Source organism: Neospora caninum, chromosome VIIb (assembly GCF_000208865.1).
Source record: "Neospora caninum Liverpool complete genome, chromosome VIIb".
NCBI classification, from domain to species: domain Eukaryota; phylum Apicomplexa; class Conoidasida; order Eucoccidiorida; family Sarcocystidae; genus Neospora; species Neospora caninum.
In genome coordinates, this window is record NC_018394.1 from 2,270,534 (window position 1) to 2,546,176 (window position 275,643).

The following is a 275,643-nucleotide window of genomic DNA, read 5'->3' on the forward strand; positions in this document are numbered from 1 at the left end:
TCCCCCTCTCCCGCTCCGGCACGCCGCCCTCGTTCACAGGACACACGAAAAAAGGAGGCCGAGCAGGACGTTCCCCACATGTGGAGGCGAGGGCCTGTAAGCATTGATGTACTGTAAGTCAGTGAAATCCAAAACCAGGTGTTCGTGTCTCCAGGAAGACTTTTGCTTCGAGGAGGACCATTTTCCAAGCTTCTTGAGGCATTGAACACTGGGAGATGGCAGCAGGAGTTTGCAACAGTAAAGGGGGGTGCGTGCCTGAGGACACCGGTCCGGCGGCAGTACCATGGTATCGCATCTCGAAGAAAGACCACTGGCGGGGATAACTTCGCATGGCCACGGAACCGGACAAGTTTTCTTTCTGAATCCCGACTCCCTTGCGTGTATTAGGTGGCTCAAGCAACTGCATGCATCCAAACGACCTTGTATTCATGTATCTCTTAACCGCAGGCACCGTGCACTGGAGGACGAACTTGCGGTGAAGTCACCATTTCACGGATGTCACTCTCTGAGCAAAAAAGGCGACATCACGTCACACGTACTGATGGGCACGGCACTGTGAGAGGTAATGTTCGGCTCGGATTCCCGTCGACAGATTTGCATTCATCACTTGCCCCGGAGACCACAGTACACCCAGTCTGGTAAAACGCTCCAGAAGAAGGACCCGGAGCAACGCGCTGGAAAGAGATATTCTACCTTTGGTCTAACATCGTTAAGAGAGTCGTGTGTATGGATCACGCATCGCCTGCAATGGGAGCTGCAGTCCAGTGGTATTGCTTTGAGGCCTGCCCGAGAGCTCAGGCAGTTTTCCGGTGGTAGCAAAAAGTACGTCCGTTCTCACTGGGCCATCCATAAAGGCGCTTGCAAGTCGTGTTAAGTGGATGAGAATTCTCTCACTTTCCCGGCGCAAACCATCCTGAGCGGATGCCCTCGGTTTCTGTCAGAGTAATGCCCTTGGGATTCCTGTGGGGTGCGCTGCATCTCAACTACTCGTTCCCTGACGGGGAACGTCGCATTCTATTTGCCACAGAAATACTTGTTGCCCCTCAAACTCCCTACTTTGACGTCCCCCCCCTCAGCACGAGGTGCAATCGAACCACATGATTCTCATTCCTCGTCTCCGGCGTTAGGTTCGCACGTGAACGAGAAATAAGCCACAGTCTTCACTCTGGCCCGCAGTACATTCAGGCGCTTTGCGTAGCAATGCTTCGCAACCCTGTCTGATGCAAACACTTCTCATGGCGCGCCACGCTTGGCGCAGTGCCCATTAGCAGATACGCAAATACACTAGAGCAGGATTTGGCTGCCGCTCACTCTTATTTACATGTGACTAGAGAGCGTGAGCTACCCAGGGACAACTACTCCCTCCTGCGGCTCGTTACCGCGATCCACGGGGCGTCCGATGCCCTGTTGGTAAATCTACGTGTACGCACATTTGTTGGGAGCTCCCCCTCCAGATTTCAAAGTAGTTGCCGTGTCGGCAAGATCTGTTGCTCAGCGGTCGAATTTCCCGAGGGAAACTCGGGGAGCAAGTTACGGAGAAACCCTGTTGTGCACAGTGGTCTTGGTGCCATGAGATGCAGGCAAGAAGCCAACTAGGGAAAATTTCTGCTTTTGCTCTCACTGTAGTGTTCCGAGATGACTTCGGTCAACCGGGAAGAAACGCGCTGCGGGGCAGGGTACAAACGGTCGGGGAGAACTGGGAGACACACTGAAAGGCTCGTGGTGCGTATTTCTGGTTCGCACGGCCACCTGTCGAGACAACCTGCACAGGACTGTCCGATTCTGTAAATATCTTGGTTTCCTTCGGGCAGTTTGCGTCTTTAATAGAGGATGTAAACGAAGAAACCGGGGTGACGTTCCCGCTGCCTGAGATCGTAGCCGTTATGCGGTGTCATCTCATTTAGCCGCTGCCTGTCCTCCTAGGGCACAGGTTCGGCTCGTGGCGGGGAGGTTCTACTCTATGCCGACTCAGGTGGTTCGCAGCGTCTCGCAGATCGGCGCGCCGTTGTCGGGCATCAGTAAACCCGGACAACTATAGTTGAAACTGACTTTGTCGCCATCTTGCCAAATGGACACCCACATCACAACAATGCGTGCGATGACGCCCCAAGCAACACTACCGAGCTCCTCGATTGTGACCACTGCGCCGCATGCCAAGAAGCGCTTCATCCCATCTCAAGCTGCTGTCCACATTTACTTTGCAACCTTGTTTACATCCGTTTACATCCGTGGACGTTGAGTACAGCATGACACCGGAGCCGCGCTGTGGCAGGCAGAGAGATCCCTTACCTTTTAGTTCAGTTTATGCGTAACGGCGCCACCGCGAGACGGAAGGTTACACGAGCAAGGAATGGCATGATAATTCGATAGTAGAGGCAGATTTCACAGCAGTGAGCCTAACAGGAAAGCGACTATCACAGGTATCCTTTAGAGGTTCGCTGTTCATGTACACACCAACCGTTGAGTTACGCTGGGATTCCCGACATACAATGCAGCGGAGTAATCTTTGCCACGACTTTCCGCAGCACACCAGCCGCGAGCATGAACTGCACATCCACTTACTAGGCCCGCGTGACACCATTCATGGCAAGGTTCACCTGCTCCGTCCATCCCTTCCTGCCGCGGCTATGGTTGCTCGTCTGTCCAGTACGTGGATGGCCCCGGACAAAAAATCTGTCAACGTGCTCCAGGGACACCAGCCTTCTGTCGAGAACACAAAAAAGTGAATAACTTCACGCTCCAACCCCGATACTTGATCTTCACCAATTTTGCAAATCGGAAAATATAGACGGAGCAATGGGGAGTGGAGCAAATATGGGAAGCTCCGGGTCGCTTGACAACAAAACTGTGGGATTGATGATGTCCATTGGAGGTCCTCTGCCAGGTAGGTTGGGCAGCACTTTCGTCCCCCTCTTTCCAAAACCACGCAGATAACCGTAATTGAGCGCTGCAGGCTCAGGCTCGGTCCTTTGAGCGCGTTCACTGTTCGGTTGCAACTCCCGACGCATTACATGGTTACGGTCTTGCAACAAATTTGAATTGAAGCCTTCGGCGCAAGCGACAACAAAAACCGAAGAGCAAACTTGATAGATGATAGCCCACAAAGCCATGACGCAAACAAAATACCAGGCTTCACCATTTCTGCGGGGGTAGCTTTGGTCCTTGACAGAAACATCGGTATATCAATCTGCATCCGGTACCGACGCTATTGGTGCAGGCGTTTCTACAGATAGAAACGCAACACCCTTAATCAACGGTGCAGGAACAACTGTGTTATTTGAATTCCAGCTTTTGCTTTCTGGCGAGTCTAGGCCGCGTCGATCAGTTTTCGGAGCCCCGCTAGATGCAGCACCGAGACTGTGTCGATGATAGTTGCCGTGAGTAGGCAGGCTGCTAGCTGCGTCCTTTTTCCGCACTACGCACAAGCATCCAGATGTTCTATCTGGCAGGAAGTAAACCTATGTGTAAAGGCACACTTCACGGTGATTATGGGGCCTTTTGAGGCATGTCACTGCATCAACGGCCACCGAAATAAGGAGACGTCATCCAGGCAAGTCTCGAGTCGATTACCCTGGCACCGAACAACGTTCTCAACTTTGGGCTACCAAAGCAAGCCTAACGTGAGTTTCAGGCTGTACAAGCAACTCACGCTATTGCTGGTCTTGCTGCAGTCAGTTGGTTTCCGTTGCACGTATTTTCGAGGTAGTGAGGGAACCACTGCCAATACATTCCAGCCACACTCCGGCAGGCCTGACTACGCGGGCAGCTGTGAACGTTTCGAACAAATAGCGTGCTTAGCATCAAGGCAGGTCGGTACCTGAGGCATTCAAGACAAGAAAAAATGCATTCTAGTCACTCTCAACAGAGGTGTCCCACGCCAGTTTTCTTCTGGCCATCTCCATCGCAGAAAGGTACGGGTGCGCGGGATGGTGGTCAAACGTGTCAAATGGTCCCTCCTTTTTTACACGCTCAGAGGTAGTCGCTGGAAAGAGCCGGGACACCTCTCGCACAAGACGAGCCTATCCATCGGCCCCCCAATTCAGTTTTTGCGTTGTCGCCTACGCACAGTTTCTATTGCACGAGCCCGAACAGGACGACCTAGTGGCTCAAGTGGCCCCAGACGTAGCAGGTAGCACACTTCGGAAGCATTTGATCGCTTTTCGGGAGCCGGGTTTTGTTCCATCTCCTGTGTACGATAATGCGCTTGCTCAGTCCAAGACTTATGCTTGAGTAAAACGGCCTCTTTCGCCGGACCTCTCGCTCCTGCAAAACGTGCCGGACTCGTAGCTTCTTGGTTCCTCGACAGTCCCAAGCACAAAGGCAGGAAACGGCTCTGTTTCGCACGACTTACACATACCCGGATGACAGCAGGCTGAGGAGGCAATCTTGCAAACTTTGGAACTTGCCTGCATCCCGTCCGGTGAAATATCACTGGTTCGACAACCGCCGCAGTGAGGTGACCAGGATGTGTTCACGTGAGCACTGCAACCCAGGTGAGTAGCACCCACACTTAGTCTCACCACTCATCAACTATAATTGTCCAACGAGGAAGGTGGAAGGAACCATCTAAGGGAAGCGGTGCCAAAAGTGAAGAAAGTGAAAGATATTCGCCGGCGGATACCGAGCGACGTCAGAAAGAAAGGCCGACTGTGTCCTCTCCACTCCTGCCGCAAGGATATACGCCGCAAGAACACTGTGAGTGCCCCTGTTCATCGGGTGTTGGTACACATGACGAGCGCCTGATGTGTTCACACTCACTTCAGTTGTCAGGCATCATTCAGCAGCCTTTGGTGGTTCTTTGGCGCATCTTGCCCCTCCGTCGCACAATAGCCCTTGAATGCCCAAGGTGGGAGAATGCCGCCGTTTTGTCAGGGTGCCCGACTTTAAGCGGGCGCTTTTGGTCTTGGCGAGGAAATCCACAGTGCGTGCACAAGGTCGTGTCCTTCTAGGCAACATAGTCCCAATTCGCGCGCGAGAATCCGACAACTCTAACGTCCGAATGTTAGCTGGCGGTCGGCGCCCGGCCATTTCGTACCATGTGTGTGCACAGCGTGTGTTTTGGGAACGGGAAACCTCTAGCAGACACGAAAGAGAATGTGTCGGACGATGCTTGCAGGAGCCGATTTTGCCTTGGCAGTATGACATGCCTATCTTTGCGGCACAACGCGACTTGAATTACAACACTATTCTCCACACTGCGCCGTTAGTTTCGTATCACCCAACTGAGCGCTTGCTCTCGAAAACCTAGCAGACTGCCATGTTTAGAAAGCGAATGCTTCTGCAGTCTGTCGATCGCCATCAGACAATTTCTTCTCTGCACAGCGTGGGCCGGGGGTGGAGCGCCACTGTCAAGAACAAGCCTTCCATCTTACAGGTTTCTACTTGGTTCTCCTCTCTGCTAACGCGCGCCCGTCGCCGCCTTAAGCAGTCACACACCTGACTTGCTGACGGCTGGTTAACGATTGCGAAAGTCATGTTTCTCGTTGCCGCGTGCAATAGGCGGGGCCTTCTTGGGCCCTTTGACTCTTGAAACATTCCGTTGAGAAGACGCTGCATTTTACTCAGTTCCCAACGACAAAAAGCAGACGACTCAGCGAGTCTGTCCGTCACTTAGTTTAATGAAGACTCCCGGTGACCCTCGGAGCCCAGTGGACGTCCCCTACACCCTTTGTCAGGCACCGGCTGAAGCCGGTCAAAAGAAGAACCTTGGCGGGGGCGAGCCGTTGAAAAGCTCTCCAGAGTCGAGACTGAATTTGCGGAACAGCGACGGCTGCCACAATTGTGCAGGAAACGGACTCAACCGATTCACGAGGCTGGATGGAACAGGAGGATAAGTTGGACCGGATTTTGACCGCGCCGCAGCTGTATAGTGGGACAGTCGACAGATCATCAGGCTCCGGTGGATTCCGCTGTTCACATACCCATATCAATAGGAACCGAGTTGCGTTCTGTGATTGATATCGGGAAGTCGAAGTTCGCCAGACCATGCATGCTACGAAATACAGATCCCAGAAGACATCTTCGCTTCTCGGACATCTGAAGACGCCACCGTCATGCCGGAGCTGGCTGTCCATATCTAAACATGCACCGCAAAAAGCCCAAGAAGTGTTTGAGTGCTTTTGTCTCTGTGTGTTGGGCGACTTCGGCCTTTGTTCTGAAGATTTGCCTGACGCACCCGAGGCAACTAGGCGAGAATAACCATGACCCCCGCGCCAAGGCACACAGCTGCAATGACGGATAGAAGAGAGGCTTTTCCTTCGGCCCGGCACCTCATGAGCTGCGGCGCAATGCACTCGAGAAGAGAGACGTGCAAGAAGGTTCCAGAGCCGACGCCGGTGAGCAAACCCGGGAGAAGAGGAAGAAAAAAGGAGAAGAACCTCGGGGAAAACATGCCCAATGCCTCGGAGGATGCCGACCCAGGCGCAGAGCGCCCTCGACCGTCGCCAGTCAACCAAGTGATAGCAATGCCGACGATCACTCCGACGGGCGTCATCGAGGCGAACGCCAGCATCTGCCATACGAACGTCTTCAGGTGAGTCTGTGCTGAAAACGGCAGGGTCGACGACATTGGCAAAAGCTCCAGCGAAGAGACAGATGAGAAAGCGATGTTGCGAGACCGGCACGGCCGCAGCACCGACGCAGGAGACGCGAAACGAGGAGAGAGAAAAGATGCGGCACGCGCTCAACGCAGCGACACGAGGATGGGAACAAAACTCCAGAGGATAAGAATGCAGACAGGTGCAAGCAAGGACGGCGAATGGGATGGTGTACAGACACCCGTAAAAGTCCTGATGGAGCGGCGTTTCTGACTGAGGTATTGGTTTCTCGCACGGCCGGGGACTTACCTTGCATGAGAGATGATCCGAGAGCAAAGCTCTCGAGCCCCTTGTGCACGAGCACAGCAAAGGCAACGAGTTGAGGGCGGGGCGCCGTGCCTAGGGTGACGCCTTCCATGAGAGAGTGGAAGGAAAGAGCGAGCATGAGGACGCCCGAGACGAGAAGCTCCTTCGCTCCTGCCTTATCGCCCTCATGGCGCAGTTCGTCAGCTAGCGTCGCGCTTGTGCTGCTACTGCCGTAAGGCGGCAGCAGACGGCTTCCCTCATTCCCCGAGCTACACCGTCCACAACTGCTGGCGACGCGGTGTCTCCGGTTGCACAGCTTCCGGCATCTGTTCCTCACGGTGTAGATACACCTGCTGCGCATGCGACTCCGCCTCTTGTTGGCTCTGTCCAAGTACTCTGGGTCCGTCAGTCCCGCCTCGTCAGTACGGTCCGGCCCCAGAAGGCACACTGCGCCGGCTTCCTCGGAGCACGAGGAGAAATACAGCGGCGGGCAACCGTGTCGCTGAGCCACTTCGGCGGCATTCCAGCGATGTGTGTAGCGCCTCACGCTCTCTTCAAAGCCTGGTGAGGTGTACATACACACGTCGGAGCGCGGCGACAGCGGCCCGCAGTCGCAGTGGGACGATTGCGACGAAGGGAAGCGCGGCGTCGCGTGGGCCAGCAGCGGTGAAGACAGAGACGCAGGCGAGCCTGACCGTCCTCGGCAGGCCGAGTTTGGAAGGCGCCGACGCCGACTCTGGGTCGGTTTCCACACGCCCCGTTCACGCGAGGCGAAACGCGAGAGGCTGGTGGCTGCGGCCAGAAGCGAAGGCCCTCTGTGGCCACACTCGCGACTAGGTTTCCCTTCGTCTTGCTCGGCCGACGTCTTGCAGCACTTGCTTTTGGGCATCGAATCTGCGTGCATTTCTGGAGAGCAGAAACGATTTCCCGACTCAACGTTCGACGCAAGATGATCCGCAGATCGACTGTAGCCGATCGCAGTCCCTCCCCTGTGGCCCGGGTGTCTTGTGAAACTCCCCTGTGAAATGAAGATATCGCCGGGTCGGTGTTTGCGGTCTCCGCTGTCCTCTCCCACGATAGAGCAAAACGACGCCGAGTGCTCGTCGACGCTCTCGCGTCGTCTCTCTCCCTCTTCGAGCTTTCTTTGCCTCCCTGAAACGCTGCTTCCGCTGTCAACGTCGACAACCTCGCCTGCACTCTTAACGACTCGACCTTTTGAGGGCGAGAGCGGCCTGGGTCTGTGCGGTGTCGGCGGCAGTCGACCGACACAACACGACGTTCCGGCGAAGGGACACGCCTGCGAGCAGCAGGAAGCACTTCGAATACGCGGCCCGCGCATTCCTTCCATTCGTCCTCTTCCTTCCCCTTCCTGACCTAGGGCCATCTCGCAACGCCGTCGTTCGCCGATCTCGCTCTCCCCGCGGGCCCTGTCGCTGCTGGGACTGTGTTGCCTGCCGCCTTCGCAACTGCATGCCATGAAGCGCCGTGAGCCGGCGGATCCGCCGAGGGTTCCACGTTTCGGCGCGGGAACAAAACCTTTCTCGGCCTCAGGGATGACGCGCTGAGAGCACGGATACGCGGCCCGCTCGTCCTCGCTCTCGCCGTCCTCGCACCAACAGGGGGCCGCTGCGGCGCAGCTGAGCTCTGCCGCAGCTGTCACTGCACATCCTGCGGTGTACAGACTCCGGGCGCTCAGCGTCGACCTGTACGGGCACACCTGAGGCGGCTTTCCTGCCATGTTTCCCGTTCCCTCTTTGCAGCTATTTGAGCGTCGAAACAAGTTCCGGAACGAACAGCCTGTCGAGGCGACACCGCGCAGCGAGGCGGCGCAAGAGCTGGGGAAGGAGTGGAACGGCGCGGCGCGAGAGACAGCGAAAGGAGGCGCAGAAGCGGGGGACGGCGAGACCACGCACAGGGCGGTTGCCCGATCCGCTGCAGGGGGCGGATGGGCGAGAGTCTCGCTGTCCTCCTTGCCGGCTTCGGGCAACAAGCAAGACGAACAAAGCGACGCAGAAGAGAGAGAATGGTGCCACGAGGCGGAACACGAAGACGCGTAGGACGAGAGCGAACAGAACCCTTCTCGTCCGTCTCCTGCTTTGGTTTTGCAAGCTTTTACCCAGCTGCGCTCCTCGCTCCCGCCCTCTCTCCGCTCTGCCTCTGCTCCTCCTCCCGCCTCCTTCGGACCGAAACCACTTCCTGCTGCTTCAAGCGCTGCGTGCTTCAGCTCATCGCCGTGTCTCCCCTGGCGCACTCCGCTGAATGCAGGCGCTGCGCCTAAAGCCGGCGGCACGTAGGCGCCTCGCGCGCTCCCCGCCTCGGCCTCAACCTCTTCCTTCTCTGTGTGGAGATGTGTACGCACATGCTCATGCGTGTGGATGTGACTGTGGACCTCGTGAGTGTGTTCCGCTTCCGCTAGCGCCTCAAGCACCATAACCAGGAGGACTCCAACAAGACAACAGACCGAGGCGTAGGGAAACGTTTTGTGAGATTCGATCGAAACCGAGGCCGTAGTCCCTGCGTCGCCGCTCGCCCCTCTTTTTCTCCTGCTCTCTGCGTCCTCTCCTCTTGACTGCGCGCCGCGCGGCTCTCCTCTCTCGCCTTCGTCTGCCACGTCGCGTTCGCGGTCCTGTGTCTCGCCGCGACTCCCACCGTCTCCAAGTTCGGCCTTTCTTCTCTCCGTTTCTGCTTCGCCAGATTTCCCTGGAAAGGATCCGGAGCCCAAGTCACGGGAGGAGGCTGTTGCCGTCTTGTGGTCTTCCCGCAGTTTCTGTCGCGCGAGTTCGACGGCGATTTGCCGCTGTGCAGAGGGAAGAAGATGAAGCAGTCCCACGGAGAGGAGCACACCGCCCGTGAACGACATGACGAGGCGAATGTACTTCGCCGTGAGAGGAGTGATCCCTTCGGAGCTAACTCCGGGGGGTGCGGGGCGAAGGCGCCCCTGGAGTCTCTGTTCCTGTTCTTTTTGGAGGAAGAGAAGCGGCGGAACCGCCCCAGCTAACGCGCAAACGAAGATGCTACCTGCTGCATAGAGACGCGTCGAGAGCCTAGACAGCACACAGACGCAATCAGGAAAGCAGAGAGGGAAATCAGGAAAGCAGAGAGGGAAATCAGGAAAGCAGAGAGGGAAATCAGGAAAGAGGACCAAAGAAAGCAACGAAGAGTCAGCAAGGGAAACGTGGAGGCGGCAAAACACCGCCAGGGTGGGCTCCAAAATGCAGGGCGCTTTCTTTCCCACGAAAAACGGACACTCTTCTGCTCCGTTTCTAGAAGTGTAGTGGTTCTTCGTTCGGAGGCAAATAGGCAAACCCTCAACTTAGCCGACGACCTAAGACTTTTTCGGTTCCGCGAAAAGAGACGCATCTTGGCAGGAGGCAACCGAACGCGACACAAGAGCAGAAAAGGTGACCGTCACGCAAAGACAGAGGCAGCGGAAGATCAGAAGGCCCTTTCGGCGGCGAGCTGGGTTCCGAACCAGATTTCAAGAGCCGCGTTCTGCACGACGGAAGGTTGCACGAGATCGCCATATCCCGAAACGCAACTACACCCAAAGTATCCTCACGGACGACGTGGCATCTGAGAAGCAGAAAGAGGCTTCCATCTAGAGACAGAAACTCACAGTGCAGTTTCTTCAGCTTGGCCCTCTTCGTGACTGAACAGCAGGGCGCGAGTTTCCAGATCCGCAACTGAAATGTCCGAGCCGAGGGTAGGAAGAAAGCGATCGCTTCTTGGAGACGGCTCGTCTCTCTCCGTACTCCCACGCCGCAGCAGCCCTGCCGAACGGGCGTCTCCCTCCGCGCCCGGCTCTTCTGTCAAGGCGGAGAGGGAGCGGGAGGAGACAGACAGCGGCCGCGCCTCACCCTGGCTAGCCAAGACCGACAACGCGATTCTCGCGCCTTCTTCCGACCACCGCTGCTCCTCGTCTTCGCCGTTCACTTGATGGTTTACCGGGGACAATATGGAGAAGGTCGAGAAAGCAGAGAGAGAAGAGAGAGAAGAGGGAGAAGAGGGAGAAGAGGGAGAAGGAGAGAGAGAAGGAGAGAGAGGAGGAGAGAGAGAAGAAAGAGAAGAGGAAGAAGGAGAGAGAGAATAAAGAGAAGAGGCAGAAGAAGGAGAGAGGGAAGGAGAGAGAGAAGTGGGAGGAGTGGAAAGATAAGGTCCAGTGGGGTCTCCAGAGGGGGAAGATGGCCAGGCACTCTGAGAACTGGAACTTGCAAATACACGGAGGAAACGGGATGCAAAAATCATGCCAAGGCTATACAGCCAAAATGGGACGCCGCGGAAGGGCGACCGGGGAGCAGAGATCAACGAAAATCTTCTTCGTTTCGCCTTCATCTTGGCGCGTTTCATCCGCTGCGACGGAAGAGGAAGGGGAGCGTTTCTCAGCCTCTCGATGTGTAGAGACACCGAGGCGCGGAGCTGAGAGAGGCGAGTGCAGTCCACATGCGTCCCAAACTGCAATCCCAGCGAACATAACGGAAAGCGCCACGGGTGCGCGCAGCCGAACGGAGGGACGGAGAGAAGAGTCGCACACAGGGAGAAGGGACACGGGAAGACACACGAGAGGAGCGCATGCAGACGACGCAGGTGAAAGGAAGCGCAGAGGTGACGAACTCGAAATCCAAGACGCAGTGGGGTGAAACTGCTAGACGGCAGAGACGAGGAGGCGGCCACGAAGACAGGGCGAAGCGGAACGAGTGAGAGGAATCAGAGCGTTTTCGCGAGCGACGCCGAGTGAAGAGTTCAACGGAAGCAGACGGCCTTCAGGAGATGGGAGGAAGAGGAAGCGCGAGACTCGGGGGGGTGGGGGGTGGGGGGGGGAGGCAGGAGGCAAGGAGACATGAAGCGGAGGAGCGTGAGACGAGAAGGGAGAGCCGAGGTGGTGGGAGAGAACCAACGAAACAGCCGAGAACAGCCACCAGAAGAAAGACGTGGAACCATAAGAGGAGACGAAGGAGATAGCGTGAGGGAAAGACACATTCGCGCCCGAAAAGCTTGACAGGCGGTCGGAAAGCGTCTCGCGTTAGGCGCACCTGTGCTCGTTCGCCGAGGACGGCGCGACTGTGCTCCTAGTCGCCCCGTCGTTGAGAGTTAAGGAGAGGCCGTTGAAGGAAAATAACGAATAGGAGAACGCTTATTAGCACAAAAGTGGTGGAGGGGACCTCGGAGGTGTTTTGCATTTCGCACGCGACAGCTGTTTGCGCCCTGGCGAAGAGAAGGCTTCGTTGTGGACGGCGCCCCGTGTTTCGCAGCTGAGAGGCCAACCAGAGAACAGGCGCACACGAACCAGGAGGAAAGTACGAAGGAGGAAAAGAAACGCTTTCTTGCGATGTGGAAACGCTCCCTCTCCGTGGAAACGGTGTCTATACAGCGAGAGGCAGGGGATCGTTCTGTCTCGGATACACTAGCAGTTGTGTACGAATCGAAAACGCACGCACACCGATCCTTGAAAAGTGCAGTCGGTCGGCACGGAAAACGGAAGACCCCGCGCTTTCATGACCCGGTCTTCTTCGACTTGTGTGTTCCTTTCATTCGGCGGTTCACCTTTTTTCTTGCGCGGAATTTCGTCTCGCTTGCCTCGAGAGTCAAAAGCAGATCTGCGCTAGGCTGGCGAAGCGAGGTGTCTCATCGCCGGAGAAAAACGTCAGTTGAGAAAAAACAGCCGCGCAGGCGCATGCAGCCGTCAGAGAGAATCGCACGAAAAACCTCGTGTGACCCTCCATACTGCGGGTCAAGACACACACTGTTTCTCGGTTCTTTTGTCCTACCGTGATTTAGGGATTTGGTCTTTCCATTGGCTTGGGCAGTGGACGAGGGGCCATGGCGCATACTTCACCTAGTCTTCTTCGCCGATCCGGCGGCTCTGCGTTAACGTGACGGGTTCCCTGTCCTCGTACGTCGCGTGGCGAAGCCTCGATTCTTAAAGCCGCCGTCCAATATCCGAAACAGGAAAAGCAGTTGTCCCGTTCCTCTCCTTGTCGTCAGCGATTTCCTTCGCTTAGCAACAGTTTTGCTTGTTCTATTCTTTGGAAGGCGAGGACAAACCCGGTGCTTGTCACCGTGATCGGAATCGCCTCGTGTGCATGTACCCGTGCGCGAGCGGACACAGACCAACACACCTGCATTTTCAAAAGGACCCTAAATCGGATCTTCGTGTTTCCGGAATGACCTGTGCGAGATAGAACAAGACAGAATTGCGTGCCTGCAAAGACTCGACGCAACGCGCGTGTGTGGAAGCTCTCAGCGCGAACTTTAAGTCGGCACGCAAATAGGACGTCCGGTGCACGGATAGCCACGGGAGACTTGAGGCGTATGCACACCGGAGGCGTTGTTGAGGTGTATGTACACCTCACGAGGGTGTTTGGTGTAGGTGTAGCGGAGGATTGGAGATGACGTAAGTAGACCAAGCGGAGGAATTCAGGTGTGTCCCCTACGAGCAAGAAGTTTTGGCGGCAACAGCGACACAAGTGGAGCGGGTGTGCGCGTCTTCCGCTTCTTAAGGGGCTACCTTTCTGCTCTTCTGCCCCATCCAGTCAGAAGTGCCGGCACGGCGTCTGGGGCCTCCTGTGAGGGATTGCAGACTGGATCCTGGTGCATTCCGGCTCCTGCGTGCCGATGGCTGCTGCAACTGAAGCTACTTCGTCGTCTCCTTTCCTCTCTGAGGAGAAGCAGCTACCGCTGCATTTCCCTCCGCTTCTGTCCCCCGCTACAACGTACTCTGCTGCAGTGTCTTCTGTGATTTCCCTCTGTCTTCCAAATAGACCCGACTTTTGTCGCTTTCTTCTGTCTCCCTCCCCTCGCCATGGCGGTTCTCCCAGGAAGAGCCGAGAGGCGGAATCACGAGTCTCTTCAAGTTACGAGCCGCATGAAGGACAGGCAGGTGGAGAACAAGAAGAGAATGGAGACAGGGTAGGGCAGAGTGAGCATCCCTTCCTTTCTGAAGCGGCAGACGCCCTTGCTTCACTGCCTTTCCTCCAAGCGGCCGCCCGTGCAGCGGCGCGCGCCAGCGGCCAGGACGTGGAACCCGCTGCTCTCTGCGATGAGGAAGGGGACGAGGAAGACAAGGAGAGGGAGACAGGCATACTCGAGGCGCGGAACCCGAGACGGGGACACCCGCGCCTCCAAAGCCTGCAACTCCTCTCAGACGTCTCTTTGCGACTTATAGACGGCGAAGAAGAGGTGAGCGACAAACAGATCCTTGCACATTCCAGGACGCGTCCCGGGACTCCTGACGGCTTGTGCAGCAGTCTGCATCGACGTGTGCATACAGCACACCGCGTGGTTCAGATGCATGCGTCGTGCAAAACATGCGATTTTGCTTTTCCTCTCTGCCCACCTTGCGTCTCGGTGGCAAACTACCGTGGCTTTTCTACTGGATTCAAATCCACAGGAACGCGCATTTTTATTTTCTGTAGGAAATCGGCTTCTTCTGGAGTCGCCTCTCCGCAGCGGCTTCGCGAGCGATCGCCACCGACACACCGCCTCTCTCCGGCACGCCGTCTGCTCTCTCCTCTCCCTTGTCTGCTTCGTCTGCTCCCGGCGTCAGCGACGTGCTGCGCGAAACCTTTCTGCTTCTGATGCAAAGCGGAAAAGGCGAGGAAGGAGAACTCACCGCGCTCATTTACCTGCGAATGCTGCTGGTGAGCAACCGTGGAGTCGCCTTTCTCAGGCCAGGCGCTTCTCTCTCAAGATCATGCATGCACCTTCTCCACTGACAGAATGTAAACATTCACAGAAATCAAAACTCTCTTCTTTCCTCGTCACACTAGTATACATATATATATATATATGTATATCTATTGTTTATGAATCGGATTATTCTTATGTCGTTACAGTCGGCCACATAGATAAAAGCATATATCTACACAGACATGTGCATCTACATATGTTTAGCCAGGTGTACTGGTCTAGATCCTTTGGTAGATAGTTCGACAGACGCATGGTCAGATCCAAAGGAGCGAAGACGATATCTGCGAAAAGGTAGGTGAATATAGGCAGCGGGATAAAGGCGCAGTCGCTTGGTGGGGTGGCGTCGCTGACGCAGATGGTTCTTTTCGCTCCTCGCTGATGGACAGGAGAGCTGCGCAGTGCTGGGGCTCGTTGCTTTGCTGTCCGCACAGTGGAACGGCGCCATGGGGTTCCACGTCGCGCCTTGGCCAGAAGTCTTCCGCGGCATCGCCGACCTCGTGGTTCGTCGTCTCCGTCTCGCTCCCTCGACGTTTCCTTCCGAGCCGAAGCCGCCTTCTGCAAACCGATGTGGATTCTCAGCCGCCTCCCCGTCCTCGCCGCGGTTTGCCACTCCCCGACTCTCCAGCAAGAGACCAAGAGAAGCGCGACGCAGCTTGTGTACTCCGCAAAGGAGACAAAGAAGACAGACGCGAGGACGGAGTTCGACCGCGGCGGGAGACGAAGCAGAAGCGTCTCTGTCTTCCGACGACTCGTGCGCGTCGCCCTCAGAAGGCAGTGGGTTGGACGCCTCGCCGGCATCTTCGCCCTCCAGCTCGGAACTGGTTCTGCTGAGTTTGGGCGCGTTTCTGCGAGTTCTGCCTCTCCCGATTTTCCAGAGCCTCGAGGGACGGGAAGCGCTCCGTGCCTGCATGCGCGGGATCCTGGAAGGCGCCGCGAAAAAAGGCGACGGACTCTGTCCCTCTCACAGGTGAGGGCTGAAACGCGACGACCGGTTCGTCTTGCTTCTTCACAATCGTTCTCGCGTCGACTTCTGTGGCGCGCTTGTCAGGATGTGCTTTCTTTCGATTCCTTTCTCCTACGTTTTTTTCTCTCTGCTTCATGCTCTCCTTTCCTTCTGTTGCAGTTCGCGTCCTCTCTTCTCGCTTCTTTCTCGCGCGCTTGTCTTTTCGCTTTACGTGCTTCTTCGGCGCCTTCCCTCTCTCACGCGCCCTGTGCGTTTTCACGCCTCTGGGCCGTGTGGGTTTCCGCTTTTTTCTTCCCTTTTTTTGCGATGCGTCTCCCCTCGGCCTTTCTCCCCTGCAAGTGCTTTTCGTCGCGTCTCCGCGGTCCTTTTTCGCGTGCGCTTGTCTCGCGCGATCTCTTCTTTTTCACGTCCTTGTTTCTTTTCTCTGCGGTCTCCACGCACCAGACGCTTCTGCCTGCAGCTGCCGCGCCTCTTCCTCGCACGCGCGAACGACCTGAGGAATCTCCACTTCTCTTCGTCCTCTCCGGCGCGTCCTTTCCTCGTGCTTCCTCTCTACGAAGGCGGGCCAGTCGTCGATCTCGTCGCAGCCGCCACAAGCGACATCTTCTCGCTTCTTCTTCCTCTCCTTCTTCACCCTCCCTCATCCTGTGCTTCTCTCGCCTCTTCTTCGTCTTCTTCCCCTTCTTCCTCTTCATCGTCCGCTTCTTCCTCGTCTTCGTCGCGTGAGGAGGCGTTCGATAGTCAGAAGGAGACGACGCGTGCGGCGTGTCAGATAATCGAAGACGCGCCTCTCTTGCTCTTTCCGACGGTCCTTTGCGGCAGCAACCTTCTCACTTTCTGTCGCGAAAAGTAGGGCGTCTCGCGCGCGCGAAACCGGCAGCGAGAGGAAACCGGGGGAAACGAGAAAGAAACGGTGACAAAAGAGGGCCAGCGGGAACGCGAGACGGCGAGACGGAGAGGGGAGATGGTGGGGAAAGACGAACGAAACAGGCGACTTGCGACGGAGAGGAAAGGCCCCAGGAGACACCGTGGTGCTTGGACAAGGGGAAGCCGAATACGAAGCGATTACGAAGGATCGAGGGGATGTGAAAAGGAATCGACAAGCCGTGCCTGTGCTTGTGGTTGTCTCCGTGTTCTGTAGAAGCCGGCGTAGCTCTCTCCTCTCGGTGTCTCCGTCGTTTTCCCGCATTTCCTTTCTCGACCCCGCCTTTGCTCTTTTTTCAACGTCACGGCGAGCCCCCACGCTTTCGGCTGCTCCGTCGTTTTGCCTGTTTCAGGGAGAAAGAAACTTCGGGTTGGACAGAGCCCGACGAACGCAGTTCCCCAGCCGACGCTGAGCATGAGGGGAGGGGAGAGCAGCCGCAACCCCCAGGCGACGACGAAGGAAATCTCTCCTCTGGTGCTTCGACCGGCGACGGGAGTGACAGCCAAGCAGCGCGTCCTGACGGCGACGAGGCCCACGAAGGTGGAGAGACGAACACGCGTGGTGAAAAGGAAGCAGACGCGGTGCACGAAGTGGAGACGAGGAGGCTAGATGCGAGTACGAGGGGACAAGAACAGAAGACGGGGGGAGTGGCGCGGGCGGGAAGCAGGGGCGTTTCTCTCCTGTTGCTCCTTTCGTCTTTGCCCCGGTTATTTCCGTTTGTCGCCTTTCGCGTGGGCTGCGGTGAATCTCCCCTCGTTGACGTGTTCTCCCCTCTTCTCCCTTTTCTTCCACTTCCCCACATTGTGATGCTATTCGGCTTTTCCGTGTCTCATGGTGTCTTGCTCCTGCAGGTGACCCTGTCATTTCCCTTCTCGGATCGGTCTGTTACGCCTCGGCGCCTTCCGGGACCTCTGCGGCGTCGCCTGTCGTTTGGTCGCTTCTTCGCATTCTTCGGACTTCTCTGGCCGAAGAAGGGAAGATCCAACAAGATCTTAGTTCTCCCGCGGCTTCACCCGACGAACTCCAAGGCATCCAGCGGACACACATGTTGCTACCCTCGCCCCATCACCAAATCCAGTCTTCCTCTTCTCCACTTTCTTGCTCTTCCTCTTCATCATCTTCATCGTCTTCCTCTTCCTCTTGTTCGTCTTTGTCTTTGTGTACCTCGGCGTTTTTCGATCGTTTCCTGTCGTCTGTGACGATTCCTGCGCTGCGGAGCGACCGACCGTTTCACCGGCTCTTGGCCTTGGAGCTGTTGCATGCACTGCTGGCGGCTGAGGAAAAGGAGCTGCGTTTCCGTTCGCAACTCGCGAGCGACTCTGGCGGCACACACGAAGAGGACGGAGACACCCGAGTCGACGGAAGTCGCAGGACGGATGAACCGCCGCTGCTCTTGCTGCCTCTTTTTCTCCAGAAAGAAAAACGGAAAACAGCAGAGAAGCTGATCGACGCCCTGCGGCGACGCGCAAAGGACGCGCAGTCGCTCCTCAGGTGAGAGCCACGTCAGGCCGCTCGCGCTCTCGTCGACATTCCCAACAGCAATCCTCCATTCACACCCATGCATGTGCTCTATATACCCAGCTACCATTTACAGCCAACCCTATGTCTCCATATACGTCTATATATATATATATATATGACTGCAGATGCGTGAGATATGCATATACAGACCGAGGAAACGAACGATGGAGAGAGGGAGCTGTGTGCATGCATGTTGCTTTGAAGGCGCCTTGGTATTTTGTCTGTCGGCTGTGCGCGTGCATTTGATCCTAGCCACGGAGACAAACTGCGTTGTGCTGTCTCTATTCGTGGCTGCTCCAGCATGGGCGAGCCAGGCGTTTCCCAGCCGAAGGGGCGTCTCTACACCACGCGAGAGAACCCCAGCCTCTGAACAACAAACACCTGTATATCTGAAAGAGATATGTACGAGAAGACAGACGTCGATCGCTCTATGCATGACTCTGTACCTTTTGCATTCACACGCATGCGCATCGCTTTGTACATGGGGCTTGCGTTGCTCTCGGAACCGCCTGCTTCAGGAGTCGCGGCATTGAGACACTGGGCCAGCTGATTTCTCTCCTGGTGTTGGGCTGCACGACTCTGCCCCTGGCGTCTTTCTCTCAACATTCTCTGGCTTTGCTTCTTCACCCTCCATTCCTCTCGCGTCTCGTCGCCTCGTGCTTGGAGGACAGCCACAGTGTGATCCGACAGGCGATTCTCGCGTTTCTTCGTCGCCTGCTGCCGCTGCTGCTCTCCGCTGGCGTTCGCACCCACAGGCGCCTAGGGCCGTGGCTGACAGATCACTTTTTCGCGTTCTTCGCCGCAGATGGGGGACCGTCACGTTCCCCGGTTGCCTCGACGCGCCTCCGCGAAACGGCAGCGCCGCAGAGAAACTCGATTGTGTTTCACCTCCGTCAACTGCTCTGTCCGCCTCTCGGGTCGGCGTCGCGCGCCCGGTCTTCTCCCGGTGCGTCGCTGCATTCGCCTGCCTCCGCCCTGTGCCTCCCTGCGTCACTCCTCTTCGTCTTCCCCCTCGCGGCGATCGCGGCGCGGTGTACAGACAGCAGCCTGTTGGTGAGGCGCCAAGCTGTTAGCACTTGCCACGAGTGGGCGACTTGTCTGCTTCGGGTTTTCGCGGCTGCGTCGCTCTCGGCGCGGAGCCGAACGAAGCTCCTTGGAGTCACGGCATTTGACCCAAACCTGCGCGTCGGAAAAAGCCAAGAAGGGGAAGCGGCACCGACTCCCGCGACGCCAATTTCGTGCACGAGGTGTACAGATACCGGAGGCTCGGCGTCCCTCGCACTGCCGCCCAGTGGCGAGCCTTCGACTAGCGACGCGCCGCACGCTCTCGCACCTGTGCAGCCTTCGGGAACTTCGCAGTCCGTCTCTGAAACAGCGAGCGACGCAGAAGCAAGCTGTTCGTGCGCCTCCTCTTCTCCCGGTTGTGGAAGGGCGGTTGCACAGGAGATGTTGCGAATCTTGGATTTCTGCCAAGGCGAAATTTCGCGCGTTTGGCGTCAGAGCGTCCTGGCGCAAGTCGCTGGGGACGAAGAGGAGGCAGTGCGAGAGAGGGCCAGCGAGGCGGTCGCCTCTCTTCTTCTCTCTGCGCCTGCGACGGAGAGACAGGCGGATTGCCGGGGTTTGGAGCGCGGCTCGAAGCGACGACGCTCCGACTCGGAAGGCGCCGCGCGAGGAGGAAGAACGAAAAGGGCTGCGGCGCAGGAAGGACAGGATCGCGAAGGACCGCGCACAGGATCTCCGTGCGGCAGCGCTCGCGCGCTTCTCGAACGGGGCGGTTCTTCTGCAAGCCTGGCGGAGGCGGGTGAAGACGTGGAAACAGGCGATGCATGCGGAGACAGTCGCAGAAAAGAAGGATCAGTGGAAGACGACGAAGGAAGAGAGCAAGAAGAACGAAACGCAAGAGGGGAAGACGAACTTCGTCTAGCAACAGATGAAGGCGAGGGGGCGTCTCCATGGTTCGACGAAGACGAAGTTTGGAGAGAACCGACTCCTTGGCAGATGGCCCAAGAGATGCTGCGAGGCTCTTCCGAGGAAGAACTCGAAGACATTCTTCATTTCTACATGGGCTACCTCCAGAAGCAGTACGTCGCGAGGCCCGAGGCAAAAGCCCCGCTTTTACGCGTTCTCGGGAGGCAGAAACGCGCGGAGAACGCATCCTCGCCGCGCCTCGCCCTTTGTTGTCTGCTGAGCAGCAGGCAGAGATACGTGTTTTGTCAACGGTGTTTCTGTGCATCGGTGTGTATATATACATACATGTATATACATATACATACAAATATATACATATACATACAAATATATACAGATATATGCATAAATATACATATGTATACATATATATACTTGTTAGATCGAGACTCCGTTTTGTGCGGGAGGGAGAAGCGGAGAGGGGGGTAAGATGAACGAGGATATGAAGGTTGGGCCTGCGAGGATCGAGGTCGAGAGTGTATGGACACCGTGCGTAGAGCTGGCTGACTTGAAGTGTCGCTCTGTTTCCCCGGATTTGCTTAGTCCACACATGTGTGGCATTCCACAGTCCTTTCTGTCTCTTTTCCTCGCATCCCTTCTCTTTCCATGTTTTTTGCTTTTTCTGTCTTCCAAGCGGAAGCCTCCCGCGGGTCTTTTTTTCCAGCTGTCTAGACAGCTTGCGGCAAGCAGGCCGCGGCTCTCTTCCTCCGACCCTCCTCCTCGCCGTGCAAGTGCGTTCGAATCGCGTTTTTCTCTCTTTTCCCTCGCGAGCTCCAGTCGCAGCGCACCGGGCCCTCAACCACTCCCAGGCAGCTGTGATACATCCATTTTATCTCTCGTATCCACATACGTACATAAACACATATATAAATACATACGGACCTGTCTTTGTATATATATATATATATATATATACGTATATATATTTGTGCGGGGTTGTAGATGGTGTCGGTGGATGTAAAAGGCGAAGAAGCGCGTCCTATGGTAGTGTCTCGACGACCAGGAAATCGAGCCACGTTGCCGATCGCCCTTTGGAATTTTGCTCTCGCTTCCACCTCCGCAGCACGTGGTCTTCCAATTCGACAAAGTCCGCCCAATCGCACCCTCTTTCGTGTCGTCGTTACGCTTCTTTCTGACCCGCTTCTTCTCTTTCTCCCTTCTCTGCTCACAGGCCATGCTTATGCACCGAGTTTCGGGAACTTCTGCGTCGCCTTCCCTTCCTCTCTCGTCTCGCGCGTCTTCTCCCGTCAAGCATCTTCGCGGTGGCGCCTCCTCCGAATCGTCTCCCCGGCGGGCACAGATAAGCGACAGCCGCGCCTCCGCACGCGCAGTACTCGCGCTTTGGCTTCGAATATACGGCGAAGGAGGGAAAAGAGAAGTGGACGGAGAGAGAGAGGCAGCCGGCAATCGCGACAGAGAGGATAGGGGCCGACTAAAGCGTGGAGCTGACGGCTCAGATGCAGGAGACAGCGACAGCGAAGAAAACGATAGTTTCAAGGAGCGAGAAGGAAAAGACGCGCGAGAGCAAGCAAGCGAGTGTCTTACTGCGAGCGTCGCACGTCGATTGTTCGTTCTTCTTGAAGCATCTGTCCCGCATTTGGAAGAAGATGAGAAGAAGCAGGCGGGGACGCGACTCCTTCAAATGCTTCGCGTAAGCCAGTGGGGCGGTGCGCGATCTCAAGACGCGCTCGCCGTTTCATGTGTCGATTCACAAAGGATCCACATCGCCTTTTTCGCGGCATTCGCCAGCACGAGGCGTTGCGTTGCCCATTTCGGTTCACCAGTTAATTCACCTCACGCTTGGCGTTCGCTTCTAGCCGATCAAAAATCTTCCACAGACCTCTCGTTCGCATACAGACACCGCATGCACGTCAACGCGCCATTTCCCAAATATCTGTATGGACCCGCGCATGCACAACGTCGCCTGCGCATCTCCTGAATGTCGAGGTGGACGGTACGTCTATGCGTTGCAAAGCCGTGGGTGTGCACTTCCTGTAACTGCTTCTTTCCGCAGCATTTCAGGCTTCCTGCGTCGCTCGTCCCTGCAGCGGTCTCTGCATGCTTCGCCCTGCAGCGGGAGACTCGCGAGGCGCGAGACGCCGACGAAACCGCCGACGCCGCCGAAGCGCAAACTCCAGAAAGGCAGGCGAGTGGCGAGTGCGAAGCGGTCGAAGCATCAAGCGCCGAGCAAGAGGGAGTCGCCAGCAGCCACGGAGCGAAACAACACACACAGGTCACGCCGCAAACAAAGGAAGGAGAGAATGGACACAGCCTGCGAGCCGTCGCTGGGGACGCGCGCGCACAGCGAGACACTTTGCGAGCGGTTCCCTGGATCGACAACGTTCTCAGGCGCGTGGAAACGGTCCTCAGCCGCCGCCTTGTTCCGCCTTCGCCCCGGCATGCCTCGGGTTTCACTTCCATTGCTTCCGCTCGACCTGCCCCAGACGCTGACGCGAATCGCGAGGCACGCGAAGACACCGACGCAGAGAAGGAGAACAGAGAAAGCCGAGAAAGCCAAGAGGCAGAGACTCTGAGGACGCCTGCTCATGCGGAGGTCTCGCCTCTGACAAATGCGTGCATGCGCGCAGAGCGAGAACTTGACGTCATCGGCAGGTGCGAACCACGAGAAGCATGCGGCACGCAGTTCACCCCTCTGCTCTTTGCATTCGTGGAAAGAGACTCTTTCCCTCCGAGATCGTTTCGTCCGTCCACACGCCTCTCTGATCTAACTCGTTGCGTTTAGGTCGCCGTCTCCCAACAAATATACTTATATATATATATATATATATATATATATCTGTATATATAAGTATATCGATACCTGAATAGATCTCGCCTTGTGTTTGAGTCGTATCTGTTTTTCACGTGTGGTGAGTCTGTGTACGTCGAGGGTGTCGAGGCCTTCCTGTCTGCGTTTAACACCCGGGGGCGTCGACTTCTTTGTCGTTGGTCTTTCATTCGAATCCGCTTTCCTGTTCAGGTGTATCGTGACAGCCGGCGAGCTCGCCCTTCTCCGAGACGTCTCGGCTTCTTCGCTTCCTGCGCTGCTGCATGTGAGACTGCCTCTTTCGACGTACACAGACACACAAAGCGAAAGGCATGTACATGCATAAATGCGTATACGAGTATACTTCCCTGTGTGGTCGTCAATACTCATATGTACACACATATAAATATAAGCGCGTGCATGCGTGCATTGACTTCGGGCGCATCACGGCCCTTCGTAGAGAAGCTGAGGCTTGATGGTCGGTCCCTACCGAGGGTGTTTCCCTTCGAAGTCATATAGTAAAGCGGGCTTAACCCAACCTGAACAGCGTTACACACTGAGAGGGAACAGACCTATGCATGTACATATGCATATCTACACACCTATATATATATATATATAGAGAGAGAGAGAGAGAGAGATGTGTACATTTATATAAGGCTATGCACGTGTAGATATAGGTGTGTAAGTGTATGCTGAAGGCCATGGTGTGGCGACACATATGTAGACTGGTATGAGGTGTCTGTTTACGACACGCGCTGTTTACTTGTTTCTGCTTCTGTGGGTTCTGCGTTCGCTTTCCTTTCCTCGCAGGGGATTGTCGAAGATCGCCTCTGTGTGGTTCTCCCCCGTGGACCCGACAAGGGACGCGCCGAAAAGACTGGCGAGGCCGACAGAGCACGGCCGCCTCAAAGCCAGCTGGGTGATTCCTCGTCTCTCGCGCTGGCCCCTCTCCCTCCAGCGGAGTCGTCTTCTCTTTCTTCTCTGTCTTCTCCTTCGTCTCTGTCTTCTCTTTCTTCAGCTTTTCCTTCCGTTCTCGCGCCTACGCTCCGCGTTCGCGCACTAGCCGTCCAAGCTCTGGGGAAGGTCGCTCTATCCCGCGTCGGACTGCCTTCCAGACCCGCGGTCGATTCCTCAGCTTCTTCTTCCCTGGCAGTGGGCGGCGCAGCAGCAGCGACTGGACACGGACAGGACGGAAGAGCCTCTCACCGCAGCGCTTCCCTTTCCACTCGCAGCCTCGATGGCGGCAAGCAGAAAGGCGGCGACGAGGGGGGAGTTCTCCAGACGCTTTCGGCGCTTCTCAGTGAACAGGAACACCCGATTCTTCGCATCGGCGCTCTCGCAGTAAGGCAACAACGGAGACGAGAAAGAAACAAGTCTCGCAAAGGCAAGCGAGGCACTGGAGACCGCACGGGTGCATGCATGTCTTCTCTCGCTCTTGTTTCGTCCATCTGGGCTCTTTCAGCGTTTTGCTGCACACGGTTAACGCGTGTGACTGTCGACCTTCGCTCTCTCTTTCACGCCTCCCTGCTGGGGCCGGCGTCAGTTCCCATTCTCTCGCCTTCCCCGTGTTTTGCGCGTGGCGTGACTAGGTCATTTCCGACTTGATTCAAAGACAGTCTGGCATCGCCGATCGCTCGCTCCCTCGCATTGTCGCTGCGCTAGCGTCCTCGAGAGCCCGCGACAGCGCCACTGCGCGAACCGCAAAAGACGAAGCAGAGGACAGGGAGGAAAACGAGGAACTTCTCGTCCCGCTGCGGAAAGTCGCCTTCACCTGTCTCGCGACGCTCGTCTCGGAAGAATTCGTCAAGTTCAATGGTCACGCCGTCCACGGGTAACGCGCGCGCGCGCACTCACAGAAACGCTAAAACTGGAACCAAAATAGTTCATCGCCTTTAACCAAGTTCGAACGTGTAACGAAGTAGACGTATGTATGTTGCAGTTATGTGTAAAATGGAGCGTTTTTATTTGCAGTCGACTCGTCGTTTCTAATCAGCATTTTAAATGGCAGGGTTTCCACCGGTTTAAGCATGTTTATGGTTTTCCATTTCATATTTTGAACGCTTTTTGGTAACAGGTCCCCTGGACATAACGCCATGCTAGACAGAGTCGCTCTGTTCGCGCGCATGCAAAACGCGGTGCACACACTCAGACGCCCGACCTTTGGTCCGTGCGTGAAGGAAACGCAGTCGCGTAACACCGAAAAAAAAGCCTACGCGAGAGAGCGCTGTCTCGGTCTCGACCGCACGTGTGTGTGTGTGTGTGACCGCGGAGGGCGGCGCACGCGGCTGCATGCATCGAAAAAGAACTTCCGTCTGGATTCACTCACCGGTCGTCTTATATACGCTGCGAACTGTGTTTCTCCAGAATGGTCTACGCACTAGGCGATCCTCACCCTGAGATTCGCAGTGTAGCAGAGGCTGTCTTCCTCCGCGTCATTCTTCCCCGTTATGTAAGACAAACGACACGAAGGCGGCGCCCCTGCTTCCACACCGGAGAACCGGAACACACACAGAACGGCATCTCTGCATATCTATATGTATATATATATATATGTATATGTATGTGTATGTATAATGTGTATATATGTGTATATATATGTAATTGTGTGTGTTTATGTGTAGAGATATATCTATGGAGGTTTTGCTCGAACATTGGGTGTGCTCGGGTGGTCCCTGAGGGAAGGGCGATTTTCTTTATTGCTCTCTGAGTGCGTCTCGGTGCGGCTGGTGCATGCGTCGATTTCTCGCATGCGTAGGAATCGAAGCTGCCGATCCTCTTCGTCGAGTGTCTCATCGCCTTCAATGGCTTCTACACACATCCGGCCTTTGCTGGAAAAGCGACGCTCCGTGCTCTCTGCTGCCGGAGCGACAGGGAGAGAAAAGCGGTAAGACACAAAAAAACCAGCCTGCAGCCGACGCGAGACTCGCACAACTGACAACTCCGTACATCTACACATTATATGTATAAAACGTTTAAGAATGTATGTATGTAGGTGTATATATATATATATGTATATATATGTATATGTATGTATACTTCTCTCCGTATTTGTCGCTGAAGCAAAAGATAACACCTGTATCTAGATGTAGGTTTTTACAGATTTTCCTATATGCATGTACTTATTTTACATTTTGATTGTGGCCAGTCTGCGTGCACGGGTGTTTAGTGCAGGCGGGGTGCGTATAGATCGATAAGAGTGTGGGGAGTTTCGTTTCGAGTTTCTTTTTCATGCGCCCGTACTTTGTGGACGTTTTTCACACGAGTCGAGAGACCGCATGCAGGGATTAGGTTTTCCCGTCTGTCTCAGTGTCTCTCAGCTGAGGGCGGGGCATGTGCGGGTGTTTGGCTTAACGTCTTTCAGAGCATCTATCGCTTTGTCTTGGACCGTGTCTCGTCGCTTACCAAGTACCGGATCCAGCAGTAAGTCGAGGGCGCTTTGCGATAGGGAAGTCTATCGAGATGCGACGGGAGAGACAATCGGAGAGAAGAGAGGGAAACGTGGAAGGCAACGGACGGAGCATTCGCGACGAGCACACCTCGAGTGTGCGCAGAAGCGAGAGGGGGGCGAAGAGAGAAAGAACGACGCTGCTCAAGGCGTGCGTCGACGCGTGGGCGAAGCCAGCACTGAGGAGTGGCGAAGGAAAGAAGGCGCTGTGAAGAGACGGCGCGTTTCTTAAGGGACACAAACAAAGAACCCTCCCTTCGTTTCGGCCGAGGAAGGCCTTCTAAGGGGAAGTTCGGAAAACGCGTGTCTCCTTCCGCGAAGCAAAGATGGAGTGTACAGGATGTGTGGAAACCTGCGACAAATGCGCCCCTCTCGCCTTCGCTCGCGTGTATAAGCAAAGGCGAAGGCGAACCAAACGCCGCATGCAGACAGATGTGGAAGGCTGTGTTTTTTGTGTGCTTCAACTCCTCGACGCGCGTCTCCAACACGTATGTAGGCCTCCTTTTTGAGTAATTTAGTTGAGTATTTTAGGTCGGATCGCTTGTTTCTGCTTGCATGGCGTGTCCGTTCTCTCGAAAGGTGCGTCTCGCTAGTGTCTGTGGGGTTGTTACTCGCCGCTGCGTGTGAAACTTCTTTCTCTGTGGAGACCTGCACACGTTTCATCTGCCCGAGCGTGCCTTACAGCCTCCTCGTCTCCCTGCGTCTCTCCTTCTCCCCCTGCGAAATGGTGTGGTTTTCAGGCGCCTCGTTTCCTCCGTGCTTGCCGCGTGGATCGACGATCAGCCGCAGTGTCTTTCTTCCTCCGTTTTTTCGGCGTCTTCTTTGCCACTGCCTGTGCGCTTCGAAGAGGCTGACGGTGCGCTGCTGTCCGACGCGTTGCGTCTTCTCGCGTGTTCGTCTCTGCGCGTGAGAATCAAGAAGTCCGACAAACGTCTAGGGGTAGCCGACGAGGAGAACGACGGGGAGGAAGGCGACGCGCCTGTGGAAGGAAAGAAGAAAGGCACAAAGGGGAAACGGAAACAGACACTCGAAGGCCAGGGTTCGTCCATGGTCGGACTCCTCGACTTGATGGTCAAAAAGGTGTTGCAAACAGAGGTGAGGAAAAAACCAGGGAACGTGGCCAGCGAAAAACTCTCCGGGAGGTTCTCCGATGGGTCGAGGTCCCCCGTCAGTTCGCACGATCGGGAGGCGCACGAAATCAACGACGAAAACGCAGGATGAAGCACGGTGTCTCTAAAAGAGAACGCTTCTTTGGCAGTGTCTCTCTCCTACTTCCGACAAACTTTTGTTCTCGCGCATTCTTGTTCCTTTCCCTCTCCGCGCTCATGCCGTTGTCTGTGTCTCGCCGTGCCCGCTTTTTGGCGATATCTGCGCTCAGGTGATCCCAGTGCTCCGGTCCTTGGATGTTTTGATGAGGGCCAAACTGTCTCCATTCCAAGAGGAACTCCTCACTGCGTTCTGCGAGATTCTGCGCGACTACTGGTAGGGCCTCCTTCAGACGTTCTGCCTCTCTTATATTCAAACGTACATGTGCGCGTGTTATGAACGAAAAAGCACGATGCGCCTTTCCCCAGAAGCGGACTCCCAAAGAAAGAAAACACTTAGTTGTAGCCTGTCCCAGGTCATGCGGTGCACGCCCACACGCAGCAAGAACGACGCGGCGATGGCCTGTCTCCGTGCAGTGCAAAGGATTGCGGTCTCCGTTCACCCGTGGTACTTTCTCTGTATTCTTGTCGTGTTGATCACCGACCGTCGTTCTGGTTTTTTCGATGCCTACGTCTTTTCCGGTCGCCTCCCCGCTTGGTGGTTCCCATGTCGGAGGCCTTAGGTTTCTCTGTCGTTTCCGCCGCGGTTCTCCTCCGTTCGGATCTCGACTGCTTTGCCGCCGCCGGGGACGCGGTGGGCGTCTCTTGCAGCTTGCGGTTTTTTAGCCTCTTTCGCCGCCTCCCCTGTGTTTTCCCGGAAAGCATTCGCACTCTCTCTGTGTTCGCCTCCGGGCGTTTCTGGTTGTTTTTGTTTTTTCGCGTGTTGCCCGGACGGTGTGAATCATCTTCCCCCCTGGTCTGTATTCACCTTCGCATTCCCTCGTGGCGTTGCCACGCTGTCACGTGTTCCTTTTTTCCTCTTCTCCTTTCCAGGGACGACCTCGAGGAAATGGTTGGCGAAGCGAGTCTCGCGAAAGAGCTGCGTCACTTTGCACAAACGCGGATGTTGGATGTTTCGTTTCGACAGCAGAGGCCTGCGCACGATGTCGCAGCTACTGAAAACAGCGGAAACTAGGAACGGGGTGCGTTTTGTTTCTGTCGGGAAAAGCGTTCTTTTTCCGCCCCCGTTGTCTGACAGTGGACGCGCGGTGCTGTGGATGTACCTGATTTGTCCGAGCGATTCGGGTGTTCCTCCGCTTGTACGTTGGTACCAATCTAGCCTGTATTTGCCTCTTCACACAAGGAAACGTGCCGTCGTGCAGTGGGTGTATTGCCATTCGCAGTGGCTGCGGTTAACGCAAAAAAACTAGCGCGAGAAAACGAAAGAGGGAAGTGGGTTCGTGATTTTTTCGCCGACCGATTGTTCTTCGTTTCGACCGGGAGCGTTCCGTTTGCTCCTTGGGGGTCAAACTCCCGGGCACTCTGGTAATGAAAACGAAGTGTGTTGCTAACGAAGCGTTTTCGGTTCGCATCCCCGGCCGATTGCATATTTGCGCTCTTGTCACTAACCTAGAACTCTCGAGGCTGTCAACGCGCGTCACAAAGACTTGCGCTGCGCGTGAGGAGCCGCACACTTGCTTCTCGTTCCGCCTGTCGTGTGTTAACCCCCTTTTTTGAGAAGAGTGGAAAAACTCTTGGGAAACGGACGTTTCGCGAGTTGGAAACTCACCACACAGGGTGCACCTCGAAAAAACTGAATGGAATCTGCCGGTACGTCCCCAGATCCTCAGTGGGTCTCTTTTTGCTGCCTCTGAAATGTGTCATTCGAATGCCTACGCCGCCGCTGTCTGCCAAACCGAGGTTTGTTTGCCTTTCTCTGTTCGTGCGACACTGGCGCTCCCCCAGGATGACGCTTCGTCCCACGTGGAGGGCGTGTGCTTGCGAAGTGCGGCACTGTGTGAGCTAATTAGAAACAAGAGACCTTCGTTGATTATCAGTGAGGCGCGCCGCGCGGCAGGCGAAGCTCCCCCCTCTCTCGTGTGTCCTTCCTAACAGTGTGTCTGTGCGGTTAAAAAGATGTGTGGCAGAGAGGATCCGGTAAACAAAGACATTCAGAAGATGTAAAACCAGGAGTCGAACTCGTAGCATACACTCCCAGAAAAACGTTTCCGGGATGACGTGACGCCACAAGATGCGTGGCCTGGCGGCAGTCGGCTCTCTGCTGGATACTCGCGTCACATGCAATATGTCAGCTAAAAGGGACAACGCTGCGGATCCGTCGACTGGAAAATCAGAATGTGCTATATTAGGAAAGTTTTGCGCTATGTTAGGAAAGCTCACTGCACGCTCCAGGATGGATAACGCTGTACATTCAAAGGCGTGGTTGTCAGCCTTTTGCTCGGGTGATTTCTTCGTCCTGACACAGCGTGAAGCGCTCTCGCGAGTCGATCAACTTCCTCGCTGCTTCTGTTGTCACTGCCACGTCGCTGCCGTGCCATTCGCGCTTGATGCGGCCCCTAGAACGGCCTGATTGCTGATGTGAAGGAAAATCGGTGTGCCTGTCTGAAGCTGAGAAGAACGTTTCCGTCCTTCTCTCGGCGCGTTCCCTGTAGTATGTGTCCACGCGGGATTTCGCGCAAGACCTGAGAGTTGCGTGTCCTCAGTTTCCTTTGAAGGCAGAGAAAGCAGGAGATGTCTCTCCGTTGTCTCGTGTCTCCACTAGGTGTGAATTGCAAGACGCTGACCGAGCGAAACTGCCACGACAGATGTAGAGAAAACGACTTCGTGTCCAATGGACACAAGGCATAGCAACATGAGAGAGAGTGTCTCTATAAACAGATTGTCACGAGTCACGTTCGTTCTCTCCCGTTTAGTCGAAAAGAGAGAAACCCATGTCGTCTTCTTCCTCCTCAGGCTCTTCCTTCTTCTCCTCCTTCGCCGCGGGTGCGCCCGCGTCACCGCCAGCAGCAGGCGCAGCCGCCGCCGGGGCCGCGCAGGCGCCGGATCCCGCGTTGCTGATCAGTTCCCTGAAAAACAAAGCAAAAACAGGGCAAATTCAATGCGGTTTTAAAGAGTAAACACGCAGCTGTTGGTCCAGACGAAAGGAACTCCCAGGGACGGGCAAACAAGCGTTGAGCGGGGAAAAAACCTGTCGCTTCACAGCACGTGCGCCGCAGTTTTAACGCACGCTCCACAAAATCGACGACAGAGAGCGGGTAAAGCATCACCCACGCGCACTTCGAACACACGCAAAAGGGGCGTCCGTCATGTGCAGTCCTTTCAGGAAGGTAAATGCACTGGTGCCTCGTCCGCGACCACGAACCAGGCCTCTTTCGTCACCTGGTAGCTGCGAGAGACAGAGCCACCCTCGGTTGCGCCATTCGTGAACTTTGTGCGTTAAGAGGCCCAGCATTTACCAAACAGATGCCCAGTTCACACGCGCGAAGAAAAGGGGTGATCCGTGATCTTGCTCTCTCCAGGGCACCGTGGCACGAGCAACGAAACACATCGACCGTCCAGGACGTAGCCCCGGCACTGTTCATTTGTCCGGGCGGGCGTTCACACGGTCCTCTAGGACAGCATTCGACCGAAGAGAGCGGTTCTTCGCACGTGGAAAACGAAGCAGTGCGTGGCAGACTCGATTGCCAGGCGAGCACTGCGCGAGAGGCTCTAGGTAAATCAAAGACGGAGACAACAGGCACGCGAGTAAATACGAGAGCCCCGCATACATCGAAACGCGTCACAGACCGACCGTCACTGCGGCTGTCTCGTTTCTCGTGAATGACGCGAGGAACACCAAAGAGCTTCGCACGTTCGGCAACAGACAGCCCGCAACCACTCGACGCAGCAAAGCCCGCGCGATTTCTCAGAGTTGCACGTTGCCTCACACTGGAGCGTCAGACCACCGGTTGCGCGCGAACGAACGACGTTCAGCTTTGGAACACAGTCTCGCGTCCACGCGTTTCGTCTGCTCAGAGAATGAGCCAGCCGATGAGAAGCCGTGTGTGGCGAGGGCTTTCTCGGCGGTTCCCGCTGTCGCCGAGGTCGGTCCCTCGTTTTGGGCGCGGATCCGGTTCGCCATTGGAAAAAACAAGCACCCGAGTTTCAAGGCGTCTTTCCACGGCGGGAAAGAAACGGGGCGCGGCGGTATCCCCCCCCCCCGGCACTTCCCCATATACCGAGACGCTCTCTTCCGAGGGCGCCCGCGCTGTGCATGCGGATCCCGCCAGAGAAGAATTCTCCCCGTTTCGCGGAGTTTGCCTCCGGGAAAACGGCGGGGTTTTTCCTCGGCCGCCACTTTCAACTCCAAATCTGGGTCGTCCTCCTTCAAAGAACTTACGCGATGTTCTGCTCTTGCAGCGCTCTCGCGAAGAGGGAAGGCATGTACGGCTCCACGGTGTTGCCGGAGGCAGTGACGAGTTTCTGGATGTTTTCTGCCGTCACGTCCATCTTGTCATCACTGAGGATGAGCGCTGCGTACGTGCAGAGAAGCTCTTGTTTCTGAGCCTCGGGGATCGACGCGGTCGCGACTGCTGCCATCTTTATTTGCTGTGGGGAGGAACGGGGCGCTGACGGAAGAGAGGAGCGCAAAAGAGAGAAGTCGAGGAAGCTCGCAACGGTTGCGAGGGGGTGTTCCTGGAGGACACGCGAAGAACGACGAGGACAAAACGAGTAATGAACACGCGAAAGAAGTCCAGCAGAAACGGAGGTGAAAACCGGGGCAAAGTGGACGGGGAAACTCACGGAGCACAGAGCGCCGCTTGGCAAATAGACCACCCCACTCGAAAGAAAAATCGAACTGCCGCCGCGCCGCGCGCGACAGAGCGGCAAACGCTTATAGACGAGAAAAACCGCATGCGCCGCGGTTCGGAGCAGGCACCGCCAGGACAAAAAATACAGGGACGGACGCTTTGCAGCAATACGCCATTCGTTAAAACAACTAACGAAAAAAGCATGAGTTCCCGGCATGCATTTCGCGACAATTTGTCACCCGTGAGGCAAAAGGGCAACCGTGGTGGTTTCCCCACGGCTCCTCTTGCGACCAGTTTGTCGCGCGAACGGCCGAATTCCTCCAACTGCGAGCTTCACTGAACATCTCACCCTCATAAAATGGATCTGAAGAGCGTCACAGCGGACTCGAATCCGTGTTTTTCGCACTCGCAGCCAAAAGGGGAGGGGGGGGGGCGGTCGAGAGTCCGGGGCGACAGGGTAGCGCCCGTGCAGAGTCTCATGTGGCCGTTTAGAGGGGAAATTTTGGGACGAGAACGTCCCGAATCCGCGAAAACCAGGCTTACCAAGAGCTAAGAACCGTGTTGGATCGAAAGAACCACTCCCAGCGGCGCTATTGAGTTCCGCTCGATGCCGACGAGGCATCAAACACTTTCGATCCTCTAAGAGGAGTTGACAGCATCACGTGATTTCACGCACGAGAGAGCGAATTGAGGGAGTTGTCCGGTTCGGAAAAAGCAGCCAATCCAAACAAACCGGCGGGATATACATACATATATAGATATAGATATACATACATATATAGATATAAATACATATGTACATACATACATAGATATACATATATATATGCCAGGGTGCCGTTGTGCAGCCGCGACAGCCCGATTTTTACACTTTGAAAGTCGTCTCCACGGTAATCACGCCCGGGCCGATTCTGTTTGCTCCAGTGCACCGACAACGGTTGATGCGTCGCCAGCTCCTTTGTGCTCCTGGTCCGGAGAAAAAGTAGAGGTCATAGGTTTCGGGAAAGTGAACTTGGAACTCTGCTCAGACCGTGTGTCACTCTACAAAGCGCGGTCTCCGAGTGCAGTGCCTGGTTCACGCTTCACCACGGCCTGGCGCCACGGTTTCTGTTCCAGTTTACTGCCTAAATCGGTTTGCCTCTTAGTGACCGAGTCCCCATAACCGCAGGAAGCGCTCGGAAACGACGCTGCTGAAGCTGAGTTTCCTCACGAGTGCAAGTCTGGCGCAGACCGGCCTGGGCAGCACCGTTCCCTGAACGGAAAGGCTTCGCTTCGGCCTGTGGGGCTCCGAGGAAGTGAAAGAATGTCAAATCGCCCATCTCTGTGCACCGTGCGAGTGATAAAGCCACCGTTCCGAAACGCTGCGACACCGAGTCGGCTGGGGCTGTGGTTCGAACACTCGTGGAATTCGCGGAAACCTTTTTCCTGAGGGAAGAGCACTCGGACTGTCACCCTCGTGTGCGTTCGGGCGTCAACCCGAAACTCCGCACGCGACTGACGTGCGGTGCCGCCTGTGAAGCGCGACGGGAGCGCCTTCTCGCTGGAAACGGTTTTGCAACTTTCTGACGAGTTCCTTCCGGCTGCGCCACTCGGAAGGGGACAGCTGCGGTTGCGACTCTTCTGATTCCGTTAACGTGGGTGGTGCAATTCGCGTTTCGGCGCTTGCTCTCCAGTACAAACCAAACGTTCAGTGTGCCAGGGGTCGCCGGAGAGTCATCTGCCGCGAGGTTCCTTCTTCCACTGAACGCATCTCGCGCAGGCCTCGACACCTCCCGACCCCGCAAATGGGAAAACGGTCACGCTGCCACACGCCTGGAATCCCGTGTACTGCTCAGGAAGAATCCGCACGAACTCGCCAGCGATGATGACCACACACACTTGCTACGGACGAGACGTGACCACCGAACTGTTGCCACTGACATCGCTCGAGGTGACGAGCTGTTCATCGCTCGGTTCTTCTCTCAGTTCAGCTGCGGCTGCACTCGGTAAGCCCCGAGTCTCTCCCTGTCCGTCCGCGTTCGCTCCGCCCACCTGCAAAAGACACAACGCAAAATCCTCGAGAGGCCCCCGTCCTTCAAAAGGCATCACGGGCACTATGCCGACCACGCACGCGATAGCAACGCTGCGTCGCGGTCTGGGATCTCCCGAGAGCAGACCGGGAGAGCAGGAAGGGTTTTCAAAAAAAGACGGCGAGCCGTCGTAGGAACAGGCTCAAGACACACGCGACAGGGAAGCGCCTGGTCCTCAAAAGATCGGAAAGAACTGTCGAGTTGCTGGTCCGTTGCGTCACAAAACGTATGTGGCTGTCACCAGTGTGTACTTGTGTAGAGCACCAGCACTCTGCCTGCCTACGGAGTCGATCTGGGAAGCAACGGCGGATGCGTCTTGCGACGGAAGGCGATCCTCCCCTCGTTTGCCGTCGTCAGGTGGGTTTTCGGCCTGCTCTCGGCGTCTCTTCTTCTTCTTCTCCTTCTTCTTCCGCTTCTCCTTTTTGTCCTCGCTGCCTGAACCGCCTCGCCCATATCGAGCAGACCCCGAAGCGCGGCCAGTCTCCGCCTCACCGTCTGCCTGCTGCATCTCCTGGAAAACAGGGAAAACGCTCTGCTCATGACAAACGTGTGCGAGAAACGCTCGTTCCCCACTTGGATTCACGGCGAACGCGCTCGACTGTGGCTCAAAACGGTGCAAAGAAACGGCTCGTTTCCTTCCATTCTCGTAGCTGGTTTCTTGCTTCCCTCCCCCTCCTGTCCACACCCGCGAAATCTCTCTTCCGCACGGCGTGGGCAAAGACGGTTGAACACCACAAAAGACGGGAAAAGCTCCTCTTCACTACTGGTTAGATGGCGCATCTCTCTGGGCACTCAGCGCCGCTCCTCACCTCTATGGCGTCGATGCATGCCTCAAGGATTTGCCCCATACTCTCGCCGACTTGCTGCTGGTGAACGCGGTGTTGGAGATCACGGATGCGACCTAGTTCTTCATGGATGTGAGCGATAGGCGCCTCGAGGCACGCCCGCCAGATGGCTTCGACTTGGCCATCGCCTTCCTCTGCAGCACTTTCGCCCCCCGCCTTGCCCTCCCTTCTGCTTCCTGTCCCTTCGTCTTGAGTGGCAACGCTTTGTTCGGCTCTTTTCGCCCCGCTGTGTCCAGGTGATGCCATCGATGCGCTGGGCATGGGCGACGCGTTTGTCTCCACATCCCGCGCTCCGTCAGGCGCGTCGTCGGCGCTGAATTCTGCCTTAATTATGCCCTCGGGCTCTTCCTTCTTCGCCCGTTTCAGTGTCGCACTGGCATCGTCCTGCTCCGCCTTTCGCTTCAGGGTGCGCACCTGTAGGTCTGTACAGACAGCCCGTCTGACCAGTTTCTCGACACTGGAGAATCCGCCGGCGGCCAGCGCCTCGGCGCAAGAAGGATTTCGGGCAGCGGACAGAACCGCGGCGATGGCAAGGATGGCGGGAGGGTGAACAAGCGGAAGTGTGGATGACACGAACATGAGAGAGATTTCCGCCTCGCTCTGTTCGTGCAGTTTCCGTAGGGCAGAAGGCCACGCCAGCCGCCACTTCGCGTCGTCGTCCGCCTCAGACTCAGCAGACACTCGTCTGCTCGGGTCGTCTCTTTCCGTCTCCGCCTCGTCCTTTTCGCTGCATTCACAAGTCTCGCCTGCTCGGCACTCGCTTGTCTGCAGCGGCGAGACGGCAGCGACTCCGGTGCGCTTTGAGGCGCCCTCTGGCTGGGCCAGAGACAAAAAGAAAATCTGCTGCATCAAAGTCGCCAGGGGACCGCGGGTGTGGAGAACAAGAATGTGGAAGTCGAGCGCATCGCACACGGGAAGCTCCAGACGTAGGACTTCCCCAATGTCGAGTTCTGCAATGTCGCCCAAAAGATCCTGCAGAGGGCCAGACGCACACAGAAGGGGACCGCCGACACGACGCCACGATCAATGAACGCGTGCAAGGGGAGCACCCTCTTTCAGGAGACAGATGGAACGGTGCGACAAAACGACACCGGGGTGTACCCGCTCACTTGATCACCCGCTTCTGATTTCCAGCCCAAACGCCTCTGACAGCTGCAGGCTTCCTATCAGAGCCTCCGGAGCCGCGACTTCTTCGTCCTGGCGGGGCCGCATGCGCTCCCTCACAGACCACGTCCCGCTGCATCGCTCTGGAGGCGCATCTACCATCCTGTGTATAGGCTGTTATCTTTACATATCGTTGGGTGCGTGCCTGCGTGGAGATCGATTTACACGTTGGCAGACGTCGCGAAAAACAGAGCCTGAGCCGTGCAGAAAGACCGGGGATAGACCAAACGCGTTGATAGAGAGAATTCGAAGCACACACAGCGACGCTGGGAATGCGAGTACAACTGCCGAGGCAGGCGGGTATGCGATGCACTCCAGCATAGATATATCCACGAAGACTGCATGCATCTCCCGCCTCCGCCGGGACTCTCCCGGACAGAAGACACCTTGGCAACGTGAAGACGCGAATCCGCGAGCCCAAGACGAGGCAGAGACGGACGCTGTTCTGCTGAGCGCAGCGGCGCCCGCAGTCGCTGCAGGAGGAGACGCCCAGCGGCTAGAAAAAGTTACCACGAATAGTCCCTCACATCGTCAGGCCGCGCAGAGGAGAAACACGCGCCAGGACAAGAGAGGAAAGACACTTACTCCCAGACTGTAGTGCCGGGCGACATCTTCGGCCTTGAGGGCGAGCAGGAGACAGGCAAAGATGACGAGACGAATGTCGTAGCACAGGGGACTTCGCGTGCACCAGAATCTGCAGTCGGAGAAAAACCGGAGAAGAGAGAGCAAGCGCGTTTGCTCGCGGTGACCGGAAGCCTTCGCGTGCCCCGAGATCCAGTTCGGTTCGTCAGGCAACGAAAGAAAAGGGACCGGTCTTGTGGGATTGGAGCTGCACACTCCAGGCACTGTCGCGCGGAGAGACGCCTTCAATGAGAACCTCAGGAAACAAGGTGTGATGGCGTACGACGAAACCCGTCACAGACGCAGACGCGTTACGTGCCTGCCGAGACGGATAGACACGGCGTGTATATACGGAGATCTGTGGAGACTGTGGGCCGTGCTTCACACCCCATGCAAAGGCTGAACGCGCCTCCCAGAGCACTGTCCACTAACGCACAGACATGTGTGTAGGACAGTCTGTGTCGATATAGGACTTAAGCAAAATGATTCAGCGACGCGATCCCTGGACCGTCGCCGCGAGTTGCACGCGGCTTCCTGGGGAGAGCTATAGAGGCGAGAGGTCCAGTGCATCGGCACGGGCGCAGACGAAGAGACGAGGCATGAAGCCTATGCGGCCTGCTGTCTTCTGTCGCGATTGAATCCAGGGCGGCGCCGGAACAGCATTCGTGCGTGGTGCAAAGGAGAGAAGCGACTGCCTGTGCCGTTCTGCCGTCCACACTGGCGCGCCGGCTCACCGGTGTAGGTACACGCAGGCCGTCTCAATGACAGGCAGTTTGATGCGCTTCCGTTTGCAAATGAGCACCAACTGCAAGGCAAAGTACTCCGTGAGGTCCAAGAGAGCCTTCAGCCCCGGAACGGAGGCAGACGCGTCCTCCGAAGTCGCGCCTTCGCTCTCGCCTTTCCGTCGCCTGCGGAGGCGAAGAAGCGACCGACATGCAGCCTCGTGCGCCTCGGCACGCAGTGCCTGCAACGCCTCAGGGCGGAAAACCCAGCGCCGCAAATGACTGCTACATCCTGGCCAAGAAGTGGAGAAAGAAGAAGAGGAAGACGAGGAAGAAGAGGAAGAGGCAGCAGAGCTTGCTGGGCCTGGGTTAGAGAGTTCCCGCGAAGTGTGCGCGAAGAGAGAGGAGGCTGGAGACGCAGATGCCATGAGGGTAGAATGCGCCGTCGAGACAGGTTGGAAAGAAGGGAGCTCTGATGGGGAATGAGTCCAGGTCCCCGCCGTCGGGAAAACCGAGCGGTCCGCCTCTTGGCAGGGGAGATGGAGGAGTCGCGTTCATGCCCATCCGCTGGCGTCGACCTTTCGCTGTCTCCTTTCTAGCCTTTCGAGAGGAAGCCTCGCGGCAAGAGGGACAAAGCTAGCCATGCGTTCTCCTGCTGGACGGCTGTTGGTGCGTTCGAGAGTCCCCCGTCAGGCGTCTGTGGGGTCGCGCTGAGAAAAACCGCAGCGCCCAGAACGGAAGAACCGCGAAGTCACACAAGGCGGGAGAGAGCAAACGGAGCAGCGGGACGGCAAGATGGCGTGCAAATCTGCACGTGAATTAACGAGGGCTGATGACAAAAAGGGAGCGGGCGGGGAGGCGCAGAAAGGGGGTGCCTTGTAAGATCGCGGACGAAGGAGGCAAGGCAACGGCGGCCGAAAATGACAAATACCGACGGAGAAAAAGACACACCGCAGGGCCCTGACAGCTGGAGACTAACGAAAAGACTGCTTTTGACCTAAAGAAGAGGGGCAAGGACGGCAACCGACACAACAGGGAAGGGTGGGATACTAAACGAGACAGCGAGCGAGAGTTTTTTCGGGAAAATCGGTGGAAGACGCGTGTGAAGAGGGACAGACAAGCAGGAAGCGTGAAGAGACGACTCTAAATCAGAGAGAGAGAGAGAAGAGACTGGTTCGAGGAGGGCGTCTGGGTAGACTGAACACAGACGCGCTCTTTTTATATCGCGCGGTGTCTCTACGCCCACCGTGCGGTCTTTCGCCGCACACCGTTCCAGCGCTTGACCGTCAGTCAGTCCACGGACGAAAGAAACAGACGAGGGAGGCAGGAAGGAAAGAATCTCTCGAGCGGAAATCCTGCGAGCAAAAGTCGAGTCGACTGAAGGCCATGACGGAAAAAGCGGAGGCGTCGAATCGCGCATGGTTAGCTGTCGAGGTCCAGAAAACGCTTGCGAAAAGGTGCCTCACAGCCACGCAGAGCAATCGATTGTGAGTTGGAGTCTTCCATTAAGCCAGTAGCTGGAGGTGGGCCAGGAAATACAAGAAAAGAAGGATACCAACCACGGGAAGGCTAAAGAAACGCTCTGGGCCTTTCCTGGCCTCCCCCGTCTGTACTTGGCGCCGGAAAGTTAAGGTAGAAAATGGTATTAGGTACTCGAATAGTCTGATTGTATACAATGGATACTCCGGACTGGAATAAAACACGTAAAAATTCAATACCCTAGCTACCGCGTAAAGTTTTCCGCCTCAGCAGAACGCTCGCAAGGGTGAGGTATAAGCAAACCGCTACCGGCTTACCGCCACTCTCGGCTTGCCGTGCAGTTCTTCAAACACCAGGAAGGCTTTTCGAGCGGGTCTGTCCTGTTCTACGAACGGCAAACAAACAAGTCAACAAAGGACGGTTCGGATAGCTGTCGGAGCACTTGTGCGAATGCACCCTTTAAGCGAGTGCACATGGAGTGCGCACTATGCAGCGGAAATCCGCCTACGGCTCTATCCGGATTTTTGATGGACATCTGTGCCGCGATCTGGATCAATCCTTGTGTCCCCGCCGCCTGCCAGGCTAACAGGAGGCTTGGCAGCAGATCCTCGAAGAGGGGAGAGAAAGTGCACACCTAGCCTCCGGCGTGTTCCCTGTTATCAAGCAGACTGCCGAGATAGGGAGCGTTGCTTAGTATCGTGAGGCAAAGAAATCGTGGCTGAAGGTCTCTGTGGAGGGGGTACCGACAATCCCTGGCGCGAAATCGAGATTTTTCAGTTTTTTTCTCTGCCGAAGCGCTGCTGTAGGTCTCCTGTTGGCGCGCCATGGGTTTCCCAGGCAGCAAGCTGCTGGCGATCATCAGCTAGGAAGTAGTTGACTAAAGATCAACAGTTTTCAGAAGATAGTCCACTACCAGCAGTGGCACCGGGCTTAGGGGAACAAGGAAGGCATCATTTCTTCCAATCGAGAACGGAAAATGAACCCCGTGGAAGCAGCTCTCACGTGCTAAAGCTGCGTCAAACTCTGGAACACTCGTGTTAAAACCCTCACGCTTGTCAGGAACAGGCTGTGCGCACCCTGCGTTCCACACGTCTGATGAAAGTAACACAGCCGTCACGGTGTCACGCAGAACCTTAAAGCAGAAGTGCTCTATTTCGGGCCCCTGCTCTACAACGGGCCAGCGAACACGGCTACGGCATCGCCGTCTGCAGGGTGTCGACGGCTTCCTGACAAATTCTGAATCTCGTAGAACGCAGGGATACCGGTAGAGCTCTGCTAGTCCGCGATAAACCTGATTCGGCGTTGCCGAATGTCGAGATAGTTCTCAAACAAAGGCACATGGCAACCTGGGCAAAACTGGAAAATCTCGATTTCGCGCCGGGGATTGTCGGTACCCCCTCCACAGTGACCTTCAGCCACGATTTCTTTGCCTCACGATACTAAGCAACGCTCCCTATCTCGGCAGTCTGCTTGATAACAGGGAACACGCCGGAGGCTAGGTGTGCACTTTCTCTCCCCTCTTCGAGGATCTGCTGCCAAGCCTCCTGTTAGCCTGGCAGGCGGCGGGGACACAAGGATTGTTCCAGATCGGGGCACAGATGTCCACGAATTCGCCAGAAACCCTTGCCAATCCGTTCAAAGCAACACATCTTGTGTTTACCGTTTAACAGGGGCGGGAAACAGTCAGTGCCTTTGAAGGCTCCAATACACATCGGCCAGCGGCGGTGAAGCCAACAAACATGCGTTCTGTTGTTTCTAAGGCTTTCCTGTTCTGTCCTTTCTTCCGTGAATCAGCCGCCTAAACCAAATTTTGTTCGCTGGCTTCGCTGAATTGTCTACGCCCTCATGACGAGGACGGGACAGCAACGGCAGAACCTGTCGCAACTTGCGGCACCTTGGGGACACATTGGTCGTTACCCCGAAACCCGGAAGGTGTTTCGATGGAATTCGCTCTATCTCTGTCGCACTGTAGAGCTACAGGAAACTCCTGCGCTCGTCTCTGGCCACAGGAACATCCTGCGTAAGCTGAACGAGCTGTACAGATCGAGCACTTCGTCTATAGCCATGCTTTTCGACCGCCACAGAGGGCCAGAACAGGCCTTCGTACATGCTGCGGTGGACAGCAAAAAAGGGGGATGTAAGACGCTGCATCACCCAGCGGGGCGGGCGTGTGTCAAAAGCGGCAACCCGACGACTCGCTGGGCCCTCGCAGACCCGAGTTCTCCTGCGCGGCCAGGCTGAACGCCCTACAGCTTGCAGGATTCGGAAGAGCGTCTTAAAAGATGGCGTAACGCATGGCCACCAGACGGTGACTCAGTGTCTACAGCGTAGCTCGTGACTGTGGAGAACGCAGATTCCTTAGCACACGAGGTATCCCTCTTCAGCGCGGCAAAAAGGCACTTTGCGAGCGTTTCTACGCGAAACGGCCGATTTGAAACCTCGCGAATGTGACGATGCCAAGCTGCATCGACACTCCCGACCCTGCACAATTTGTTCTGTTTCACCCGACCACTTTGGGTGTTCGTGGCGTGTGTGGCGTGTGGTGCTTTTGGCCACGCTCTGTTTCTGGTAAGGCAGTTGCGGTGAGAGAAGCTGCGAAGCGTCTTTTTGCAGCGCCGACTCGGCGCGGACCCAACGAAGCCCGTTCCTGTCTGAGGCCGTTCGAAGTGATACAGGAGGTGTCGGCAGGCAGAAGAAGTGGACGGACTGATTCGAAATAGAGGCTGAAACGGCGCAAAACGCTGATGGAGGGGCGGGTGTATAGGTACCCGCTTGTTTGTATCGTGTTGACAGGCACGCGGTGTTTTTTTCTCGCGGTTGCGCGCGACATATCACACTCGGTTGGTTCGTTTTATATGCATTTTCGGCGAATACTTGGAGAGACTTGCGCACGCGGAGGCGCTGGGGTGTTTGGTAGATGATCGGTGTGAAAACTGTGTGCGGTCGCCGTTCTTGCGGGGTTGCTGGCTTCCCGTTTTAGAAGAAAAGCGCTAACGACGAGGGAAATTTCCAAGTGTCCTGTTGCTCAGCCCTTCATTCCTTTGCGCCGGTTTTTCCCCATGAACGAGTCTCCCGTCTTCCTCGAAACTGGTGAGACATAAATACCAGGCGCTGCGGTTCCGGGTCTTTGTCCTTGCGACTCTCTGTCTTGTATCTGCTTGCGCACGACATCCGGAAAGTGTGTACACAGAGATACACAAATCCCGAATTTTCACTTGGAAAAGGGTCGGGTCCCGACCTGCGCGGCCCTCCCCGACGCGGAGCGACGCCCGCGTTTTCCCCTGCTTGACAAGTGTAAACTTTGAAGCGTTTTCCGACTTTCCTCTTCGTCCGAGCTTCCGCTCTCAGACACAGCGAATCGCGGAGAAAGCAGACTCTTTGCCAGGGTTGCGGCGACGAGAGGAGGGAGAAGGGAGGAAACATCGCCGGCGCTGCGCTGCGTTAGCTTGTCTCGCTTCGCGCACGGCAGTGAACCGACGGACAAAACGAAAAAGGGCCAATCAAACTCTTTTCTCTGCTTCTCCCTGGCGCATCTCTTCCTCTCCGCCTGGCAAAGCAAAAGCCTCGGGCCCTCGGCATATCCCCTTCCGCGCCGACGCTCTCGCCCGACTCTCCGTCTTCGCACGCTTCGGAAAAAAACTCCAAGGTGAGTTCCGCGAAAGAGAGCATCTGCTTCGTCGACGGCAGTGCTTCCCTTCTTTGCCGGATGAAGAAAAATGAAGCTGCGTCTCATCGTTTCGCTCCGCCACTGCTCCTGTTCGTCCAGCCTCCGCTCCTCTCTTGCCGTTTGGTGAACAGGTTTGCCGGAATGGGGTGAACTCTTGCTCGCGGCAGATTTAATGCAAACTCGAAATCGAACTGTTTGTGGGATTTTCTCTCGCGTCGGGTCCTTTTCCACTGATTGCCGGTGCATTCCACTTTTGATGCGGCGAATAAATATAGACGAAGCATCGGCAGGCGGCTCTGCGCGCCAACACTCTCTCGGTTGTTTTCCCCCGATTCTCAGTCGTCTAGAGTTCGCGTCCTTTCGCTCTGTCCTCTGTACGAAAGGACTTTTTGGGGTCGATGCTGGCTGCCGGAAGTGCTTTCCTTCAGCTTCCTGTACCCCGTCGCTTTCTTCTGCGTCGCGTTCCTTTACCTCGCTTTTCCCTGTTCGGTGACACGGATCGTTTCTGGCGAGACGCGCCTCAGAGTGGCCATGGTACATGCTTTTCCGCTGTATCCCAGCAATTTCCGTGTTCCTTGCCGTGACCACGAGTTCCTCTAATCCCGAGGGACAAGAAGAAGCCGTGTAGAGTTCGTGGCATTGCGCCTTGTCCTGCTGTTTGCTTGTTCCGCCGTCTCGGTTCGTTTCAAATAAGGAGAAACGGTTGGGCATAGGACGACTTGACAGGCAACCCCGGGGCGCGTGGCTGCATCTCGAACTCTTCTTGGTTGCATTGGTTTCTTGGGCGGTTTTCATTCGGTGTTTTCTTTCGGCTTTCTGCGTGTTTTGCGCCTTCTTCAGATCAGGGGCTGCCTCTCCGCATTTGCTGGCGTCAGGTCAACGTCCGTGCTCGCGGCGCGAACCGCAGGGCGGATCTCACTCTTTGTTCCCATTGGCTTATTGTTCCGGCGAACTCTCGTTCTTTTTCTGACAAAACACCTGGCGACAGACCATCACCAAACAAACCGCGAAAGCCTCGAGATTGCGACGGGATAAGCGCGCTCCGTTTTCCTCTTTTCTGTTCTTCTGTTTGGTGATTCGCGGCACGCCGAGCCTCACCAATCTGTGAGGCAACGTTTCGGATGCTACGTTTTCACACGTTCGCTAAGAAACTCGGAAAAGTAGCGTCGACCCCGCGTCCCGCCGAAGAGCTGACTCCGGGCCAGCGCAGGCCGCTCGAGGAGGCGACCTTTGATGGCCGTGGAAGCACACCTGTAGAGTGCGGCAGAGCGAGGGCCGTGCTCTTCGCCCGATGGTATGTGGGAAGGTACAGCGAGAGAAGGCAAAACATCTCCTAAATGTGGTTACATTGATGAAGACAGTGGCAGAGAGCCAAAGTGTTTTGGAGAGGAGGAAAGGCCCGACCAGATCCAACCAACTCGACGGGGCGGCGACCTCGGAGACAAGATATACCTCCCCAGTCTTTGACAGCTAATGACCGCCTTAAAGTAAGAACGGTGACTGAATTCGGGAACCCTTCGTGGGGCCGAGGCGGACACACAACTCGGCCAGGTTCGGCGGCGGGGAAAGCACAGCTAGCGTCTGATTTTAACACTGAAATTCTCTAGAGTGTATCGGGGAAACCGCCGTGCGCAGGCGCGCGTAGCGGTGTCGTTTCTCTCACTTTCTCTGTTGCGTGTTCTGCCCGACGGACCTGGCCCTCTCACGGCCTACGTTTCTTGCCCGATGCGGATGTGCACGAATGCTGAGTTTCTATTGCTTATTCTTCTCTTATTGAGTGACTATTGCTGGCGCCCGCCCAGTCGCTCATCGATGGAACGCAGTTCTCGTCAAGCAGGAGACTAGGCGAACACACCTCGAGCGAAGAAGTGGCGAGAGTTCGCTTTTGGAAGCGCACTGTCGTGATTTGTTCGGGTGTACGTACACTTGACTCCGCGTATGGCCTGTGGACGTTTTTGGGTTACCTCGGCGACGCTGCTAATCCCCCGTTTTCCCTCGTCGTGTGTTCGCCGACGTGCTCCACTGGGTCGTTTTTCTTCTCTTCAGTATGTCCTGCCTCCTTACGGGCGACGAGAAGCATCCCGTATGCGCTGCTTCGTGCGCTGGTGTGTTTCCGTGTTCAGGCAACTCTCTTTCTTCTGTCGCACACATGAATGGCGAATGCGGCGAAAGGGGGCAGATCATCGAGGTGTGGGGACACAACCTTGGTGAGGACAATGTTTTCAAATTCAGTCCCTTAGTGTGGGGAGAAGTGCATTTGTGCATCGCCTGTTCATGGCTAAAGCCACATGCACACGTGCATATCGTTGAAAACAACGATCAACGATCCTGCATACTTCAAGCCGGTGTTAGACAAACATCGGCTACTCTTACACTGACAAACTCCACACAAAGAGAGACAACAGAATACAGCCATATCTTCTGCCACTCCCCCCTTTTTCATATATGCATGTACATTTCTGTAGTGTTTGCTGCGTCGAGACCGAGGGGAAATCCTCCAGGGATATATATATATATATATATGCTTGTATATATGTATGTATGTATGTATGTATGTATGTATGTATGTGTATGTAGGTATGTATGTATGTATGTAAATTGGAGGCATCCGTTTGAAAGGGGAGTTTGTCCTGGATTTGTTGTGTGGGTCTGCTTGTTTTGCAGAGGAGGAGTTCGCACGCATCCGAGATGTGGTTGAGCGGTTCCAGTATATTGCTATGGTAAGACCAGGATATTCTCTGTAGCCGGACTTTTCCCCTAGACCCGTCCCTCCATCTTGCAGAGGCTAGTCTGCGAGCAAAAAGACTGAAAAATCGCTTCCTATGTTCCTTCCCACTTCCACGTGAACGTTTGTTTCCCCCTGACGCACATGCAGTCTCCCCTGGGTCCGTCCAGCCACACGTTTGCGGATGCAGAGCTAGCAGCCGATGCGCGCCTGCCCCCGCTTACTGGCGCTTTCTCCGCGAACGTCGATTGCGGGTCACCACGGCTGCATGCGTTTTTACTACAGGACACGGAGTTCCCGGGGATTGTGGCGCGGCCGACGGGGAACGTGACGGACTACAACTACCAGACGGTGAAGTACAACGTGGATTTGTTGAAGGTGATCCAGTTGGGCATCACGTTTGCGGATGCGGAGGGGAACTTGGCGGAGGGGACGTCGACGTGGCAGTTCAACTTTCGCTTCGACTTGAACGAGGACATGTACGCGCAGGACTCGATTGATTTCTTGAAGCAAAGTGGAATAGACTTTGACAAGCAGCAGAAGAAGGGGATCGATGTGCAGGACTTTGGCGAGTTGATCATGAACTCCGGCTTGGTGATGAACGAAGACGTCAAGTGGATTTCTTTCCATGGCTGCTACGACTTCGGCTACTTGCTCAAGTTGCTGACCTGCGCACCTCTCCCGCACTCCGAGTCGCAATTCTTCGAGCTCCTGCACGACTTCTTCCCCTCGCTGTACGACATCAAGTACCTCCTGCGGTCGATCCACAACTTCAACTTGTCCGGCGGCTGTTCGCTGCAAAAGATCGCCGAGCACCTCCAAGTCACGCGCATTGGGCCGCAACACCAGGCAGGCAGCGACTCTCTGGTCACCTGTCGGACGTTCTTCAAGTTGATCGAGCTCTACTTTGGCAGCTGCATCGATGACTGCGGGTACTCCGGCGTGATCTACGGGCTCGGCATGAGCCTGCCGAAGCACTCGCGTGGCGGGAGCAGCCACCAACTGCCCTCGGTCTCTTCCTTCCCTTCGTCGCGGTCCTCCGACCACGCAGGGCGCGGGGCCCGAGTGGGGAAGGCCCGCGCGAACGACGAGAGCGAGGACGACCGCGCCTCGGGGCCAGCCGCGGGCAGTGGAGCGACGAGCGCGAGTTTCTCCAGCAGCCTCGCAGGCGGGGCTTCCGGGGCGCAGTCGGGGAGTGGTCTCAACCACGGAAACCATCTGCCGTTCCACCACGGATCTCACGCGTCGCACCAGCCTGGCCACTTGCTGAACTCGCACATGAACACCTTCTCTGCGAGCAGTTCCGCGTCTCTGGTGTCTGGGTCTACGGGGCCTGCGTCCACGCCTGAGTTCGTCCCCTCGTCCCTCCACTCTGCGAACAGCTTGCACGGGAATCAGTTGCCTCTCTCGAACACCTCCCTGTCCCTCTTGGCGTCGCCGAACAACGGCAGCTCGGGACTCGCCTCGGGCCACGGTTCGTTTCTTCTCGGGGCGACCGGCGCACAGGGGACTTCCGGAGCTGCCGCGGCGTCGGTGCACTCGCGGCCTTCTCGCCAGGTGCTCGGCGCCTCCTCGGGCGGCTCAGGCTCCTCGTCCACGACGCATCTGCGGTCGCAGCGCGGCAACCTCACAGCCGGCCTGCTGCCCTCGGGGGGCCCGCAGCTGTTTGGGCTCCAAGCGGGCCTTTCGACCGCGGCCGCGGCGCCCGGGCTCGGGGACACGGCAGGGACGCACCAGGGCCAGGGCCCCCACAGTGCAGAGAACGCGTCGTTCAACTCGGGCACGCTGATAGCCCCAGCGGAGGGCGGTCGAGGCCCGCTGCGACTCCCCCTCGCGGGGTCGGGAGGCGTTCTGCCTCTCTCTGGAGCTCGCGGCAGCTGCGGTCGGTCAGCCTCGTTTCTCGCCCAAGAGAGAGACAGAGCCTCGGGCCCAGCCGCGCCGGGTCTAAGCAGCGGGCTGCTGGTGCTGCAGGCCAATGGAGGCGTAGCGGAGGGGACGGAGGCGACGAAGGGCGTGGGCGCCTGGAGCGCAGGCAGCGAGAAGGCGAGCGGAGGCTTCGCAGGAAGCATGTGGGGCGGAGCGAACGCGGAAGGGGAGAGGAAGAAATCGAGTCTGGGGCCGACGGGAAGCGCGTCACAGCAAGAGTAGATGTTTCGCGGGAAGTGACGAGCAGGCTGTGAATCGAAAGGTAACGCCTGTGGAAGGCAGCGGTGGTCTCTCCTCTCCAGCTGTTTTTTGTAGGTATATACTGCATGTATATATGCACTTTTAGGTCTTCCCATGCGAAAATATACATATGTCCACAGACGTATAGATCCATCTGCAGCACACACATCTCCAACGCACATACCCACTTATACATGTGGATAGATACACCGCGACGTCTATCGAGATACATTTATATGCGCAGACGTGTATGTGTGTACGGGGATGGGGCCCGCAATCCCCAGGGGACGTGTGGGATGTCTCTGTTTTTCTCCGGCGCACGTGCACGTACACCGACATGAGCCCTATGAGAGAGGGCCAAAACGCGCGGCAGGGAGTGGAGAAAACTGCCGACTGTCTCCGTATGTATATGTAGCATCAGGCTGGCGGAGGGGGAGAGTGGGAATGTCTGGTTTTTTTCGAGGCGACAGTGAGAACAGTGGACACGGAAAGGGTTTTGGACGGAAGGGGATAGACGAGTTGACGTGTTGTGCATGGGGGCGCAGAGGAATCTTGTCTGGGGAAGAGAGAACGCGTGAGAAGGCTCAGGCACGCTCCTGCCAAGGATCTGTCTGGTGACGCGTGCAGACCTCTCGCTCGATCTGTATGTACGGTTGTCGCGGGAACTGAGGAAGGAAAGTCCAGCGCGTTCTCTCCTGCCGTCTGTTCGGGGAAGAACGCGAGAGGAAGGCTTTCTCTGGAGAAGAACGATTTCGCGCAGGACGGTCTTAAAGTCGGGGCCTTTCCTGCGGCACACAGCTGAATGTGCCATTCTCGTTTCTCGATTTTTTTTCGACATATGAAAACCCAAAACCTTCAAATCCTCAGCAGCACAGCTCCTCGCACAGACTAGAACGGCGCGGACACGTTTTTCCGCAAAGTGCGTGCGCGGCCGTAACTCTTGAGCGCAGAGAGAAGCAAAGATGCGAGACAAAAGAAGGCGAAGCGAAAAGCGGGGGCCGTCGAATCCGGTGCCCGCCCTGACTCTATAGAGCCTAAAAGCAGAAAAAAACATACGTCGACACTACAAAGTCTGGGCGCTCCCAGTTCTAAACAAAACGGCAGCCGTACTTGTAAAACTTAGCACAAATTAATACTTTCGGCTTTCCACCTCTGTCGCCGACTGCCTCATGGGATCACCTGTGGGGCGGAGAAAGCCCGACGTGACGCCTTAAGAGACTGCCTGCAAATGGTTTTTCTAATTTTTTCGATTGACTGGTCCTGTGTTCGGAAGACTGGTCTTCTTCCTTCCAGCGATTCCAACTCAAAAACAAAGATATACCACCTGACTGGAAGTTCATCACTTACTTTCTTCGCCGTGTTGTTCTCGAAAAGTGGTGCCTTCCACATCGGAAAAAGAGACACATTTCTACTGTAACGCATGTGGTCAAAACAGAGAAAACCACAGACGAATCATCGTATACGCATATATGTGGATATGCCTAAAATATATACATATATACATGTTTGACTCTAATAGAGTCACATATATCTATCAATTTATACGTATATATTTATATATATACATATATATATGTATGGATATACATAGATTGAGTACATGTGTGTTATGGACGGCAGCGTCGGTCTGCCGAGACGGCCGGCCTGACAGTATCCGACACATTGTTATTCCACCTTGGTATGAGAGGCACACGAGATTCTGTATTTTCGACACGGGAGCAAAGTGTGGTTTCGCCGTTTTGATTTCTGTTCTTGTGAGGCCGGAACGAGGCGCGTTGGCGGTTTTCCCTGTTGGATTTCCGGATTGCGTTTCATTTTTTCGAGTCCGAAACACCAGGGCTTCCGCAAACGATACTCTGTGAGAAATGCAAGAGGCAGAGAGAGAGTCATGGAGAAAAAACACAGCAAGAGCGCGGAAGGGATTCACACGACCGTGTAAAGGCAGCGACAAGAGAGAAAGAACTAATCTACCATGCGCATGTTCCGCTGTACCGCGAATTCTGCATGCAAAGGGGAACCACGCTTATTATGTCTTCCGACAAGCACTACAGAAACAGAAACAATCCCACTTTTCCCTTCTCGGACCTGGAAAGCCGTTTTGCCTCTTCTGCCGATTTCATGGCCCCTTCCACTTCCTAGTTTTGTTGCCTTTCTTCGCGCACTCCGTCGCAGGAAATCCTACCAGCCGTCTCTCTGCGTGTCTCCTAGTCCCTCTTGCCGCTTCACTCTTGCTCTTGATTTGATTGTCTCTCTTTCATTCCTTTCCCCCCGTTTTCTGCAGCAACGTCACAGACCACTCTTGTAAACCGTCCCACTCTTTGGTCTTTTCGTCCGTGTCAAACTGGAACTAAAACGAGAACAACGCGTTCTGCCGCGAGACACGGCAGCCTTCTTCCTTCTTTTCCTCCTTCGTTTCTTCCTTCTCGCCGACACAACACCAACCGCGAGAGTGAACGCTCTGCACGCGTTTCCCCCCTTTTAAGAGGAAAAGATCGCGGAAGAGAATTCCGGCGAAGAAGAAAGCGGATTCCCGGAGACACCAGGACCAGCGAGACTCCCCGTCTTCTTGTTCTTTTCACAGGAGCAAATGGAGACAAGACGCCCAAACAGAGCTGGCGTTCTCTTCTCGGGGTGAAGACAGGTTCCCTTGGGCTCCTCGTTCCTTCTGCGCATCAGCGACAATGAGAGAGGAAAACACTTTGCCTCCTTTCCGGAGGCTGGAGACCGACGGCCAGTGCAGCGCGCCGACCGCGTTATCCAGGACCGTCTCTTCTCATGTGTTCGTGTCTTCCCATTCTCTCACGAGGATTTGGCGCTGCCGTGTTCGTCTCGATTGTCTCTTTCCGTCGGCTTCCGCCTTTTTGTTTTCTGGTGCACATTCTGCTCTTTCTGTAGACTTTCCCGTCGCGTGCCGGTCCGCCGCGTCGCGGGCTGTTCTTTCTCGTTCTTTTCGGAGGCTTCCCTCCCTGCGGAGACAGAGTCTACCTGCATGCAGAGGCGAGACAGAAAGAGACGAAGCCTTCGGTGGAGGAAGGAGGACACAAACCCGACGCGCTCGACGGATGGCGGCGCCCTGTTCACAGTCTTCGTTCATGGCATCTCCCTCGACTTTCTCTTCCTCCTCTCCGTGCTCGCGTCGTTCCCCACATGCGTTGTCCCCTCCGAATCCTCTTCTGCATGCTTCGGCTTCGTCCGCTTCTTCCTCCCCTACTTTCTCTTCTTCTTGTTCGTCTCAGTCTTTTGTTTTCCTTCCCTTGTCTCTCTCAGCCCCGCGTCTTTCGTGGTCGGCGCGTGCGCGTGAGAAACAACGACGAGAATTCGAGGCCTTGATGCAACCTCGACATCCCCTCGTCAAAGCAGTCAATCAGACGACGGCACCGCAGCTCCCCGCCTACCTGCGGGAATTTTCTCTGAAACAAAAAGACGCGAAAGATCTCTGGAAGGCCAGGGCTGTGGCGAGCTCGCCCGTTCACCAGGCGCATGCAACCGCCACTCTTGCAGGTCAGTCCCTTAAATCTCCGCAAACGCAAAAACCCATATCCCAGACACGCTTCTACCTCTATCTCGCCCTGTCAGACGACACCTATCTGCGTCTCGATTTATGGGATTCCCCTGCGTATATATATATATATATATATATATATGTTTACATGCATGTGTATATGTGTATATACCTGTGTGTATCTGGATCTATCTGTATCGTTCCTGTATCTGTATCTCTGTGTGGGTGTGCCGGTGTTTCGCTGTCCCCCTACTTAGCTGTATCTAATGTATAGAAACGCATTTCTCTCGTGCAGGTCTCCACAAAGAGAGATGTACATGCGCATTTGTACGTACGCGTATGTGTATACGTACGCGTATGTGTATACGTACGCGTATGTATACTTTTTCAAATCGGTTTGATTGCGAGGTGACTGAGAGGCGCATGACGAAAGGCCTCGCGGGGGACGCCGGCCTGGGAATGCGCTGTTTACTGCATGCTGTGATATACACGTGCACATACGAGTATATACAGAGACATACGGATAACACATATCGATATGGGCATATTCATATAGGCAGATACATGGATATATATATATATATATATATATGCATGTGTATGCACGCGTGCACGCATTCAAGTGTCTATGTATGGATGAATGCATGTAGGTACAGATATGGACCAAAATATATATTCATGTGTGCATACATCTACATGAATATATTTATATGGGCATAATTATGGAGCGTTTGAGCTTTGTGTGTTTTTGCTTCTGGTTGCATGCAGCCAGGCGACCCTGGGCAGCGAGCGCTTCTTCCGGTTCGGTGCATCCTACCCACATGGATGCGCCGCTCGTGGCGTCGACGGCTGCTGATATGGCACGTGCGCGCAGTGGAAACGAGGCTCTCTGGACGGCGCTGGAGCGGCGCGCCCTGCAGGTGAGCGTCTCTACGAAGGAGAAAGGAACGACGTTCGCTCGTCGCGTACACTGAACGATTCGCATCTTTTCTTGTCGGGTAATTCTATGCACAGGCAAATCGTTCGTAACACACACGGCACATCCATCACCCGTGCGAGCCCTCAAGTGCACACAGCGGCCGCGAGTTTGGAAAGTTGACACCAGTGCAAAAACACTCGTATCTAAATACTGCATGTAGAGCTCTCTACTTATCTATCCATCTATCTGTATCTATCTGTATCTATCTATTTATCTGTATCTATCTGTATCTATCTATCTATCTATCTATCTATCTATCTATATCTATCTATCTATCTATCTGTCTATCTATCTATCTATCTATCTATCTATCTATCTATCTATCTATCTACATGTGCATGTATGCTGGTTGTTGTGTGTCGCTGCTGTTTGCGCTTATTAGTTGCGACTGCTGTTTGAGCCGAAGGAGATTTCTCTTTTTCTGGGCGCTCTGAGTCGAACGCGGCGATTTCCACCCGAAGTCTTCAAAGCCTTTGCGCCCCTGGCCGCACAAAAAATCGTTTACTTCAATTCGGTGAGTTCTCGTGCCACACGCATGCGTCACGGCAGAGAGCCTTGCGGCCTTTGCTCTCGCCTCCCACTTCCCACGTGCGCGGCGTCTCCGCGCCTCAATCTCGCGTCTCCTCCTCTCGTTTCGCATGCAGTTCTGCTGCGTTTCTCCTCCTGCGACGTCCACCCTCGCGCCCGTCGGCGCGCCCCGCGGAGAGCACTCCTGCTGCTCCATGCGTTTGTTGCCATACTTGCATGCGCAGCGCCGCGCCTCTGTGTGAACGCATCTTCGCGTGCCCAGATACATGCATTACTCGCATTCCTACCTGTATTCATATGCATCTTTTTTCTCTCGCTCTCTCCCTATATATATGTAGGCAGCGATTCATGCATATGTTTCTTGGTGTGAACGCACGGCTGTATGTGTGTAGAAAAGGTTGTAGTAGGTATGCATGCATGCAGGTGTGTATCGACACTTGCAGCGATGCATGCACCCGCGTCGGTTGGGCTCGGTGGGCGAAAACTGGATGCTGTTCTGCAGACGCACCTCTGCATGCTTCTCTCGGCGTATGCAAAGAGCCGTGTGGCGCCTGGCCCAGAATTCCTTTCCGCGGTGCGCCAGCAGCTGCTGCATCGTTTGTCGCTCCGCGAAATTCAAAGCCCGGTCGAGCTGGCCATGCTTGTCAATGCTCTTGTTAAATTGAAGGTAAAGAGTGTTTTCGCCTCCACACGAGTCTTCGCCTTTATAGGAATTTGCGTTTTTCGCTGCAGCCGTTCCTACACAGCGCGCCCGTAAGGAGGCGACTGTCTCTGTCTTCACCTCGGTCTGAAAAACACCTTCTGTCCTGTGTCTCGCACGCCACGAAGCGCATGCTCCGACAGCTTACAACGCCCGCTGTTTCGTCAAAGGCCACAAGTTGTAGACGACGGGTGTCAGCTGTGTGCGGGCATATCTGAGTTTCGGTGTGCACGAACCGTAAATCAGAAACGTAGGACCCGGAATTTCGTTCAGAGAGGGCGTCATCGCGTACGCCATGAACATCTGTCTCTATCTATACATTTGTGTACGTACAGTATAGATATCTGTATATATACAGTTGTGGACATATATATATATATATATATATATATACATGTATGTATGGATGTGGATATATCGTTCAGTTAATGTCCTCTGCCTCACTGTTTTTTCAGCTGTGCGAAGATCGAAGTTTAGTCGAGAGTTTAGCGCAGCACGTTCGTCAGCGCCTCTCCGTCGAGGAGTTTCACGTGCGAGAACTCGCCGTCCTCGCCGCCGCCTTCGCTGCTGTCGGCTACTCGGATCTCGCTCTCTTCAGCCACATTGCCGGTGCGCAGAGCAAACGTTTCTCTGCTTGTGTGTCTATCAATCAACCTTGCCTTCTCTCTATCTATATCTATCTATATGTCGACATTTAAAACCATTGACGTGGAGCTATCAGTTGTGGCCTATCTCTCTGTCTCTGTATATATGAAGCTCCGCATTTGAATCGTTTATAGGACTCTCTGCATTGATCTGTAGACACACGCGAGTGCTCACGAAGAACAGGCGATCGATCGGAAACCCGCTAGCTAGGTGACTCCTCTTGTGGGTGTCTCTGTGTTCTCTTTCCATCTTGATCCCTCTTTTGCCTTCTCTCTCGACGTCTGCCGCTTCGCCTTCGCCTGTCGCTTTCCACGACTCTGTCGGGTCGCCCTTTTTTCTCCCTGCATGCGCATGCAAAAAAAAGAACACTCGTAGGCACATGCATGTAAGTGTAAGCACATGCATGTCAATGTGTGGCTGCGCACACGCAGACGCAGCAGTGGAGACGATCAACGAGGCAACGCCTGTCGAGCTAGCTCGCATGCTTCACGCGTTTTCCTCCGTGCATGCGCCGTTGTCTCCCGGCGAGTGCGATGGCCAGGCGGAACGCTGGGCGCAGAATGAGAGGCGCCGCAAACAGCTGGAGGCGCTTCTGGAGGTTTGCGTTGCATGCGCGCGAGAGAAAATCGCCTTCATGAGTGTCGAGGAACTGCTCCTCTCCGCAAACGCCGTCGGCCAGGCCTTTTCGGTGACAGCGTCCGCGGCCCTCCGCGAAGACGTCGCTGCGCTTCTCGCAAACATGCGGTGAGGAACAAATCCAGGGAACTTCGGAAAGGCAAATCTCACAGAACGAATCCACGCCAAACAAATACACAAACGACCGAGACGAGAAAGAGAAAATGCGTTCAAGGGTGTATGCTCCTACCGCCAAGAAAGCACGCGGCGGACGCTGAACACAGCGGCCTCAAAACTTCAGACCTAGTGCAGTCTATCTCCGGGCGGCTCGATTGCCGCCGAAACCTAACTCCATGGCGCGCGTGATGCGTTTTTCCGCGTGGTGTCCTGCTGACGGTTCCCGCGGCGCTGCAGGTGTCTGGCAGTGGCGAGCATTGCGGTGTTTAACTTGCATCAAATTTCTTCGCTCCTCTTCTCCTTCTCGCGGTGGAAACAGCCCTTCCCGCCTTCCGACCTTCTGCGTGTGATCGATCGCCTTGGAGCCTTGACGTCTTCCGATTCCTGCTCGTCCTTCGTGGACAGGCCTCGGGCCTCGACGCAGGTTTCGATCCTCTTTTTCCTGAACATTCTCCTGCAGTCGCCATCGTGCGCACCGTGTCCTGCGCCGTCGCCGGCAGCCCCGGTGCCCAGCAAGAGGGAAAAAGCTCGCCACGCCGCTCGCTGGCTGATGCACAAGTGGTATCCGAGCATTTTCGCCGCTCTCGCCTCCTTCGATCTACCGGCGTCTTGCTCGTCTTCGTCTCTCTCTTCGACGCATGCAGCCAGCGGCGTGGAGGACAGGAGGGCGAGACCGCCCCACGACGACGGAGACACTCCAGAAAGCGAGGCGGGCCCTCCGGATCCAGGCAGTCGGGAGGAGACAGGCATTTGTGGGGAAATGGAGACTTCAGGGCGAGGCATGCCTCCCCCAGCAGTCCAAAACCTGCTTCGACTTTTAGAGGCGTTTGTGGGGCTACGGTGAGAAGACAGACACGCGAAAAAAGAGATCCCCGCTCTCTGAGTGTCGGTACACCTGAACCCAGCCGCGAGGGCGGGAGCGTCGATGCTGCTTCCGAGATCTCCGCCTGGTGGTAGCCGTTTCGGCGACATCATCCGTGTGTCGCAAAACGATTTCATCTTTATAACACTCGGAAAAAGGCACGAGTCTCATCAACAGATGCATGTATCTAGCGATACATACATACAAATATCCCCTTTATATATATATGTATATATCCGTATGTATATCTGCAAATCCGTGAGACACGGGAACGAGATTTTCCGTGTTTTGGTTTGTGCTTTTGCAGAGATCCCGAGGAGAAGGAAGAAGAGCATCTCTTCCTCCGCGGGCTCCAAGAAGCTGTTCTGCGATGCCACGCGACAATCGACAGTCTGGCGGCTTCGCAGTTTCTTCTTCTCCTCGAGGCTCTTCGCCTACCGGAAGAAGACGACCTCGTCCTGGTGATGAAGGAGAAAAAACGGAAGACGTAAATGGAGAGAAAACAGAAACGAGACCACGCCAGAACCAACAAGGAAGCAGACTGGCCTCTCGCTGTCCTTCCTCCTCGCCCTGAGGTCCATGTCGCCCATGGATACTTGCATCACCTGCACCTATCTATATATACATATATATACATATATATATATATATATATGTATATATATATATATATATGTATATATATATATATATATATCTAATTATTTGGCGTTTACATGCAAACGTATGGCCCCGTGATCAAGTACTCTGTATCCTCGTGCGAAACTCCAAACAGGGGGGGAACCGATCGGAGTCAAAAACCCGAACATGCGGTCGCGTCATAGCGCCGGCTACCGTCCGCACGCTCTCCACCGTCCTCTGACGTTGTTTTTTGAAAACGGGCACCAACGCCCCTTCTCTCTCTCTGCGTGCATGTGCCTCTCTGCACGCGTGTGTCTCTCTCCACTCTCTATCCGCCTCTACGCCTACCTTGGATCTCTGTCTCTCTCGGTACATGTATATATACATCTCAGTGTATAAACCTCTCTCCCGTATGTATATATATATATATATATATATGTATAAAGGTTTTTTGGGGAACCTAGGTACCAGTGAGTGTAGGCAATTCCCACATCGATTAAGATATGTAGGTCGCTGCAAGTCTTCTCGACAGACTTGCTTCTCTCCAAAAGTCGCCTTGTGCATGTGTAGGCCACAGAGCGAGGGAACAGAAAAGCGGGGCCCGGAGCCCTCGCGACTCTCGCATCTCAACCTCTGTCTCGCATCGGAATCGCACCGGCAGACTGCGCATGCAGTTCGACGAAAAGTGAGCTCTGCAAAACGCATTCGTCGGCGAGTGGCGTCGCCGTGCATGGTTTCCCGCGAGAAAACGCACCTTCGCACACGTGACAAAAAACAGCAAATGTGACGCTTCGCCGACAGGCAAACTCAACAGAAAAAGCCCAGGCGAAATACACCTAGGAGCATAAGTATCAAGGCGTATACAGTAGGGAAATGGGCAGATACGCTTCGCTATACATACACATACACCTACATACATCTAGATACATATATATATGCACATACACATATGTATATGCACACACACATAACTACGTATTCATGTGTTACACGCATATACAAATGCCGACGAGCCTATTCACTATATATATACACACACATATCTATATACAGAAGAATATATATATATATATATATGAGAGCAGGTACAGACAGACGTATCTCTTGTCCGCCTGTCGACAGGACGGATATTTGTGCGAAGCGGCAGTTGGAGCGAGGAATCCTTGTTAGGAGAAACACACCCACATAGGTGAGTCGGCACAGCAGAATGGCTAGCCACAAAGACACACGCAGCCCTGTACCCTGGAGCGCGGCGAGCGCGTTCTTTCTCTCGTCTTTCTTCCCCTCACACAGACACACATTGCTCTCGAAACGCGAGCGCAAATGAACGCGTTCTTCATCGTCTGTGGCAACAAACGACCCTCAAATGCTTCTTTTCCGTCACCGCCAGCTGGATGCGCATGCATGCGTCTCTCTTCTAAAACCTAAGTCCTAACCCTTTATCCCTTTTTTGTTGCAGTCGTGGGTTGGCGGCTTCTCGCGTTTCCCCGACCGCATCTTTTGCCGAGAATCCGTTTCCACAGAAAGGGAAGGCCTTTTCTCTGAGGAACGCGCGCCCACCACGCTTGGTCCCCTGCTTCGCGCCTTGCGCCTCCCTTGTGTCAAACTCCTCTTTCTCTGTCCTCTCGGCAGAGACTGCTAAACCGTTCGATTTCCTCCAGCTCGTGTAGCCCCTTCTCTCTCTTTTCTCTTCACCTCGTCTGTGTTCACTCTCTCCACTGTGCAGTGTCCCCGAGCCGCCCCTTTCGGTCCCTAAAAACACAAAGCAGACCCATGTTCACAGGGCTGCGTCAATTCACACAGAGCATACACACGTTCTGTCAAATTCGCCCTTTGCGGCGCTCTCTCGTCCCCCTCCCCCCTCTTTCTCTTCCTTCCCCTCTCCTCACGCGCGCACCGCTGAACGCTGTACGCAGTCGCTGTTCCTTCTCTCGACCTGCATAGCCTCCGCGCGTTGCTCGAACCGCTGTACTCCTCCTGCGCGCTTCTCTTTCTTTCCCTTAGGCTTCTGAGGCCACTTCATCTCAGCTGTCTTCTCTCCCGCGAGCTGAGGGATACAGTCCACTTTCTTCTCTCGACGGCGCTGCGCGCTCCTCAAGGCTTTCCCTTCGCCGCTCCTCTCTCAGGTCGGAGAAACTGTCCATCTGGGGGCACGTCTCTTCCACAAACGTTCCTCTGCCGGGGCCTTGCGGCAGCTCCACGGAGACTGTGGCCCTTCCCTCGCCAAATACGGAGTGCGCGGGACCGGATCCAGCGAGAGAGGCAGGGACAACGGACGACGCGGGAAGACGCCAAGAGGCGGGGCCTGGCGACGGCCGCCGCGGACTGCCCACAAGGCCCGACAAATCCTCGTCTTCCGGCTGACCGCTTCCCGATCCACGAAGACCAGCTGCGGCGGGAGAAGACGGCTCAGACGCGAGGGAGGAAGGGAACGGCAAGAGAAGAGTTGGAAGCGTAGAAAGAGGCGGTGGAGGGTTTGCGGGCTGAGCAAAAGAAAAGGGACCCGGAGAGTCTCTCTCGCGCGAAAACATCCAACCCGAAGAGGGAGGCGAGACGAGAGTCGCGGGAGCGACAGGCACCTGCGAGTCCGAGGCAAGATTTCCTCTGCCCGCTTTCCGTCGTCCGTGCCGCACTTCGGCGGCGTCCACAGCGAGAGTCGCCGTCGTCTCTGCATCCTCCATCGCGACGCGCAACACCTCTCCAGAGACCACGGCTTCGGACCCGCGGCTGTCAGAGTCGGAAACGAAGGCGATCTCCCCTCCGTCATCGCCCGCTGAGGACGAAGAGGAAGGCTGATCTCCGTCGTCCGAGCGCTTCCGCCGCCCAGACTTTGTCTGTCTCTGCTCTTCGCAGAAAGACGAGGACAGATACTGAGAAGACGGCGGGGCTCGCCCGTGCGCCACGGCGACAGAGTGGTGTCCAAGTATCCCCTCGCTCGCGACGTCTCGCCGCTTTTCTGACGGCGGACCGCCGCGTTCTTCGGGCTCTCCGTCGGTGCGTTCCCGCTCTGTCTCGCCTTCCGACGCCTCCGGAGAAGAACCCGAAGAGAACTCCCGCGATTCTGACAGGGAAACCTGGTCAGACGAACAGAGAGAGTAGCAGATTCCCGCGCGTTGGCCCTTGTCGCCTCGCCGCACTCGCGTGCTTCCTCTCTCGTGGGGCTTCCTCACTCTCCGCTCCACTGTCCTGGCTGGTCCTTGCCGCCGGTCGTCGTCGGCCTCTCGGCGCCTGCCACTTCCCCGAGGAGTGAAGGTAAAGAAAACGGGGACGCCCATGGTTTGCGGCAAGTCGCTTCCCTCCCGATCTTCTCCGAGAACGGGAAACATTCGGAGCGTCGACGCCTCGGCCATCTCCACCTCGTCTACGAGTTCTCTGTGTGGCGCGAACGTTCGTTCGCTCCGATCCACATCCAACTCGCCGTACTCTGCATCGAACGCCTCGTCTTCCGTGGGGACGGCGTGGTGAACACAGCCCGCCAGAGTCGTCTTCTGGGCTTTTGCGTCTGGTTGCATGCGAACGAGTTCCGCCTCGAACTTCGGTGCTCTCCCGCCCGGCCTTTCCATCTTCCTGCGGCGCGTCCGCCTCTCGCCCTTCCCGGCGAACGTCTCTTCGTCGCTGGTGTCAGCGTCGTCTCCGTCCGCCTCGCCCTCTTTGTCTCTTCGGCGCATGCAGTCGGCTGCCTCCCCTTCGAGCGGCTCGTCCATCGGCGTGCCTGGGAGGAGATACAACGCCATGGGGATGGATACCATGGGCAGGACGCAGTGCGCGACGAGGATGAGGGCGGGGAGGTTTTCGAAGTTGCAGGCTTGGCCCTCGGTGGCGGTCGTGGTGATGTTGGCCGCCTTGATCGCTCGGATCCCGAGCAGTGTCGAGACACTGTGGCCGAAGTTGCTGATTCCCGCGAGGATCGCGTAGACGGTGCTTTCGAGGCGCGGCGGGCAGAGACGCGATGTGAGGATCACGCCGGGCATGTGCGAAAGCGTGCCGACGAGGCTGAGGATGATTGCGTCGCCGAGGAGATACATGAGTTTGTCGGGGATTCCGATGCGCACATTCAGTCGCGTGGTCATCACGTAGTCGAAGAGGGACGCGAGAATCCGCACGGCACTCGTCAGCCAGAAAATGCTGCGGTAGGTCCAGGAGGAAAGGGCGACTTGGAAGAGAACGAGGCCCAGCCACGTCGCCAGTGTCCCCGCGACTGCGGTGTACGTCGAGTAGTAGGTGTAGTCGAAGTGGGGGCCGTTGGGGACGCATGCAGGCGCGGCCGTGTAGAAAAAGTCGAGCGCTCCCGAGATGGAGATGTGGACAATTTTGTCGAGGAAGAAGAAGACGTTGCACTTGGCGAGTTGCACCGGCAGACACAGGGCACAGAGAGCAATCAGGAGAACGGACACAACGCCGCAGTAAGGCAAGATGTACGTCATGCCGCTGCCGCCAATGAGTGTGAGTGCGGCGACGCCCGAGGCGCCGACGGCGACTGCAAAAGCCATGAAGAAGACATTTTTCTGGTCCCTCACCTTCTCCGTCAGCACTCCGCATCCGGGACTCACCCGCTCCTCCATGAGATAGTTCAGACTGATCGGCAGCAGGGACTGGAGGGCGATCGGAAGGGCGAGGATAAACAGCGGCCGAGCGCCGAAACGGTCGCTGACCGGGCCGACGACGAGCCGGCCGACAAACGCGCCGACAGTCGTGCATCCGTTCACAAATGTGACGAGGTTCGCCCCGACGTGAGGCTTCTGGCTCATCACCTGGCTGTACATACCCTCGCACATCAAGTCCACCGTGGCGATCTGGAACTGGACGCAGAAAAAAAGGACGCCGATGACCCAGGCTGCGTTACGAGCCGTTTCGCTCGAGAGGAAGAGAAGACAAATCAGACTGGCGACTCCCGACAGACTCGTGAAGAGCATGTAAAACCGCTTGTGGTAGCCGCCGACTGGGAGCGCGTCAGAGAGCAAGCCGACGAGACCTTTCATGCCCCACGGGACGTAGGCGAGCGTGATGGTGCGTTGGTACACGAGGCCATCGTAGCCGAGGTCTTTCATGTAGGGCAGGAGCGAGTCCGTCGTCAAGATGTAGAGAAACCCCTTCAGACCGACGTACGTGCTGAGCATCATGACGGTGAACTCGAAGCCCACATCGCGGCGCACGGCCTTGACAAAATCCCAAAGTCGGACAGGCGACACGCGCCTGCACCAGCGCACTGCGCAAGTGCGTTTCGTGTGCGCCATGGAAGCGAGGGAGACCGAGAAAATGCGCCGGCATGAAGGGGGAGGAGGCTCTCGGCGGATTCGCAAGACGGTGTATCTGCCCAGAGAGTCGGGCACTAGTGCGCGCAGACGCGGAACTCCCGGCAGCGCAAACCGACACGAGGCGACGGAAAGGACGAGGACGGATCTTCCCTCGAAAAAAAGGACAGCCGCGTCGCTGGCGGCAGCAGGCGATTGGACCGCTGTCTTTCGGGAAAAAGCGACAGGTCACTTGCGCTGGACGTGAGGCCCCCGTAGACATCGCTTTTTGAGAAATGGGTACAAACGGCGGATAGACAACTTCTTGCTAACGCGAGCAGTTTCCCGTTGATATTTAGTCGGAAATCTCGCGGATTTGTGACAAGGAAAAACGCGACGCAAGGAAAAGAACTGGGCTTACCTCCCGAAAAGGTCGCACGGAACAGACCTCCTCAGGCGTCGCTAAGGCGTGAGGAAGTTACGAAGACAGGCTCGACATCCACAACGCCTTTCCGCCTCCAAGTACACCTGAATGAGAAATGACGCTTTCCTCTCAGTGAGCCAGGCACTTTCGAAAGAGAGTGGCCTCTCTCACCCGCCACACCGCCGGTGCGCTGTTTTCAGGCCGGGTCTTGGTTCGATGCATGTGCGACTGCTGGCGCTCAACGCAGCAGCATTTGGCGCCGATCCCATGCTGAAATCCCACAACGCGGCGAACAGAGCAAGCTAGAAAAAGTGCCGCGCGATGAGCACACGCGCGAGGTGTGAACCTCTGATTTTTGGCTACCTCTCGCTGGAGGATTCCGGCGGACCAGTCGGCACGACACTCCTGCGCGAACTTGGCGGAACCCTTCGGGGGGCGGTCACGCAGGTTTGTTGTTCAAGTGTCACGCTTTGAAATTGCTACATGAACCAGGAAAGCCTTACGACACTCCTTGTGCAGCGTACCAAATTTCGAAAGCCAGAAAGAGTCCGCTTCTCGGACACGCGGTCTGCTGGCCGTCAGAAAAGACAGCGCACTCGTGCAGGCAAGGGCTCCTGGGTCGTGTGTTTGCCTACGTGGCTTAAAAAAAAAACTAGACCTGAAGAAACAAGGCTGACTTGCCTGCATTTGCCACTGGAATTGAACTTCAAGGAGGACTGCGTGGCTGATACGGCTACTGAAAGTGTGTGAAGATGGGACTGGAGTCTGTCGCTCAACGTGCCAGTTCTCAGTGGGTCGGTACGGTGACACATACTCGTCAGGCTAACCTCAGGAATACAAAGGAGCGGATTTTTTCATTCCTGGGCTTTCTATGAACCAATGGCCATCCCCAGGGGGTACATTTTTCTGCAGCACAAAAGGGCGCTCATGTGGGCGAACCGGGACCGCCTGTGAAGAATGGAATATCGGCTCGAGACGGTCAAGTGCCGAGCTGGAAGCTGCGCCTGTTGGTCGAAGCGTATCGAGGGCACCTGCACAGTTCCACAGGCTGAAATGCACAAGTGCAAGCGTGAAAAAAGGACATGCTCCACCATCAAAGAAAGAGGCAGGAAGTAGGCATCAATAGAATCCACTTCGTTGCCAGGATTTCAACGACAGCCCTTTCGTTGGACTTACGTGGCAGAAACAGTGGCAAGGGTACTCATTTGTCTCCGCTTTGCCGCGGAAGGCAACTACCAAAGAAAGAGAGTGAGCCTCGCGCTCTCAGAGGGTTCTGACGTGCGAAACAGTTCCCTCTCAAGCCTCCATCAAAGGGCCACTACAGCGAATAACAGGTTCAGTGCAGCAATGCAATTCACGACCCGTGCTGCTACTTGACAGTGGCAAATCCAGCGTTTCAGCGCCAAATGCACATCCAGCACCACCTCAAATACCACAAAACTTTGCCTTGTGTGGACGGTCTAACCACCTCACACGTATCGTTGCTTCCCTCTCACTGGTGCACTCTCTAGAACGTTTTGTGTAAAAAGACACGTATCTATTCCTGTGTGAACGCGGCCCGCAGTCGCCCCCCTCGACCTAAACATTCAAAACATGGATCATCTGCCTTCTCGTATTGCCAGAGAGAACCACTGCCGTCACTGGACTGTGCGATTCAACCGGGTGTGCAAATGAAGGGTTGCTAGGTGCCTTTTCTGTGAATACTTCGACAGGTTCCTATGCTCACTCGTTGCCGGCCGGACGCTTGGCAGACAGCGAGCACTAAACAGATGGTCGGAGGCGTGTCGAAACATTAAGGATCGAACTCGACTTTTTTTGTGTCACAATAGGCGCACAAAGTTTGCCAGCGGAGCCTGGGACCATTCCTGTCCACAGGAAACGCTGCGCTGTATATACACCTCGAGCAACCAACAGTCGCGCAGCATTTGATGGTGCATTTCACGATGCCAACTTACGTCTGTTGAGAGACCAGACACATGCTCCACCCCATGTTAGACCCTATCCAGGTTATCTCACGACTTTAACTTTTGTGACAGCGTTCTGACTGCCCGTGGGTTGCCTCAGCTCCGCGCCCACTGCTGTGACCTCCAGCGCACCAGCACTTATTGGGTTTCCCCTCCAGTGTGTTTTTCTTCACACTGGAAGGCTTTTCTCCCTTACGATTAAGATGATGACACAACATTGCTGCCTGTGTCAGCAGTTTTGCGGCAAGACACCCTGTGGCCTATCCCTGGTGTTTCCCGCTTCTGTCGAGTGCCTCCGGATTACGCTGCACGGTCCCCCCTGTCGCTCCTGAATCCCGACCGGCACTAACAACCATCGTCTGCGCAATCCTTGATTTGAGACAGGCTTGATCCTGCGACAGGAATACTCGAGAGAGAAACACACTTCATCACACTTTCTGGTTCTGGACGGAACGCGACTGGGCCTGTACACACCGTAAAGTCGAAGCGAGAGCGCTGCGTGCCCGCCGAAATGCTGCGGAGATGGCATGCAACAGCTCGCATGTATCGACTGAAAAGAATCGACAGGTCGCGAAGACTTCGAGAACGGGGAAATTAACTATAGCATTGAACCCACAGAAAAAGAAGATCCCCCCCCCCCCCCCCCCGCCCTTCTGGCGCTATGTCATTCAGAAGCGTGCCCGCCACGACAGCAGGATCCGCGAACTGGAATTTTGAGGGACGCCCACTCGTCTGGTTGTTTACTCAAAAGTAAGGGTCCGCCAGCGTCCTCTCAATTTGCACTGTCTCTCCTGGCGAAGAAGACTGTTCCGCGTGCCTGAGCACACCTCGCATGTGTCTGAATCGCACGCCCTTTTCTGCTTTGCGTCATTCCTTGTCCTGCTCTCTCTAGCTTTTCGTCCAAGGTCGATAGATGCGTCTTTTTCCATAACCCGCTTGCTGTGACCTGCACGTCCTTCCCTTTTCCTTTTCTGAGAAGCCTCGCATCCGCCGTTTTCCTCCGCCACGCGACTCCTGCTGCTTCTCAAACGAGCAGCGAAGCTCGCCGCCCACCTCAAACGAATTGCTGGCCAACCCTCTGATGGAAGACCTCGGCTTCGTGGCCACACATTGACTTTCTGCTCTGCTCACCAGAGAGACCGCTCACGATGGCTCTTTCGAAGGGACCTTCCGCGTTCCACACACACGGCGCCGCTGCTGCCCAGCCGAGCTGTTAGGGCTCTTTCCTTGGGCAAAAAGACAGCGTCTCGCCGAGTGCCGCTCCCGCCTCAGACAACCGCCGGGTGCGTTCTTTTCGAAATTCCTCCTCAACAACCAAAAAACAGAACCATGGCAGGGACACACTCTCTGACAACTAGGCCACTCGAGGCCTCTTCCATGGAACGACTGTTGCGCCAGGGAGGCAACGCGTCGTATGGAAGGAGACCAAGAATCGTGAAGTGGCGGCGAAGGATGTTGTCCCCCCTGTCCCTGCCCACGCCTGTCGCTGCCGTCAACTCTCTACGTGCTGCGCCTTCTCTCGCGCTCCATTTGTCCTCGCCTTCGTTCACTGACCGTCCTCTTCTGCCGCCGCTCCCCCCACCCGCTTCTGTTTCTGTTCGAACTTCCACCGTCTCGTCTTCCTCTCCGCTCTCTTGGCGGCCCTCTTCTTTTTGCTTCTCTTCTGTCGCCTTCGCTCCCGAAACCTCGCTCCCCCGAGCTCAGCGAAGGCGACGCGAGTTGCGCCCCCACCCCGGCTGGCGCGGACTTCCGAGAAGCGTGCCTGTCTCTCGAGCCGAGTCTCTCCTGGAAAATGATACTTTAGGCCGCTCCTGCGCCCGGTTCCCTGGCGACGGGAACGCGCGCACGGCACCGCCTTCTACCGAAACAACGGACTCAAGCTACAAGAAACCGCCTGCAAAAGAAAGCGACTGTCGAGTCGAAGTTCCTCCCTGCGTTTCGGATGCTTTGCCTCTCCCAGAAACCTCCGTCCGGCTCTTCTCTTCTGCTTCGTCTGTCGACAACCCGTTGAACTGTAAACTGCACGCCACGCTGGCCTTTTCTTCACTCCCTCTCAGGCATTCCTCTTCTCTTCCTGCCTCCCTCGGTACCCCGCTCCTACCTCTTGTCCTTCCGCGTTTCTCGCTTCTCCGTTCCTCTCTTTCCTCTTCGCACTCCTTCCTCTCGGGCGTCTCGGCTGCTCCAAGCGCCGCACGCAGCTTGCTGACGCCCGACTTGGGGCGGCGGTCGTACACGCAGGGACACAGCGTGGAAGGAGAAGTCGACCGGAGACAAAGGCCCTCCGAAACACGGCGAAGCAAAGGCGAACAGGAAGATCTGCATGCGCCGTATCGACACCGGACAGAGAGACAAGACCAGAACGGAGAGCTCGGCGTCGACGACGTCGTGCCGTGGACAGGCAGCGCCGACGCCCTGCCGCCTGGATTTGTCGAGGACGCGTTTCAAGTACGCCAGGGAAACTTGACGATACCCGTTTCTCAGGCGTTCGCGATCTGAGAGCGACTGAGGAGATAGCCTCTGGGAGAAGGACCGGCCGGAGGTCTTTGTGTCGGCGGCTTCCCGGAGAGACAGCTTTCGACTCTCAACTCTATAAAGAACATCCCCACAGATATGGCGAGAATGTGCGAAGCTGCGGATACTGTTTGTTTTGCAACGAGCGCTTTAATGTCTCTACTTCTCACTCTCTCCGTTTCTCTCTCTCCTCTTTCTTCTCTCTTTCTCTCTCTCCTTTTCTCTCTGTTTTCCCTCGTTCTCACTCTTCCTCCCTCTGATTCTTTCTCACTCTTTCTCACTTTTTCTCTCTCTGATTCTTTCTTCTCTCTTTCCCACTCTTTCTCTCTCTGATTCTTTCTTCTGTCTCTGATTCTTTCTCTCTTGTTCTTTCTGTTCCCCTCTCCCTCTGCAGGAGATCCACCACGCCCCGCGGCGTTGCCCGGGCTGCGGCGCAGAGCTGCAAACGGAGGATCCTTCTCGTCAAGGTTTCGTCTCTGCGGAGAAAAAAGAAGAGTGGTACAGCGGCCGATGGAAGTCTCTCCCGAAGGCAAAGGGCGTCGAAGTAGACAGCGTCCCAGACGGCGTCGAAGTCATCACGGTAAGAGCGAAGCAGCGAAGAAGGCCCAACGCGACGGAGAGAGAGAAAGGGAAGAAGAGAAGAAGAGACGGAGAGAGAAGAAGGAAGAAGAGACAGATAGAGAGAGGGAAGAAGCGACAGAGAGAGAAGGAGGGAAGAAGAGGACAACGAATAGGGAAGAAGGGAGAGAGAGAAGGCGGGAAGAATGAACTGCGAGAGAGCGAACAATCATCATGCGCTCGGGCCTAGCGGGAAGGCGACGAACGGCAAAGGCGTCCCGTGGTGGTGTCGATTCTGCACGGGACGGAAGAGAGAGAAGGTGAGCGCGAGACTGAGACAACGAGGAGAAAGAAGGAGGAAGAGAGAGAGAAGAGGAGCGAGTAAGCGAGAGGGAGGGAGAGGGAGAGACAGTAATAGGTAGAGGAAAAGGGAGAAGGGCGTGGGAGAGGAGATGTTACTTTTCTTTTGACGCTCTGTCTCAATTTGTTATTTCTCAGGTTAAGAGTCCCAGGTTTCGCAAGCGCACGAGACTCCTGCTGTGTCGCCGATGCTACCGTATTCAGGTGCGTGTCAGGGAAGGGAAGGGAGATCGGCAGCCGTTTGAGAAGAAAGACAACCCGCCAAGACAGGCAGGGAAAACAAGCAAACAGTGAAGAAAAAACGCGCGGACAGAAAGAGGGCGAAGAATGGAGGACCACCCGAGACGCAAAGCAATAAACATAAAGGCAAATCCGGTCTGAGATTCACGAGTGCAGGATAATAACGGTCTCTGGAACACCTTCTCTATCTCCATACATGGATTAATATCTATATCTATATATATTTATGGTTTGTGTGGTGTATGATTGTGGCGTACACATGTGTATGTCTATACCCTTCAACCGGGGTATACCGGTTTGATCTCGCTGCTTCACCTGCTAGCCGCGTGTGAGAGCCCGTGATCAGTCCTTCTGTTTTCTTCCCTCTCTTCGTCCTCGGCTTCTCTGTCTTGACCTTGTTCATTGTCATCGCATTTTCCTCCCCCTGTTGCTCTTTTCCCGCGTTTCCACCTTCGTGTTGGCTTTTCAGATGTACAAGCAGCTGGACGGTCAGTGGGAAGCGGCGGCGAACGCGCAGGACGCATTGCTGCCGTCTCTCGAACCTGAAACTGTCGTTAACGCGATTGTGAAAACCATGAAGAAGGACTCGGTTGTGCTCAAACTGGTTGATGTGTGTGACCTCGAGAGCTCCGTCGTTCCCGAATTGTTTCAGGCGTGTCGCTCCAAGCGTCTCCACGTAAGAAAACGTTTTCGCTGCACGTGTTCAGTTGTCTGCGTAGAGTGTCGTCTTCGAACTCCGCCTCTGCATGCCAATGCTTTATGCTCAATGATTTCTCGCGCCTTTCCAGTACAAAGTGCGTGAAACTCTGCATCTCGCGCAAGCTGGCAAAGTCCCCTCTGCCATCCACGGATGGGTCCTCGCGGCCTTCTCCACTTCTTCTTCATTGGCCCCTCGAGAGCGCGCATGTGTCTCTGCATCTAGACAGATATCCCCAAACAGACGTTCATATAAAAAATATATATCCACGTATATATATATATATATATGAGAAAACCTCTGACAGAGGAGATATATCGCTTCCGTGTTCCTCTTTATCCATCTTCTTCCAAATGACCCTTTCCCTTCTCTCCCTGCTTGCGCCCGTCCCTCGTGGATCTGCCTGCCTTCCGGGCTATCTCCCGGAGTGGAGCTCCAGCAGTCACCCCGACGCTCTGTTTCAGAAGGACTCCGGCGTCGATCAGACACACGCCCTGTCCGTCTCTCGCTGAATCCATCTGCGTCGGGCTGTCTCCCGGGTCGACCGGAGACATGTTCACTCCGTCGTCGCCCTTGGCATGGCTCCAGCAGCCTGATTTACATTCTGCATGCACGTGCATGATGGCTTCCGCGCTGCGTCCGTTCCAACGAACGTCTCCTCCATCACTGTGCATGCATTCCCCTCTCAGTAGACGTCTTGTCCTACTCCCTGAAGAGAAGAAAACTCCGGAGCCGGTGTCTGCCGCCCGTGCCCAGTGTAGGTCCACCGGGCGTTTCTCTCGAGTTCCACACTTCTTTCAACTTTGACTGTGAACAGATGAGACGACAGCTCCGCCTTTTCTCTTTCAGGTCATCTGGCTTATCAACCGAATCGACTGCCTGCCTCGCACAGCGCAAAAGCGAGAGTAGGTTTTTCCACAGAGTCTCTCTCGCTCTTTTCTCTCTGTCCTGTCAGTGGCGTCTCCTCTGGGCCACACGCTCCGCAGGTTTGCTCACACCGCAGATTGTCTGTTCGTTCGCCGTTTCGCTCGGCGTGTTTTCGCTTCCTTCTGTCGTCTCTTACTGGGGTGTACAGACTGCCGCGTTTTTCTTTTTTCCCTCTTTCTCGAAGAGCGCGTTTGAGCCCGAGGCTCGCTTGCTGTTGCCTGCCTGCGTCTTGGCGTTTTTTTCTTACAACTGTTCTATCGCGTTGCTTCTTCTTTTTTTGAACAGAGTTAAGGAGTGGGTAAGACGCATGGTGCGACAAATCGACAATGTCCACATTGACGACTGCATCCTCGTTTCATCCGCCACAGGTGCGTCCCGTGCCTTCTCTTCCTTCTCTCTCTACCTCTTTCCCGTTCTCTTCGTCTCTCTCTCCTCCACCTCTCTCCTTCTCCGTCTCTCCTTGTCGTCCTGTTTCTCTATTGTTTTCGCTCCTCTCTCTCTTGTTCCCTCTCTCGCTCTCCCTCTCGTGGTTTCTCTCTTCTTTCGCCGCCTGTCCTACCGCCTCTCGCTCCACAGACAGTGCATTTGACATCCCTCCACTGTCTCGCGACTGGCTCTTCGATCGGCTCTCTTCGCCGACGAATTGTTTCTCCTTTCTTATCCTCACGCGGTTCCGTAACACCACTCGCGCTTCGTGTTTCGCCTAGGGTCGGTATCCCGTTCCCTTCCTCCGCTTCCCCCGTCTCTCTCCATGCTTCTGTCTCCTCTCTGACACGTGTGTCGTTTTTCCGCTTGCGCCTGCGGCCCCGTGGGTTCGACGGTACTCTCTGCGGGGTGTTCGCGCGCGCCTGGTCTCCGAAAGGTTGTCGCCGATTTCGTTCGCGTTTCTCCAATCGTGCAGGGGAAGGCTTCGAAGACCTCGAGCGCCGGCTCGAACATCTCCTGGTGCCCGCGCCGGGGGGTGTCTCCGCAGTCGAAGGCCGTCGCATCTACGTGGTGGGCAGAGTAAACGCTGGGAAGTCGACTTTTGTCACGAGGTTCCTCAAATTCATCAACTACAAGTAAGCCGCAACGAGCGACAGAAGAGACGCGAACTGGCGCGTGGAGAACGCGAGGCGAAGAAATCTCCCAAGGCGCCGCGCGTAGACGGCAAGAACCACACACAGGGAACTGCAAAAACCGAGCAGCAGTCGCAGCAATCGTCGCTGTTTGTTTCTCAACTGATCAACAGCAGTTCGCCTCGGGTTGAGATGCCGCAGCGGCGCCTGAAACAACACGGCGTGACATTGCCAAGCGCGAAGTCCAAGTAGAAGGCGACATACTTGAGGCGAACCAAAGATTCCAACGGAAGTTACGGACACGCCTGCACACCGCAGATTCATTTTTCAAGACGCAGCACACTCCGCGCCCTTTCCAGGCGCGGATCCGCGACTTCCTGAGCAACCGGGCGACACAACGCTCCAGCGCAAGACACTGTCTCGACTGAGAGCTTCCGTTCGTCCTGGCGCTCTGAGACTGTATTTCGTGCACAATCCTTTTCGTCGAGGCTCTGCGAGGTCTCCGGGCGTTCAGTGATTTGTTTTTCTGCTTGCCGTTTCGCCGCGGCGTTAGGCCAGCCGGTCGGAAGCGTGGTGGCAAAAACCGCCTGAGGTCGCCTTTTTATCACTCTGCTGCGACGCGTCAGCGGAAACGCGACAGGGCGATTTCCGCGATACCTGCTGATGCGATTCGCGTGGCGCGTCCTACGGGAAAGAAAGCGAAGCACGAGGGAGGCTCGTGTGAGTTACTTTGTTGGTGTGAGACTGATTCGCCTTCTCGGTTCTCAGGCACGCCGGAACGATCTTCATGAAGCGAGCGTCAGGAGGCGTCACGCGATCGGCCATGCCCGGCACGACGCTCTCCTTCTTGCCTTTTGGTCTGCCTAAGGATTTCAAACTCATCGATACACCCGGAATACCTTCCAGACATCAAGTACGTCGGTTGCCGTCATGGAAGACCGGTTTCCTTTCGCTTTTTTTGCGTCTTTTCTTTCCCGTTCGAAACCCCGAAGACGTCGGCATGCCTCCACGGGGAGTCTCCGGAGAGCTTTAAAAGGCGCTTCCTCTTTGTGTCCCGAGCTCAGTTGTTTTCGCTCGCATCGCGTTCCATTTTGGGCGGTCTTCCGCGTTTTCTGTTTTCGGTTTTCGTTTCCTCTCTCTGGCATGCCTTCGTGTCCCTTCGGTGCAAGGCCTCTGCATGCGCTCGTTTTTGCGACTCCTGGTGTCCTGTCTCTTCTCTCTTTTTCACTTCTCAGGTGACGTCTCTGCTTCGCTTCGCCGCCGACTTGTATTCCATCGTCCCGTCGAAACGCCTGCAGCCGATCACCTACGCGGTGACGGAAGGCAAGTCTTTGCTGATCGGCGCCATGGCCAGAATCGACCTTGCTCAAGGCTCCACGGCCCTCATCACCTGCTACTTCTCACACAAAATCACTCTCCACATCTGCAAGTAAGACTGCCCTCGTCCAGTCCATGCAGGTGGCGACGCGCCTCTATAAAGGAACGTTCAAATAGCATGCAAGAAACGTCCTTATATATATGTAGATAGATGCAGACCCTTTTGTACAGATACGTAAATGAAAATATATTTATCTTTGGGTAGGTTTACGGACATACTTACACATGTCTGCCGATGAGCATGCATTCTTATCTGTATTTGGTTCGATTCCTATTTATATATATATATATATTATTTATATTCCTCACTGGATTGCAGTACAAGCACAACCGGTAATACGCGCGAGAATCAGGACACATATACACATTTCTGTCTACCAATATATATATATATATATATACATACATGCATACATGCGTTTACTGGTATTTGTATATATGCGTATGTCTGTGAGTGTGGACGTGAGTGCATGTCAACGTGGACATTCTGTTGTTTTCGTGGAACTTTTGTTTCTCTCGGTTTTCGTTTCAGAACTGTGAAGGCGGCAGATCTTCTGTCAAGAAAGGCGTGCACATTTCTCTACCCGCCACATCTTCCTGCTGGCTTCGACAGGCTGCAGCCTCTTGTGAGACACAGGTGAGAGAAGGAGAACGAGAAGAGAGAGGATCGACCTTCATTTTGTCCCCGAGTGCCTCTCGAGGAAGAGCGAATTCTTTCTTCACGTGCGTGCTTCCCGCCTTTCGCGTTCGTGGTTTTCTTGAGTAATTGTAGTCGCACTGCTTCTTCCTTGGACGTTGCCGCTCACGCGCGCCTCTGCAGACTTCGCCTTCTCTCTCTGTCTCTAAATCGTCTCACTCGCGCTCCTTGCGTCTTCGCTTCTCGTCGTCTCTGTAATGTTCCGATCTCTTTTCGTGCGCTCTTTCGCTGCTGCGGCTCAGCGTGAAAGTGCATGCAGGCAATTCGACGGCCTACGACGACATTTCGATTGCGGGGCTGGGGTGGATCTCCGTCGCCGGCGCTGCGGGGCCCAAAGAATTACACGTCTGGGCTCCTCAGGGTGTAAAGATCTTTCGCCGACCTGCCATGTTGCCTTTGCAAATCCGCACCACGGGCGTCGAAGATTTCCACGGAAAAAGCCCGCGGTAAACACAAAACGGAGGCTTGACGACGGTTCTACACAGTCCGCTCTCTGAACCACGACGCCACCATTTAACTTGAATCTAGCTCTGTCGACGCATCTGTTCCGAACGCACGTGTGGATCTGCCTATACGCATACACATATGTATAGATTATATATATATATATATATATATATGTATATATATATGTATATTATGTGTGTGTACCTACCTTTGTATGCTGCGTCATGCGCATCGATACCAACATTAGTTTGTATCTGAGGTTGTATATGTCTATCTGTGTGCGGAACTATGATTGAATGAGAAAAGCGATGTGCATATCCTCTTTTTGCAAAGCAATACAAACACATACAAATTCAAAACCCCTGTTTTGACACGTCACCTAGCCTCTGTCGCCTCTCTAACTCACTCTTATCTTTTCACATCCATCGTGCACCTCATATATATATATATATATATATATATATATATATTTGGATGAAACATTACATATATATCTAGAAATGGATATATGTCTTCGACGTGTTGGTGTGTGTATCGACGTGTGTTTGTGGAGGATGTGGATGGATATCTGTCTGTGTCGCGGCGTGTTTTTCTCTTTTTAGAGCGCGTGGCCCACGAATTAATGCGAAGAAAAAGCGCATGGTTGAGGCACTTCGAGACCAAGAGAAACGCGACCGCCTCCACGCAGCACTGGCAGCCCGAGAGCGTGAGGCTGCCGAGGCGCGGGCGTGTCTCGCCCCCGTCTCTTCCGAGGAAACACTCGACGAGTGCGCGATCCATTCTTCAGCTGGCGTCGCTTCTTTTCGCTCGTCCATCGACGGCGGCGCTCTCGACGAGAACCCCCCCAAACGCGCAGGCGAAGGGACCGACTTCTCCCCCCTGCAGTGTCGAGCCGAAAAGGACGCGACTGCATGCACCGACTTCTCTCCCCTGGAGAACCACTCTGGCTTGGTTGCTCGAGGGAAGAAACAAGAAATCGAAAGTCTCTTGACAGAGGAAGCTAGTGCGTCTTCATTCGCGAGCTCTCGCTGGGGGACGGAGGCGGTCCTGGACCACCGGGGCGCCTCCCCGTTCTCGTTTTCTGAGAGAACCAGAGAGGCCAAAGACGCTGCAGGGACGAAGGTGTACACGGAAGTGGACGAGGGGTTAGGCAGGAACGAGAACACAGAAGTTGCTGGAGCTGTCGTGGATCTCCGTCCTCCCGAAGAAGATCGCCGCCGCAGTCACAGTGTCCGATGAACCGATTTCGCACGAATGGCCCGTGTTTCCACGACCTCGAGAGCCTCTCCACTTCTTTCTTCGCGTCTCTGCATGCACTCGCTCTTCCCCACACCCTTCGCTGAACGCGTTGCTTTTTCAGAGTCAAAGTCTCATCTCTGTGCGGCATGCGGGAACTGCCTCCGTTGTGGTCCATGCGCCACGATCCCACTCAAGATTCTTTGCTAACGGACACAGCCACAAATTGACAATTGTACATGTTTATGCCCATGTCAAGAGTTGGATGTTTGCGTGCTGGTGTGCGTCTAGAGACACAGGAGGAACCTCGACTCTCCGCGTCTCTTTTTGGGACTTGTCCAAGATCCCTTCGCGAGGCTGAGACTTCACGCTTATATCTGTCCAGTGATCCGCCACTTGTCGATTTTGCTTTTTATTGAAGACTCGTCTCGGGGGCTATGCGTGGACATGAATCTTGTCAGGTCACTGGCCTCCCGGAAACTCTAGCTCACAGTCCCTGCGTCTCCTCTCTCCTCTTTTGAGGACAGAACTGCGCTTCAGGCCCGCAAATCCGTTTTCACGCCTTCGCCACGCTTTACTCCCCGCGCGCGCGCTCTCTCTCAATCTCCCGCATATATATATATATATATATATATTATTTATATATATATATATATATATAAGCATGTACACCTATATATATATATATATATATATATGCCTCCTGCACTCTATATGTGCACATGCAGCTGTCTATCTCTACATTGGTGTAGATGTGTGCATGTAGCGTTGCATTCACCAGTGCAGAATTGACCGATATTCTGAAGAGAGACAACGTGCCCAGTGCCTTCCCCAATTCGAAATAGGCAGTGCATGCGGGTTTTAGTACGCCTGCTATCCCAGACTTTGCTGTCATACATGCATGCACACAGATACAGCCCACATATATATATATATATATATCGACATATTCGTATAGAGAGAGGTGATCCTGTAGGGTGCCGAGCTATTATCCATCGTGGTTGTTTACAGGTGAACCGTTTCTCTGTGAAACTGCAGATGAAGACGGAAGTATAAAAAGCCTAGCTTTCAATTGTATTGTGCGAAAACGACAAAGGGAACCGGAGGGAGAAGGAAATGCAGAGAAAGTAGGACAGAGAAACTAGGGAGATGGACAGAATAGAAAGTGGGAAACTGAGAAGAGAGGAAAGGAAGAGAAAGTAGGACAGAGAAACCAGGGAGTCCCGAGTGAACCAGAGAGAGAATCGGAGAGCTGAGAGAGAGAAGATACCCGAAAGGCAGTGGAAGGGACGCGATAGCGACACATGACGAAGACGCAAGCGACAGCTGGCCACCCACTGAAGAGCAAAGAAGCGGAAACCAGAGATGAAGAAAACTCAGAAAAAGACGCCAGTAGAGACGAAGTGATAGGAAGGACATACGCTCCCATCGGAGGCCCAGGAAGGGTTACAAAACCGATTTGCAAAAAACCCAAGGGGCCAATTTCCAGTCTAAGACGGTCCCTCGTCCGTATTCGCCAACATCAGTATATAGATATATATGCATATGCATAGATATACATGTACATGCATACGCATGTATATACATAAATGTAAACATATATATGTATATATGCAAATGGAGTTGAAGTTTGAATGCAAACGAGGCGCGTCAACGCTCTGTGTCTTCACATTGTGCGTTCCTCTCCCTTTAAGAGATTATTTCCCACCGGAAGAAAGCGCAGAATCGTTCTTAAACTAACAAATTAGTCGGCGAGAACTCCCTCCGGGGCCTTTTCTTCTTCCCGCGGTTGCGACGGCAAATTGCTGGGCCTCTCGTGCGGCGGCCTTGGCGGCCTCAGCCTGCGCCTGCTGGTGCGCAGCCGCCTTTTGGATTTGCTGCTGAAAAACTGAAAAGAAAGACAAAGCGAAACGAAGAAGCGGATGAAGCAAAACGCGAGCAAGAATCTACACCTACACACCAACAAACGAACCCACATACAAACGTCCTCATATTTCCTCTGGAGTCCTCGCCCACTGGACACGCTTCGTCGACCGCCCATACTCCTGTGGCCATATATATACATATATATACATACATGCATGCCTACATACATACATGCATGCATACATACATACAAAAATGTTTGTTTATTTAAATGTGCGTGTATGCATCTACTTTTATATGTAGTAAAACATATTTGCACTTTCGTGTATCTGAGTCGACAGAGGGAGATAGATATACGGGGGTTCAAACAGAGAGACGGATTTGCCATGACCAAAAGCAAGACTTCCATTTTTTCGTTTTCTCCTTCTCATCGGTACCCGCCCCTCCAAAGCAAACGTTCGCACGGAAACACACACCTACATGCATACACAAATACGTGCCTACCAATACATATCGATATATATATGTATATATATGGACACATTGATGTATCGCAATAGAGACGGATATATCCACACATGTCGATACACAAATCGATCGACGGGCGTTTTTTTGACAGGCACAACTGCACGTCTACTTGTTCACTAAGCGGGTGTACGTCTCGACGTTTCTCTGGTACCACGCACTCGACTCCGCTTTTCGATTTTCGTCTTCGTCCCGTTCGCGCGCTTGGCGACCGCCTTCCCCCATGCGTCGAAGCGCAAAGTACATTGGACCCAATTCGGCTAGCCATGAAGCTTCGACGGAGGTCACCTGTACAGACAGAGAGTTGCGTGTGCGCGTGGGAATCCGTCACTGATTTTGAGAGGCGCCCGCGCGCTCCCTGGGGGAGTCAGCGAAGCGCAGCTGAAAACGCATGTGCGCATGTGATGTCGCATGTCTTCAAAAGCGGCGAGCAGTTGTTCGCGCGTCTAGGCGATCACCGACGCGAAGTCTCGACGGGGCTTGGGCGTGCCGAAACGGCGAGATCCACAGTGGGGCACATGTGGAGACCATCACGAAAATGTCTAGAGAGAGTTATGAGAAGAACCACAGCGACATACGTATGCACAGACACACCAAACACATCTATAAATATATCAGTCTATCCTATATATATATACAGATGGATATAGACATAGATAGACATATAGATATAAAGGTGGAGAGTAGATGTGCGAGATGCGAAAGGGAAGCGCGAGTGTTCGGTTTAGTGCGAAGGCAGCACACTGTCAGTTTTAAAGAGAGGAAAGGGGTGAACGCGTGTTTCCGAGCGGCCTCGTTCAACTTACATTTCGCATGTACTCTTTCGTCGTGAGAATGACTTCATGGTAGACGACGTAGTCTGGCGTGTGTCCAGCGCCGTAGAGCGAAGAGGTCGGGTGCAAATGGCAGGGAATGGACGAACGCAAATTGACATACTCGCCGATGCCACGAAGCTTCGCCGCGTTGTGGAAGTACCCCGCACAGATTGACTGCGCAGCAGAGTGAACGACGACACAGACAAGAAGTCGTGCGAGAAGGAAAGGAAACAGAAAAAGACGCGAAAAGGAGGTACAGTCGAGAACTGAGGCCAGAGGATCGACACACAGCAGGGCGGAACACACCCGTCGAAACTGCAGACAAAAGTAGGAGCAGCAGTGGAGCCTACGTCATTACCAGACATGCAGCCGCAGCTGCCGCACCAAAAAGCCGTTCGGGTCCACAAAAAGGGTGTTCATTTGCTCAGATCGAGATATACAACAGATGTGCAGAGACCACAAACTCTCAGGCGCGCCTGCATGAAACGTATACACGCATACACATAAATATATGAATATATATATATATATGTATATAATGAATGCAGGTGAAAGGGAAAGTATCTAGGCTTTTATGTGTTGGTGGACAGCCAAATATCCACGCACCCCAAACTAGGCACACGGATCTGTATATGTCCATACATAGAGATAAACATGTAGATATGTCGGGGTAGAAGGCGAGAGACAGAAACGCCGGTAAACAAACAGATAGGTCGATAGAGATCTACGATAGAAAAACATGTGAGATGCACCCGTGCACTTTTCTTCCACTGTCTACCTTTCGAATAACGTCCCAGTCCGTGCCACAGGAGACGTCGGGGATACCCTGTTGTTCCATGATGTCGAGAAGCTGCGCCCGAACTTCCCGAGCCTTCTTCATCGCCTAGGCGAAAAATCCAAAAGCACACACAAAAACTGCAAGTGACGCCATCAGAAAGTAACCCGTATTCTCGCATCATCTTCCAAAAAACACGCGCAGATTTAAACGCAGATATGCACACATCCTTACACATGCTCACACACACACATAACATATATATATATATATATATATATATATATATGTATATATGTATATGGGCTGGAGAGCAACGTGATGCAATATAGATGTGTGATAGGCGAGGTGTCTGCAGCGTCTCTTTTCACAGAAAATTCGGTACCCGAAAACGTACGCGAAACGCGAAGACGCACCACCACACACACACGGCGTAAATATATAAGTACATATCGATATATCTCTGCCATAGACGAAGGCGTTTGGAGAGATGCCCAGTCGGTTTTGACGGATGTGTCCCTCTGCCCCGCTTTGCTCAAGAAGTTTGGTGTATGTCCACTGGAAGCGTTCTTTACTCTGGGTTGAACAAAGTGTCGCGTGCACCAGGAACTGCTGTACTGCGTTCGTTTCCACTGCTGGTAGACGTTCAGGAGGGTCAGATGGTCGCTCTCCGGGACGAAGAATTTCTCTTTCGTCGCCTCTGCCTCGTCTTGGCGTTCCTTCGGCGAGTAAAAAATCGAGGGAATGGAGAGCATGGAGACGACCGTGACGACTTCGCGCGTCGCGCGCTGGGTCTCGGCGACCAAGACCATCTTGGAGAGCGGCGGATCGAGCGGAAAGAGAACCATTTTCTTCCCGAGAGCCGTGAGTTCGCCCAAGTTGTCGAGGGCGCCCAGGACCCAGAGCTGGTAGAGCGCGTTCACGATCGTCTCTTCCGGCGGTGGGTCCATCAAGTCGAAGGACAGAATGTCGCGGATGCCAATGCTCTTGAGGAGAAGGACGACGTTCGCGAGGTTCGTCCTCTGGATTTCCGGAACCGTCGAGGTGAGCAACTCCTTGATGAAAACGCGCTCGGTGTACAGCCGGTAACAGACGCCGGGGCCCGTGCGGCCGGCGCGGCCTTTCCGCTGATTCGCGTTCGCCTGCGAGATCGGCGTCAACTGCAGCGCGTCCATACCCACCTTGGGGTTGTACACCTTCATCTTGCAGAATCCGGGATCAATCACGTATTTGATCCCGTCCACGGTCAGCGACGTCTCTGCGATGTTTGTCGCCACAATCACCTTCCGGAACGGCGACGGCTGAAAAATGCGCGCCTGCAGGTCTGCTGGAAGCTGCGAGTAAATCGGCAAAATCGTCAACGGAGGCGCCTTGTCCCCCAGCTGCCCCAGACGCTCCGCGAGAAGCAAACAGGTGACCTCAATGTCGTCTTGACCCGTCATGAAAATCAGAATGTCTCCGCCGTTCTCCTCGCCTTCTTCGGGTTCCGCGTCTTCTGATTTGATCCGAGCAGAGGCCGTGTCGCCATCGGACTTGCTCGAGGACCCGCCAGAGCCTTTTCCTTCCTTCTTCGACGCCGCCGTTTCGCGGGCCTCAGCCTTTTTCGTCTTCTTCTTCCACGGCGTGCTGCAGTGAACTGCGAGACATTTTTGCACCGCCGCGTCCACGTAGTCGTCCGGCAGCGAGCGCGCGAACTCCACGTCCACGGGGAAGGTTCTTCCGGGGATGTGGAAAATCACCGCGCCGCCGAAGAACGAAGAAAAGCGGTCCGAGTCCATCGTCGCGGACGTCACAATCAACTTGAAGTCTCTGCGCCGCGCAACGACGCCTTTCAAAATCCCAAAGAGCACGTCCGTGTTCAGAGACCTGAAACCGTTTCGCGGAGAAAGACAGAGGCGCAGAAAACAAACGGACCGGGGACATCGGAAACAACACCGGCGAACGGTCGACCCGCGAAACAAAACGACATGTTGAAAAACAGAGAAGAAGACGCAGAATCGAGGAGAAAACGACGCTCCAGCAGCATCTCAGAGACGAGGGAGCAGAACGTCGAACGGAACGCGACACTCGTGCGGTGTGTGTATGGATAGTTTTTATAGGACACCACCTTGACTCACGCAGGTTTTACGTGTTAAATGGCTTTTGTTGTCGACACCTCGCGCCCCGTCGTCCAGGAACGAACCTCCGCACTTTTTGACTGTGTTCCGACACCACACGGGCGAGGGACGCGTTCCCTTTTTCGCTCGCTTCTCTGCGTTCCGTGTTCTCGTCTCGGGTGTTCCTACCTTTCGTGGGCCTCGTCCATGATCACCGCGGAGTATTTGTCCAGGTCGGCGTCGCTGAGGGACTCACGCAGAAGCACGCCGTCGGTCATGTACTTGATTCGCGTTCGCTCGCTCGTGCAGTCCTCGAATCGAATGGCGTATCCCACTTCTTCTCCCAGCTCCGTGCCCACCTCGTCGGCGACGCGCTTCGCCACAGACACCGCAGCCACCCTGCGCGGCTGCGTGCACCCGATGAGGTTCACGGACGGCGTGGCGAGGGAAGCGATCCCGCCGTGCAGCGAGGCCGGCGGATCGCCCTCGGCCAGTTTCTGTCTTTTCAACACAGACTCCGGCGAAGAGCGCACGAGTCGCTGCAGAGGGTTCGGCGCCTCTCGAGAAGAAGACGCCGGAGACGCGTAGCCCGCCTCATAGAGATACTGCGTCAACTGCGTCGTCTTGCCGCTCCCAGTCTCGCCCACCACCACCACGATCTGAAGCGAAACGGCAGCGCGTCGCGAGAACACGGTGGAAAGCGGAAAGCAGAAGACACACCGGGAGAGCACCGAAGGAGACAGGGCGGCAGAAAAAAACGCGCCCACAGACGCTCTCCGACACACACAGACGAGATCGCGCACGACTCGGGACCGCGCTTCACGCAACATATACACATATACATGACAAATATACAATATATAACGAGTAAGGGATATGTATATGCAGGTGGTTTTGAATAGATCGGCACACGCTGCAGAACGCGGAAGGCTGGAACGCCAGTTTTGTGTCAATGGGTCTCCTTTCTCGGAGTGTTTCCCTTTTTCTTGTCTCCGTCGCGTTTCCCTCTATTTTTACCTGGTGTTCGCGGACAATGTCCAGGAATTCGTCTCGCACAGCGTAGACAGGAAGCGATTTGCGCTGTTCAGCCAGCGTTTGCGTCCTCGCAAATTCACTCGTGGCCTCGGTCTCTGCGCTCTTCAGAATCGCCGCGTATTGGTTTTGTTGCCGAAAGCTTTGTCGATCTTCTTCGCCTTCTTCTTCGCCCGCGATTTTCCACGAGTTGTTCGCCTTCATCTGCGCCAGCGTGGCCTTCTCCTGTTCGTCGCTGGTCTGCAGGAGGCTGCCGAGAGTGGAGCCTGCGAGCTCCCAAAACCGCTGCCGCACCGCCGACCGGTCTTCTTGGTCCTTCACGAACCGAAGAATCGCGCTGCCTTTCCTGCGAGAAAAAGCGGAAAACGCAAGGCGCCAAAGGCACGATCACGCGGGGGGGGGAGGGGGGCGACAGCACGACGGAAGACCGCACACGGAGGTTGGAAAGAAATGCAAAGCGGAGAAGTGCCTCCACAGAGAAGACACAGGGAAACAGCCAAACCTTAGCCCAGGGCAGTGGGGAGACGACGGACCACTCCCTCACGCAGACATGCTCCAGACAACACACGCGGCCAGCGTTTCGTCCTGGACGAAGATCCGGAAACATGCGAGTACGCCGAACGTTTCGTTGTAGAGAGAGACGGGAAGAGCAGGGGAAGGAGGCCCGGGGTGGTGTCTCCGTTTTTGTCTCTTACCTCGCCATGACGTTCATATCGCTGGTAGCATCCTGAACCATCATCGGCAGCGAATGCTCGACGTCGAAGCCGTCTAGAAAAGGCGGTCGTATGTTCCGGCATATGACGTGCTCCTTTTGTTCATCTTCGTCTTCTGCAATGCGAGCAGCAAAGTCCACCTCCGTTCTTTCTCCCACGCCGCTGCGTCTCATTCTGTCTCTTTCCCACGCCTCATTATCCGCGTTTCGCTGTTGCTCACGCCATTGCTTCCTCGACTGAACTTGTAGCTTTTTTAGTTTTTCTTCGCGCTCTCTCAATCGATCGCGCTGGTCTTCGTCTCGGTCCATGTACTCGCCAAGCGAAAAGCCAGAGACCTCATCTCGGTCATACCAAATGCGGGCCAGCATCTTATCCGTTTCCTCGTCGATGTATGCTTCCTTGTCGCGTTGCTCGTCTTCTCCGTCTTCGTCCCATCCGGAGCGCATGCGCCGAGCGCGCGGCGGCGCGGACGACGGAGACGAAGACCGTGCCTCGTCGTTTGTAACTTTTGACGACGAACAAGACGAGAACACCGATGGCGTGCTGCTGCCAGCTGCTGTAGACCGAACCGAGCACGCATCGTCGTTCGCGCCTTTGCGGTTCTTTTTTTCGTCGCTGCCGAGAGCTACCAGACGACTTCCGCCTCGTTGTACAGAAGTGGAAGACGATAATGTCCCCTCACCCGATTGAGGCGAAGACAGCTTGTTGGACGCTAGGTGTCGTGGACGATTGAAGACGGGGACGCGGAACGCGACGCCTGACGAGTCGGGTGTAGGTACACCAGGGGCATCGCCAGACGGCGATCCTTGGCTACCACACGTGGCCGTGACGGCTTCTGCATTGAACAAAACTCGGGATTTCTTCCTGGCCTTCGAAGAAAAAGAAGGAAGGGGGTCAGGACAAGGAAAAGAAGGAGTCTCTGGGCCGTAGACAACAGGAGCAGCGGAGGGAGAAGAAGCGTCTTTTCCAGAAGCAGAATCCCCTGAAGGCGTAGAAGCCGCAGCGCTTTGGCACCCATCGTCAGCACTAGGATGAGAGAACGAGCTTTCTACTACATCATTCTCTTCTTCCTCGTCAAAGAAACTGAGCGCAGATTTCCTCATTTTGTGGCGTGATGCCGAACGAAAGCAAAACAGCAGAAAGCACTTTACGCGTGGAATCACGCGAAAGGCTACGACAGTACCTGAAAAAAAACGCAATATATGACTCGAAAACAAGACGGAGACAAAGTAATAAACTAACCGGCAAATGGTTAAATTCGGGACGCTGACAAGCAACGAGAGACAAGGAAAATGCAAAACTTGCTCGCAAGAATACCGCCATTTCATAAAGTGTTCTGCATGCGCCGTCGAAGAGACGGGCAAGGCCAGGCTGCGCGTCCTCGACAGCTCCTGTCTCAAGTTCCGCACACTAGGCTGGCGGGGAGCCAGCCTTGGGGATTTTTGAGTCGACTACTCTGGTAGCACATGCTTCTCTGCTCGCACCGAGAAAATTCTTCAGCAGTACCGTACGTCCCTAGTATGTGGCAGAAAAAACGTGTTGGCTAGCGGCGCGTATATCGATCGCGGCACGGGATTGGTCCTCGATGATGCAGGGCGCGCAACTAGACGCATTGGATGGCTGGCCAAATGCTACACACATAGCTCCACGAACGTACCATTGACTCGACAGGCTGCTCAAGCAACATGTCGTCCGTCAGGCTGTTTCATTAGCTACTGAACTTCACCACTTCTCTTACGTTACCACACCTATCTTCACTTCCTATCCTCCGGGCAACCCGCCGCCAGAAAGCCACAAGCCACTCTGCTTTAACGGCTGTTTTTCGATACCTTTTCTCTGCCCCAGTGTGCCCGTACCTAACGAAATTCAAGCTCTCAACCATGGCTCGACTGTTCGGGTTTTGCCTCATCACGTGCCTGATTTGCGTGGCGAATGGAAGCGACGCACTTCAGCTCCGCCTTCCGCGAAATGGTAAAAAGAGCACGTGAGCGTTGTGCTTCAACCACATACATGGGCAAGACTGCCTCAGTCGCCTGAAAGATTTCTATAAACTGCAGTGCACGTTGGCTAACTGAGGAAATACGCCGTGGGCCAGGCTGCAGTGCATTGCTGCTGGTGCGTGATGGTTTTGTGTTTGATTAGGGTTGACTGTCGAACAAAGCTTTGCGTCCGAAGACATAGAAGTCGTGGGAGGACGGGTCTCCACCCTTCAAGCTGAGTTGGACGCATTCTGCAATAATCGGTACAACCAACTTTGCCACGGCGGCAGACCGGATTTCTGCGATAAGATTGCCGTCGCACGTTACGGCACGGGCCTTCAAAGCCAGCAGACTGCTGAGTGGAGATGCTACGCCGTTGACGTCTTGAAGCCCACAGACCGCAAGGTGCAGTGTGTCGATGACTGCGGCAACTATTTCCCGTGTCTAGGCGTTGTCGAACCCAACAAAACTTTCCACGCAACTGCACACGCACAGATTTTGCAGTTCATCGAGGCAGGGGTCGAAAAGCACTGCAGTCCATTTCAAGACGCTGGTGACAAGTACTGTCAGGGTGTGTTTGCAAACTCTGTCGCCCGCAAAGACGCTGGCACCTCTTCTCAGCAAGAGAAAAAGTGGCGGTGCTACCAGAAGGTGAGTTTGTGCAAGCATTCCCACCCGAAATGTGTCGCACGGCAACGCCTCTGACTTTGTTGTACATCCGAAGCATGCATGAATATCGGCAAACGCGTGTTGCGTGGTGAAGAACGCTTGCTGTTTTCACTCAACAGGATAGCCTCACTTACGAGGCCAGATCCATTTGCATGGACAACTGCGGGGGCGAACGCGAATGCGCCGGAGGCCGGTCAGGTATGAAAAAAAAGAGTTAGTACATGATAACGAGATAGACAAAGGCGCGGTTAGCGACAGCATCACCTGGACAAGGGGCCCGCGAAGGGTTGCGTCAGCTTTACTGGCGGCATACCCTTTGCCTCGCGTGTTTCTCGAATCGTCTTGTTTCCCAGTTGGCAGCAAGCGGAGGAGGACCTGTGCAACGATTTACGCGCAGCCCCATATGCGGTCTTTTATTGTTCAGAGACATCTGGAGACCTCACCAAACAGCATTACACCAGAGACGCACAGCTGCAGAAAGTGTTCCAGTCCCAGGCCAAGCCCTGTTCTGGCGCATGTGTTCCAACTCCAGTAAACCCCCCGGTTTGCGCCGACACCGACAGCCTTCTGCGAAGCACTAAGCGCAGCAAAGCGCAGAGATTCATCGACGACGCGTGTCAGCAAGAGTTTGATCGCCTCTGCAAGCGAGACAAAAAGTTCTGCAAGACCGTAGTAGCCCGAAAGGATCGAGGCCGTGCAGGTAGCCAAGATACGGCAGAGTGGCGCTGTTACGCATTGGAAGAGTTGAACTTCCAAAGCAAAGGCTCGGCGTGCATTGACGAGTGCGGCAACGAGCTCCCGTGCCAAGGCGGCGTTCCAGAAGCATCTACGCACCACGTGACATGGCAGGACTTGCCGTCGAAGGTTAAAGAGGCTCAGGAGAAGTTCTGCTCTGCCCGCCAAAAAGCTGCCAATGATTACTGCGAATCAGAATTCCCAGACAGTCTGGCGCGATACGGAAGCGGCGCGGGAGATCACACGAGTCAATATCGGTGTGTGAAAAAGGTGAGCGCGAATAACGATGGCTGGAGAGTTCCCGCTGGGACTACATAGTACCCTGCGTTTTACATGGACGTAACCGCGCGGGTCCTCTGTCTCGTCATTTCAGGACGCGCTGCGTGCGGATGCCGAGGCGAAGTGCGCAGATTCCTGCAAGGGAACGGAAACGTGTGGAGGAGGTCGAAGCAGTAAGTCCTTTTGTAGTTGCTGGAATGTACACTGGAAGCGACAGGAGGAGTTTCGGAACCTAACGGACCACGCCCTGTATCATAATGTCTGGTGCTGTCATTGCTACAGGAGTTGATGGACCACTCTCAATTGATGAGGTTATGAATGCCCACGAGGGTATTACAAAGGCCATGGAAAACGCTTCAACAGAGTGCTAGAAGGAAACACTCGGTGGACACGGCTTGTCTCGGGGCATGTTCTGACTACCAGTACATCTTCCCTTCCGCTGCGCATACTCAATCACGAAGCCTACTACGGTACGGGCGAGTTTGGATAAAGCAGCTGTGGCAAGGCGGAGGCATACCCCATGTCGGTAAATTGTCTGAAGTTTTGCTGAGTTAATGGGGATTATCTGCTGGAGTTTTGACAGGGATAGGATTTGCCATGTGTTTGGAACAGAGGAAGGGCGGTCACCATCCTATTTGTCCCCTCAGAACAGACAGTAGAGTTGCAAACTTTCCAGGGAAAGTTTGTGCAGGAGTACTGCATTCCTCGTCAGCTCGGCATGAGGATAACCCGGTCGGCTGTGTAATTTTGCACCCTTCCCCGTTCAATGGGTGATGTGTTACTTCATTTACGTACAAACAGAAAGCCTCGAGAGGGCTGGTGTCGGCCATTTGTTCGCGAGTGAGAAAAGCGGTCACATGCCGCCGTTTTATGGGTTGTCGTGGAACGGACAGTAGATCTGCCCAGTTTCCAGGGATACCCTCTGCAGCTTCAGTTTCTGCCTCGTCGGGGAGGCAGCTTGAGTATCCATTCAGCTGCATCCATTTCCGCATCCCAGTACTTGAGAATTCCGCCGACTCCTACGCCGGGCGTGACGTCGCCGCTTGGACAACGCGCTCCTTTGGCGCGGGGGCATAGCGCAGAGGAGAGGGGTAGAGCTCCAATCCGGTAGTAAGATATAAGATAGTAGCTAGTCTACCATATAAGATGTAAGTCGCTTAGCCGAGGTTCCAGCACACGATGCAGGCTAGGGTCTCAAGCGACAGGGCCTTATCGTTCGTACGCGCTGGGTCAGATTTGTAACGTTTTTGTGGCTCGGGCAGTTGCTGACATGCGTTGCGCGTTGCGACACACGGAACGGGAACTTACAGCAAGGTACACACACGAGAGATTTCGTACGGACGCTACACTGTTTCCATTCCCGCAAACCGGCATACCTAGTCAAGGTTATCGGAACAGAAGGTGGAGTAGTCTTCTCGGCTTCCCAACGGTTTCTCAGGTCGGACGTGGCGTGCTGCACCATGCTGCGACAGTTTCCCTTCACAGCCGTAACCGACAAGGCAGCGGCTGTCACACATCGCATAGCGGTTTTCTTTTTTCCATCTGCGCGTCGACGCCACACGATTTTCCCACACTGTTTCGGGACTCGGCGCCATGTCAGAGAAAAACGCCGCTGGTTGCCTGGACGCTCAAGACGTGCGTGTGTGTGCTGACAGGGGGATCTGTGAAAACCCCAGAATACCCTCTTGCCTCTGCTAGAACTCAGTGCGAACGGCGCGTGTTGAACCTGCCTCCACTCGGAAGAATAAGTGCCTTCGCACACGAAGGCTTGCCCGCGCATGCCTAACAAGCGGGCGCACGCACTGACCGCTTGCACCATTCTACGAGAAGGTTTCTGAAATTACACACGACGCCAATTTCTCTTCTAGGGGTCACACACGCGCAGGTGTAGAGCGCCGAGTGCACCACGTGACAAGGAATCTGGAGACAGCTGGTGTGAGCCTTAATTCCATTGCTTTTGCTTCGAGAGTTTTCCGTGCACGCCACCGGGTGCCTCTTGACGCTAGAAACAAAAGCTCTCCACGCGGCGTGTGCATCGGCACACTGGTGTACGCACAACTCTTCACACGCATAGATTCTCCACCCACCAACACCTCTATGCATGCACGCACGAAGAGAGTCCAGTGCACGCTTGTAGATACGTTGGGTCTTAGTGCACGCGCCTATCTGCATACTTGCATGCAGGCCTTGTGTGCACGGGTGGCGGTGCGTTGCACCCCTTTCTTGCCTCGGCGTTTACAAGTTATCGTGGAAGAGAAGAAGCCGCGGGTCCCGTTTGCAGAATGCCCTGACGGCCATGGCTACGTTGTCTGTGTCCTCGAAAACGCGTCCTCTGCATGCAACCTTGACATTGTCAGGGACGTTCTTCTCCCCGTAGATCTGCGCCTTGAGTTGCTCGACAGTCGTCTCGTCCTTGAGATAGAACTTCCTGCCGTTCGTCCACTTTGTGTCGAAGTAGTTTTGCGAATAGTCGGGATAGATGCCCTCCTCGTTGATGAAGACGTGGTACCTGAAACGCGGCAAGCAGAAACACGCACACCAACGTGGATACATATACGGCAGAAACGAACGCGCCCGGCGCCGAAGACAAAAAAGAAACAAACAGGCGAAAACATGCAACAGAGACACAAGTTCACTCTCTCCCTCAATGCGGAGGACAGTACGATACACGCCACGTGGAAAAGGAAGAGACCAAGAAACGAGACTCGCTTCGAATCCTCACACCGGATATGGGAGGGCAAAGCTAGCGACAGCTGCGGCTGCCTACGTCGAGATACAGCGACAATCAAATGCAGAAGCGAAGCGTCTCTCCGTCGCTGATGAGCGCGTGATGAGGGACCGCAACGGGGAGGAAGAAGCATTTGGGAAAAGACGGACGGAACGCGAGTTGTGCACCGAAGACGATTTCACCAGTCCCCCTCTTTGGCGGCGACGAAAGGCTGTGATGAAGAGGCCGGTTCGAAGGGCGTGGCCCTACGGCAGCTCTTGCGCTCGAAACACTGCGTGACTGTGTCTGGGCTCTCGGGGCGACTGGCTCTTGAGGGAACGGTGGACATGAGAACGAAACCGGACGGCGAGAGCGACTAGGCAAGTGCCCACGGCATGAAGGGATGCCCACGGGCGAGGGTGCTCTTTTTCTGCGTCGAGGAACCTACCCGAGTTTCGTGTCGGCTCGAAAGCGGGTGTAGAAGATGCCGGCGGGGAAGAGGAAAACCATGACGTATTTCGTGCTGCTCTGAGAGTAGTAGAAACTGTCGTACAGTCTCCCCATCCGCTGACGAAGGAACGTGCACATTCCCGTAAAAACAGATCTCCCCTTGACGCCCAGGGGCAGCGCAGCGGCTCTGGCGAACGACATCGTGGCGCAACGACAAAAAAAAGAAGGCGAAAGCCGGGACGGGAAGGCGAATTCCGGAAGCACGAAGACAGCAGAACTCGCGGCAAAAGTCAGGAGAACACGGGTCGAAAAGTCAGGGAACAGGGCACAGAGAAGAGTCGACAATGTGTGCGCACTGCGATTCTGGGAAACACGGGAGAGACGCGAGGTATGTATGTACACCGGAAACGGGGGGAATGGACGGACCACTGAAATTCGACGGGGAAAGGAGAAGGGATAAAAAATCCGTTTCCACTGGAGATGGTACCAGAGAAAAAGGGGAGGCACGGCGCGAAGAAGTTCAGTTCCAAGGAATTTTCGTCACCGCCCGCTACGCAGGACGGAGGGACACAAAGCAAGGCAGCCTCGCTCCCGAAGAAAGCCTGTGACGAAGGTTATTCCGCGTTTCCGAAACGATGCGAAGGATAAAAGAGAGAAGGGGACGGGCGGTCTCAGTTGAGAAACGTCAAAGGGACCCAGAAAAAGAAAGACAGTGTGTGCGACAGAAAAATCAACTCCGTGCGAAAAAAAACGCCCGGCTGCATGCGAAGAGAGGGGGCCCAAATGCCCAGCCGCAGAGACATGCAGATAAACGCGAGAGGGAGATTCGGCACAAAGTGAGAGATAACGGCTGCCTCTCAAGAAACTCCCCAAAATAACTCGAGACTCTCTTGATTCAGCTGTCCGTGTTAAGTGTGAGACCTAAACAGACGCAGAAGAGCGCTGCCTTTATATCTATTTACATTTACGTTCGTATACATGTATGTACGGCATCGACATTGGGGCCGAGCTTTGAAGCATCTCGCTTGATATCTCTGCTATCTACCTCTTGGGAAGGCTGAAAGCAAAAAGACATGCCAGGAGAGGCGCAAATCCTTGCGATGTCAAGGTGACGATGGCAAGAAGCGCCTATCCACAGGGGTGTCTCGTCCGCCGTGGATGTGACGAGGCACGGGCTTCTAAACTTTCTGTTTTTTTTTTTTCGGACGACCGTCTCTCGTGGTTCGGTCTCTTTTCCACTGACACGAAACTCCCTCCAACTGCGGTGTTCTCTTCACAAGGGTATCCCTAGCGATAGACAGAAGCGCATTTCTGGTGAAAGGGTGGGTGAAGCCGCCTCGTTTGCTCCAGAGGCTCTCGGTTGCTTCACTGCCAGTCGCCAGAAACCAGCCTAGACCCACTCCGCAAGGCGTATTGACTCGCGCTACCGTTTTCTACCCTTTCTTTCTTCCTCTACTACAGATGTGCTGGGCAGTTCTTCTCTTCCGCAACCGGCTGTTGGTTTGGGGGGGCACTAGCAAGCGCATTTGTAGTTCAGCGGCGGTGAGAACTGCGACACAAAAGTTGTCAGATGAGTTTAGAGTCAGAACGAATTCCGACGAGCCTCTATGCAGGGGAGGTCAAAATAATACAAGATGTCGACAAGGAACCTACAGTTGAAAAATCGGTGTTCGTCTGCTAAGTGGCGTTCCACCGTTCCCGTTTCCTTCGTCCCCCCGAAACACACAAACTGCCGATACGTACACAGGGATAGAGCAGTTCCGTGCGCTTGAAAAAAAGCTGAGTACAGCTAAAGAGGCAGCGCGGCAGACGCTTGCTGGATGTTTGAAGGCGGTCAAAGGTGAAGACCGGGGACAGCAGAGCCTTTTCCCCGGAAAGGACACAAAAAATGAAGGGACTTGTTAGGCGGTGACAACCCGAGTCCGAGCAACGCTCTTCCCTAGGAACAGGAGGCTGTGAGAGCCTGCCTATGTTTACGGCGGCTAGCATCGTGAACCAAGTCGTGGCGTGAGATCTCCCTCGCTTGCTTTATGCGCGGCTCTTTTCTCGTTTCGACGAAACGTCCTTTGGGATACTCAGGGTTGCGCGGGCCTTCGCATTTATATCGAAGACTGAATCCCCGTGCAGATGCACAGTACAAACCGATGTTTGTGTTTCCTGCCTCGACGCCGCCTGATGGTGCTCTTCTTCCCTCCACCATCCTGTAACTGGTTCAACCGCCAGACTACGGGCAAAGGGATATCCGGACGAAGCATCGAGCCTTGCATGCATCTGCCGGCATCTACAACACAGATGCTTCCTACTGCGGTCGCATCCCTTGACGAATGCGGTATAGCAGTTGACACACGAGTGCGTCTCAGCTCACGTGCGTTTCTCGCGTAGACTGAGCTCTCCACCTTCCTGGGGCGCGCGAGAATAGGCATCAGGTGGGATAAAACAGTGTGTTCAAAATGCGAGCGTTTCCACGACGTGCGGGCCTCGCACTCGGGTGTACGTACACACGCAACGCGTAGAGTGGTGACAAGCATCGAGACAAGTAGATTACACCTGCATGCGCCTAAATGGACGTACAACAATCTGCCTCTTAAACGAGGCTTCACGTCCGTCTGCTCCAACGGAGAGGCAAACATGGGCCCTTTAACTGGCGCTGGAGTCAAACCTGCACTCGTTCCTGCAGTGTGCGTACACTGCACGACATCCCGGGATGTGAGGAGAACCATGCGACGCTTCAAATGCGTTTCACGCTTTCGCTTTCCGGTCAGAATCGCCCAATTTCTTTATCCGCACGCCACCCAAACCGTTTCAGCTCTTCCCGCGTTGTGTCGCGTCGACGACCGGTTCGCTACCTCGGCGTTTCTCGTTTGTGTTCACAAACCGCTTTGGCTCGCGCCACGCCGGCGGCAGGAGCGGATTCCGCCCATCGCCCCGTCCACGCTTCATTTTGTTCTGTGCAGGGTACCTCGAGCCCCTCGCAGGAAAAGCGGAACCTTCGCGAGGGCCTCTCTGTTGCCTTTGCTTCGTCGAGTAACCCCCGAATGCGTTTTCCCGTTTTCCCGTCGCTCCTCTACTTCCCCCCCTTCTGCAGTTGCGCTTGGTAGGCGGCCCGCAGTTCGTCCTGTTCGGTCGACAGCATCGGCTGGTAGCGATCAAAGTCCATGGTGAATTCGCCTTGGCCTTGCGTGCAGGAGCGGAGGTCCGTGATGTAGCCAAACATGTTTTTCAGCGGCACTTCGGCCTCGAGGAGAACTGTGTCTCCTTGCCGAGTAGTGTTCGTCACTGTCCCCTTTCGGCGGCTGATCGTCCCCAAGCCCGCCGCCAAGAACTCCGCGGGGACCGTGACTTGCACCGACATGATGGGTTCCAAAACAATCGGGCACGCGGCCTCGTAAAACTCCCTGCGAACCGAAAAATTGCATGCCGCAGAGGAACCGATCGAAACACGGAACGCACCAGAGAGGCACGCGTACACTCTCTGCTGTACACATGCAGATACACATGGAAACACAGCCTCTCACAGTCTCGGTGGAAACACGCTGTGCGCACCAGACACAGCCGCCCAAGAGAGAGAGGGCGTGCGCCCCGTTCCCAGGAAGCCAGGCCTAACGGCGAACGCAAGTTTTTAGCAGTCCACAACCCGCCTTGGATGTCATACCGACCAACTTGGCCCGTCTCGGCGGCAACAGACGACCTCAGGACCCGAGCCGCAGACGAACGTCAGCACGACACGCACACAGGAGAACGCGAAAACGACAAGGACAGAGAAAAGGAGAGAAGAGGAGAGAAGAGGAGAGAGAGAAGGAAGAAAGGGTACAGACACTCGCGGGGGCTGTGTAGCGCACATCTCTCGCAGTCGCGGGCGAGGCAACAAACAGGACCGTTCCTGGTGGTGTATGCATCAGAGAGGAGAGCCTCACCGCAAGGCGCCTGCTGCTGCGAGACGGAAGGCGATATCTGAGGAGTCGACGTCGTGGGCCTTCCCGCCTTTGAGCACGACGCGCATGTTGATGATGGGGTGTCCACAGAGGAAGCCTTTCTTCGCAGTTTCTCGGAAACCTTTCTCGATGCTCGGGATGAAGTTCGGCGGAATGTCGTTACCCACCTGAAGCAGGGAAAAACCCGCACCGAGACCCAGAGAGAAGGCAGGCGGGTGAAGACGAGCGGACAAAGAACGCAGCGACGGGCCATCGCCGGAGACAGCCGGCGATGCCGGGGCATTCTTTTTGTCCATGGAAAGGGGCTAGCCTCTCTTTTGACGCGAAGTGTGATTCGCGATTACATGCAGATGGGAAAGGAACGCACGCACGATCGACCGCGTTGCGGGTGAACGAGGATTCACACTGTCGATGCCTCCCCGTCACAGGCAGCCCGCGTCCGTGGGGACGAAAGACATGACGGCACGCGAAAACCCCGAGAAGCCAATCCGGTTCGTTTGAGGCGAAGAAGGCTGCCATGCCACTACACGGCGCGTCCCGCGCGCATGCCGCACACGTGAACTCTCCACTGTCAACAGAAAACCGGACAGGATACGCGTCGTGCCCGGGACACCTGGAGAAGGCGTGTGGAACGCCTACCTGGCGAGAGGTCCGATGACCCGCCGTTTGTATCGGCCGCGAGAAACGTCAATGGGGGCAAAACCGATCTCCGATGTAAGCGGATTGTCTGTCTTACCAGTTCACTCCTGAATTCGATGGGGGAGTTTGCATCGATCTCTTCGCTGTCGGTTGCGATCGGCTCAAAGTATCCCTCGACTTTTCCGTACTGGCCAGCGCCGCCTGACTGCTTCTTGTGCGTGTACTCGAAGGCAGTTCTCTGCGTCACCGTCTCTCGAAAGTTCACTTTCGGTTCCCCGGTCTCCACAGTCAGCCGATACTCTCTGCTCATCCGCTCCAAGTAGATCTGCAAGTGGAGCTCGCCCATCCCAGAGATGAGCGTCTCCTTCGACTCCTCGTCGACGGTCATCCTGCACGCCGCACCAAGAACACCCCCAACGAGAGCACGGCGACTTCACGCCGCGACACCGGCGCGCGGGACCAGCGCGAAAGGACGCGCGAGACGACACTCGAAAGCGCGACAGAATGGCGGGACTGTTTGGCGGTTTGCGCGCGTCCGAAACAAAGAGCCGCCTCTCGCCTCGTCTTGGCAGATAGCCACGCGAGGAAGAGAGAAACAGGGGGACGGTGTGCGGTGCGTTTACCTGAAGGTGGGATCCTCTCGCTGGAAGCGATTGAGAGCCTTGGCGAAGCGCTGCTGGTCGTCTTTCTTCTTCACGTTCACTGAGAGAGAGACGACCGGCTCGGGCACGAACATGGAGCTGAGAGAGAGTCGCGAGGCCGCGTCGGAGGTGAACGTCGTGCCGCTGTTGCACTCCAAACCGCTCACAGCCACGATGTCCCCAGCGACTGCTTGGCTGACTTCTCGCGCTTCGTCTGCATGCATCTGCAAAATGCGCTTGATCGGCGAAGACTTCTTCTGCGTCGACACATTCACCACCGAGTCACCCTTTTTCAGCTTCCCCTGGTACAGACGCAGGTACGTGAGTTGGCCCACCGGCAGCTCCTAAATCGCACGAAAGAAAGACACACAGACACACACGCACACGCAGATGCAGGCGGAGAAGGAAGAGGCAAGGCACGAGAGAGGGGGGGCGGCGTCTGCGTGCGGATGGGAGATGCCACGAGACAGGGAAATGCACAGTCCGCGCTCTGCGTGGGGTGCGCGAAAGACGGAGAGAACAGCGAGAGAGGCGCCGAGAACGCAAAACGCAAGCTCATGGGGCGAAACGAGGAGACACGACTGGCCACCGAAATGCGTTTGCTGCTCGAAAGAGAGGAGAAATACACCGTCTCCACACTGCGCTTCTGTGAAGATATACAGCGCGGCGATGACCAGGCCTTGAGCTGCTGGCATCGACACATGCACTCGAAAGACTTGAAAGCCTGTCTCGGAGAAAATGCATGCAATCCGTTTAGACTCGGCGTGGGGGCGTCTCCCGCGTATGCGCGCTCTGCTCCGAAAAGACTGTCGCTGCCGTCCCCAATCGCGATTTGCGTTTTGCAGAGATTCGGATGCCCCTGCAAGTCCGCGTTTCCGCACCTGGATTTTGAACGCGAGAGCCACCAGACTCTTTTTTGGGTCTGCATGGAGCGAGACTTCCTCCTCCTGTTTGTCTTGGTCGTAGGCGACTTGAGGAATTTCATCTGAAGACCAGGGCGCGCGTCGACAAAAAAAAAGGAGGAAACGCAGAGACAAAGAAACAGATGGCGGTGAAGAGAGGATGGCGAGAAAAGAGACGAAGGGGACAGGAGATAACCACTCCTTTTCATGATGGCGGGTGCGGACGAGCAGGCACGGAGCGACCGACTGCAGAGAAGAGGCAAGGAAGTCCGACCGTCAGAAAGCGCCTTTCCTCAATCTGACTGGCGTCGGCTGCGTCTCTGGAACGCGCAAAGCACCCGCCGCGAAGAGCGAAGCGCGCAGTCGTCCTCTTCGTTCCCTCTCTGTGTCGTTTTCTTACAGGGAGCTGGTAGATATCGGCAGACGGCGTCCAACAGAGGCTGGACGCCTTTGTTGCCTTTTGCCGATCCCATGAGGAGCGGGACGAAGCGGCGCTGGATGGTGACTCTCCGGATCGCCTCATCGATTTGCTGCGGGGTGCACTCGTCCTCTGCCTCGAGGTAGATTTCGGCGAAAGCGTCATCGAGATCGGCCAGCGTCTCGAGCAACTCGGCACGAGCGCTCTCGAGGGGTGCCTGGAGCGCCGCGGGGATCTCCGTCTCCACGCGCACTTTCTCGCCGAAGGCACCATCAAAGTAAAGCGCCTGCCGACGAATAATGTCAACGACGCCGCGGTGTCGGCCCTCGAGACCGATCGGAACCTGACGCGAAAACAGGAAACGAGAGACAAAACGCGCGAATCAGGCGAGTGAAAAGCAAAAACAGAGAGAAGGAAAGGGAGAAAAAGAGAGAAGGAAACGAGACGACGGAGAGAAGAGAGAGTGAAGAAAGAGAGAAGGAGAGGCGACGGAGAGAAGGAAGAGAGAAGACGGAAGGAAAGAAGAGAAGATGATGAGAGGGAGAAGAAAGAGAGACAAGAGAGAGAGGCGAGAGGGGGAAGAGAGAGAGACAAGAAATAGAGACGCGAGGGAGAAGCGAGCGAGCGCCACACATCCGTACCTGGAGAGGACACGTGGTGACGTCGAGTTTCCTGCGAAGCGCCGTGAGAGCGCGCTGCGGGTCTGCTCCGTCGCGGTCGAGTTTATTGACGAAGATCAGGCGAGGCACGGAGTAGCTGAGACGAGACGCGGTGCGAAACAGCAGACAGTTGAGCCATCCAAGACACTCCGGAACAGCCGCCAGAAGAAGCGAGAAAGTCAGGCAGCGACCCACCGCACCACAACAAAACTAACATATACATGTATATATATATATATATACATGTACATATACCCGCACAAATCGTCTTCAAATCAGAGTTGTTCTCTCCGTTTTCCCCCCCTTCCGTCAACGTTCTGTCTTGCGCTTGCCTCCTCCACGTTGCTCGCGTGTCCCCTCAGCCTCTCCCAACTGCCGTCTGACCGCCATGTGTCTCCCCCGTTGTCTCCCTCGTCTTTGCCGTGTCGTTCTCTCCTTGATCCGCCCGGAAGAAAGGACAAACCCGACACGTCAGAGTGCCTGTCCAGCGCTTCCTTCTGTCCCGCGACCTCCAGTGGTGGTTCGCAGCGCGCCGCATGCGCCGCATGCACTTGCGCGTTGTTGACCCCGTCTCTTTCTGACCCCCGTTTCCAGAAGGTTCACGCGTTGCCATAGAGGCCATGGCTTTCTGCTTCGCGACGGTCTGGACTCGGGGCGCGGGTGAACGCTCCTGCGCTGTCCGCCGCTCCGACGGCACTCGCACAGTTCCTGCGATCGTTCGCGGCGAAGTCTGGGACAAAACGAAAGGGTCCGAGAGTGTTTTTGGACCCCTTTCGGCGGCTGAGGGGGTTTCGAGTTCGCGCACCGTTTCATCTGCCGGTCGACAGTGAGCGTCTGGCTCTGTACGCCTGCGACGCCGCAGCAAACGAGGACGGCGCCGTCGAGGACTCTCAGAGCGCGCTCCACCTCGATCGTGAAGTCGACGTGGCCGGGGGTGTCTATGATGTTGATGTTGAACATTTGCCCGCCGTGCGCAGGCAGAACGGCCCTGTCCCGCAAATTCCACGAACAGTACGTCGCGGCCGACTGAATGGTGATGCCTGGCCAGAGAGGAGGACAGACGAAAGTGAGAGAGACACAGAGAGAGAGGAAGATCAAAGAGAGGACATGGGAGGGAGACACGGCGAATGTGCGCGAGAAAGAGAGAAAACGAGAGGGAACAGAAAGCGAAAGAGAAGGCGGAAGAGAGAGGGACAAGGAGCGAACAGAATCTAAACTCGCACTCGCCCGCTTGAGGGAGGCGATAGACTGCCGATGTTTCAGGCACAGGTGATACTGCAGGCCCGCGCAACGTGAGAGAAGCTTTCACCAGCGAGCTATAAATACTCTGGTTAAAGAATCCCAAGAGAGCACCAACAATGACATGGCTGAAATGTATATCGTCCACGATTTGCCTCGCTTTTTACGACTCGCTTCGCGCGTTCGCTCCACAGACTCCCGTATCGGCCGTTCTGTCGCTTCGCTTGCCTCCCTGTTCAGCCTTCGTCGAGTCCTTCTCTCGCCTTGCCACTGTAGCCTGGATGAATAGCCCTTCCTCTCTCTGTCTCTCTCGCTGCTCACCTTTCTCTCGCTCGAGCTCCATGCTGTCCATCTTCGCTCCGACGCCGTCGCTGCCACGGACTTCGTGAATCGCCGCAATGCGGCCTGAAGAAGCAAAACCGAGAAAATCTTTCCTGCATCGCTCTCAGTCGCAACGCGTCTCCCTCGTCTAACCGAGACGGGAGGCGCTGGGAGAAGGAACCTCCCTAAGGTGTACACACGCCCGAGGAAATGCGTTGAGTTCCGTAGACACCCGATGAAGCGGGGCTCCGACGGAGAGATGGAGACCTGAAGAAGTCTTCTCACCTGTGTAGAAGAGGATGCGCTCTGTCAGCGTGGTCTTGCCGCTGTCGATGTGTGCACTGATGCCGATGTTCCGGAGAAAACGCATGCTCTCGGGATGTACCGAAGCAGAAAGTGATCTCCGCTGAGACAAAGCCGCGGCGAAAGCAGCGGGGCAGAGAGGCGCGAAATGACCCGCGGGAGAGGCGGAACGCTGCGCGGTCTGTGAAGAACAAAACGCCGGCGAAGAGGCTGGGAGACAGCACAGGGGCGAGGTTGAGGCGAGAGCAAAGAGCGAGGAGGAAGCAGAGGGAAGGCCGGAGCACGCAGAAGCGTTGCGAATGGCCCGGAGACAGAGGTTTGAGGCCAGGGGACCAGGAGGGCAAGCGCACGTGAGAGCGTCCGAGTTCGAAGAAAAGGACACAGGGAGGGGTGACGCGCGACAGGAAGACTGGGAGGAAGAGCGAGAAGAGAACGAGAAGCGCGCGAGAGATGGAGAGAGAGGTGAAGCAGGAGAGGGAGTACGATTTCGGATGACGAGTGCCGGACACCTGGGCCTCCGGAAGGCCTGCAAAGCTTTCACAGCCCCCGCCATCTTCGTTGCTCCGCGCATGCACGGAAAAAGACGGATCGCGGCGCAGTGCTGTACGCGAGAATACGACGAAAAGAGAAGGAAGAAACGGAAGGAGACGGAGAGAAGTGCGAGGAAACAAAGACAGACGGCCGACGAAGACCGAGAGACACCCCAGCGGGCGGAGAAGCTGCGAGTGAACACGGGGTCTGGGAGAGACAGGAGAGGAAGAGGGACAAGCCGAAGGCGAGGCAGAAAGGGAGGAAAAGGGACGGCGGAACGGCGGTAAGATGAGATCTGGAAAGGAGTGAGAACACGTGTGTGTGTCCTTTTTGTTCCAAGGGAAAAGGAAATCCCAAAATTTGCGACTTTTTGTGGGGAAACTCGGAGCTGGAGACGCTGGTCCTCGAGTGTGCGACGACACCCTGCATGCAGAAAAGCGCTTTTCTTTGCGATGTTTTCGCAACATGTTTCTGCTCTGTTCAAGAACTGAAGTTTAATTGTTTGGATTAAAAACCCCTTTCTTCTCAAGAGAGCTCCGCTCTCCTCCCTGCGTCTTTCTCCCTTGATCTTCCGTCTCTTTTCTCTTCCTCTGGACTGCCTTCGTGTGCTCTCTTTCTCGAAACGCCTCTTCTCGCGTTCTCCTTTTTCTGCTCTTCGCTCCTTCTTATCTCAATTCCTCAGCTTTTTCTCCCAGCCTTTTCTCCCAGCCTTTCCGCCTCCCCCTTCTCCTCTTTTTTGCTGCTGTCCCTCGCCCCCATTCTCTGCAGTCTTCTCTTCCTTGGTGCCCGACACCGTCTTCCCGCGCTTTTTCTCTGGTTCGCTTTCGATCCTTCCCATCCCCTTGGCGTGCCCCGCCGTACATTGGGATTTAGGGTTTGGAGGGGGGTGAAAGAGACCTGAGATCCCTATCAAGAGGCGAGTGAGGAGAGAAAAGCGACAGCGCACAGAGAGAATGGCGGAAATGTACATCGAGGCTGGGCGAATTTTGACTGCCATGGAGACACGGCGATGTGGTCTCCGGGCGGCTCTCTATGAAAATGGGAGAGGAGAGAAACACAATCCCCTCATTCCAAAAGTAAGCTGTTCAGCTCTTTTCCTTGCCGTCAGACAGCCCCTCTCTTTCTCATCTTGCCTTCTCCCCGACGCTTCCTCGTCTTGCATCCCGCGCCTGTCAGATTTTCCTGCCCTCGTCGCGCGTCTCAGTCGCCGCCTCGATCTCTCCTTCCTGTGCTGCCTCTCTCTTTCAGGTCTGCGCTCTCGTCTGTCGCACCTTGGAGCGCAAACAAGAACTCGAACGCCTTCTTCTCTCGGCAGGCCTCTTGACTTCTTCTTCCGGCGGTGGCCCGTCTGAGGTTGCGCCTGCCTCGTCCAGGGACGGCGGGGGCGGCGCGCTGGCGGCGCAGCGCGAAGACGAGGACGCGGACAGTGAATCGCCCGACCCCAACTTTCTCGACGCGCATCGCGGCGTCATCCTTGCCATGGCCTTCGATTTCCTCTTTGGGCGCGGGAAAGTCCTCGGCGGGGGACAGTGTCGCCGCCTAGTCGTCTCGCGCCTCCAGGCGGCGAAACAGAATGGAGCGGAGATGAGAAAAGACGCCGATCCGCGGGAAACGCCCGCATCTGAAAGAATCCAGCGACTGAGAGAGACCGCAGAGGCCCGCGCACCCCCTCAGAAAAGAAAGACGCGCCCAGACACAGCGGCCGAGACGATCCACAAACGCACCAAGAGCCGAGCAAGACAAGACAAAGAAGAGGAAGAGAAAGGGGAAGAAGAGGAAGGGGAAGAAGAGGAAGGGGAGGAAGGAGAGGCAGGACGAGACAGGGGACGTCCCGAGTCGACGTCGTTGATGACATCAGACGAGCGCTTCCCGAGGTATCTGCGCGTCGCTCTGAGCCGCGTTTCACTGGAGGAAGCTCAGGAGAGTCTCGCTAGTTCTCTCGCGTCACTCTCGCCTCGCACGCCCGCGGAGGTCGCGCTGGATCCGCTATTACCCCGCTGTGGACTGCGAGCGTCGCCGGCCGCCGCGCGGTTTCTCCTCCGCCATCCGCTGGTGCTCACAGGCTGCGTCGCCCTCCAAGACCGCGCGAGCGCGCTCGCCGCAGTCGCCGCGGAGATCGGCCCAGGGGACGTCGTCCTGGATGCATGCGCGGCCCCGGGAAGCAAGACGCTCCACGCCTTGGGTAAGTGCGTGGAGAGGCGGCAGGCGCGGGAGGAAAGCGCAACCCCGCGGGCATGAGGAAGGAGAAAACAGATATGGCTACGGGGCGGAAGGCGGAGAGGCCAAGCCCGCATGAGGCTCCGCACGCGCTTTGAGAGGCCAGTGAGCAAGGACAGGGAAAATCAGACTCAAAAACAAACGGTTACAAACGCATTTGCCACTCATCTGCATGCACCAACACAAACATACCTATATATAGACATAATTGCATGTGTGGGTGTGTCTTTCTGCGAATGTATGTATGTGAGTATATACGTCACAAGCGCCTCGACGTTCGTTTCGGCATGTCAAAGTTCGTCTACTGTGTGTCTACGACTGTGCATGGAGATCGGCATTTCGAAGTGGAGAGATGCGCAATGGATGACTGTGTGGACACGTGTCGCGCGTCGTCGATCGAGACGTTTTCTCTTGAGCTTTTCGTTTCCTTCCCGGTTCACATCTTTTTTTCCACAGACCGCCTGCAGGGTCGAGGCCATCTGATAGCGCTGGAGCGAGATGTGAAGCGGGCTGCGACTCTTATTCGGCGTCTCCGTCTGCACGGAAATCTCGACGGCCCTTTTTCGGATCCCAGTTGCTCCCCGACCTCGCGGATCCCGTCCGCAGGTTCCGGTTCGTCCCGCGCCACGGACGCGTGGCGTGGGACTGTTTCTGACGAAAAGAAAGAGACGCGGAAGTCCAGGCCAGACGACGGGCTGCCGTCGCAGAGCGACTGCGCCACCTACGCTCGGTATGCCGCGCGCCGACCTCTTTATTTCACAAATGCAGTCAACACCCATTCTTCGTCTCCTTCGTCTTCGTCTCCTTCGTCTTCGTCCCTTGCTTCTTCTTCTCCTTCTTCTGAGTCTTCGGCGTCGGTCTTGCGAGATTCCAAGGCGCGTTCTGCACTCTTGGTGGAGGTTCGCGTGACGGACTTTCTGAGCGTTTCTGGCTCCAAGCCGCCGTTCTGTTTCGTCGAGAAAATGCTTCTCGATCCCTCGTGCTCGGGAAGCGGCTTGCCCCTTCATATCTCCTCTGCAGCCCATTCCACCTCATCTCTAGGAGAAACATCTGAAGATCTGTCTCCTGCCTCTTCGTCATCTTCCTCGTCCTCTTCTCTTGCTTCTTTCTCTCCGTCGTGTGAGGGGTTTTGTCCCCTTCCTCCGCTGGCGCGGCTGTCTCCGCTGTCTCCGCCGTCTGCGAGCCTCGCGCGAGTGCGGCAACTCGCTCGTTTTCAGCGGACCTTGCTCTCGCATGCGCTCTCGACCTTTCCGAAACTGTTGCTTTGCTGCTACTCGACTTGCTCATCGTATGTGGAGGAGAACGAGGCGGTCCTCGCGCACGTCTTGGGGCAGTCAGGCGACGCAGCAGCGGAAGAGGCAGGGAAGGGATGTGGACGTTGGCGATTGAGACGAGGCCGCGAGATCGACTCTCGATGGCATCCGTCGTGCAACTTGCTGAAGCTGATGGCGACGAAGCTCGAGGAGGAGCAGACGGCACGAGAAGAGAGAGTCGCGGGGGGAAACAACGTGAGATTGTCGGAAACTTCGGGGAAAGTAGGGCGTGCAACGCAGGAGCCGCGGAAAATGCCGTCGCGCGACGAAGCAAATCGCGAAACCGAGACGGTGACCTGGAAACGCGCCCTCGCCACGTTCGGCCCTGCATGCATTCGCTCGAGCCCCGCCACGCATTTTTGTCGGGGGTTTTTCCTCGCCCGCCTCGAACGCGAAACGGCAGACGCAGACAGGCGCGTCCCCGCGAGCGAACAAGACGTAAACGGATCTCCAGGCACACGGTTCTCAGATAACGCCACCGTAGCGGGCCTTGGTTCAAACGGCGACAACAGAGACAGGGCGAGTCGGCGAGAGACACAGTCGTCTGTGCAAAGACACTTGCGGAAAAAGTCCGCTCGCTCGCACGTCGCCTTCCAGAAACGAAGACTGAAGAAGGGGGTGATTGTTGGTATGCAGCCGTGAGCGCTGCGTGGATCCTCGCAGTTTGAGGTTGTGCAGAACAGTTCGTAAACAGATTCGCTTTGTCGCCGAATTTCCCTTTTTGAAAGCAGGGGTGCTTGCGCACTCGGAACCAGCCCAGTTTTTGCCTCAGCTTCTGGGCTCGAGCAACACACGTGCACGCCAGAAAAGCGACGCCCGCGAGCCTCCACTGGCGTTGCGGCTCTGACGCCAGCCCCGGGAGACAAGCGGGCCTTTGTCCCCTTGCCCTCGAGGCACTCGCGTGTGGACTCGAGAGACATTCTGGCGTCTTCTGAGACGAAATGCATGCGTCAGGCTGACACGACACTGCGCGAGAGGATATCAGGACATCTCACGCACAGCTAGTTCACGCCCATCCAGGCTTTCACGCCACTCGGTTCACCGCCACCATCAGTACACCCATATGCACATGTATGTACGCATCTATGTGTGAACGTATGTATGTATCTATGTATATGTGTACATATATATCTGTATCGCTTGGATGACCTTTGTGGTAGGAACGAGCACAGTGGTTGCCCCAGTGTCCTGTTCCAATTCAGTGACAAGATAGCCGTCAATCTTTACCCGTATACATGCATATAAGAGCATGTGTTGTGAAGAGGAGGCAGCGGCGAATGTGCGAAGCCTCTGTGTGTTCTGGGTGTTCCGCTAAAACGCGGAGATTAAGAACGCAGTCGTAGATCAACACAAAGTGCCGTTTGTTTCCGCGTGCGCGTGTCGCCGCGGACTGTCTCACGGCTCGGCAGGCTGGAAGTGACGTAACCTCGCGGACAATTTCCCCAGATGAAAAGCGGCGTCAAAGCTGCCGGCGAAGGCCCCACGGCCGAACAAATCGGAAATCGCCTTTCACGAGGCTGAAACCCGGGATCGAGGTAGCGCCGGGGAACGTGTACACCGGAACTGATGCGCCACATGCATGCGCTGGCGACAACGCTGGAGCTGACAGAAAAGAGAGGGTAGACAGCGAAGAGAGCAAAGATAGGGAAGAGACAAAGAGAGAGAACAAAGAGAAGTACAGACAAGAGAAGCAGAGAAACAGACAAGAGGAGAAAGGCAGAGAATACCGGCAGAGAAGACACAGACAGAGGCGCGTGTTTGGAAGCAAGAATGCGCGTGGCGGTGCGGCTGAGGCTTCAGCGAGAAGGTGTTTCGTCTCTCGCGTCTTGACCGCAGACTGGGCTTTCCCGCGCGAAGGAGGAAAGAAAGCTCCTCCCCTCGAAAGGCTGAGGAGAGAGCCGCAGAGTGGTGCATCTACGAGGAAACAGAATCGAAGCGAAATGACGGAATATTGAAGCAGGGAACTCAGAGGAAGCAAAATCGAACACAGCGACCCCCTGGGCGTCGCGCATCTTCTGAAACGAGTGGACATCGAGAGTGACGATGCATCTTCTTTTTAACGCCCTTTTCTGGTTCCCCTTTTTTTCCCGCGTCTCTCGCTTTCCGGCAAATACCCTCTGCCCCTGTGTCGTCTCCAGCATTGCCGTCAGTCTCTCGTTCTTCGCATCGTCTGCGTCTCTCGTCGTTGCTTTCTTCGCCTCTGGTTTGACGTCAGCGTCCACTCGTCCTTCGTGCTGTCCCTTCCTCTCGCATGTCGCCTTCGCCGCTGGCTCGAGGCCTTCTGCTTCATCCCAGCAGCGCGTCGATTTCCACCAAGCTTGTCTTCAGCATGGGGGCGTTGAAGTACAGACGCATGGCGCGTTCGAAGGCCCTGGCCGCCGTCTCGAACTGGCCTAAAGCCTGGAGACACTTCCCGTGCAGATACGCGCCGAGGCTCTCCTGGAGAAAGTCCGTGTCTCCGTCAAGACACATTTCCTCCGTCTCGAGGGCGGCGAGACCCTCCAAGAGGGCCAAGCACTTGGCGAGGTTCCGCTGTCTGTACAGCAGCCGAGCCTCAAGGATCTGCGCGGGGCGTGAGTGCGGGTGCAGGCGTCGGAATTCGCGCACCTTCTCGAGGAGCCTGGAGAGGCACCGTGAGCTTCGGGGGTCGGGCCGACCTGTGGAAGCCCCGCACGGGAGTCTCCAAGCCCCGTCCCAGGGAGGAGACACGCCCGCGCCGTCGCTCGGCCCTCCGGCGCTCGTCGCGAGAGCCGCAGCCGCTGCAGCGGCGGTGATGCCTGCGAAGGAGACGTCGCCGGGATCGCGGAGCTCTGCGGCAACCGTGTCGCCTTGGGCCCCGCAGCTGGGGGGACAGGCCTGCAGCGGCCCCGGCGAACAGAGGCCCTCGTCCCAGCACGGTAAGGCCTTGGAGACACCCCCGTCGGCCTCGCAGCTCCCGTGGAGGCTGCGCCGAAACCCAGAGAGACGAAGGGAAGGAAACGGTTTCTCGTGGCCAGTGAAAACCCTGGACGTTTTCTTCAGCGGGCCTTCGACAGAGGAGCTGCGCGAGTGAGGGGCGGAGCGGTGGCGCCGTTCGCTGCTGTCCCCGACCCCGCTGCCGGCCTCGGAGACACCGGAGAAGAGCGACACATTCCGCACGGGGGTCCAAGCCGCGAAGGCGCTCTGGAGACGCGGAACGGCCTGGAACTCCACCTCGGCCTTCAACCTCTGTTCTTCCTCTTCGGCGTAGAAATACTCGGCATAGAGCCGCAGAAACTGCAACTTCACTCCCAGAAGTTCCCCGGGAGCCCACCCTAGGCCTGAGCGCGGCGGCCCTGGACTGGAGCTCCAGACGCCTTCGGTCGGATGGCCGTTCTCCGGCGCGCCCGAGAGACACTGCTCGCTGCGGGGCTCACCCCGTTGGGCTCCCACTCCCAGCGGGTCCGTCTCTGGAGTGTCTCCGCGGCAGGCCAGGTGTCCCCACGAGGTCGGCCACACATGCAACTGCCCGACGCGACCTGCGAGCTCCTCTGCAGCGGGGCGCCCCGCGAACCCACACCGCTGACACACACTGTCTCCGTGTCCCCTCGAGGGGCAAGCCTCATGGCGCTGCGGCGAGCCGTCGCCTTCTGGCCAGCTCGGGCCGCCGCCGGCGCGTCGTCGCCCGGTGTGCTTCGTGGAGAGCCCGACACTCGAATGCCGTCGGCGCCGCGGGCTCGAGTTTCCGTCTCTTCGCTTGCAGGCTTCATTCGCTCCGCTGCTTCCCCTGCGGCGTCGCTCCTCAGGCGAGCGCGCATGAGGCCCGTCGCGGTTGGGCTCCACGACTGCCGTCGCCGCGACCCCGCGGAGACAGTGGAGATAGAGCCCTGCAATTTGAAGGGCGGCTCCGACGCAGGAGGACGCCGCTCCCAGATGACACAGCAGCTCGGCCAGAACCATCCAGCCGACAGTCTCCCTTTCGATGTGTTTGGCGTCGAGGACGCCTCCGAGGGCAGTGGATCTCCTCGTGTCCACGTCCCTGTGGCTTCCAGCGCTCTGCACTGCAGACCCTGGAGTCGTGGAGCCCAAGTAGAAGGGACTGTAGGGGTCAGTGAGGAGGCATCCCGCACCGGATTGCAGTTCGTCCTCTCTCGTCTCCACCTCTGCAGGTGTCTCGGCTTCGAACTGCCTCGCTGCTTCGTACAACGACGGCTCGCGTGTGCAGTCGTGGAGAACGCATGCACTGCAAAGAGTGGAGGCCGTGGCGAGTTGGACGTCTCCCGGCACGGAAGAGAGAACCCTGTTCTCGCGAAGCGTCTGCATCTCCGCCTCACTCAGACCTCGCTCTGCGGCGGTCCCGTCGCCAGACGCTGCCGCAAAGGCAACCCAGGAAAGGGAGTGCGCGAGGCCTAGCCTGTGGCTCTCGTCCGAGGCAGCGGGGAAACAAGAGAGGCCGCTCGGCGGCCTCTGCACGTCTAGACGCGCGGCCGCCGCGCTGCATCCCTGCAGCGATGGACAGAAGGAAGAGCCTGGACCTAAGCTGGCCAGCTCCGCGCTGAGGCGCTGAAGCGCATGCATCGCGCACGGAAGCAAATGGACGTGGCGCGCGGCGTGGCAGCTGAAGCAGATGTGCGTCGCAGTTGGAGCGACGGCAAGGCTGGTCTTGTGAACGTGGCGCCCCACAGCGGAGAAGAAGGCCTCGACGTGTTGGAGACTCGCTTCGACAGAGAAGAGGCGCGCACCCCAAGGTGCCCGAACAAACGGCTGCGGAGCCCCGCAGGGTTTGCCATGCGAGCGCCACCTCTCGCGGAGCGGTCTCGCGAGGGGGAAAGAGACGCGAGACGGGTCGTCCAATCCACTTCCTGGCCTTGCCTCCGGCCCGCAGCCGCCGTGGAGTTTCTCGGAGCCGGCGGAAGGCGAACGCGAGAACCGCGGAGACCTCGCGAACCCAGGAAGGCCCTCTGCCTCGCTGTCTCCACTGTCGCTCGTCGTGGCCGGAGTGGGTGCATGGAGAAAGGGACTCCCAGCGCCGCCTGAAGAAGGAGTGGCGTTCGACGGAGACACAGCTGGGGTCTCCATGCTGAGCGCTGCATGGCGCCGCTCCTCAGCTAGCCAAAACAGCCCGCAGCAGGTGTAGGTGTTCGCATCGCCCTCCGCCGCTTCGAAATTATCTCCTCGGGTCCGGTCGCTGAGGCGGCAGCCACCAGGGTCTTCGCGCGCCACAGATGCAAGAGAGGAGACACGCCAGTCACCCGAGTGGGCTGGACCCGCCGCAGCTCCGCAGGTGCCGCCAGCAGGCGCGTTGTTTTCCGCATGCGAGGGCTTTCTGTCCCCTCCCTCTTCGTCCCGGCCTCCGTCTAGGCGGTTCTGGGAGCCGCTGTCACGCCCAGATGGAGCTTCAGCCACTCCGTGCGTCTCCCCGGAGTCGGGGGCTGAGGCCCATCCCGTGTTCCCTGCGGCGACACCAGAGACGCCTTGCGTTCGAGTCGCAGCCTCGCCACAGGCCTCCGAATGTCGAGCGTCCGTCTGCTGCGGTCGCCGGCTCGCGCCCTGGGAGCGAGACGGGAAGTTGTCGAGAGGGCCAAGCGCAGCCTGGCCCTCGGGTGAAGCGTGTCCGAGGCTCTCGCCGTAGCTGAAGAGACGAAACGAAGGCGAGTGACGGACCTGGGTCCACACCTTGGCCATCACCAGCGAAAGACTTGTGGGGTGTTCCGCAACGGCGCTGTGCACGACGTTGAGGAACGGCACGAGGCCGGACTCCACGGGGACACACTGCGAGGCCGCGGCGCAACCGACAGCGAGCCGGTCCAAGCGACTATCGCCCTGGAGAACGGGAGCCGCAGGGAAGCGGGGACAGGCCGTCTCCGTCCCGAAACCCCACACTGAGGGGCCTCCCGAGAGCGCGTCCTGCGCGGAGGTCGAGGCGCGGCTGTCTGCGGGTTCGCCGACCGCGGGGCAGGTCCTGTCCGACACGGGCCCAGAACTCCCACCTGTTTCTCGGGACTGTCTCTGGCCCTCGCCGACCCCACACCGAGTCTCCGAGGCTGACAAGCGTCTGCGTCGGTAGTCGTCGTGGGACGGCGGCAGGGCTGGCAGGCGGCCCGAATGGCACCAGGCGAGCAGAAGCCAGACCCGCGTGTCTCGGCGATCCAGAAGGAGCGCCTTGCGCGCGAATTCCGCACAGGCGGGAAGGTCAAATGCATGCATGGCCGTCCAGGCGAGGAGGGCCCACACTCGGGCATCGACGGCGCCACCCCAGAGGCGCAGAGCAGACGTCCCACACCGGTAGGCCCGATTCACGAGATTCGGGTACGTGGCGATTTCAGCTTTTCTCTCGTCTCCGAAGCGGTACTCCAGAAAGCCGCTCTCGTTCTTGGTGGCCGCAGACTCCGGCGAAGCGGCAGACTCCTGCACTTTTCCTGGGCCGCCTGCCTGGGCCGAGTCAGTCTTCTCGCCCGTCTCGGCACCGCGTCCCCTCGCGGGCGGGCCCTCTTGAAGTGTCTCCTTTTCAGACTGCGCCTGTGGCGACGAGACACTGCTCGCCGAGCAGCCCGGCAGCGGGTCGGCAGGCAGGAGACCCGCAGGTAGGGCGAACAGGCGGGTTTGGCGAGCTTGCACGAGCGCGGCCTGACCGAGGAGAAGCAGGAGGTTCAGCGTTGTCGCCTCGTCTCTTTGGGACGAAGTCGGGGGACGAAGAGACCGAAACGGGGTTCGGAGGAGGCGCCCTCTCGCGCACCACAGGGCACCTCTCGGTGTCGGCTCTGTGTTCTGCGTGTCGCGACGCTCGCGGGCCCCGCCTGCGGCTCTCGCTGACTCCCTGGCCTCGGCGTGAGTGTCGACCCCACGCCCGCTGGCCCCGGCTTCCGGGTCTCCACTCGTGGCGACCGCCGCCGCAGAGAGCGGCTGCGCGTTTCCGGCGTCCGTTCGCCCCTTCGCTGGACTCGATTGGTCCCCCGCCCGGCACGGACTCCCTCCCTGCTCTTCGCCGTATCGCTCCTTTCGCTCCCGCTGGAGGGAGGCGACGCGCGTAAGCGCCTCCGCCACGGCGAGCCCCGCGGTGGCGGGTCTCTGCAGGTAGGTCAGCAACAACTTCGCCTTGACGGAGGCGAGGAATCCCGAGGAAAAGCGTCCGGCGTTTCCGTCGCCAAACAACTTCTCAATGGCCGCTCCGTCCAGGAGCCGAACGCCGTCTGCGTCTTCAAAGGACCGAAACGCAGACTTCCTCTTCTCCTCCAGCTGGCCCAAGGCCGCCAGAGAGAGATGGAAGTTCCCCTGAAAAAACTGCGTGAGTGCGAGGCGCTCGAGAAGACGTTGCATCAGGCGCTCGCTGAATTTCGAAGACAGAGACAGGAGAGCTGTCTGCTCCAAAAGGTTGGCTAGCTGCGGGAGCGCCACGCCCGCAGTCCCAGTGGCATCGGCTGCGTCTCCGCCCCCGCCGCGCCCAGGCACCCCATACTTCACCATGCAGGCTTGGACCCAGCGCTCGGCTGTCTCGCCTGGCGCAGGAACTCTGCTGTAGGGCCCACGGGCCTTCGGGGACACTGTCTCCTCTCGGCCCTCCCAGCGAAGCTCGAGAACGCTCTCGCCGCTCTGAACAGAGTACACGGCATAGGGCAGGAGCAGCAGCGCGCTGAGTTCACTGGTTTGCAGCAGGAAGGCGAGGAGGCTGTTGATGACAGCTGACCCCCCACGGGTCCCGCCGCCCCACAGGAGGGCCATGTCGTCTTCATCGGCTCGTTCGCCGTTCTCTTCTCCACCACCATCGCCCCCCCTCCGTCCCCGGGACCAAGGGACCACGGAGTTCTCTCCCGACGCCGGGGCAAAGAGCTCTGTTGGCCTATGACTCCCCTCTTTATCCGCTTCGCCTCCTCCTCGGCGTTCCAGGCCTGCGCCAGGCCCGCGCACCCGCAAGGCGTGTCTCCGCTCGGCTTCCATGGCCATCCCGACAGCCCTGGCAGCTTGGCGGGAAGCCTCCGCGAGGGGCGCCCCGAGCACGCACTTCGGCGACCCGAGCCGGCGGGTCCCGGTCCGCTCCCTCGCCCCGCCTCGCCCTGTCTCCGGCCCGCCGGTCGCCTCAGCGTCGCGGGTCGCGGCGACTTGTGCAGCCCCTTCGAGAGCAGGAGAGGCCGCGGCTCCAGTCGTCGTGTTTCGATAAGCCTCCGGGGCCTTCGCCTCGAGGCGACGCAAGTCACGGACGACCGCGGAGGCGTACAGCTTCAGAGGATCCTCATCCGCGTCTCCAGGTCGACAGCAGCACAGGGCGAGGAGACTGGCGAGCCGGCTGCGCTTGAAGGGGCCGGATCGGTAGTTTGCGAATTCCTTCAGTTGATGCAGATGGAGAGAGAAGACGAACCGCGCGTCGAGCGCGCATGCAGGCAGAAAGGCCAAAAGCGAGCCGCAGACATGCACGCATCGAGCCGCCTCCGCATACACTCTGCCTGCAGCGAACCGCGCACCTTTCGCAGCTAGCTGCGACGCGAGCGTGGCGTCCACACCGCTTTCAGGGCCCGCACCCCCCAACTGCGGTGCCGCACTGGAGTCTCCAAACACCGTAGCCCACTCCTCCGTTTCTTCGCTCTCGTCTGCGAGTCTCCACGTTTCCCACAAGACGTCTCGCGTCTCCACAGTCGCAAGCCCGCCCCCCGCGCCTCGCCCGTCGTCGGCCGTTTCCTCAGCTTGCCAAGAGGCCTGCCGCGACGCCCGCGACGAGCTCGGCCCCGACCCGTGGGCCCCAATGGGCGTCTCGCGCGGGAGCGACGCGAACCTCTCGACGCCGTCCTGTCCCGCGTCGCCAGCTCCCAGGGAATTCCGAAAGGTCTTGGACAGTGCGCGCCGAATCGAGGCGTACACGGACTCTCGCGGCCCGCCGGCGCTTTCGGTCGAGGTGCCGCGCTTCATGCGCTTTCCAGAGCCGTCGCCGTCGAACGGCGCGCCGAGCCCGCAGCCCCGAGGCGAGAATCCGACGGTTCGCGCGCCAGACTCAGAGGCGCTCGAGCGCCTGGAGCCCGAGGCGGCTGCAGCGCGAAGCGCCCGCGCCGTCTGCGACTCTTCGTGGAGCTGCCAGTAGGCGCGGCGCCTCGCGCTGCTGCTCTGTGTGCTCAACGAGGCCATGGGCCCGACAACGAGAGCCTGCGCCGCGAGGAACGCACGCCGGCGGATCCTCCCGAGCCCCGTGAGGGTTCCGCGGTCGAACGGGACGAGGGGCTCTGCGAGAAGGCCCCGGACGAGGCCGCCGTCTTCTGCTTCCGTTCGCCAGCGTCGAAGGCTTCGCTCGAGGCCCGTGAGTCCGGCCCACGAGGGCGGGAAGTCCCCGTTCGCGTGGGCCAGCAGCATCGAAGCCGCAGCGTCGCACGCAGGCTTCCCGCCACCCCCGCGGGGGGTCGACGCGATGGAGGGCGCATGCGACGTGGGGATCGACGGGGCCTTCAGGCCCGTACAGACGGACTCGGGCGCCTCTGACCCAGTGAGGCCCTCGCGGCGGGTGGAGTCGTTCGTGGAGACACGAACCGGCAGCGACATCTTCGCCTCGAGCTTCGCGCGGTCATGAGGGAGGAACGCGTGACGAAAGGAGAAGCCTTTGCCGAGCGCAGCTGGTCCGCTGGGATTTCGGCCAGGCTCCGGGTCGCGCCCCGCGGGCCTTCGGACCCTCAGTCTGGAGCGACAGCGCGGGGCGAGCGCGAAAAAGGCCTCCGAAGCCAGGGGCCGAGACAGCCGGGAGTGATGGCACGCCAAGTACTGGATATCCGCGAAGTCGACGACGGCGCCGAGGGGGCCTGAGAGCGAGGCCAGGCGACGGCTGCGCCGGACGCGGGCCCAAAACGGCTCCACGAAGCAGGGGAGAAACGCCAAGAAGAGGCTCGAAAACGAGGCGCCAGGCGGCCGAGCGCGGGAGGGGGGGGTGAGGGCGAAACCCCGGACAAGCACGTCGCAGGCGTCCCACCCTGCGTGGGCCCCCGAGGATGAAGCCAGGTGGTCAGCGGGGCGGAAGGCCTCGATCCAGTCCGCATGCACGAGGGTCTGCCGCGCTTGGAGACGCAGAAGCAGGGCTGCGGCGGCGGTGGGAAGTTCCGGGAATCGGCGCTTGGCGAGCAGAGCGCTCGGGGGACAGGCCAGCAGCAGCACAAGCTCGTAGAAGCCCCGAGCCAAGGCGTGGAGGCGTGCGAGGCTGCACAGGAGCCCGATCGTCGCCAGCGCCTCGAGGACCAGCATCTGCCGAGCTGCAGGCTGCCGCGCAAAGAGCCGGAAGAAGAAGAAGGGGGAGAAGAAGACGAACGAAGCGTGGCGTTTGTCGCCTCCGGAGAGACTCGAAACACCCCGGCGACGGGGCGTGCCGTCGAGGTCCGGCGGGCGCAGCTGGGGGCCTTCCGACTTGGAGGGAGAGCAGAGATGAGCCGTGGACGCCGCGGAGTCGCCGCGATCGGTCCCCATCTCCACAGGGGGAGGGCTGGCGGAGAGAAACAGAGACAAGAGAGGCTGAAGCGGATCAAAAAGGGCCAAGCTGCTGCGTGCCTCGACTGCGCATGCAGACAGAGGGAGACACGTCTCAAGGAGGGCCCAGATGGCGGAAGGCGGCGACGCGAGCAGAGCTTCGTGCAGCGCTCTAAAGGACGAAGCGCGGACAAGCGTCTTCAGCCACAAGAGCCACACATCCAATGGAGGAAAAGTAGGACCAGCACAGCGAGAAGAAAAGAGGGGAGACGAAGGAGTGGCGAGTGCATCGCGGTGAGTCGCGCGTTGTGTGCAGGCATGGGAAGGTCGAAGGAAAGGGAGGAGAGAGAAGGCGGGCATGTCTGCGCAGGAACGCTTCGGGTCCTCGCAGCATGGTGTCCTCGCGTCGGAGTGCCGAGGAGGCGTTTTCACTTTGCTCGCGTATCCACCCCCGTCTTGTGCGTTCGCAGCAACCTCCCGCGCTCCCGCTGTATCGCAGGCTCTCCCGTCCCCCACGTCGTCGCCATCTGCCGCCCTCGTCTCCTGCGCCCTTCGGGCCCACAGGGCCCTCAACGGGGCCGCCAGGCCCGAGGGTGTCTCTCGGGTCCCGTCCGCAGTTCGTTCGTCCTTGACGAACTCTTTCACCAGAGCCGCCGCCTCGTTGTATCTCCCGAGGTGGAGACAGGCTTCAATCTCGGCCTCATAGAACTCCACAAAGGCACTGTGCCGCAGGCGCGAGCGGCGCAGCTTCTTCTCGCCCTCTGCGTCCTTGTCTCTCGTTCCTGGCCAGAGGAAGTCGTCGTCGGACTCCTCGTCGTCGCCCTCCCGACCGGGCCTTCTGTCTCTGCCTGCCTGCGAGCCTCGAAACGAGGAGCGGAGAGGGACGGCCAGCGTGGAGCAAAGCTGGTGGAGGAGAGAAGATGAGCTTTTCTGGAAGCTGGCGGACGTGCCGGCGTGCTCGTGAGGCGCACAGGAGGCGAACGACGAGGCGAGAACGCCAGGCGGAGACCCGTTCGAAGACAGCCCCTCGCAGACGCTTCCTCTCGAGGCCCCGGCTCCAGGAAACACAAGATCAGGGAGCGAATCCGAGAGCTGTCTCGCCCCGGACTCAGGCGGCGCGGCGTCAGGCTGACTCGAGATCAGCACGTGAGGCGCCTCGAGGCCACCGTCCCGCGGGGAACCGTCCGACGAGTCGGGTTGCCCCGCTCCGGGTTGTCCCGTCCCCGCCTCGAGGGGTTTTGGTGGGACTTCTGAGGCGGGGGCGACGGGACAGAGAGACGACGCATGCGCGCTCTCGTCATTTCCGGAGTCCCTTCCGTGACTCCCCTTCCGCTCTTCGTGGCCGCGTTCCCTTCCGCTTTTTCCGTCTTCGGCCAGGTGCTTGCAGGCTGTGCCGCCCTGTGCGGGTTCCCTGAGGCGCTGCGGGAGCGCCGAGGCCGGGACCAGCAGTGCCTTTCGAAGTTCTTCAGAGAGGCTGTAGATAGCCTCCCAGTGCGCCTCTGCATGGGCAACTCGCAGGTGTTGGAGACAAGTGGAGACGCAGCGTGCGACGCTCGGCAGGCTGAGGATGTCGCGGGACTGTCGGGCGGATGGCCCCGGGAGGGGAAAGCGCGAGCGTCTCGCTGAATCGAAGCCTTGCGCAGGACTCTCGCTCTTTTCAAGAGGGTAACTCGGCCACAGGGCAGCCGCGCGGTCGAGGTGACTGCCTGGGGAGCTCGCGGGCGGCGCCGCTGCACTGGGCGCCAGGCTGCTGGGTCTGAGTCCATCTGGACTCGCAGACGGCAGTGAGGAAGGGAATTGCCCCGAGAGGAGAGCGGAGCTGTGGACGGGGGCGAGACAAAACGGAGAGGCAGACTGAGCAGGAAGGTGAGGAGCGAAGGAAGAAGGCAGCGGCGTGTGGCTAGCATCGGGCGCGCCAGCTTCTGCCTCGGAGGCGCCGCCAAACAAGGCATCCATCGTCCCGACACACGAGGCAAATCATGGACTCATGGAGACGTAAAAAGCGGAGAAAGGAGGCACAGCCAAAAAAAGCAAAGATGCGAGAAAGAGGAACTTGCTGTAAAGGGAAGGAAAACTGGGCGAGAGGAGAGTCACCTCAAAAAGCCGGTTTTTTCATCGGTGAGATGCACACGCCGACAGGAGGGAACGGCCGAGTAGAAGAGGCTCTGATCCTTCTGCTCCATTTTGCGGGGGCGGGGGCGCGGCTTTCGCGATATGCGGTGTTTCTCGAGGTGAAACCCGAGATGAAAAAGATCGCGAAGACAAGGAGAAACGTCACAAGCTACGGCTTTAGATGAAACAGCTGGCTTGCACACGCGCTTGCCAACCGCGTGGTTCCACCGACCACGGATCCACGGCATTTTACGCGCAAAAGACCGCTTCCCAGTGACCACGTGCGTAAACGGCGTTTTCCTGCAGACGAAAACACCCTCCAAAAAGACACAACACCGAATCAAGAAATTCGTAACGGACCGCCTTTACCCCCTTGGGGTGACATGTTCCGCCGTTTTTCGTGGCAGGCAGAGGGTATATATATATATATATATACAGGGAGCTAGCAAGTCCAGCCTGGCTCTTGGAGGGTGACGGTTCTTTGCCCGGTCGGGCCCGTCCAACGGAGTGGAGCTTGTATTCATTAAGCAAAGAGACCCCGCGGTTTCTCAGTAGTGCCAGGAGGTTCCGTGAAGACATGGCTGCGGCGGGTAAAACGCGGTTGTCGCTGCGTCCTGGTGTGGTCATGCCAGGGGAGACGATCCGAACAGAAATGACTCAACCCTACCGGCGCTTTAAAGCCTCTGTCGGGGCCCCACAAACGGTCACTCGCGAATCCAGAGCAGAACTTTGTGCAGCGTCTGTGGTGGTGCGTTCGAACAGTTCCCTCCTCAGATGAAACGAAGCCAGCCAGGGGGATTCCTCCACGAAGTTTGCGGCGAGAAGGGACTTGGGTCTTCCGCGCGCGCCACAGTCCGGTGTGTACAAATACACCGGCTTCGCCCCCAGCGCACGCGTTCCGCGAAGAAACAGTGAGCAGAAACAGAGAGACTCGCGGTACAGAGAGACATGAAAGGGGTAGAGTCGCAAAAGTGGAAACAGCAGTCTAGCTCTGAGGTGATCCTTGTAGCCGGTGTGCCGCCGCGAGGCAGGCATTAAGACAAATCCGCACCTCAGCAGAAAAGTTGACGCCCTCTTGCCGAAGAAGGCCTGACACGCCTTGCTGGGAACTAAACGCGTCGAGGTTCCTTGGGAGGAAATCTGTCTGTTGCATATGAGCGGGAAAAAAAGCGTACTCTTTCTTAAAGTGTCTGACGATTCCGATTCGACAGAACACGACGTACCAACGCAAACAAGAGTCCCCTCCTTTGAACACCAGGCCACAGTTCTCGATCGCGAGGAAAGACACCGCCTAGACTATCCTTTCGGCTCGTACGATCCAGGTGCTCCGTGGCGAGCCTGGCGTCTGCCAACTTAGTGGTTTGCTTGCCTGCAATCTACTTTCGCGCTTCGGAAGGTCCCTTGGCCCCCCCGCGTTTTCTTCAAAACGGACTCCAGAGGGTGTATGCCTGACGAGGCTCGAAGCAGTCCTCTGTTTTTGGGGCTGCTCTGGAACATAGAAATCCTGATTTCCTTCGAATGTGCAGAAACCGTTCACGTCGCCTTCCTTGCGTAGTCTGCATTTTAAAGTGGTTGGGTCGGCACGAGCAAGAACGGACACCAGTGGAGGGAAGGCCTCACTTTTTCGCTGCTCCTGTTCAGCGTAACACATCAAATTCCTCCTTCCCACGTCGGAGTGTGAGGCATCCAGATGGACAGCAGCTTAAGCACCGCCGCCAGACACGCAAAGAAAGGGAGAAGGAGGAAAGAGAGGCGCCGTAGGCTCTTATCTTCTCCCTTCTCTCGCGCACCCCCCCGGCTTACCCCGAAGCAAGGACCACCCGGGCGCGACGTCAGCTACGAAGAACACGCGATATTTTAATTCAATGCATATGATTCAAACGAATAGAACAGGAACTGTGCCAAGTGCAGACATGCATCCACGCATATTTTGGATCGGCGCATATATATCGTTCTATAGCCCCTTCCGTTCCGTGGAGCTCTTGTCTATATTCCGAGGTATGTGGAGGTTTCGCGTCGATGTATGGACATGCGTAGCAGGCAACACACCGTAGGCAAGCGGGGATTCTTTAACTAACGGAACACCTGCATTATGGAGACTGGGAGACAGAGATCGCGAATTGTGTCTCCAGGAGCCGGTTCACAAAGACACAGCTTGTGGTTTGATTCAGCGCAAATCCGTCCTCCGACATTTCGTTGGAGTTTCACCGCTTAGGCTCGTCAGTTTCGGCTCCGCGTGCTCTTTGACGGACTCTCGTCTCCTTTCCTGGGCACGCCGTTCTCCGGTGGGGCGCTTTGGCGTTCGATCTGTTTCATGTTCTTCCCGTCCAAAAAAACGGACGAGTGGGCAAGATTGCGCAAACAACCGTCTAAGCATGTGTGTTTGTACATGCTGCTCTCGCACGTAATACACAGATAGATTTAAATACCTGTATGAACGGATTCTTGTGTGTAAACGGCCCCGCGGATTCCCTTCACGTGCATATAAACGGTCGGCGTTGAAACTGTGGGAACGAACCTCTTTCTTGTTCCCTCCTTCCATCCTTGTACACTTTTTGCTACCGCGAACGTGGTGGCGATTGCTGCGCCGACCAGCTGCTGAACCCACCGCACGGGAAAAAAAGAACAAAGAACTAACAGACGAGAACCACTCTCCTTTTCCCTGGGGTCTTTATTGCGGGCGTCGTCGTGGCCATACCCCCCGGACACAGACCGTTATTATCTTTTCTTCGACGATGCGACGCTGCGGGAGTCGAAAAAAGCCGGTTCCTTCACGGGGTCTGTGTATCTAGCAACGGGTGTCTCTGCACAGTCGATCCTATATCCAGTTTCGTGCCGCAAGGCTGCCGCCGGCTCCTTCAGATCATTCGTAGCTTCGTTGGCCGTACGATTCTCAAACGTGACAAGAAAGACAATGCAACGGTCTCTGTCCTCTTCACACAACAATTCGCTAAGCTGAGAATCAAATGCCTCAGCAACGTCTGCCTCCCCAGAGGGTACGGCCTCCATGTTTTCGTCTTGGCTCTCGTCAACGGCCGCCTAAACACAGAGAACGAAGCGCACAAAGGTTGCGACGCGTTCTTCCCTTCCTATTTCGGTGGGAGATCGGTGGGAAGGCATCGCCCACGTTTGCATCAGTCTCATACACTCTTGGTTCACAGGGTTGTCTACGTTCAATACGAACACGCAGACTGTTGAACCACAGAGAAAGCTACCTGCGCCCACACATCTCAAACAGCCATAAACGTATACACATCCATATATATACATATATATATATATATATATATATATATATTTACGTACATACATATATTCATATGTCACCGATTTTCTGTCTGGCCTCTCTATGCATTGCATGCAAACGTATATACATCTATATAGATGTATATACATGCGAGACAGGCGTTTCTCAGAAGCACACCCTTTCCCGCTGCGTTCGTCAACCTGGTTGGGCTGAAGAGTAGACAGTGGAGCCGCGGCTATAACGGGGGCGGAGACTGTTGCTTGCGGGTCTGACACGCACCCTTTCGAACCCGCACGGGTCCAGCAAGCTTACCCTCTGCATAACCAGAGACGATCCCGCCGAGATGAAGAGAACCTGGCCGAAATGAAGAGGAAGCGAAACTTTTTCCGCCCCGCGTTCGAGAGTCAAGGAGGTGTCGAACGGGCAGTGGAACACGAGCGCCAGGCCTGGGGCGCTGCGAAGGAGGCGGCCGCAGTCGTCGAGCTGACCAGCGGGCAGACGCGACGACAACAAAGCGAGGAGAGGAAGCGAGAGAGATGGGGAGAGAGAGATGGGGAGAGAGGTTGAGATCGGAGGGACACAAAGCGCCGCGACGCGAGGCAAGACGGACGAGATCGGCGCGGCATGAACGTGTGAGGCAGAAGTCTCAGGTTCAGTTGACAAGCAGCCGAGGGCCTTCGCAGACTCGCCGCTATAATACACAACATTATGGCGAGAATCAGGGATGCCGAAAGCAGCCACGTGTTGAAAATCCTCAAACGCATTCTCACAAAAAGTGTTTCCTCACACGACGGAGGCCTTCACGCGCGGCCACATCCACCAGAGGCTCAGGTGTTTGCGTGCAGTCGCCAAAAACGAGACTGCAGCTGACGGGGAGACACACACATGACGTGATGCCTTTGCTTCTAGGATTCGACGCAGGCCACGCTCTGCCTTGCCATTTCTGCACGTACCTTCTGTCCTCTCGCGACGCAGAGTTTGTACACTTGGAAGTCGGAGAGTCCCTCGACGAGGGGATCGTAGACCGCGACGTGTCCCCGGTCCGACGCCTCCTGTCTCCTGGACCCTGCCGCGCCACAGTCGCCAAGAACGGGCTCGGGGACAACGCGGCTGTACGTCCCCTGGATATCGAAGCGGAGCGAAGAACAGAGCAGATCCACGTCTGTGTGTTTCGAGGTGAGGCCGCCGCGTATCACGTTGTCTGAGTTGGCCATGCATTCCAGGCAGTGTCCTGAGAAGACAGGGACGGGAGGGAGAGGAGACGGGTAGTCGAGGAGCTGCAGCGCGGGGCGGAGGGCCGCGAACCTAGAGAAGTTCAGGATGGTTGCGGGTCAACTGGCCGACAGAGGAAGATCTCCGAAACATGTGTACACACATCTCGAGACAGAGAGATCCGCATGGATCAGGATTCACTTGGCACACACTGGAGTGCATCGCTCGGAGACAGAAAGACATTATCGAGTCAGCGCCACACGCACCGACAGACCAGAAGCTTGACCGAACGGTGTATAGGCGACAACACCGGCAAACGCTAGGTTTCACACGCGAATCGAATTGCGAGCGTTCACAAGTTGATCAGATAACGGGACGAGAGACACATCACACAAAGCAGTTTCCGCGTTGACACGACAGTGACGCGACCATGTGGATATATCTATATCTATATCTATATATATATCTATATATATATATATATATATATATGTATGTATGTATCGGTGGTGGGGTGCACGGCGGTGCCGCGGCTAGATGCCCCAGTGACGAGCACCCATGTTGACGTTTGTCTACGCTTGGTTCTCGCCAGCGGGCGCCCCGACGTCCTCGAGGGACACAGGAACCGACCTCAGCACGCGCCCCACCTGATAGGTAGCAATGAGGGATGTTTGGGCCGATGAAGATTCCATCGCCGCTGTTTAGGTGGACATAGTTGAGGCAGAACGCGGCAAAGACGCCGGGATCTGGCCCGTGGGCTGCATGCAGACGCAAGGCCACGGCGTTTGCCGTCCGGAGGGACTCCTGTTCCTCTTCTGACAGGGAAGCCGCCGCAGGGGGGAGACCCTCCGCATGGAGTCGGTCGATCAGCGCCGCGAGCGCGGCCGTAAAGGTGTCTCGGGGCAGGCGCAAGATTTTGGCGAAGAGCGTTTTCAGAAGTTCGGCGTGTTGCGCCGTTCTGGGGACGGCGGGCGCTCCGGACTGTTTCGCCTGGCGCCACTGGTCAAGCAGCGCGCGAGCGCCCGACGCCTGTAGGAAGGCGTCGCCCAGAGCGTCTTTCAGTTCAGGAGTGTGCTGAATGAAGAGGACCAGTTCCTCGACGGCGCGAAAGCCGCAAAGAGCTTCGAAGGGTCCCACGGCGATCGCCAGTTCCGGCTTGTGGTTCGAGTCGGGGAAGTGCTGAGGACGTCGCCGGTGCAAAAATTCCGCGAGATGTTTGTCGGGGTGCGACTGGATGCTCAGCGGCTTCTGCACAGAGAGTATCTTGAAGAGAAACGGGAGATGGCTCTCGCCTCCCATGAACTGTGGACTCGAAGCCATGAAGACCGGCAGCGGACAACCCACAAACGCTTCGGCGAGACTGCGGCGCCGACTGAGAGGAAAGTCCGGAGTTCCGCCTCCGCACTCAGAAGAGGCGCCGCTCGTACCCCTCAGCCACCGGCTCAGACAGGCCGACCGCAAGTCGCCGCTGCTTCCTCGCTTCACCCCGCGCCGTGGCCCGCCTTCAGGGGCTCCCTCGTCTGTGCGCAGCTCCATATGCGACAGGGAAAAGGAGCGAGCAGCCAGTTCGTCTGTCTTTTTGACAACCGCGGGATCGTTAAAGCAGCTGATGACGCGATTCGGGCCGCTATGGTGCGCTCCCATCCAAAGCTCGGCGAACGGCCTGGTTCTCTGACACGCCGACTCGGACGTCGTCGACGGCCGTCGCCTCAGTCCCTCCGCATGGTTCGCGGTAAGCAAGGCGTCCCAGGCGTCGCCTGCAGCAGCAGTCTCTCGCGTCTTTGCCACGGCTGCAAACTTTGCGACGAGAGAGGAAGACGCCGGCATCCCCCAGTCGTAGTGCTGGACAAACGGCGCGAGTTGAACCGCGATAGGCGATCTGTGGCAGCACTGCACGGCGTGCACCGGTCCAGGCGCTGGAGACGCCTCCATCTTCCGCGTCCCTGAGACGCAGCCGCGTCGAAAACCCGCGTCGAAAACCCGCGGACGAGAACAACGGAGACAGTGGCGAGTGCGGCCCTGGAAACCACACACCAGGGAAAACAGACAGGCTCCACGTGAAGGTCCCGAGGAGCGAAGCCAGCAGTGATGCATACGGGGCCTCTGCCTCTCAGTGGTGTGTCACACGAAGACGGCTGGGCACGCCAGCGTGCAGTTGACGTTGCGAGCGTCGAGGCTCGCCCCTAGAAAGTCGAAAGCCCATCAACTGAGCTCGAATGTGTGCTCGGTGTGCACGGTTACACCACGAAGCGGCGAACAAGAACAGGGCGGCCCGGCAGGAATGCTAACCGCGTAAATCCGCACAGACACACACACATCTGGCCGCTCTGATGAAAGAGCGCGTCGAATCCGCGCAGCGGAAACGTAACCCGATCTGGTGAGAGAATCGAGTCTCTGAACGGAATGTTTGTGCAAAGGAGGCAGCTGCCGTTTTAGACGAACTAACGTGAGAACGGCACACAAGCATGCAACGCTGTCAACGCGTGCGCAAGCGGGTGATCGCATCTAGCTGAGCACGCCCGCGAGAGAGGAAGGCGACTCCTTTTTTTCATAAAAGAAGAGTCCACAAATCCTCAACACCGCTCCAGTGTGAACATGCTTAAAGAGCTCAGCTACGTTCGAAGAAAAATCAAAGATTGGACGCCTGAGGAAGATGTGGCGAGCTGCGGCGCATCGCCGTGCGCTTCGAAAAGCGCAGCAGACGCTCGTCGTTCCTGGTTCTTGCGACACAAACAGCCGCATCTTGCATCTCCTTCCTGCCTCTCGAGTCCACTCGAGGAGACCGCTCCGCAGTTTTTTGCGCAGTTTTTCTCGCAGGTTTTCCCGCAGGCGACACCAAACCCTAACTTCGTTTGAATGCCTCTGCAGGACAGCTGTCTGGTGTGCAGTCCGTGTCGATGAGGAAGGAGAGGCAAAATGCTACGGACACGCCCGCAGCCCCCCTCACTGCAGGTTTAAACGTGTACGCGAGGACACGAATCTCCCGATTCAGCGCAGTGTGTGTTGCAGCTGAGTTGTTATCTGAGTGGTAAGGCATGCCAAGAGTACGTAAGGAAAAAAGGAAGGTTAACCGCTGTTTTTAAAGCACGCCCCGGTGGCGATGGGTTCGAGTCAGTGAGAAAAGTCTCTCGGGTGTTGCGTTCTCCCGAGTGTGTGTTCGCATCCACCCTCGCAAACCGTTACAAAAGAGAGGGTGCGGCAGTCACCGTCGTCCGAAACACTGGCAACAGGCGACGAAGCTTAACGCCCTGCACAAGTCGCAAATTGATCCCTGAGTTGCTTCCGCATAGTTAGGGAAGCACGAAGGGAAACCCAGTAACAGAGAGGGTGGTGAAGGATACGGTATTTAGACCAGCCTTAGAGAAAGAAACACCCAAGCGAGAAATGTTCAGGAAACACGAGCGTGAGCTGACCAGAAGCCGTTGATGAGCAAAACCTGCAGAACAGCGTTTTTCGGTACTCGTTTCCGAAATGACAGAGTGCCTCCGCTGCACTCGCTCGGGGTACATTCTGTGCCGCTGGGCAAAACGCTGGGTCGTCTTGTGCAAAGATGTAGCTGACGCAGCTTTGTGAGCCGCACGGGAAAAACATGTCTTCTTCGCTGGTCAGGATACGCACGTGTACGTCGATGGCACTGAAATACGTGCACAAAAATGTGCCCGACGACGCTGGCGTGAACGCCGAAAAACTGGACGGTGTTCGGGGTGTTCTGTGTATATCGTCGCAAGAGGAAACGCGTCCTGCGCGACATGTGCACATCAAGGCTGCGCAGGCGCTGTGAAGGCCCGCTGCATTGCAAACAGACTCGCACCGGTGCGAGATCCTCAGTGATGGCTCGGGTGTGATTCTTGCATCACGGTCCTTTGCGACAGGATACGGTACACCATCGGCATGGCCACGACAGACTGGAAAGGGGAGGCGCGCAGCGAGGTTGTGGGGAACTCAGCGTCAACCGTTCGCCCCGCAGATGAACCCTACGAACGTCTCGACTTTGCAAAGGACTGCCCAAGGCATGTGCGAGTCACCAAGTTGCTGCTGCATCCGTGCGAGAAATCGCGGACCTTTTTGGCACGCCTCGTTACAAAAACTCCTCCGTCCCCAGAGGCTGGAAGCGATTGGCGCCATGGCCCGCTCGCGACGGGGCGGGTTCTGCGTGAGGTGAAGTCTGAGGAGTTGCCCCTGGACGCCGGATTCAGCTGAGATATGTTGCCGGCTCCGGCCTTGCCAGAAAAACACCCGAGGGCGGTGCGTCATCGTTTCCGCACTAAACGGGCGAATAACAGTCAACTGACAACCCTTCAGTGAAACTGAAGAACTCGCGCCGTCGGCGGGATACCACTAGTGCGCCTGAGAGCCGAAACGCGCCTGCTGCTCAGTTGGTCCCCTGAACCACGGATGGGCCATCACACCCTCTAAGGAGAGACGTCGGTCCGGACTCGCCGCGAGCATTCCCCTGGCGTCGCAGAGCGCAGGAAAACACACAGAGCAAGAAAACCGCATTCTTACTGCTCGCGTCGGCCGCGGCTCGTCGCGTCAGCAAGTGGGTTCACCCCCCGGTTTGGGACTCGCCTGGAGGCCGCAGGTTTTTGAAAAAACATGCGCTCGCAAATCAGTCCCAAGGAACGTTCGCACCAGACCAAAACACCGACACTTCTCTACAGAGCAGTCTAGTGGTGTCCTGGCTAGCTCAGAAGATTCACGTAGCACAAGCGACACGGAGGGGAAAAGCGCCCCGCGCCCTCCTAGGGCGCGGTTCGAGACGCGAGGCAATGCCTTCGGTCCGGGGAAATGAAGGCTCCAGTCAGGAACGTCGCGAAACTCGGGCATCGCTCTGTGTCGCACGGGTCTAGCATTTATCCTCACCCGTTGCAGCCAGCGCATGTCTTTGAATACTCACGCGACGCTTGAGGGTGTTAACTCCAGAGGCTACGGATTGGTCAGCGGTTCGCGTTTACGGTGTCCCGAGAGTCTCGACCTACCTGAGTATGTCTTTCGCTTCCCGCGACAGCTTCGGGAGACCCCGGAAACCCATCCGTGGCGCAGCTCCGCCGATCAGAGCAAGGCAATATTCCATGTCGCTAGAGAAGACCGTTCCGGCATCTTCGTCGGCCGTGGGTGGAGGCTGACGACTGGAGACGCCTTCGTCTGGCCTCCCTTCCCTCCGCAGTCGAGCACCTTCATCAGACTCTCTGGGGGTTTCGTCTCGGCATTCATTTGTCCGCGGCCTCTCTCCCCCTGTCGGCGTGAGCTCACGCCCGACTTGGGCGTTTCCAGATTTGTTTTGCGTCGCGGGCAAAGTGAGTCCAGCGCCGGAGGGAGCGCACCAGCCGTCGCTCCAACCGGCCGGCCGCAGGAAGGGGTGCCGACCTGTCAAGAGAATGGCGAGGAGACAGCCAAGAGCCCAGACGTCTTTTTTCTCTCCATCCAAGAACGCCTCGGAGCTGTCCAGGGAACCGAGACCAAGAAGACAGGCGTTCAGGAACGGGCGGGTAGTCTGCCCCGTCGTTTCCTGCTCAGAAGCCGCGCTGGGTCCCCCGCAAGCTTCAGAGTCTGGCGCGCTCGGCAACGGGCAAAATTCCTCAGGGGGAATAAACACGCGAGAGGTGCCTGCGGGCACACACAAAGACGAGCAAAACGCTGGTAAAACCGACATCGTTCCCAATGATTCGACAACACACAGTCTCTCTGTCCTCCTCTCCCCCCTGGGTCTTCTGTCGCTCCTCGTGTGGGACACTGCGGAACAAGGAAAGACCTCGGTTTCGCGCGCCCGACAAGACCATCCGCGAGGACACTTCCCGGTGATTTGCTCTTGACACCACAAACGTGCGTGCGACTCCAGTCTCGCTGTGAGGCTCGCCACTGCCGCACCCTGCCCGAGGCGCCGTCTCGGAAGCACCAGTTTTGTGGATGATCAAAGACACACTCGATTTCCGGCAGAAGAGGCGTGAAACTTGAACGCCCAACCCAGACACGGACCGAGAGGAAATGGGGAAGAAAAACAATGAACTGATGACCATCACTTGCCACACGAATCAGTAGGAAGTCCGCCTCGATCGAGTGCAGAGCTGCGCACACGCCAGCTTTCTGTCTGCCCCGTTCACAAACCACGGTGTTTGTCATGGACGTACCTCCCGGATGGACGCATGCCGTTCCTTTCACGCCACTCTGGGCGCTGTCGAAATCAACAAGAAGGCAACGGATGCGGGGTGCTCCCGTCTCCTTCACACGCCGTTCCTGTCTGTAAAGTGCCGGCTCTCGGCGCCTCTCCGTGGCGTCGCTGCTTCCGCTTGCGTCTTCTGTATCGCTGCCGTCGTCCGCATCCGTGTTTTTCCCCGCGTCGCTGTCTCGGCTCGCCTGGTGATTCCGACCCGTCCGTCCGCCGCCGACTGAAGGTTTCTCGGCCAGGTTCGCCAGTGTTTCGTCGCGAGCGACCACCCTCAAATCGCTCCCCTGTCGCGTGTTTGAATCTCGCTGCCGATGGCCCTCCGGCCGCTGCGCCGACTCCAGAGGCTTCGACCCCCAGGCAACCGTCGGGTGAAGAGACACTCGGCGGACGAGCGCGGGAGCGAAGGGTTCAGCGACAACCACGTTTCCAGGTTTGATGTCCAAGTGAAAGATGCGTTCCGCATGCAAGGCCCGTACAGCAGAGACCAGCTGGTGTGCCAGGAAAACCGCAAAGGGACACAAGGCAGTCGGACACCCGAGTGGAGGGAAAAGCGTTCAGGTGCCTCTGCTAAAACTACCCCTAGACGTCCCGTGTCTGGCGTAGGAGTCGGGGAACGAGGCTCGTAGTGCATGCACAGTGTACGTGGGAGTTTTTGCTACGTGTTTGTGAGTTTGCGGTTCGCCTCCCCACTGGGACGTCTGCCACGAAGCTGCTCGCGTGAGTAAAACGATTGGTTGGTGTTTCCGTGCCTCGTGAAGGTCTGGGATTCAAAGGGAAACACCAAAAAGTTCTCCCCCTGCCCCGTGGTTCTTTCCTCCTGAGCTGAGCCCTGAGGGAGCGCTGAAAACTGTATCCAGTCCGGTCTCTTCAGGACACGATTTCAACGTCCGCTTGGGGCTGGCCGATGAAATGCACACACAGAAAACCGATATTTGAGGAGTCACGCCGACCGTTCAACGAACATGTCGGGGCCGCATTCCGTAGAAGGAAAGTCGCTTACCTGCCGAAGAACCTCTCGAGCGGTCGCCTCCAATAAAACGTACGTGGAGCCCTCCCGAGGCGCCTTGCACTCTCCGGCGACAGACGACGCGCCTGAGGCTTCACCCACAGAAACAAGCAATCTCCGTTTCGCTGCGACCATCGCGTGAGCTGGTAGCCGCAAAAGAAAGACACAGCGCCCTGAAAAGAGGAAGGCGCGAGACGAGAAAGGACAGCGATCTCGGCAGCTCTCAAACCCTGTGTCGATGATAGCCGTCTGAAGAGTCCTGCATGATGGACTTCCAGACGTGCCTCAACAAAACCTCGAGGCGGATTTGAAGAGGCCGGAGCTGGCGTCATAAGCAGGGAACAGAGGAAAGATCGACGAGCTGAGAGGAACCCGGGAAGGGCGCGAGGTCTGCCCCGGCATGGACACCCACGGCCCCTGTCGGCAGCTGCAGTGCGTACCTCCGCGAGTATTTTCCGCCGTTCGAACGTCACGGACGGGAACGCAGTACACCATGGAGGCGTCGCCACTAGCAGGGGGCGGGGGAAACGGCGAAGTGCTGGGCAGCGTCCGCGTTTCGCTGCCTTCTCCGTTCCCTCCGATTGCACTCGAAAGGCCCTGAGAGCCGTGGGAGTCCGTTTGCGCTTTGGCGGGTCTCGAGGGGAGATCGCGAAGTTTCTGGGCCAGCGGGACGCCGCCGTCTTGGAGAACCAAAGAGACGGAGGCGAACGGCCAATCGCAGAGAGACGACGAGGACGAATGCGAATCCGGAGAGGACACCGTCCGTGGACGCCGCTCTTCCGACCGCTCAGCAGGGGACAGAGGGGTCGCTTCGACGGTCGACGAAGGCGAGCGATCAGGCGAGCGCATAAGGCCCTGGGAAGAGCAGCGCTGGACCCCACAACCCCAACTGACATCGGCCGAAGAGACAAGTGATACAGAGTCACGTAGTCTTTGGAAAAAAGGGCTGCCTTTTCTTCAGACGTTTTTCATAAAAAGGAATGGGTAGCTGTGCCCGATCGTGACGCAAACCGGTGTTGAACGGTAACACGTGTCTGTGTCGCTTCGCCTCTTTGTTCGCGGATCTGTGTGCGTGAGTCTACAAATTTGGGCAAGTATGCGCGCGTGGATTTGTTCACATGGAAACAGGCGTATACAGTGATCTGTGCATCCACATACACGCGCGCACTTTGACAGACGCGACGCGTGTACAGGTGCCAAGGCTGGCAATCAAATCACGCAGCGTCGGTCATATCCGCACGGAGCGCAGCCGCTCCTCAGGACGCGAATCCTTTCTTCTTGCTTGACTCACCACCGCAAGCAGCTGGGCGACGTGAGGATGGCGAATGCGCCTGTGAAACTCCACGACCCTCTGGATCTGGCCACAAGCGCGACAAACACACAGGCGCACCCCAAAACTCAAGCAAACTGACCGCTACTCATCAGGCATCCCCCGCTAGCTTCTGGGAAAGGCCTCGCATCCTTACGACTTGGCGCCGCTTCATCGGCCAGCTGGAGAAGGGAACGAAGATCTCCTCGTCCAACTTGTGGTACGTCTGATCCGGCGACAGAAAAAAAGGAGCGACGCAAAGGACAGCGTCATTGCAATTCACCTATATAAACCGCGTTGTTCCGGGCTCCTGCCGGGAGAACCGATTCGATCCTTTTTCTCGCGAACAAACGACAGAGCTCAGCTACCAAACAAAATGCGTTGCTCGAAGGCAAGGGCCTCATGCGACGCCGACACTCCTCGTAGGGTTGATCGATACCGCCAAGATGCGCTCCAGCAAGTGCAAACGGAGGCCGCATGATGAGGCGACAGAAAGCAAACCGTGGTATGTAGTAAGTTGACATTAAAGCGTATCCAGCGCAACGGGATCGAGCGTGGCTGTTCTTGTTGAGAACGCGAGGACACGGTTGCCCCGGCAATCTCCTCTCAGAGCCACTGACGCAGAGTCGCGCGCCCCAACCCTAGGCGTTTGACGGAGGAAGAGTTAACACGAGCCGCGCCCGAGCGCCTGCAGTTTTCGCCACACAGGTGTTTATGGAGGGAGAGTCTTGTCCACGCAGTCGTGTTGATGAGCATCCCGCCCTCCCACCTGAAAGCGTCGACTCAATTGGGGGAGTAAGTGCTACGCTGTAGAGCCGCCTGCTTACCTTCACAACGCAAGAGGATAAGCCAAGCCTCGGCAGCGACCTTTGTTCACCCTGTAGTGAAGCCGCCGAGACGCGATCCTCCTTGCCTTCCGCTTTGCCGGTGCACTGCGGAGAGGGTGACGGCAAGCGGTCGGCTTCCCGTGAGGCGACCGCGCGTCCTGCGCCTCTTCTGATCCGTTTCTCGACGTCGCTGTCGCCACTGCGCGCACATTCCCTGGCTCGGGCTGGTTCTGTCTCCGTTGGCGTCAGCAGTGCGGAGGCAGGACTCTGGAAAGCTGCCTGTAGTTTAGATCTCTTACTTCGCCTTCTCCCCTCTCCGCTTCTGCCGTCGCCGTGCTGTGCTCCGGGCCAGGTTCCGGCGGAGTCGCGCTGAGGGAGCCGTCGCGTGGGATTCGACGGTCTTCCCGGACTGCTGTCACTCGCCCCCGCCTTGCCGCTGCTTCCAGTCCGGTGTCCCTCCGATTCGTCAGCGTCTCGCTCTGCCTCTTCGCCGAACCCTTCGCCGAACCCTTTTCCGGACACAGCGTCTCGCTCGGCGCATGCTTCGTTGCCAGGACGGACCGGAAGGCAAAGTGGCCATCGCTCCACACGCGTCTCTGCGGGGCTAAGATACAGCAGGCGGGGCGCTGCGCCTACACCACAGAGAGAGCGGTCGCGAAGGAACAGGACAGCGCCGCAGCGAAGGTGCACAGCGCAAAACCATTATTGGCGGGAACGGCAGCTATCCCAGGGAAAACGGGAACGGTGTGATGAGACAAGCAGGGAAACGCGGCCTTGTTTGGCTGAAGAGAACCTTCCCGTGAGTACGGACCACAGCCCACGCGTCTCCCACTGCCCGACGCAGCTGCACTTCGAGAGGGATTGGAACATCAGCTGGGGCAATGACTTACGTTTCTGGAGAATTGAGCTGGCACGTGGCGCGGCCTCGAGTCCGTCGCCTCCGCCTCCCAGAGTCTCCCATCCTGGCAACGGCACCCACATCCGCAGTGCGTTTCGTTCCAACTTTCTCAGCGCTCTTGCCTTCAGCGCCGTTGTCTCTTGAGGTTCCCGGCGCGCTTGGTTTGGCTTTCGGCGGACGTTCGCGCGAATTGCAGAGGGCGAGGACGTCTCAGCGATGACGAGTCACCGACGAGGGCCGGCGTCCCGCTCCCCAAGACCATTCTTTTGCTTCGCAGAGCGAAAGCGCAAGGAGACGGAAGAGACAGCCAGGCGGCGTCAGCGCTACAACGGGTTCAAACGCACTCCTAAGATCTTCCAATCACCACGGGCTCTTTCTTCAGCCTCTTTCAGGCATCGCTACCGTGTGCCGCTGAGATGGTATATCCGAAGGCCTCGTTCCTGCGGGGCTCCAAGGAAACAGTCTTCTGCTTGGCGGATCTCTCCGAACGGTCGCATCCTCTGGCAAGCACTGCCTGACGGATCAAGTGAGCAGCAAAGTTCGGAGCGCCCAACGGCTGCGCCCGACGCGACAGCAGGAATGCCGCATTCGCGCCTGACGTGTGAGTTCTTCTGGAAGAGGACTGCACGCACTTGAAGCCCGAGAGGGTGTAAACCTGGTGACTCGCGCCAAAGAGTACAAAACGCGTACAGCTTGTCGAGAGAAGCACGACCAGGATGGTGATGCACACAACCTTTCAGGTGTACATACAGCGGCCGTCTGGGTGTACACACTGAGAAACTCTTTCGGGCGGTTAAAAGGAAAAGAGTCGAGCGTCTCAGCGGGCGTGCCTAGGGTTTTTCACGGCTGGGCATTCGACTGTCGGCTAGTCGAGTGTGTATGGTGTGCCGGCATGCGTACAGCCAGCCGAAGCTTCGTGAGATACTGTCCGTAACCATGCCCGTTGTCGCAGCTGGAAAGGGTACAGACGTTGAGACGGGAAACCAGGACACAAAGATACGCTCGGGGAGTGGGTCCGTGTGCTGAGCGCGGTGCGAAACTACGGAACAAGGGCGCTGGTGGCTCAATCTGAATCTCAAGTCGGGGCCCGAGAGGCCGCGAGCGATCCCCGCGACGCTGAGCGACAAAAGTCGGCCAAAAACGGTGTTCAAGAAAAAGTCCGCTTCGGCGAAATCAAGAGCCTAAAGGCGGAATTGGCGGCGGCGCGTTTTTCTAAAAGTAAACACCTTCGGTTTTCCGTTGAACTAAGATACGCTGCGCATGCAAGCGCATGCAGCTCGACGGGAAGGGCGGTTTCGAGTTGCTTTCCTCGCGACAGCCCACAAACACCCGAGAGGCATCTCCCTACAGACAAAGGAATCGAAAAGGACTGTTCTTTACTTTCCCCTATGTCGCCACTGTGAGCAGCCAGTTCCTGGGATCCGGCGAACGCCGTCCATTTCAAGACACTATTGCCGTTGCACGATCGTGAACGGCCTTGTGCGTCGAGGGGCGTCAAGCGCCACGGTTAAACTCCGTTGTCTCAACCTGTTGAACTGCCATCTAACGCAAGCACACTTCGGTAGCATCTGTATGCTTTTGTGTGCAGAGGCAGGCCGCCCACCGACGGCGGGAACACGGCTCAAAAAAAGAGTCGCCTTGCCTCGCGTGTCCTCTGAGTATTCTGCGAGCCGCCTCGACGTCTCCTACAAGTACGTCCAGGAAACTTGGTGCCAGGCACTTCTCTCTCATGCCTTTGTCAAACGCTGAAGCAGTCTGGGACGTTTTCGATCCGTCCTTTACTTCGTCTCTGCCGCGTTCCCCAACTCTGTCGCTTCCTGCGGCTTCGCTGCGTGCGTGCCTCGGCTGCCGCACGCGCGTCCGGGTTTTTCCCTGAGTCTCTCTTTTCCGGTTTCCCTCTCCAAATCCGCTCCCCTGTTCCGCATCAATGGTTGTCGTCGTCAATGGAGAGATCTTGCCCGACAGTGACCCTAGAGCGGTCCGTGCGCGCCAAAAGCGTGGGCTCTCCTCGCCGTCCTCTTCAGCCGCTTCGTCCGCCGGCAGTCGCGCAGCGCCCGACGGAGGTTTGAGCCGTCGCTCGATTTCCTCTTTCTTGTCCCGTGCTGCGCGAACGGGTCAGGCGAGTCTTTTTGGCCGGGAGAATCGCCGAACTGTAACGGTTCCCCCTCTGTCTTTCATTGGAAAACCCGCGGTGGAAGTTCCAGTGTACATACTCGTCGTCGCCGCCGTGCTGATCGCCCTCCTTGGCGTGCAGGGTGCCGTCTTTGTAGCGCTTGTCTACCTTTTCTACACTCCCTGGACGCATGACACCAACCGCGCCCCGTCGCCTTCCTCCTGGCCTCGAGAGGCCGCAGGCTCAGGAGCGAGAACGTTGTCTTCCCCGTCTCGCGGCGGTTCGACCGGTGAGCGATCGAGGCGGGTGCTCGGCGAGGAAGAGAGAGAAGCGCGCATGCAGCGACTCTCGCAGCCGCAGAAAGAAGCTTCGGCAGACGACCGCGACAAGGATACACATTGAGACTGAAGACGCGCGGAACTCGCGCGAAGTCTTTGGCAGAAAAGCAAAAACGGGGCGAGAGTCCAGACCTCGAGCAGATCTGCGAGGCGACAGGAGACCCAGCTGGAGGCACCGGCACCAGCGAGGAACACGAAGCACAATTGAAGATCGAAGTTTGCCGTCGCTGTGAGGAGCCTTGCTAAGCAGAGACAACGCAGGGTCGGCAAAGTGGCACGGCTTCGTGGCACTGATATGGGGAATTTGTGGGCTCCAGTGAACATGGCGTGGCAGTGAGGTGCGGCGGCGTCATGCACTTGCTCGACACAGTTTCGAGTGTTCTCGTCTACTCAGCGCGTGCATATGTGTGTCGGCACGGATCAGTTTCGTGGTTTACCGTGTCGCGTGGAAATGACGGCTGTAATTGTCGTCGCCTCCGCCTCGGGCACAGCGCGTGCATGCACCGTCTGTCTCGTTCTCTGGCGCGAGGAAACAGTGAAGATTTGCTTACGGGGCCTCCAGGCGCTTCTCTGCGCCTTTACGGGGAAGCCGGAAGTTTGCGTCGGGCGGTTCCAGGCCGTCTCCCCGACCGCGTCCTTGGCTCTTCCCTGGTGTGAACTCGCGCGGGCGAATGGGGGAAGCGGCCCGCGGGTCTAGACCGAGAGGAAACGGGGGTTCAACACGATTCTCTTTTTTACCATGTGGCTGCTCAGGCTTCTGGAGAAATACCTTCGGCAGATGTCCTGGCAGACGCTTTGAGGTTTTGGTTTTTGCTGCCTGGGAGATCCACCAGCGGCGTGGCAGAAAACAAGGGCGGGTGCACTGCCTGTCTTCGAGCCTCCTCAGGTTTTTTGCTGGAGGCTCGGAGCTCGTCTGTTTTCTCCCCCACGCCAGTTCCCTCAGCGAAGTCCCCTCTAACCAGAAACGCGGGTCGCCGCTGCATCTTTCGCTTGTTTGCTCAGAAACAAAGACGACCGCAAAGACGCAAGAAACACCCCGAGAGACCGAGAACTTTTTTTCCCGATCTAATCAGACAAACCCGTGCAGTGGCAGTCGAGAATATACGCCACGGAGGCGTCGATGTTACATATAGAGTAGCACGGGAAACCCATTAGGGAAGCGTCTCCCTGTCGCATATGTCAAGCGGGCTGACGGGAAAAACGAACGGCGCGACGCAGGCCTAAGAAACGATTCATCATTGACGGCCTTACTGCCATGGAGAAAGCCTCGCAACAGGAGGCGGTCTCGAGCAGAAACGATCCCGGAATGAAGCCGTTGTTCGTGGGCGAAACGTTTTCAGACACGTTGGGAATCGCAGCCTTCAGGGCGAGTCTCTCGCTGCCTAGGGGAACCAGGGAACTGTGCTCCCATGAAAAGCAATCATAATGAACGACACGAGGCAGGAGTACCAATCAGATAACTGAAGCTAGACTCTCTGTTACACATTCTAAACGGGATTTCGAGGTATCTGCACACTGCCTTTTTCTAGGTGCTCTGGAGAGCCAAGCAGCAAAAGACGTCCGATCCTGTGTCAGCGATGCATATCTTGCAAGGCGAACTCAAACGCAGTCATAGAAACTGTATTAAGTACCGAGTTTGTGGTGAACTAAACGGGGCACAAAATAGCATCATATCTTCACCTGTTTCCCAGATGCACTCTGTCGGAACCGTTGTGCTGCCAATGTGCGTAGAGTACACTTCGCACGACGTCCGCGTTTTTGCTGGGGACTTTGAACGGAAGACACTTTCGTTTCAGGGGTTTCCTCCGTTCAGGTTCCTGCTTGACAGCCCTTGGCGCCGTACCTCGCGGAAACCTGGCGTTTCCCTCCCCAAATCATCACACAGCGATGTTCCTCTCTGGTCCGAACGTGGAAAAAGGACCGGGGCTTTCTCCACGCACCGGAAAGATGAAAGCGGCGGATCGCGATGGCATGGGGACCGTTTCGTTTACCCATCCCCGGAGTGTGAAATGCAGCCTAGGAAAAGACATCTGATTTTGCTCAGTTGTTCATCCAAAACCGTTTTGGGTATCCCCTGTTTTTTTGCATCGCCTTCGCCCTCCAGGTTGACAGAGGATTATACGGGGTTGAAAGCGCCAGGATAAGTTACGAAGGCGCTTTAACGGCGTGAGAGAGACGGTGCTTCAGCGGCGGCTGCGGAACCCCCGGTCTACGAACCAGAAAGGGAATCGTCAAAAATCTACGATGTGGTTTCGTGGTTCTCTCAGCCCTCCCATTCCCTGTATGTTCGAGGCTCCCGTTTGGTTCACCCCGACGAAGATTCGACGTCCGGTTTCTCTCATTTTCTCCGCAGATCCAGGAGGTTCTGGATTTCCAGAGAGGTGCCGTAAGAAACGGTTTCCGTGGCACAAACAGAAGAACTGGAATCTCCGCTGGGCTGTCTAGGATCTGGGCATATACGCGTCGAGCCGATCCCATTTTCATGGTCGTTTGGCGCGATGTGCTGAAGTCCAGCAATTTTCTTGCATGTGTGCATGCGCGGTCTGGGTTTCCTTCGCAGTTTCTCTCGACTGTATTTCGACCTTTGATGTCTTTCTCTCTTTCCTGTGTCGTCGCCTTTTTTGTGCCTATCTCGCTTCTTACTTCTCCGACCGGTATTCCAAGAGAGCGTTGTGGAACAGAGAGTCCTCGTCGTGCGACGCTCTCTCAACGCCAACTGTGGCTGCTGTCTCTCTCGGCGACTCGAACTGTGTCTCTCGGCTTTTTAACTCGCTGCGCCTGGGGTCTTCAACCCTCTGTCTTCCCTTTCTCTTCTCTCCATGGCTCTTCCACTCCGCCTTTCTGTTTCCCCCTTCCCACAGTGATGCGTTTCCTTGCGCGCTCGAAACTGCCTGTTCCCGTCGCCTGTTTCAGTTCTGCCAAACGCTTCAGTCCGATCCCGCGCCTTTGTTTGCTCGCTTCGCACTTCCCGCTCCTGGCTAACCAGTCCGTCCGACAGACTCCACATTGGTGCTAAAGTGCTAGTTCGAAAATTCTTCCGCGTCCTGGGTTTCGTCCAGCACATCTTTCCGAGGCTTCAAACTTTTCAGCAGCCTCGAACAAAAACGCGAGCGCAGTCCCCGATTTTCTCCTTTGCCTCGCTTCCTGCTTTCCTGTTTTCCCCCTGTGGCGGACGCTTCGGCTAATCCCCCCTTTTGCAACTCCGTCCACTCCTACGCCAGCAAGTCTTCTCCTCCCGTGCAACAGTCGTTTTTCCCCAGCTTTTCTCACCAAGCCTAGTTGGCGAGGCACACTTCATTCGCTTTAGGGGACTTCACCGCGACTCCGCCTTCTCGTTCTGCTGGTTCTCTCGCGCTTTCCCCGCCGCCTCACCCTTCCTCTTGCGGCGGTCTCTCCTTTCGCGCGCTTCTCGCTTCTCTCTCTCCCCCGGCACTATGGGCAGACTTCCCGACGACACGAACCCGGCGCCAGCGAGCGTCTCTGGCCAGAACTGCGCGAGTTCTTCAGACAAAGCGCAGACGTCTGCTGCAAAACTTCCGTTTCCAGAGCCTCCGCCGTGTTTTGGTTTGGGGCAGTTGACTCGCCACAACGCAATGCAGTTAAAGCAGCTCAACCTCGCAACTCTCCCTGTCACCTACGGCGATACGCTGTACGAACAGCTGCAGCGACACAGCGAGTTCTCTCGGCTTGGTAAGCGAAAAAAGCTTGCCTTCTTCGGCGACTCGCTCGCCTCCCTTTCCCTTCTCTGGCAAGTCCTGGTCACCGGTGCCGATCGATGGCTGGAGCCTTCCTCGTTGCGTCGCTTCCAGAGTTTCTGTCTCTTCGCTTCGGGAGGGCTTTAGGGCGGCGCGCTGCTGGTGCGTTGCGTGCCTCGTTTTCAACTCCTGATTTCATCCCATCCACCTGTGTTTGTGCTCGTTTCCAGTCGCCGCCATTTGTCAGTAGGCACTCTCTGCTGCGGTTTGTTTCTTTGTCCTAGCCGGCCAGTTCACACAGCTGTCGACGAACGGTCTGAACCCCTTCTGGAGTGTACGTCGAAGTCTAGGTCCACTGCGTCCCTCCCCTTCTCGTCGCATTGTTGCGCTAGAGCTCTGGATCCTCAAAAACACAGCTAGAGACTCTGCCTACTTGCTGGATCTCTTTCTCTCTCAGGTTACTTAGGGGAGGTGATGGTCGGCGCGATCTGCTGTCGAGTCGAAGCCCCCGCCACGACGGCTCCAGGAGCCAAGAAGAAACACCGGCTTTATATCATGACGCTCTCGGTCTTGAAGCCTTACCGGAGATACGGCGTCGGTACGTTCCAACGAAGCGCGGGCTGATCCTGCTGGGTACCTGGGTTTTTGTGGACAGCAGTTCCTCTCGTCTCTCGCGCCGTCGTCTCCGCGGGAGGCCTAGAGAGTGAGAGTGAGACGTGCCTCGCCACTCGCGTCACTGGAGGAGTGTGTTTCGCGCGTCTCAGAACGCCTGTTTTGTCTCCGCGTCTTCCAGTCAACTTTGACACAGTTGGGGAAGGGGGGGGCGGGGCGGTCGGGGTGAAAGGAAAACACGATGCATGCAATTGCAGGAGGCTCTCCCGAACTGCACTCAGTTCTATATGTGACGAGACCGGTTCCCGCGCTCCGAGCTTGCAGGTCGTGCACTCTTTGTCTTCCCGTGCCCACCCCGTTGCTTGGGAGAAAAGAAGGATTTTTTGCGGCCGCGCACGTCGAACCAGAAAAAGCCTACAGGCTGGCCGGAGAGACCTGGTGGAGCCCCGCTGGCCCTTTTCTTTGCACCTGGGAGAGCGGCGAATGTCTTGTTTTGTGCAGGTGATCTGTAGTAGCCCGTGCATCGCCCGCGTTCGCTTGGTTTACGGCTTCCAACTAGCCCTTTCTCTGTTCTCTTTCGCGCTGCGTCGCGACCGGTGGGTTTCGATTCCCAGTTGCGTCCGACTTGCCACGTGTTTTTTCGGCTTCTGTTTGGCTTCAGCCTCGGGCCTCCTGTCCTACGTTCTCTCGCGCGCGTCCCAGCCGCAGACAGGCGGCGTGGAGTTGGAGGACTGCTACCTGCACGTGTGGACCGAGAACAAGTACGCTCTGGAGTTCTACGAAAAGCGCGGCTTCGTCAACGAGGGAATCCAGGAGGACTACTACACTGATGTCTCACCTACGTCTGCCTACATTCTGCGCGCGCCTCTCCCGTGGATCTACGCTGACGCGAAGTTCGCGTCGCGGCACGCAGATGATTACGACGTCACTCAGCACAACCTTGTCGCCACTGCCCCGACTCCTGGAGGCAAGTAGCCAGGCGAAGCGCCGGAGACACAGACGCAAAGAGACCCGGAGCGCCGCCGACAAGGGACAGGTGACAGCGTCGTCCAGAGGCCGGGGACGTGCAGGCGGGAAGGGACTGCAGCTCTCGTGGATGAAGGAAGAGACACGCGAGCGGCGGACGTCACCAGGAAAGGGGGCCCGATGCGCAAGGCGTAGTCGCCGTTTTCAGTTGCGTTGTGAGGAGTGAAGCGACTCGAGAGAAAACAGCTTGGGCTGCAGCGAACACAGTAAACCTAGGTTTCCATCCGAATCGACAAAGAAGCTTTCAACACTCGCTGAGACCTCGGCCGTTGTTGCCGACAAGAACTGGCGGAGCCGGAAAATGCATGCGTCTCGCGCGTCTCTTCGTTGAAGCCGTTTTCCGTACGGCTGCGTCGGGTCGTGCTTACCCTATGGAGATCCGCAGGTGCATGCAAAGACACCCCCCGGCCGCCATGTCTCCCACAAGAGAGTCCCTGGTCGGCTCACGCCTCGTCTCCTGTGCGTCTGGGGCACGTACGAGAGAAAATCATTCAGCAAGGCCAGGAAAGATGCCTCAGTCTCCGGGGCACGACGGCCCGGAGACAATTTCTACGAGACGCTCTGCACAGGAGCACAGATTGCGGATCTCCGGAATAGGCGCGTTTCTTAGTCTCTTGATATCTCAGCCCTCCTCGGTCGGTCGGGCTCCCATTAGGATTCACATATATATATATATATATATATATATATATATAGACGAATACGGACGACTGCGTTTGCTGCCGTCAGCGGACGAGCTCCACGCGCTGGGAAAAGTGCTGGGCCTTCCGCCTTAGAAACCCCCTCCTGACGTGTGCAGGTTTTGTGTGGATAGCTGACTTGAAACAAGAAAATGCACTGTGCTGTCGGGAGAAGCGGAGGTTGCACATCCCACATTTCTGGAACAGAACGCGAGCGGCAAACGCCGGAAACCACGCACCCTGAACCCTGAGTCGACAAGCGTGGATTTATCGACGCGTCAAGGATAATCCCTGCTGCCGAAAACGTGGTTCCTATGACGCACGGATAAGCATGCGCGTCCGTGTATAGCAAGAACCGAACTGTCGTCAAGCTGAACGTCTCCAGATGAGCTGTGGATTCCGAAAGAGTGGCAGTTCTTCGGGTGCACAATTGTTGGAACCCTGTGACTCGTGCTAACACTCCCTTGTTCCCGGAAACGCGTTCGTCTCGTTCCCCAGCAGACTGTCAGCGTGGCGGTGGAAATGTGGGGCATCAGGAAAAGAAGTGGGTTTTGTACGTTACGCCCCTATTGACCGCTTGAGGTGGAGATTCTCAGTTGGGAGGAACAAAGGCACGCCCGAGATGTGAGTTTTGAACTTCGTTTTTGAGTTTGGTGCCGCGATGTGAAAAGGCGAGAGAGAGGGGAGGCGACCTTAACCTCTGTCACTCCAGAAGCTTCATTGTACGGAAAATGAGCACGGACGCGTGCCGTCGAATCCTCCACAGGACGCACGGCGGACACCACTGGGCAGAGCATCAGAAACCCGACATCTCACACCCAGTCGCTACACGAAAACTCCAGACTGTAGAAACATATCCAAAAGGGTTTTCCTGGAAATACTTGTCTGGACCCAGTCGCTTGGGGGCGGCGGGGCTGCGTTTAACCACCTCTTGACTCCGTCTAGCGGAACCGCTCGCTTTCTTTTCATCGATCCGGCCGATCAGCCATCTCGGCTGCTACCGTGTAACTGATGGCGAGGGGAATGCTAAGCTCCGCGACTGTGTCATCCAACACAAGAGGTTGGATGATGGAGTGCTCCTCGCTAACTGGACCCAACACTCCAGGCGCGAGCGAGACAGCTGGTGGAGACTGCGACATGATATAACTTCCCGTCGGGTCTGGACTGCCCTCGAGCTGTCCTCGTGAACCGGAAGCAGTTAGCGATCCTGGAGTCGGGCTGTCCACCTGTGAAGACGCGAGTCCGGCAGCACCCGGCCTGCCTGGTCCTGAACTGTGGAACTCTGCCTTCCCGTGCTCAGAGCGCCGACCGTACTCGCCACTTGGATCTGGACGTTGGTGCGCCGTCCAGGGGCTCGGCGGCGAGTTTGGACGCGATCGCGACAGAGGTGAACAGACGCTGCAAGTCGTTCCTGGCCGACTGTACGCAGCCAGGGCCCTCGCAGCTGTTCCGGTGGGATAGTGGAGCGGGAGAGGCTCTGGGGCAAGTTCAAGGAGTCGCCACTGCGCCGGGGGATTCAGTTCAGTCCGCCGAGGATGCACGGTCTGGCTATGGTTCCGCGGACTAGACGGGCTTCGTTCCGTGCTCTTGCCTCGATGTGTCTCCCTGACTGCATGTCGCAAAGAAGGCGAAGGAAGCGACGAGGGAGACACTGCACCACCCTGCACGTCGGACAGAGCGGACTCTCCAGGGGGGAGACGAGGAAAAGCGCTCCGAGAGGGCGAACGCGGAGACGGCACTCGAGACCGAGGACGAGAAGGAGATCGTGGCCCAGGGAGCAGTGAAGGAAGATGCGAAGGACGACGGGGAGACAAGGAACTGGAGACGGTCCGAGGAGACAGCAGACGAGCAGGAGCGGGCGACAGAGAGCGAGGCACTGGATGCGAAGATGGACGAGGAGAAAGCGAGCGAGAGACAGGACGCGAAGAAGGTCGAGTGAGAGTGCGCGGGGTAGTACCCCCCGAGAGACGAGCGGGTGACAGCGATCGCCTGGCAGCAGCGGAGACTTGGACAGGAGTGCATGCCCGAGGAGAGCGTGAAGGCGATAAGGGGAACGAGCGCGGCGGGCGTGCAGAGGTCGGAGACACGTGCTTCGAACTCTCCAACCTCCTGCTCGCCTCCTCTTCAGCACAGCGGTTCTCTGCACTGCGGACGTGCTGCGTACTACTCGCAAGATTTTCCCTTGGGTCTCCGGCGACGGGCGTGGACCTGTATCGCTCATGCGGAGTCTCGACTCTCCCACCGTTCTGCCGTCGCCTAATCCCGTCGCGGCCAGGTGAAAGTGTTGCGCTGCTGGATAGGTTGGACGCACTGCGCCTGACTGACGAGAATTGCTGGTGGGTGTGCAACGGTCTCCCAGACACACTCCTTTTCAAGAAAGGAGCGTTACCAGTAGGAACCGGCAACAAGGCCTGACTGGTCCCTGGTTGTCGATCGGCGCCCGACGGCGACAGCCGGCGGCATCGTGAGGCACAGTGCGAGGCACCCGAAAGCCCGTGGGACGGGGACGATGCGCGACAGTCCCTGGGGACACTCTTCGCCTCACGGTCTAGCCCCAAGCTGGAGCTCGGAAGCGCGTGCAGCTGGACGCCTAACAGTGTGTCTGTCCCGCAGTCAACTTCTGGAGAGGCGGAGAAGAGCGATCCTGCGCCGCGGCGGAGTGCAAACCGAGAGGCGTTTGGCCGGCGCGCAGCTCTGGCGTCTGCCTCGGGCATGTATGTGACGGGGGGACCGAAGAATCCTGGGCTAGACGCGACGGGTAGGAAAGAAGACAAAGTGTCTTTCCCTGCTCGAAACGTTTCGGGTTCGCGAGACAGGCTCCGCGTCACGTGCAACGGCGAGCGGGTTCCGAGAACCTGTGTCTGTGGGCCGAATGTACGGCACTCGGAGCGCTCGGCTCGACCCTCAGCGGACTCCTGACGAGCGCCGAGGCGTGCTGGTCTCCGGCAAGCGAACCCGAGATGCTCCGCGGAACCTGCGTGAGGAGGTTCGCTGTTGCCCTCGTGAACGTTGCCATCTGCACACGGCGATGCAGCGCCTGCGAACGAGCTCGCATACGGCGAGGCCGGTTCGGAACGCTGGAACAGCTTTCCATCCTCCTCTCTGCGCCCCGATGCTGGCCGTGGTTGAAGGCTCGGAGACACGGCGAGCGTCTCCAGGTAGCGTCTGCCTGCTCTGTGGTCGGCGGGCGACACAGTCGGAGCAAGAGGCGACACGGGCAGTTCGGCATAGGCTACAGGGGCGTTGGAAGGAGAAGATCCAGACGTGAACGAGGGCTCGCCAATGTCTAAGCGTCCTGGGGACGACCTCATACGAAGCACTTCAGCTTGGGTCGGATCTTGTGCAGTGGAAACCAGATGGACCGGACCACGATTCTGCGGTAGCACGGCAAGATGAAGAGCAGGGCCCTGAGAAGACTCCCTCCCCACTGGCTTCCCAACCACGTCGCCAGTCTGTTCCTCTGGCTCCTCTGAAAGAGAAGCGAAATGACTGGTACCCGAGACGGGTCCGAAACGCGAGGACAGTCGAAGGTCTGCCGGAGCGTCTGCGACGCTACGACCGTCGTGAGGAGTTCCGGAGAAGGACGGAGAGACGGCGAAAGGTTGTGGGAGAGATGTCTGTGTGGCTAGCTCGGCTCTCGCATCGAGGTGTTGAGGTGCCGGGGCTACCGGCGAAGCTACCGCTGTCAATGCCGGCCCCTGTCGCTCAAGAAACGCTGATCGGTCCATGGATGTCGCGCGAACCTCCGGTGATGGCCACGAGCTCTGCCCGCTTTCCAGGGCGTCGGGAGGGGCAAGACTTTCTCTGGGGGTGGATGCAGCTTCGTGGAGACTGTCGGGGCCAGCGATAAGGAGATAACGGCCTTCAGAGCCTACCCCACCCCCGTCATTACGGACTTCTCCTTGTTCCAACTCGTCGTCATCCTCCTCTGTAGAAACTGCGGCTAACAGACCGCTGCGTCTACAGAAGGGCCCTATTGTCGGCCGTGACCTGACAACGGATGTTCCTGAACCGCTGCCTGGGCACCCGTCAGCGAGGAATCTTTCCTCTTCTCTCCGGCGGCTTCCGCCCGCCACGTGCACGCGATGGGAGGCGTCATCCCGCTCGCCTCCAAACCCACCCGGTGAGGTACGGCGAAGGCCTGACACAGCGACGGGTACTACTCCGTGCCTGCGGCTCTGGTTTAGATCGCCACGGGACTGGTCACGTCGCTCCCGAGTCCCCGACACAACCCAGCGGTTCGGTGGCGTTTCCTGGTCCTCCTCTTGCTGCCGTGCCAAGATCATGGCAGTCCACGGCCTGTTTTGTGGCCATCGAGAGGAGGGACGGACACCGGTGTGCTCTGTTAAGCGCCATGGCGCAGGAGACCCAAGCTCTTCCATATCCACAGACGGAGCAGGAGGCGGCGCAGAAACAGCGCCCGATCGAGAAGGCGAACCGAGGGCGATCTTCTGAGACCCGATAGAACAGTTGGCGAGCATTACGCTGATGTCGCTGTCGGTGATCTCCCCGGAGGATTTCTGAGAGAAGGGAAACGAAGCTTTCCATTCCGGGGTCTCCAGTGGGCCAGCCCCAGACGTCGGAGGCCCCGGCAGAATCTTAGACAAGGCGGTTGGCTGAGGACTGTGCCGTGCTCTGTTCGCAATTGGAACAGTATGCGAGCATGTCCACGCGGCCGTCCCATTTAAATTTGATCTCATTCGAGATCTCATGTCAGTCAGCTCGCCCCGTCTACTCCCGGATCCTTCCCTCTCGCTGCCGATTCTGGGGGCGCCTTCAAGTCGCCGGCTGAATCGAGGGTCTGAACGTCCCGAAAGCAAACCGGTCCTCGCGTCTCCGTCGCTTGGCCCTCTGCAGTCTCCGACCGCGGGGGGAGCCTGCGGCTCTTTGCTCCTTCGCGGCGACAAACGCGGCGACGCGGAGACGCAGGCGAGAACAGGCTGCGGGTGCGAGACTGCCGACCCTCTGCAAGAACTCCTGGGAGGCTCGACGGGCCAGGTACACTGCGGAACGGAGACAAGCGGAGACTGCGAAGGCTCGGTTCCGCCGAGCCGTGGAGGCTGGCCTGCAGCCTGAATGGGTTGTGGAGGGAGGCTATCCGCGTCTGGCGAACGCCGCCCAGACTCTGCCCGCCTGCCTCTTAAAGGCTGCTTGTCGGAATTTTGCAGGGAGGCGAGGAACTTTCTGACGCGCTGCTCAAGATCTTCGATCCGCACTTCCGTAGACCCGCGCTGCGTGCCAGGTTCGCTTCCAACCGCTGGACGCGTTCTCTGCACCGAAGCCTTCCCGGATACGCGACACTGCAGCGTGCTTTCCGCGAACTTCCCGTTTAGATCCGAGCAGCTTTCTCGCGTATCGCCTCCCAGATTTCCGACCTGGGGCTCGCCGGGGCAGTCGCGACGGGACTGCGTAGGCGTGCATCCGCGTCGGATTGCTGCGGGGCTCCTCACGCCTGTCTCCGTTCCCCTTTCGGACTGCTCAGGAGACCGGCAACGGGGCGGAGTGGTACGAGGGCCATCGCCTCTGCTGGGAGGCCGTCGGGCTTTCCAGTGTTTTTCATCGGGAAAGGGTCCAGGCGGAAGCTCAGCTGGCTGACATTCCCCGTGGCCGAAGAGCCGAGCGGATGTGAAGAGGTCCATCGGTCTTTGATGCCGCTCAAAGAGAGTCTTCCGTCTCGTGCTTGCAATCGCGTTCCCGGCTTCGTCAGCGTCATCAATGTCAGCGGTCGCACGAAGCGTTGCAGAGAGCGAAGCAAGCAGGCGTCTGTGTCTCTCCGAGCAAGTTGCTGAGGCATCGCAACACCCTTCAAGCCTTTGCGCCTTCTGCTGCCACTGCAGCTTTAGGCTGCTCAGTCTCTCCAACTCGACCTGTGTCTTGTGCACTTCGCGTTCCTTGTCGGCTCGGAGAAGTCGCTCCTGCGTCAACTCCTTTTGCAGCTTTTGAGTACGTTCCTTGGTCTCCCTCTCCGCGTCTGCTCTGGCCTGTGCAACCGCGCGATCCCGTTCGGCACGAAGCCGGGACAGTTCATCCTGGAGAAGCGCTGTTTTCCGTTCGAGGTCTTGTGACGCAAGTCGGGTATCGCGAAGGCACCCGTGGAGCTCCTCCATGGCGCGCGAATGCACACGCTGGTAGCGCTGCTCGGCTTCGTTTTTCGTTGAAAGCTGCTCCAGAAGCGAGGCTTTCTCGCGCTTGAGACAGTGCAGCTCGGATTCGCTCGTACCCAGTTGGTCCTTGATCCGCTTGGCCACTTCATTCGCAAGGCGCAGCTGCGCTTGGAGCCGCTCGTTTTCTTGCCGCATCGACTCCGCAGCTGCCTCGAGCTGTTTGACGGTAGTTTGCATCTGTTCGTTCGCTGCCGCCTGCAACTTGGCCTGTGTTTCCAGGCTGCTTTGCCGCTGCCGTGCGAGTTCAATCTGTTCCTTGTCTTTCTCGAGGGCCAGGCGATCTCTTTTGAGCTGGGCAACGCTTTCTTGCATCTCCGACTCCACCGAGCGCCTGTGCTCTTCCATCTTGAGGAGCAACTGCTTCTGGTTGAGCACCTCTTCTTGACTCCGGCGCCCCTCTTTTTCCGAGAGTCTTGCCTCTCGAGCATCGAGGGCCTTCGCACGCAGAGCGAGTGCCTGCTGCTCTATTTCCCACTGGCGTTTGTTGTCCCGCTGCTGCTGCTGAGTCGCCCGGAGCTGAGCACTGATTTCCTGTCTCAAAGCAAACCCCTTCTTTTCGATTTCGTTCTCTTTCATGCGAAGGCGCTCTGCCGCAGCTTCTTCTTGAAGCTTTAGCCGTGCCGCCCGATCTGCATGAAGGCGATCAAGTTCCTGCTTGTACGTTAACAGATGCTGCCGGGCTTTCTGGCTCTCCTCCAGGCGTAGTGCGCTCAGTTCAACTGTGCGGATTCTCGACACTTCCTGCTCCATTTGACGTCGGTGTCGTGCCTCACATTCCCGCTCGTAGCGCAGCATGCGAACGCCAGCATCGACGGTCGCCGCTGAGGAGTCACACGATGTACAACATTTGATTTTCCTGTCGCTGCTTTGGCTGATGCAGTCGCAACTGCCTGAACTGGAATAGCAAGAGCTCGAGCTGCCGCGTCCACTGGAGTCTATCGCTTGAATTTTCTCTCTGTATTCGCGGTCGATTTCCCTGAGTCGATCAGCCACGTTCGTTGTCTGGGTGCCTTCCTGGTTGCCCAGATGCTCGTCGCCGCCTGACGTCTGCTCAGAGCGTAATCTGGCGAACCCGGTTGGACGCTCTCGAGTCCACCGGTGTATCGCTGCGTAGCCTGCTTCTCTAAGTGTGTCACCCGAGCACGAGTGTCTCGGGGAAACTCTGGAAGAGGGCTCTGAAGAGTGGGAAATTGTCCTGCCTCCCAGAGCAGGTCGAGGCCAGGCCGCGCGGGCCTCGCGGCTGACGTTGGGAGGAGGTACGCACGCAGTAGGCTTCGACTGCCGCTCCTCTCCACCCTCGCAAGGCGTGCGGCAACCCTCCTCTGGATCCTCTCCCTCGTCACAAGAGGCGAAGCAAGCGGAACAGTAACTTCCCGAGGGGTCGGTAGGCAATCTGCGTGGGGGCTCTGAGACGGAGCGACTGCCTGCTGGTATCGGAAGAGAACTGCTGACTCTGCTGTGCGTACTGCGCCCGCACGAGCTGCAGCTGGATTGCGCGCTGGAGCAACGGGATACAGAGTTCCTGTGGAAAATCCTCTTGTGGGTGGAGCCTTTCGCCTCTTTCAGGGTGGATGGTTGAGCAGACGTGCTTCGCAAAGTCCCTGGGGAATCCGCCTTTTCTCGTTGAGGCCGCGATACCTCGGCAGAGGTCCGGCGGGGCGGATGAGAGCCAGTCCTTCCATTTTTGCTAGGGATCGAGCGCACCGTCCCTCGTTGCCTCGCGAAGTCGACAAGGCGACTAAGGAGACATGTGTCTCGCTTTTCCGGACGCGCTTGGAAGCGCTGGAGGGGCGTCGCAGGTGTAGGCCCCAGCAGTTGAGATGGCAGGCCTAATGTGGAACAGATTTGCCTGGACGAGACGAGATCCCGCGCGGCGAGACCCGCTTCCTGTTGCAAAACTGACGCGGAATACAAGAAGCCGTTTCCGCTTAGAAACTCTAGAAGAAGCGAAAGAGTTGCTTTCTGTCTGAGAGACGAGGCGGGACAGCGTCCGGCACGGAGACGTTCAAGGTCTGTCCGCGTCTTCTCGCGCGGCGAGTCCATTCTGCAGCGCGGATGATGCCGCTGTCCGGTTGGGGAACTGCGCCCCGCTGTCAAGCCGGCAGATCTGCCGCGAAGACGCGGGGTTTGACGGCCAGGAGAAACAGGGAGAGAGGAGGGACGCTGCGATGGGACTTTCTCTTCCTGTTCATCGGTGTTTGGCCAACGTGGCGGCACGGCTGGTGCCGCGCGACCAGAGTACACGACTCCATGGTGAGTAGATTCCACTTGTTTTTTGACATGCCAGGCGCCACCATGCAAGCGTTCAATGATATAGGAGCGCAACTGGCAGCGAAGGTCATCTCCACTCTCCCTCAATATCCTTTCTATGGCTGCACGCTTTGCAGCGTCGCCTTCAGCTGTGCGAGCCTGCTGTTTTTCACCATCCTTCCTCGCGTTAATCGACGCGCGAACCCTCCCAGACATTGATTCAACGGGCTCTTCAGAAACCTCCATTACCCTACAGAGGGCTGCGAACTTGGCAGGCGACCGCAATGTTGCCAGTTCGCAGGGGGGATTCCATGCAGAGAAAGCGGTCTACAGAGCCTCTCATGGTCGACCGTTGTGTGTCGGGACCGTCTGCAGCGTGGTCAGCAAATAGATGGGTTGTGAGACGTAAGCGAGACAACGCGTCGCTACTACCCTACCCCTATCTGAGTGTGCTTCCCCCGTTCAAAATATCGCTGGAATTCATACAGGGACGTTGGGAGATTTTTAAGAGGCGCAGTGGACGACGACCGTTTGTCGTCGACCAGTGCGTTCACCACGCTGCGACGGAACGGCAGATGACTTGGGCAAGTCTTTCGAATGTTCTGCGATCAATAGAACGGTGTTTGCGGTAATGCACGAGAAATCGGGGGTCGTCTGCTCAGCGTCGGAAACAAGCAATCGACAAAGAGGGGGATCCGATTGGGGCACCTTTTCAACGTGGATTTAGCAAGAATCGTTTCCCCGAAAAAGAGCCCCGTACACTGTTGAGCCCCACAGTTCGTTCATGCAAAACGTCCAGAAGTTTCAAGCGATCGTGGTCTTGACACTATGGGAGAGAAACCGGCGCCGGTAAAACATTCTTTCTTGTACCGGCCACCCCCAAAACCCAACGCTCTCACATTCGAAGCGACTGCTGTAGGCGGCACGTCTGTGGGAATAAACTGGTGACACTTTATTCTGAACCCCACTGGAGATTGAGGTCACCTGGTAATCTGCGCCCGTGCCAGTCGGTAAAACACACATGTTTGACGGTTATCATTTGAAGAACTTTTCAAGAGTGCTCAGAGTGGCGGCGATCCGGCTGAAAACGGTAGTCGATATATGAAAACGACAGGATTCTCGCCGGAATAAATGCCGACGCAACTCCAGAGTCAGCAGTCTTGCAGCCATTTTTACAGAACAGGCCAACCGCAAAGACCTGCACTACTGCAAATGAAGAATGCTAGAGACCGCATAAGATAAGCGCGTTGATGAGACTCTGGTCATGCTGAAGTATTCATACTTCAAATATAAGCATTTCTCCCCTACAAAACCTTAATCCAGCTGCATCTGACCTAGCCTACAGAACAAATTCTGCTCTGACTTCAAGCAAACAACTGCTAACAAGCGTTGGTGATGGGACCGGTTTGGCCACGTTGTCTTCCGCGCTCTCCAGATTGAACAAAATTTGGCGTTTTTACTTGCTGTTCGATAGTTGGCTTTCATTATTGTGGCTGCGCTCCGCTATGAAACCCAACTCTAGAATTTCTGCAGGGTGGGGCTTCGTACAACAGTTCCAATCGTCCGTCTGCGTCGTTGTCTGAGCTGCCGAAAGGCTATCTTGCACGCAAAACCTTTTCCGTTTCTTTTGCCTAGCTTTATACATGATTGATGCAACCCTGAAGGCTGATATTCAGCGCACATGGTTGCGATTCGCCGTGTACCCCACGCTGAGCTCGACCTGAATTTTTGATTCTATGGACCTACGCGCTGTGGAGGGGACCGGGGCAGTGGGCAAGGATAACGTGCAATTAATGCTGACCTTGAATTCATTTGTACTCCGAAGCATCTATCTTTACGGCATCGTGCGGGCGCAGGTTCACAGATTCCGCCGCAGGAGCAACGCTGCGGTATGTCAGCACAAAATTCTCCGCTTGGAATATAGACTGCTTCGTTTCTCACAGTCAGCCACGTCTCCCGAGTGACACAGAGGCTGAGTGCTTCCTCCCTGTAACCCTGAAACGACCCCAAGCGTCACACGCCCATCCGTTTGCGTGTCTACGAAGTAATGCGCACGTAAACCTAATAAGCATACATTTATATTCATTCTCATGGCTGTGTTTGCTCTGCCCGTCCCTCTATGGGCTCACGTTCATGCAGCCTTCGTAAACAAATACATAAATAGGAAAAGTGTACCACGGGTTGCCTCGCATACTGCCACGGAACACCGAGTCTCGATGTGGAGCAGCATGACTCATTGGCGTAAACCTTGTTGGGGCGGAGGATGGAGTCAGAAACAGACATCTGAGTATTGATATGGAATCAGAGATAATCTTTATGAGCATACTTTCACCACAGGCATGGAGGGGACTCTACGCCGGATGAAACGATGATACTGAACTGTTGTTGGGCGCAACAACTCAAGTACGGTATGCTGCAGTCACCGTGCCAAGAACGCTAGAATACGATAAGCTGTGCGTTCGTTCGTATCGCGTTCTCGCCACAGGTGCCCGGTGAGAAGAGTGGGGTCACGCAACGTTCCTCGGTGGACACCTGCCTCCAGAGGTACGCGGGTTTGCTCTCGCCTGGCCACCGGCTGCCGCCAGCTGTGAAACGACCCGCTTTTTGGAATGAAAACCAAATACCCGATAGCCGGCAGGATTTGTAGGTGTCTGTACACTCAAGGCCGCAGAAAGACCTGGACCTTGCTGTGTTTGTGATCTTCTCCGCCTCAACTGAGAGGGGAAAATATGTCTATTTAGCGGCCACCTATTTCTGCTCGCCTTCGCGGCGCCGGCCGGAGTGCCAAACGCCCTCCTGTCCCCGACAGCCGCATGCTCTCTAAATAGAGCCGCTACGAGCCGCAGCTGCGTTTGCGGAGACTTGACCCATTCGTGTATCTGCTTTCGCCACTCAGGATCTTCTCCAAGAGGGCTTTTCGTCGTGGAAGAAGATCAAAGTTTGCCGAGACCAGGAGTATGCTCGCCTTGTCGCCTGGGCCATTTTACACTTCACAGCTCGCTGCACAGTTCTGCATGCAGGACAGGGGCAGACCCGTCACTTTTCTCGGGTGGCTCTGTCGTCTTTCTCGTTCACAAAATTTGTGGCACTTTGCGCACCAGCCATCTCTCGTTCGAGAAAACGGTTTCCTTTTTTCGTCCGTCTCGTCGTGGCCGTTCCCTTTCATCCATTTCCAGTCTCAAAGGCGAGGGGCGGGGGCCGCAAGCACCGCCTTGCCGCGTACTCTCCTTGTCCGCAGAAGCATTTTTTCCCTGTAAACGACACTTTCTTCGCTCATCTACGGCATGTGAATTTTCACTCTATGGGCACGTCGTGTAGGTTTAGAGATTGAGTGATTCGTGCACAACTTTATGCAGCAGCGAATTGGAACGACGGCGGCGTTGATGCCCCAGCACGGTTTTTCCCGCCGGCGGCATGTGAAGAGACTCCGAGCTTGAAAACGCCGAGGTTTTGGCCGATCATTCAGTCAAAAATCTTGGAAGACGGCTCGTGCACCCGCCCATATTTGCAGACTCGTGGTGAAAGAGGAAGGCAAAGCGACTGAATTGCCGCGCTGAGAGGGTACTTTGCGCGACCGTCGAAGAAACTCCTGCAGAACACAGCCACTGTTGCGGGGCAGATCATGCGTTCGTCCCCAACGTTCCCCCGCACTACGACAGAGTTCTTACAGAAATCAGGTGAATCTACCACTAGCAGCAATGCGTTATTACCACCATCGCAATATCGACTGCGGACACTGAGGGCCGATTCCGCGTATCTGATACGGCAGGCTGCGGTGATCGAATCGGCCCGCCCGCCTTGCGGCTTAAAAAACAACTGGAGCGTCTCCTCTCAGGCGACCTGTGTCTCATCACCACACCGAAGAAGAACAGACTCTTACAGGGACATTTTCCAGGAAGGTATTTCGCGCAAGCGAGGTGAAGCCGTTCTGCGTCGTCCCCTCGTTCCGATGCTCTAAAGCTCTGTTTCGAGCTCTCACAGATTACGGCACATTCCTGAGACAACGGTGACGGTACTCGCATCCACTGGATGACCGTGTGCTCTGAAAGCCAGATCCTGACCACCCGTTCCCCTTTCTTCCTCGGATCTGCGAAGTCCACGTCCTGCAGAGGGAGGAACTGTCAGGCGCTCGTGCGTTCTGGTTTCACCGTTCACAACGGTCCCGTTCGATCTCCTGCTAAAGAGGTGATACGTCCGCGGTTCCGTGGGGATTTCGCGCAGTTCCAGTGCTAGCTCAAGTAAGAGGGCTGTGCCTATTGCCCCCCAACTTACTGCCTCGCCCTGGGAAATGAATGTGCTGCCGATGCGTGAGAGGTGCGTGTCGCGAGATGTCGCGTGCTCGTTTCCCTAACTCCCCGTTGTTTTGAATGCTCCTTGTTCGGTTGTATGTACACCTGACCCGTGGACTAGGGGACATGTGCTTTCATCTTCCGTCTGATCGTTTATCTGGCGGCGTTTCATGATTCGTATACACCTGTCCTTGGGACATCTCGTCCGGCGATTGTCTTTGTCTTTCTTACCGATTCCGGGTTGCATCTTTCCTGGCAAGTGCACCGAACGCTAGACTCAGTCGTCCCGTGGCGCGTCGCCAGAAACAGTGTGTTTCTGTTCAGAAGAAAACGTAAGAGTCGTACAGTCTGGCCGGCCGTCCACTTCAAACGTGAACTGATGGCTTTTCCCTCCCGTGCCATTTCCCCTTTTTTACCTCTGTTCAGTTTCTTTGTTCACGCACAAACTATACTCTTACAGAGTCGGTAAATGACGTCGTATGATCCCCTTCTCCTCCGAAACGGTTTTTCTTGTTCGTCTGGAACCGTCTTTCGCCAAACTCGTCTCTCTGGCCTGCCAGGCAGTGATCCATGTTGCGTGCCTGTATTCCAACTGTAGAGGCATCGCATGTTGAAGGGGTATTGGCGTACTTTGGACTTTTTTTCTCTTCGTTGCTTCTGGGGTGGAAGCAAGGCGGCTAAATGACTGGGACGGCCAGTGAAGACCTGATAACCGCGGAATCTCGTTCTTTCTGTGTCTCCGACTGTTTCCCTTGAATCTTTCTGGCGATTTTCTACACAGAGCGAGCGCCTGTGCTCTTTGTCTCCTCGCGTAATCAGCTAGAGTCTTGTCACTTCCCGGTTTTCTTGTGCATCACCTGGCGCTCTGCTGAGGGAAGTTGTCTCTCTTCACTCCTTGTTTGGTCGTCTGCCGTCTGGTTATCTCTCGTTTCCGCTTGCCGCTGGTCTCTCTTGGTCATTCGTCTGTTCATCTCAACGGGGCATCCTCCGGGGGACTGTCTCTCTGAAAAGTGAAGCTCGACTGGGGCCCGCTACCGGTGAATCCTGCAATCTTCGCCTCGCGTTTCGGCCATTCTAAGGGTGCATGCGCGTCTTTGCGCGGAACTTTCGAGGGGTTGTCCAGCGTCGCGCCTCGCAGTGACAATCGAAAAGGTGCGCGCAGCGGGAGAAAGAGACACAGACACAGAGGAGGAGTCCAGGCATACGGGAGATATGCACTGTGAGAGGTAAGTCTTTCCGTCGAGAACGCCTTGCAGGAGAGGAGACCATTCAGGCAAGGCATACGCAGGAACTCCTTTACAGGGTGAGACATACGTGCAGGTGGCTACAGGGCTGCGCCGCTGACGAGCAACCCCCTTTGTCCGAGGCTCTGGAGCCAGGGAGGAGGAAGACGGGGCGGACAACGCATGCTTCCACCAAGGTTTGTTTTTGACAAGGACAAAGAGAGCGGCGTCTCTGAAAGGCGATCGAAGCTGCGCGAGGCGACGAGAATGCTGTCGGGGCAGGTATCCCCTCCGAAATACTTTTCGTTTCTCCTTGCCCTGTTTCTCACGTGTCCTCTCTCGCCTCTGCGTCACATCCACTAGGACCCACTCCAGCTGCCGCGCTCACCACGCCGCTGCGCCATCGCACGTCTCCTCACCATCTGCACGCTCCGCTGTTGCGCCGTTTTGCTTCCGCCTCCCTTGTGACGTGGCGACACGTCCAAAATCACACAAGGGAGAGAGTGCGCAAAGTGGGCACTTGCCGGCGCAGGCCTGTCGCAGCTTCTGTGCGTCGACCTGCGAGGAAACCCTCCGTGGAACACGAGGGCGTGGTCCTCGCTCTCTCTCTCTCTCGCGAAAAACGTGGATTCTGAGGCGCTCTGCGCTCTGAATAGGACGCGTGTCCTCTCTGCGTTCGAAAGAATCACGAGGAGAAAGCGTGGAATCGACCCGACAGGAAGAACGCGGCTGCTCGTCCTCGACCCCGCGGCTTCCTTCTCGACGAGGAGACTTTTTCAGCTGTACCGACACGCACACACACACTACCGCCGAAACAGCGGCAGATTTTGCAGCGTCGCATGCACGGACCCAACCGAGCTTCCCGGCGCAGGGGTGACGACTCACGTTTCTGCAGGAAGGCGGACCGGCCACGCGGCGAGCCTCGTGGAGCGAGCGTGAAAAGGTGATTCGCCGCTTTGCGAGGTGCTCCGCCACTCCCAGTCCGAGACGCGTGCGACCCGACTTCTGGTCGGCGGGCGCGCGTCAGCCTCGCGCGATTCGTCTCCACGCCCCTTCTGCGCGCGACCTTGCCGCTGTCGGGCGGATCGAATGTCCGCTCCCTCTGTCCGCCTCGTGTGGGGTGTCTCGGCTCGCTTCCTCGCTCGCTGCTTCCTCTGCCCTGGCTCCGTCTCTGTCCTCCTCGGATTCGCCTGCTTTCTTCGCGTTCCTTTTCTCTGACCTGCTCTCAACCTCCCGCGCTCTCCTTGTGCGGGGCGACGCGTCTGTTATTCGCGTCCCTGCGGTCCTCTGGCGGGGACCGCGTGTCCGTGGGTTGTCCGGCGAACGGCAGCCGCGCCGCGAAGGCGTCAGTCCGCAGACGGCGCCGACTGGATTTGGTTTCTCCGACTCGCTCGCGGTCCACGCGCTTTGCTCGACGGACGCGCCACCGTGTCGTCTCCGCTTCTCCTCTCTTTCCAGGGCTGTTGTCTCTGCAGGTGTCTCCGTATATATGGCGGGTGTGGGGCCTGGTGTGATGCCCGGGGGCTTTGCGGGCCTCTGGAGCCCCCAGGGCGCGGGCGCGCCTGCAAACACCACTGCCGCTTTGGGGAACGCGATGGCGAATCAGCCTGCGGGGTCGAGTGCAGGGGTGATCGGACCTGCCGTGGATCAGGCTGCCCAGGGGCCAGCCGGCGCGCTTTTCAACTCAGCCGGCGGAATGTACATGGACATGGACACCTATCTCGCGTATGCGTACCAGCAGTACACGAACCACTACTATGGCATTGCGCGGCAAACGGCGCCTCCGGAGATCGCGATGCAGCAGGCACGGGAGTGCGTCGAGAAGTTGAAGGCCAGCGGTTTCTTTGATTTGGTGAAGACCCGGTATCAGGCGACGCTCGCTGCGGCCGCGACCGGTGTGAGTCCACAGGGAACCCCCGCGCCTGCCCCCATGCCGGATTCGACGGCGGCTCCCAGTGCCGCGGCCCCTCTCCCGCCATCGAGTCAGGCACCGCAAGGAAGTCACCAGCAGAGGGGATCTCAAGGGCGCGTCGCGTTTTCCCTCAAGTTGAAGACGCGTGGCGGCCCCGAAGGACACGCCGCTGCGCCTCCGGCTTCGGCGGCGTCGGTCCCGTCCACTGCGAGTTCAGGGAGCGCGTCGACGACGACTTCAGGCGGTCCAGGCCTCAACGCAGCGGCGGTCTCTCCGGTCCCCGGAGTCCCCGGCCCGGCACCGCCAGGCGCGTGTCCGCCGACTGTCGGAGGCGTCGCCGACGCTTCGGGGCCTGGAGCCGGAGCGCCTTGGCCAGGCGCGGCGATTCCCACGTCTTCGCTGCCGAGCTACGGCGCGTACTACCAGCAAATGGTGCAGGCGCAGCAACAGGCGTATCTCCACATGTACCAGCAAGGACAGATGCAGCCGGCGATGCCCTCAGTTCAGCTTCCGTCCCAACCGTCCCCGTACGCCTCAGGCAACCCAAGCATGTCCAACATGTACAATGCGCCTCCGATGTACCCAGGCGGTCCCGTGACGAGCTCGCCGCCGCCTCCGCCGCCTCCGCTTCCTGCAGGCACTGTCTCGTCGTTTTCGGGCGGAGGCGGCGGGCCTGGCCCTGGCGGGCATGCGCGAATTGAGAGCGCCGTAGAAGCTGCTGCGAAGGCTGCAGCGGCCGCCGTCGAAGCGAAGCATCGCAGCGGCCAGGGACAGCCTGCGGGCGCCGGCGCCTTCGACATTGCGAGTGCGCGCGACCAGGCTCTGAAGCGCGCAGCCGAGATCACCAAGGACATCGAGGAACGGCGGAAGCAACAGCTCTTGTCGACCCAGGCGTTCTCCCTCTGGCTGCAAAAGGTCCACTCCACTCACTTGATGGTGAGCCGTTGAGGCGACTCCAGAGCAACTGGCCTGGGCCTTCTTTCTGAGCCTGGGGCTTCGCTGGGGGGATTTAAACGGTGCAGGCACAAGGCGGACGAAGGCGCCTTGGCGGAAGTTCCTCGGAGTTGCTGTCCCCTTGTTTCTCCAGTTCGGGCGGAGCAACCGAGACCGTCAGAGAGCGCGGCCAAGTGTCTCTTCCCAGGTTAAAAAGGTCTGGGGGCTCGTAACCAGAGGGGCCATGCATCTGGATGTTCTCTGCAAATCGGGAAGGGAGCGCGGTTCTCGACGGACCCATGCAGGGGGTAACCGACCCGGCGAAACCCGAATTCGCAGACGTTCCGCAGGCTGCCGCGCGTCCTTCTCAGTGTCTCCGCGGCTTTTTTCGCTTGTCGCCTGTGCGCGGGAAGCGCCTCTTTGGCTCTTGGAAAAAAAATGAAGGCGGAAATGTGTGCTGCGTGTGACCGTGGTCGTGTCCTCAGGGCGACAAAGGCCTCGAGTGGCGGCGGACGGTCAATCTCTTCAGTCAAAAAATGACAAACGACTACCGGTGAGAGCGCATGCGGGTCTGTCTGTGTTGAGCACCTAGAGAGCGCCACACACGGATGGGCAGACAGCAGCCAAGCCTCGCTGTTTTCAGTTGCTCGGCGCCGCACCTTCTTTTCGGAATTGTGCGTTTTCTCTCGCACTGCAGACTGGGCCTCCTCGGCGGCAGAGACTGGGCCACGCATCCCGTCCCGTCCGAGGACGAGATTCAGAGTGAGGTGGTGAAACTCAATTTCCAGATGAGCAGCCACGAGCGTTCCGGGAAACCGAGTCTCGGCAGTGACCGAGGCACTTCGATGACTGCCGGTAAGAGCCTGGCTGCGCAAAACTCTCGGGTTTTTCAAGCGCCGCAAAGGCCAGCGCCAGTCTGCATGCACACGCGAGAGAGGGGACGCGCGGCGTGCGTTCGCATGTGAAGACGTCGACACCACAGAGCGTCGTGTGCTGTGCCATTTAGGCCTGGAGCGCTTTCGTCGAGAGAATCGCGTTGCCGATTTGCAGCGATAAAGTATGTGTGTGTCACTCTTATTCGCTTCCGAGACCCGCCACATGCGCGTCGGCGCTCTGACTCCGCTCGCTTTTCCGTTTCCCCGCTGCCTTTTCGCGCGGTTCCCCACGCAGATCCGTACGCATCGGGCACCGGCGGAGGCTCGGGGCGACATACCCGGCGCGACTCTGAGGGCGTCCGAGACAGCCGCAGTCGGAGTCGGAGCCCGGTCTACGGCGCCTCGAGTTTTCGGCACGGGCGAAACGAACGAAACGCGTACCGCCACCGCCAGAGCCAGCTGAGCCCCTCGAACGGCCGGAGAGATCGAGACGACCGACCGGACGACGCGCGAAGTCTCTCTGAGGTGGACGGTCGCGGGAGAAAAGGCGACGAGGACTACATCTCGCTCACCGACAAGTGGGACCGGGGTCTAGGGTAGGCGCAGGGTGGGAAGAACGCGCTTCAGCGACAGCGGACGGGACGAAGAGTGACGAGAACGGAGAACGATGTGGCGGAGACGGGTGTACAACTGGCCAGCGAGGGGGAAAAGACATGCGCATTTCGCGGGTCTGTCTAGGAACCTGTGCGTGCTGCGATGTAAATACCCACAGACTACGCTGGTAAACACAGGCGGAACCCATGCCCAGGAGTGTGCGGCCGAGTGGGGGTTTCGTCATTTTCCCTTCGCTTCGTCGAACGGGTCGTGTCCGTTCCTCTGTCGCGGTTCTTCGCCCCTGCCCCGCGTGCTGTTTGTCCTCGCTCCGCATCTCGAGAAGTGCGTTCCTGGGCCGTGTGCGCCTCACGCGTTCGCTTCTCGGCGACTCTGCCTGCAGGAAGTCGCGTTCGAAGGCGCGCCAAGTGCAACTCCTGCGGCGAGACGGACGAGGCGAGCGGGGAAGCGCCGGCGACGAGAGAAAGGAGGCTCCGGTGATGCTCATCAAATGCACGCCCCAAGAGGAACAGAAGCGGCTGCAGCGGATGAATCGATTCGGCCCCGGCCCGAGCTCCGGCTCCAGTGCGCCTCCCGGCAAGGTGAGGTGGTCGCGCGCGGAGAGACATCTGCGAGAAACTGCCTGATTCCACTGGAACCTCTGTCCGAACAAAAGATACCCCTCGTCAGTCTCTTCATTCACCCATCCAGATCCCAGGGAAATAAAGTGTTCACCCTCATATACATATTATATATGTAGGTATATACTGTGTATACGTTCCATGTTGCGGTCCTCTTCTTTTAACGATCTCGGCGGATCGGTTGTCTCCTCGTTCTTCGAGGCTCTCGCGCTGTTTGCTTCAACGCGCGTAGTCTCCGTCACTTTTTTGTGGGTCTCGAAGAACCTGTTGACGGCATGTGCGCTGGACGTTATGCGCCGGCGTGTCTAGACAGTGGGTCCGGGCGGTTCATTAGCGAAGCCAGGGCCAGGAGAGTGCCTGAACATTTCTGCTTCGCTTGCTTTCTTCCGTTTGTGTGTTGCGTCGTTGCCGTATCCCTTTTCAGCGCTTTAATGAATGGCCGAAGCGCTCATCTCCACTTCCTGACTCGGGTGTCTGTGCGCCGTAGGAAAACCCGCTGTGGAAAGTTTCGTGGACAGCAGACGGTTCAGCGTCGCCCTCGGCAGGATCTGGAGGAGGCGGCGGGCTGTCTTGGCAGCAGAAGCTGGCCATTGCAAAAAGCACAGAGAAAATCATTGGCACGAGCACTGCTCTGGAGAAGAATTACCTGCGACTCACCAACGCACCTGATCCTGCCACGGTGCGTGATGGAAGAAACAGACATCAAAACGGGGATACACAACCACGCCTACACAGACCGACATGCACACCTCCACATGCAGGTGCTATGAACCATATATATATATATATATATGTATATATATATATATATGCATATACTGGAATATATACTAGAGTATACACGTGAATATACACTTGTGTACATACTTGTGCACATACTGGTATATATATATATATATATATGTAGAAGTGTATCCTGAAGGTGTAACGTCTCATAGGTTAGTGAACGTAGATGAAGATGAAGCGCCGTTTGGTGTGGGCCGACAGGTTTCGAAAACACACACGCGTGGATATACCGACGAGCGAACGGGGTGCGTGGGACTGTCCAACGCACACGCGAGGCGGTCACGGTTGCGTGCGTTGTGTCGGCTGGCCTCGGTTTCAGGTTCGTCCGCCGGAAGTTCTCCGTCGGTCGTTCGAGTTGATTTTGCAAAAACACCGCGAAGGCGCTTCCTGGCGGTACGTGGAGGAGCAGTTCCGGAGCATGCGGCAAGACTTGACAGTGCAGGGCGTGAAGGACGAGTTCTCCAGGAAGGTGTACGAGACCAACGGACGACTCGCTTTGAGTTACCACGATCTGGGGCAGTTCAACCAGTGTCAGACGCAGCTGCGCGATCTCTACAAGCGCCTCCAAGTCGCTGAGGACGATCCGGAGCGGGTGAGAGAGACGGGAGGGAGCGGGGAGAGATGGGCGAAGAGCGAGGGGGGAGCGAGCACCTCGACTTTTGGCGAGGCCGCGACGTTTATGGCGGTGGAATTCTGCCTTGGCGCGTTTCTGTCCGTTCTAGGGATCGAAAATCATTAACTCAAATACTGCCTGGAAGGCTGAGGCGCCTCGAAAGTGACTGAGATGGATTTCAAGCGTTTCCTTATCACAGAAGGCCCCGTTTTGTGTGCGAGAGGGAAGCCCCGGTGTAAAAGTAACGTCGCCAGGAAGGGCGAGAAGCTGCGAATCACCCGCGAGGATCTGCGAAGAACAAAAAGGGGAATAGAGAGACTGCGCTTGAGATGCAACGCGACGGAGAGGAGGGGAATAGAGGAACGCTGAAGGAGGGAGAGGAGGGGAATAGAGGAACGCTGAAGGAGAGAGAGGAGGCCGGTTGGGCATGGCGTTGCCGAGGGTGCCTGTCCACTTTTCTTGTTTCGTCGAAATAGGACCAGAATGCATCTGCAGAGGAGTCGGCGTCGCAGTGGCTGTCGTGTCCTCACGTCAGCGGCGCTGTGCACTCCTGTTTTTTCCCCATCGGCTCCCCGGGGCATCCGTCGCTTTCGCGTTCTATACACGGCACTGTTGCATGCATGTGTTTCTCTGCAGCTTGAGTACCTCTGCTATCGCTTGGTCTACATGGCCCTTCAGGGAATGCGTCTAGACGTTCTGCGAGTGATGTGTACGTGAAGAGAGACCGAGAAGGCGCACACGCCAGGCAGAACACGCACCGATACAGACATATTCTACCAAAACACAATAACCTCTGTATATATATATATATATATATGTAGATAGATAGATAGATAGATAGATAGATAGATAGATAGATAGATAGATAGATAGATAGATAGATAAGCATGTTTCTTTACGTATACATCTCAAGACCGAGAGGAAAGTGGATATCCGAGACCTGCCGACACAGAATACGCAAATCGCTACTCTCTGCGTATATTTGGTGGGTACCAGGGAAAGACTGGGCGAGCCTCACTTCTTGCTCTTTACATCCTGCGGACGATGAACACCCTTCCGTCGCCGCAACTCGTACCCAAAGACCACCCTATTGTCTACAGCTTGTTTTCAATATGTCTCTCTTCCCGTAATTATATATATATATATATATATATATATATATATGTAGCAGTAGCACAGGAGGTAAGGCGTGGTGGGACAAGTTGAGATGTTCAGAGTTGGGCGTGTATTCGTGGCCACAGGAAGGGCAGTTGGACCTTTCTTTCTTCTCACGGGGGTTTTTTCTGCGAGAGGAGTTCAGGGGGTATTCGTGTCGCTTGGTTTTGCACCCTTTTTCCGTCCGAGGCCGTTCAGCCCTTGTCTCCGCGTTTGGCGTGGGAACTGTTTCCTTCTTTCCTTTTTTTCAGCGGAAATGACAGCTGCGGAGCGAAGCAATTCGAATGTCGTCTACGCGATGAAGGTGCGGCGGGCGCTAGCTGATGGGAACTTCCGTCGCTACTTCTACCTCGCCTCCATCGGACCGCACCAAACGAGGCATTTGTGTGAAATCTTCGAGCCTCGCGTGCGCATGCTTGCCCTCGTTACACTCGCCAAGTAAGCGCGCAGAAAAAGCGGCGCCTCTCTGAAAATGCGGGGGGTGCGTTATCTGCGGACTTGCACTTTTGGGGGGGAATTCGGCGAACCAGAGGTTTCAACTGCTCCTTTTCCCGGCGCGCAGGCTTGGTCTGGCGTGTGACGCGTTGCGCGAACGCTTTGCTCTGACACTGCGTGTTTGGTGTTGCGGTCTCTCTCGGCTCTCTGGTGGCCGTTTTTGTTTTCAGAGCGTCTCTCGTGCTGCAGCCGAAGCAGTTGCAAGAAGAACTGAACTTCTCAGACCTCGAGGAGACGCTGGATTTTCTGCGCCGCGAGGGGGCCGTCTTCAATGCGGACGGGAAGCTCGACAGCAAGCGGAGCCTCGTGAACTTCGAGAAATCGAGTCTCCTTTCAAAGAAAGTCAAGGCCATGGGATGATGCACTTCCGAGGCGATTTTGTGGCGTTGAAGGGAAAGCGTGGCCGAGACACCAGAGAGCCGGAAAGTGTCGAGCGTTCCTCCTGCTGCAGCCGGAAGGGATCCGAAATGTCTGTCCGCGGATCTCCCTGGCATTTGGGGAAATCGCGCAAAACGCACGAAATGCAGGGAAGGAAACGGGAACGTATGTGCGTCGAGACATTCCTCTTTCGGTGCGTAAACGTCGAGTTTTTCATAGTCAGAAATCCCTCCTCTGTTCGATGACTTCGGCGGGCGATGTCCTCCGGTTTCAACTCGCCTCTCTCTGGTTTCGGCGGCCGTTTTTGTTCCACCGCTGGAGGCCACACACCGCGTAGGTAAACTTGGCGCTTCAGCCGCTGTGTGTGTTGGACCCGCAACCAAAAAAAACCGGAAAGCTTCGCTTCTGCGCGGCCACATTTTCACTCTCTTCGCGTCCTTTTCACTTCGCCCACGGGTGTCGCCTGCCGGCTTTTCCTGCGCCTCAGAGACAGGGAATTGTCTGTCCCTCTTCGACATGCACACAGCTCGGGCTGCTCTTCTGAGGCATTTCGGGTTTGCTCTTCAGAGTTGACTCTTCTTTGCCCGATGAGCGCGCGCAAGTTGAATGGGTTTTCACACCTTCGGCATAACAGGAGCGATCGCTCACAAACTCGTCGGCTCTCCGGCAGAGCCTTGCCAGCGTCCAGCAGAGAAAAAAGGCGGAAAAATACCCACGGGGAAAAGCTGAGCAGAGGCAGCGACGAGCGTGGCGCTGCTTTTGGACCGGACATGCGTTGCGTTACCTACAGCAACGATGGGATAGGCGAGGCTAAGCTCGTCTTCCGGTTTTGGCTGTTCGTTTCGCGGATTTCGAAACGTGTGCTACACATACAGCGAGAAACGTAAACAGTTGCCGAAGCATATTCACATCATCACCCGCCGGTGTTTTTCGAGGTTCGCTCCGCGCACGCGGCGGCTCTCGCGTTTTGCGTCCCCCGTGCCTGCATTCATTCTTCTCTCTGCTTTCCTGTCCGTTCTTTCTTCATTCCTGGCACGTGCCGTGCATTCACGTTCCCGTCTCATTTGGACAGGAGTTCTCGCGTTCTGTGCTACAGGTCTGTGGAGGAGGCGCCGGCGCACGCGCGCTCTGGGCCGGTTGCCCGGACTCATCCACGCGCAAGTCTCTGAAACGGACTGGAATTCAACATCAATAAACAGGGAGACAAAAACAGAACCTGAGACCTTCATAGTGCTCTGACTCAAAAACAGTCACCCATCTCTAGGTACGCACGCATGGGCAACTGCATCGCTCTTGCGCTGCGCGCGTTGAAGCGCGTGTCTGCGTCAGAGGCCTTCCGGCTTGAGATGGCGGTGCTTTTCCCGGATAGGCGGGGCAGAGTAAGAGTTTTTTCTAGCCCCGGACAAAAGGAGATTTGGATGAGATCGAGTCCGCGTTTCAGACGCAAAAACACTGACGCAAGCAGCCGCGAGAGAGTGCACGAGACGGGGGACAGACAGACTGTGTCACGCGGATGTTGGGTGCTCCCAAAGGACGTTGGTAGGCACATCTCGGCAAGGCGCAAGCATCTCAAATTCTTGCGCTCATCGAACAAATGGCTCTTCTGTCTACTACCGCGCGCGTTTTTGTCAGACCCGCAGCATTCGTGCAATGAAGCGATCGAACGGAGACTGCCTTTTTTGAAGGAAGCGCAGCCTTCCTTGAGAGCTGCGCCGCCAAGGCCTGTTTTTCGGCACATGCCTGTGAACAGCCACATCCATGTGTGGAAGATGGAACTCTCTACGCGCGTCCTGCTTTGTGAAAGCACAACCGAGAGCGCCTCTTCTCCGCCGACCTCTCTCTTTCCTCTCCCATCGTCCAGGGAAAGGCCTCGAGGACGCAAAACGCTTGACAGGGTTTTGCCAGTCGCCGTTTTCTTCTCGTTCCCTTTGCACGTGCTCCCTCTAAACCGACGCAGGAGAGCGCTCACATGTATGCGTCCACAGGCTAGCGACCGCTCCACGTCAGCCTGCCTGTGTGTCCGACGTAGTTGTCCGCGTTGCGACTCTTTAAGAAACCGACTGAGACAGACGAGACCGGGAAGGAAGCCCAGAGGGCTCCTGTAATGCCAGGGAATCTCGCGCTTCTCTGCGCAAAAGAACTCGCGGGGCGCATACCCCAACCAGTCCCACTCTTCTCGCTGCGTTCGAAGAAAAACCGGGCGTGGGAACGGAGTGCGGAGCCCGCCGAGAGAAAACGAACAGAGGCCTGTCAGGTCCGCCGCGTACGTTGACTCTGTGAAGGCACAAGTCGGAGAAACAAGGAGGAACACGAGGATGAAGGACCGCGCAGGAATGAAGGATTCGCCCGCGGTACGAAATACGAAGACGGCGATGCGTGTCCACGACAAAGACCAAAACGCGCCGGCACAAAAACTGCAATTGATGGGAATGACGAACGGCTTCGGTGTTTCTTCCGCCGCACAAAGCAGGGAGAAGGTGAAGCCTGCATGCCTGCTGAGGCGAGCGTACGTACACCTCCCCCGCCACTTCCTTCTCCACGCTGCAGGCGAGGTCTGATCTTGCGCGAACGCAGCAACCCTGCCTCATCCCGCCTGCGCGAAATCGCTACCAAAAGGGAAATGTTCAGGCGCAAATACCACGACCTACCCACAGCGTATCGTAGATTTGGCAGTGCGGCCGGGGTCTGTCGAGAATCTCCCGCACCTTCGCTTCTGAGAAACAACGCAGAGACAGCCCGCTGGGTCCACAGGCTACGGAAGGACGTGAGGCGCATGCACTCAGACGGAAGAAAGAACGGCAAGCTCGCGAACTGCAAGCACAAACGGAAACGAAGACCGGAAGAGCCTGGGCCGAAACGCCTTTTAGGTCCGGCGTCTCCGTCGTCCACCTGTGCCGCACGCAGCGAGGGAAATGCGACAGCGCAGACTGCCACGGAAAGGGAGCCATACACCACACGAGATGTCATTTTCTGGGCAGAACGCGCGAAAGTTACAGGGAAAACCAGAAGTCGAGGGAGGTCTTCAGCAACGTGAAGAGACTGAGGGCGAACTCGTACCGGACGCGCGGTAGTAATGGGCCACGTTCAACTGCCGGGAAAGATCCTCTTTCTCTTTCTGACATTTGTTGTGGTAGAACTTCAACTCGATCGCCATCTCCAGCTGCAAATACGGCACAGCCTGGCAAAGACGTCAATGTGGACACGGCCAGGAGAGGCGACAGGGCGCGAGAGATCGGATTCTTGTTCGCATAAGGATATCCCAATGCACACACACATTCATATGCCCGGACACATACACGCAAACAGACATACAGACAGCTCGCCACGCCAATCCACGTACGCCAAAGACAAACGACATGCATACTTGATGGTGTATCTAGACATACACAAGACCGAACACCGGGCCACACGTAAGAGAAGAGTCGCGTGTGCCACGGTGTACATACACACTCTCCCGAGACTTTGTGTCGGTGACAAGACAGGTGTTTTGCCGTGTCGAGTCCTCGAATTCGATGCCTGGAGCCTTTCGAGCTCCTTCACCGACTGCTCACCTCTCTCAGTTTCTCCGATTCATCTGGATAATCGCGCCGGAAATACGGCGAGACATAAAAGCGCACGCTGTGGTAGCGCGTGAGGCGGTGGACGGGGTATTCCGAGGTCTGCAAGAAGGAGTACGGTGCCGTAGGCTGCAGAGAGAAACGTTCGCCGAACAAAAGGCAGAGAACTTGAATTTCTGTTGCAATTCCCCGCGGTAGCGAGTAAAACAGCTTCACGAGAAAGGCACGCACTGAGCTCGGCGTGAGGACGATCCACGGCGTGCCGAAGCAGCCTAAAGCCGGAGGCAGGAATCAGCGAAAAACGAGACTTACCTGAGTACCAGAAGGCGGGAAAAAGTTGCCCACAAACATGATGAGGAACATGATGGCCATGGGGAGAATCTGCACGCGAAAAAAACAGACTTCCGCGGTGCATAACGCCACAGGAGGACACGAAATCCTCAACGCACTCCCTACGGCCCCACATGCCTGCGACGGGACTCGACCTCCCGAGTAATCTTCCATGACGGCTCTGGTTCATCCACCTCCTTCCACTCTACACCTGTCGCCCAGCTTCGCAGCTCCTACGAGTGCCTACGGATGTGAGACTGGGCGATGAGAAGGGTGGATGAGACACACGGAATCGGGGCTGAGAGCCAGCGAGGGAGGACATCCGGCAGAGCGGCAGCGGAGGAGAACCAAAGGACACGAACAGATGCGGCGCGAAGTGCGGATTTTCCAGAGAAGCCCAACGACAGCGGATAGGTGACACACGCGCACGACAGCCAAGGAGACAAGGCGTACGAAAGCAGCGCGACAAGAGAGAGAGAGTTCAATACAGGCGACGCGCAGGAAAGGCGACACGTGGAACGTGAGCGGTCAATCCCCATCTTGTGCGGTCCTCACTTGTAACAGGTAATAGAGGCCGCCGCCATGTTCCCTGAGCAACAACGGAAACACCAGACAGGAAACACACGTTTTCCCAGAATGCCAGGGGGAAAGAAAACGAATGGAACACACACAACAAATGACAGAGTCTCTCGTGGGCACCAGGTTAAGAGCATTGCCGCCAAACACAAGTTGGGGGCTTACATTTTTATGTTCTTTCTCAACCCAGGTCTATGAGCCATGAAATATTTGCGACACATAGGCACATACGTACACAGCGGGGGGACGGGGCAAACGCGTTGATTTCCGCGGGCGCACGCACACAGATGTACATGCATGTACATGTGTATCTACTGCACATGCGCGTGTTGTTGGCGGCATGCACTTGGCAATATGCCTCTCCCTTCACCCTTGAGCACTGGACTGGCGGCGGACGCGCTCGGCAGACCGGATCCTCGGAGCTGCGAGCGCGATTCCCAACGCCGAAGCGGCACACGCGACGGCGTGGATTCTCCAGCAAAACTAGAAAGAAACCCGGGGGCGTGGGGAGAGCGGTTGACGCGAAACGGCCACGAAGGACACACGAGAACAGAGCGACAAGAGAAAAAGGAAAGCGACCGATGTGCAAAGCCGCGACGTGCGCCACATGCAGACACCAAGACGGGCGCAACAAGACCAGAACCAAGAAACGCGTACTCGCCGTTTCCCCGCTGGGGTCTTCTCTGGTAGTAGTAACGCGTTTGGCCTCGGCCTCGGCCCGGATCTCCCATCGTGAAGCCGAAGAAGGCCTGGAACAGTTCCTGCATGCAGCGTTCACACGCGGCACAGAACACGCAGGTGTACTTGCAGGCAGCCAAGAAAGGACAAACCGCGGCGTCTTCCAAGGGGTGTCTCGGAGAGAGAGAACGACGGGTCAGGTTTCCCCGCCAAGGACAGTGCGTGGGTACACGTGCCTCGGCCAGTCTATGGAGAACCTTTCTCAGCACCGACACGGCCGCAGCAGCAGAAGCCCTACCCGTCCTGCGAGGCGAGGCCATTCACCTTCCATCGGCTGTATTATCGCCGAAAATGTACAGGGCGAAAACACGCGATATCCCGCACACTCGGAGTCTCCGTCTCCAAAGCGAATATCGATTCCTTTCGCTGGGCATGCTGGTAGAAAGGAAGTTGAGCAGCGATGCACGCAACACGCCTGTTCGTACCTCGGGAGTGATGCCTTCTTCCTGTCGGTAGCGCACTCGCGTCCCTTCATTGGAAGCCTCTTCCTCGCCATGCTGGTCGTATCGACTGCGTTTTTCCGCATCGAGGAGACACTGCGACACTCTCGACACCTGGACAAAGACACCCGCGGAAACCCCGGAAATCGTCGAACGAAAGAACGCCAGCAAGGGGAAAAGCCGCACCCGCACACGAGACACGCCGGTTGCCGCCGCGCGAACCAACCGGCGACAACCAGAGGAAAGGCGAGGGAAGACAATCGAGACAGAGCCTCGACCTCTATCCAGTGCAGCACACGCGCGCCCGGCGAAGCTTTTCTCTGACTCACCTTCTTGAAGGCCTCCTCTGCATGCGGAGCCCGATTTTTGTCGGGATGCAACTGAAGCGCCAACTGAGAGAGACAACGAGCAAAGCAGACGCGGAAGGCATACGCACGACTTGCTGAGGTCCACCGGAAAAACTCGGCGCGTGCGCCCCGTCTCTTTCGCGCCGGATGTGTTCTGCGAGGAGCCCTGCCTGTTGCATACCTCTCGTCACCCCGCGCTGCCTCTCACCTTCTTGTAGGCCTTCTTGATCACTTCGTCCGTCGCGCCTCGCTCGACGCCGAGAGTCTGATAGTAGCACTTGGTCGTGAGGACGCGCGTGCAGAGGGCGACTTGCTCGGCGGTGTAGTTTCCGCGGTTCCCGGTCGCGGCTGGTGTGCTGCTGCTCCTGGGGAGAGACGGCTCTGCGTGTCCAGACGACGCGAACGAAGAGGACTGCGTGCGAGACGGACCAGCGGTGCTCGGTTTCCCAGCAGCCGCGAACGCGCTCGCTGCATGCGGTCGCGCACGAGGCGAATTCGCGTCTCCTCGCGCCTCGTGGCTGTTTGCATACGCGCTGCTGTAGGTCTGTCGCGGAGGCGAAGCTCCGCCTTCTCTCCGGCGGCGATTTCGCAGCCCGTCTCCGGCCTCGTCTCTTTCCGTGCTGGGGCGCTCGGCGCTCGACGGCGGCTCGGACGCCGCAGACCACGCAGACTCGCGCGTCGCCTGGTTAGTCCCCGACGCGAAGCGACTGTCGGAGGCGGAAGTCTCCTTCAGCTTCGTGGAACAAATGGACACGTACGCGGCCCCCTCCGAAGTCGGAAACATTCGCTGCGCCCTCTTTGCCATGCGCAGAGCCTGAACGGACGAAAAAGGCGGGGAAAGAGTCCAACCGTCACAGTGTGGAACATGGACACGAGAGAGCGAAAGAGACAAGAGACAGCTGGGCGACACTGCATCCACAGAGGCACGCAAAGGTACGTGGAAAGAGAATTCGCCGGAGGACATGCAGGCGCACCCTCGCGACGCAGAAACCAAAACGGGGGGAAACCGGAGCGCGGTGGAAAAGACGAAAGCAGCGTCAGCGAGTGACTGTCAGCGAGCGATCGAATCGTCCGTCACCACACCCGCCGTCTGTGTCTGAAGAGACGAGCATCCCGCGCGCACGCATGCAGATCGCCTGCACTGGGCGTGGGCGTACCTTTGCAAAATCCTGGGCTTCGATGGCGTGCCTGGTCAGCTGGAGGCAGCGCAACGCCTCGTCCTTGTTGCCTTCCATTTCCGCTCGCTTTCCGAGCGACGCGCGAAGCTCTGTTTCCCAAACAGGGCGGAGGAACGGCCGGAAAGAGGGGGGAGAATGGCGTGCCCAGTGTGGCAAGAAGGAAGACACTGATGACGACAGCCGCGACGAAGACTGAGACTGGAGAGGACGTCGGCCCCAGAGAGACAGAAGGCGACAAACAAAGTATCACGAGGAAACCAGAAGAAGGTGGAGAAAACCAGACGCAGACGGACCGAGAAGTGCCTTCAGGGGTGACCTGGGAAGAGGCGGCTGGGGCTGCCGAAGACAAACGGCAGAAAAGGAAACGGTCGAGGCCAGAAAGAAGGCCTGGCTCAGGCGCACGAAACCCGGGCGGAGCATGAACTCCCAGTTAACAAATCAAATGGATATCAAAGACGGCGTGGAAAACGCACAAAGTGAGAATTCGTCGGCAGCAACGCTGTTCCATCGGCGCGGGGACGACACCCCCGCGGGCTTCGTTTGCCTCGCCCAGCAGAGGACGATTCCCCGGCAGGCCTTTCTCTACGGCGGCGAGAAGTTCCCGCGCGGGTTTAGGGCTGCCGTACCCTACGCGCGCATGAATGTCAACAGCTGGAAGGGAATGAATACCGCACAACGGATCAGACAGCTCGGGTCACGGACAGAGGGCTGAGGCCAATAGTTGGATTTCCAAGAAGCGGAAGGATCCAGGAGCAAAAACTTTCGAGCGATTCCTTTGCGCCAGCAGAAGAGAGAACGGGAAATCGAGGGCAGAAGCAAGAGTCCAGGCGACCAGGAGAGACTGGGAGCTCAGCAAAAAATTCCGGTAGGTGCCGGGGGCCCGGCGATGGAATTTGCCAGGGAAAACGCTAAGGGCAATGTGTACGAAGACGAGGGACGGCGAGGCAGTCCGAACGTGAAAACAAGGAGACAGCAGACACCGCGAGAAACCGAGACCCAACCGATTTTGGAGACGCAGATATTCGAGTGTGGAAAGACAGGCTGAAGGCAGGATACGGGGCACGACCGATAGCAGATGAATAGCAGAAGTAGTGCCCACGAAACGAAGGAAACATCGAGTTCTCTGTGTGTGTGAGATACTCGCCAGGACTGCAAGACAAGGGAAGAAACTGATTAGTTGTTACGAGTCTGAGGAAAGGTGGAAACCTGTTCCGGCACCTTCCTGGCACCCGCTCTTTCCTGGGAGACGAGAGGCGTGGAACGAACTCGCTCGAAGTCCTCTACAAGCCGTGCCTGTCCTCCCTCTGTCGGCAGGATTGACAGAAAACGCTGTCGCTTTTCCCCCCTCGTCTCCTCAGATATGCGCAAATACCGCCGAGTTATAGAGGACACCGTCCGGATTCGACGCTGTTGCCCCCTAATCTCCAACAGAGAAAAACCGCGGAGTGCGTCCCATGCCCCGGTTTCCGCGTGAGGTAACCGAAGGAAGAATCAAGTTTCGCTCTTCAATGAAACTCTCGCGCGTGTTATCAGTTCTCCAACCCTTCAACACCGTCCTCTAGAAGACGTCGTTGTCTCCGGAGCCCGCGAGAAAAGCATGCGGTGGCGCTAGGAGACCGCCAGAATTCCCTTTCTTCGTAATACAAAAAGCCAAGCAGACGAGTGTTGCTGACGGGGAGCGAGCGAAACCAAGGAAAGGGAGGGAGTTACAGACGCGAGAAGAGTCGGAAGTTCACACGGGCGATATCCCCCGAAAACTTTGTCGAGACAGCTCAGAAGGCACCCCCTCTTCCGCTGCTATATTGCAGCCATGATTGCGGTGCACAGACGCTTGTGAATGACCAAGCTGTAGTTGTTAGAGACCCGTACATCTCCCTCACAGGCATGAGATGGCGAAAACAGTAAGAGAGGCGAAACACACTCCAGGTATTCGAAGGAAACCAGTAAGAAACGAGCAAAAATACGACAGCAAACGCGCGGGGGGCGATGATCATCACTCTCGAGAGGGTTCTCGCAGACACGAGAAAACACCAGCGCGTGTGAGCAAGAACCACATATACGCCGACCCGCGTTTACACCGGCTCAGCAGAAATAAATCGAAAAATATAAAGGGGGATCCAACAGGAAGAGAGTCTCCTCAACACCACGAAAAATCCCGTGTAGACGACGGAAAAATCAGCCAAAAGGTACCAGTTCATGTGAATATTTAACGAAAATTTGAGCCCGTGTCGGCGTATATACGGAGTTGCTATATTATATCAGCTCGCTGCGCTGCGTGTCCGTGTTGCCATAGTGTCGTCCTCAACAACTGCGTTTTCCAGTGTGCACGTTCCCTGCTTCGAATAGACAAACCAGTCTTCGTTGAAGTACTAGCGTTCTTTTGTGTTTTTTCCTTCAATCCAGAAGCTGTTGCTGCATGAGTTGTCCAGTTTGCGACTCCGTCTCTCCGCGCCTCTCCTTGCAAACGTTGAGCGGTGTCCGAGTGTTGTGTGGAGCTTGAGAGCAGGAAGCGGAGTTTGAGCCGCAGTTTTTCCTCTCTGGCTTTTCTTTCGCTCTTGCGGGTTTGCTGCTCTGGCAATTCAAAAGGAAGAAAACCTGTGTCTCTTACGTTTCCGATACGGTTTCTACCGCCACCGAGTTTGCTTTCAGCAAACGTCGACGGACGAGGCGGGAAGGTCCAGTCTCGCGAACCGTCGAGTTGCAAACTGCCAATGCTTTTTCTCCCAAAAAGCCGTGTGCCAAGTGTGTTTTGTGCCCGGCGCGCGGTTCGCCGTTACGTCTCTGCGTGACTGCCTCCTCTGGAGTGTGTGTCTAAGAACTGTTTGCGCTTCCGCGTATGATCCATGCGCGGCAGAGAGAAAGCACCCAAAACTGCATCTGATTTCGTTCCGCGCGTGCACAGAAACAAACGTTAAAATAGGCGGCGTATTCCGGAGAGTCGTGAGCACAAGGCTTTCCCTCTCGCGACTTTCTTCGCATTTACTGAGTCAGTTCAAAGGCCGCTTGGTACCACCAGACGACGAAGGGAAGGTAGAGCCTGGACCCGCCAACCTTCATTGGTGTTTGGCGATTTCACACTTTTTTTCGCATTTCAGTCTCCATCGGCGGCGTCGAGTGGACGTGTGTCACGCGCTCCACAGCTCGTGGACTGTGGTAGCCAAAAGTCGCAACTGAAGCGGAAATCGTTCAAGGCGGTTTCCGGCGGCGGTGGAAGGTCAAGCGCTTGACTAGTTTCTGCCGGCGAACGCCTTCTAGTAGGAGTTCTCTGTGGCGACAAGCCTGGTGCTAAGCACCGCAGCGGCTTCCAATTGAACGAGTGGTTCAATTCACACGGCTCTGCGCCGTTCATATGTGTGTGTATGTGTAGTTCCGCTTTGCTAATCGACTGTCATTGAGTTCATCGTCCCTAGCAGTCCTCTGTCAGTACCTGTCGCTAATTTGTGTGCAGTTGCATGTGTCCGCCTGGACCCCTGAACGCCAGTTCTGAGGCTGTGCGTTCGGGTGCGAAGACATTGACGGCGTGCTGTGCGCTTTATTCGATTTTCGAGCCTCTTGCTTTGCCGGGAGAGGGCCTTCCTCCTCGAGACTGAGACAAACATTTGGCTTAAGTGGTTGCGCACTTTTCGTAGTCGCGTTCGAGCTCCGGCACTGTCATCGCTTGTCAGAGGAGACAGTCGGGACGTCAGTGACTCTGCCCTGATAGCTAGTGAGGGCAGACGGCCCCAGCGATCACGCACTTTGTGCGCGAATGCTTGAGGCGTCCAGCGGAGCGCACTCACGTTCAAGTTGAACAGATCTCGGGGTGAGAAGGGGACAGGCTTACTGCAGACTCCCGGGGTGGTTTCCTCCGAGGGTTTGCGCAAGGCGTTCCCCCCTTTGTCGTTTCTTCCCGCCGGCGCGTTGGTCCGGTTTTCCAGGTTTTCGCCGTTTCCTCAAGCTTCCGTCGTCGGGGTGCAAAGGAGCGTTTCCCAAAGTTCCTTTTCACACGCGTCTGATGTGGTGGCCCCGTGAGTTCGACAGTCGACGCCGGCAGTCCACTGGGGGAACCGACGCTCCCTCTACGGAGGAGACGTCTCCCTCAAGTGCGGATTTTTGTGCCCCAGCAAATCCGTTTCCGCCCCAATCACCGCAAGAAAGAGACCCGTTTTCAGAGAGCCCCGAGCAGGTCGCGCGGCCGACGCAGCCCGGTCTCATGGAGGAGTCACATGAGAAGCTGTGTGGAGATGTCTTTCGGCCGTTTCGCTCCCAGCACCACTGGCAGTCTTCTCCGTGTTTTGGCTCTTTTGCGCTCTCCTCCGATTTGTCTCCGCTCTACCGCCTCCGAAATGGTCCTGCGAGTCCTCGCACGCCAAGTCTGACGCTCACGGCCTCTACCGGCGGGCGCCGTCTGAGTGTGCCTGGCAGTCTTCCCGAAGACAGTGTCCCTGCTGTCGCTTGCGATACTGAGACCGCGGTCGTTGTGTCTCCTTTGAGTCTGCCCAGCCTTGCTGTCTACGCAGGTGGGTGTGCAGCTCTGTCGCCCAAAGCCGGCGACTCCACGACGAGGCGGTCCATCTCCAGCGTGTCTACAGAGGCGTTTTCTCGCAACTCCATCACGAGTTGCGCCGCGACTTCTCTCTGGACTGACTCAGGGTGTTTGACGCCTTTCGGCACGGTCTCGCCAGGCGCTCTGTCGCGCCCGCTGGGCCACCCGCCGTCGACAGGGAGTTCCGATCAGTCGGCGAAGTCTCTGTCCACGTGTCGTTCCTGCCCCGCGTCCGTTTTCGCTTCGTACGTCAATGAGACCGGGTGCTTTGATGCGGGGTACGGGCTGCAGGAAGCGGAGGAAGAAGCGTCCGAGGCAGACTCCGACGAGTTGGGAATACAGGACGGCAGCCAGGCGGGGACAATAGCCACTGCAGGGCGTGTGCGGGCCTCCAGTCTGTCTCTCGACCCGTGCACGGATCCAACAAGAAGCGCTCTCTTGTTTGTTCCGCCGTATCTGAGGGAGAAAGCATCTCAAAAAGAACGGTTGGCCCCGTGCTCACCATCCTTCTCAGTTCACGCGGGCGCTGCTCGTCGCAGACTCCGCGACTCGCCGAGCCTCCTGGTCTGGGCTCCGCTCGCCAGCACCGATGCAGGGGAGCGGGAGCGAAAGGCGGAAACGCGAGAACGAGGTGCGCCGCCTGCAAGCATTCCCTCGAAGGCCGCGGAGGACCCGAAGGCGACAAAGCCGCCAACTGGATGCCCCTCCTCGCCTGCCAGGGAAGAAGCACTCTCTCTGCGTGTGACGGAATCGCGAGGCGAGGTGCGCACTGGTGACACGTGGAGAGTGGCGCTTCCACAGAAGACGCAAGGAGGCAAGAGAAGCTCAGGAGTCACGAATGAGGACATGCGGACGACCTCTTCTGACCCGTCCGCCTCGAGGGAAATCTCACAGATTGAAGAGAAAGCCCTGTCCGCGGTCGTGCCTCCGCTCGTTGAGAGAGCGGGAGTTGAAGCATCGGGGGGGTGTCCCCCGGCGCAAACACAGCACGGTAGTTTGCAGCAGGACGCAGACAGGGTCAGCAATTTGAATGCGGTGATAGAAACGCGACAGGGAAATAACCATGGGCTCTGGGCGTCTTTCCAGTTGATTCGAAAGGTGAAGACGATGGAAAAGGCGTCGCTCGTCCTTCCCTAGCGAAAGGTTGGCAAAATGGAGAGGGGAACGGCTTTGCACAGATAAGGGAAGCGGGCGCCTCTCCGAAGCGCAGCGAAGCGGCTTCGCGCCTGCCCTCGAAGCCTCAGAAAGGCCGATGGGAGGCGACGAACGAAGAGCCCAGGGATTGAACGGACGGGAAACGGGATGAGTGACGAAAGGAAAAATGAAAGGGGTAGAGAGTAGATGGAGGCAGTTCTTTCTCGGAGGACGTAGGTTGATTTGTTCGTTGTCTGATCAATTTTGTTACGCATGAGTTTGTATGACTTCTTCCTGAGTCTGCAAAGAGGAATGACGAACTGGAACAAACAATGTGGGGTGGGAGTCTGGCTCCAAATCTCTGTTCTCTGGCATTTTTATAGGCAACCAAATTTTTCTTTAATGGCGATGTGATTCCGTTCTCGGTGGAACATTTGTTGAAAATCGGCTTCGGTTTTTCCTTGCGGCACCGTTAATGTATGCCTCTCTTCAGCCGCTCTGACGGGGAGAGTCCGGGGCGCTAGCTTCCCTGAGGGACTTATCTGTAGACCGTCTCTTCTTGCTGCTGAGAGAGCCTACGAGTAATTAGGCCTCTGTTCCTTGCCTTTCCTTTGAACATTGTCATGCTTCCCGAAGGATCAGGCAACCAGATTTCATTCACTAGCTCGTCCGTCGACGCAGCGACCCAGAACACCTGATGTTTTGAGAGACGATGGATGAACGGAGATGAGTGAAACCGCCGTATATCAGAAAGCCCCATTTTTTCAAAGCATGAGATAGTCACTCGGATTTTCACCGTAGCCGGTAGAGCTCTGTCGTCCGCTGCTCGGAAGTTGGATTTGTGGTAAGCCAGCGCATCCCGGTTGAGCTCCGACAATGTTGCGCTTTTTTTGCTCTAGGGAATCTCTTAGCAAGCGCTCGAGCTCACTTTGAACGGCCACGTGGATCAACTGAACTGACCACTATTTCTAGTTTCCCTGGCTCCAATTCCGTTTTTCAGCAGTGTCCATTAGAGCGAACGCACATCAAGACCACAAGAGTGTGTTGCAGTTGTCTATTCTCAGCTGGAACCTATGTGCTCACATGGGCTGTGTTGTATTCAAACTGCTCAGACACTATTGCGAATTCCCAATTGCTGCAGTATGCAAGAAATATCAGTTCTAAAGTCAATCAGGAGTTGTTGACGAGCCGAGCGTCGTCACGTAGCAGTTTTCTTGATCATTAATACGGCTTACCAGGGTGTAACGTATCACGTAGAAACATTGGTGGAATCGTATGTACTCAGCGACACGGGTGATACAGTGCAGTCGGTTCTCCTCGCCTCCACCCGTAACTAGTGTCGTTTAACCTGTTTTGCCAGCAGGCATGAATTGAAAGACGAAGCTGATGATCCGGTGGATGAAATCAATGGAGAACGTTATTGGGAGGGAAACCTGGGATGTTATACTCCATACAGACAAGCAAGTATGTCTGAAAACTCTCGTTGTATGCATCTGTTTGCATTTCCCCCCTCTGTTTCTTACGCGGGGTATAGGAATGCCCCTTGATTTGGAATGACATCGATACAAAACCCATAATTGTTTTAAGGTCGAGTTTTTTCGTCACTGCCTTTGCTGTCCCTACTATTCTATATCCGCTCGACTGTATTTCATCGATTGTTGGTTCACTAACTATACTGACATGGATACGCTTTTCTTCTGGAGAAAAATCGTTAGAGTTCCCGCAAACTACCGTTCGCTTTTTTTGGCAGTCATGTGCGCGGTGATCTCCCGTGCTCCCTGTGAGAACCAGAGAATGAAATCCGGAAAAGCTAGCGTTTCAGTTGTTTGTGCGAACGCCCGTTCTTCTCCAGTAAAAGGACAGTCCGAGTTGTCTGTGCTGTGCACCTTGTTCATGCGTGTGTATGCGTGTGTACCTAATATGCTTTGACCCCGAACCGTTAATTTGCCGGGCAACTGTCAGCGCCAGCAAAGGCCTAGAGAAGAAATCTGTGAGTCCCTCTGGGAACACATATGTCGTTCATTTCGGAGTACGAGTGAAACGGTCTTGTATGCTGTTTGTATTCAAGAGTAAAAGCAAAAGACGAAGTTAGGGTCGTTCGCTGAGTTGACAGCTCGTGTCATGTGTGTTTTCGCCTCTATGGAGCTCTCTGTTCAAGTTTTATGAGTGCAATCACCTACCAGGTGTGTTTCTCTTGTGCATTATTCTCTACCGTTTTGTCGGCTAAACGTTTCACCGTTCGATATGAGGTTTCCGTTCAAGTTCATTCATGATTAAACCTCCGAGCTCACGGTGTCGTCCCTGCCCCGAGAAAAGGCGTAGCTGGTAAATCCCACATCGCCAGTGATATTGCATTCTGCTTTCTTTATCACACCTCCAAACAGAATATTTGCTCTGCTTTGCACGGCTGCTTCCTTCTTTTCTCCTTCTCGTATGGATCACTACCTGCATGGCCACCTAGGCACGCAGTGCCTGGGACTTTTCCGAATGCGTTGACAAATACAACATTATCCTCTTATGCGAGCTTCCTTTCGCCCCGTCTCTTTGTCGGACTCGGCAGGATCGTCTTTGGGTGTTCGGGGAAAGAGCCTGGCTCTGGGGCCCGCCTTGACTCTGCCCGCTTTTCGAGAGGTCGGAGTGTATTGCGTAGCTCGGTGTGCTCAAGCGTCACCTAGACGGCCGCTCTCCATACTCCCAGTGCTTCCTTCTTTCAAATTCCTTTAAATTGACGAGGTCGTTTCGGTGTAGTGCGGGGGGCCCGCCAGCTTCGTGGTTCTTCTGGAAAGCAATGGGGTCATGTATGTCCGCGATAGAAGGCCTCTGGCATTCTTCGCTGGAGGGCGGAAGCTTGCCAGGAGGGGGCCCGCTTTGGCAAGATCGACAAATCCGATGGGATCAGCCGAAACAAAGCTTGTGTCTTCGACCGGGTAGGCACTCCTAGACTTCTAACAGCCTCCTAAGCACAAACCAGAATACTCAAATTCGGATGGCAATTCGCCTGATTCATCCGCCCGCAGTTTCAAAGCACGGTTTACCTATGTCTGTTGAGGTTCACCCGAGGCCAAGAGAGGAACTCGTTCGTAGGCCAATCTGTAAAGAGGCGTTCTGTGTAATGCCGATGGCGAAGGTACCCGAGTCGATCCAAGCCCAAAACAGGAAAGGTATACACAGAAAAAAAAAAGGACTTACCACTCTCGGTCATAGCTCTCACGTACCATCTAGAACCTGGAATTACTCGCGTCCGAAGAGCACGTCAGGAACCTGTTCGTCGCAACGATCTATCATTGTGAGCTTCAGCCAAGCCCGAAAACAGTGTGGTTCTTTGCTATCGATTTCACACTCTGTGAATCTTTCTTTCGTTTTCCAACGTGAAACAGTTGGTGGATCTACTAGCGTTTGGAGTCAACGTGAGCTTGGAGCAGGTGCTGTTCGCTGTTAACGATGCCACATAATCCGAACTGCGGAAAAACGTGTAGGATCTCCACCCCTCCTGCAACCTCACTAACGCAACCTCCTCGCTGCGCCACTGACGATGTTATCCACTGGATGGATGTGCGTGTCATACAGTCGCTGCGTTGTCCAGTCTCCTCGCCCGAGGACGCAGGAAATGCTGCGAGGAATATCTTAAGCGCTGTTAGAGAGTCCATCCATGCCAGATGTAATTCGCGGCTAAGCTGATGCTCATAGGCGGCGATGAGCATTCTGTTGTGGCCCCATTTGCTCACTTACACTGTGTTTTTCAGGCGAAGTGCTGCGGAAACAGTTTGACAAAGTAGAGGACACAAAGGGAGACAATGGAATTGGTGTCCTGCAAATCACCAATCTGCGAGTCATATGGTACTGTCTCTATGTGCCGAAACTCAACATCAGTATTGGTAAGAGCCTCTTCGCCCATTGTGTTCCAGTCACCGTTCCGTAGCACTTCCACCCTGTACGTATCCACATATACATCCATTCACACGTTTCCACAGATTTCTGTAAGTCTGCATACGTCTACTTGAACGAAGATACTCATTTTCGTTTTAAGCTCGAGCCTTGGTCAAAGCGAGAGAGAAATTAATAGCGCGTTGGCGCCCAGCCAGGGGTTCGACAGACGTAAACACGAGTGATTCGTTAGAGTCTCCTTTCGTGCCTTCCCGATGTACGCGAATCAGAGTGTTCGGTTTTCTCTGTTTTAAACATTGCAAATTCACACTGTTTTGGCACAATCTGTGGCCGACCTGTTAGATGAAGGCACAGAACGTCTCCACATGATACACACGACACGCGGTTGGTTTCTCACGCTGGGACACAGCCTCACGGATACCCGTTTTGTCATTTTCTCGTTAGCAGAACGGTTCTCCGACCTGCCATGGTGTTAACGGTCCATGAACAAAGCTGCAACACGGTTCTGGTCCGCTCTTTGCTCCCGGTCGGTCGACACTTTCGCATGTCTTGCTTCTTCTTATCCCGGGTTATTCCTGTCTCGTGCCCCACTGCTTCCCCCGCTCTCGCCTCTCTTGGCCCTTTCGAACCACTGGAGGTTGTCGGAATGCCGTTGCTCTTACCCCACTCCTCCCTTCTCATTCTCTGTCGTTCCTTTGCCTCTTCTCTCTCCTCTGTTCCCCTCTTTTTGTCTTTCCTTCCCTCCGCCCCCAGGACTCCACTGTGTGACGTACCTCCACTATAGCGTGGCAGAGAGCAGCACATTTGGAAAGACTCGTGCTCTTCACCTGATGTCTCGCTTCAACTCAACGAGGTTTGAGTTTTCCTTCGCAATTCGCGCAGATCATGCGTACAGTCTGTTCAGCGAAATGGAGGACGCAATTCGATCATACCGAGCTACAATTATATACAAGTCCGTCTTTGTTCGAAAATAGTGCAGTGCCTCCTTCCACCGACTGCTGTTCATGGTGTGCTTCAATTCTTTGTGCACATTTGTCTCGATATTCTATTTGTGGATAGGTACGTATATGTACACGCTCACAGAACGAGGTGGTTTCCCGAAGAACGAGTCCGGGAACGCCGCTCTTGGCGCTAGTAGCAGAGACTACCGAGACACTTGTGACGCGAGAGAGATGGCTTGGGACGCGGCCGGGGGTCAGCCGCTGGAGACACACACAAATCCCGTATTACCTTGTCATCACAGTCCTGACAAATAATGCCAACCCACACATGTTCGCGAGTAATCCAGCAAAAGAGTACTCCGTGTCTGACGCAGGCAAGGATTCTACGACTCAGTATCTGAACGCTCCGTGTTCCGCAAGCAATACCGACTGTAGATACGTGTATGCAAGTATAAGTAAGCACGAAGGTTCAGTGCTTACGCATAGCTATTCCTTCTAATGTATGTGTTTACACACGGTGCTGACGCATGCGTGCAGGGATCTTTTGCTCCGAGATGGACGAGTGGTGACCGACGGGGGCGAGATTGACCTACTCCAAGGCGAGCGCATCGTGAAATTTGTGAGCACTGTAGCATCTGAGAAAGAAATACTCCAAAGAACTAGCACGGCAAATAGCTCTCTCCCAGCCGTGGTCCCGTTTGTGCTCTGTGTCTCCCACCTACATACATATAATATATATATATATATATATAGTATATATTTGTAAACATATGGTTATGCATGGGTGTGGTAGGGTACAAGTCTGCTGCGGGATAAGGCAGCACGTGTAGGAAATTGCTGGTGAGCCTCATGCGTCTATCTACCCTCAAGGGGCATTCTGTACAAAGATTGCTTGCTTGCACGCGCGGGGTAGGTGTCTGCCTGCTGTCGTATTTCTCGCTCGACCCATTGCACTTTTTGCTATGTCTTGCTCTTCACTGTCCACTGCGCCCCATGTTCTGAGTCGCTTTGCCTGCCCTGCGTTCTTTCTTCGTTCGTCGTCGTTTGTTCGATCTTCTTTTGCTTCTTTTCTAATACCCGACAAGCTGTTTCGGTTTCTTTTCCTTGCCTTTCCCCGTCATGTTGCAAAAGCTCTGTCTGGGAAGGGAAAAGCCTGATGAACCTGCGTGGTTTGAGATATAGCAACAAGGGTCTACTCTCCGTGTGACAAGAAGTGATTTGTCTGTTTCCTTTCGTTCTTGACTTCGTTATCGTGCACAGAATTACGGCCCTCTTCCCTTCAGCCTCTTCACTACCCTGGACGCGTTTTGCCCCGCTTTTGCCCCCTTCTCTTTCTCTCTCCCGTTTTCTGCAGGTAGAAAGCTGTCACAGTCTGACAGAGCACTCCGCGTACCCCGGCAAAATGTATGTAACTAACGTAAGTCCAGCACGTCCTGAAGACCTGTGCCGATTGGTACGAAGCGCGATTATCTACATTCAGCGGGAATATGCGAATCGCTCTTGCAGAAAGCTAGGTCCATTTGTTTCATGCAAACGGCTGGAACCCGGGGGCGTCTCCCCTGAAGAGCACGAACTCCACAGTCTAGTCGACGTCATCTCAGGCTAGCATGGTGTCACTCAAATGCCTAGGATATAGGGATGGGTAGACGCGCAATTCTGTGCTTTTTGGAATGAGTCGCAAGTCATCGACAACCTCCTGCTCGCCCGGATCCTTGAAGAGGACGGAGGCAAGCGGTCCTGCACTTACACGGGCCGCAAGGCGATCTTCCTCCCACTTCGTTGCTCGCTGCTTCTCGCGTGTTCTATTTTCGTGTTTCCTTTCTTCGTTCAAGAAATCTGTTCAGTTTACTGCGACATGGTGCATTCAGCCCCCGTTTATACTTCGACGACGCTCTCTCCGCAGGCGGCCCTGTCCAGCGATCGAGAGCGCGCTACTTTAGGAAGTCGCCGAAAGGACTTTTTGGGTCCACACTTGCGAAGGAAACATTGCTGTCTGCTTCGCCCGTGACTTGTCGCTTGTTATGCCTCAGTATCGCATTTTATGGGTGTCGAATCAGACGCCCTTCATGAACATCAGCCTGCCGTATGTTCAGATGGTGAGTACGCGCGTTCAGATGTTCGGAGGCGGGGAGAAAACGAGAGACGGATGCTTGTCAAAAGACAGAGAGGGCGAGCCGGCGGCAAAAACACAGCAAGGGAGTCTCCAGATGATGCGAATGTCAATGCTTTTCATTACGTTTTCCCCTTCATACGTTCAAGAGCCACTGCCTGAAAAGCGCTCGTTCCGGTAACGGCGAGTTCTTTGGCAGGCGTCTGCCCCCGCTCATCTAGCGCTCTCTCGTCTCTCGCCTCAGCTCGACACGCGATTCATCGCACTTCTCATCGTTCACGCCTTACTTGTCTCCACTTCTCATCCCCGGTCGATCGCCGTCTCTCTTGCACTAGGGAAATTCTCCAGATTCCCCGCTCTCTCACTCTTGTGCACTGCGCAATGCCGGCCGGCGCGCCTGCGCAGGCCCCTGCACTTCAAATCGCGGCGTGCAAGTCTGAAACCACAACATTCGCTTGCACATCACCAGAAAACAGACAAGAAGAAGAGAAAGAAGTTCCTCTCTGTATGTTTCAGCAGTCGCATATCCACTAACTCGCGGCAGCCTGGCCGGTGTGCATCTGGAAGCTTCACGCGATTGGAGTTTTCTTTTAAGCACTGCCGCTGGGGTCACGTTTCTAGGATTGAACTTCCGCAAATTCCGTTGAGCTGTTGTGTCTGTTTTGGATTTTTTGGACAGAAACATGTCCTGTCACGATACAGTCAGCATGGAACAGCAATGGTAGTGGAGAGCCACGCGACCGCAGGCGGCTACTGTCTGGCGTTTCGCATTCAATCGGTGACATCGGAAACCCCGAAACCGCGCGAGACGGGCACGCGAGAGACACCGTTGTCATCTCATCAACAGCTCGGTGCACTCATTTCCGCAGTAAACAAATGCTTCCACGGTAAGACGCAAATCGCTGACATGTCGCTCTTGTCCCTCTCGTGCCGATATTCCTCGCTTCCCTCCACACAGCGCTTCTCCCGCCAGTGTTACGATTCGCGCTGCCCGCGCACTGCCTGTCTCTCTTCTCCATGGAAACTCCTTTTCCTGTCCCGCACGTTTCTGAGACCTCTTCTCGGGGTTTCCTTGCCTCACGAGACACTTTGTGCCTTGTGTCCCCCGTTGCTTGTCTGCTTCTCTCCTCGTCACTCGTCGGTCGGGGCCCAGAGATGCGCGCGCGCCCCTATTTCGGCCCAGTCGACGAAGAGAGAAAGACGGAACAGGAGAACTTTGTGATTGTCGTCGCGGCCGGGTCTGCACAGCCCGCCGTCCCTCCGGCGGTCCCCGCAGCACCCTCAGCGACTGCCGACAGCCGGCCTGGGCCTCTTTCGCCTCCGCCTCTCGGCGCGTCCCGCGGGCTAGACCGACCTGTGTCAGTTCCGCCTTCACCGAGTGTAGGCGCACCAGCGGCGGAGGGTGGGCCAGCTGGAAGAGCCAACCTGCTCGAAGAGATCCGAGGTGAAACGCCAGGACATGTCGAAGGGCGAGAACAAGATTTAGGCGTGAGGACGTCCCCAGAGAGAGGGGAGAAGATCGGCGTAGAGGGAGACGACAACGAGGCAGACCATCCCAGAGAAGGGCGGCGAAGGCGAGTGTGCCCGCCCGATACTGACCTCGCGTCCAACCCTCGCGCGACTGGTACGGAAGAAGGCGATCGCCCGCGGATACTGTCAGCAGCTGAACACGAGGCGCATGTCTCACCGCCAGCTCGGCCTGACGAGGTACGCCTTTTTGCTCACGTTCGCTTTGCTCCGCCTTCTCTGACCCGCCTCTCTCTGCAACCTGTGCGCCCTGTGTGTCGCTTCCTGAGGTCTTGCGTCGCTCTCTGCCTGTCGCCCCGCCAACCCATCCCTTTGCAGGCATTGCATCTGTCCCTTCTTTCGGCGACACAAAAGTGTTTCGTCTGCCGACATCCGCGTTGCCGACGCTGGCCGTCGCTGACTCCGCACCGACGGGGGCGTGGAATGGCAGCGCACGGGCTGCTCTTTCTTCCGAGTCATAGTCCCTTTGTGCTGGGCGTGATTAGACATCCTAACTGACTGATATCCGGTTGCTGCTTCATCTGTCTCGGGTTTCGACACTCACCTCCACCAGCCGAGTAAAGGCCCAGACAGTGCCGTTCCGAGCAGATATGGCTGTGCGGGCCCCCCGACCCTTCCTGCCAGGCGTCGCTCTGCTGCCTCACTTCCCGTCTTCTCCGTGTCGCCTGTTTTCCTCGTGTTTTTTTCGCCTGCAGCCTGGCTTTGAGTCGCAGCACGCAGAGCCCCTCGTCGGGGAGGGACCTGGAATGCCTGAACTGGTACGCCAGCCACAACTTCTCGCTCTCTTTGTTTGCATCGTACTTTTCTTTTTCTGCGGTGTAACTTTCGCTCGCTTCGTCTACGAGCCTTCCGACAGAAGACATTCAATCTGACTGCATCTTTCAGCGTCGCCCGCAAAACGACTGGGGTGATACGCTGCACGGCTGATTCCCCGCTCTTCATGGGAGGACAGCGAGGCGTGACGAAAATCCTGAAAAACACCGAAAAAACGCCGAGCCAAGAAGCAAGACGAGGCAGTGTCCGATTGCGCCCACCGTCTACATTGGCCGACCTTTCCTGTAGTGTCAACTTCAGCGACGTCAGTCAGCCAGTTCGATCGGCTTTCTCACCCCTTGGTTTCTCCCCCGATCGCCTCTTGTCTTCTTTTCGAACACGTCTTTCCCCACTCGGAGCAAAACCGAGTTCGCACTGGTGTCTTGTGCTTGGACGCGCAGGCGAACCGGTCACCCTACTCAATAAAGGTAACTCCATCGGGGCCTGTGGTACACCGAGAGTCAGGAGGTTATGCCATTCTCGCCTTTCCTTTTTTTTCCATTCTGCTTTTTCACAGAGGTGAAGCTAGGGAAGAATAGCAGCCTTCTTGGGTACGTGCCGTTTTTCTTGTCACTGCCGCAGCCCCCCGTTGTTGTCTTCTCCGTCCCAGCCGGTCCGTTCCCTGAGGCCCGCAGTGACTTCCCAGTGCTCCTTCCCTTCCACAGCGTCCGTTTCGCTCTGGCTTCTGCACCAGCCTCTTCGGTCGATCGCGCTTGCTGGCTCTTCTTTCGCACTCAGGTCTCTGGGGGGTCTGCGGCGCCGCCAGGTGGGCCCTCGCGTCCGGGTCGGGGCATCGGCAGATTCCCTTTTCCGCCGTTTTCTTCGCCTTCCCATGCCCCACCTGCGAGCAGTCAGGCGCGGTCGGGCCTTTCGCCTCCCTCGTCCTCTCTTCCCGCGTCAGTCCCAGAACAAGCAGACACACGCGGTCTCGCTTCCTCGTCCCCGGCTCGGCACTGCCATCCAGGCCTGAGTCCTCCCGCCCGAGGAGGCGCACTTCACCCCGTCCTCCCGGCCGCCTCGTCTCCTCGGCTTCGCGAAGGCCCTTTTGGGGGCCCGGAAGAGGAGACAGCGGGCCCAGAGGCCCCCACGGCTGGGGACCGACGCGGAGGCGCGACGGACGGGGCGCCTGCAGCCGAGGCCGCGCCCTCCTCTGGGGTAGCGGTTCCTCTGGACCTAACAAAGGAAAACCAGAGAGCCGATCCGCTCGCCCCGAGTGCCCGAACCCTCGCTCTTCTTTCCCCTTCGAGTGCAAAGTACATAACCGCTCCGAAATGTGTCATTTGCTTGACTTCTCCAGATGAAGTAGGGACTGCGTCCGCGCCCGCGCCAGGAGTCTCTTGTCACTCGATCTTTCTCGTCTCAGATTCAGACTTTCCGTGCTCGGAGGCGCCCCGCGTTCTCACCGTGCCCGTTCGTTTCTGCCCAAAGTGGTCCTTGCGTGCGAATCAGACCGTTCGCGACTAACGTGGAGTCGTCCTCTGCCTGTGCCTCTGTCTCTCCCAGTTTCGATGTTCCCCTGTTCTCACGTCTTGCGCGGCGGGGCGCCGGTCCACAAGCGTCAGCAGCCTCAAGCGCCTTCGGTCTTGGCTTTTTCCTCAGCGGCTCGAGTCCTTTGTGTCGACTTCAGTCGCAAAGGTGTCTGGGTTCTCCCGCGCGCGCCCCGCGCCCCTCCCACCACCCGTCCTGTTGTTTGCTGCGGCGTTTGTCCTCAGGCTGCCTTCGATCCCTGCGGCCACGTTTGCACGTGCATGCGCTGTGCCTTTCAGATCGAAAACTGTCCGGTGGGTTTGGGTCGCGCTTCTTTTTCCTTCACACGCTTTCCGATACACCCGAGCTCAGCTCCGAAAACACGAGAATTCTCGCGCTTCAACTTTCCTGTTTCTCCGAAGAGACCCAGTTAACAGCGGCTGTCTTGAACCCGCAATCGCTCGCAGGCTCTGTGCAAGAGAAGCACAGAGGATGTGTGTGTTGGGCGGGGCGTCGCGGAACGCAGAAAAGAGTCGGTGCGTGCTTTTAGATTAGACCGGTGTCTGCATGCGGACGAACCAGAGACTGGTCGTGACTCCGGCAGATCATGGGCTCAAAGGTTTTGTTGTCCCATCCTTCGCAAATCAGACCGTCGCACATGCCTCGCGCCCAGAAGGGCTGCGCACGATCTCAAAAAATAAAACCTCGGCATCGACCCGTGTCCCTCTTAGTACAAGAAACCAAACCCCTGCCCAGACCTAGCAATACCTGGGTTTCCCAACGGAAGACGACTTGCCGGCCTTTCGCTGTTTGTTGTGAGGCGCTTGACAGCACACGCATAGGGCCGAGCGACACACCCGTTTTCCCGTCTTTCTGTTGATTCCCCTGTACGCACGAGTTTTTTCGCGAGAGGGGGGCTACTAGGTGGCGAAGGCGCGAAGTGAGTGAAGACTGGAGGAGCTGAAGGTGAAAACGCGCGCATTTGTCCCCCACTTTTGTTTTCCGTGTGACTCCTGCAGATTTGCCGGTCCCAGATTCTGAAGGTCTTGCGGATCTACTTAACCACTTGAATCAACGGCGTCGGAGAGCCGATCTGTCGACAACCCGGCGGGAGAAAAGGGAAGGCGTCTGGGAGGTAGAGCTGGCGGCGCCGCTCTTTGCGTCCACCGGGTTTGAAAGCAGTGAGAATGGACTGTCTGCCCCAGCAACGGTGCCCACAGGGAACGTGGACCTACCCGGAGTGCCGCAAGGGGCAAAGAGAGAGAGGATGCGTCCATGCACGGGGGGTTTGTGTCGTCAGCGTCCATTGAGAGCGTTCGAGCTATATTGCGGGCGCATGGGTGCATTTCACCTTTCGCTCCCCGTGCACAGGTTTTGAAGGAAACACGAATGAACTAGACAGTTTGACACTCTGAAGGTAACAGTGCGAGAGGGTACAGAGACAGGGAACGAGGGTAACGCCTCTCATTTGGCGACGTTTGGTCTCGCCTGCCAGGATAGGCTCGACGACTCCATTTCCAGGTATTCCAAAGACTGGGCAATTTTGTACTGTGGCGCGCATGCACTTGTGCCTCTCCCTCTTCTTCCGCCATGGCGGTTTTCTTCCAAAGGCACCTCTCGTGTGCACTCTCGCTTACGGAGCCTTCCCTTTGTTGCGTCGGTCTCTCGGACTTCCCTGTCTCACCTGTCTCGTCAGCTTCTTTCCGAATGTTCTCGTGTTCGGCCTTTTCTAGGCGGTCAGCCTCCTGGACCGCTGCTTTGGGGCGCCGTTCTACCTCTTGGCACACAGTCAGACAATTGGGACTGCTATGCATGTGGACACACACACAAATTCGGTACGATATAATTACGCATTTTGAGGCATGCTTGCGTTGGTACTTTCCTACATGGAGGATCCACCTCCACTTGTATCGAGTGTATGCATCAGTCTAGCTCTCAAACGTCAACACGGGGGATGGAGCCATACCGAACAGATTCTTTCGAGTTTAGATGCTTCCGTTTGCTCCTTGGCAATGGAAGCCAGCGCTCCATCGATGAATTTCGCTCTGCGGGTTCGCCGGCTACGGGAGGCTTGCAAAGTGTGCAGGAAATCCGTACAAAAAATACCTTCCTGTGCAGCCAGCGTCACTTTCAATGTGACTTACGATGCGCAGTAAACTGGAAAAACGATCGCCTACAGTAGGTTATCTGAATCTAGCCGATGAGTAGACGCGGGCACGTGGAGCACATGCCCACATACAGGTCGGAAGGGGAACAGCGTGAGACGACTTCGGATTGGGAAAACCTCTCGGAAGGACGCTTGCGCCGTTTCGGGGGACGTGATATCGCGCAGCTACTCAAAATGTTAAAAGGTGTGCACAGAAGCACATCGGCCGTTCTCTTCATGGCGCCTTCTGAGATGACCCGTGTGTACTTTCAAAGTGGGCTCGAGGCATGTCCAAAAAGACGCAAGGGGAACCCCTCGTTCCCTCTCTTTACAGAAAATGTTTCCAAGATAGACTGAGGTTGACACGAAGACGCGTGTGATCCTCGACTGGTTACTCTGACTTCGTTCCCCACACTTTCCCCAAGCCTCGAGATCCTCTGAGCATCGGAAAATCTGTGACGCTCCCCTCGGAAGAGGAAAAGGGTGGGAGGTCCAAATGTAGACCCGCAGAGAGAATGCGGCGGCACAGCCCCGCTGACAGTCATTCCAAGTACACTTGTTTTTTATCAGGTGGAGGGAGAGTGAACTCCCGCTCTTGAAAAAGACACCTCAGTGGGGGCTCGGCACGAATCAAGTTGACATAGATGGTAGACACACCATGTATACTTGTGGACCTGTACAAGTAGACGTGCCTCTTAACAGCCAGGAGATATGTGGAAACCCGAATATGCACACATCCACATTTCTGTCCAAACACTAGGAACAGAGCCTGTATAGAAATTCAATCCCTGCAGACTGACATGTAGATCTATATGCTTCGTTACCAGATGGACAGGCATATGGATAGATATATACATATTTCGATATGAGTGCAGCAGCTTGTCCATTAACCCTTGTTGACTAAGGGGAGCGTTAAATTCTTCGACTCGTACGTCGTCGAGAAAGCGACATTCCAAAGAGAAGTGCGCCGATGCTAACGTTTTCACTTGTCCAGAGCCGCCTCTGCTGTTCTCGTTTGTCTTCTTCAGTGCCCTCGGAGTCCATGCTTTCAGCGGACATCCCCGATCCTGGATCCCTGTGCACGACATCCGTCGCGCTCTCGGTGTCCTCAGCAGCACTTGAGCACACTTCTGCACGATGCGGACTCGGATGAAAATCCGCTGTAAAGGAATTTCCGTTGGGTCTCCCGCTGACTGCCTCAGTTGGCTTCTGGCACATGGAAGAGGCCCCCGCGGGAGAGTGACTCGGAACTGACCGCGCCGCCGGAACATGGGCCTCGCCGCACCTCACGTCGAGATGACAAGATTCTCCACTTCCATTGTGCAAGAGAGCGGCAGCCTGCACCGGGCCCTCACGGGGATACGCAGAATGCAGGGAAGAGGGACACTGCAAAGAAAAAGCAGAAGTAGAGGCGGGTAAAGAAGAAGAGTGGTTGTAGGACGGGGAGCAATCCTCTCGTTCGCCTGCGACAGAAGACGTGAAAATCTCTCCAGCTCCTCCAAGATGATGCGCTCCCTCACATTCTGCCTGTCCCTCGTTCGCCGCTATGCCACTGGACAAATACCGAAGTCGTTTCGCCGGCTGATATAAACAAGCGTCAGAGCCAGGTGGGGGGAAAGAATAGGAGACCCTGTACAGAGGCGGCGAGTTGCCAACTTGATCGCTCGGACAGAACGGTCCAGAGAGCACCGCATGTGCCTGCGCACCACTCTGACCGTTTCCGCCCTCTGCCTGGCGGCAACGTGCAGCGCCAGGAGGATGTGGAGAAGCACAGGATGGAGTCATGACTTGCAAGCAGGGAGATCTCGGCCTGGGATGCTCCCCGTCGCCTGGCCACACCTGAGGCGATGGAACCTTTCTCTTCAACGCCAGCATGGTACCGGGATGCGCAGATGCCTTTATATATGGACGGAGACGTCGACGCGGAACTACGCCTGCAGGCCTTCAGGTACACAGCACTTTGATTTCGAGGCAAACCAACTCGACATCTACCAGCTACCGTTTCGAAAAAGTCTGGACAAAAACCTGTCTGTCGAGACGTGCTCTCGGGCGAAGAAAAACACGACCTTAAAACTTATTCTTTGAAAAGTGTCCCGCCACCGCGAAACGTATGCATTAAAGTCTGTAAACGTTTATGGTTTCCTGCTCTAGAGTCCAACCGATACAGACGGCGGGGCCAGGAGCTGCGAACCGGGAGACCAGACTTAACAGCGGAACGCGATGTGGAGAGGCCTTTTCATGACCGAGGAGCTTTTCTCTCTCCCCGTCGACGAGACGACTGACGGGAATGCCAGTCCAGGATCCGTCAACTTGAGCAATGTCCTCTGCTGTGACAGTGTGCCTCAAAAGACGTGAGGGGGAAAGCCTTTTGCCATCATAAAGAACTCGCTTGTCTGTGTCTCATAACTGGAGTCATATGCAGTATCCTAGGAACTATACTGTCTCTGTTTATTCGATTTGAGTGATACCTATGTGAACAACACAAAGGACTTGTTAGCTTAAACTGAGGAGTCAAGTTTTGGGGGAGACAGCGGTTAGACGCGCGGGAGGAAGAAGGCGACAGAGTTGACGCTGACGAAAAAAAATGGGAGGCTCCAAAGAGCGAATCCCGAGCGAAGGTACCCAACCGAGGCGGCACAGATGCCGAGCCAGAGCGACTAGAAAAGTCCACCCTCAGGAGCCGAACCAGAGGGGGGGAACGGCGGGAGGTTGCAGCGCATCGCCCGGGGAAAGCCCTTCCTTGGCAGTTGAAAACTCTTAAGAACAAATGACTCGTGAACATGGGAAAATTGGAGTCGAGAGTGCCGGCGGCAGCCTGTTCCCCCACGGTGAACAAGCTCAGACCGCCGGACGTGGGCTAGCGCCGCATGCCTGGGAAGAACTGGCAAAAGAACGTCCGTCGACAGTTCCACAAGCAGAAGCAAATGACGAGGGAGCAGTATCCGCTGACTGAAGTATTTTCTCTGGAAAAGAACACCGGAAGGCGTGCTGCGCGAGACGACCGCGCGAGACTTCCACGGCGCTGTTAATTCGGCGAACAGAGTGGCAGGAAAAAGCGTTCGGGCGAGTGCTGGAAAGACCAGCAAAGTGACGTTTCCTTCGAGTCAAAAGAAGGAGGTCTTCAGAGCTGTCTCCCTTGAAGATAAAGAGAGGAAATGCAGAAGAAAGTAGAGCTTCGCCCTCGCGCCTCACAGTCCTGCTGGCTACAGGTCTGGGTCTTCACGGCAGCCTCATGCAACTCGTACCCCCTTTCGGCTTCTTACCCCTCCGGGGGAGCGTGCGATAACCGTCCGTGGGGGTGTGAGTGTGAACAAGGACGGGGTCTGGGCAAGGTATCTCAGGCCTTCAACTTAACGAGAGGAGAATGAAGATGGAAGAAAGAAATGAGGCGACTGCTTTAAAACCCCTTTCCCCGCAATACACCGTTCAGAAAAAAGCCTGCATGGAGACACCCGCGGGTGCACAGGCAGGCCTCAAGCTGTCGTGTCTCCACATGCTCGTTTCGACATGCAAACATGTGGTAGTGTCAAATATTTTCATTACGGACATATACGTACGTTGCCGGAAAAATGCGCTGCTTTGAAGAAAGCGTACGAGGATCTCTGGTCTATTTGCCACTTCTGAAACGCCTGTCTCCGGAGAGAGACGACCTGTTCTCGTGGGCTACGCCCAGCTGGTGTGGGCAAAAGCAAAAGGGGCTCGAGTGGAAGAGAAAGGAGAAAACTTCCTATCGATCGAAAAGCTGCATAAAGTGTGCAGACTTAATTCTAGACACGCTTTTACAGACAATAGATCTGTTTAGTGCATGGACGATGGTCAGGACTTTCTCACGCACTCAAATTCGAGGGCAGCGACAGAAAAGGCAGTGACAGGAGTGCAAACGCAGAGAAGCACACAGCAGAGGGAAAAACGTAGAAAAGACGACGGGGCAAATGCAGAAAATGGAAAGACGCTGCCTATTGGTTTTTAACGCTAGCCACCGGAAGTCCATCCAGGCTTTAGGGCTTCACGTATGATGTGTTTGCTGTTAAGTTCGGTCAATTCTAACAACCCCTTCTTCTGCAGCACACCAAGGTATACTTTGCTTCCCGGGAAGGCGATTCGCAAGACGAAGCTCGATACGCCTACCATCAGTACTTGCAATATCAAAGATTGAGCAGCTGAAGGTTCACCTTTAAAATGGGCAACAGACCTGGTGCGCCTCAATGCACGGAGTCAACCCAAAACACACCGATGCATAGAGACACATTAACCCGTTACGGAGACATCTGTGCGTGGATGGATCTACGTATCTGTGAATCTATGAAGCAAATTGTATATGCAGTTTGGATGCTAACGATAGGCCTACCTCGGAATAAAACATGTACCCCAGAATCCGACGGTACTTTAGGCAAACTCGACACGACAGAAACCGAGAACTGACATGTCGGCGTTACGGACTACCGAGGCTTCAAATTCTAGGAATGCCTCCTCCGTGCACATGTTTCTGGTTCGTGTGTCCCAGCATCGCCTGCAAGGCGTTAGGGCATCCACTTTTGTTTTTATGAAGTGTCTGAGCACGGACCCCTCTTTCTCAATTATGTTTCCCGACTGTCGATCCTCTGCAGTTCAAGCGAAGACGCCCCTATTAGTCGCCATTGCCTCGTTCTTCGAGCGCAGAGGAGCCTGATAAACGGCGGCTTGGGGCTCTTCAGTCTAGACTGAAGTGGCTATTAATGGTTGCAACGAGACGACGCTAAAAATGTGGAGCGCGAAGACAAAGAACCCAGAGAAGATGAACAGAAGAGCAAGGAAGAAGGGTCGGTTCTAAATTGGTGGCAATTAGGGTGTCGGCGCGGGAGCCTCCCCACACCCCTGCACGAGTTTTTCTTTCGTTAACGCCATAGAAGCGTTTTCTATAAGACAACTTTCGGTGAGAACTAGCAGCGATCTGAATATTTTTTCGACGGAGCCTTCTTGTTTTTGAGAAAAGAAAAACGACGTATGATTTCTGATTGCCTACAGGCGTATGCTGCCTACGGAGGAGAAAAGACGCAGGACGTTCGCGATTTGCCACCTATACCTTTCCACGTCAGCCAGTTCCCTGTTTTTGCCTCACCAAAGATAACCAACGTACTTCAGCGCAGCAGGAATCTCTCGGTGCTCACCTCAGGTGGCGCATCTGAAGCACTTTTCTACTTTCCTATTTTGCCCACTGTTGCCGTCACCTTCGCGGCACTACCTATGGAGTGAAGGGATGGGTTCTGCTCCCTGGGGAATGAAAAGTGCGGCGCAGGAGCAGTCTTTTCCTTTCGCAGGCAAACGCAGTTGGACTTTAAGACATAGAAGGAAAACCAACGAAGCAGGAGCGTGCTCCGCTCCGGACGCAGTTATCGTGAGGTAGTTACATGTTGACTAGGGAGGAATTTCCAGAGAAAATGTGACAGGCGCTTCTCCGTACACTTTCATTCGAAAAAGACAATCGTGTTTATTTATGTTACCGGCTGCACCGCGTGTGAAAATGACAAGTGGCAGAGAGTGCACTTCTTATGCACAGGCTCACGGGAAGTCTTTCTTTCCTCTAAGCCGCAAGTGACGCAGCGGCTTGACAACAGAGCTACGCTTTGGCGTGTATGTACACCACCGTTGTATCGCTCCGGAAGTGTTGGCACCAAAGAGACAGTATTTCGTTTTTCGGCTTAAAGTGTGACGTCCCCTACATACGCGTTTGCCTTTACAGCAATTCGCCTTTGCTCCTTTTGCCTTCGCTCTACGGCACCCGACCGTACACAAGGAATCTTTTCTTTATTCTATGGGTCGGGTGTCAGCCGGCTCCAAACGCTTCCGACTTTCTGCGGCCCGCTTTTTCGTTGCTCCGCAGTACCGCGGCGTTGAATTTCTACGTGTCTTTTCCCTTTTCTCCTTCGTTATACATGGTGTTTAGGAGCCAATGAGATTGAACAGTAGGCGTCATGATTCCTCCACTAGTACTGTCAGCACGATTTGCAGCCGGTGCCAAGAGCCCCTTTTGTCACAGCTCAAAACGAATCTCTTTCTGAATCAGTTCCCTCTTTGAAGGATGGCGTCACGCCTCCGCTATTCTTTCCCCCCTCGTATGCACGGTCGATCGTCTTCAGAATCTTGCATCCGCCTCTTCTTTTCAGCCGTCCTGCTATCGCTCTTCCTATTTGCTATTGCCTCATCGAGCAAATACTTTCCTGCAAATGCAAGCGAGCCTTCCGACCTCTACGCAGTCGTGCTGGACGCCGGAAGCACGGAAACCCGCGTGTCTGTGTACACAGTCGTGTACGAAGAAAACAGGTGCCATGGCGGCCTTGGGCGAGTCACTGTTCAGGTGCCGTCACTTGTTGCTGGAAGTGTCCGCCCGGGAATCGCTACATTCGCAGATGGACAGAGAAACTGGCAATCACGAGGTCATGAAACGTTCTTTGACGGGCTGCTTGCAGAGCAGGAGAGGGAAGCATTCTTCACTCCCGAGGCCCATGACATGGGGGAACAGGTGCGAGCCCTGAAGGCCCGCGCAGATGTTTGATGAAAACCTGTCAAGGGAAAGGAGAGACACACGAGGTTTCTCCGTGGATGCGAGAAACACTGGGGATGGAGGGGCACAGGACGAGGGCGCAGAGGCAAGAGCATGGGGCATAGGCAGACATATCAAATAGTCGATACCAAGAGCAACAAATAAGAACAGGGGTTTGGATACATGCACGAATGTGCAAACGCACGTACACAGAGAGGGGCAGATACAGCTACGCAGCTGGTGGAACCCATAGAGGAGGCGGCTAGATAGATAGATGGGGTGATCCATGTTTTCGCGGAACAGCCCGCTCGTTATTCAGGAGAAATAACATGCTAGACAGGCGGCTTCGAAGAGAAAACCACTGCGTGACATCGTTCTCTTCTCGTTCCGTGAAGGCTCCTTTTTTCCCTCGTACATTTTTTTCTGTTCGCGACTCGCTCGCGTCTTCCTGTTCTTGCTCGTACTCATTCTGTGCGGCATTGTTTCGCTGTTGCCTGTGCAATTTCGTCTCGTTTCCTCGCAGCACGGCATGCTCTTCGCGCAGCATCTCGATCATCTGCAGCGCGTAAAGCAGGCACGAGGCGAAGGGAACGATGAGAAACAGCCAGCAAGAGAGGCTCAGTCTCGCGTGAACGGTGAGCCGCCTGAACTCGTTAACACCGAAGAGGGAGTAGAACTGTATTTGCAGAGGCTGCGAGTAATCGTCAACCGGATCGTTCAAACGGAAGAACAGAAGCGGCGGACATTCGTGTTCTTTCGAGGAACAGCCGGCATGCGGGATTTGTCAGACGATCAGAGGAAGAGCTTGCTCGAGAAGGTGAGACTCTCGGGAGCACAGGCAAACCGTGGAGAGGGGGGATGGCGGACGGTGCGAGGCGACCGGACGAGGCTTGGAAAGGGGTACCACTCTATCGAGAGTCGGGTAAAGCGATGGACGGGCACGCAGGAAAAGAGAGATGGAGAGATGCAACGGAGACGGGACAATTAGGTGCCGCTCGCTGATGGTTGTTGAAAGCCGGACTATTTGCGAACGAAAAGCGAGAGGACGGCGAACGGCCGCGCTCAATCAGAAAGTGGATGCACTTCTCTGGACATACGACCGAGCGCCATTGTGTGAGCGTTCATTGTTTGTCGTGCGCATTCCGTCTTTTTTGTCGTGTCTCTAGATTCGGGCCGCCTTGTCCACTTGGGGCTTTCAGCTGCCGGCGGGTAGCACGGGCGTGAGCATCCTCGAGGGATCCGAAGAAGGCGTCATGCGCTGGCTCATGCTGAATCAACTTCTAGGCAATTTTGACGGGGCGAACCAGCTTATACGGGTCGACCCCGATCATCTGATGAGGCAAAAGGCAAATCGGGACAGCAACTCTTCCGCACCGCACGAAGATAGCCTGGATGAAGATGCGCCCAAGAGCGAGAAAGAGGCTAGACCTGTAGAATTAGGCTCCGCAACAGCCGAAGACCCAGATGTCAGGAAGCAACCGAAAGAGAAACGACGAGCGGGACTCATCGAAATGGGAGGCGACTCTGCACAAGTCGTCATCCAGATTCCCTCCGACCTGCGGCCTTCGAATGTCTACTCACCTCTTTTTTCGAGAGTAGATCTAGTGCACAAAGCACGTGGCAATAAGAGAGGTTTCAAGGCCCTCTTGCCTCCAATCCGCAGTCACCGCCCCGCTGGATTTCCGGGTTCTTCCGTCGAGGATTTCACCGAAGTCGACCTGTGCACCGAACGCCAAATCCTCTACGCGAAGAGCTACGTTGGCTTGGGTAGGTTTCCAAAACGAGGGAGCGCCCACACACAGGCGCTCCCAGGAAACGAGAAGGGGGGGTGCTGTCAAAGAACAGGATGGGGAGAAATCTCTAGATGTCACGTTTGGTCCCGCCGAAGCGGGACTCGCGAAGAGAACTGAGGTCAACAGAAAACAGCACGATGTCCGTTATCTGTGTTGCGTTGAGGTTTCGAGTCCCGCTCCCTTTTTGGTTCACAGCTTCTTTCTTGACGATGCTCTGGCCCGTAACTTCAATCGTTGCCTTCTTCCTCAATACGAGGTCTCACCTCTCCTCTGTACCTTACCGCTGTGGTTGGCTGTTCTCATTCTTCCTTTCGACTCTCTCTGTTTTCTTGCTTTCTTCAAGTTGCTCTCGGACTCACCTTCGCCTTCGTGCTAGGTTCAGATGGGCACTGCCGCCCTTGTTGGTGACGCGCGCATGCATCTTGCGCCTTCCCTGTGTTGTTCGCCTTTCGAATGCCGCCTTGTGTTTTCCCGTTTCTCTTTACGCTCACACCTTCCGCCAGGCGTTTTCGATTCCGCAATTCCCTCGACCTCAGCTGCCGCGTGCTTCTCCGCAGGTCACCGGCGCGGCGTGGTGGAGCACATCCACGAGACAGTCCAGCACGCGTTTGAGCAACGCAAAACCGCCATCCGAGAAGGCCGAGCAGTCCCGCCCACTCGCGAGAGGCCTTTCGAAGTGTCCATCCCGTGTCTGCCTTCAGACGTCCGCGCCCATGTGCAGCTGTCCCACTTGCGCCAAAAGCCTGCCTTCGACAGCGGTCTGTTCATGTCTCTGCATGACCAAGGCGACTTGAGGAGAGACGAACGCGAAACAGAGACACAGGCGGACTCAACGAAACCGTGGAGAGCCACGCGCTACCACCCTGCTGGCGTGCCCCAGACCAGAGAGTCTAGCGATGCTCTCAACAGGCGCATGAAGGCTGACAGAGGCGCCGGGCTGATGGACAGCATTCACCACATCGCAGTGCAAGGAGCCTCCGACACTGTTGCGTGCACGGAGGTGCGGATCCGAACAGAAACGAGGGGAAGAGGAACGGTCGACGAGGCACACAGAGTGACACAGCGGCGGTCACAGCGGCAGAGAGGCTGAGAGAAAAAAACGCCTTGCAGGAATGCGAGGCTCATGCAGAATCATTGAGCAACGCAGATACGTGGCGGGAACGTCTTTCGATTCCAGTATGTACCAGTCCGCACGCTTCTGTCTATTCACAAAACAGCCGTCTCTGTAGGCGCACGTAGGCGTGCTAGTACTTCTCTGGGCAGTTCACTCGGGTACGCCTTCCCAACCTGCATCTGTTCCCGCGGACTCGCGTGAGACGCATGTCGACCTCGCGGTATCCCTCTGTCTTCAAGACAAGCGCAGGTTACGCGGACACGAATTTACTTGGAAACACAAAGAGGAAAGTTTGTGTCCCCTATAGCCAGTCTTGTTTGACAAGAACATTTTCTTTCGGCGTGTATAAATATATCCCTACTTATATACGCCCCGCTGTGTGTATACACGCGTGGCCGTGCGTGATGGGAGCGAAGGCGGGAAGAGACCAGCGGCGCAAGAAGGGAACGGGGATTTGGTTCCTGTGTCAACTAGTATATGCCGATGAAAAGGCAATCACCGGGTTGTCTCTTCCCCTGTTGAGGTGTCTCCCAGTTTCCTCTATTTTTGCTGTCTCGGCCTCTAAACATGCAGCGCGTCGCTCTTACGTCGAACGGCATCCCCGCTTTTCCTTTCACGATTCACCCCGAAATCCCTCTCTACGCGACGGAGGATTTCAACAGCTTCAAGGAGGTTTGTCTCGCTTGCCAGAAAATCGCCTATGCCTCCGCTGTTTTTTCTTTTAGTCGCACGTGCTCTCAACGGCCTTGAAGCAAGACGGAGGCTGTTGAAAGGAGTGGTTTCTGTAGTCTTAAGCCCACACGAAAAAAAAAGGGGAGATCAGGCACATTGGGGGGGTGTTTGCAGATTTGTGTGTCGCCCGATTGTTGACCGTTCATCGCCGGAACTAGGCGCCCCTGTACATCTACACCCCGCTGTGTGCGTTGTATCCCTACATGGAACCTCCTTCATTTCCATGAATCTATGGGCTGGCAGTCGGAGCTCTATGAGTATGTAGAGTTCTCCCGCTGTGCCCCCAGATTCGTCTATATCCTTTAACGATCAGCAGCGGAACTATAACAAGTTGATGCAGACTTCGTGCCTCTAGGGCCCACATCTGTAGACGCATGCATATATATATACATATAAATGTTACATCTCCTTGTGTATCGAGACGTGGTGTACATGATGTGCGTCCACGGTGTTCTCTGGAGAATGCAAAATGCCAGCGTAGTTACAAAGATGTTCTCTTGTGCGCGGGACTGCTTTGTGAGCAGTTGGTTCTCCCTGCAGGACAGCCGCAATTTTCCGGAGCGAAGCTTGCACAGGAGGCAACGCGCCTTTGCAAGATTCGTCAGGTGGAGGATGTGGCGAAGGCAATCCATGTCAGTGCGGGGAGAGAGACAGCGCAAACTGCCTGCTTCGGGTGAGAGGGGAAAGGAGGCAGTCGGAGGCACGCAGCTGTACTCAAGGCGGACGGGGGAAGTGAAGGAGCACCACGAACGCCGCATCAGGCACCGCGTCTTTCTCGAACGAGCACGAAAGGGTACAGAGAAGAATCTGCACAAAAAGCTGAGCATGGAAAGGGGAGCAAACGGCCGAAATCCTCGAACGGGGCGTGCGCCACGGGAAAGGATTCGCGCCGGGGTGCCTTGTTCTTAAAGAAGAAGGGTCTTCTGAGAAGGAAATTCTCTCAAAAACGGTCTGTGTTTGAGAGAGACGATTCCGGTGGCTTTTTCTCTTCTCAGCCTCGTCCTCATGTCGCAATTCCTGACCCGCGTGCTTCGACTGGAAAGGGAGCGTGCGATCTTGGCTGTCAACGCGGTAAGTGACGTATCCTTTGTTCCGTTTCGAGAGCTCCACTTTACTACGGCTCGCTTGCCTCCCGCTCTCCTGTGTTGCCGGGCGTTTCCTACAAGGTTCGCGGCCGTTTCGTGCTTCCCCCGCACTCTGTTCGCAGCGAGCAGCAAATTGACGCCATCGCTATGCCGTTGTCACGCATCCACTCCCATTCGTCTTTCCAGATGGTGTATTCCTCTTCCGGTGCCACGATTCCTAGTTTGTCTGCCAGCCCATCTCGCCATGCATTTACGGAAGCCTTTTTCTTCTGGCATGAGCCTTTCTATTTATCTAGATCCTTATATTTTAGTGCGTGAATCTATTTGCAATTGAAGATGAGACGCACTTCCGCTTCCATCGATTCCCATGACATCTGTAGAAATGCCCTTGTCGTATACATAAGTAGATTCATATATATATATATATAGAGAGAGAGAGAGATGTATATAAAGAAAAGCCTATTTCTGTGTAACCATGTGAGTACGGTGTATCCTGCGAACACAATCTCCGTGGCGTTGTGTGTTCATATTGCAAGGATCCACTATATATATGCAAATGCCGAGGTTACTGGAAAGAAGAGCGATGTGCACGGGGCGTTTCTGACATACTAGACTTGCGACACACTACGTATCGCTTCGGTATTTTGATTCTTTTTGCTACTCCCCATCGGCGTCTATGCCTCAGTTCCGTGTCGTTTGTTTCATCTGTCCCGTACAGGTCGATGGCATCGAAACCTCCTGGACTGCAGCTATCCCCATGCTGTACCTCGCGCACGTGATAAAAGAACGGAAGCAACGATCACCCCCATATGATGGAAACTTGTCATTCTCCTCGGGTGGATCAGCTTCTGGAACAGAGAGCGGAGAGCCAACGCCTTTTATGCATGGCGAGCAAAATCAGAAGGAGCGCCGAGATTCTGACATGACGCGGGAGGAGTTGTAAGGCACACCGGAGATAGGGTCGGTGTCCTTTTTCTCTCAACTGTCTACTGAGGACGTACTTCTGCCACTGGCACTCTCTCCTGCCTAGAAAGTGAAGCGAAGTTGTATCACTGTTAGAGCGTGCAGTGGGCCGTGAGTACACTGCGCGGGGTTTCCTGCCGCGCCTTCCGGTGGGGACATAGGATGGGGGAGAATGCTGCGGAACCAGGCTAAGGAACAGTGCCTTCGTTGTGTGTAACGCCTGGAGCGCTGAGCCTCGACATTCACTGAATGGTCCACACGCGAAAGGATAGAGGCGGGGGAGAAGCTGAGCGGGACCAAGAGAGATTGTCTATCTTTGCTGCACAGGAGTGAGTTGTTTCCAGCGAGCTTTCTCGTGCGTCGATGTGCCTGCGACAAAACGAGTTGAAGGGTGAATACAGAGGGGCGCGTGTACGGAAAGTGCTCTGGTTGTCTTCAGTTCCAATCGCGGCTATGGCAGCTGTGTTGCGCTTGGCGGATACGTGCAACGTGACAGGCTCTTCCCGATGGGTGCGTTGTTACTGGCGCGCGTGTTCATCTAAGCTGCAGGGACGTATTCATCGGAACGGTTTGACGACTGGGAAATGTGAATTTTCAATTTTAGATTAACTTCACAGGCAGGTCCGAGCTCCGGCCACGGGCACACAGTACACCTATCTATTAATACGCATCCAGATGCATGAGCAACACGAGTCGAACGCGTCCGATACCAACATACAGGGGCAGACACCGTCAGCCAAGTTACTCTCAGCAAACACCGCCGCGTTACATGTGTGGGCAGCATATCAGTCTTCATCCGGCTCAACAGCGACGTATAGTGCGGGGCACAATAAATGAAGAAGGGGGTCCAGTTGTGTGGAATCAGAGTTTGTGCTCTAGCATCAGATTCGAAAGAAGCACACGCAGTGTCTAACGTACACTGAGACAAAGTATTGCTAGCCGATTTCGGTTCGGTGGGATGTTTTGGTCGTTCTCAGGAAAAAAAGTACGTTGCTCGAGGGACTTGCTGACTGGCGCGTCGACCTCCTGGTGTCGTGCCTAGGTAGGGAGGAAGTAGAGGACTTTCGTTTGCGCAGACATTTGTCCCCTCTTTGCTACGGCCATTTTCTGTTGAGGAACAGGATACATACCATGCGCCTGGTACAATTTTAGGATATCCGTGCGGAACAGGAGCTCGAGGCTTTTCTTCGTAGTTGCACGGGCTAGATTCCGAAAGGGGTTTAATGGTAGGCACGCGCCTCATTTATGCTTATGCTATATTTCCGACGTGCCTGGTGTGCGCCACCGGGTAGCACTCTCACGTGTTTGGGGTTCTAGGAAGCCGCCGGCAGTGTTTCCGTTTGTAGTAGAGTTTTCAGGATGTTGTTGTTTGGCATGCCGTTCTTCGGAAACAGCTCCGTCGCTCGAGGAAGGCAAGAACAAAGTCATTGCTGAGGGGCAGAAGTGCCTACAGCCCCACTTTATGTGGCTCGGAGTTGAATGGTGGAGTGCCGATTTGCTTAATCGAATCCGTCTTGTACCGGCGCTGCACTAGGCCTGAGTTCCATTGCAGTTATGCCGTATCCTGCCACGTTTCTGTTTTTTTTACATTCATTTTTTAGTGGCGAACCATTTTACAGAGTTCGTAGCGCACTCAGTTGTGTGCTCCGTTCAAAGCTGGCCTGTCTCGTGGTATATCGCAAATCAGTGAAGCCAGCAGTTGTGAGCGAGGAAATTGGGACGTTGTTGCGAGTGGACGCGTCTACATCGTTCATTTCGTGTGCATTAAGGCGTAGGAAGTACCAAGGTGACACCAAACTTCGTAGTCCCTCGGTTTTTGCTTAGGAAATCGCAATTTCTCCAGTTTGCTCTCCGAACATCCGGTGGGAAGACCGATGCTAGGATTGCCGCTTTTCTTTAGCACAGCAGTAGCGGGCGGACCTGCGGAGACAGCGAGGACAGTGGAGGAGCGCACACGAGATCAAGAGGTGATCTGCGATGACCACACCACATGCCACAGGCTGATCAAGTCGGAGTCCGTCCAGCATTTCACCGCCTTTGTTCACATTTATTTCACACGTGTGCACTTTCCTCTCTCTGAGAAAACCAGATGCAAACGTAAAAACGCGTGGCGGTTTTCCGAACATGGAGATGGAAATGTCTGTCGGTGCACAATGATGTTCTTTTTGTCTCCTCTCACCCGGCCCTCTGTATAGCCTGTAGATACCCCCCTTCCCCTAGAGAGAGAGGAAGAACTATTGTTTGGAAGGCAGTTGGGAGCACAATGGAGGCATGCTGGCCATACACACACATTTTTTGCCTGGAAAAAGCACGAAAGGATGGGGGAAAAGGCCGCCAAAGGGGCGGCCTGTTTTCAGCAAACGCGCACCGCGTCAGGCCTGTCTGGCCCCGCTGCACGGCGGTTTTGCGGCGGCTCGCCGCTTTATCGTGGCGACACGTCTCACCGGACGTTTCTGCCGTGTTCGTCTCACTTGGTGTCTTTTGCCGAAAAGTGCAGGCATCTCTGACATCTGCGTGTTTCTCGTTGATCCGTCTCCTGCCTTTTTTCTCCAGTTGGATTCGCTCCGTTCTCGCCGAAGCAGAGACGCCGCGCGCCTCAAACGAACTGCCACACTGGCCGCTCGACGCTCGCAGCCGTCGCCCGCCTGATTCCCGCAGTTCGCAGAGAAGACAGCCTGTGGGTTTTCATTTCCTTGCAGGGCTTTGTTCTCATCTGTCCTTCACTCTCTTTTCTTTTTTCGCTTTCGTGTTGCTTTCTGCCTTTTCTCCACTGTCGATCCCGGCGGAGGCCGTCGCCCTTTCGCGTGCTTCGACTCACCCAGCCACATGTGCGGATTTATCTAGCGCCGCAGAGGCGAACCCGAGCCGATGTCGGCGTCACTGGGAAACACATTCGAGCCCACGTTATCGGACGGCGACTTTCCCGCTGTCTTTCAGTTTTGTCTCTACCCCTCGGTTGCACAGCAAGATGCAGGGATCTAGCGCAGTCGCGGGCCAGCCTCAACCGTCGCTCCGAGACGCTGCTCCCGGCGGCCTCGGAGAGAGAGGCGTCCACGGTTCGTCATTCGTGCAAGGTCCGTGCAGCGGAAGAAACTCTCCGCGCCTGTTCATGCAGTCTTCGCTGACCAATGCTTCGCCCACTCTGTTTTCTCAGTCTGCAACGGGAGTGGCGGTCGACGTCGGCGTTCACCCTGCGGGCTGCGAGAGAAGACTGCGAGACTCCGACGGCGAGGAACTGGCCCGTCCCAAGAGACAACGCCGGGCACAAGTTTCCGCAGAAATGAGGAAGGAAGCCGGTGGCGAGCAGGCCGAGCGTGGTGAACGGCGTCCGGTCGACTCTTTCGAGGAGATCCGCGTCGCAAAGAATGGAGAAGACAAGCAGGCGGACCTCGAGGGAAGGGCAGCGAGGGAGAGGACGGAACACGAAGCAGATACCCGAGAGTCCCCTCGACCCTCGAGAAAAGTTCAAGAGGCCGCGGGTGGGGGCCTCTTTTGCACGAAGCTCCACTGCATGTTTGTGAAAGATGTGAAGCAACCCCGGGGAGCAGCGACACCAGCAGACGCCGGGCTGGTTGTCCCCTCCGCTGTCGAACTGCACAGTCCTTGTCAGCCAGCGACGGGTACGCGCACAGGTCGGGGTTCTCTGTCCTTTACGTTTCGAGCGTGGGGGCAAAGGCTGAAGGCCACGGGGGCTTCACACGGTAGGTGGACCTACGAGGAGCAGGGCGCAGACTGGAGCTCAGTGGTTGACCGCGCCTGCACTTTGACGAGGCAGTCGCCCATTGATATCAATGAGGCGATGCTGCCGAAGCAGAAGGGTGAAGTTGCCGGGGCGGCAAAGTCGAAGGAAGACGGCGAGCACTGCGGACCGAGTGACGCCCCTTGCGTGGGGCTAAACCGCATGTTGTTTGCTGAAGGCCACGAAATGCAGCTGGAAATGATGTTCCCAGAAGAGCCAGTTGCGGATTACGTTGTGAACTGGCAGCGCGGCATGCGACTGGAGTTTGAGCCGTCAAAGCGGCGGCCTTCGGTCCCTCTCGCGCCTGCGTTCGGGGCCTTCCGTGTGGACGGAAAGCGGTACGGTATTCTTCAGTTCCACTTCCACGTGCCTGCCGAACATACCTTTGCCGGGGAGAGGCGCTCGGCAGAGCTCCACATTGTATCCAGGCACGCCGAACACGATTTGCTGGTTGTCGGTGTCACCTTGGAGGAAGCAGATGTCGGGGAAGAGAACGCGTTTTTGGCAGGAATCACCAAAGTGATGCATGCACTCAAGCCCCACATGCCGCCTGCTGAGTCGGTCGCCAAGACGCGAGACACTCCTGCTCCGCCATCCTCTCTGGACAAGACCACCTGCCTCTATGCGGCAGACGTCGAGCAACACGTTGGCATGATGCACGAAACCGAAGTCCGCGACGCCGCACTGAGACGGAAGAGGAACGAAAAGACGCATGGGGAGGGTGGTGAAGACGACGTGAACACTCAGGAGCATGGCCGGCCCTCGCTTGTTCCTTCGGAACATGCAGAGCATGAACGCCTGCCTCCACTGAGTCTGCGCGACTGCTTGCCGGTTGGAAGGAAAACCTTCTACCGGTACCATGGATCGCTGACTACGCCGCCGTGCTCGGAGGTCGTGCTATGGTACGTAGATGCCCTGAGAATGCTCACCTCAAAAACTATGAGAGGAAGCGGTGTAGTCGACAACTCATGGGATTATCAGGAACCGCTCGCCGCTGGACAGGGCTGCACATTTCCACAAAATCTTGATCTTCCGCCATAGGTCTAAAACCGTCACGAAGGCGTGGCCAGGAAAGCCGATTGCCTGTAAACAGCAACTGCAATGTCTGGGATAGACTTGAATAGTCTAGATACAGGGATGATGCCAGTCTGCGGGCCAGGCCCAGTCAGTGGGGCCAGGTAGAACTGTGGGAGAAGGCCGCCTGCGGTGAGCTAGTGTCTGAGTCTCAAAATGACTCGAATGACAACAAACCACAGTGTACTTGCGGTCTGTGTGCTGTGTGGTTTGGCGCAGGTATGTGCTCAAGGAGTCGCTTCCAGCTTCGCCCTCACTGCTACAGCAGCTGCGTGAAATGTTTATCGTCCCTGAGAGCAACAGCAAAGGCAATTATCGCCGCGCACAGAATGCAGAGGTAAGGCTAGATAGGCCCTTGAGTGGCGTTGACATTGTGGGGCCTTCCTCAGCGTGGCTCAGACACTCTCAATTCAGTGGCTTCATGTTCACGTCAGTGGCCGATGACGCTCGGTCGGCATCTCCTGGAAATGAAGAGTGGGGCTGTATGTTGCACGTAGTCGTCTCGAGACGTCCTAGATGCTGATTAATGCGCGCGCTGCGTGTGCCTCATTCAGGGCGCTGCGTACAACCAAGAAACGATTTATGTCGTTGATCATGATGGAGCGACCGCATGAGCCAGTAGTGTGTTGGAGATTTGCCACATCTTCGCGGATGAAGGAAGCCGTGTCGACTTCCCCGTGGGTGTCGACCAAAGAATGAACACGGAGGCGAAGAGGATCAGGATAACTTACCCATCGGCGGTAGAGGAACGGAGCACCGGCGTGCGGTTGCCGTCTCATACATGGAATTCGTGACAGTTACTTGGAGAGCGTGTAGGACGTGACGAAATTGCTTTTTTCTCTTGCAACGCTAAGATTTGGCAAGTCCTAGTAGGAGTGCCAAATAAAGTTATGTAGGCTGGGGGAACCTGGGACTTACAGGAGCCGCTTTCCTAGGTATTTCCATCGGACTCCGTTGTTCCAGTGTGGAATTCACTGGATGACCAATCAGCAGGGTTTTGTGAGGCGAAAATTTGCAGGGGCAGCCTTCGCTGCTGAATAGTTTTCTCGTCGCGAAACGAGTCGCCTCCTCTTTTTAAAAAACAGTGTAACAAGGTATGCTGCAAGCGCTTTCCTGTGTGCTAGTGAAACACAGCTGTTGGTGGTGGCCCGGCAAAGCGTTTCTGCATGGGCTAATTCCACGCGTTTGCATTTGTGTGCTGCTTCGAAATTGTTTTATTTGACAACAATACTTCCAAAGACAACATCCCGAGCCGCTGTACGACACAACTGAATCTTTTGCCTAGAGATACAGAGACGAGGCTCCGTGAAGCGGCATTGATATGCACGCGTGTGAGTTTTGCATCCCGCTTAATGGACTCCGCGAGTTCCTGGCTCGACTGAGTTTGAGCTGTCGGCAGTGGATTACCTCAGTAGTCTCAGTGTCGAGCACGTACCGTTGCTTTCTTGTTGAACACGCACCCCTACTTGTGTATAAGCACTGAAATAGGTGTATCTCCCTCAATTTGGCTTCCTATCAGCCGTATTTGCCTACCGGGCCTTCGGCTTGAAGCGATTTCTTTGCATGTTTTTCACTGTGTCTAGGGTCATGCACGGATGCCTATAGACTTCCTAGGCCAGGTAACAGTTATTTTCATTACCGCTGTATGCCTGTTACTGGACATTGGCTAGGTCGGTTGTGACTGGCGGCAGTCCAGCCGGTTCAACATGCAGCTGCAGACGAGAGAAGCTTGGACTGATTTGAAGATAGACAAACACCTTATCTCGTGCTCACTATGTAGTCACTCAGTAAGCAGACGGGCGAGCCTTTAGGATTGGCCGCTTTTGCAGTATTGAAGTCATTACGACTCGTGATGATGTATTCAAACAGCCTACCAATTGTGTAAGCCGTCTCCACGTGGTAATTAAAAGGCATATCTTGCCGGCACCCGCGATGTCAATCCACACTAGGCAAACCTAGCGCCTCCTACAGTGGAACGTGGAAGGGCGTCTATCAGATTGAGAGACTGCCATTCGGCTGATCATTCGAGTATGATTTTGATACCAGTTACGCGTCTTGTTACGTAATTCCGCTTCTCCGTACCAGTATTTCTGTAGTCATACCTACAAAAGCGCGTTCTAGCAGGAAGAGAGAAAAAAGCTAACGAAGCGGCTCTGACACAGGACCTATTACCAGTAGTAACACGGACCACACGGCTCCAGTTGCACAAACAACGATATACTACGATTCCGAATGCCCACCGAGTCCTGGCGCCCGCTGTCCCAGCGCGGATCTGGGATTCATGAGGAAACAAACACCTAGAGAGTCTATCCCTTCAGGGTTGACAACATCATGATCGGGCACGCTACTACGTGAAGCCCTCTGTTCTCTGTAGAGTCGCACTTTCCCGTTAATCGCGACTTTTGGAGAGGTAGAGGAGTGCCACACACTGAGCGTTTACTGACCGCACATTTGAGTTCGTCGCCGTCTGACTGATGGATGCAACGCTTATCGCACCTCTCTAACAACGAGCCAGGTACAACAACATGAAAGAGATTGTGCGGGCCCCTCACAAGTTAAAAACGTGTCTAGCTCTGGATTGTCTTGTCCGTCTCAACTTTGTCTTTGTCGCTGCAGCTGAAGCAGCCGCTATATGTGTTGACGGTGGTATATTCAGTTCCCCCCCTGGTCATTTTCGGCTCTGTGTCTTGTTGACAAACGCTGTTCCCCCCCGGCAGATTCGAAGTTTCTGCAGCGGAGACAGCATACAGGAAGGTCTCGTTACATCTGACCGTCGAGGGCGCCGTGCGTCGGTTTCTTCGTCGCAGCAAGTTGCACATTGCAATGAGCCGAACCGTTGCCACTGGGTACATCCTGTTAGAACTAGCAACTCTTCTATGGGGGCTACCATGTCGTTACCTACAGCGCTCTGCCTCTCCGTTCTACGCCTCAGGCTGGCTGACCCACCCTTCCCTCCTGCTCAACCGCGGGCGTCTATTCGATAACACGGTGGTGTTTGTCAGGCGATCCAATAGCCGAGCAAGTTGAATTTGAGTTGACCGTTTGATACCTCAGGTTTTAGGAACATGTGCGTCGGATTTTCGCAGTAAGCGAGATGTGTATCGCGAATCGTAAGGGAATTCTCCATCCAGACACATTGCGGCTTGTGATCGCCGCTCTCCGAACCTGTACAAGGCATCGCTTTTTACGCAAGAGGCGCGGACAGCCAATATCAGGCCCAAATCGCGCTGCAAAATCGTTTCGCGACGCGTACTACTAAGTTGCATCCAGTCTATTTCTGCCTCTTTCCTATTATGTCAGAACACATGAATTTTCCGCTACTTTGGTCATTTCTTTCGCGTCTACCCTATTAACGGCGTGCCGCCTACTGTGCAGTGTCTGCGAATGAAGCAGTCCGGACGCCCACCCGTACCGCGCAGACTTGTCCGTGGCGCCCTAGTCGGCGCTTCTTTCCTTTCTGCTTATGGGTGTAGAAGTTCCACTCGGTCAAAGACGATTTATCAGTTCCCTTCTCATTCCTCTCCTCAGGAGGCATCTTGTGTCCTTTCTCGGATCTACTAGACGGGACCGTGGAAACTGTCCGAGCCACGGCGTGCTAGTCCGCGCATGACTCGCAGCGGACCGACTAACTGCCCCGTGTCGCAGCTCCTTTGTCACTGAGTGCTCTTTTGCACAGTTGTAGACAGTTTTCTTTCAGTTACATAGAATCGCTTCAGAATGGAAGTATCTCTGCCTGCTCATGGCGCCTCACCAGGCCAAGTTCACCCGGCCTCGGGCAGCGGTCCACCCCGGTCCCATAACAACACAGGACAGCGCGTTGTGTACGCTGTTGGCGCGCATCCAGGTCACCAGACTCATCACATTCGTTCTCTACCCCTTCCAATTCCGGTGGCAAGGTCGTCCGCTGAGGCCATGGCAGCCTGCTCCAGTCACTGTCCGCGTATTCTTGTCTCTGCTGCCCAGCAGGTTCTTCTTATCACCCACGCCATTGCACTGATGCTCATTGGGCGTGAGGTGTACATACACTCTCAAATCGGGGACTTCGGATCACGCAGTAGCGATGTACTGCGCCTTCCACCTGTTGCGCTATCTGCCCGTTTTCACAGCCCAGTTGATAGTGGAGAACCCCTTGTTGTGAAGGGAGATATGTTGGTATCTATGGCTGAGCTGTCCGGACAACCAGCAGGGAAAGACAGCGCTTCTCCGGGGCAAGAGTATTTGTCAGCGCTGTCAGTTGTCTCTGGGCTGATTTTCTTGGGGGGATGTCTGAGTTGCCTGATCCTCCTGTTTTCACCGGTTACATCTCTGCCGTATATCCGATTGTGCATGATTCACCGAAATAACCGCGTCTTGGTTGCAGATGGGGACTGGCAAACTCCCTCACTTTTGACAGAAATTGTCCCAGAGATCGTCATGGCAATTCTGGGTGCATTTGTTCTCGGAGGCTTCGTCTTGTCGGAACAACAAATCTGCAAGTATCTGGCAGAACACATCTCTCTCATGTTGTCGCTCCATCCGCCCACAGTTGACCTGGCCAACAGCAACGCTGGCTTTTTTTCCTTCTCCTCTCATATGCCAGCTCCCAAGATGGCTTCTGTGGGCCCATTCATGTCTCTTTTGGCTGCTGCTTCCCTCGGCGGTTTGGCATACGGCCTGCTGTTGCCGTACTTCTCTTCAACGATGATTGCCACCGTCTCCTTTTTCACCCTGTGTTTTGCTGTCTCCGTTCCGTTCTTCCCTTTTCCGTCAAGTATCGACGCCTTCCCCTCACTGCCGCCATCGCTCATCTACTTTTTGCCTCCATGCTTCCTCCCATGTGTCACCCTCGGAGCCTTCTTTGTTGCCTGCTGCTGCATAAAACACTTCCGAAAATACCGCACTATCATGTGCGCAGAGGTGAGCGCCGACTGCTACCTGGCTACTGATCCGCCAGAGTCCATGGCCGCAAGAACGCTGGATTCCGCTTCCCGTATAAAACCTAACGTGGTGGATGAAGTGTGGCTGTCTCCACCTCCGTGCAGTGAGGAGAGTCTTCTTCAGTAAACCTCATCTGGTTCGGGTTTCTCTCTTCGACACTACAAGCTGTTTCTATTCAAGACGCAGATGTTTTGCTGTAGCTAGTTAACTGTTTCGCGTGTACCTGGAACGGAAGCCGTTCACTGCTGCCGTAGTCATCGTCCTGCACCAGTCTGTTTACTTTGTGCAGTCGCTTTGGAGTGTGAGTGGTGTTTCTGTGCGCCTGCTTCAGGAACGCTGTCTTAGCTGTCTTCGGATCGCGGTGACGGTCTGCCTTTTCTCGTTTTCCGCGGTGGGGAGCCTTTCTTTCTTCGCGTCCCTGTCCCGCCTCCCGTCCGCTCCAGTCAGTTCCTGGTTCCGGACATGTCACGAGCTCCTCAAGCGAGTGCAGCCCGTCGTTCCTCGAGTGTCGACTTGCTGCGGATCCATTTGCGCTCTCCTCCTCCTCCTTTCCATTCTGCACATGCTTCTCGAGTACTTTTCGATTCGAAACAACGCTGTAGGGGTCCGTCTCCAGGGCGCGTTTTTCTCTCTCTTCAATCTTCCGGCTTTTGTCCCAACTGACGCTGCCGGAAACCCCGAGTTGCGTGCAGTCCCGGGGCTCTCTCAATGTGTCCCCTCTGCCGATGGGCAAGCGCGGCAGCCTGGAGGCGCCACCGCGCCTCTTCTGCTTCTTCCGGGCACTCCTATGCCCCAGGACTTCCGTCCCTCGTTTTCATCTTCGGGGCTCCGAAGCCCGAAGCCTCGGGGTTCTGGCGGCGGGACCCAGCTTGTTCCGAGCGTCATGCGGGGCGTCGGCAGCCACCGTCATGGCGAGCGCCCACAGGCTGATGAGGGGAGTACGCGGAGCCTCATGGTGGTGCGCTCTGGCGCCGGTGTCGCCCCGGAAGGCAGCGTTCACTGCGTCTGAAAAGGGCCCTGCCGCAGTTTAGGTTTGTGCAGCGTTGACGCCACCGCGAGCAAAGAGGCTACGCGCCAAGTGTGCGATGGAAACAAGTTGGAGTGACACAGTGTGTGCGCTGAAGCCGATAACGTGCATGCAGTGGAACAAAGGACACGCGCAGGAACGCGTGGCCACGCCACGACCAGAGAAGTGGAGCGTGGAACAAAATGCGGGGTTTGGGAGGAGTAGAGTGCGAGGAAAGGACAGGAGAACGTCAGGTCACCATTAAGGACATCACGGTAGTGACAGGTTATTTTGTCGAGCCGATCAAGACATGCGTGCGAAGAAGACGCCAGAGGCGCGCGTGGGGGGAGGGGGTGTTGGAAGGCAGATAGAAAGGAAGTAGGGTCGGTTCCTGTTTCAGGATTAGTTAACGCTGCCAGCCGTTCCCTCAGCCTCTAGCGGTGTCTTGTACTTCAAATACGTTTTGGTATAGCAGGGGCCAAAGATGAGGAAACTGTCAGAGGCGAACTTTGACGTGTTCGTCAAAGGCTTTAGTTGCAGGCTCGCCCGTTCTGTAGTAGGCGGCCAAGAATCCCGAGACAGAAGAGAACTGGCTTTGAATGCGGTTCCGATTCTTCGGCTTTTTTCTTGTCATACTCCTGGACTGCGCGCCAGGGAAGGTTATAGAAGGGGTAAAAGGTGTAGCGGGTTTGCGTCGTGTTTCGTGCTGTCCTGTCTCTGATGTGCTGTGGTGTTTGAGAGATAGGTCTCACCGCATCGTTGGGTGCAGTTTCGCTCGCAGAACGCCGCAAATATGGGGACGTGCGTCTGAGGCGAAGACTGAAAAGCCGAGGGCAGAAGTCGTCACTGTCTGGCGAGCAGCCAGGAACAAAAAATATGGAAGGCAGGCAGGGGACCCGCTGACAGAGACGATGTGGGAGTTAGATGTGACGACAGGCGGCTTGAGGACGCGTCAAGTGATGGAGCATCTAACCTCCACCTGCATACAGTGTATTCGCGCGGTGCATTTCTTATCCCGTACGTGTCGTCTCTTTTTTTGGCACAAGACCGCAGGATCCGTTACAGTTGTGCCAACTCTCTGCCAAGAATCTCGTTCCAAACAAGGCTGTGGGGGGCCAGTCGGTATGTTTTGTACTCGGGGTTGTCCGTCGCGTGATAGATGAAGCCTCCATCCTTGTTCGAAAGAACTGGTATTACAGGAGACGAGAGGATGTCCCCAGTTCTCAGACGTCCTTTCGGTGTAAACAAGTGTACCCATGTTGTTGGAGGCCGTCTTACGCCTAACTTTTGAAAACCAAGCCCATGCAACTGCGTGGTATAAACATACACTTTTGACCAGAGCATGTGGGTCACTGCTGCCCGATTTCAGGTTTCCAAGGTTGCAGTATCCTCGAAACCGCGATCGCTATGTTGCCCAATTCCGATGCAACATAACCGGTCGTTCCAGTTGAAAGTCTGGAAGCAGTAGCAAGAAAAAGCTTTCGGGAGACTCAGCAGGTTTTCCATTTTCGAGATCTCGTTCTGCCGAAACAGCATGTTACTGCGCAAACACGTCCTCCAAATTCTTTTCTGTACCGGCGAATTCCAAAGTAGTGTTTGTTAATGCCGTTTTCACGTTGCTTTCCTCTCTAGAACTCCTCTGCTTTCCCGAGTTGCCGCTTCCTTCTCCATATTCTTGTTGTCACCTCTAGACACCCACAAAACATTGGCTGTCCACTCGCCAGCGAATGGAGCTGTAAGAGCTGAAACACGTAAAGGCAACGCGATTCAGTGGAAAGATAAAGGTTTCCCTTAGTTACATGCTTAAGATTATCGGAGCATGGCAATCATACCAGTGTGACACATTATTTGGAACAAGAAGTAGGGCTGTTCCGGGAATTGAACCCGGGACCTCTCGCACCCTAAGCGAGAATCATACCACTAGACTAAACAGCCGTCGCGGAACCGCATCTTTTAAAAGTTGGACTATGTACCCTCATCCCAGGGGTTTTCTCACACGACAACCGTGGACTTTCTACCAGGCATCGACGTGCCTCATGCTGTCTTTCGACGGTTCCTCGATCAGAATCTCGTTGCTGTGTTCTGCCAAGACCCGCGTCCCTTTTTGTAAGGTTTTGACCCATTTGGAACCTGCCAGAGTTCATGAATTGCCGAAGTCCGACACAAGCCGCACTGGCTGCGGAGAACTGCACAGGAGTAATAAAAAAAACCGTCTGCAGCTTCTCGCATGACACTGAATGGTGTAATAAGTTCCTCACGCCTCGTACAGTGCCTTCTTGCCGTAGAGAACGATTCACCACGGCATTTTTGGTTATCTTTCGCTACTACCATTTCCGTGGGGGAGCGGGGCTTCCGTAGATGGCAGTCACCACTTTCGCGAACAAAACCGATGGAGAATCCGTGGCCGGTGTAACCGGTACTTCATCGCCTCTCGTAGTTACGCATGAACCCATGCGGATACTTTTTAAACGACTCTAATAGCTACTCGCAAACGCGTCCCGGTCCTGATTACTGCCTTCGGAAGCCTAATGTTCTGAGGTTCTCCCCAGCTACGTTCGGAAAAACCGCGGTCAAAGCCTGGCTTTAAGGCACGCCATCTTGAGACGCGGCCGAACACGACATATTCGCTGCGATAAATATTTTGTGTCTACTCGATACAGTGAGATCTTCTTTGTTACGCGGGTGAATATTAGAGTGATTGGTGCAGCAAGATGCCTCTCTGCTTGCTTGTAGCTGCGGCCGCAGTGCTAGACGTCACAACCTCAGTGTGTGGGCTGCATCATCGGTGATTATTATGTGCGCATGCACCCCAGGTGAAAGCCACATGCTGCAGCATGCACAGCCAAAGCAGCAAAACATCCATAAACTAGCTGAAAATCCACGTTTCTAAAAAGAAATGGACGCTTCTGGTGTGGGGGTCTCACAATGTGGTGAGGTGGCTAAGATTGCTTACGCGCGGATCGTTACGAGGAGACAGAGACAAGCTCGAGAGCGCATGTAGATGCAAGAAAAACTTGCGACAAGAATCGCATGCCGAGACAGGCCACAAACCAAAAACAAAGGAAGGGCAGTCCAGCGTGGTAGTTGTCAGCCCGTGTGTAATGCGGGATCGTGACTCAGATGACGAAGATGTTTCACTCATGTCTTCAAACTCCGCTGGGAGACTGCCTTCGCGGGAGTGGCTGGACAGATGCAGTGATGATTCTCCCGTGTCCTTCGTCAGTCGCGCGATGTCTCATACACGAAGGCAGGCTAAACTTTTCTTGCGGTGAGATGATATCTGACATTTCACTTTTTTCGTTACTTCACACTCCACAGCAGTAGCAATGTTCGCGAGGAAGGCGTCAGATCTAGTAGGTTCGTAGTTTGGTCCTCATCACGCCTTCCTCAGCGGCTGAATGGAGCATGCATGTACCGAGCTCTCTTTGACTGCAGCATTGTTTGCATTTCCTGTGCTTTCGCTACCTCCACTTCTTTTCTCCCGTATTGACTCTTTTTTGCGCTATGCAGACGCGTTTCTGCTCCCTTCGTCGTTGCGCTCCATTCTGGTCCAGCGGCAGGCTGTTTTGAGAGGAACGGGTGTTTCCCTGCTGCGGTTGACAGAAGGGGAGAGCTGCCGCCTTCGTGGTTGCCGAATGTTGTACGTGCGTGTGTTTTCCGCTCCGTCTGATCCTCTGACGCGAAGTTCGCATCCGCCAGCGATGATGCGGACGGGCTGTGCGGTGGGGTTTATTTCTACTCGGCTGGTACTGTTGATTGTTTTTCTTCACTCGGGTAGCTCTTCCGCTCCCCATTTCTCTTCACCGCGGTCGCCTGAGATCCTATGCAGCCGAAGTCTCCGTCGCCCGGTCTGCCGTCATGGCGATATCCGTGACGCATCAACGGCTCCTGTCTTAGTGTCGTCTTCCCCTTCATTCGTTTTTGCCGCCGGTCTTCGGCCGCTGACCCCGTTCTCTACTCCCCGTCGTCGATCCTTCTTCCGTTTCACTCCGTCGTTTGTGTATCTGCGGAGCGGCTCGGTTCACGCGCGCTCTTTTTCGTCTTTTCCAGAGCCCTTCTCGATCCTTTCCTCAGCACTGTTGGAATCTTGGCCTTCCTCGAGCGCCCCCACGTCTCTGGCCACGCCTCGTGGTTTTTCCACAGGCTGCAGACGCGAACGCCTGGACAGCGCACCCACGCACCTCAGCCGTCAGCAATCGCTCTGTGTCCTCTCTTCAGCATGGCCGCTCACACAGTGTGGGGCTCGAGGCCCGCAGCGTTTCAGGCGCCTGGGTGATGTGGAGCCTCCAAATGTTCCGTGTATCCCCTGGCTGACGGGGAAGGCATACAACCATGGGCGTGGGGAGCGAGGCGTTCGTAGCCGCTTGTCATGCTTTCTTCACTCGCCTTATTGCCGGAGTCCAACAGCGCAGGCTGTCGAGAATGTGTGTGCGTCGGCTGGGAACGTCTACGGTTTCGACGCTTTCGGGAGACGCAAGGAACGAGGTGCCCGCCTAGCCGAAGCATGCCGCGCAACCTCGTCCCGTAGCGTCAGTGGCGCATGTTCGATTTCCAGCGATGCCATACTGTTGACCACGCCCCAACGGGCTACCCCGGCGTTGGACAAATCCCTCCTGTGTGCGAGAGACGGCGGCACCAGGCTTGGGAGCCTCCGTCCCGCCCCGCGCATGCCTGCAGGCTGCGCCCACAGGCGCCGCCAACCTCTCTCACCAGGCTCTTTGAGTCCTGTTTCGCCCTGCGGGTTTCGCGCCTCGCTTTCACCGAGTCGAGTTCCGTCATGGATAGTTTCTCGCGTCTCTGCGCAGTCGCCCGCAGCCGCCGTGGGGGCGTCGCGGAAGAGGGAGAAGCGCCGGAAGACGGGCCGCAAGGAGGTTATGGCTTCGAGTGACGTCGAAGACGTGTGGTTAAGGGAGGGCGCCACAGCCCGCTTTCTGGGAAGCGGGGAGGTGGACGAGGAAAGACGGAGAGAGGCGCTGAAGGCACTCGCCGAGCTCGAAGCAGAGCACGACGCCGACGATCCAGTAGTTGCCCAGTTGAAGAAGCAGTTACTCGAGCAGACACAGCCACTTGCGAGTGGTGCCAATGCATCCGGTGGATCGCGCGTACGGGGCGAAGGTGCGACGCGAGATCCTTCGGTTCAGAGTAAAGGACAGAAACGAAAGAGACACGGAGACACCCGGGACACCATGGAGGAGATTGCAGAGATGGATGAAGAGGAAGAGCGGCGCGACCGTCTCGAGCATCTTCGAATGTATGTGCTGCCACATTTGCATCACTTCCTAGTGTATACTCATCATTCGTCTGGTAGATCCCGGTGTTCCCTGCCATGCAGCGCATGTCCTGAAAAGTGAGAACCGCCCGACGCAAACCTATGCAACGCGTCTCCGTCAGGAGAACGTTGCCCAGGGTTTCGTCTCTTTTGCCGACCTCCAGGACCTCGGTGGCCAATCTCATCGGCAGCAAATTGTCGCCTTTGGTGGCCTGGCTTGATGGGGCAAGTTGAGCATTTCGGGACTACTCCGAGCGACAGCTCTCAGTTTACAGTCGCGGAAACCCAGAGAGTGGATTCGTGTAGCCTCCCAACCGTTCACTTGACACTCTTCTCTGCATGGTCTGGTGGTGTCGAGGTGGATTCGATGGCGATTCTCCTTTGAGTGACTGCTGGCAGCGCCGCGTGCATCAGCCTGGGTTCGTTCGGCCCCTGAGTGCTGCATGCTTGACTTTCCTACGCTTTTCAGGACAAATCCGGGTGCGCTATTCTCAACGGCCAAAGAGAAGAAGGAAAAGAAGCCCGATGTGTACGTTCAGTCTGCAGAAATCCGAGTGAAACCGAATCGGTGCTTCGGTTGCGGCGCTGCTTTCCAGGTTCGGCTTTTCCCCGGAGACGTCCCGCTGTGGTGCCAAACAGTTTAGCCAACCGCGAACGCCCCGCCACGTCCCGTCGCTAAATCTCTGCACTTCGTCTGCAGGGTTCAGCTCCTTTCTCGGAGAACGTTCTGGAATGGACGGGAGCGAACTGTGCTGCTACCTTGTCGGATCTCTTTTGTGGTTGTGCTCCGCTAGGTAGCTTGAGGACGGGCGTGCAACACGCGTGCGCGAGTGTGTGTATTTTGCCTCTGCAGACGCGGAACCCTGACAAGGCCGCCTATGTGCCAGCCAGAGTTTTGGAGGCGGCGTCGCTGTCAACGTCCTCTTGCGCAGATTCGTCAGAAGGCGCAGCGGACCCGTCTCTCCGCCCGTCTTCGTTGGATCTGAGTGACCCCGAATCTGCCGCGAAGGCGTTCGCGTCCGCAGGAGGGGATATCGAGAAAGTCGTGGATCTAGCAGCCCGCGCAGAGAGCGTGGACTTTGAAGCGTTCGTCAGCGCCATAGCTGAGGCTGGTGGAACAGACCGGCAGGAGGTTCTGGACAAGCTGACCCTGGCGTGCGACTACAACGGAGAGCCGGTGGAGGACGAAGAGCCCGAGCGGGTCGGCGAAGAGGAACTCGACGAGCACGGCCAGGGGGGAAGGGACACGCAGGTGGCGAGGGGTAGCGAAGCTGGTCACGGAGCAGAAGACCCCGAACAGAGACGCTTGCAAGAGACTCCATCCGATGCCGAGGGAAGGTCAGCCTTCCCGGAAGACACCGCAGACGACATGGCACTCCCTGGGGCACGCCGCACCGGCGCCGGCGCGGACGGAGAGAACCAAAGAGGAGGCGTCCGCGTGGAGACAATGACTCTGTCTGAAGAGGAGCTTGGCCGGCTTCTGGGCCAAGAGGCAGTGGCTGCGCTCCACGACGACGCGTCTGTAGAAGCTGAAGGTCGCGCGCGCACAGGGGCGCAGAAACTGGTAAGGCGTTTCTTCGGGCGTGCTCGCTAAAGCGGCGCAGCGTCTCGGTCTGTGGAACGAGGGGCTTTTTTGGCTAGGCTCACAGGCTCTTTCCCGGCTTCACAGAACTGCCTGTTGTGAGTGCATTTTTTCTCAGGTTTTATGCCAGAGGTGTCACGCCATGAAGAGTGGAAAGAAGATCGACGAAGGCTTGAGAGTTGGGTTTTCTCACGGAGACCACCTTCTTCATCCCGACCGATTCAAGCGTCTCGTAGCCTCCCTTCGGACGAAACGGTGAGTACTCGAGCGGCTTCGCGAACCAGCATTCTGTTGCGAGCACTGGAAGGTTTTGGCGCGCAACGGGCTCCACAAAAATGAGGCCTGCCAGGGCGGTCACTGTCTCGCTCCACCGGCTCATTTCAGGTTCGGGAATCGGGCAGGCGCGATATTCGTGGAGTCGTGGATCTCCGGCCGTCGTTCACATGGGTTCAGTTCGTTTGTCGTTTGTCGACGCGTGCCACGTGTTTGCGTGTCTTTTGATTCTGCCCCTAGGTGTATTTTTTTGCTTTTCTTGGACTTGATCTCGCCTGAGCTGGTCCCGGCTTTGCCGGACCTAGTTCGGGTCAACCCCGTCTACGTCGCAGTGACAAAGTGCGATCTGTTGCCGGGCAGTCTTCGCAGGCCAGACGCGCCTTTCAACTCGAGCGCTGAAGGCTTCAGGCGACGGTGCATCGCCAACACGAACGTAGCGCGCCACTACGTTTTCGAGATGCTGTCGCGAGCGTACAGGCTCAAAGATTTTACAGTGAAAAATATATTCATGGTAAGCCTTCAGCCTCGTAACGCTGCCTGACCGGTTTTGGTCGTCTACGGAACGCTGACTGACGAATCGGCTGTCACCCGGTCCAGGGCAATGAAACTCCGCGCAAACGAATCTCGTTAGGGCTCCGACGAGAGAGGCTTCTATGGCGCTGGACGGGGCACCAGCAGATGCCGCGCCTTTCATCTCGGGGACGGCGTTGCCCCATCTAGCAGGCAGACCTTTCCATCTGCGCCGGACAACGCGTTCCTGCGGTCAGGATCTGGTTCTGAAATGAGAGAAAGACAATCCCGAACAATGTGTTGTCGGTTCTCCGATGGTGTAACGTCTCTCCGCTTTGCTGCTGTACTTCTCAGATCAGCAATAAGTCTGGGGCAGGCGTGTCACACTTGATTAACGCGGTTGGCCAAGAAGCGATCAGACGGAAACGCCCCGTCTACGTAATTGGGGCAGCTAACGCAGGGAAGTCTTCTTTTCTCAACAAGATTCTCGCCAAGGCTACGCGAGAGCCCGAATCGACACCCGGACCTTTACAGGTGAGTTTGACCGAAACACTGAGGTAGAGAAGCAGGTTCCCATTCATGTGAGCGCGGCACAGACAATAAACGGTTTTAGCTGTTCGGCACAAGGGCTTACAGACGGCTTCGCGAAAAGGAGTGCAGACTGGAAAGACCATGCTACCAGTTTTTGTTAGGCGTTTGCTCTAACATACCGACCGGCGGCAGAGGGGACACTGCCTGTTTCTTGAATGCGCTCAACCCTTGTTGGGTTGTTGCATATAGTGGAGCAGATGTAGTCTTCCCTGTCGAGGCGCGCCGTTGACTGTGAAGCTTGCTTTCGACATCGCGCCCGTCCAAGAGGCTTCCGCCCGTTCGATGTGAGGTTCGCAGGGTATCCAATGCGGCCAGGCAGCAGGACGACTGGACACGTTCCAGTGTACTGACGAAAGGTTCGGCGTGTCATTCGTGCGGCCTGTGATGCCTCTGTTCATTGCTTGATGCTTCGTAGAAACCGCAACTTAAGGGAGCGAAAGCAGCGGCTGCAGCCTCATCAGCAGTTCCAGGAACAACGTTGGATTTTATCCCCCTTGTCGTGAACGGGAAGTGGAAAGTCATTGACACTCCAGGAATCTTCTTGAAAGGGAGTTATGCGAACCTTCTCACCCAGGTGCGTCGGAAGCCGGAAGCACGTCGACACGACTGGGCATGAGAGAGACGCATATTGATGCAGTCCTGGCAACCTGTGGTACAACTAACGCGTCCATGAGGGCCACACAGCTTCGGAGCCCTGGCTGCTTGCAAGTTGCGCTTGACGTTCTTTTTTCTAGTGGCCTGGAGTCTCGGGAACCAGCGGTTGACGAACAGATCGTGTGCGTGACTAGTACGTATGATAACACTACTACTATACGTAGCTAGCCATGCACCGTGTAAGCAATCGGGCTGGAGCCAAGCGTTCCCTGAGCTCGTCTGGCTCCGCGGCATCAGCTGGATGAGCCTGCTGGTGCGATGGAACGTGAAGGCGACTCGACCCCAAAGTTTGAGTACTGGTTCCCTCAGTGGTAGTGGGGAAAACAATGGGCTACGCCGGTCGGGTCCTGGTACCTCGTTTGCATGCAGAGGTTCAGAAAGAGACATTTCTTACCTGTGGACTCGCCACTAGTGTTTCCCTTTCGGTTGGTGCGGGGACTGTTTTTCCCCACAGGAAGAGCTTCAAGCTGCCGTACCGTCTTCAGCGCTACACCTTTGCTCCGCTAGAGTTGCGGAGGGCCACGGCGTGTGGCTCGGTGGCCTCGCGCGCGTGGAGCTGCTCGGCGACCGGGGCTGCTTTTTCTCCTTCTTCCTAAGCCGGTCCTTGCTGATACGGCCATTCACGGCCGCAGGCACGCCCGAGGGAAAATTGGAAGCCCAGCGAAGGTAAGTATTACTTGATCGTCGTCCTCCTCTTTGGGCAACGCCATGAGAGAGTATCGGAGAGGCGAACACGCAGCTCGAGTACACAGATAATGCCTTGCACCTCTCGCACTGCGTTCAATGCAAAGATGACGTGAAATGCTTCGTACTCAGAAAGGTGCTCGATCATACCAATCTGCCCGCCGAGTGGTTTGGAATCTGACTTCTCGTGAACGCTGATGGGTGTTTCCGACCTACCATGGACGGTTCGTGTTCCCTGTGACGAAGATTATTCGTGGTTCTTCGGTGTCTTTTCCGGCGTGCTGTCTATTTGTTTAGTCGCCTCTCCCCGCCCTTTTCACCGGAACGACGCAAAGCGCTTAGTCCTCTGGTACCAGAAGACTTCTATGTAAGTTCGACGTGTCAGCGTGAGAAACCCTTCCAATTCATTCATGTTAACAGAGCGCTCATCTTGCACAGGTGTAGTGACACCTCCCAAGGAAGGCCCTTGTTTGCTGAACATGCCAAATTGAAGGGCGTTTGGAGCACGCGACACGAGGGAATGGGTTGAGCGTAGCTGGTATCTGTGGCACTAGTTTGAAGAATTCTAGTCTGATCGTTGAAGCGCTGCCGGCGGCTGACAAAAAGACTCGGTACATTAGCGTTTCATGGATGCTCCTCACGTTGCAAGATGTGCCTTATCCCGTGGAAGCCTGCTTTACTCATTGTGTGGATAGGTATCGCAGTTACGTGTGCATGCACATTTTTCCGGGTGAAGCGTGTGCTGACTAGCTGATTCGTACGGGATCAAACGACCGCAAACGTATTGGCTAAAGGGCTGAAAAAAATTAGCCACTACGTCGTTTGGTTTAGGTACTCTATGCATGAATTGCTTAATTTCTTACGCAGAACCTGAATACAAATGCATTATCCCTCCTGCGAGGACGTGAACAGTCCGCTTAGTTCCTAGGTAAACACGGGCGTCGCAGAAGACCGGACAGGCTCTCAGAAGCAAAGGCCATCCGATAGCTCAACATCTATCACTGGTGTAAATATGCGGTCTGGGTCCGTTAACGGAACAGGGCCCACCGAATGGAACATAATCCGGAGAAATACAGACGGATCCACAAGTCCTTGAGGGATCTGTGCGAATCGCACGTCGCCTTCGCTAGAGAAGGAAACTCTGCGGAAGAGATCGAGGAACGCTGCAGAATACAGCAGCTGGCTTCTGCGGGCCGACTGTCATTCTTGTTGTGACGTTTTATGCGGGGTGCTTTGCAGATTGCAGGCAAGGGGTGGCAAGAAGCTGCAGCGGACATCGTGTTGAGCGGCCTCGGGTGGATTAGCATCACGGGGTGTGGTCCTCTGCGTGTGCGAGTTCACGTTCCTGATGAGGTAGGATGTCGACCCGCAGGCCTGCCAAAATTCACAGATGATGTTCGGGAAAGCGAATGTGAGAAACGTGGGCCATTCGGAGGAGATATTGGGAAGGGATGCTTGAGCCTGCTAATTGGTGTGGATGTTTCTTGTGTCATGGTTTGTCCTTCTAGTTCGCCGTGGCGCTTGGGTCGAGCAGTGTAGCAAACTATTTGTGGTTTTCGTTCTCAACCAGACTGCATGTAGACCTGAAGACCTCTCCTCTCTTGTGGGCACCCGTGTAGTCGCGCCCTGTATCCCCCCGTTAAAGACCTGTGGAACAGACAGTGTACGAAGACCTTACACTCTGAGTTTCTCCAGGGGGTTTCGTTTTTTGCCATTACCGCAGGTGCGCGTATACCAGAGACCTGCGTTAGTACCGCGCGCCACCCGCGCCTGTCCTGCCGTTGCGACGACGCTTCTCCAAAAGACGGCGGACCGGCAAGCTGTTCACAAAATGCAGTCACAAGCGCATCGATCGCCGCGAGGAGATCCGGAACGCAGGCACCATATGAAGTCTGACATATCATATCAGTGTCCAACCGATTTCGAAGACCGCGATAACACTGCCAATGAGTTCATGCAGTGACGGCGTTACGTCCTGGGTTTCTAGGCATACGATTGGAATTGGCGAGGCGCTGTGCTGTTTGCGTACAAGCGCGTACTAAAAATGGTGAATCAAGCAAACGAGCAGAATCGAAATGCTGGGTCCCAGAGCTGACAACAATTACGCGCTGGAACAGAATTCGTCGTACCAAAGCTAAAGACTCACATTTGGCGTGCGTGTTCGATATGGCATAAAACTGCAAGTGGTTGGCCATTCCAGGCGGACGGTTCGTAGATCATGAAGATTTTCGCGCGTTTGTAATGGTAGTGTTTCTATTTTGTGTGCCTTGCCACGAGGGTGTTTCCCCCTGAGTCAGGGCACGCACAGATCTGTTTCTTCGCCGAAGTAAATATTATGGCCAGTTCGCTCATTCGTGCATCCAATCATCAGTAGATTCTCTCTCTTTTACGGTTAATAAATGCGAGGGCAATGAACAGAATACTCTTCAGGAAGACTAGAGAACACGATTGACGGAGCTTAGAGCTAGTTCCAGATTGAGCCGCGGTTTTTCCGAGTATCAGGAAATGATCGTGGATTTGCCTCATCTCTAACGTTAGTGATGTTAATTAAGAGCCGTATAAAAGCCAGCAAAGCTGTCAATGTGAGCTGCGCAGGCGAGTGGGATCCGGTGTCGCGTGACAGAACCAGGGCAACTGGTGGTTTGTCGGCATCGCACGTTCAGTAAATGGGACACAGATGGTGGCGGCCGGTAAGTCCGGTGTGACATCCGCTTGGATCGCTAAATCTAGAAGCGATTTCCTGCCAGTTTAATTCCGACTGTGCGGTCGGGCTCGCTTACGGGCGAAAGAAGTGAAAGCAACCGTTGGGGCGACTCACTCATTAACGTAAGCTCCCTTATAGGCGGAGAACACTTGCTTAACCCCAAAACAATTACTTCTTACGAACAATGTCAAAGATGAATAAGATTAGCTGCGGATCCAGACAAAAGAAGAAATACCAATGTTAAGAGATATCTCCAACGAGCCCACGGCGTTTGCGCACCCACCAACAGGGCCCTCACCACGTGATCTGGAGTCAACACCTCAAAACTGTCCGAGGTTTGGCATGCCCGAGAGCCAGTCGATCTGATTTTGCCGGTACATGTTTAGGCGTCCCATGCCAGCGGGATACTGAATTGAGTCCAAATCGGGATCCACCATTCCAATCATGCCAGGCAGAGTTCCAGTGTGAGGGGCATTGCTGTGCTGTAAAATAGCCGCCCTTTGATGCAACGCTGAAACGCCGACCCCGTTACCAATACCGCTGTTCATAACTCCGCGTCGCATGGTGGAAATTGGATGCTGCATCTGCCTCATCTGCGCGGTGGCAGAAGTCAATCCTGCATGTGACCCCGCGCGGAAAGGTCCCCCTCTTCGTTCCATTCGAGATGATTCATGAAGCGGAGGCACTGGTAGCGGACTCGACGTCTCATTTGACTGAATGGTAGAATCGAGATTTGCACTTTCCACTCTCCGATCCGCCGGTTTCGAAATTCCTGCATGGTCGTGTGCCTCGCCGGATCCACCCGTGTCATGCTCGTTTTGATCAGTGGGCCCCAACCGCGAGCAGGGTGCAGAACTGCACTGCGGACTACCAGGAACCGATGATTCTACTTTGGGATCTTGAATCTCCTGAAATAGCCCTTGGGTAGCATCCAGTGCATAAAAGGCCTCGGAGGGTGCACTGGATGGATCCGCCACCACAAGATAAGCCACCATGTGAATTACGATTGCTAAAAAGCTGAACGCCATGGTGGTCTCCGAATCTTACAGTATGCGTGCCAAAAGAGTAAATCTGATAGGGGCTCAACCTGCCTTGACGTCTTAAGATGGTGGCCAGCATTTAAGAACGGAGTTCGCCCACAGTTCTGTCATTCGCGTGCCGTTTCTCTTGGCAACCGCCGCCTACACTGCGGCTCCACACAGCCCACCTCACAACAGACAGGACTGAAGATGTTTGAATAGAAAGAGGAGTCAGACGTCAGAAAAGTTGCCTGGTAGCGGTGGAGCCTCTAGGCCCAATAATTCGGACTAGCTACACTACTCCGCCAAACAGATGGTACGCACGATACGACAAGGCCTTGAGGGAGTGGCCGGTACGACGCCTCAACTGCAGTTTCGATGGGGCCACCATAAGCCACCTGATCTACGTGGACGTTCGTTGAGTTCATTTGGCTCTGCTTCCTTTCCCTGCTAGCGCGTACCGCTCATGATTGCAGCATAAACTCCATGCTAACGTCACACCTACCCAAAATGGTTTCCCAGAAGCCATGCCCAGCTAGCGCCTGCGGTATGATCCTGCCATTGAATCCACACGGGACCGGCCTTCATCGCACCACAATCATTCTAACGCACGAAACACACCGCAGGCTGAGCCTATCGAGAGCTGACAGCATGCTGTTCTTTCTGCTGGAACTGCAAGAGGGTTATACAGCTGGGCAGTCGCAGGAACAGGTACTCCGTAAGCGAGCAGCGAAACGGCGACTACACGGCACGAGACTCACAATGCTGCGTGCGTGTTCTTACTTATGAATCCATATCTCCACACAGATGGCGTATCTATGATCCGTGGTGCGCTATGTCAAGCGCTAGGTCACACATTGAGCACGCCACGTCACCGCTCTACCCTTTTCGTTCAGGTGTTTGGACCTGTGCAGCTAGCTGCACAGCTTATGTAGACAGATTTTTTGCCGATCCGTTGGCAGTTTAAACAGACTGCGGTACGTCTGATGGCGCCCGCTCCGAATGAAATAGGTCAAACCCTAGCTCTAGGAGGTAGCCACCGTTCAGGTCTACATGTGCTCGAGTGGAGAGCAATCCATCGCTGACTGGCAAATCGAATACAGTTAATCAGATGGTCATTTCATTTGTTGTCGAGCAGCAAGGACATCTAGTCTAGCTGCTTTTCTTATTCTTTACCTCCCCTTGGATGTTTGTTGTAAACCGGGACTGCCCCAGTCTGACGGCTTTAGAGCTCTCTGTGTTTAACCGCATTGCTGAAAATTGCTGCGGTATCCAAATAACTCAAAATGGGGTTTAGCAAAACCAAAACAGGGCCGGCGAGCCTCGCGGTTCTTATGACGCTGGCTGCATTGGCCGTCTTCGCTATTGCCGCCGCCCCTGCAGCCATACCGAACGTGCAGGCCGCAGTGGCTCAGAATGGACCCGATCTTGAACGCCAAAATGAAAGCTTCTTCCGCGAATTGGAGAAGCAAAAAGACCGTGCAGACGAGCGAGATGAGGAAAAGGGGAATGAAGAAGCAGATACAGAGGACGAACAAAATGACCCGGCAGAATTTAAGGACAACGATGCGAAACCCGAAGATGACATCGAGGAGGTTGCCACTGAGGAAATGGATGACACAGACGCGAATGCAGGTGACATGAAGAAGGATGATGACGCAGAAATGGACAGTGATGACGACCAGAAGAAGCAAGGGGAGGAAAGGAAGAAGCAAGCAGAGGAAAAGAAGAAGCAAGCAGAGGAGAAGCAAGAAGAGGAAAAGAAGAAACTAACGGAGGAAAAGAAGAAGCAAGCACAGGAGAAGAAGGAACAGGAAAAGAAAGAGAAGGAACAGGCAAGGAAAGAAAGGGAACAGGCAAAGAAAGAGAAAGAACAGGCAAAGAAAGAAAAAGAACAGGAAAAGGACAAGAAGGGACAGGAAAAGAAGGAACAACAAATGAAGAAACAGGCAAAGAAAGAAAAGGAACAGGCAGAGAAAGAAAGGGAACAGGCAAATAAAGAACAAGAACTGGCAAAGAAAGAAAAGGAGCAGGAAAAAACGGAACAACAAAGGAAGGAACAGGCAAAAAAGGAAAAAGAACTCGCAAAGAAAGAAAAAGAACTCGCAAAGAAAGAAAAAGAACTCGCAAAGAAAGAAAAAGAACTCGCAAAGAAAGAAAAGGAGCAGCAAAAGAAGGAACAGGAAAAGAAGGAACAGAATCAGAAAGAAGAGGATGAGAAGGAACAGGAAGAGAATGAACAGAAAGAGAATGACGAGGAAGAAAAGGAAAAGGAGGATGAGGACAAGGAGCAACAAGATGAGGACAAGGAGCATCAAGATGAGGACAAGGAGCAACAAGATGAGGACGAGGAGCAACAAGATGAGGACAAGGAGCAACAAGATGAGGACGAGGAGCAACAAGATGAGGACGAGGAGCAAGACGATGAGGACAAGGAGCAAGACGATGAGAACAAGGAGCAACAAGATGAGGACAAGGAGAAAGAACATAAGGACAAGGAGCAAGACGAGGAGAATAAAGAGCAGGAGGATGAGGACAAGGACACGAAGAACAAGGATGAGGACAAGGACCCAGAGGCAGATGATGGAGAGAGAGATGAGGACGAAAAAGAAGATGAAGATCACGAAAAGGAGAAGGAGCAAGGAAAAGGTGACTGGGTTCCTACTGGGCATATAATATCTACTAGGCCACTGCCAGTTACCCATACCAGCTGGACACCATCTCAGTGGCGACCAGTTACATCACCTTCATCTCAATGGCGACCGGTAACATCACCTTCATCTCAATGGCGACCGGTAACATCACCTTCATCTCAATGGCGACCGGTAACGTCACCTTCATCTCAATGGCGACCTGCACCATCGTCTTTCTCCTCGAGCTACCCTGTCCACACCAGCCGCCCTGTCCACACCAGCCGCCCTGTCCACACCAGCTACCCTGTCCACACCAGCTACCCTGTCCATACCAGCCGCCCTCTCCACACCAGCTATCCTACCCACACCAGCTATCCTGTCCATACCAGCAGCTCGTGGCGCCATGCGAGCAGGCCAGTTTCTACGAAGTCGTATACATCGAAGATGCCGTCCCATCACACAGCAAGCAGCAAGGCCTTGCCAACCAAGTCGTCGCACGGACACCCCGCTTCCCAGAGCGTTCGCCATTCGGCAAAAGTCTCCCATTTCCGTCAACCGTCAGTACCGACGTATACCAGTCACCGAATTTTACAAGATGATGATAGTAAGCAGAAGTCAAAGACTCACATTAAGGAAGAGGATAAGGATAATGAACGTCGTAGCACCGAGAAACGTAATGATGGATCTGGTACAGAAGGTGGACAGAAAGAGGAGAGCCAAGCAGAGGGAGAAGAAGGTGAAGATATTGTAGACCAGCTGCTCAACGCGGAACCTGTTGAGGAGACGAAAGAGTTCCTGGAGAAATCAAAGAATTCAGCAGACCATGCAGCCGAGGACGGAACGTCGCTGCTGGGAAAAGTGCGACAAAAATTCCTTGAGATCAAGGAAGTTATTTCTGAAAAGGTCAAGGATATCCACGCTCGCCTGCAAGACCGCGGCCAACAGATGACAGAATATGTGAAAGATTCTCATCCAGAGGTCGCCGACACCGCTGAAAATATCCGCGAGAGAGCTACAGAGCTTGTTGACAAGTTGAAGGATTCATTGTCGGACAACCTTGGCACCGAGTAAAGCGTGTCGGTATATTCATAGTTTCCGTGTTCGTGTCATATTTTTCCCAGCCGGACGGCGTGCCAACGTATTTGAAGACAACCACCGGCAACGTATTTGAAGCCAACAAGCGGCAACGCTTTTTGTGGTCCGTGAAACGCCTTTCAAGAACCGGAAACAAAAATCGTTTAAGGCGTGTGCTCGTCCGCAGGAAATGATCACGAGGGTCGAACGCATAGATGAGAAATGACGTGCAACATTATTTCTCTCATTCGCTGTCTCCCCGCACGCTGCCCGAAACTGGCGGATCCTTCCACCAGGTTTCATGAGTCACCATTTGACACAAACAACAGCACAAACGACCTCACCCGCGCAGCAACTCCTTCTTCCTAATATGCAGCACAATATGAATGTCGTTTCGTTCTATCAGACACACGATGACTGCAGATTCCCTAGCCGTATTGTGATGATCGACAGAAACAATTGTGCAGTCATCTTTCGCGCTCTACAGAGGTTGTACCATGATTCTAAATTTTCATGGTAAAGACAGTGTTACAGAGCATTTTATGCTTGACGACTAAAACAGACAGCTGTATTTCTGACCGGTTTGCTCCGCAATGCTTCCTATTTCGTCATATTTCTACATCGTGATGCTTCTGCATGCGTGTTCATCCTGTTGTTGACAAATCTAGGAGCTGTGATGTCACAGGTAAACAGGCGTCCTGCTTGTGGACCCATCGGAAAATGATCTGGGAAACCAATTTGGCTTCTTTTCAGCTACGCTGGTTAACTACCAAGAACAGCGGTAAGAGGAGGCGATGAGGGGAGTAGTGTAGGTTTTCGAAGGTACTCAGCCGTATCAACTCCGAACGGTGTTTTGAGACCACGTGCACAGTACACGTCCTGTCATATGTTTCTATAACATGTGCGTATATATAACTTTCCCTGGCAACGACGACGATAATAAGCTCACTTGTCATGGACTATGTTGCGACAATCTGGAGTGAGTGTGCCAAAGTGACGTGTAACAAGGTGCTGTTGTACCTGGTCCCGTGGGCTACACTTCCCGCAAACAGCACAGTGGTTACGCCTCCCCGATGTGTCGGTAATGCCTCTCTCTCGCCTGATGATGACGCACTATAGTGAGAACAAGTGTCCCACGTCAGTGGTACCGATGAGGCAAACCTCCAGAGGCTGGAGCTCCTTTCCGTTTTTTTTTTGGCTTGAGGTGTTCCCCCGGGGAAATTTTTAAACAGGGCACTCCTTGCAGCCAAACTGTATTGCCTTGTGCCAGAGGTAGATGAGGGCTATGACCCGCGTCCCCATGACACTCCAAAGGGAAATACGTCCTAAACGGAAGTATGTCCCAGACGGAGAACCTGTTCTGCCATGTCAGCCACTTCATAATGCACACACTTCGCAGCTGTACCATCATCGTGTTGATTGTTGAGTCCCAGAATATCAGCCTACGTGCTACGACCACCATGAAAATCCGCATCCAAGCCGAATGGCGGCGACATGTGCTGTAAGTTCGGCTTTGGCCAGTTGCATTCGCTGCACGTATCCGCTTCTTAGGGTGGCACGGTAATGTTCCATTGGGGGGATATTTTGCTCTCAAAGAACTTCGCATCGCGAGTAGTTCACAGAACATTCCTGGTATGTACGGCGTCCGGTCCAGCATGCTAGGAAGGCGAGACCGTGGGCGCGCCTTCAGCGATGTCACGGTACCCTGCATCACCCATCATCAGTAGGATGCCCATCCTCACGCTGCATACATGTGTGTCTTGCATGACCCTCGCTGAGATTACCAAAGGGATCTATTAACCCTCACTAGGGGCTTTCAATTGATCAATCCACCGCACCTCGCGTCATGTCAATCGCCGGTTGCGGCTGACGGAGTTCCATGGCACTAGACGCGCTTTCGGGGAAACTGAAACGTGCAGGGGCCACATGTCCGAAGAATGCTCGTTACTTTGTGATGCGCATAAGCCTAAAACAAACTGCCAGAACCAGTCCGTGCGATAAGTATTCTGTACGTTTGTGGCACTTGTCTTGCTCGTCTTCGTCGTGGCTGTTGAGAGCAGTGCATGCCTGAACGGAAACTGAGGGGGCAGCAGCTTCATCGCGACCGAGGAAGAGTAACCGACGCGGCTTCCGCTCATGACAAGTTGCCTGACCCGCCCGTCGCTTTGAGGTGTATTCGTTTTCCTTGGCCTCGTTCGAGGCGAATCGTTGTTTCGGTCACATGCACCCGCTTTTGCCGCGCTATGATGACTTTTTCTACACGTACTGGAAAACTGCGAACCATTGTACAGTCATGAATAAACCAATGAGTAGGTATCCGTTGCTGCTGAATGCTTTGACAGCGTGGTTGCCCGTCGGGTGTCAGCGACAGCGCCGGTAATCTCCTAAGGGACGATTTGGATACAGAACGCCTGCGGCATGTATGAAAGCTTGACGACAGGTTATTTGCTCTCGCTATTCGGTGCGACTCGTTATGTGAAAAGCTTCCATGCTCGCGGAGCTCAAAACATTACTAATAGCGAAATGCCTCGAGGACCTATACGAGCAGGGAGGAGCTCAACCTATGTAGGCGTGAATTAACGGTTTAGAAGCGGCCTCCACCGTCTCTCAGGCAATACCTGAATGCTACTGCTCCCGGCGTCCGCGACAGTCAGGCAATACGCATGATGAACGGTAGAATATCACAGCTACGCGAATGAGTTTAAGAAAGGCGCCACGTGTCTCATATAGGGCCCGGACACATGAGCTTTACCGCAGCCCCCTCGTCATCTGCACTCTTCTTCTGTCATCGATTCAAGAATGCAAACATCTCGACTCTCCCCGGCGAACTTGGGCTGGCATGGTCATTCCCGACGGACTGCACTTGCTTGAGTGGTTCGACACGGTGATAATAGGCAGGATAAATCCATAAACAACGGTCTCCTCTGAAGGAAAACGTGCACACGGGTACCTTCACTGGAATCGATCCCAGTACTGCATCATTAAGTACACGAGTGTGACCGCGCCAGTCCTTCCAACACAAAAGCCTTCTCTACGTTTGAGCACCTCGATATGTTACTTAAGACGTCTCGTTGTTGCTGTCGGTAAGCATTATACATGCATCGTAGGACACCCGCTGCTCCGACCAGCGGCTGCGGACAGCTACGCAAAGAGGGGCGAATGGGCTAGCTAGCGAAGAAGCGTTCAGAGCCAGGGTGGTTACACCAGATGAGGCTCCGTAACCCCAAGTACAATTCACCATCTGAACTGGGGCTAATAAATCACATGGTAATCACTAACTAGAATAGGGGAATGAATATCAAAAAGTTCGCAACAGCTAAAATCGTTTGCAGACCATTGGCCTTTCCCGTGCGATGAGCTGCATCAGTTACAATGGTGATGTCTGCCACTCGAACATGCTGCATTACACATTTGTGGCTGATTTCTGCCACGCTATTGATTTCATTGATATCCACCACAGGTGGAACTTTCTCGGCGCAAATGGCCACTCTTTCTAGAAAGCTTGTGGATTCTCAGAGAAACCGTAATGGAAATCCTGGGTTGGCAACGAGTCCGGAGCCATGCGACCGAGGAGACGATCTAGTCACGTCCACTGAAGATATGATCGCTGAGGCACACCCCGATATTGAAGGCGAACCGAAGCAGTTCCCAAAAGCTGCGGCAGCGGCCACAGTGACGAATACTGGCGAGGGTCAAAAGGGGCACATTCTTTCCGAGGTGGTCCAGGACGGCTTGAATGCAGATGCTGGCAGGATGCCAGATAATGTACAGAAAGACTACATAAGGAGAAACATGCGGAGAGAGTTTACAGGAGAACACAACGGCGGATTCCTCATACCCCAAGCCCATGAAGTCGACAGACTGTCAAGCAGTGAGAATAGCGAGTGGCTTGAACAAAATGGAAAATCGAACGCTGCAGATGTCAAACATGAAGCACCATTTGCAGATCGTCCATATTCATTGCGTCCAAGAGAACGAGAGGAAGTCCATCTATTGTTTCCTCGTCTCCTTCAAGGTGAATTCTTGGTATATCCTAGCCGACACCAGGAGTACAACCCAGACACCGACCATTCGCATCTTCATCGGCAAAGATATAGTATGTTCCAACGTCTTCAGCATCTCGAAAAAAGTGATGAGGAACACCCAAAAGACGGCCAGAAGGATGCTACTTTGAAGGGAGAACGAGACAGAATCATCGCACTGATTGCGAAACTGCAAAGCCGGCTGGCAGCGATAAACAATATGTTGAATACACGCTTGTAAGGGAGTTCGAGTCTCGCATAGATAAGGGTGATCGAACAGTGCTATGGTCTGTTTTCAGCCAAGGAGTGGAACATCTGAAGTGTAGTTTCGCGAGATTGGCCCGTAGCCAGTAGATGGGCAATCCCGGTGAACGCTCTCTGAAAAAGTGAACTTATCGAGAGGACTCAAGTTTTTGTGCGGCAGAAAATGTACATGTGGAGGGCAATTAAGTCCTTAACAAGATGCACTAGTTGGGTCACTGACACCAGAGCGCCTGCCACACTACAGGACTCAAGCGCGATTCTACGACATTCACTCAGTGGTCTTTTGGAGAGGACATAGGAAGAGTTCGCGGCAGCGCCGAATTGCCAGCCTCTGTCAGCCTCTAAATGAGAGGTTAAAACGTCCTTCGTGTCAGAGTACACTGGGGGCCATGCTGGCATGTGGCGTGTAACTTTGTCACAAACGGTAACTACTGCCGATAGAGAGATATGTAAAGCTTACATTTTTTTGGGAGTCATTTTTATGAACTCGACTAGTATAGTCACTTCTGTCTGCTGAGCGAACAATTGTCTGTCAGGTCGTAGTTTCACCATTGCTTAGGCACAAGGCAAGTAAGGTAACGTATAGTACAGCCTTCCTAGGTGCGAATCCAGACGACAGCGAACGGCAAGAGCTGCTATTTTGCTCGCCGCATTCTTCATTTCCAACTAAACGATCACCAAGACAGTGCGGCAGCTGTTGGGAGGCTGGAACTGTAGCACTGAGTTTCGTTTGTTATGCCCATACGCACCTGTACTTGGAACGATAGTCACTAGCTGCTCGTGAGACTGCCGAAGGCCACGTCAAATTAGAGCATCTCGCTGCAGTCTCATCCTCACTTGGCTGTATCCAGCCCAAAACCAATACTGTACGGAATTGCAGTCCCCTGAAGTAACGTAGCTCTTCGATCTCCCGTCCAGGGCTCCTGTCAGCCCGACGCGCACTGCAGCTAGCTGGCTCGCTCTCAGCGGGAGGCTCGCGCACCTGAAGCCTCAAAACTTTCGTTGCGGACTTCCTTCGCTGTTGCTCTCCCACTTCTTGTTTGACTAGGAAGACAGGCGACAGCGGGTTTTCAGTGAGTTCGGGCTGAATGGGGCACCCTGTCTGACTTCCAAAAGAAATGGTTCGATATGTGTAATCCGAGTCGTTTTGTCGACACCCCAGCACCTGGACTGAACGGCCAGTGCATGCTCACCCTACGTTGTTCCTTTAGTGCCCATTAGTTTGTTCTGCAGGTTGCAGCTACCAGTCTGCAAGGATATCACTCAGAAAGATATAAGAGAGTTGCACCGTAAAATTCGTACATGATGGTCACGGCTGACTCAAGACAGGCACGCGGGTGTCACCCCTGGTGCTGCCGTAGTGTTGTACTCTTTTTCCTGTTTCAAGAGCTGATTGGGGGTCATGTGACTCGGGCAGCGCAATCCGGTAACACCAGGATGCCAGAACCCGCAGACCGGCTGCCGTCTGAAGACAGCAGCTACTCCTCAGCAAAGATGATGGTCGGCCACAGCGTGGAGTCTGGCTTTTTGGGAGGTGCCTCGCTCAGAGCGGTGAAAGGTGACGTGGAATTCCACGTTCAGCCATCAGACGCGACATCCATTGGCAACTCCAGAGTCAAAGAGCAACTTAAGCAGGAAACAACGATAACTAGTAAGCATATCTCTGGGGAATGAATGAGTGAGGGATGGGAAGCACCCTTGTTCAAGTACGCGAGAGCTGTAGCATTACATTTTTTTCACAATGATATTTACATGCTTACAATGTTGGCGCGGCACGCGTGGCGAAGCTATCACGAGGTGCGTTTCATTTGTGCTGGTGGTCATTCCAGGTGTTCACAGGGTGGTCTTTGACTGGACCTGTCGTTGTCTAAGGCATTTATTCACGATATTTGTTGCCAGTAACAGGGGCGCCAGGGAAGACAATACCATACCGCAATAAAAGCATACGAAACCTGAGGCAGTACGTACAGAAAACGTTTTAGCTCGAACCTATAACAGCGAACGCCCGAGGCAACGCTTCTCCACCTGCTCGCCAATGTGTGCATTTTGCTATGGGACACGACTTACTTTTGGTATTGGCTTGCTGCTGCTTCAGAAAACTGGCTGGCGACTCCAACGGGTTCGTCACCCTGGCCCATTACTCTCTGCTTTGCAATCTCCACCAAGTCTCGACAAACCACTGAAAAGAGAGATGTGGATCAGGAAATGCACGATTGCTTACAACGCCATATGAATCACCATGAAACAGAAAGGGTGGACACTGAGGAAGGCGACTACCGTTCCCGAGGTGCACGTTTCCGGACGCTCCAGCTCGTTCCCTTTCCTAACACGCTGGGCTTTAACCAGCGCAATAGCGAAGGGGCTGTGTTTTTCTACGGGACGGGATCCGGAAACGGAATATATGGACCCAGTATCTTTGATCCACCACGTGGTCGCCTGGCGTTGCCTCAGTTCCCATGGAAAAAACCAGCACCGCCTGATCCAGGCCTTACACCTTACGTGTCCAATCCGTACTACGGGGTCGCGCTCATTGACCCAAACTACTGAAGTCCAGAAATATAAGTTGGAATACATGTTTACCTTGATGGCGTATGTCACGTGCTAGCTTTAAGTGGCCTAAGGAGCGCTCCCGCTTGTCTGCGGTGCAACCTTCACGAATAACCTCTTGCTAAGGTAGCTTTGGAACGTCCGCAGTACAGGGGCCCAACTTTGGCTCGGGGAAACGGTTCCAAAATGTGGTTGTCGCAAGGTTTTTTGCGGTGGCCTTAACACCGAAATTAAAAGAGACAGAACTAGTGTAATCTGTGTAATCTGTGTAATCTGCAGTATTCTTGAGCCAAAAAGAGCCTTGGAGTTCTTAGTACCAGTGTTCAGCTCATTTGGCATGATCGGAATCAAGCAGTGTGAATACTTACCGGGAGGTTTTTGTATTGATGGATGCGAACGCTGTGGTACTCATATACACAGTGACTCGTATGGACATTTCAGCCATGCCATTATCAGTTACCGAGCCATTGCATAACCAGAGTGCGGTGCTAGATTTGTCTGTACCATTAGGAGCGGATATCAGAATTGCAGCAGGAAACGTAAACACCAAAATGGGACTTGCCACGTTGTGGCGTGGCTGGCCCACAGCAAGGCAACAATACTAGTCGTTGAGGAAATCTATCGATTATGCATAGCCATTCGCCAAAGCAGCAAGCAAGCTCAACAGAGACCCACTATCTAACTAACCGGTGCCTTCCTTTTCTCCGTCGTTTCTATCATACGAGTTTGATTCAAAAGAACCAGGCCGCTTTCAGCAGCTTGATTGTCGATAATGTCTAGTTTATCCATGCCGATCATATTTATATGAGCCGCGGCCGAGTTGCCTTTAGTCCCAATAGATCTCCGTTACGCTTAGAGTGAACCGGCAAGTAGGTACAAACCGAACAAGGATAAAATATTCCCATCTGTAAGTCTATCGGCTACTCTATTACATCTCTTTGTCGTTAACGGGGCCCTACACAAATGTTCAAGCCAGATGCACAAGATGTGCAGTGGTACCCGCTTCAGTGGAGTCCGAAGGAGCTTGCGTCACATTGCCTTTTGCCTTCAATTATCAGGACGGACACCCAGCGGCGACAGAGGAATCGGATCAGACCCTCAAGTGGTTAACTTGTTTGCTTCCGGGCGAGACTGCAAGGAGATGTGAGAGAGCTGAAATGGAAGTTATAAACTGTGAAGTTGCATCTCCCCAGTACCTTCAAGTCTTCTTTGTGATTGCTCAATCCAGTGTGTCCTCGCTTTTGCCCGCGAAAGAGAGGTTCGGCCTGCAACCGCTGTCGACTCAGTAATCTCTTGAGCACAGTAACAGGGGTGTCAAAGCTGGTCTGCCTATGGCCTGTCACAGTTACCGGAATTCCTTCAGAAGTTTGCGCGCCTGGTGGAGGTGAAAGGCACACTCCCCCGCACCAACTGGAAAATTTTCAGACGCTCACACTTATTGGAAGAGTGTCTGTGTGACGCCACAATGTTTATTTCTGTGTGGCAGGACTGATGCAATTCCCAGAACAAACATACGAAATGCTTAGGCAGCCGGTATAACGTGACCTGTAGAATGTGCCTCATAAGATAGACTTATCATGCACAATGACAGAACAGTGAGTCTGTGTTTCTAGAGATTTCTGCATTACAACCGTCGTCGTTGCTCACGGCAGCACTATCTACGATACTCGAGTGTGTCTACAACTCCTGCAACGGAGTCAATTAATCGCTTCTCTGACGAGACCATCGGGAACAGCTAGGCTCTGGGCAGCACAAGCTTATCCGTCATTTCCGACACATACACTTGAACCAAGTTTTATTTGAGAATGGCTTCTCATTTGATGGCGCCGACCGAATCACCAACATGAAAAAATCCCTCTGAGTGTTCATGAGCAACAATGAAGGAAATTATTTGAACTGCCGAGGTTTCCAGTGCGAACCGGTGCGGAGATCCTAGTCGGGAAGAAACGTATACCAAGCAAGTCACCGCTTTCTTCAGTGTGCTCTGCCAAGGAATGGTTCAGGGTCTAACGTCTTCGTCCGTGACTTGCTAGATACTGTAGGGATGGATGCGATTTTGGATGCCTTACGCTCAGACTCTGTCAAACCCGGTTTGCCGCTGTTACCGTCGTCCTGCAACTCGGAACCGTCGGTAACGGGAGTGCCTTGGGATGCGAGCGTAGCTGTATCCTTGCACTCTCCCCAGTGCTTCAGTGTTGCTTTTTTGCACTTCATGGTGCAGGCATTGGGATATGTTTTACCATCCCTACCACACACAGGATCCCACAGGAACGGGCACATGCACCCAGTGCTGTCTTCTGCGCCGTCCTGCTCGGTACTTTGGCAGGGCCCTCTGTGCTTCAGAGTTGCGTTGGCGCATTGGAGAAGGCATTCATTCCCGTACGTTACTTCATCCGCGCCGCAAACTGGATCAAGAACCTTCGAGCACTTGCAAAGTGTCGGACTCGCCTCCTTGTCGTCGCAGCGCCCCCGGTGCTTGAGTCTAATCTTTTCACACCTGAGGAGGCACTCGTTCTCATAGGTTTTCCCATCCCTGCCGCAAACAGGGTTTGTTATTTTGGGACACTTGCAGGTGCTGGATGCCTCGTCACTCTCTGCATCTTCTTCGCAAGGACCGCGGTGTTTCAGAGCGATTTTTCCGCACCTCATGAGGCAACTGTTACCATATGTGTTCCCGTCTCTTCCGCAGACTGGATCGTAAGTTTTCGGGCAGCTGCATGCATTTTGCTCCGTTTTACACTCTCCGTCATGCTTCCGCAGAACGCCGTTACACCTCATGAGACACTTGTTATCATATGTCTTGCCATCCAGCCCACAGACCGGGTCGATATTATAAGGACATGCGCACTCCCTTTCAGGTGACGACTCTGTTTTTAACGAAGAAATAGACGAAGTATTCGCCTCATCAGTCGCGCACGGACCTGTATGGTCTAGTCTTGTTTTGCTGCATCGTAGAAGACACCGGTTGGAGTACGTTTTACCGTCGACCCCGCACACAGGCTCTGGAAGTGAAAATTTACACTGGCACGCTGTTTTGTATCCGCACTCGCCACCGTGGTCGAGCCTGACTCGGGCACACTTCAGCTGGCACCTGTTCTGATATGTGATTCCGTCCTTGCCACATACAGGGTCGTAGTCCTTGGGGCAGTCACAGACTTCATCATCCTCTTGCTTACACTCTCCACGATACGCTAGGCGGACGCGGTTGCACTTCATAAGGCAATCGTTTGCGTATGTGACACCATCTCTGCCACATACAGGATCCTCGATTAGGGGACAGACGCATCTTTTGCTATCTGGGGCAGATGCCGGGACGCACTCACCCTTATGAGCCATTTTGACGCCATCGCATTTTAGGAAGCACTTGTTGGGATACGTATTGCCATCCTTGCCACAGACCGGGTGGTAGTCGCGGGTGCAGCCACAGTCTTCATCTATCCCAGATCCCTGTAGGAGGTCACAGGCGCCTCGGTGATCTAGGGTGCCCCCGTGGCATTCCAGCAGACACTGATTATTATATGTAACTCCATCGTGCCCGCACACTAGATCGACGGTATCTGAGCACTGGCAGTTGTCAGAGCTGCCTAGTTTGCTGCATGCGCCGCGGTGCTTCCTCCTAACACTATTGCACCGCATAATGCACTGATTTGGGTAGGTTTTTCCGTCCATCCCGCACACCGGATCTACTCGACTTGAGCAGTGGCATCTGGCCGTTGATTCTTGATCGTCTGCCAGGCAAGGCCCATTATACGCCAGCCGGGCACCGTGACATTTCAGAACGCATTCGTTGCTGTAAGTTTTATTGTCGCTGCCGCAGACTGGGTCATCCAAAAGAGGGCAGGGGCATTCTGCCGGTCCCTGACCCGTTGAGTCAGATGGGACTTGAGAGTCCTCCTCGCAAGGTCCGTCATGCTCCGAGCGGACTTTATTGCACTTTAGCAGGCACTCGTTACTATACGTTATACCATCCACGCCACACACGGGCTGGTACAATAATGGACATATACACTTTCGTAGTCTCTTGTACTTCTTTTCAATGGGGGAATTCAACGAGGAAGGCTCGTACTGTAGCGTGTGTGCTATGTGCCACTCGCCGCCGTCCAAAGGGTTTGATTTATCCACAGTCGGCGAATACGTGACAGTGAGCCTCAGGGCTTCGCTGAGGTCATCGTGCCCCTGCTGCGCTGTGCGATTCCTTTGTTCGCCGGTGGCCTCAGAGATTTTCGATCTATCAGCTTTTTCCTTTCCAGCGGCAATCTGCTGTTGCCGTAGCAGCGTGCCCAGAGTCGTGGACTCCCTATGAATGGTTCTGTGTACTTCATCGGCAGAGATTGCCATGTTGATTCCGGTCCCTTTGGGAAGAGCAGATGTGATGCTAGAGAGATCTCCTACCCATGGCTCTTTCGTCCGCAGCGCGTTTTTCAGTTCTCCCACGGTCATGGAGCTCCGAAGGGCCTTGTATAGTCGCCGCCGAAGCGTTTCGTCCTCGAGCTTGAACGTGATTGCAACCTTGATGTTTTCGTTTCCTGTGAACAGATACGAAGACGACCAGCAATCTGCTGCATAAGTTGCCCGGCGCCTACGAGCAATGTGGCTGCTTGCCGCTGACAAACTGAAGCCATTTTTGCAACTTCATACACCTCAGGTAAAAAGAGCACATGCTCCCCTTCTCAGAAAGAAGTCAAACTGCATCCATAATGTTTGGCTGTCGATGTCGGCATTTCACGGTGGCTTACCTGAAGCAGAAGGGCCATAAGCGGAGACGAAGCCGATGTTGGACACCGCGAGTGCCTCGCACAGAGTTACGAGGGCGAGGGCCCCCAGAAACAGCTTCTTCATTTTCTCGGATTATCGGCTTGCCGGAGTTTTAAACCGTGGCAAAAAATCTTGGATCTTCTTTTGGTCTCTGGACCGCAACACCGGCCTCCTTTTTGAGAGAGATCCTGTATTGTCGAAGCTGTATGCTTTGGTCCAAGATCGGAATGAATGTTACAATAGAACTTGCCACTTCCCTGAAGCACCCCGAGACAGCATAAAAATTAATCGGCCGTCCGCCAAAAACTTTCTCCAATGACCTTTGTTGTCACCAGCTGCTCTTCACACTGCTTGAGGACAGAAAACCCTGTTCTGGTGTTCGAAAAAAGGCGATATATTCCGACCACGAAGACGTTCAAGCGGAAAACAAAATCTCTGTCCAACCGCATCTGCCACCTTCCGATTTCCAACGAGCTCCTTTCGGTGTTAGTATATGCATACGAAACCTTCCCTGGGCCGTAAACAAACGCACCGAGTAAAGAGCCGTTTGGTTCTGCAGCTTGCGAAGCGGCGCCTGCCCGTAAAGGATAGGCTCGCACGTGCCCCGGGTGGCAGGTGAGGCTCCTAGCACAAGAGCAAGGCTCAACGGAGGAGGAACAAGAATTGCGTTGCATCTTTCGGTGGTGGTGCTATTACATTGTTTGAGGTCAAGACAGCATTCTTGAACTGTCTCCGTGATGGCATCCAGCTATTGGCAGCGAAGGTGCTGAAGCTGCACTGTACGAGCTATTATACTCCAAAGAATATACCCAATATGGGTAGTTCGCATGCCTCGATTCAACTGTTTTGTGGCAACCGCATCAACTCCTTTATCTGACGCCTCCACCTCGAGGATACAGATCGATTATCGCCGGTCAGACCAGGGTGGGTATACAGTCGATGAATCTAAACTAACGACACCGCCTCCGGCGTGCTGGCAGTCTGCCACCTTGCATAAAATATTGCTTTGTGTGTCGGCGTGTAGCCAGCTACACTACTTCGCTGCGCTTGCGAAATCACATATCCACTTTCCTCCGCTTCTGTTCCTCGTCGATCACAAATCACTCTCTGAGGCACTGTAGGAGACTTTCCTCAAGGTGTTTTTTCTGTGGAATTGATTTCTGAGGGGAATACTGCATATGGATCGTTATTGGCCCTTCAGTTGTTGCCGATTCGCTCATCATTACGCTTGGATTTGTCGCATAGTTACAAAGATTCACCTCGAGGCATTTAAGGCTCCCTCTTAATATAATGTGAAGTCTTGCGGACGACCTTGTGCCATTGAAGACCCCAACCACGTTAGCTGGATTGGAAAATGCTCCACACGTTAGCGTGGAGTTTTGTGAGTGCCACATCTTGGTCAGATGCGTCCATCAGCGAACGGAACACGATACCACTGTGAAAACGTGCTTGGCCTCGAATGACATGCTCATAAGGGAGTCTTTGCTGGCGCCGTGTCACTCGTTACTGCTCGTGCTAGCGGCATATGATGTCCCTCTTTTCTACAGCGGGTCCTGTTCTGGAAGGTCGGCGGTGGTGTCTGCATGACTTGTTTATCCATTGCCAGGTGTGATGGTACTACTTGTTAGTTTCTGGACATGCGTTAGTAAGTTCAAGTTCCGTTCAACTTCGCCGCAAAGCATCCCTGCCCATTGTAATCTTCCGAGTTACTGCAGAACACAATTTCGTTTTGAGGGCTGCAGCATAACAGCTACAAATTTGTTGTTGCAAGTGGCAGGGATGCGACGTATCCTTGCCTTTTTCACTACGAAATCTGCTTCAGGGGGAAACGTATCAGCTCTACATTTAGACAGGGTGACATGATGCCCCTTCACACTCCAATAGTAGTTTCGAATTTTCGAGTGAACAGCAATAACCATGTACGGAGCCTTCATCACCAGAGAACGCATATTTGGGAAGTGAAACCCACTAGCCTCCACCCCGCCCATATGCGTAATACAACAGCGACTCTCGCCCTCAATGTGCTCCTCAACGACGCATGCTCAGCACATGAACTCATGCTTGTGTCTGACATCGGGTGATCTCAGTGAGGCGGTAGCATGGCCCGTTCGTCAACCTCAGCGGAGCAATGAATCGGGCGCGTCCCCGAATAACTGCGTCGACTGAGGCATTGTGCTTCATGTTAACCTGGAACACAAGGAGTGAACTTGTGGGGCTCGGGGGCCGCTCAACGATTTATTGTAAGCCGAGTTCATAATTTTTGGTTCCGTCTGGTCCATAACGCATGCTTGACTTTCACAACACCTCTCGCTTAATCCATATGTACACGCGCAACTGACAAAGAGCTTCTTTTCCTACAGTCGGAACGCTTGTCTGGGTCATCGGAGGAAAATCGAGGCGCTTAGCTAAAGTGAATTCTCGATGGGTTTCTACAAACGCTTTTAGAAACGAAGGAACCAAAGTCTTGTCATCCAGACCAAGCTCATCCTCCCACGAGAAAAAACTGTAAACTCGATAATCAATTACGCGCAACGTATCTCTACAGATGCGTGTCACAATGTCAAAATCTCGAGCCATCAGCGAAAGTGGATCTGCTTCCGTTGCGTACTCACCCACCATTGGAATAGCGTTTTTCACGCATAAGACCCGCGTTTGGTACCTGTACTTTTCTGCAATTCGCGCGATCTCATCAGCTGACCAGGTTGCACCATCCATCATGTACATGGGCAAGAGCAGCCCAATAACGTTCGTAAAATGAGCACCGAATTCGCCTAAACGAACTACGTCCCTGTCTCCTCGACAAGGCGTTCCATACGTGCTCACCAGGTTTTCCCCCACTGTGTCGCTGTTTCTGCTACTGCCCCCAACGACATCAGGGGTAGCAGTTCCACAGCACTGGTGGGGGTCAGATGGCACAAGCTGAGGGTCGTCCGGCTGCCTCACACGCGACTCCTGGTCGCCTGAGGCACCTACGTTTGTCACGGCCTGAACATCTTGAGCCCGAGTGCCTGTGCTCTCGCGTGGCGTCTCGCTACGCACACGATTCTTCTCTGCTGTCTTGGAGATTTCGCCCTTTTCAGATGCGAGGGATTTCACAGACCCTGACTCTTCGTCATCACCCCGGTCTTCCCAGAAGATGTAGTCCAAATTGAGAATTACGTGCCGGAAGGTGGTAGCAATATCTAAGAAGTCTTGAACATACTTCGTGCCCCACTGCACCACGTGACGAACAGACAGGAACGGCAGACCCCAGTCCTGCCCTACAGGGCGCTGCGTCACAGGCGTTTGCAGTCCCAGACACCCGAAGTACGTAGCCACGCACCGACGGTGAAAGGAACTGACTTGCAAGTGTACCGTTTGACACGGTGTATGGCTCATTTCCACGTAAACGTCCTTCACGACGCCCAGAGCTAGCCATCTGGAGAGATTCTCCTTTCCTCGTTCAGACACGAATGCCCCATCTACAGCTGCCCACTCCTGGTCATCGTGCTGATCATGCTCGCGGCCCTGTCCTTCATTTTCCGTATCGCGCTCTGGTTCGGTGGCGTTCGGGGTTAAGCCTTCGCTGTCTTGAGCTGCAGGCGTTGAAGAAACGACGACACCCGAGCCGCCGGCACTGCCACTGACTGGCAAGGGGACCACAGAAACATCATTTTGGTCAAGATCTACGAGCCTCTCGCTTCCTACTGACTCCGTTGCCCCAGTATTTTGCGTGCGGCGTCTTTCCCTTTTTCGAGCCATAAACGTCTCCAGTCGTAAGGCCCAGTCAGGATGCGGTGTCGCCTGGGCGGCGATTTCAAGGAGAAAATTCGTGCTCACGACAAGTTCGCCCTCCACGTCCACAACTGCTTCTGGGAAGATATCTTCGAAAAAGCGGATGGCCTCATCTGCTTCCTCGCCCACAAAAATGCCCACAAAGCCCGACAAAAGGACACGACGCAGGCACGGAAGCCTCTTGAGCATGCGGATGATGCTCCCTCGGTCTCGTCTGCCGTCTCCCCCTGTAGCGGGAGGCAATCCGACGTCGAGTGCACCTTCATCTTCCTCAGAATCTTCGTCTCGCATGCCTGCAGGCCCGCACAGCGGCGCTGGAGTATGACCACCGTTATCACGGTCCCTACCGTTGACCCGCATTAGCAGGGCGTCACTGGATGCATCCCACTGGGGAGGGCATGTAGACCAGTCAGCGGGGCATGCAGTCCAGTGGGCATCGCGCAGAGTCAAAGCTCGTCTTCTCGCGTCTCTCCGGTTGGCGTCTGACCTCTGCTGAGTAAAGTGTTCCTTCCAAATTTGCGTGAAGTCACACCAACTTCTGTAAAAGAAATACCAGAACTCGTCCGGCGGCCATATGAATCTAGCTCCGTGGATATCTAGACTCTTCAGATCGCGAAAACGCTCTTTTGGTTTCGCGTTCTCGCGAATCAAAAAGAGCAAGAACTCGTTGAGCGTAGTCGTGGACCACGTGCCTATTGCCAGGTGCTCCGCCGAAGTGACATTGTGTTTCACCAGGAACTGCTGGAACAGCTCCAAACCTACAGTCGTAAACTCTAAAAACCGGATGTCCTTCAAGAGCGGAAACGCTGGCGTGGAGGCCGTGGACACCGGGGAGGCAGATAACGAGCCGGACCCATCGGCAGAAGCCTGCAAATCCCCCAAAAAGAGGTAGGAAAAGGCACACGGCACAGGCGGGCGGCCGGACCACTCTCCCCGGTTGAGCACGGTCAGAGAACGGAGACGCGGGAACGCTGGAAGAGGAAGAGCCTCGTGCTTCCGAGGAGGCGTCCACCAACACGAACAGCTTTGAGCCTGTTCTTGGGAGGTCTCACTGTCCGCTGCTACTGCACCACTTTCCGGAACAGAGTTCTGTTGGTTCGGCGTCGGCCCAGAGCACGATGTATCGGGAGACACCGCATCACCATCGAAAGGCAGTGACGTACAAGTGTCTCGAGCTGTACACTCTGAATGAACGACCTGTTCATCACTGTCTCGGTTGCTGCCGGGTGAGCAGTCTTCGCCCCCTGTGTCGGGCCCTTGAACCAACTCCGCAGTGGTCTCGGCTCGGTCACAACCTGGCGTCTCGTCCTCTGAACCTTCACCCTCTTCGTCTGCATCGTTCGACTGCCGAACACGAACGAGTTCGTTTCCCAGAGAAGCTGAAAACAACTCAATCAGGCGAAGAGTTTCAAGGTGGGGGGCCGCGACGCACAGAAGCTGATGATAGGTGCGAAGCCAGGAACGCGTCACAGTTTTCAGTTTGGCTGGGATGTGCAGAGTCAAATGCAACAGACGCGACGGCGGGGGTAGGCTAACCAGTGTCCGAAGGAAGTTGAAATCTGCGAGCGGGCCTTGGCGCGCCGAGCCCGCGGAATGATCCTCGGAAGGAAGCCTGAATGCAGCCACGTCACCCTGGATCTCCGGCGACTTTGTAACCGTACCACTGTGCCTTTGAGAGCCTTCTGGTTCTACACTACTCGCGACGCGCTTCTCATGCAGCTCCGCGCTCTCCAGTCTCTCTCGTCCCCAGTCCGCCGGGAAAATCAGGACTCGCGGCTCTCGCATAAGCCGCCGAAATGCATCGACGGCGAAAAGACGCTCATTGAGTCCTTTCGAAAGGAGCCTGAGCTTTGGCACTTCATTCAAGTAAAGGAATGCAGCCAGCCTGGCCAAAGTAGCCTGGTCCAAATCTTCCATTCCGAGCCACAAGGCGAAAAACTATGAGTCGCCCAGACACCGATCCGCATCCACAACTCTGCTTGAGGCGTCCCCTTAGTCCTCCAGTTATTCGAACAACAAAAGTTTCGATGTCTCGACAGTGACCTGGGATGCGCCACCGTCCAGTCGCAGAATTTGCCGTCGAGGCCTCACAAGTTCCTGCGAAGCGCTGAAAACGTTGAACGCCCTCGGCACCCTTGCAGAGTCGCACAGCGCATGAAAAGGTTAAAAGCCTTGAAAGACACGGCCAGTTTGACGCCAGCATCGCATGTTGTAAAGACGCCGGGATAAAGCAGAAGAACTTCCTTCGTCCTCTTCAACCCTATTTTAAACAGATGGCTCCTTTCATCATCGGAGACACAGCCAGATGCCGAGGCGACGGAGCAGAGCTAGTCCGCGGCGTCGCAAAGGGGCCAGGATCGTGGAGAGCACCCCCCTCAGCCCCGTTGCCTTCCTGTGGCGTTCCTCGATTACGCATGAGATGTGTGCCCGAAGCAAGAAGCCGTTGCCTTTCCGCTCGTGCCCAAGAAGTCCTGCCATCAAGAACTGCAGGACCCAGGGATAGTCGCTCTACGTCGCCGTCGTAGCGTCAGTCCAACGCCTCGGTGCGCCCTCCGCAGAGCTGTTGTTCTATAGGGCAGTTTCTCCTTACTTGAACGGAGCTCCTCTACCTCGTCGAGCGCTCTTGTCGTTCCTTTACACTGCTTCTGGTTACCCTCTTCATACTGGAGGAGCGTGCATTTTCACCCTCCGGCTGGTTCGTCCTAACGAGCGCGGCGCCCCTGTCGCTGGCTTCCGCGCATGCGCCAGGCTACGGGGTCACTTTTCTCTCGATGGAGGCACAGAGTCTTCAAGTCCCAGTCGAATCTCAACAAGACGTCGAAATTGGACGAAAGATCTACAACCCCAATATCTCAATTGAGGGCGATCGCGCGGTAGACTTTTCGCTTTTTTCGGAAGAGTGCTGGTTCCCAGGAAACCACCCTTCTTGGTGTCTCGCGCTCTCGGAAACGGGACGCGCGTGTGTGGATATGCCTCTTTTTGCTGAAGGGTAGCACTTCCCATTTGCAAGAAACATATTCTTTTCAGTGTTTAAGCGACACACAACGAAGTTCTGAATTGTCCCTTCGTACCCGGCTTGGAGGGCAAAGGCATAAGGCTCCAGCTAGCGAGGGCGAATGCTCTCCCCGTGATTCTTGCTTCGACACAGATCCATTTACGTGTCTACCGACTTGGTACATATATTTCAATATATATGCATATATATGTTCGGATAGGGTCCACGTCGAAAGAACACATGTGCTTTTATTCTGTAGAGAAAACAATGCGTGTACATGGAGATCTGGGAATGCAATTGGATGCCAGCCGCGACCCTTCACTTTTCCGTCGTATGCTCTGTATACATATAACTATATATATATATATATATATATATTACGTATGTGCGTTCCCGGATATGCAAGATGGACTGCTGTGCGACACTTGTGTTAATCTGTTGCGTACTGCTTCCTTTCCGACGCGTGGCTGTGTGATGCGGGAAATTAGCACCCGTCCGATCATGCCGCGCGTCATCTGAATCTCATTTGAGATGGACCTCGAATTTTCGCAAACCTCTGCAACTCTGACGGGGTACACCCGCGCGGCGACCTTTCTGTTGCAGCGCGGTTTTACTTTCTTTTTGATGTCTTTGCGCGTGTCGTCTTGCACCCGCCTTTGGCGAGGCCGAACACGTAGATGCGCGTTTCGCTTACGCACACATTTTCCTGAAGCGTGGGTCTTTCCTGTTCTTCAGATTGCGAGTGTTTCGTCTTCCAGTCTCGGCCGTCTTCTGGGTGTATCCACACGCGCCTCCTCAGCGCTTTACAATGAAGGCTTGGGAGAAGATCGAGAGTTATACAGTGTACAATTTTCCGCAGCATGTTGTGTTGCTCGGGGCGTTTTCGTCTCCTTCGCCTGACGTTCGGAACCAGGGAAGACGGCTCGACCAGCCGTCCTCTTTTCCCCGGAGCAATGTCCAAGGAGCGTGCGATGGATCAGGCCAGGTTCGGTCGTGTCCCTGCGTTGGGCGCATTGCTTTCATTCAGAAACAAATGATCTCGGAAGAGGACCTCACTCGCCTTAGCAGTCGACAAAGACACAAACAGGACGCGTCCTCCACGGCAGGCGCTGCCGTCTCCGTCGCAGCGGCTCAACCGTCGGATGTGGAGACGAGGGAAGGCCTGCCTTCCCGTTTGCAACGGGTGCTCGATCGTGGTTTGGAGTCAGGGGACGCGACTGCGTCCGCGCCTGCTCGTTCAGTCGAAATTCGCAAAAGTCTTCTCTCTGCGCTCACTGGCCTTCGCGCACGCCTCAGTGCCGGGAATACAGCGACGAGCGTCACTTCTGTTCGTGCGTCGACTGTTGGTACGCGCGCGGCCTCGTCTCCCGTCGCCCCCCTGCGCATGCATCAGCGGTGTGTGGGGTCCTGGGAGTGTCTACTGGAGCTGCGAGAAGAGCTACACCGTCTAGCTGAGCACGCGCAGAGACGGAGGGCGCAATGGCGCCGCGCGCACAACCAGATTTACCGACCGATGCTTCTGCCAGAGCACGCGCCCCCGCGTGTCTGGGCAACGCTGCATGCGCTCGCTGCGAGGATCGCGAGCACGAGGGAGAGCTGGGGAGACGCAGGTCGCTCCAGTGCGCGAATGATCCCAGGCCCAGACAGCCAGAGCCGCCAGGCCTCTTCGGCGCGCACCCAGCCCCCACTGGATGGGAGTCGAGGTGCCCACAGTGTCTCCGGCGAGGCACAGGCGGCGGATGCTCCTGAGACTTCGATAGAAGAGCGCGGACGGGAGTCGCAGTGGGACGGAAGCATGGAAGCAGACACAGGAGACAACAGAGAAGGGGACGGGAGTTTGCTTGTCTGTGGGCTGCTTGGTGCCATTCGATTTCTCTTGGGCTATTACCTCGTTCTGGCGACAGACAGTCAGGAGGTTGCAGCCTTGGGCGCAGTCCGGTCTATCGAGCCGAGAGCGTTGAGACGGGAGGGCGCCGGAAGGGATGGTGTGGAGACGGGGACGGGGCGCAGGGGGAAAAGGAAGTCTGGCTTCAGAGAGAGGGAGGAGAAAACCGCGAAAGCGTACATGTTTCTGGATGGGGCAAGCGACACAGGGACAGCGACACCAGGAGACGGGGAACGCGGCGCTGTGCACAGGGTCTTCACACTCCGTCACGTCGATCTCCTCCCCCTCTTTTTCTTCGAGTCTTCACAGGAAAGGCCGTTTTCTTCTTTTTGCGATCTCGTAGAGCCGCAAACTACCGCTTCTGGAGGGGATCGCGAGAACCTCGCCTCTTCCGCCCCACGCTCTAAAGTCGAGACCGAAGCGATTCTTCGCTGGCTCACCAAACTGTCGCAAGACGCGAAATCTGCAGCTCTAGCCAAGAAAGCAGAAGAGCCTTCCGTCGCTTTTCGTCTGGGCAAAATCGCGGAGTCTTCCGAGCGGACGTGGACGACGTCGCACGCTGCGTCTGGGGAGATTGACCCCAGCGCCGCGTCGTGTGCCCTCCCGCTCTTTCCTCTGACTGCAGCCCAGCCGTTTGCTTGGCTTCGGCCGACTGCCACTCTAGTCGAGGAGCATTCCAAACGCGCAGAGCTGCTGGATGCCGAACGCAGGTATCAGGAACTCTTCTTGCAGGTTTTTCTTCGTCCGGCTCTCTCGTTCTTCTACGCGCACACGCTGGACCTCACACAGTCGCTGCAAGCACAGGGCCTACACCACGCTGGACGGGGCTTGGGTCAGCCAGAGAGCTGTGAAGGAGCAGAGCCTGAGGGACAGCGAGAGCAGGGAGAACGAGAGGCGCCGAACTCCCGCGAGAGACACCGAGACGAAGAACGCCCCAGATGGGAAGAGCCCAGGCTGGAGCTCTTGCACGGGAAAAAACTCGATGCTGTTTTCAACCTCTTTCTCCTCGAACCCTTCGCCGTTTCTTCTGCGGCGGAAGCGCGCGCGCCGTCCCCGTCGCACGCCCTACAGGATGCAGAGACGTCCACAGACGCTCTCCAGGCGCCTCCGGAAACCGCCGCTCAGCCCGAGGTGTGCGCCGGATCGTCCGCGTCGCACAGGGGAGAAAACGACGCAGGCACCGCCTCACAGGCACCTCCCGTTTCTCGGTCGTCGTTGCGGAGGCCTTGTGGATTCGACGGGGCGCATGCCTACACTGCGGCGCCGTGCAGGGTTCCCCGAGACATGTCCCCGTGGCTTGTCATTCTGCAGCAGGGTTGCGTTGTCCAGAAATTCTTCTCGGCGAAGCGTCCGTCGTCGGAGACGGCGCGGAATGTTGTGGGAGGATCCGAACATCCCGCGTTTCCGGCGGAGTCAAATTCCCTGCCTCTTGTGCCTCGTGCCGGCTCGCCGCCAGCCTCGCTCGCGACTCCCTCGCTGTCTCCTCCCGCGGCGGAAGGAGGCGCGGGGCCTACGTTGGAGACTCGCGCCGTCTCCGCGCTCGCCAAGGAGACCGCGAAAAGCTTTTCGCCTCGCCCGGAGGAGTCGTCGAGCAGGACCGAGTGTGCGGAAGAGACGGTCCCCACAAAGAGAGAACCTGTGCAAGGCGCAAGCGAGGAGAGAGGGAAGGCAAGTGGACAAAGCCTCCTTTTCTCCTTCGTTATCATTGCAAGAAGATCGAGGCGCGCAGCCGGAGCGCGATGGTACAGAAGAGGCCTAGCCGTCGCCCAACGGGACGGCCTGTCGTGCGCCACCGCCGAAACCGCACGAGGTTCGACAGACGCAGAGCCAAACGCCGAGCGTCCTGCATCGGGGATTTCTGCGGACGATTCGCTGTCTACGCACCCGCTTCTTGACACCGACCGAGACAGCGCGGTGGCGGCGAACCAAGTCGAGTGTGAGCAGATCTTGTGGCGTGTGACGCGGCGAAGCGATGAAAAGCAGGAGCACGACGATGGCCCGAGCTTGGAGCCCGATCGGGGAGCGTCTGCTGTCCAGGGGATCGAGGCCGAATCAGAGTTTTCGAGAAGTCCGTCTTCCACCGCGCCACTGTCTTCGCCATCAGCGCTTTCAGCGCGGTCACCGGCTCGAGGGATACAAGCGTCGTCCTCATCTTCTCTGCCTTCTCGTTCGCATTTGCAGTTCACGGGAGACGTCGCATCCCTGGTCCAGGTGCGGGGGTCGGTCCCTGTGTTTTGGGGTCACTTGCCTTCTCAAGTGTCTCTGTTGCCGTCTTTTTTGCAACACATCTGCCCGCCTGTGCGCCTGTCGTCTCCCGCCTTGGATCCACAGTATCTCCACTCGAAGGACCACTTTGACGCTATGCACCGTGCGTACGGGTGCCCGATTTTGTGCCTCGACCTCGTTCGCCAAAAGCCGTGCGGCCACATGGAGACGAAACTCGCGAGCGCGTATCGCGAGGCCCTCGCGGCAATCAACGCCATGTACAGAGAGGAAGAGCAAGTAGTGTTGCTTCGCCTCCAGCGGGCACTTGGGAGTCCGGAAGACTCGATTTCGACGAAGCCGTGTGCCGCCTCATGTGGGGACAGCAGGCCTGAGCGCGCATCGTGTCGCGTAGAACACCAACCGCCAGCAAATCCAGCAGAATGCGATGCTTCAGAGCTCCACTGCGAGACTCGACAGGGTGTCGGTGGCGACGACACGGCGCGGGAGAGGACGGCAGGAGACGACGGGGAGGAAAAGGGAAGCAGGGCGCAGCGCGATACCCAGGAAGGCGAGGTGGAAGACCCACACGAGTCAGGAAACAAAGCTGGAGGCCGGGGAGGGAACAACGCGGAAGTGGGCGAGCGAGTCGACGGGGCAGCTCCCAAGGAAAGACGAGGAGAAAGTGGGAGGGAGACAGAGAAGGACGACAAAAAGGGACAGAGAGAAACTACGACGAATATAGATCCCGTGCCGGGGTGGACAGGTCGCTGGGCCTTGGTCAATCCGACGCCCGAGGGCGACCGAGTTCGCGAACATACAGTCCCGCTGGCTCCTCCCCGTGGGCCGACATGCTGGACGGACGAGGGCGTCTGTTTCAAGTGTATGTACAGCCGACTGGGTGCGACCAGCACGGATGCGTTTGTGGGGGTTCCCTCTGCTTGTTGCGTCGCGCGTCCAACCGATTCCCGGAGCGTCGCTTTCTCGCTTGCTTTTGACTCGGCCTCGCCGGCGCTTCCCGCGTTCCGTTCTGTCTTCTCTGCCGCCGATTCCCCCTCAGAGGCGCAGGAGACGACTTTTCATGGTCCACCTGCCTTCGTCGCTTCTGCCTCCCTGTCGAACGCCGATTGCCAAATTACGCGGGAAAGAGACGGAGACCATCGTGAGGCGGCATCGCGCCGGAAGGATGGTGAAGAAGGCGGGAGTGGTGGCAGTGTGTCGACGTCTCTGGAGACGTGGAAACAGACCGCAGAAGAACTTCACGCGATGTTGCAGGCCCTGACTCCCAGGCAGCAGTATACGTGTTGCTGTGAAGTCGCATACGAAGCTTTCGACTGGCAAGACGCGGACAAGCGCCTGGGGTTCGATCAGGCTCTTCATCGCCTCTTCGCCTTGGTCGCCAAGTCGCTCCAGTTCACTGGCTCGTTTGTTTGTTACGCAAAGGCAAAGGGCAGAAAAATCCAGTCGACCTGTGCGACTCGCTGTGGAGCGGAGTCGGGAGGGTGTGAGAAGCAGAGCAGAGCGGGCGTGGGAGGCGTTAGGGGGAACGAACGAACCCGCCGGAAACCAGATGACACAAAGGCGAGGGAACCCGACGAGGCGCCGTCAGGATTCGTAAGTCAGTTTCAACACGGTGTTATCCGTATTAACTGCGTTGACTGCCTCGACCGGACGAACCTTGCAATGCTCGGTCTCGGTGTCGCTGCGCTGTACCGACACCTGACGACGCTCATTCGATATCGGCGGCTTCACGGAGGCGCTTGGCACTTCGCGAGAGAAGGGACACTGGAAGACAGCGCGAAGCAGTGTCGCGCTCCCGACTCCTGGTGGCTTCGAAAAACCCACAGACCGACAGAATGCAAGCTGACGCGGGACGACACACCAGAAGGAAACGAAGAAACAAACGACGCCCGGAGCGTCTCCCCTTCGTCGTCTTCTTCCTCGCCTGCCTGCTCGTCCTCTACTTCTTCCTCGCCTGCCTCCTCGTCCTCTACTTCTTCCTCTCCTGCCTGCTCGTCCTCTACTTCTTCCTCTCCTGCCTGCTCGTCCTCTACTTCTTCCTCTCCTTCTTCCCGTCCTTGCACGACGCCTGCGTCTGTGTGTGTTCCGGACGAGGAGAGCAGGAAACGGGAAAGCGGCCCGAGGGACAGTTGCGCGCCTGGTCTTTTCGCTTCCTCGTCCCACTCCGGTTGCTCGTCCGTTGACACCGAGTTCGCCTCTACCTCAGACGAGTCGGAGGACGCCGCGGCGGCAAGCCCGAGCGGGGCCTCTACACCAGAGACAGATCCTGAGCTGGACCCGACCCTCCCTGCGCCTTCAAGGGCCGGCTCAGGCGCCCTTTCGGAGTCCCCCCGCCCTCGTCTGACTCCGTCTTTGTCGTCGTCCTCTCTCCACGCGGCTTCCTCGACGTGTTGCTGGTCTCCTTCGCCCACGCGAACGTCGAGGCAGAGCGTTGCCGGCGCCTCGTCGGCGTCGTCTCACACATCTGCGCCTGTGGCATACGGCGCTGCCTTCTCTTCGCTGGATCCCTTCCTCCATCACCTTCCCACAATGCTCCTTCAGATTCTCGGCGAGGCTTGGCGGGAAGTCGGAGACGCACTCGCGCTGCAGTACGGCGGGTCACCGGCGATGCATGCGGCAGAGTTCGCCGCCTCAGAGCTGGCGAAGGCCGTGGAACAGTTAAAGGAGAGACGGCCAGGCGGCCAAAAAGAAAGGCGCGCGTGGAAAGCCATCAAGAGGAGCAACGTCCTCATTGCCGTGCAGCGGTAGGTGACAGGAAAGCGGCGACAAGTTGCGAAGCCACATCCGGATAGGCGGAGGTCGTGGGAGCAGAAACAGATCTGTTCGCACGCCCCCAATTGTAGACTGGTTGTGTCTGTTTATGTTTGTGTATCAGTCTGTGTGTCTGTTTGTTTGTGTCTCGCTGTATTCATTTTCCTGTTGCGGAGGCGAGCAGGCTGACGTCTGCTGTGTCTCGGTGACAGAGCTTTTGGTGTCTGTACGCGGGCGTGGCTGTTTTCGAGTTGGGCGTCTCAGCCTGGCTATGGTCCTGTTGGTGACGACTCTCGCAGTCCGGCTCGAAGCTCTCCCGTCTGACATCAGACTCCCGCGTCGTGTGCTTCTCTCAGGTATTTCAATAACTGCGTCTACGACGCAGACAAGCAGCGAGGCCTGGATCTCTTTGTCGGCGCGTTCCGGCCTTGGGAAGCCTCAACGGAAATTTGGGTTGTGGATCCTGTCGATCCTTTCTCGTCGTTCTCATCCTTGAATCCTCGACCAGCCGTCTCTCCCTCAGCTGTCTCTCCGCCCCCGTCTTTCGTCTCTAAGAGCGCTGAAGGGGCTCCTAGGTCAGGGGGAGACTCCGAAGAGGGCGCGCAAGAAGACGAAGGTGACGGAGCGCAAACAGGGGCGAGCCTGGAGGTGGAGTCTATAAGTCAACCGCCGAGCGACGCAGTCGACGGCCAGGCATCCATCGGACGCGATGAAGGTCAATCGGAGCCCTTTCGAATCGAGGGAGAGGAAGATTTCTTCGCGAGGAACACGAATCTGCCCAGCTCAGCGAGGTGCTGGACATGTACAGGCTTGGGGCTCTGGAGTGCGCCGTAGGCGGAGAGACAAAGCAGTGCGTGCCTCCCCGCGAATGTACATCCATCCCCACACGATCGGCTTACAAAACAGATAGGTGTGCAGATATGTGCATACACAGATCAATCGATGTGTATATTCACAGATATATCCCTATATAGCAGAATCCCAATATATATATATATATATATATATATATATATGACACAGGGGCAGAGAAGGGAGAAGGTGCCTGGACGAGGTGCAATCTATTTGAGTCTGTTTGTTGTCGGAGATAGAAAACGGCATTTTGTCTCGGATGATGGCCGCGTTTTGTCGGAGATGTGAAAGTGCGTCTTTTGAGTGCTCGCGGAACGCGTGAAATCTTAAGTTATTCCCAAGTGCCCGCCGTCGGCAGTATGTGGCAGCTCTTGATCACGAGGTGTACATCCATCCGGGAACACGAGGACTCGGGAACAGAGTCCCCGCGAAAGGGCGGAATGAGCAAGTCGCACAAAGGTTTGGAAGCGTCGGCTCGAGAGAGCGGGCGAATGCCAGAGAGAAAGCGTAAATCCTAAAGGGGACCGGCCGGGGCGGAGCGGAAGGGAAATACAGCGGGAAAGGAAAATGAGAGGTGCTGCGAGTTTTAGTCTTCGAGCCGTCGCTCGCAGCCCCGAGGGAGAGCTTCTGAATCCCTTCTCGAGAATTAAAAAGTGCCACGGAGCGTCGAAGCAAGAAGGTGGCGGGTGTGCTCTAGGCGATCATGAGTTCCGATGCGGCACGCGCATGAAAATTCGGGCACGCATTCCGTCTCTCTCTCTCTCTCTCTATATATATATATATATATATATATGCATTGGCGCGTCTACGTACGAAGATGGGTGTGGCGGACATGTGTGTTCTTGCATTGAACATGAATAGATATGTATATATATATATATATACAAATGGCAATTCAAGCTTTCCGAGAGGGCCAGCTCTCTGTTGGCCACACCGCGTCTTCTTAGACGGGACGTGTGGTGGTGTTTCCCACCGGCCACGGGATTTCCGTGGGCACATCGAGACGATACGTTTCGCGAAAATTCTGACGGACGCGCAAGACACGAGCGTCCTCCTCTATAGCGGTACGTTTTCACGGTGCCCGTACATTGCGGCGCTGCCTTCGTTGGCGGTTTCGTAAACAGCGTAGAAACCAAAGCACACGCCGGCTGGCTTCCTGTGGGGCTAACCACTGACGATACACTCCAAGGATCAGACTCGTTCTCCGCGTGTCTTGTTCCCGGCCCCCAGACGAGCCGACACTGCATGGCGCCGGACGGCTGGGAGAGGCGAGAGCGACCAGAGAGGAAGCATGAAGACATACGAATCGCGAGTGGAGGCCGCATGCGAGGTGTGCACCCTTCTCGAGTGTTTAGACACCCGCTGGAGTGTCGGCACGTGGAGGACGAGGCGACAAATTGACGAAATCGCCTGGGTGGTTTTTCTTTTGCAGCGGCGCGGCCGAGGCCGAATCGTAAGCAGCGGGTTTCTTCGTCAGGATCCCGGTGGTTAGGCTGAGAAGCAACACGCGTCCTGAGTGGAGGGTGGAGACGTGCAGCGATCTACTCGATGAAATGGTAACTGTCTCGAGAGACGAACAGCAGTTTCTGGAGAATCCGGAATTTGTCCTTCAGCTGGGGCGGCGAGAAGCGGCGGAGTGGCGGGAAGAACTGCAGAAAAAGAAAAGAAAATACGTGTCGCCTTCTCAACAGAAAGCAGTAGGCCTGCCTTGGTGCCCAGTTTAAGCATGGCAGTCAACCAGGATGGACCACACGCTGGCTGCAATCGCGGCAGGCTCAAGTGCCGCTGTTTGTCGTCCTTCCAGCCGAGCGCCCGTTTTCCTTGAGACGACGCGCATGCAGACTGTGAAACCTCCGGCGGAGGCTATAGCTGGCAACGCGCCTTTGCGGGCCTTCTGAGGAGGAAAGAGTAGACACCGTTTTGGCGTTAGAGAAATCGCGCAAGTGGCGAGTTTGGAAGTCCCTTTTCCAAACCGTGCATGTCGCCAGACAAACGGCAGCTTCACCAGAGAGCTGCGGTACCAAAACGACTGGGATGAAAGCTGGAATATCGGTTTAGAAAAGATCGACTCTCCCGCGCGACGCGCGACACAGACCTCGAGAAACGCTTCTCACCTTGTGAACCTCGTTCCATTTGCCAACGCCAAACATATTCACACCCGCCACAAGCAACTGCTCCTGAAAAGGACACACACGCGCGACCGATAGGCACAGGGTCTGCCTCTAACCCCATATATATATATATATATATATATATATATATATGAATATTTGTATGGATTTGTAAAAGGAGAGCTGGAAGTGCCTTTTGTGTCTGGGGATCGAAGTCGTGGATGGATGAGCAGCTGCGCATAGGGCCGTTTGCTCATCTTTAAAACACGCGTAGATGTATGCAGTGTAAAGACACCGCTGACTGGGCACTTGGCAGGAACGATCGGATGAGGGCACAGAGTCTCCACTTCCACGCAAAACCCCCCATTCCCTATACGCCTGTCGTCCCCCTAGAGGTCATTCTATATATACACGTGTGGGAATAATCCTATTCCTCTCCCTCGCTGTATTTATTTATTTGAAGGATATATATATATATATATATGAATACATGTACACCTGGGCGTGATTTGCTCTTCGCGGTTCCGAGAGTGTCTCATCTTGTGCAGTCTCTCTCTCCCTTTATACATATATATATATATATATATATATATATATATAACAGAGTGTGCATTTGTGCCCTTGCAAGAGCATTCCCCTGATAATGTGTGTGTCTGTGTGTACAGGACTCGAGGCCCGATTAGGGCGAAGCGCAAGTGGGGTTGGACGCGGAGGATCTCACATCCGCAGCTTGCCATTTTCGTTGAGGCCTGCAGACTGGACCTGCGCCGGGGTGCCTCGCATTGAGGATCTGTCGCGCGTGGTCGGGCTCGCCAACAGCGTCTCGGTACTTTTGGTATTTCCTCGAAGAGGCGTCGAACAGGTCGTCGCCGTGCGCTTCCTCCCGGCCTTCTTGACCTTCATCCGAAGAGGACCAGGAAGCGGCACGGCTCTCTCTAGCTCCGCGGCGCGTTCGCAGTTGGTTGCTCGCGTTCTCTTTCTCTTCATCGGAGACCCGCCCGCCGCGTCTCTCCCGGCTGGAGCGTCGTCGCCGATCTGCTTCGCGCTCCTTGCCGCGCCGGCGAACGCTCGCAGATCCGCCGTGCTCCGGGGTGTTGTCCAGGGAGTCCGAATCCCACCTGGAAAGAAAGCAGCAATCGGATTCGAAAGAGTGAGCAAGAGGAAAAACGCCGTCGTCGCCAGACCCATCTCACCAACCCACGACACAGGCTGACGACAGCAAACCCTCGCGTCGCTTTCTGTTTTGAAGGGAGATGTGGAATTTAAACCATCTCTCGCGTCTCGCAGCGATAGCTTCACGACCCCAGTGGAGGGGAAACTGGCAAAAGTGCACGTGGGCGAGAAAACCCTTTTCAAAGGCCACTGTCGAACCCGAGACGGCGAGAGCAGCGAGAGGACTACACATCGGCAAAAACACGTCGCCGGAAGGCAGAACGATTGGACCCGGTGCGAAAAAGGGAGGCGACTCTCATAACGCAGATGGCTGTGACCTCTTCAGCTGCATCCTGTGACGGATACACAGCTCCGCGTCTATGCCTGCGTCGTCGCGCCGAGATCCACGTGGAGCGTTTCAAATGCTTCGCTCGGTGTTCTTCCCTCCAGACAGAAGCGCTGAATCGCGTGTCGAGACGAACGAGGTACGCACGTCTGCACGGACTGACGCGTAGAGGAACGGAGACTGGGGCCTCTTACTCTTCTCGTCTCTCTCCTGGATGCGGATCGAGGAGGCTCCGCGGCTTCACATCCACGTCGTCCTTCCATCGCAGCGTCGGCGACACGCGCGCCAAGGCAGACGCAAGCGAAGAGGAAGATGACGAAGACGGGGCGGAGTCTCGACTAGACCGCCCGGTCGACGACAGGCGTTTCTTTGCGGCGGGATCCGCCACAAGGTCGGCAGCTGCAGAGAGAAGGGAATCTGCGACGACCACGCTGGCGCCTGATTGCCAGAAACAGGAACTGAGACGAAGCGCAGTTTCATCGTCGACTTCTGCCTCGGCAGGAGCTTGTTGGCTTTCTTCTGCGTCGCCTTCGCCACCTCCCAGTTTCGCTCCTGTGGCGTCTTCTCCGGCATCACCTGGTACGCCGTGTTCCTCGCATTCGTTTCTGCTTTCCGTTACGTCTTCCGCATCTCCTTCAGACCTGCAGGTTCTTCGTCTCCTTCCTGTCACGTCGCGCCCTTCGTGGTCATCTGGTCTTGCGTTCCTGTCTCCCGTAGGCTCTGTGTCTTCCTCCCCGCTCGTCTCCGACCTGCGTCGCTTTCTCCTGTCTCCGGGAGCACTGCGTCTCTCCATGTCGTCGGCCTCTTCACAGCTCATTTCCTCGACTTCCTCTTGCGCATCCTGCGGTTCCTCGTGAATCGCCGTCTTCTGCTCGAGAGCCGCGGTTTGGCCTTCTTCACCCTCGTGACCTCGTCCCTCTTTCCGTCCGCCTTGCCCCTGCGCTGCTTCAGCACTCGCCCCGTTTCCTTTTTCGGCACTCTCTTTTTCCCCTTCTTCGCTGCCACTCTCTCCCCCTTGTCTCTTCTCTGCCTCTGCTGTCTCGCCTCTGTCTCCCTGTTCCTCCATTCTTATTGCTCCTGATTCTTCCCCTGGCTCCACTGCTTCCGTCTCTCCTCTTTCGTCTGACACTCCTCCCCTCTCGGCGCCCTCTTCAGCCTGTTCTTCGCCTCGCCTCTCTTTGTCTCTCTCCTTCCCTCCTGCAGTCTCATGTTCTTCACCCCTCGCTTCTCCGTCTTCTCCATGTTCGCTCCCCGCCCCGTCCTCTCTGTCAACTTCTCTGGCTTTCCTCGTTTCTCGCTCTCCCGCGCGATCGCTCGCCTGCACGTCGTCGCCACCCTTGCCAGCGTCCGTCCGCCCCTCGCCGCTCTTCGGCACGCCTCCCGCCTGGCCTGGCCTCTCCCCGGTTGGCTGCAGCCCCGTCGGCCCATCGGCGACGCCCGACCCGCGGCGCTTCTCCTCCGCCACCGCGCCAGAGCCTCCCCACGACCAGAAAGCGAGAAGCGCCTCGCGCAGCCCTCGAGACGAGCTCCCCGCTGCAGAGGAAAAACCAGCTGGAGAGAAGGAAACTGAAGGTGAGGCCTGCCAGGAAGACGAAGACGCGTCACAGCTCCGGTCAGCTTCTTCGCGACCTCGGGTTCTCTCTCTCGCGCAGCGCTGAGAAACTGGCGCTTGCATCTCTGCGGCGTTTCCATCTTGTCTTGGGACTTCGCGGCGATCGCCGCTGCATGCCTCTGCGGCAGCACGGCTTGACCCGGCGCTAGGTGGAGGCGCAGGAGACCCCGGAGAGGCGTCGAGACGCCGTGCGTCCAACGCCTCCGTCTCTCCAGGCGCTTGCACAGACACGCGCCTGTGACAGTCCACCGAGCTCCGCACCTCGTTGCCGTCTTGTCCTCTCTTGTCGCCTTTCTCTCCCTCCGTTTCATCCGAGTCGGCATGGAACCAGTCTTCACGACGCCCTCCAGCGAACGCGTGTCCGCTCGCGTGGTTTGCGTCGTCTCTCTCTTCGTCCACGTTCGCCGCCACGTCCATAGCGCCTTCCCCGCTCGCGCCGCTTTCGGCGGCGCCTGGCGCATCGTCTGCGGAGACGTCGACACCCTCTTGGCCAGCTGCCTCGCGGTGTCGTCTCTCGTTCTCTGTCTCGCTCGGTCTCCGTCTCTCTTGTGCTTCGGTATCTCGTACTTCGTTTTGTCGGTGTGCGTCCAGCGCAAGCGTTCGTCTCGCCTCGCTCGCCATCCCGTGAAGCAGCCGCCCCCAGAGGTCTTTCTCCCTCCACAGCGCCTTGATGTTCGCTTGCGTCCTCGACAGCGCGTCGATCCGCAGCGCCCGAAGCTCCTGCCAGGGTGTCCATACACGCTGCGGCAGAAGAAAGAGCCGCGAGGCGTTCCCCTGCTTCGCGAGAAAATCGAGAGTTGCGGCCACCGCCTCTTGCTCTGACGCAACTTGGTGGAGATGGGACAGCAGGAAGAAGACATTCTCCTCGACGTACACGCGCTCGGCAACGCGCTGCTTCGCGGATTCGGCCAGCCGACGCAGCGGCGACAACCTATACCAATCGGTCTCGCTTTCCTCGCCATCCTCCACGATTGACTCGGTTCCTCCGTCACGAACCCCGCACGAAAACACCGATCTGTTCGGGTTGTCACCTCTCCCATTCGAGGCCTCTCTTGCCCCATCCTTTTGCTTCGTCCTGTCTCCTTTCTCTCTTGTCTCCTTTTGTCTTGTCTCCTTTGTGTCTTCGTTCTCTTTGTCTTCCATTTCTTTGTCATCCTCCTCTCTGTCTTCTTCGCTGTTTGCGTCGATGACCTCCTCGTCGAGATTGACGAAAACCGCTGGATGCGCCTCGTCGCACGCTGAACTCGCAAGCGTCTCCGCGTCGCCTTCTGCGTCGCCATGCGGCACAGAGGCGACGCGCGCCGCCGGCGCAGGCGAAGAAGGCGGTAGGCCGGAGACGCCCCGCGCGATTCTCAGTGGAGAGGAAGAAGACGAAACCGGGGGAGACACGCGAGAGGCGGGAGAGGATACAGAAGAAGAGGACGAGTCGGACGAAAGAGACGGCGGGACAGCGGAGTGGGTGTTAGATTGGCGAGAGGTGCGGGGCGGAGACGGGCACGAGAGAGAAGATTCAATTCGTCCCTCAGAAAGCAGGAGACGTTCGTACACCTGGAGAGACGGCAGCGAAGGCCACAGCTCGAAGCAGAGCGCGATCGAGCGACAGAGGAGATGCAACTCGTTCCCGATTGGCGTGAAAATGCAAGACCTCTCGGCCTCGTCGTAGCTCGCGGCAGCGTCGTCTCTCTCCTCGGTTCCCTCATCGCCGCCTCGTGCTACCTGTTGTGCTGCCGAGACACCAGGTGACTCTGTCCGCCGAGAGGCAACAGATCCCATAGGTCCCGCGGCTGTCGCGGATGACGGAGCGTCACATGGCGTTCCAACCCTGAAGAGACACAACCAAAAACGCGAGAACGAATGCCCAGGATATATATATATATATATATACCGGCACCGGGGGATCCGGCATTATATTGAGAGGAGTCAAATGTGAAGGCAAGAGCAGTACATGTGCATATATACATACGAGTGAGTGATGCGTCTCTCTACGGTATCCAACCATGGTGTGGGAAAAAAAGAGGAACCTCTCTCTGTCTATATATATATATATGTTTCCTCCATATAAAAAGATATACTCCATGTCTATTTACATGCAGTAGTCTATTCAGGTATCTTTATGATAAGCAGAGATGCATATGCCTGCTAGGTCGGGGCCAGCCTTGAGTTGTGTATCCTTACTTGGGAGGAGCGCAAGAGGTACGATCGTTTCTGGGAGTCGTCATTCCTGTGGTGCGGGCAAGAGGCTCCGCCGCACACGTCGCGGCTGTCTTTCTCTGCAGCTCTTTCAGACTGTGCATGAGCCGTCCGAGCAGCTCCACTGAATGAAACAGTCTTTCTCTTACATCGAGATACTCTCTGTCGTCTTCACGTCTTCTTTGATCTTCTACCCCCTTCCCACCTGTGCCGCCTGCTTGATCGTTTCTGGTTTCGTCTCTTGCTTCCTCTCCTTTCTGTCCGTCTTGTCCCCCTCTGCTCTGCTCGTCTTCCGCCTCGACAGTGGGCGTCGGGATTTCTGTTCCGTCTTCTCCGCTGGAGACCTTCCGCCCTGTTCCGTTCGGTGTCTGGCTGGGCCGGGTTTCTTCTCCTTGACCGCCGTCGCCGCACTGCTCTCTGCGTGCGCTGTCGGTCTCTCCAGCATTTTCCTCGAGTTTCACACGACACTCGAGCGCAGCGAGCGTTGCAGGGTAGGGTTGCGACCCAGGCGCCGCCTCGTCAGAAGCAGCCGCAAGGGGCGACGACGCGAACGCGAGCGCGCGCGTCAGCTCGAGGACCTCGTGAACACGCCGGAGAAGAAGCCACCAGGCGAGATCGAGGAATTTGCGTCTCTGCTTTGCATGCGCCTCTCGGGCTTTTTTGTTCGTCTCCGCGTCTCGGTCTCGCCCATCGCCCTCCCCAGGGCTCTCGGCACGCCCCGCCTTCTCTCTGTCTCCGTTTGCGTCTCCTCTCTGGAATGCGCGTTCCCCGCTCTCGCTTTGTGTCTCGTCGCCGACAGATGGTAGGGGATGTGAGACCGATACAGGGAGCGCAGCCGGCGCAGCAGATCCTCGGGCGGCAGAAGACGCAGAAGCGGGAGAAGAAACGCTTCGCGGCGGCGAGCGAAACATGTCCTCAACCGCGGCGGCTGTCGCAGAGGCGACGGTGAACAAAGCGATCTTTACCGCGGCAATTTGGACGAGAAGGAAGATTCGGTCTTCCAGGAACACGCGCAAAGCGGCCTGCCTCTTCGCTTCTTCACCTTCTGTCCCATCGGCCTCACTCTCCCCCAGCTCCTCTTCGGTTCGCAAACCGTCCGCGTCTGTAACGCTGTCTCCTCTCCATGTGCGGCCTCTTGGGCTGTCGCCGCCGTCCAACACCTCCATGTCCACTTCTCGTTCTTCACCCGTTTCCAGTCTCTGCCGCGGGGATTCTGCCGTCTGTACACCAGGGGCGGTCTCCGCATGCGAGGGTCGTCCCCCATGGTTCTGCGCTGGAGGCGCAACTTCTCGACAGTCTGGCGAGGCCTGGCGCCGCGTCTGACACGGGGCTTTTTCCTCGACTTTCCTCTTCCCGTTCCCGGAGGAAACGCAGCCGGCTGACCCGCCCCAAGCCGCCGTCGTGAGGAATGCCAGGGTGGCCAAGGCAGGACGCGCGAGGGAGTGGAGAAAGCTCTCAGCGGCGGGAAGAACCCGATTTTCACAAGCCGAGGGAGACGCCGAGAGCCTGGCAGACGCCGCAGGAAGAAACGGCGAGAGACATGCGGTGTCCAGACTCGTTTTCCTGAGGAGCGCCACGGCTCGACGCGCCTCCGACCGCCGCGAAAACGCCGAGAAGGACAACGGGTGAGGCGCCAGTGTTGTCGTTGGTGCCTCGGACGACAGTGGGCTGAGAAACCCGCGAAGCACGGAGATGTCTCCTGCACGCAACGCCTCCTGTATCGGCTCTGTCATGCTTCGAAGCAAAGCGGCGAATGCGTCGACGAGAAATGCGTCGGCAGGGACAGAATTCCGAACGGCATGGGGGCCACTGCAAGGAGGTAGCAGACGTGTCGGGGCGGAGGCACAAGCCGCAAACGCCTTGAGGTCTGAAGAGTGCGTTCTGTCTTCCGGCTGCCGCGATGCCACAGGGGGTTCCAACTCTAAAGAAGAGGCGGTCGCGATAGCACGGTCGAGCGCCGAAGATGCCGCCGAGGCCCAAGAGTCTCCCTCTGTCTTCTCGCCGCGTTGGCCTGCTTGCGAGCTCGCCTTGTCCGCTCGGAGACACTCGACGGATGCTGGGAACAATGGACGATCAGCTCTGCGGCAATGTCTCCCACAGGGAGGCTCGGTGCCTTCGAGCCCGAAACAACGAGGCACATTATCGGGGCAAACGCGGCGAGAGGTCAGGGACGCGAGCGGCATATGCTCGGCAGCCCAGTGGAGAAAGAGAAGCCAAGCAGAAACGGACGGCCAGCAAAGGTCCGGACTTCCAAACAAAGCTGGCGAAAGATATGGCGGCGAGAAAGACGAGGACGGACAAGGAACACCACGGACAGAGGCGACAGGGGAAGGGATGAAAGAAGACGCCGGAGGGTCTGAGGCGCCTTTTCGCCTTCTACGTTTGAGTTTGACTGCCTCCATCTTATTCTGTGAACGCGACACTTGCGGAGAGAGAAGGTGTGATGTTCGCCCGACACAGGTTGCGGGCGAAAGCTCGCGACGGGAGACGAGACACGAAGAGCAGAGACAGCGAAAGCGCGAGGAGAGGCGTGAAGGCTCAGAAGACGCGAAGAAGAAAGGGAGAGTGAACGGTCTGGGACACAGCAAGGCACGCAGGGGAAACAGACGTGAAGAAGCAGCGAGAAGACAGCAGAGAAAAAAAAAGAATTCCGGTGCGACAAAATCAGAGGCAAGTGAAGGCGAAGAGGAGCTCGGCACGCGGCGGGAGGCGAGGCGCAAGAGAGACGGCATTCAAAGCGTCGTCCGACCGGAGACAAACGCTCTCGCGAGCCAGCAACGGGAGGATGGGTACAAGGGCGCCGTCGAGATCTCGATTCTCAATTTGAAACGAAAGGACTCAAAACTGTCTACCGTGGGGGTGTTTTCAATGCACAGCAGAGCCAAAGGCACTTGCGAGAAGAATAAAGAGGGAGGAAAGGATGAAACAGAAAAGGGATAATCGTTAGCTGGTCGCGATGTTTCTCGGGGCGCCGTGGCAGACGCAAGCATCAAAAACGAATGGCGGCGAGCGGGTGTGCAAGACAGGAAACCTGAAAACGTTAAAAAAAGAAAGGCTTTCTTTCCCTCTAAAAACTTCCTCTCCAGCCGTTTGTCGGCTTGCCGATCCAACAACAGCAGTGAGGAATGCGCAGGGTGACCCTCGCCCCGTGGTTTTTTCGCTGGACGGGAGAACCACCGGAGGAAAGACAGTGAAAGAAAGCATATGGTGCAGAAACGGGAGACAGTACAGGAGTCGTCCCTGAAGAGATTTAAAGAGAGTTATAAAAGCCGGGGAGGGCGGCACAATTCCTGGGTCTACGGTTTAGGGAGAAACCGGGCAAGGCACAAGTGGAGAGAGACAACCGGAACAACGGGCTAGGGCGCCGTGTGTGTGCATGCTGGGAAAACGCGCACACTGCATGCACGCTTTCGATCGCCTTCTCCTGTGCTGGATATCTGTTCGACTTCACTTTCGACTGTTTCCTTCTCTTCTCCATTGAGAGGGTTTGATGCTTTTTACAGGACTTTTACTTTTCTTCTCTGCGCTTGGCGGCGGAGAGAGGGAAAACTCGGGCAGGCCTTTGCGACCGCGGCAAAACGGGACAAATTCCTGTCTCCTCGTCTCCAACTTTTGTTTTCTTCTTCCTGGCCTCCCTCTCCTTCCCAGATGGTCCCTCCGGTGACAATCCCAGCGAAAGCGAGATAAAGAAGAAGGAAAAGAGAGAGAGAAGGGAGAGAGAGAAGAGAGAGAGAGAGAAAGGAGAGACAGTGAAGGGAGAGAGAGAGGGAGAAGCGAGAGAGCGAGAAGGGAGAGAGAGAGAGAGAAGGGAGAGAGAGAGAGAGAAGAGAGAGAGAGAGAAAGGAGAGACAGTGAAGGGAGAGAGAGAGGGTGAAGGGAGAGAGGGTGAAGGGAGAGAGAGAGAAGGGAGAGAGAGAGAGAGAAGGGAGAGAGAGCGAAAGGAGAGAGAGAAGACAGACAAGGTAGAGGGAAGAAGGTATTTGCTCGCAGTTGCGAGCATCGGTGGAGAAGGAAGAGAGGGAGACGCAGAACCCGATCATCATGGGGACGATCACGTGCCTTCGCGTATCCTCCTCCCGAAGGAGCTTGGCGCGTCCTCCGTGTGCGACGAGCACAAGAAGGAATGGACCTTTCCTCGTCGAGAGCAATAGGAAGGAGGCGCAAACGCAAAACACGCCTGGTCTCTCTTGTGGTCTGCTCGGCGCCGCCTCTATGCGGCTTGGACCCTCCCGGGACCTCCCCTTCTCTCCTCGAGCTGCTGCTTCCTTCTGCACCATTTCTTCGTCGCCTCCTTCCTCTGCTCCCTCCTTGCCGCTCCTTCCGTCGCGTTTTCCTCGCGACGCCTTTGCTGGCCTCTTCCCCGCCAGTCGCTCTGCGCAGATGCAGAGTTCACCTGCTCTTTCTTCTTCTTCTCCCTCCGAGAGCGACTCCGCTGTCCCGCGGGTCTCGGCTTCCCGCACACCTTGCTCCGCTTCTCTCCAGTCTTCCTGCCCTGCGTCACTGTCGCGTCCCCGGCAGGCAAGCCTCGCCTCATCCTTGTCTGCCCCGGGGGCAGTGTTCGGTCTTCTTTCGCTCTCAGACCCCCGCGCCCTGCCTTCGTCCTGTGTCTTGTTTCCCGCTAAAACCCCTCAATTGCCTCCTCGCGTTGTCGCTCCCAGTCTCTCCGCCTCGTCTGCAAAATCCGCGGCCTCGCCGCGCATTCTGCTGCCTGGTCCAGCTCACGCTGGAGCGCGCCTCGCGCTGGTGCGCCTACCGCTCTCTCCGCTGTCTCCTGGGGCTTCTCGGCCTGCGGCCGCATCTCCACTCTCGCCCCAACTGTCTCCTCCCGCGGCCTCGCCGGCGCTGCTGTCTCCGTTTCGGGCCTTCGCCTGCCGGCCTGGGGCGACGCGGATGAAGTGGTATTTTCAGAAGCCGTATGTGCGGCGAGTGCCTTCGGATTTCTTCCGATTTCCGGTCGTCTCCCAAGTGACCAAGCAAAAGATAGACTGGCTGTATCACCACCCGCGCTCAGGCTACGAGGGCGCATGCGTCTTCGGCCAAAATACACTCGAGGTCACAAATCTGCCCATGGGAAAAACCTGCGAGTATCTGCAAGAACGCCTCTGGAGATACTTTGGAAAATTCGGAATCGTCGAACACGTCCGAGTCCTCCCTCATGAACGGGACCCGTACCAAACCTGTGGGACTGCCTACGTCTGCTTCAGAAGGCAAGTTCATATATATACACATAGATCTGTTTATCAATGCACGTGCTGGAAATGAACACGCAGCTGTCTACGTATATATATATATATATATATATATAGGGTACACTAGTTTCACATGGCTATGTCTGATATGTGCGTGGACTTGGCGCTCCAACTGTAACCGCACCTGTCTATTTTTTCACATTGCTTGCTCGCTTCCGTCGTCAGATGGAGAGGCCGCGTTTCCCACCTTTCGTCGCGCCGAGACTCCCTTGCGTTCCCCTTTTCCGCCTGCGTGTCTTGATTCACTTCGTCTCTCTCTGTGCACCTCAATGTGTCTTCTGTCGCCTGCCCTGTGTGTGCGTTTGTGTCTCTCTCCCTCTTCGCGCCGTCTTCGCCCAGTCGGATTGCCTCCTTGCGCGCCGTGCGGCTGCCTGTACACCTCCCGGCGTCTCTGCACAACCGCGTTTTGCACCTTCGCCACCTCGGGACTGACAAATCCAGCGACGACCTCTTCTACTTTCGGCGTCATCAAGCCGTCAGGAATCTGCTCTCCGTTGCGCAGTAAGGACGCAGGGAAACCGAGGGGAAACCGCCGACACACAGGCGTTCACAGGAGACAGACAGGCGCGCGCTGTGCTCTGATTGCGCGCTAACATCGGACGCTTTTTTTCGCGTTTCCTGCTCCCTACACAGACAGCTGTACGCCTACCTCGAGCAGCGCGGTCCCCTACCGGCCCAGAAAGCCTTGCGCCTCCTCTTCGAGCGTTCGTATCCGCGGCTCGCCTGGCGACAAGCAGGTGAAGTTTGCAAGAGAGAGATCGAAGCGGGCGAGGGAACGAGCGGGAGAGGGATGGGTGCGGGGAACACAGCGGCAACTTGGGCAAGGTTTCAGGCTTCGAATGAGTCCTTAAGTACACGCAAGTGGACAACATGCTGCAGCGTCGAAAGAGAAAGACCCCGTGATCGGAGCGGTGGTGCGAAAGATAATGGCAGGCTGCGTGTATGTGTCTGTACACCTTAAGGATTCCTGTGAGGTGTACATACACCCCGAGGACTGCGGGAGATCAGTTGGCCGCCTGGCGGTGGCGCATTGCCGTCGTCGCGCGGCATCAGCTTTCCCAGTATATCTGCTCTTCCTCTTTTTTCCTGCTCCTTTTGGATGTCTGCGTCCACCGCCGTCGGTGTCCATGCGGTGGCGCGCTGGCTGTGCGTGCTGCCTTTCCTTTATTTGTGCTTCCCTGGGCGTCCATGGGGGACTAGTTGTATGGGGTGCATATACACGTGGGGGCAGTCCATGATGCATCCGGGGATAGCGCTCACAGACCTAACGGCACCATTGTGTGGCCGTTCCGCGGCGCAGCGCCTACGGCTCCTCGGCTCCCCATGCGTTCAGTCTCATGTCTCGCTCTCCTCTTCGCGCGTCGTTTATCGGTTTCTTCCCGTTTGGTTCCTTCCTCGGCTCCTGCAGGCTACAGTGTGCGTGCGTGCTGCGGCAGCTGGCTAGGCTTCTTCTCGCGGAGTCCGTTCAACGAGTTGTTTTACCTCGCGCACCAAGAGGAAGCGGGAGGGCTCACACGCAAAGGGAGCGGGCTTGACTCAGACGCGCAGGGGTCGCGAAAAATGATTTCGAGTGCAGGCGTGGCAAGCACTGAAGAGAAGCGCGGAAGAAGAAAGAAAGCCAAAAGAGGCGAGGCCGAAGACGGCAGTGCCCAGGAGCTGAATAAGCTGACAGGTGAGAGACACCACAGTACCGGCACGTGCAAACAGACGCGAATGTGAGCCTCGCTTCATCGACACGAGGGGCGTGGTGCACGAGGCGGGCGGGAGTTCCAACGGTTGAAAACGTGGATGGCGATCCCTCGTCTGGAATCACCAAAGTGGTTTCAAGGACGCGTTCTGCTTTCTGTCGTGTTCCAGTCCCCTTTGGGCTATGTGCTGATTTGGTGTGAAGGAGAAGATCGCGCGCGGATCTGCTGGTTGCCTCGCCCGGTGTTTGTTGGACACAAGGTGGAACCTTTTTCGGCTGGGTGTTCGCCCCTTGGGACGCTGCGGCAGGTACCGCAGAAACGAATCGTCTGTCCCTTGGTGTGTTGGACACTTGTCGTTTTTTTTCCGTGTCCCCGTTTTCAGATCGACAAGAAAAAGACATGTTGAAGAAATTGGTCGTCTTCCCGCATCTTCTGTCTCGAGACAAACTCCAGGCGCTTCTCCTCCGTGCAGGACGTCTTCTGCAGATGGACCTGCAAAACGAGCTGTCCGTACACTGGAGAACTGACAGGCCTCCTCTTCCCGAGTACGTTCGAAAGCACAACTGCGTATGCATATATGTGCATAGGCCCTCTATTCCCATAGATCCATTTACCTAGAGAAAAAGCAATTCGCATATATATATATATATATGTAGATAGATGGGCATTTATATTCATACGGGCAGACTGATCTTTCGTGTCATCCATAAGGCCTCTCTCAGAGAGAATTATCGTGTGCATGCGAATTCGCGTTCAAGCCATTTGATGTAGATAATGTGTGGTTGTTTGCGTAGACGGAGATACAGAGAGACGCGCAGTGTTGCATTTTGAAGGGGCTGCGGTGCATGAATTTATCATATATGACCAGACGTATGCGCCTCTTCTCCACTCGACAGTCCCGCTCGTTTGTTTCTCATTGTCCTCGGGACCCTGGGGTTTCTCCCAGTTTTCCGTTGTTCACTGTCTCTCTGGGGTTTGTCTGTTTCTCTCTCATGCATGACCCCTCGCGTCCTGAATCGATGTGTCTCTCGCACCTCTCCCGCTCTTTTGAAGTGCTCATCGTTTAGCATGGTGTTGTTCCTCACTTGTTTCTCCCACAGTTTCTGCTCTTTTCTGTTTCTCAGCTGGACACAGAAACAGATTCAGCTCTGGCAACACCAAGACCCGCTACCGGAGGAATTGCAAATCTGGTCTCGTACCAAGGATTACTACAAGTAACAGCACACGCAGCATCCAACACACCCGCCCGATATGGTCACCTCTGTCAATGTGCACATTTCTGTGCCCGTATATATATATATATATATATATATATCCCTGTTCTGGAATCTGTGTATCAAACGATATTATGATTGATCGGGAGAGATATGGAGAATGGCAGGAGTTCTGAAGCAGCCCCGTTCCAAACGAATGGACAAATACCCAGCAGCACAGCAGCAAACGCGAAAAACGCGGAGCGGTTTTCCCCCTTTTCTTTGCGTGCATGCTAGCTCTGCATCTATGGTATGAGCCAGTCTTGTCTGAACATGTCGGCCTGCAAACGCTGATACGTGTCTGTACACCTGTATCGAGGGTTGTGTGTGTTTTCCTGCACATCCGGTGTTGTTTTCGAAAGCGCTTTTCGTGTCTGATTCGGCAGCAAGTACACCCGCGGCAGGGGCGCTCGGCGCGTCTCATGCTGTGGCAGCTTCTCCCAAGTGCCGTAGCGTTTCTCAGCCCTGGCCGTTCACACAAGGCCCGAGCACCACACTCTTTTTTCCTGCACGTGGCTTGTCTCGCTGTGCCCCAGAATCCATGAAGAACGCTTCCTCTTCAAACTCAAGCTGAAGAAGGAGCGGGCGCAGGCGAAGCTGGAGATGAAGCAGCAACGCAGGTGAGAACAAGGCTATAGACGTAGATAAATAGTTTTCCAGTATACGGAGAGATTCGGTGATGCCTCTGTGTACTAGGCGGCCCCCTTCTGTCTGTGCATTTTTGTTGGAAGTCCGCGGATTTGTTCGCCCTCTTAGGAGCGCCTTTTTCTCGCTTTCTGTGTGGCCTAGCCAGTGTCGCGATGGTTTCTCTCTCGGCTGCGGCCGATGTGTGCGCCGCGCTTCGGGGCGTCGCGCGTCCCTCTTCGGCCTCGTCGACTGCCTCACCTTGCCTTGCGTTCCCTCGTCGTTTACCGTCTAGCATTCCGTTCACTCGCACTGCTCTTTTATCTGTGCGACTCCTCAGTGGCTTCCGAGTGGTGCATCGGGACTGTCAGCCTATTCGGGTTAACGGTGCAGTTTCGTCTCCGCTTCGAGGTTCGTTTTTGTTTTGTTTTTCTTGTGTTTTGCATGCGCCCTACAGACGTCTGGAGTTGCAGGCTCAGCAGTCGGCTGCCTGAGGCGACAGCTGCGAGGCGACACTCCACACCCTCGGGCACTCCTGGCGGCGACCAGTGAAAGGGGAAACGCCGGCTACACGCAACGACACGGCGAGAAACGGCGAGGGGAAACGAGTCAGAGAAAGGGACGGTGGGCGTTGCGAATGGACGCGCGAGCGCAAAGCCGAAGACAGGGGTGACAGGCCGTCCGTGGTGTGCCGCGAGCTGTGTTGTCGCGTGTGAAGTGAATTCGACTCTGTGTGCATTTTTGGGTTTTTTCTTCTCTCGCACGCCGCTGTGGGGGGCGTTGTGTTGGCGACAAGTCCCGAGCGGCGCGGGAGACAGACCCCAAAGCGGCGAACGCGGTCCAGGCGCCGCTTCGCTTTGTGTTGAGTTACAATTTGCTTTCAAATCTCGTCGCGCGTCCTCCCACGCCGTCGCTCCCTGTTGGCGAGACAAACGCAAGAAGGCGCAAAGGGGACGCGCCTCGCTGGCGCTGGCTGTCAGTCCGAAGCGCTCGCAGATTTGTCGCTCGTCGACGAGCGGAAAACACGAAATGTACCATGGGAAACAAAGCGAGAAAGAGAGGAGAGAGAGCAGCGAGACACAACGAGAGAGGAGAGAGACGCAAAGAGAGAGGAGACACAAAGAGAGAGGAGAGAGACACAACGAAAGAGGAGAGAGACACAACGAAAGAGGAGAGAGACACAACGAAAGAGGAGAGAGACACAACGAAAGAGGAGAGGATAGAATCAGACAGAGAGCAGCGAACGAGGCGAGAATCCAGGAGCCAAAGCGGGAAAGCGAGACCCAGCGACACCGATCGAGAGTGAGAGGAACGCAGAGAGGGGCGAGAATGCGAGCAGCAGGGCGGAGTCGCAGAAGAGACGATAGGGCACTGCATTGCTTGTATGAAGCCCCGACGTGCGCGAGGCGACTGAGGACGAGTCGACACACGCGTTGGTATTCGCTTGCCTCGATATCGAACGACACTCCACAGAACTCGGCAGGCGATCTCATTTTTCATTCACGCACGTGTCCCGCAGCGTCCGTCCCCGGAAGCGCAAAACGAAAATACATGGGCCAGAGGACATAGTTATCCTTCTACGTCCTTTCTGCGCATCTGCAACTCCTTCTTCCTTCCCTGTGTCTTGCGTCTCTACTGGTCTCTCTTCTTCCTTCCCTGTGTCTTGCGTCTCTACTGGTCTCTCTTCTTCCTTCCCTTCGTCCTGTGTCTCTCCCCTTCTTTCTGAGCCGTTCGCGACTTCCCACCACCCCCGCGCCAGAGGCTGCGTCTTCCGGGTTACCCGCTTCCGTGTGCTCGGCGCTCTGCTCGCCTTTTTGGTTGCCACGATGCTCCGAAGCCTTGCAGAGTGCGGAGGTTCTGGACCGCCTCAAGGGACCTCGGAGGCCGTCGCGACCGCTCGCAGCCAAACGTCCAAGACCGCCGGGCCGAGGCGGCGCACGCAAGCGTCTGTTTCCTTCTCTTCGGGTCCCGCTGGCGAGAGCCCCTCGGCGTCCCTTCGTGCGCGGCGCCTCGCCGGCTCGCCACTGAGACGGCGGGCCCTCGAGTACGCCGGCGCATATCGCTTTTTTCCAGAAGAATCCGACGAAGCAGAGGAGCGAACAGGAGCGAGAGACGACCCAAGGGCATCCGCCGAAGCGCAACGAGATCCAGAGGACAAAGGGAAAAAGGACTCCCCGTTGGTTTCTTTTCGGCAGAGAGCGGAGATCAGCTGTTCGAGACTCGCACGGGTTGGGTCAAAAGCGAAGGCTCCTTTTTCTTTCGTTTCTTTCATCTCGTGTTGTATGTCCTCAGTCTCTGCTGCTATGTCATCGGCCTCTCCTTTTGTGTCTTCCTTATCGCTCCACGTTTCGTCTGTTTCTTCTGCCTTCGCGAGGGGGGCGACCGTGTCCTTCCCGCCCTGCGTCGTTCTCTCCCCTGCCGCAGTCGCCGACTTGTCCTCGGCGTGGCCGAGGCGACCACGCCTGTTCTCTGCTTCCGCCCTCGGCCCGCATGCCCCAGTTCTCCCACGTTCCCCCGACACAGCCGAAGTCGCTACCCAGACGCGATCTCCGTCCCCTCGCTTGATCCACGCCCTCGCTTCCGCTCTGTTTGGACTTCCCCGCGACACACATCCGCCGCTCGCTCCTCGGCCTTCCCAAAAGATGTGTTCCCACCGTCGCGTGCGTTGTCTCGAGCGCGCCGTCGCGTCGGCCCCTCCTGCGGCTACCCAGGAGAGCGCCTCAGGAGACAGCGAGGCAGGCGAGTGCGGCGTCGAGAAATGCGGCGCCACGAGAAGGGGGGAACAGACTGGCAGCAGGACAGGGAGAGAGAGGCCAGGCGGGGGAGTGGCAGCGTGCGAGGGCTTCGCCGAAGAAGCCACAGACGGGCTCCAGGCCAGAGGCAGAACGAAATGCGTGCGGCTGCGCAGAATCGCGTCTTCGGCCTTCAGCCAGCCGGCGTGACACACCTGGGAAAGGCACGCGCACGCGAAAAACACAGAAGCAACGGAACGCCCGGTGCACAGCTCCTGCGGCTCGGGGGTGCGGAGACCCCGAAGCGTCAAGGGGCGACGGCGCGACGGAGTCTCCCGCCGCGAGTGTCGCGTCAAACAGGTCGTAACCTGCATCTCGTCTCGTGTCTTTCTCAGTCGTGCCTCCTCGCCGTACATCCAAAGCAAAGAGCAACTGACTCTCTGTCCACAGGTATGGACATATCTATAAACCATAAACACACGGATATACATTTAGACGTTCAGCATAGATACATCGAGATCGATTCATCTATATGTATATATATATATATATATGTTCCCTGTAGACAGAGGCATGCACCAACATGCATGCATGTATCCCAGAATATTTGTATATATATATATATATATATATATGTATATGTATATATACATATATATATATATATACAAATATGGAGAGGTGTGTAGTTGTGGCGAGGTGTTTCTGTGTGAGTGGACGTTTGCATCGTGCGTGCAGACTTTTGAACGCTCCGGCATAGGTTTTCTCTGTGCCATAGTCTACGGCCTGCGTCGTTCTTTCTTTCCTCCGCCCTCTCCGCGAGGCGCCATGCCGGCCGCTTCTGTCCAGAGGTCGTCGAGTCACGGGCTCCGTACCTCGCGCGCAAACTGCCGGAAGAAGAACGCAGTGGAGCCGTCGAGGTCTTCGCCCCGGAGTTCCTTCTTCTCGTGGAAGCTCAGGAACTGTTGAAAAATATCAAATTGCCAGACGACCGGGATCGCGCCGCACTGGCCTCGCTCCACGCGAAAGAGCAGACAGTCCTGCTCGCCGCGCGCCACCCTCTCGGGCGGCGCCTCGCTCGCACACGCACTCGCCGGACCGCCCGGAGATGCCGCAGAAGAAAACGAGGAAGACGGCGAAAAGGAGAACGAAAAGGCCGCGCCATGATGCGAGGCCTGCCGCCCCGAGGGGGCCGGAGCGAGGACGCAGCAAAAGGCGCTGTGCCGGGGCAACGGCACGACCTGGCATAAGTGAGAGACACGAATGCAGAAAACGCAAGTTTCGGACAGGTGATACACCTCAGGTTGTTGCACGTGAATGTCGATCTGGCGCTGGCTATTCTTCTCACGTCCTGTGCGTTTCGCGTGCCGCCTGCCACGCACGTTTTCTCCGGTTTCCATTTCCCAACTTTGCCTAGAGCTGCTGCTGTTTCGAGGATGACGCTCGGCCCCAGTGGCCATCTCTGGAAAAAGTCGCTTTACGGTTTAGGCTTTTCAGTGGACACACCTCCTTGACACCGCGGCTATCGGGAGTCGACAAGATGGCGAGCGTCGCCGGGTGCGCGGCGACCAGGGCGAGGCGCCTCGCAGATTCTTGTTTCGCATCCGCGCCGCGCCGGCGGCCTTTTTTCGAACGGCCTCCACTCGTGTTCTTCTCGCTTTCTGTCTCCTGTCTCCTCGCCGCTTCCGGCCCTCTTCGCGAGGGGCCGCAAGCCGCACACGCCAACGCAGCAAACGCCGAAGCCAGAGAAGAAGAAGAAGAAGAAGAAGAAGAAGAAGAAGAAGAAGAAGAAGAAGAAGAAGAAGAAGAAGAGGGAGGACACGAGCCGACAGAGGTGGATGGAAACGGTGAAGGTGAGAGACGGGGAGACAGACGCGAGGATGAGGAGGGAGGAGCGGCGGAGCCGGGCCAACTGCCTGTTAGCTTGGGGAGAGAAGAAAGAGACCACGAAGGCGGAAGAGGCTGGAGGGGAGACGGTTGGAAGAAAAGCGAATCCCAGTCAAGCACAAAGACGCAGCCGCCCTGAGAAACATAAAAAACGAGCAAGCGCGAAACCGGCAGGGGTGCGACTCGCCGTTGCGAAGCGAGATCACGGGAACGCAGGTGAAACGGCCGCCGACACAGGAGACAAACGAACCGACGGCACAGTCCACATGAATCTATATACATGCATATTCGCACGTGCATGTGTACAGGCATGTCGAAACCCGTTGGTATGTGAGTCGGCACATGTAGTGGTACATGGTCATTTATGTATGGAACGCCACACATACATGTTTGCATAATTTAGATATATATCCATAAATATATATTTATGTGTTACCCAGCGGGTCTACTGCATATGGTTATGTGTGTGTGCGGAGGACGCTCATTGGCCTTTTCAAGTGAACGGCGTCGCGCGAACTGCATATGAAAGTAGAGGAGCGCATTGCGTTTTTTTCGGCTTGCCGCGTTTCGTTTCTGCTTGCACCCACCAGCTTGGCTGCTTGCGCGACGACCACCTGCCGTCCGAAAACGCGCTCGTCTGTGAACGCAATTGCGGAGCCCTTGAAGATGGGAAGGCAGTTTTGTCTCCGAATTCGAACTGCGTGACCCCGATAGACCGCCCCGTGCCTTTGCTCCTCTCTCGCGTCTCCGACATCTCTCCCCTCTTCGCCAGCGCGTTCCTTTTCACCGCCGCCTTTTCGTCCTTCCTCGCCGTTTCTCGAGCCAGCTGAGTCTCCTCGCTCGCTTCCTGGCGAGGAAGGCTGCGAGCCCCGCAGGCTCGGCAAGGAAGAGGAAAAAGAGGAATCGTCGGACGAACAAGGGAATGCGGAAGAAGAAAAAGAGGGAGAAGATGGAGAAGGCGAAGCGGCGACAGCGTCAAGCTCAAGAACAGCTAGGGCATCTGAGGTCCATGTTAGAATCGCTAGGCATCTTCGGTCGTGGCTGATTGCAATTCGTCGATTTTCAGAGACGGCTGGTTTTTTGTCGAGGTTTTCCAGCGGCGTTCTCAGCTCCCAAGGGATGCCTCTACCCTGGACGTGAGTCGCTCCTTCACGCTCGCCGCCGCGCCGGCGGTCCTGCACGGCGCCTCGCTCTCTTTCCGGCATCTCTGGAAGTGAGTGCTGAGCAGCGCAGAGGGCCGCGCGCGGTCGCGAAGACGGCACCTGACACGTGGCACACACTGGCTGCATGAGCAAATCGACTTCCGAGAGAACAGCGCCTGTCTGCGCATCACAGATGTACAGGCGATCCTCGAGTGTATGTACCAGATACCAGAAGTCGAGAAAGCCAGCGTCCGTCACGGCGCTCCTGGGCACGGCGGTTTCCGTGAGAGAGTCGTCGAAATCCGCCGCCTCTCGCTTCACGGCTTGGACTCTCTCTGGACCCCTCTCGGCCGTCTCGTGAACCTGTGAGTTGGCCTCGAAAAACGAATGGGCGCCGCTGCCGCTTGAGAATTCTCTTGCCACGGCTCTTTCCCCGGCCCGCTCCCTTCCTGCTCGTGCGTGCCGGGCTCTTTCCGCTTCTTTTTCGTCTCCTCTTTCGTCGACCTTTTCTCTTTCCTCGCATCTCATGACACCAGCAGCCATCCGAGACGCGAGCGCCGGTGACGCCGGGTTCGTGTCCTGTCCCGTTCCCGACGCCACCGCGCCGCGCCTTCTCGCTTCTCTCTCCGCTCTCAGCTGCTCTGTCCAGCGTTGCGTTTGGAAGGGGAAGACACTCCCGAATTGCCTCGCAAACGCGCCTGCAACCAGCGAGAGGAGCTGAGTCCCGAGTGTCTCCTTGACCAGCTGGACGGACGGCAGTCCCACCGGCGCTGCCGCGTGGGCCAGGAGGGCCCGGAAAAAGGCCCCGACGCGGCGACTGCACACTGTCGGTTTCGTGTGCTTTCGCTGCGGCTTCTTCGGGTCGGCCTCCGGTGTATGCGGTGCCTCACGCGTCCCTGTCCCTTTGCGCGCATCGCCTCGCATTCTCTCACTGTCCTGCCGCCTCGCCTGAGCCGGCAACTGCTTCGGCTTCCGCGACTCTGCGGGTGCCGGGGCCTGCGCGCGCGTCTCACGTTCCTTCTCCTTCTGCCCCGCTTCGCCTTCACTGGAATCGAACCCCGGCCGCTCGCTAGCCGCACGCGACGATCCACCAGCTGCCGAAGGCGGGGAAGAGGAAAGCGAACAAGGAGAGGACGACGACAGAGACGAAGACAGCGAAGAACGAGGAGAGAGCGAAGGAGAAAGAAGCACAGCGTGTGTGTAGAGGAGAGACCGTGCCCAGTAACAAAGGGCCCGGTACGCCACGTGACTGGCTGCTGCGTTCTGTTTCAGCTCGAGCGAGAGCGGCGAAGCGTCGAGGAGACTTCGCCCCAGTCGCGCAGGCCATGCAACAAGCTCAAAGGACGGAGCGACAGGCGGAGCGCACGATGCAGAGAGAGAAGCCGAGACGGGAGAGGACGAAGACCAGCGAGGGGAAGAGGCAAACGAAAGGACAGGCGTATGGGGTTTCGGAGGCTGAAAGAAGACAAGAGCGGAAACTGGGATGGCCTCGCTCGCCGCTACGTCCGGGCCCCGGTCGCCTACTGACGCACTCCGAGCTCCACTTTGTCTCCGCGCAGAATCCGAGAGCGACGCGTCGGTCAGATCCCCCACAGCGGCTGCTGGCGCGAGAGCCTGACCACAGCACGATTCGGGTCGGCCTTTTGTGTGGAGACCGGCCTCGGTTGCTTCAGCAACCTGTTTGAGAAATCCACAATGCCAACAAAGAAAAACGAGAAGCGGCGCCCCCCTCGCTGGCGCTGCCGCGAGCAGCACTGTGGGACCTGGGCAAGACTGCGAAGAACAAGACCGTCCCTTTGGAATCTCGAAAATCGACGACGGACAGCCTGCAGAGAAACCTGAGCCGCCTGTTTCTCTGCTATCCTGTCTGGTGCCTTCTAACCTTGCATTTCTGTTATATCCGTCTTTGAAAGTTCCTTTTTCTCGGCCAGGGTTCTGACCTCTCGCGCCCGCCCCGCGTCTCACCCAGACGACCTGGAGGAATGTACCCTGGAGGCTGCTGATGTCTTGATGTGTTTTTCTTGTCAACTCCCCTTCCTGTCTCTGGCGCCACAGGCCTTTCTCTTCGCTCTGGTATCCTTCGCCGCAACCGGCGCCTTCTCCACCCTCTCTCTGTTCCTTTGTGGGTGCTGTCTCTCTCTCGTCCTGCTGTCGAATCGCTTCTAGCTCCTTAGCCGCATTGTCTAAATTCGTCGCCGCAGTGCTGTATCTTCTCCGGTCCCCGTCGTCCTTTCCTAGCGCGTCGCGTCTCCCCTCCGGTGGTTCCTCGCCTCCTGAAGTGCTCGGCTTGGCTCCATTCACCGGGGCATGCAAGCATGGGCACGGATCGTGTCGCTCGTCCTCGCTGGCTTCCAGCTCTGTTACAAACGCCGCGGCAGAGGCGGGGCATTCCGCAGGAGCACACGATGGAACAGAGGACG

General features: G+C 56.0%; 34 protein-coding genes and 1 non-coding gene across 35 annotated transcripts in view; 18 read left to right on the forward strand and 17 right to left on the reverse strand.

Moving 5' to 3' along the window:
- Positions 1 to 6,184: 6,184 nt before the first annotated feature.
- NCLIV_026730 (putative zinc transporter ZIP domain-containing protein) lies at positions 6,185 to 11,189 on the reverse strand (the record flags this gene model as incomplete). Its single annotated transcript, XM_003882867.1, has 3 exons — positions 6,185 to 6,543; positions 6,846 to 9,886; positions 10,459 to 11,189. 3 exons carry the CDS (start codon positions 11,187 to 11,189, stop codon positions 6,185 to 6,187), a joined length of 4,131 nt encoding a protein of 1,376 aa, XP_003882916.1.
- Positions 11,190 to 13,454: 2,265 nt separating this feature from the next.
- Positions 13,455 to 28,401, forward strand: NCLIV_026740 (LOC398742 protein, related; the record flags this gene model as incomplete). The annotated part of the gene is made up of 19 exons (XM_003882868.1): positions 13,455 to 14,018; positions 14,255 to 14,479; positions 15,404 to 15,495; positions 15,937 to 16,341; positions 16,770 to 17,032; positions 17,269 to 17,908; positions 18,457 to 20,019; positions 20,571 to 20,637; positions 21,078 to 21,557; positions 21,921 to 22,519; positions 22,887 to 22,959; positions 23,487 to 24,017; positions 24,266 to 24,507; positions 25,041 to 25,125; positions 25,432 to 25,560; positions 26,038 to 26,096; positions 26,862 to 27,216; positions 27,500 to 27,603; positions 28,260 to 28,401. 19 exons carry the CDS (start codon positions 13,455 to 13,457, stop codon positions 28,399 to 28,401), a joined length of 6,618 nt encoding a protein of 2,205 aa, XP_003882917.1.
- Positions 28,402 to 30,135: 1,734 nt separating this feature from the next.
- NCLIV_026745 (uncharacterized protein) lies at positions 30,136 to 31,805 on the reverse strand (the record flags this gene model as incomplete). Its single annotated transcript, XM_003882869.1, has 2 exons — positions 30,136 to 30,292; positions 31,606 to 31,805. The coding sequence occupies 2 exons, from the start codon at positions 31,803 to 31,805 to the stop codon at positions 30,136 to 30,138; spliced, it is 357 nt and encodes a 118-aa protein (XP_003882918.1).
- A 2,093-nt stretch (positions 31,806 to 33,898) lies between these two features.
- Positions 33,899 to 37,866, reverse strand: NCLIV_026750 (putative cyclin H; the record flags this gene model as incomplete). Its single annotated transcript, XM_003882870.1, has 5 exons — positions 33,899 to 34,072; positions 34,370 to 34,597; positions 34,896 to 35,903; positions 36,681 to 36,789; positions 37,451 to 37,866. 5 exons carry the CDS (start codon positions 37,864 to 37,866, stop codon positions 33,899 to 33,901), a joined length of 1,935 nt encoding a protein of 644 aa, XP_003882919.1.
- Positions 37,867 to 44,733: 6,867 nt separating this feature from the next.
- Positions 44,734 to 47,457, forward strand: NCLIV_026760 (CCR4-NOT transcription complex,subunit 7-like,related; the record flags this gene model as incomplete). Its single annotated transcript, XM_003882871.1, has 3 exons — positions 44,734 to 44,791; positions 45,249 to 45,304; positions 45,595 to 47,457. 3 exons carry the CDS (start codon positions 44,734 to 44,736, stop codon positions 47,455 to 47,457), a joined length of 1,977 nt encoding a protein of 658 aa, XP_003882920.1.
- A 3,347-nt stretch (positions 47,458 to 50,804) lies between these two features.
- Positions 50,805 to 56,057, forward strand: NCLIV_026770 (conserved hypothetical protein; the record flags this gene model as incomplete). The annotated part of the gene is made up of 8 exons (XM_003882872.1): positions 50,805 to 50,976; positions 51,746 to 51,897; positions 52,339 to 52,470; positions 52,987 to 53,151; positions 53,640 to 53,793; positions 54,261 to 54,573; positions 55,122 to 55,461; positions 55,791 to 56,057. The coding sequence occupies 8 exons, from the start codon at positions 50,805 to 50,807 to the stop codon at positions 56,055 to 56,057; spliced, it is 1,695 nt and encodes a 564-aa protein (XP_003882921.1).
- A 2,071-nt stretch (positions 56,058 to 58,128) lies between these two features.
- Positions 58,129 to 61,338, reverse strand: NCLIV_026780 (putative folate/methotrexate transporter; the record flags this gene model as incomplete). Its single annotated transcript, XM_003882873.1, has 1 exon — positions 58,129 to 61,338. The coding sequence occupies one exon, from the start codon at positions 61,336 to 61,338 to the stop codon at positions 58,129 to 58,131; it is 3,210 nt and encodes a 1,069-aa protein (XP_003882922.1).
- Positions 61,339 to 64,384: 3,046 nt separating this feature from the next.
- On the forward strand, positions 64,385 to 73,834 carry NCLIV_026790 (Predicted GTPases (ISS), related; the record flags this gene model as incomplete). The annotated part of the gene is made up of 13 exons (XM_003882874.1): positions 64,385 to 64,473; positions 65,781 to 66,168; positions 66,629 to 66,814; positions 67,291 to 67,356; positions 67,862 to 68,068; positions 68,939 to 68,994; positions 69,302 to 69,384; positions 69,918 to 70,077; positions 70,843 to 70,987; positions 71,310 to 71,503; positions 71,984 to 72,088; positions 72,391 to 72,594; positions 73,198 to 73,834. The coding sequence occupies 13 exons, from the start codon at positions 64,385 to 64,387 to the stop codon at positions 73,832 to 73,834; spliced, it is 2,520 nt and encodes an 839-aa protein (XP_003882923.1).
- Positions 73,835 to 75,567: 1,733 nt separating this feature from the next.
- Positions 75,568 to 82,756, reverse strand: NCLIV_026800 (hypothetical protein; the record flags this gene model as incomplete). Its single annotated transcript, XM_003882875.1, has 8 exons — positions 75,568 to 75,719; positions 76,384 to 76,510; positions 77,029 to 77,211; positions 77,816 to 77,920; positions 78,388 to 79,678; positions 80,098 to 80,567; positions 80,926 to 81,286; positions 81,636 to 82,756. 8 exons carry the CDS (start codon positions 82,754 to 82,756, stop codon positions 75,568 to 75,570), a joined length of 3,810 nt encoding a protein of 1,269 aa, XP_003882924.1.
- A 777-nt stretch (positions 82,757 to 83,533) lies between these two features.
- Positions 83,534 to 85,686, forward strand: NCLIV_026810 (uncharacterized protein; the record flags this gene model as incomplete). The annotated part of the gene is made up of 6 exons (XM_003882876.1): positions 83,534 to 83,624; positions 83,796 to 84,283; positions 84,421 to 84,499; positions 84,834 to 85,306; positions 85,410 to 85,488; positions 85,598 to 85,686. The coding sequence occupies 6 exons, from the start codon at positions 83,534 to 83,536 to the stop codon at positions 85,684 to 85,686; spliced, it is 1,299 nt and encodes a 432-aa protein (XP_003882925.1).
- Positions 85,687 to 87,550: 1,864 nt separating this feature from the next.
- Positions 87,551 to 88,673, reverse strand: NCLIV_026820 (conserved hypothetical protein; the record flags this gene model as incomplete). The annotated part of the gene is made up of 2 exons (XM_003882877.1): positions 87,551 to 87,824; positions 88,471 to 88,673. 2 exons carry the CDS (start codon positions 88,671 to 88,673, stop codon positions 87,551 to 87,553), a joined length of 477 nt encoding a protein of 158 aa, XP_003882926.1.
- Positions 88,674 to 91,536: 2,863 nt separating this feature from the next.
- On the reverse strand, positions 91,537 to 97,593 carry NCLIV_026830 (Translation elongation factor G, related; the record flags this gene model as incomplete). The annotated part of the gene is made up of 10 exons (XM_003882878.1): positions 91,537 to 91,867; positions 92,387 to 92,571; positions 93,141 to 93,432; positions 93,667 to 94,028; positions 94,566 to 94,669; positions 94,987 to 95,347; positions 95,646 to 95,760; positions 96,469 to 96,703; positions 97,224 to 97,307; positions 97,509 to 97,593. The coding sequence occupies 10 exons, from the start codon at positions 97,591 to 97,593 to the stop codon at positions 91,537 to 91,539; spliced, it is 2,154 nt and encodes a 717-aa protein (XP_003882927.1).
- A 1,417-nt stretch (positions 97,594 to 99,010) lies between these two features.
- On the forward strand, positions 99,011 to 102,229 carry NCLIV_026840 (conserved hypothetical protein; the record flags this gene model as incomplete). Its single annotated transcript, XM_003882879.1, has 3 exons — positions 99,011 to 99,133; positions 99,306 to 100,239; positions 100,731 to 102,229. 3 exons carry the CDS (start codon positions 99,011 to 99,013, stop codon positions 102,227 to 102,229), a joined length of 2,556 nt encoding a protein of 851 aa, XP_003882928.1.
- A 1,644-nt stretch (positions 102,230 to 103,873) lies between these two features.
- Positions 103,874 to 113,929, reverse strand: NCLIV_026850 (conserved hypothetical protein; the record flags this gene model as incomplete). The annotated part of the gene is made up of 1 exon (XM_003882880.1): positions 103,874 to 113,929. The coding sequence occupies one exon, from the start codon at positions 113,927 to 113,929 to the stop codon at positions 103,874 to 103,876; it is 10,056 nt and encodes a 3,351-aa protein (XP_003882929.1).
- A 2,874-nt stretch (positions 113,930 to 116,803) lies between these two features.
- NCLIV_026860 (hypothetical protein) lies at positions 116,804 to 120,476 on the reverse strand (the record flags this gene model as incomplete). The annotated part of the gene is made up of 4 exons (XM_003882881.1): positions 116,804 to 117,124; positions 117,645 to 117,815; positions 118,286 to 118,533; positions 119,192 to 120,476. The coding sequence occupies 4 exons, from the start codon at positions 120,474 to 120,476 to the stop codon at positions 116,804 to 116,806; spliced, it is 2,025 nt and encodes a 674-aa protein (XP_003882930.1).
- A 2,406-nt stretch (positions 120,477 to 122,882) lies between these two features.
- NCLIV_0268 (Atypical MEK-related kinase (incomplete catalytic triad)) lies at positions 122,883 to 128,833 on the reverse strand (the record flags this gene model as incomplete). Its single annotated transcript, XM_003882882.1, has 10 exons — positions 122,883 to 122,997; positions 123,524 to 124,151; positions 124,673 to 125,198; positions 125,711 to 125,859; positions 126,157 to 126,571; positions 127,008 to 127,073; positions 127,183 to 127,251; positions 127,853 to 127,957; positions 128,152 to 128,456; positions 128,743 to 128,833. 10 exons carry the CDS (start codon positions 128,831 to 128,833, stop codon positions 122,883 to 122,885), a joined length of 2,469 nt encoding a protein of 822 aa, XP_003882931.1.
- Positions 128,834 to 130,677: 1,844 nt separating this feature from the next.
- NCLIV_026880 (conserved hypothetical protein) lies at positions 130,678 to 131,265 on the forward strand (the record flags this gene model as incomplete). The annotated part of the gene is made up of 1 exon (XM_003882883.1): positions 130,678 to 131,265. One exon carries the CDS (start codon positions 130,678 to 130,680, stop codon positions 131,263 to 131,265), a length of 588 nt encoding a protein of 195 aa, XP_003882932.1.
- Positions 131,266 to 134,635: 3,370 nt separating this feature from the next.
- NCLIV_026890 (putative acetyltransferase domain-containing protein) lies at positions 134,636 to 136,483 on the forward strand (the record flags this gene model as incomplete). The annotated part of the gene is made up of 3 exons (XM_003882884.1): positions 134,636 to 134,891; positions 135,354 to 135,494; positions 136,170 to 136,483. The coding sequence occupies 3 exons, from the start codon at positions 134,636 to 134,638 to the stop codon at positions 136,481 to 136,483; spliced, it is 711 nt and encodes a 236-aa protein (XP_003882933.1).
- Positions 136,484 to 138,179: 1,696 nt separating this feature from the next.
- On the reverse strand, positions 138,180 to 144,128 carry NCLIV_026900 (conserved hypothetical protein; the record flags this gene model as incomplete). Its single annotated transcript, XM_003882885.1, has 2 exons — positions 138,180 to 138,691; positions 139,604 to 144,128. 2 exons carry the CDS (start codon positions 144,126 to 144,128, stop codon positions 138,180 to 138,182), a joined length of 5,037 nt encoding a protein of 1,678 aa, XP_003882934.1.
- Positions 144,129 to 152,653: 8,525 nt separating this feature from the next.
- NCLIV_026910 (putative SAC3/GANP domain-containing protein) lies at positions 152,654 to 159,501 on the forward strand (the record flags this gene model as incomplete). The annotated part of the gene is made up of 10 exons (XM_003882886.1): positions 152,654 to 153,988; positions 154,471 to 154,538; positions 154,683 to 154,840; positions 155,156 to 155,456; positions 155,855 to 156,053; positions 156,580 to 156,771; positions 157,198 to 157,470; positions 158,128 to 158,200; positions 158,898 to 159,084; positions 159,312 to 159,501. The coding sequence occupies 10 exons, from the start codon at positions 152,654 to 152,656 to the stop codon at positions 159,499 to 159,501; spliced, it is 2,976 nt and encodes a 991-aa protein (XP_003882935.1).
- A 2,797-nt stretch (positions 159,502 to 162,298) lies between these two features.
- Positions 162,299 to 166,742, reverse strand: NCLIV_026920 (hypothetical protein; the record flags this gene model as incomplete). The annotated part of the gene is made up of 10 exons (XM_003882887.1): positions 162,299 to 162,330; positions 162,640 to 162,679; positions 163,071 to 163,205; positions 163,389 to 163,457; positions 163,962 to 163,995; positions 164,640 to 164,743; positions 165,146 to 165,274; positions 165,490 to 165,552; positions 165,716 to 166,321; positions 166,665 to 166,742. The coding sequence occupies 10 exons, from the start codon at positions 166,740 to 166,742 to the stop codon at positions 162,299 to 162,301; spliced, it is 1,290 nt and encodes a 429-aa protein (XP_003882936.1).
- A 3,937-nt stretch (positions 166,743 to 170,679) lies between these two features.
- Positions 170,680 to 172,347, forward strand: NCLIV_026930 (conserved hypothetical protein; the record flags this gene model as incomplete). Its single annotated transcript, XM_003882888.1, has 1 exon — positions 170,680 to 172,347. One exon carries the CDS (start codon positions 170,680 to 170,682, stop codon positions 172,345 to 172,347), a length of 1,668 nt encoding a protein of 555 aa, XP_003882937.1.
- A 6,225-nt stretch (positions 172,348 to 178,572) lies between these two features.
- Positions 178,573 to 183,084, forward strand: NCLIV_026940 (hypothetical protein; the record flags this gene model as incomplete). The annotated part of the gene is made up of 6 exons (XM_003882889.1): positions 178,573 to 178,587; positions 179,201 to 179,266; positions 179,960 to 180,167; positions 180,434 to 180,987; positions 181,503 to 181,565; positions 182,203 to 183,084. 6 exons carry the CDS (start codon positions 178,573 to 178,575, stop codon positions 183,082 to 183,084), a joined length of 1,788 nt encoding a protein of 595 aa, XP_003882938.1.
- An 8,636-nt stretch (positions 183,085 to 191,720) lies between these two features.
- Positions 191,721 to 197,420, forward strand: NCLIV_0269 (GDA1/CD39 (nucleoside phosphatase) family domain containing protein; the record flags this gene model as incomplete). The annotated part of the gene is made up of 8 exons (XM_003882890.1): positions 191,721 to 191,732; positions 192,277 to 192,570; positions 192,920 to 193,520; positions 194,083 to 194,546; positions 195,234 to 195,332; positions 195,917 to 196,065; positions 196,388 to 196,463; positions 197,196 to 197,420. 8 exons carry the CDS (start codon positions 191,721 to 191,723, stop codon positions 197,418 to 197,420), a joined length of 1,920 nt encoding a protein of 639 aa, XP_003882939.1.
- A 2,988-nt stretch (positions 197,421 to 200,408) lies between these two features.
- On the forward strand, positions 200,409 to 202,867 carry NCLIV_026960 (putative carbonic anhydrase domain containing protein; the record flags this gene model as incomplete). Its single annotated transcript, XM_003882891.1, has 3 exons — positions 200,409 to 202,081; positions 202,473 to 202,590; positions 202,808 to 202,867. 3 exons carry the CDS (start codon positions 200,409 to 200,411, stop codon positions 202,865 to 202,867), a joined length of 1,851 nt encoding a protein of 616 aa, XP_003882940.1.
- Positions 202,868 to 205,970: 3,103 nt separating this feature from the next.
- NCLIV_026970 (conserved hypothetical protein) lies at positions 205,971 to 208,179 on the forward strand (the record flags this gene model as incomplete). Its single annotated transcript, XM_003882892.1, has 2 exons — positions 205,971 to 207,149; positions 207,502 to 208,179. 2 exons carry the CDS (start codon positions 205,971 to 205,973, stop codon positions 208,177 to 208,179), a joined length of 1,857 nt encoding a protein of 618 aa, XP_003882941.1.
- A 1,860-nt stretch (positions 208,180 to 210,039) lies between these two features.
- On the reverse strand, positions 210,040 to 210,111 carry NCLIV_t090003. The gene has a single exon. It is a non-coding gene; the product is annotated as a tRNA-Pro (tRNA).
- Positions 210,112 to 211,877: 1,766 nt separating this feature from the next.
- NCLIV_026980 (hypothetical protein) lies at positions 211,878 to 219,702 on the forward strand (the record flags this gene model as incomplete). Its single annotated transcript, XM_003882893.1, has 12 exons — positions 211,878 to 211,898; positions 212,982 to 213,427; positions 213,915 to 214,041; positions 214,299 to 215,009; positions 215,146 to 215,282; positions 215,541 to 215,811; positions 216,165 to 216,344; positions 216,817 to 216,975; positions 217,510 to 217,721; positions 218,037 to 218,106; positions 218,979 to 219,092; positions 219,463 to 219,702. The coding sequence occupies 12 exons, from the start codon at positions 211,878 to 211,880 to the stop codon at positions 219,700 to 219,702; spliced, it is 2,688 nt and encodes an 895-aa protein (XP_003882942.1).
- Positions 219,703 to 222,748: 3,046 nt separating this feature from the next.
- Positions 222,749 to 225,166, forward strand: NCLIV_026990 (conserved hypothetical protein; the record flags this gene model as incomplete). The annotated part of the gene is made up of 2 exons (XM_003882894.1): positions 222,749 to 224,111; positions 224,790 to 225,166. The coding sequence occupies 2 exons, from the start codon at positions 222,749 to 222,751 to the stop codon at positions 225,164 to 225,166; spliced, it is 1,740 nt and encodes a 579-aa protein (XP_003882943.1).
- An 8,810-nt stretch (positions 225,167 to 233,976) lies between these two features.
- Positions 233,977 to 236,841, reverse strand: NCLIV_0270 (serine protease inhibitor dipetalogastin precursor; the record flags this gene model as incomplete). The annotated part of the gene is made up of 2 exons (XM_003882895.1): positions 233,977 to 236,528; positions 236,739 to 236,841. 2 exons carry the CDS (start codon positions 236,839 to 236,841, stop codon positions 233,977 to 233,979), a joined length of 2,655 nt encoding a protein of 884 aa, XP_003882944.1.
- Positions 236,842 to 239,052: 2,211 nt separating this feature from the next.
- On the reverse strand, positions 239,053 to 242,448 carry NCLIV_027010 (conserved hypothetical protein; the record flags this gene model as incomplete). Its single annotated transcript, XM_003882896.1, has 1 exon — positions 239,053 to 242,448. One exon carries the CDS (start codon positions 242,446 to 242,448, stop codon positions 239,053 to 239,055), a length of 3,396 nt encoding a protein of 1,131 aa, XP_003882945.1.
- A 1,886-nt stretch (positions 242,449 to 244,334) lies between these two features.
- On the forward strand, positions 244,335 to 251,219 carry NCLIV_027020 (conserved hypothetical protein; the record flags this gene model as incomplete). The annotated part of the gene is made up of 2 exons (XM_003882897.1): positions 244,335 to 250,378; positions 250,742 to 251,219. The coding sequence occupies 2 exons, from the start codon at positions 244,335 to 244,337 to the stop codon at positions 251,217 to 251,219; spliced, it is 6,522 nt and encodes a 2,173-aa protein (XP_003882946.1).
- Positions 251,220 to 252,778: 1,559 nt separating this feature from the next.
- Positions 252,779 to 260,831, reverse strand: NCLIV_027030 (conserved hypothetical protein; the record flags this gene model as incomplete). The annotated part of the gene is made up of 5 exons (XM_003882898.1): positions 252,779 to 252,886; positions 253,352 to 253,414; positions 254,070 to 254,466; positions 255,041 to 258,280; positions 258,634 to 260,831. 5 exons carry the CDS (start codon positions 260,829 to 260,831, stop codon positions 252,779 to 252,781), a joined length of 6,006 nt encoding a protein of 2,001 aa, XP_003882947.1.
- A 2,707-nt stretch (positions 260,832 to 263,538) lies between these two features.
- On the forward strand, positions 263,539 to 267,956 carry NCLIV_027040 (hypothetical protein; the record flags this gene model as incomplete). Its single annotated transcript, XM_003882899.1, has 8 exons — positions 263,539 to 263,816; positions 264,237 to 264,398; positions 264,531 to 264,634; positions 265,306 to 265,569; positions 265,968 to 266,130; positions 266,710 to 266,799; positions 267,375 to 267,458; positions 267,920 to 267,956. The coding sequence occupies 8 exons, from the start codon at positions 263,539 to 263,541 to the stop codon at positions 267,954 to 267,956; spliced, it is 1,182 nt and encodes a 393-aa protein (XP_003882948.1).
- Positions 267,957 to 269,329: 1,373 nt separating this feature from the next.
- NCLIV_027050 (conserved hypothetical protein) overlaps positions 269,330 to 275,643 on the reverse strand; it is a gene marked incomplete at both ends in the record, with an annotated part of 8,193 nt that continues 1,879 nt past the window's right edge. The window contains 4 exons of the mRNA XM_003882900.1: positions 269,330 to 270,409; positions 271,070 to 271,435; positions 271,701 to 272,216; positions 272,669 to 275,643. The exon at positions 272,669 to 275,643 is cut by the window's right edge and continues 1,879 nt beyond it. Of these exons, the coding sequence (XP_003882949.1) occupies positions 269,330 to 270,409; positions 271,070 to 271,435; positions 271,701 to 272,216; positions 272,669 to 275,643 (4,937 nt within the window). The remainder of the gene's footprint in view (positions 270,410 to 271,069; positions 271,436 to 271,700; positions 272,217 to 272,668) is intronic.